The sequence below is a fragment of the Cinclus cinclus genome, chromosome 12 (assembly GCF_963662255.1).
Source record: "Cinclus cinclus chromosome 12, bCinCin1.1, whole genome shotgun sequence".
Taxonomy (NCBI): Eukaryota; Metazoa; Chordata; class Aves; order Passeriformes; family Cinclidae; genus Cinclus; species Cinclus cinclus.
In genome coordinates, this window is record NC_085057.1 from 5,096,194 (window position 1) to 5,384,551 (window position 288,358).

Genomic DNA, 288,358 nt, shown 5'->3' on the forward strand with positions numbered 1-288,358 from the left:
AATTCCAAAAGTGGCAAATCTTCAGTAGTGCATAAAATTATTCAGTGAACTGTGGAAAACATCAGAGAAATTCTAGCCTTAAAGCTTTTTTTTCCAACAACCAAAAAGTGCCAAAAACAAGCAAGCATAGCTAAGCATTTCATCTTGGAAGCAGCTTATTGAATTAATAAGACAAGTCAATTAATGTAATGCTCTGTTGCTTCAGGATAAAACATGAAAAGGAAAAAATATGGGGCTGTTTACTGTAGTGAGATCAAGCAACCATGAAGTCTGTAAAGTTGTTCATTTCTCTAAAACCTAAGGAAATGATCATCACAGCCATTGTATAGACTCACTTTATATGGAAGTCTTGAGGGAGATGTGGATCTTCTGCTGTCCAGACAAGATTTTCATACCAATTTGCTCCTGCCAGGAGTCTGGTTTGCCTCTCTACTGCATAATCTCCAAACTGAATTGCTGGTATCATTCACTCTGGACAAACCTTGGACCAGCCTGCCAGGGGAGTGGTGGAATCACCAGCCCTGGAAGTGCTCAAAAGACGTGGGGATGTGACACTCAAAGACAGGGCTTAGTGGTGGATCTGGCAGTGTTGGGTTAATGGTTGGGCTTGATCACTGTAGAGGGCTTTTCCAACCCTGATGATTCTGTGATTCTCTATAGGTTCTATTTGATGGGCTCCCCTGTGTCTGAGCATGTTTCAGTGCTAACTGCTGAGGAAAGTTACCTCAGAGCTGTGCAGGCTGTTTCCAACAGGTTACATTTAACCTCTGCATTGTAGAGCAGAGAAGAAAACCAAGAGCTGCAAGTAGAGACTCTCTGTATTTCAGCAGAACAGCCTGTGTTTAAATCATGGCAAGGTCCTGATAAATTGAAAGTTAAGGTTGGTAATCTTTGCTTTCAGGTCAGTTCCTCAATTTTCATTTAACTTAATGCTAGGCTTGTGTGTGCTCAGAAATCCTGATTCCAGCTGTCTGTGAAAAAGTGTCTGAGAAGGATGGAGTCAATTAATGGTGAACAGCTGGTTTTCCTGTATAATAAACCCTATCTTCCCAGAAATCCTCATTATGCAAACTTTGGGTTTGATTTTTTTTTTAAATATAATAATCCTGATCAAGAACTTTACCATTTCTGAAGTCCCATATTTCTAATCTTCTGCCCAAACCACTGCCTTTGATTGCAAGGGACTAATTAGATCAGTTTAAACAGGGCTGCTGAGGGTTAAGGAAGACTACAGAAATGCCTGCATGTTGGTAGGGATGAGCACCTCAATTATTCAGGCACAAGATGACGTTCATGTCTGACAGCAGTTTGGGAAGAACAACTTTCTCATGGCTATTCTGGTAAAATTCTGTTTGGTGTGAAGGGCAGCAGGTGAAAGGGAGATGGCAACACACGGAGCAGGCCCTACACTCATTTCTGTGAGGTTGGATTTTGGGGCTCCTTTTCAGCTGTCAAGGCTTCAAATGGTAGAGCTACAGAAGGTGCTTAAAGGGGGAGCTGGTGTAGTCTCCAAGCAGATATTATAGGAAGATCAGGAAATCAATGGACTAGAAATCAATGACAACTCTGTGTTAAACCAGTTTAAATTTGGGGCTAAGCCATTCAAGCAGCTTTAGGCTGGTTTTCCTAATTTTGCCACCAGGTCTTCAACAACACTGACATCTTTTCACTCTTACTTTCCTTTGCAGCTTTTTTTTCCATGGTGGAATAAAAGGATGTATTGTGTAAGTATTTTTTGTAGATTGCTGCTTGATGCACAGTGGAGATGATATTGTTGAGAAAAGCCATTGTGACACTTCCAAGAGTTTTTGAGGGACATCTTTAACTCCAGGATCTCACAGATCACATGCAATGAGCAGTCACAAAAGTCAAAACTAAATTAGTATTGGGGGAAAAAAATACTTTTAAGTCAGCAGTGGGGCTGCAAAGCAACTTTAGGAACCAGGAAATACTGTGGAACAGATCCAGTGATGAAGGAAACTAAGGTACCTGCAGAAAGCATGTATTGACCCTTGCTATCCACTCTTTTGAGGTAAATTCAGAAACTTCAGCCCAGAAAATATTCCAAGGCAGCTGGCATAATGTGTGTGAGTTTTGATCCTGTCCTGTTTGTTCTCCTTACCTTGCTGGGTTTTGGTGAAATTTGAGGTCTCCTTGAGGTCAGTGCCTAAAGGATAAAGACTAGCAAAAATATGGAACAATCTAAACTGCATTTTAATTTGTCTAATATATGAATACCTGGACTATCATTTCAAGAGTTGGCTGTTTCATTTGTTTTTGGTGTTGGCTGTAACAAGTCACTGTTGGAAAGAGCATTGTAAGGTGGAAGTTGCAGGTTACGTGGATACAAGATCTGCAGGGGGAAATGGTAGGATTGGACCCACTATTTTAAAAAACTGCATTCAATTCTGCTCAAATTAGAGGAATAGACACAGGTTACATGAGCTAGAGCTGTAAACAAATCAAAGTGGTCTGATGATAGTAAAAAGAAAAATTGATATAAAAAAGGTCTTTTGGGAATACTGTCTATAATCCAACAGTGAAGCAAATGATGAGAGGAGTTTTGCTGAATAAAACCAACAGACTCTTATCCCCTGTCTTGTTTTGTGTGCCAAGTAAAATAACAGGTTTTTGTGTAAGCAGAGTATAATTTTTTCTGCCTTGGACAAAGACAGAGTAGAGATGAGCTGAAAGTGAGATAAGCTATAATAACATTTAGAAATCAGGTGCTGAGAGGGTATAAAAGCTAACTGAGAGTGTGATGTTCTTATAATAATCACACTCAGCACAGACGAGCAGAAAATATCATTTCAGGCTTGTAAGAGTCTTGCAGCTTTGGGTGCAGAATTTCCCCATCCTTGTCTTCATGAGTTTTCCATCTCTCCTATTCCAGATGAGGAAAAAGCAGTTCCAGGACATACCAACAACTGCTGTGATTTGGTTTGCTTTGTTTTCTCTCTGGTCACTGTTCTCTTGTGAGACTGCAGGGGTTTGGGAGGCGAAGTCAGAAGAAAATGAAGCCAAATGAGTGAAGTGCTTGTGGAAGCTGCCTCTGGCAGGTGCACATCCAGACTGTGAGACTTCTTTGTTGTGCTGCCTCTTGCTACTCAGCTGATGTGTCTTTGAGAGCCTGGTGGCCAAATAGAATGGGGAGATACAGCCAAGATGCTGAGGACAAACACTGCAGCCTGGTGGTTCCTCTTGAGCAGCTTTGGACACAGATGCCAAACTCTGCTCGAAGAGCAGGTAATTCATGCCTTCCTCAGTAGGAAAGCTTTATTTGGACAGTGGTGCTGTGTTGTGAAGACATAAGTGCTGTTATCACACATACTCATCTGTCAAACCCAGACGAGACCAGGAGCAGGGAAAGTTGATGCTTACTGTGGATCCAGTGCTAAATGGTAAACTTGCCTGTGGCAGAATTAAAGAAAAGCTGTAGAATGCCTGGAGGTAGCACTGCAAGGCAGTGACGTCTTTGTGACAGGTCTCCTTCCCTGCTTACATTCATTACTAAGATTTAAGTGGCTCTCAGTGTGACCTATCAGCTCCTATTTGAGAAGTAAAGCCGGTGGAAGATTTGCCTAAGGGCTTGAATTCAAGAGCCAAGTGCATTTTTTATTTTAAGACATTTTTAGCTTATCTTCAGCATTAATTCAGTACTGAGGTTCTTCAGGTTGCAGAATGCTTGAAAGGCTGTTTAATTTCAAAAATACTTTCAGGGAGTATTCTCTTCAAGCAGGGAAGGACACAGAGATCATTGTCTTTAGTCTGTAACATTTCCTAACTCTTTCTCTGCTCTATATCAGTGTCTGTGAGACACCAGGAGGGCTTTAGGGACTTGGGGTCAGATCTGCAAAAACCCTAGACCATTCTGCATGGGACATCATGAATGCTCTACTAGACTAGACAGCAGAGCCTTTCAGGGAGAAAAACGTAATTGAAAGGAAAAAAAAAAAAAAACAAACCTCTGTAAAAGCATTGGAACAGGATTCCCAGAGAAGTGGTGAAATGATTGTCCCTGGAAGTGTTCAAAAACCCTGTAGTTGTGGTGCTCAGAGATACAGTTTAGTGCTGGACTTGACAGTGCTGGGTTAATGGCTGGACTTGAATCATCTTAGAGGTCTTTTCCAATCTAAATGATTCTATGTCTGTGCTTGGATCCCACACTGTGCATTCCACAGTGGCTTGGCCAGCTCTTCACTTTTTATTTCAAGCCCCAAAAAAGGCTGATCAAATAAATAGTGATAAACTCTCCTCCTGCAGAGGCTTAAACTGATGGCAAGCCCCCAGTAGCCAGCATGCCGAGTTCTCAGATCTGGTCAAGGCAGAGGAGACCTTTGGAAAAGCAACAAACAGAACAGGTTCAGGGAAGGTGAGGAGCTGACACTTAACTCCTCTGCTACAAATCAAGTAGCAGCAGCACCTGCTTGGTACCCAGGACACACCTGAGAGGGACCCTATGGCCCTGAGCTGGGGATTGCTGGTCTGGGCAGTGAAATACAGGGAGCTGCTGGCACAGATTGGCATCTTGCCTTCCAAAGCACACAGAAAAATGGAAAAGAGAGATCACATGAATCACTGCTGTTTTGGGGGACAGCTCCCTGAAAGGGGTCTCTTCTTTAAGAAGTCTGTGGGGCAGTAGTGGTGATAAAAGGCTAATAGAGACAGATGAATGTAATTGAGTGGTGTGGAAGAGAGGGGTTGAGATGAAATGGAAGTGAAATGAAACAGGAAATTAAGAGGAATGGCAGGTGGAAGGAAGAAATTACATATTCCCCTGAGCAATATTTTAGGTTATGGGTAGTTTGCTTCATATCTGGGTGGGCCTCTAGTCCTAACTTCTAACTGAATCAAGGACAGTAATCTGAGAAATAAAACCGATGAGAAAAAATGAGAAACAGGTTAGTAACCTGATGTTCAAACATGTATTTTGTTTCTGGTCAGACAAATTTGTTCATATTGCTTCATGGTGGGAAAATAAAAATAACCCAGCCATGAGTGTTGGATGAAAAGATGCTGTATCCAGGTCTGTTAGGTGGGAAAGACCTCTGCACATTTCTGAGCTGCACACAGAAATTAGAGGTACACTTCAAACAACAGTAAAAGGCTTAGCAAAGATCTGCCAAGTGCACCCAACGCAGGATTTTTGTCAAAAATAATTTTATATCCATGACTTTGTTGCTCTGCGTAGCATCCACTCCCATGGCAGTGGTGCTCACACTTCCAGGTGAGACCAAGTTATTTGTGCTCCTCATTGGCTAGCTCACCATTGTTCTGGTGGAAGGCAATGTTGGCTTTCTCCTTGAAGTCAGCTTTTACATGAAAATCGTTCTATCAGATGGATGCCCCTAAAAAATCGTGACCTCCAAAAGAAGTACTGTTGGTATTTTTTTTCAGCCTGTCAGGGTTAAGCACAGCCATTTTCTACCTCTGCTCTCATCTGAAAGGCTCAGAGCAGCTTCTGCTACGGAGCCATGAAACCAAATTAAGGCAGGACTGTGTCCCTGTGGGAGCAAAAGATCTGGAGTAGATCTGGTGGTGAACTTCCAAGCATCAGTGGTTTGAAAATCCCAGCTGAAGGGAGATGCACCAGCTCTGGTCAGCTGGTGCTTGCACATGATTGTCCACACTTGACTGCAGACACCCTAATCTGCTCTCTGGGACTCAAGCTCAAAGGCAGGGTCTGCTCTCAGAGGAATTTCACTGCTGTGAATCACAGATGAACCATCCTCAGCAACGACCTGAAATCCAGGAGCCGCCAGTTCTACTGCTGGATCTGCTGAAGGTTTTTAGCATCACCTTGGGCGGGTCTCAGGTTTTATGAGTTTCAGTTTCCTGCCTGGAAAGCAGAGGATTCAGTTTCTTTCCTCAGAGCAGCATGGTTTTATAAAGTACAAATATTTGTGAAGTTAAGTGCTTTGACTGTGTGAGCCTCTGAGAAAAGAAACCATAAATATGTGTCAGGCCTATGATCTGAATTCAAACCGGTGAACTAGAAAAAATGTTGACAGCCTGAAACCAACTGCCCTGTACACACATCTCCTTCTGTCTACCTGAAAGATTATTTGTGGAATGTGTTTCTATTTTTCTCTGACAAAAAAATAGAATACCAAGCAAAGAAGCATGACCCATTTCTTTGTCAGGCAAGCTCTAAACCCTGCTTACTGGGATGTGACTGAGGTATTGATAAAAGAGAAGCTCATTCTAGGCCACAATATTCATCCTGCCCTTGAAGAAGAAACAAAGCCTGCCACCTTCAGATGAAATGGATGTGCTTTCCAAGCCAAAGTATGTTTGTCTCCTCCACAACTTCTCTATGATCTGTAATTATGTTTGGACCAGCCAGTGAAACAGGTAAGTAGCAAATGAGGAGAGTTGGAAATATAAATAATTATTTTATAATAGGAAAACATTCAAGCAATACACCACTGACAGCACCTGCAAACTCTGCTAATAGTCAATCAATAGATCTGAAAAGAGCATCACGCATCATAAACTGCTTCACCTTCAGCAAATTTTCATGGTCCTTTCTCTGTGTAGTGCCAAGTATGGGTGCACATCATGCTGTTCCTGATGTTGGCCATAGGAGTGGACTTCCTTCAAGGTTTTTTTTTCCCCTTTTTTATGTAGCATGTAGTATATTCAAAACAATATCCAGTCATACCACACTGAGCTTTTTATTACCAGAGATTTTTTGGATAGAAGCACATAATCTAAGTTTTCTGAATTAATAGGCAGATGGTAGCTACTCTTTTTTTGGTATTTTTTTCCAACTTGTACATTTTAGATTTACAGAACTTGATTTCACACATCTGAAGAAACACTGACATAAATCTAAATTTATCTTTGATGCATTTACAAATACTCTTTTTCTTCTTTTTTTTTTTAAATTTCCTGAAGTGTCTCTGTCTAGACTTCTGCCAAAAAGCAGGAACTTCCACTTTCTCCTCTGTTAACATAAATACCTTTTAACATTATGCAGAGAATGGCATGACTGTCACTTTCCCATGAGTATATGAGGACCATTCACTCCACCACTGAAGCACATCTGCTTTCCATTGACCGGGACAAGTAGCTCTGACATCTTCCTGCTATGCACTGTGCTACTGTGAATATCCCTGAAATGCAGAATATTTGTGACTCTAGGCTTGTTGAATTCTTTTTTATTATTGTTTTCAGTTTGGTTCCCTGAAACAATGAAGGTTAGTTGCATATGACTCTTAATTGGACTTCACGTTCTATTAGTCATTATTTTTGCAAAGGCCTTAATTTCCCTCTAAAACATTTTAATTAAAACAGCAATTTCTCAGTGCCGCACTTCACGAGCAGATTTTTGCAGCAACTTCAAAGAGACGCAGATGTTTACTGAATTTGGTGGGGTGGTATTTGAGGCTGCCTACTGGCAAAGAAAACTTCATAAACATCTCAAAGAAACTTTCCTGTAGTAATGACAACATTTCCTTCTGATATTTTAGCAAGTCTAATATTTCCCAATCTCAACAGGCATATTTCATAGGCACAGCACAAGCAGCGTTGTCTGCTCACAGATTGAGCCATGGCAGCTGCTCTGCTGTGGGGTAAAAACCTTCCAGTGGTGATACCTTGGGTTTTGGCAAAGGTTACAAGAGACCACACATTAGCTTGTTTGTGGGGCTCCTCTAACAGAATATCAGTAGGCTGGGAATAAGGAAACCAAAGTTCAATTTCTGCTGGATTTTCCACAGCTCCCCAGTGTGATCGTGGGAGGCCATTTTTAGCTTTGTGCCTCAGTTCCAGCTGGTTAAAGCTGGTAAACGTGTCCTGCCTCTGAATGGACTTACCTGCTGGTCCATCTCCTAGTGCACCAAGAGGTGTTTGAGGGGGTCTTGGGGTTTTTAAAGCATTGTTTGAGTAAAATTCAGAAATGCTAGGGGTTTATTTTGGAGGAGTTTCTCTTTACTAGTGGTAGCTGAGCCTGGAGCTGATCTTATAATCCATTACTGAGATGATGGTTCTGGGGACATATGGCCATGGCAGACCACATCTAAAATATACAGTAGGCTCCAGGTACCTTCTGTGGTTTGGGCAGGTGGCTGTCCCCAGAAAATGCCTGGCCCATCCAGCTGAGCCACCAGGGAGGGTGGTCTCCATCACTTACAAGTGATGGCAAGGCTTATGCTCCTTTCTGTGCACAGAACCAGAATTCTTAATGCTGGAAATGACCTTAAAAATCATCAGGTCCAACTGTTAACCTCACTCTGCCATCTTCACAACTAAATCATGTCCCCAAGTGCCACATGGAGGCCTTTTCTTGAACATTCCAGGGGTAGTGATTCTACCACTTTCTGGGTAGTGTGTTTCTTCCCTGGATACTAGTATTTTTGAAGGGGGATAATAGAAGGACTTGGAAACAGATTATCCATTTCCACTGTGAGCACTGGGAAAAGACCAGCATGGAAAGCTGGCATGGAACATGGCGTGACACGTCACGTAGCTGCTTTAATCTACACTGTAATTACAGTGACAATTTCTGCCTCTTGAAGCATCAGGATTGAAGTGGTTACCCTGAAGGAGAAAGAAACTTAGTGGGAGAATTTCAACCAAATCTAGGATGGGAAGTGCAGCACTTCCTTTGCATTGGATTAAAAGTGATCAGCATGGCCAAAGGCATCCTGTGAGAGACAGGTAAGCAGGCTGAAAGGAAATTGGAAATATTAAAGGAATGAAGCTGGACTGGACAGAACTAGTTTTACAGTTCCCTATTCCTCTTTGCTTTGGTAGTATTAGGTGGACTGAAGTGTAGATTGCACAGACTTATGCGTGACAGCAAGACACTTTTCCACACCAATAAACCCCCTGAAATTAATTGGACTGCTCACAAAAGTGCCTGGGAATGTGAACTAGGCTCACACATTTCAGCCCTCAGATCTGATCTTTCTTCAGCAATGCCAGGGCCAGACTGCCTGATGAACAGCTACAGCTCAGCTCAGCCAGAAATAGGAGCCCAGATGACTGGGTCAAGGTCTCTAGGGACACATCCTTGCTTGAGGAGCATCTCAGCTCAGCTGAATTCACCATAGCAAGAAACAGATTGAAATTAAACTGAAGGAAACTATTCTGAAGCAAAAGCAGGGATCAGCCACAAGTTTGTGCTTGCCACAAACTGTTGTGCATTTGCTATGCCATGGAATTGCTTACGTATGCTTTTAGCTGGTGGCAAATGCTCTCAGTGAGAATTAGCCTGGCCTGCAATGAGGGAAACTTAAATTTAGGTAGTTCTCCCATGTGTGCTGTGGGGTAAGAGCACACAGCCAGGTGTCCACCGAGGCTGGAACTGAGGTGCCTGCTCACCAATTGCAAATGGGCTCCTGAAAAACCGAACCATATGAAAAATTCCCCTCATATGCTTGGTCTGGAAAGAAATAGCTTTGTTGTTGTTTCAAAGAATTAGTGAGCCAACAACCCAAAGCTTTGGAGGTGGTTACTGGGTTTTTACTGGAGTCTCTAGGAGCTATACAAAGTCTGAAGACATTGTACGTACAGTACATCTTTAATAAGAAGGGAGCTCACAGTCTACCAAACTCTGCCAAATAAACTTTTAATACATACTGTACTTCACTCAGTAGTTGTCCATCTCTTCTTCATGGAATATCTAACAGCTCTAAAAATATTTTTCTTGGAGGAGGATAGAATTATCATTGTTATATATCAATCAAGTATGGTTAATGAAGCAAAGCCAGCATGCTAGTATTGCACAAGGGGAAAAGCCTCCAGAACACAAAGTGGAACAACAAATGCCCTCAAAATTCTGCCGAAGGGAACAGGAAGCTCTGGATGCTGCATCCAGGTAGGATTCATGTAGCTCTTAGGCGTCCTTGTACCACAGCAGGTTTGCTTTGCCTCTTCACTGCCACGTTTCTCTCTCAAACAGGTAGGGAACGTCCAGACCATCGCAAAAAAAAGAAAAAAAAAAACCAAAAAACAGCAGCTGCAGCAAAGTGTGGTACTATTCAATTTCTTGAAGAGAGAGGCTTTTATTTCAAAATATCATATATTAATATATATATATTTATATATATATATACTTTAACTGGTATAAAGTAAATTGTAGATCCAAACTTATACTGTTGCTTGTACTTTGCAATCTCAGAAACTTTACCAAAGGAACCACTTTCTTCATTTTTTATTTTCAGCTGTCAAAATCAGGGCCATTATTTCCACCGAATCCTTTCTTTCACACAGTAAAGCCACTGTTGTTTTCTGGTAAACAGTCAAAGTGCAAATAAGAAATCCATTTGGCTTGTAAATGCTGAGATGGTTTTAAACTTTCCATACTTTGTCCTCATAAATCAGCAGGGCTTTCACTGTCTCCATGCAGACGTGGGCACTCTGTTAAGTCCTTGGGTGGATCTGCAGTGAGAAAATGGGAGTCAGTTATGCATAATGTGTTATTTTTAAAATATAGTCATTTGGAAAAGAAAGACCCAGGCTCTGTGGGGTAAAGCTGATTGATATAGTTGAGTTTGAATGCAATCCTAGAGGGGTATGTCTCTTTTAGCACTGCAGGGGTATAAAAATATGCAAGAGACAGATCCTAAGCAAGATCCTGCCTCTGCCCTGGGAGATGTTGGATGTGCATTTACCACCTAGGCTGGTGGTGCTGGACATCACAGAATCATAGAACGTCCTTGTTAGGCAGAGACACCTTCCACTATCCCAGGTTGCTCCAAGCCCTGTCCAGCCTGGCCTTGGACATTTCCAGGGATAAGGCAGCCACAGCTTCTCTGGGCAAACTATGCCGGGGCCTTACCACCCTTACAGGGAAGAATTTCTGCCTAATACCCAAAACTAAACTTACTATCAGTCAGTCTGAAGCCATTCTCCGTTGTGCTGTTCCCTAATGCCCTTGTAAAGAGCCTCTCCATCTTCCTTGTAGGATCCCTTCAAGCAAGGACGTGCCAGCACAGCTTTGGGCTGGGCTGTGCTCACCCCAGCCTTCCACCCTCTCCTTCCCAGAATGATTCCAGTGACTTCTGCTGGATGAGACATCCAGGAGCATCCAGCTTTCAGGTTTGTTTGGAACCCACTTACCCAGAGGGCAGGGTAGTGACTGGCCATAGCAGCTACTCCACCTATTCACCTCAGGTGAGATAACACACCCTGCAACAGACCAAAAGCCATCCCTCCTTGTGACTACCTCCAAAATTGATCTGAGTGTTGCACTAATGCTGCAAGAGGAAACACCAGTGACCGGGAGGTTTTTTTTTTTTTAGGATGCTGAAATAAGAACTAGTGACCAACAGCAAAAATAGCGCTCTCAAGGAGAAGTTTTTGTTTCTTTCCTGTACTGGCGCACTCAGATGAACACCACAAGGGGTTCAGCCCTTTGCCAGGCACCTGGGTCAGCAATGAAACTCACTTGAACCATGAATATGATCAGGCTTGACCATAAATCAGGGCTACAGATGATTATCTAAGCACAAGGTGATTAAGTACAGCAGTAAATATTAGAGCAAGAGATCCATACATGAGATCCAGCTGGTTCAAATTGAATGAAACTGAATCCCACCAGTTAAAACTGAAACAAATGGTTTAAACTAGATTAAACAAGTCAGAACCAGTTCAAATCAGATTAGACCAGTCAGAAAAGAATAAAAATGGTAGAAATCAGTTCAAACCAGTTCAAACCAAATCAAACCTATCAAAGCCAGTTCAAACTGTTTCAAACTGGTCAGAACCAGTTCAGATGGGTCAAAACTTGTTGAAACTGGTTAAACCTAATCAAACCAGGCTGTAACCCAAGGCACAGGCTGAGAAACTGGAGAGGGACTTTGAGCTGAGCTCCTCTGCCCATTCCCAGCTGATCAACACATTAATTTCCATGCTCCAGAATATCAGCAGCATCCAGCCTCAGATGCTGCTCTCCTATTTCCACTGGTGCCAGTAGTTGTGCTGAAAGTGGCAATGTGACCTCCAGCAGGTCCTAGTACAGCTCCAAGGGCCCCACATTTTTAAGGATAGCACTGAAAGCTCTTAAATAAAAAAAAAAAAAACAAAAAACAAAAACAAACAAAAAAAATGTGACAAGGGATTAAAAAAACATTGAAACTGCTCCAAAAAATTGAATGCCAAAATGATTTCCTTCCAGCGTTTGTCACCTGCCTGACCATCAATAGAAAACAAATCAATTTACAGAAGCTGTGAGCTTTATAACTTTGGCTTTAAAAACTTAATTAGTGAGCTATGCTAAAGGGCTAAACACAGAAATAAATGCATGAAAAGGAAGGAATGAAGAATGTACTGGTAAATACTTCACTGAGTCTGTTGTCCACCTCCTTGCGACCCTAATCAGTATTAACCACATCTGAAACCCAACCATGAAGTTATGCACTACCCTAGAAATTTATATATCCCTATTTATATCCATAATAAATAAATAAATCAATACATGTATTTATATGTATAATATTTATGCTTATATGTGATTTCCCATGGGTCTGGAAGAATGTACTAATGGGTATCTTAATCCCAAGAGTCATAAATGTGAAAGTTTTCCTTGTCAGGACAGCAGCTGCCTAACATAAATGTATTTAGTGTAAGGAAAAGTCTTCATTAAAACAGTTTACACTTTACAGCCTATGGAGACTTGCTGTAGCTTCCTGCCTAATCACCACACAGAGAACTGGGATGTTGATTCATTTGTTTCTTCTGCTTTAACTTCCTTAACTATTCAAGTTAGACACACATGGCCCAGTCTTGGAACCTGGATTGTGGTCAGGGCAGATTACACTGTAATCCCATTCTCTGCTGCTGTCTGAAATGGAAAACAAAAACAGGAAAAAAAAAAAGCCTCTTTCAGGATCTGATTGCCTCCATTATTTTATAGTCATGCTGCTAGACTTGACGCAGTGGTACAGATTCCAGCAAAGTTTCAGGGACTAAGAAGTAGAATTTTTCCTTAGAAAATGCAAGAGACAGTTGCTCAGTGCATCATGTCATGTCGCCTTTGTCAATTGGTTTCTGTAATGATATTTTAAAGCAACAAAGCAAAATTCTACTGGAAGCAGCACCATAAGGTACTCCCCTCACATGCTAATTAAAATAACTCCTGTGGGTAAATGAAGAAATATTTTTTTTAGTTATGAGCACTCACTCAGCAAGTATTTAATTCAAATGAAATACAATAATGCATACTGAATAGATTGCACCATACATCTGCATATTAATGAAGCTGCTAAATTTCTAGCAATCACTTCTGTCGCCTAAAACTAGTTTATATGATGAGGACTGGGGGAACTTTAGAGAAGGACAGCTTCACTGAAGAAAGAAAATGCAATTCCTCAATTATATAACTTGTAGACCGTCTGCAGAAGGGCTGAATTATTGTATAAGATACTTCATGTTGCTGCTTAGTTCTTCTACATCACTTTCTTTCATTTTAACTCCCCACTTTCCTCTCTGGAAAGGACATGCAGTGAGTCTGCGGTCTGAGATTTTTAAATTTCACTGCAAGGCACATTCATTAGGAAACAGCCTTCCAGTGGGGCTGCAGTGGGAAGAGATCAGCTGTGGGCATGGAGAGATTTACAGGAACAGCACCACAGAAAGAAACTGAGCCAGGGAATCCCAGTTCCCTCCCTCCTTGTTCCTTTTTCCTGGGAGGTGACAAAGAGATCATATAGATCATGGTTTTGGGGGCCACTTCCTGCTTCCTACAAAGAAAACCTCCTAAGTCAGTAGGTGTCCTGATAATTTAATGTGTTGGTGTGGCTCTGCTCCAGAAATGAGGGTTGCAATGCCAATCGTTCATCCTGGAGTATGTCCTGTGGAGGGAAAGAAAAGGGTTCAGGTGGCATGGGGATCAACTCGGGTAAAATCTCCTCCTTCAACAGAAGGCCTAGAAGACATGAAAAATTACTGGAGTTAGGATTGGAGAGAAAGGAAGAAGTCAGGAAATCACAATACTGTGCTGCACATTCCTGTGAATTAGCAGCTGGGCATGAGCATGTAGAATTTCTTATCAGACAGGGAAAAAATTATGGAAAATTCACTCTTTTTCATTTAGCAGGTTTCAAAAGCCAATTTCCAATTCACAGAAAATGAAAATCTATATATTTAAAAAAGCATTTTGAGTTGACACCCTGTAATTTTCTTGGAAAAAATCAATTGTTATATGAAAATTAGTTAATTAAAATTGTTGAATACAGGTATAGGTGGCAATTTTAAGACAATGGTTGTGAAACAGTTTCACAATGCAAAAGAAAAACTAGAATCTATTTCTGAAAAACACTTTTATTCCCAAGGTAATCTCATAGTGGGAGTTTAGGCAGCTCATTCACACCCTCTCTTTGCAGCCCTCTCTCTGCCTTTTCCTGGCACTAAAGCTGTTGTCACCTGTTGGCTTGTGTTACCTGAACCTTCAGCATCTCAAGAGTTCATCTCTAATCAGTTCATGGGTTTGGAGCTGCTCTGAAGCGAGACCAGCAGTGTAAACAGAGAGTTGAGTCCTCTACTACAAAACACTTATACAGCTGCTAATCCAGATATGGCCTGGAAGAGCCAAGGAAGGGATACAGGATGCAGCAGATCTCTCTGAGCTATCGTTCTTCCCTTTAGCCACCAGAAAAGGACTCAGTGATGTGCATTAGGGGTATTTTGGGGTGGCAATATCTGTAAGAAAGCGACCTGGCAATTCAGCAGCTCCAACCTGCTGGTTACCAAGCCTGGACCCAGCCTACCAGCCTGATCCAGCTGAATTTTCACCAAATTATGGCCAGAAGCACTGGGTGATCATGACAGTGGTCTTTAAGACTTTTACAGCAGGTATGATGATGGGAAAGCCATGGCTGAGCAGTCGTTAGTGATTCCCTCTCCTATGAAGCCCTCCTGGATGCAGACAGAAAGGAGACTTACTCTGGTGGTCTTGATTTTATTGCCAGTCGCACACATCCATCCAGAATTATCAGGCAACGTCTTACATTCCTCTCCTTCTAGGCAGGGCTCCATCTCACACCACCATTTCCCAATCACTATAGAAGCTAAAAGAGAAAAGACAATGTTCACAACTATGTTACAATGACCAAATTTAATTAAATAATATCTCAAGGGTCTAACACTGCAGTTAAAAGGCAGAGTGTCCCTTCAGCTGGAGTTTAGTTGTAAAGATTTCATATTTAATTACTTGTTTGGCATCCTCTATTGCCTAAGACAGTGCCCTGCTTGCCACAGCCTCCTCACACAGGAGATCCTGTCTGCTCCCGTGCTGTGGCTGCAGGGAATGCTGTGATGGCAGCAATTTTGTGCAGACCAAAGGACCAGCCATCCTAACAGCCCTTCTCCCTGAGTGCCAATCTGATCTTCATGGACCTGTACAAAAACAAGGCAAGTCTGAAGAGATTTTCCTCAGAATATTCTCCGGTCTTTGGGATTTCTGGTTCAGCATGCTCCACGTAAAACTATGTCTGCTTTGCTTTTAGGACCTACAGCTGGATTTTTTTTTTTTTTTTTTTTTTTTTACCACAAATCTGTCCAGAATTATTTGAACCCATGGAAACTTTTAGCTTTCCCAGTATGCCAACACAGGGAGCACCAGAAGTAGAAATAGAGGGTAAGGTAACACTGAACAGGAGCTGTTTGTTGAAATATGATTATGAATTTTATAGAAAATATATTATCTCTAAAAGTAACTTTTAATTTCCAAATATTTAACATCATAAATAATGGCAGTGTTTGGACGCAGTTGTTTGAATTCAATTGGCACATGTGTTTACAACCTTGAATGTACCTTAATGAAGTTTCTTGCCTGGGAATTGCTATCTGAATATATCCTTAACTGTATCTTAATGACATTTTTTGTCTGGGGATTTTGATAAACTTTAGCTAACCTTGCAACTGTGACGAGTGGGCTCATGAGTGGCTCTTTCTGTGGTTTGCTTTCTCTGGCAAGAATTAATTTCATGGTTGCACTCAGGAAGCCTGTCAGAGCTTTCTGCACAGTCACTCAAAGAGAGATGCTTAACCCATTCATATCCCTCATGGCTGCTTCAAGCCCTCAAAATACCTTTGAAGCAACTGCCTACCTTATATATTAATATATATACACACCAGAGGACTGCCATTCAGCTCTGGAAAATGCCCTGTTGTGCATGCATTGATTTAAGGACATTTCAGAGCTTGTAATTAAACATAAAATTGAAAAAAATAGTTCAGTTTGAGGGGCCCTACAATGATCATATGGTTCTCAGTGTTGTCTTTCCTGGTTCTTCCCCTGGTTTGTATCTGATTTTTTATCATAAAATGGATCACTTCTCCCTATATACAAGACACACAAGAAAAAGCCCTTTACACCTGTGCTGGCAAGGCAGTTTTTATGATGCTATTCACACACCTTTTTCAGAAGGGTATCATTAATGCTGCTAACAGCAGAGAAAAGAGATTTTTCTCTTTGCTATGCATGAAAAGGCATGAGGGCTGAATCTGTGTCTAACAGATTGTCCAATGGGCAAACTGAAAAACCCTATCCTGCTAAATACTGGCCTTCACAGCAATCATCAGAGCAGAGCATCCTCGGATGCGTGAGAAGAATCCTGTGACATGGAATCAAAAGTGATGATCATCTTTATTTACTAGGAGCAGTGCTGAAGCATTAAATAACCATGGAGAAGGATCCTACAGTGTGAGGTACTAACACCCACAAACCTGGACCTGGGCAGTTTACAATGTAAAACAGAGATATGAGGTGAATACAGACTGAGAGGCAGTGTGGAGAAGCAATGCTGTTCATAGAAATTGAAACGAGCTCACTACTTATTAATGCTGTTAAATACAGCCAAGTATTCAGATCTTGACCCTGAAAAATACTCAGTGCAAAGCCAGTGCTGACCCTTAATGACAACTGACTCGTGTAGTGTTGTATAGGTTTTAGCATATACATAAATATTTTTATTGATTTATGATCACGGTGCAATTGCACCCAAGTGCCCATCAGTGAGCATCCTCACCTGGGCTGAAGACCAGGCTCCTTTTATAATGGGAGAAACTAATGAAGGCAATTTGCAGATGAAAAGCTCCTCTTCCTCTCTAATATGTAAGTAGGCAAAATCCTTTGTAACTTTGAAGCACTACAAAGCTCACTCTGGTCTAGTCCTCAGCCCCATACCATGGCAGAGGTGACAAAACCCAAAGAAAATTACTTTCTTTGAATCTTGTGTTTATAGGTTTTCTCTTCTATTAAAAGCTTTTTAATCTTTAGGACCAGTTGTCTTTCTTGGGTACTGCTGATCCTTTGAGTTCTACTTGATTTCAAAACTTTACACCTCCAGCTCTGTTCAAAGAGGGAGGGAAAAGCTTTAAAATGAATCACAGTTCACAGCATTTGAGATTGGGCCCACCTGTAGGAGGAGGGAGAAACCTTCCCAGGGAAAGGATGCAGCTTCTCTCTCTTTAGGTTGTGTCACTTGGAGATGAGCTGAAGCAGTCGGGTGAGAGAGGGAATTGCTCAAATTACGATGCTCCCCATCAGGGTGGTTTTTATTCAAAAACTGCCAGACCCCGAGGAACCTGAACTTCTCAGTGACCTGAACCACTCATCCTGGGTGAGAATTGGAGATTCCTATTAATCACCAGGCAACACAGGCTGTGAGTGCTCACATCATGCTGAATTACACACCAGTAGCATTCTGGAGTGCTTCTCATTGTGTTCTTCTCATTGTCTGGGGAATACATGAAGCACAAGAGTTTCTTCATGCAAGGCTGAATTGGCTGAGACAGATCCCTCTGCCATGGGGAAAGGAAAAGGATGTGGAACAGAAGAGCCTTGACTACTCCTGCTTTGCTTGCCTTTTTTTATTTTTTTTTTCCTAGATAAAATTCTCCTTAACTTCTCTGCAGTTGTATTTAGGAAACTACTTTCACAATATGACAGAGTCTATATAGCAATAAGTATAAAGACATTATATTTAACAATGTAACAATAAGACCATCCTCACAGAGTAACAAATAACTTTAATTCATGTTTATGGAATACCCTGAAATATGAAAACAGAGCAAAGTATCATCATGCATTTTTCAACAGTTTAGAAGGAACATGCTATGTATTAAAATGTTCCAAGATTGCTTCTGCAGTTGCCATTATAAAGCCACAGCAGCTCTCTCTTTCTGCCTGTGATAAACTGCACACATTTTGTTTATATAGAAATAGAATACAAAGGAATGGAGACATTAGATTGTGGTTCCTCCTGATCTTAGGTATCATGTTACTGCAAGGAATAAGAAGCTCATTTTCAAAACCAGTATGACACTCATTGCAGGATGGGAAAGTTTTCCCTGTAAGTACAGAGCATTCTGTTTTAATCTTGTTTCCACCAGTGAAGATTGATATAAATAAAATTTAAATTGAGAACACATTTCACAGATGTCAAAAGTGAAAAAGACTTTGTCAGCTTAATGAAAAGATATCAATTTTCTTCACTTTATTCAATATAATGTGAGTCATTTTCTAAATGGATTAGATTAAAGGAAAGTTCAAACTCCCTGTGAGAGATTCTTGCGCTGATGGAGATTTTGGCAATAGCAACAGCACAGAGGTGGGTAAAATCTTGCAAGTAGTTTGTCTTTTTTTTTTTTTCTTAAAAAAAAGGATATAAACTAGAATGGAAAAAACTGTAACCCTGTGCTCACCTATTGCTTATACAACAAAATCTCAGGGAATTGAATGAGACATGCAGTTTCTCTTAGTTTATTGGAATGTCATGGGGAGCAGAATGAATTACAGGGGTGGGAACACATTTTCTGTGAGGATGAGAAAACTGGACTAAAAGAAAGTGTCATCTGAAGGGTTATGTATTTCATAAATAGACTGAGATAGCAACCACTCTGGGAGCTGTAGAGAAGTAATCTGATAAATTAAAGAATACAAATCTGAAACAAAAGATTTCAGGTTGAATATTGCTGTCTGGGAGAAATACAGGATGTTTCCTACGGGGAGTCCAAACTATCAAACCCTCTGCTTTTAATTCAATCTTACTCAATTTTAGAAGTATCAATCTAATGCTCCTGCAGTGCAATGCTTCACAGACTTTGATAACAGACCTCTCATAGCTCTGGGAAAATGGACATTTCTCTTGTTTAAAATACAAGCACAGTGCAATCAGTCTGGCAAGTGGTGTCTCATATCTCTAATTGCCTCAAATTCAGTCTTGCTGAGTTAATTTAATATTTTTTAATTGTAGTAAACATTAAAAAGACATCAGCATACTAAACTACTTTTTTTTTTTAATGCTCTGATCTTTGCGGTATTCTCCAGATTTTTTTTTGGAAATGTTTTATTGTTTCACTGGCTGAATTGAAAGCATTGAGGATTTAAAAGTTTTTTTTTTTCCATTCAGAATTCCTGATTCTCCATTGCAAAATATTCAGCAGCTAGAGTAAGGTATTTTTAAGAGAGTACTGCATGTCTGAACAGCGTGGTGGGCTGCACCATGAAATATGAGAGAGCATTTTAAATGCAAAGAATCATGAACAATTTCCTTTTGAGATCCACATAAACCAGCAAAAAAGGGTCCTAATTCGACAGCATGGGAAGACTTACCAGTGAAAAACCACTTACATTGCCATTTCCTAGCAGCTACCATACTGTTAGGTGAATTAGGAGAAATGACATAAACACGTTGTGTCCTTCCCTCGTAGCAATGTGACCAATAGAGGTGGTGGTGGCTAATGGCCTGAGAAGCAGAAACTCCCAAGCCTTGTTTAATGCCAGCTCTACTTCTCACTTTCTCTATTACTACAGGTAAATCATCTCCTTGCTATACCAGTTTGCCATTTGCAGTTTTATTTACTTAGAGGATGAGTTATTCTTGCTGTGTTTCCCTGCTGCCCTCTGTCTCTTCTGCCCCGCCGAACTTTAACACTGAATTGCAGGGGTTTGGGACTGACATTTTTTCTCCAATTGTACAACTTGAAGAATGGGTTTCTCAGGTACTATGAAAATAAATTATAATATTAAAGTCGTGTGAAGTGCTGCCAGAAGGTCCTTAAGCACATTGCTGCCTTTGAGCTGAATGGAGATGGCCCATTAAAGAACAGATTTCACAGATAAAAGCTTAGATTTTGCCAAGGAATTTCTTGCTGTTCAGATTGGGAGCATCAATTGCTACAGCTTTGTCATTTTTCCATATCCCTTTCTTTGTACCTCTGGAAACAGCTGCTGCTAAGACATGTGGCTGAGGGATTCCACAGCTGAGGACTCCTCATGGGTAGCAGCCTCATGGTGAGTGAATGTGCATCCTCACTTCCTTGAGCCCATTGCCAGTGACAGTACCCAGGTCCTCTGGGCACCAGTAAAGTGCCCAGTTGTTCAGAGTAAAACACTGATTTGTTAGCTGGGCACACAAAGCACCCAGGGTTTAAGGAGAGCTGTAGAATTTGCATAACCATTTTCTGAATTGGGAAGATCTCAGAAGCCACGACAAGGAAAAGAAATCAAAACGTTTCTTAGCCACTCACAGTTCAACTTGCGAGATCTTTTCAAAGTCTTGGATTTTAGGAAGTACAAAAATGAAGCCAGCAAGAAGCTGTCAGGCTGGGAGGCCCCTTGTGGCACTCCTTCAGGAGATGCCAGCAGGTCCCAGGCCAGTTGTGCTGGCAGCTGGCTCCCAGCCCTGTTCTTATTTGATAATCCTGTACTCAAAAAGTGTGGTAGGCTTCTTTAAGCTGTAATTATTCCACATTCCACTGAACTCAGACATGACTAAAGCTTGACACTTTTTCTCTGAAAGTCATGGATCATAGTTGATATTCTAACAGAGCCCTCAGCACGTTATCTATCAGGAAACTTGATTTCTGCAAAGGAAAGGCAAAGCAAGCCTCGACAAAACAGATTTTTGCAGATATCTGTGGCAGAGAGAAAGGACATGAAATGATAAAATAAATCATGTGTGATTAACTTGTCTCCCCAAAAGTCCATAGTGTACTCTATGACCTTCCAGAGTGCTAGAACACAGTCGAATTTTTTTTCTTGGAATTTCCTGAATTCTTGCACAGCAACATATATCCAAGGCAAGCATCAAGCCACCAACTTTATTTATAGTTTTACATGTATGAGTTTATTGGTGGCTGACATAACCTCTCTGCAAAGAGAATGGGGCTTTGAGAGCAACCTGCTGGAACAAAAACGAGTGTTAATGAGGCTGATGAGAACATGAAATCCAACATTCAGGGAGCTGATGTGAATGCAGGTGACTGAGGACCCCCTCCCAACCTGTCTGGGGCTCTTTTGGAGGTTAGGGAGACACACTGCTGCTATTTATCACTGAAGTTTGGAACTGAATCCACCCTTTCCTGCAGAATAAGGCTGAGAGCAGGCTGCTAAAATATTTGTGCAATGAAGCAATGTTATTTAAGCCTTCTTTGAATGGCTTCAGATAACCTAGTGAGAACTTAATATTATTGTTATATATTTAATGAAATGCCACTGAAATGCAACATATTTATACATATTTGGAAAGACAATAGGAAACTACTTATAAATATTCACAGACATGTTTCAGACCAGAGCTGAGGACTGGTGTGCCATCAAAGAATTGTATTTCCATGCAATGGTAATTTTTCAGGAAAAATAATTCCTTAATAAGGTAAATGAGTGAGTTGAAATGCAGAGGGAGAAGTTCCAGGCTGTGAGATGAAGATTAGAAAAACACAGAGGTTTGTGGGTGGCCTTGCAGTGCTATTCCTCCAGGGGTTTCTGGGACCCTAAATCATACATACACATATATATATATCTATATGTATATATATATATATATGTAAACCAACAATCTGTGTTTAGTATGTAATCCAACAGTTACTGGAGAAACAGGGGAAAAAAAACCTTCAGGTTTTGCAGGCTTCAGACCAAATCTGGTGCCTGTAAAAGCTGCCATTTGCTCAAGCCTGAGTTCCTGTGCTGTGGGTATTGGGTTTGGGATGTGGAAAGGAAAAGCTGCAAAATGGGCTGGGAAGGGTGAAAATCTATTGTGAAATTTTGACTGAACGAGGTGCCAGAATCACAGCCTAGCAGCCAAACACTCTATGAAAGAACACTGGAAATGAATAAATTATATAAGTGCAATGCATTCAGAAGACATAACAAAGCATGCATAATATATTGGAGGGTTATCAGTTATGAAATTAAATTCTGGTGTACCACTTGGGTATAAATTGTGTGGTGTTTCTCTCATTACCAGATAAACTCTTGTTAACAGAGAAGATTCCTGTAAATAAATATACCTAGAAAATTCTTACATTGAATCTACAAAAAAATTAATAGGCTATTATGTGATTATGTGTCATTAGTCAATGAAAAACACTGTTTTTTTGGTTTTTCTTTTTTTGCTGTATGCTTTTCCAGTGAAAAATGATTTTTGCTTTGGCTTTCTTTTTGAAATGCAAGTCCTTATATTGTCCCTCTCTTCGTCTGTGAAAAATACTAAGTTCTCTGTGCTTTAAAGACCTGTGGCTGGAACTCCAAACTCAGAAAATGCTGAACTATGAGGCTGAGATTCCAAGTGTCTCTGCAATAGTGGGGGCTATTATAATATAATTATAATATTATTATAATAGATGGGTGCCTGCTGCAGAAGAAAGCAAGGGAGGGCAGGAAAAGTGGCAGAAGAACAGAAAACATGAAAGGACCTGAGCAGTGAAAAGGTGACAGAGAGCAGATTTAGATTAGATATTGAGAAGAAATTCTTCCCTGCAAGGGTGCTGAGCCCTGGCACAGGGTCCCAGAGCAGCTGTGGCTGCCCCTGGATCTCTGGAATGTCCAAAGCCAGGTTGGACATTGGGGCTGGGAGCAGCCTGGGACACTGAAAGGTGTCCCTGCCATGGCAGGGATGGGACAGGATGGGCTTTAAGGTCCCTTCCAACCCAAACCGTGCTGTGATTCTATGCTTCTATATTTCTCCTAAAATCTGGATATCAAGGAGTTTTTGGGAAAAGAGACTGCTAAGGGGTGTGAAGTACATGAAGCCATCTGCTGTTCTCCCCTTAAAAAAAGACAGAAAGAGGATAATAATCAGACCTGCAAATTCCTGGAGCAAAATCCCAGGGAAGGGTGGGAGCAGCCCTTTGCTGGTTTCTGTACCCACCACATAATTTCAGTGCAGCTACAGAAATGTGTTCATTCAGACCTCCATCAACCCAATCCCACCCTGCACGGGGCCAGGCTCTCATTGCAGGCACGATTCCATGTGAAAGGACAACCTTTATTGCTCTAATGATGGCACTCTGAACTTGCACGTGGGGTTTGCTGCTTTATGCACAGTGGTACCAAAAGGCAGAGCCTGCAAATCTCTTGAGGAGGTAGTTTGCAATTATCTCTGCTGGGAAAAGACAATAAGGTCCAAATTCTCTTCCATGGACTGGCAGTTGCTGTGGTATAAATAACACACCTTTAGAGCACTCATCTCTCCACAGTCCAGAAGAGCACACTTTAAAATCTGTGTGGAGGAAGTTGTTTCCAAAGGTCAAGTTAAATGAGCACTACACAAGGTAATTACTGATTTATTAGAAGTGTTGTATTCATTCAGCTATCTTTGTTCTGTGATGTAAGACAAGCCTAATTTTGTTTCAAAGATTAAAGGAACATTTGTTTTTTGTAAACAAATCCCTAGCTGCTATTACAAATTACATCATGCATAATCTTGACATGATAGCTTGGGAGATATTTCAGTGCAACAATGCCAGTGCAATTGGAACAAGAACTGTGAGACTGAACAAAAATTGATGAATTGAGCACACGATATTTTGTATTTCATATCATAGCTTAATTACTGCTTCAATATGCATGGAATAAGAGAAGTAACTCAATTATAAAAGCTTATCAGCAAGACTTACAAACAGTGAAATTCATGTGTGGATATTAAACTGACCTTAACTGACAAGCTTTCCTTTGAAATTATGTTTTTCTTCAGTGCTCATAATGTGTATTTACTCTGAGACCTTTTACAGAGCTGAGAAGTATTTTAATGGGCACTTGAAATTTCATGGCCACGCTGCTATTGGCACAGCTCATGTCTTTTTGCCTCTGTTCAATTTAACTCTGAGTTGTATTAAAGATCAAAAATTCACTACCATACACAGTGATGTTTTTCCACTCAATTTTTTTTTACCTTGGAAGAGGCCTGGATTTCACTTCTTCTAGGTAACTCTTTGCTACTAATAATTTATACAATGACCTTACCCTGTTTTCTTTAGAGTGAATAATGCTGAATTTATACAAAGATCATTGTTTCCATTGTAATGCATAGGATGTTCTCTTGAAAAAGTAAGAAGGTGGAAGGAGCTGTGAGCCTCAGACTCCAGGTACTCCAGGAATTTTGTGCCCACTCTGCTCAGGTGATTCTCAGCTATGAAGGTGTAAACTCTGTTCTCCTCACTACAAAAGGGAGTTTGTTTTTCACAAACATCTGTCCTTGTTCTACTTGATCTCATTAATGCTCATTCAAAATGAATGTAAGAGGAGCCTGAATGTGCCCAGCACAAACTCTTTACCATAATCAGCATGAATCAGTGGAAAAGGTTTTGCAGAATGCGTTCAGCTCTGCCAGTTGCAAAATGTGTGCAAGCAGGAGCCCTCCAAAGACAAATAGCTAAACAAAGATACTGGGAACTGCTGTAGTTACCAGAACACCAAAGAGAAAGCTTTAGATGAAATTTTATGGTTTTTTATTTTTTTTATTATTTTTACAATACTCCCCTCCTCCATAATTTTAAAGTACTTTGAAAGAGAACAAGACTGAGATAACTGTGTTTTCTTTCTAAATATTTATCTTCAAAAATACCCGATCAAACAGGAAAGATAGTTGCCTAGTGAGCCCCCTAATTCTGGGCATTATGTTGCAGTCCTTAGACTTCATATTTCTGATTTTCTGCTTTATTAGTGATCATCAGTAGTAGAGAAGGTAGATGAACAAGAGAAGCAGGTCAGTGGAAAAGTGCTGGGGAAGCTGTAAAGACTGGCTGTGTGCAACTGATATGAGCTGTCATTGCTTGGAGAGCTGAGTGCATCTCTAAAGTGCTCTGGGGTTTTATCAGCCATCACCTCAGGTCACACCCTGAAGCTTTACATCCTGGCCCATCCTGCATGACCACAAACTGACTTTACCAAATTGTCACAGGATCCATGTGCCCACCTCACAAGGCTCCTCAAACACAGGACAATTGAGAAAGAAGCACAAGGTGAAGGGGTTCATCACCAGACATTTCTTTCTATTTAATCCATTTAATTATCCATTACCCAAATTCTGCAGAAGCACTCTTGTCCTGACTGGCACCTGCCATTTATAATGTGCAATGTCCTTGACAGCCAGACATCACCATGTGCACAGAGAATGGGACCCAAAACATTGGAATGTCCACTAAGTGACTCTCACCCATCAACACTGCAATACTGAGAGCTCCAATAGGAAGCTGTTTTCCACCCAGAAAAGAATTTCCAGAAAAGTTTAACCAGATAAAGTTTTTGTTATCCTGTTGCTGATATTTTTAATGTAATTTTTGTCCCCATTTCATTTCATATAAGAAATCCCTTTGCACTGCTCAGGCTGATCTGCCACAGACTCTCAGGGCTGCCATTCTTTCCAGCACCACTCAGAATATCTGACTTCCCATTCCATCAATCGATCTGTGTGAGTGATTTCTCCTTTCACTTGCTTCAGGCCTCTCCTTAGCACCAGTCCTTCCCCTTCTGTCAGTAATTCAGGCTCCACATCTGTGATCCCAAAGCTGAGGCTGGAAACTGATGGCTCCCTCACAAGACACTGAGCACAGCTACAGGATGGTCCCATACTCGGTTGTGTCACGTTTAGTACAAACACTCCAAGATACAAATCTTGTTCTCTCACTTTGACCTTTAGGTGCTGATTTTTGTGGTTCTTTTGCTGCTGCTTAGACAAATTTCTCCTGTCCCAGATCTTGTGATGACAGGCAGCTAAAAAGGCTTTCTCACAAAAGTTCTTTAATTTAGTTTTCAATGAAGGTGGAATATAATAAATTATTATGAGCGCCTTTTGCATGGGCTTCCTCAAATATTTATGAACTCATTTAAATAATTAATACAGGAGTTTTAATAAACTGTTTATATTCACAAAAGGAATGTAATTTGCAGAAAGGACAGTTCAGGTGCAAGGAAACATGGGTAGACCACATGAATTAAAAATAATAGCTTGCATCAAAAGTTTATATGACCTTTTTACAAGTTGCCTAAGGTTCTGTTCCTGGGGTGAAGAAATGCTTCTATTGATCTGGATAAGCTGTGCACTACATAGGCTATTTTAGGGAGGGAAAAAGAACAATTTTCTATTTACTTGGGGATTGTCAAGATCCAAGTTTAGCCAAAGAAACAAAATATATTACGTTAAGTATGCCAGCTTAAGTCTCCTTTCCACCCCCTCCCTTTTTTTTTTTTTTTTTTTGAGAAGTTGTTGCTACACACTATTTTCAAGAAAGAGAAACAAGGTTTTTATCCATTGGAACATATTTGCATTTATCACTACAGCAGACCATTATTTAATCAAGCATAAGCTATCAAAACCAGCCAGTGATCATCCAAATATGGATGATAACAATAAAATCCTATTAACAAAAGCAATTACCTCATAGGAACACAGCCAGTTAGAGCTTTCCCAGCCTGCCTGGGCACCACTGCTTTCCTCTCTCCACCTCTGGAGCTGACTTGAGCACACAGCTCTTATAGGATGGCAGATTCCAGTCACTGAGTGTTGAGGGGGAGAAACTCTCTCTCCATCTGTTTTCTCCCTAGATCCTTTTCCATTGGGATGTGGGTGTTTAGCTCATGCTGAGCTGAGCAGGTATCCTGGCATGGCAGGGCTGTAAGGCTGCAGGGAAAAACTTCCCTGCCTTCTCTTCCTGAGAAAGCAGCCTGGACCTGACACTTGACTTCTGCCTCATGACCTTATAGCACAAAAAAAAAAAAAAAAAAAAAATTGCATTCCATCCTCTAGCTGATAAGTAATTGCTGTCGCTGGCCCCAGGCAGGTCTGTCAATCCATGTGTGGGAAAGGCTGCCTTTCATCCTGTATAATTTATCCTCCTCAAGGTCACCTTTAAACTTTGCATGAAGCACCTGAGTAAGCAGCTGGACACAGCTCTTTCTGAAGCAGCTCCTCCTATTCTGGCTCTCCCTTATTCCAGCTACCATCCCTTTGAAACACCAACTACTCTCACTGCTCCAGGAAGCACCAACTCAAAGTCATATGAACACAAACTTTCCACACAGAAATAGGAGGAGCAAAGGAGGCAGACTTTCCACCCCCCCCCAACCTCATCTATGTAAGCACTAAAAACCCCCAACATCATCACATTTAGAAAGGCAATCACAGCTATTTCAAATACCAAACAAACCCAAGCTTATCTTGTAACTTCTTCTGCTATCTTAAAACTCAGGGGTGCTATGTTCTGCAAAGAGCTCCTCTTTGCATAAAGCACCAACAATCTCCAGCTCCAGCCCTGGAGAGAGCACTGGCAACTAAACCAAGGCAGATAGCAGGGAAGGAGAGCAAAGTATGCAAATTTAACTGGGCACACTGCAATCACTAATTCATAGCAGAACTGATCACAGCATTTCACGCTTATCCCATGTAATTCAGTCACAGCAGTATTCATTCTACTGTTAATTTTAATAGAATAATTACCTTTATAAAGAAGAAAGGAACTACTGTTAGAGGGTCAGATCCTCAGGTGGGGAAGATATGGTGATTTATGCTAGCTTGATGAATTTTGTAATCTTCCTTTCCCCTTCCTTTGAAAGGAATTCAGTAACTGACTAGTTGCCAGACTTACCAAGATAATCTATGCTAAATGAAGCAAAATAGGAAGAAATGGGGAAGCAAAGAGGTACAAACACTTAATGGTAAAATTTACATATCTGCATTTGAATGTTTATGTGTGTGCCTGCCTGGCAGACACACACACGTGCCTGAACAGCCAATTCCCAGCTCATTCCCAATGCTGTCTGGCAGCAGGAACAGTTCCCATAGTGACACACAATGCTGAATTTATAATGTTTTGTGTCCAGATTCTGCTCTGCAAAATGGCTAAGAGGTTGGGATTCCAAAAACATGCTGTTTGGATATTAGCAGACAGAAGGGTTTAGAGTATGAGCTGTATTAAAGACCTACCAAAAACTGAGCAGGGAGCTATATTATTATCTCAAGAGCCTAGAGAGAAAAATGCCAGAAATCACTTAAAAATTTTGCTCTTGGTCACCAGAAAGTTTCGATAGAAATATTTTTTAACCTGCAGCTGCCATAGTTCATGTATTTTTGAGAATAAGCTTAGAGCTCAATCCCCTGCCACTCGCTGCCCTCACAACAAATCTGTTTTTCCTCCTGTTTTCCTGGCATTTTTGTTTCCTTGTCCTTTTTCTTCATTCTCCTGGCTCATAGGAGCAGATCTGCCTTTGGTCTGGAATGGTGTGTCAGAGAGGAGGCAGAAGAAGTTAGAACTTGCCACCAGGAGCTGCTGGGCAGCTTCTGCATCTGCCTCTGGCCATTAAGCATCTTCTGCTGCTGTAATTTGGATACTTCAAGGTGCTGCATTATATTATAATGAATTGCTTTGTGAATTACTACTGAGATTAATTGAATTTATGGCTCCATCCTGGAGTATGTGCCCTCTTGTTGTGATTAAGATAATGCATTGCTTGAAACAGAAGTTAAAATACATGTCAATTTTGGCAGTCAGCAGTGCTGTCATTGAAGCTTTTTACCTCAAAAAAAAAATCAAGATAATTGTTTCCTTTCTTTCTGCTAGGGATTTAAATTCAAGTATTTTATTTCAAGGTTCTGTTTAAATTGAAACTACTTCAGCATTATATGCAAAGAGAAACCAATCTCAGAGGGGGAAAAAAGAAGAACCAAATATAGATTAAAAAGCTGCCTCTCCAAAGGTTTTGAAATATGAGAAGCCTGGCTCTGCATGTAAGATTAATGACAGCTACGTGTGTGATGAATAGTTCAGCTCAAATCAGGGGAAAGTTTTACCCTAAGTATCCTCTGCTCCAAATGTTGAAACCCTGATATTGCCCAGCCCTGCAGCAGGAGCCCTGATTGTCCTGCTCTGCACAGGCAAGTGAGCAACAGAAAGAAATAATACCTATGCTTATAATCAAGCCACATCACCTCATGACAAAAACATAATTTCTCTCCTTGGATATCTCTTTTTTCATTATTTTTATATGTGGTAATATATCAGCTTTGTTGGCTTCCTATTAAGAAACGCAGATACGGCACCGGTGGCAGAGGCTTTGCTCACGTCGTGGCTCATGAATGGAGCTATTCTTGTCCTTCAAATTGTAACTATTTTTCTAAAGAATGAACAAAATGAATATTCAGTTACTGTTCGTTCAGGGCTTCAATTTGTGGCCAGGGAGCATTCAAGGCTTCAGTTCTGTGTTGGGAGCTCATGGGGAGACGTTCCAGCTCTGCCTCACAGGCAGAAGCACTGGCCAGAGGAATGCAGAAAGGCTTCTGCAAGGAAGAGTCTTTAATGGCTGATGTGCTTCAAGATTTTGTATTTTCATATAAATGAATAATTCAAACACTATCAGATTCTTTCTATTAAAAAGCAGGTGGAAATAGTCAAATTAGGACAGCTTTTGACACCCAAAGGCTTCTGTAGTAATGAGGAGCCTCATGCTGCAGCCAAGTTGGTGTCTCATCATACCAGAGCAGTTCCCTGTGCCTTTTCAACACTTCTACTGCAAGGATCTCTAAGCACTTTTCAGGCCCTACCTTGACATTGTGAAATCCTGCCAAAGTGGAAGGGAAAGCATCTTCTTGTCCCTGGATCACTGTGGATTGTACAAGCTGCTCTGCAGGACACGGGGGAAAACGGTAAAAATAACCCTGATCCTTCAGCAAAAATACTGGGCTGTATTTGTGTTCTCTGCCAGAGAGTGAAGCAGAGGCAATCCTTTCCACTTTCTGTGGGCAGTGGAATAGAAAGGAGCTCATGACTTCCTTAAGAATGGCCATAAGATTTTATCTTGCTAAATAAGAATACTAGTAAAAAAAATCTGACCCCAGAGAAATCTCTTAAGGCACACATGTACGTTTCTTATTACTGTTTGGGAGGAAATTCTTCAAAAGCTAGCAAGTTATGTAAATTATTTTTTACACTCACTGTATTTGGTCTTAATTTCAAATGGATTAAATATGAGAAAAATAATTGTATAGATAGTGCTTTTTGTTTTAAATTGCAATTTTTGATTTAGAAACCCACAGAGGGCAAGTTGTTAAGGTGCCCAAACATAGAATTTAGGTAACTCACTGGGAAGCCCTCAGTCTTTGAAAGTGAGTTCCAGAATACCATTTAGCACTAAGGGGAGAGAGGAAGGGGCAGACTGTGTTTGCAGGTGCAGCAGAAGTGTGTTTGTGTTCTTCATCAGCCTGCAGCACCCACCAAAGCATCACTCAGCGTGATGACAAATGGCTCCCCTTGATGTGGACCTGAAAAAACTACACAGGATGGGAAAGAAAAACATCTAGGCAAAGCTGTGAAATGGATTACACACCGTTATGTGTCTATATCTGTTTTCTTTGTTCCAGGGCACTGAGAGACAGGCAACAGGGACACACCTTTGCAGCATCTTCCCCCCATGCAGAGATGCTGGGAGATATCACAATGAAGCCAAATCCCAGCAGCATTTCAGCAAGAGCCTGCTAAACTCTGGTGAAGCAAAAGGGAGTCAGGTCAGCACAAAGACAATAGAACTTTGCATTTAATATCCCTAAGGGGTTGCCTGGGACTGGTCTCTCAGCAGAGCACACTGCATTACATTTGTGTTCTGCAAGGGGACAGTAACAAGTGGAACTACCAGAAAGGGCCAGGGATGCCTCCTCTGTCATTTTGAAGGAAACTAGAATTGTAAGAAGTCAGCCACACTGTATGCAAAGGAGGGTCTAAATGTACTGGAATGAGATTGAAGAGTTGACATTTAAATTGCAAGGCTGACATTTTAATGCATTTTTACATGCATGCTCTCATGGCTCTGTGGGTAGATGGAGGGTAGGAATGAGGAGGTGATGCCATCACCTCCTGATGATGGCTTGCAAAGGCAAAAAGAGAAATTGTTATTTATGGCAGTGCAGAACATATCTTTATAAAATGCACTTGCTTGTCATTCAGGACAAAAAAAAATGTGGAAATCTTGTATTGCTGAAACTCTCGGAAAACACCTGTGAATACATGGCAAGGTTTCACACTTATTTCCAGCGATGCCACATAAAGTCCTTTCCCTTGTCAGCCTGCTAGACAGTTTTCCTGCAGCCATCATTTGTTAATTCTGCTGGCCATGAGACTAATGGTAAAGCTTCTTCCAGAGACTGAAGCTTCCATTCAGCTGCCCTTCAGCAGAGTCCAAAGGTCTTACACCTGCCAGTACCAATGTTTTGAGAAACTCCAAAGTGCCACCAAAACACTCCTTAGACTGAATGACAAGACAGAGTTGAAAAGTTTATGCACAGAGTCAGTGCACTCAGTTTGAACAGTTATGCAAATAAAATATCATTGCTTGAAACTCCCAAAATTACCTTGCAAAACTCTGAAGAGCTGGATCTTTTTGGAAAGTTACTTTTTTCCCCCTTTCTTTTGGGTTTTGGAATGTTGTTGTTGTGTGGAGGTTTTGGAACATAACTAGAGTTAATGCCTGGTAAAATTTCTTAGTACTGCAAACAGCATGGCCAAAAATATCCCACTTTCCAAAATGTCTTGTCTGACTGTTATTTCTCAGGAAAGTAAGTGGTGAGCAGTGGATAACCTTCTGGGGATAAAAATGGTGCAAATACACTTCTGGATTTAGGGATCAAAGAAAACCTCACAGCTCCAATCCTGATCCTTTTACAAACACAGCAGAGAATAGAGAGAGCGGCAACAATTGCAGTGCCCATCCTAACCATGACGTGAATTGTGTATTCCACAGGCAGATTTCTGCCAAGGCTAAGCTATAAAACCTCCAGCACTTCTTGAAAAACAAAAAAAATCACTGATTGAACTAGAAGGTGATGACTGCAAATATGCTTTACAGATGTGCATGACAAATAAGGATAGAACTGAACATTAAATCCACCAACATTTCATAATCCAGGACTTATTTCCAACCAGAAATGCAATCTGTTAGCTTGCTAATTTTGATCCTGTCTTTTTCCATCTTCTTTGTTTTAGTGGTGAGTAGATCTGATTGAGAATTAGTTTGCTCCATTTAATCCTAATTCATGTGTGCCTCTGAGACTTCCTACCTTGTCTGCCTGTCCTGCTGTGGGTTCCTAAAATGCAATAATCTATGGTTCACAAAATTTTTATGATGACAGCAAGTTAGAAAAGGAGCTTCAACTGCACCAAACTATCCTTGTAATCAACCTTAACATAAATGTTGTCTTATTATGCACCTCTCTCCTCCAGCAAGGCAGAATTGTTCCTGTGGAGATTTCCATGGCCGTGGGCAGCAGTCTTTCCCGCCTACCATGTGTGTTAGCTTTCATCTGTACCAGCAGATCATGGAAGAAGAAACACAGATAATGTGTTAGTCTGGAAGCAATGCACGAGGGATATCACAGACAGATTAATCTGGCGCCTCAAAGACAGCATAATTCATTTGGATGAAAAGGGGATTCTCCTTAGTGGGACAGAGAAAAATCTTTTATCCTTTTCTTGGCAGAAGAGTGAAACACGAGGAGAAGATCTTCATGGGAACTGGGAATGTCATTATAGCTGCTGACACCCTCCTGGCTAGGGGAACTCAATTTGCCCCATGTCCAATTTCCTGTTTGGCCATTGGCTTCCATGGGCACCTGGGCTTTGTGGTTCAGTCCCCTAAATATACAATAGGCACAACAGCATCTCTTCTATCTCCTCCCAGTATAAAGGCCAGTGATGTGATGGACACCAGTGAAAAAGCCAAAACAGGAGAATTTCAGCTTCTCTGGGGAGTGGGGACCGTGAACCTTCCGCAATTCCTGCTGGTCTATACAACAAGTCTTCCCTCTACAAAGGTTAAATGGCCCCAGGACATCACTGCAGGTGCTACAGCTTCAGCACTGTCAAACCATGCCTTCCAGCCTTCCCTTGGAAAATATATTATTGTAAGCACAGGTAATTTCTTGTTACTGCCAAGAGGCTTTAGTTTTGCCTTCTCCGCTGTGATGAATTCCCTGTTAACCAAAATAATGTGACAAGGAATAATTGTCAAAGAGGTAAATTCAAACTCAGCTCTTTTGATGATTTGGCAGATTTTGAACTCGCACAGGCAGCAAGAAATGTTTTTTTAAATATATAGGACTTGAATAGCAACCAATGTGCCCCCAGTAAAATACCCATTATACACATTTTATAATGGAAAGAGTTGTGGATGGACGTAGGTCAAGATTTCAGGGCAAGGATCACTCATTGTCACTCTATTTGGAGGTGGGTAACTTGCCACTCCCTGAAGATACTTGGTTTTCAGACCGAGTATAGGTCAACTCTCTTAGAAAATGAGACTTCTATGAAGGTCTGTTCATTTGGTGCATCATTATGCTCCACTTCATAAAACCTCAAGTAGACTTTTCTCAACTCTAACTGCTATTTCTGCTGTGAAGATGAGCAAAAGGGGCTATACTCATTTCTCATCAGGAGCCTGCATCAACACTCCTGGAAAACTCCCATTATCTTGAATGTGAATTGCCTCATGCCAATATAAAGTTATAAATATGGAGTAGCACTGCTGGCACGGAACTGACACTGTTGTAAAATACTGAGGTATGATTACCTTGGCCTGTTTTATTCTGCGTGCTGCTTCAGTAATACAGTTTCTAAGGCCCACCAAAATTTGCAGGAATTCCCTAATTTGCATCAGATGTCTATCCTCCATTCAATGGCTGTTTAATGTCCCTGTAATTCCACAGGGCAGTGACACCAGGCATACGGCTTTGGCATGGGGCCACCTGAAACACGACATTCCCTCTGCAGCATTTTATTAGCAAAAGACCAGGTAATGGAAAGAATGCTCAAAGAGGTGTAAAAATAATCATAGCACTGAGATATTGATTTATAGGGGCTGGGTTTAGATTACAGCAAGATAAGCAATACTGAAATTCAACAGCAAGTTAAAAAAGGCTTCTAAAATAATACTGTAGACGGAAATGTGAGACAGAGGGAGTGAGAAACTGAGGCTGGAGAGGAGAACAAAATGTGTCATCAGCACAGGGAGTCCAGCAAGAAAGTGCAACGCTTCAGCTTGACACCAGCCTTTGGCAAAGGCAATTGTTTACACTGGTGTTTTTCAGGCAGCAAAATAAGAGAAACGAGCAACTTGCCCAAACAAGCTGGGAAAAGAACCAAGAAGAAGAGCCAAGACCAAGGCTACGGTCTTAATTTCTGCTGGCTGTGGCACAGCATTTCTCTGGAAAAGGAAATTGTATTGAGAGGTACAGGCCTGAGAACCGTCCCCTGGAAACACTCAGGGTGTGCATGGCTGGAGATGGGAATAGAGACTGGAGAGATCCTCCAGGGAAACAAAGACCAAAGGGGCAGATAAACCAAAACAGATCTTGTCACTAAATCATGTTTCTTTCTTGGGGGGGATAAAGATTAATCAAGACAGAACTAAAAGTGAGTCTTTGATAAAATGTTAAGTGGCCACACTCAAATTACAAATTATTTGCATCAACTAGAAGATGAAACATTAGTTTTCCATTATGCTGCAGGAAACAGCAGCTTGCTAAATAACTCTTTTAACTTTCCTCTGGCACCTATTGATTATATCCAATAGAAATTAAGAGTAGAAGGCAATTAAGTTCAAAATTTAATGGTGTTCTGCTCCTGTTAATTTACTGCCCGACCTGATCAATACATTACACTGGATAACAATCTATTCCAGTGAGGCTTGGTTTCTCCAATGTCCCTTCCACTAAAATTACAGTAATGACAAACAACTAAATTTTCAGCAAATAATACTCAACCCTCCCCCGCACCCCTAAGAAAAAAAACCCATAAAAATAATTTAAAAATGGATTATTCACTGCAGTGGTGAAAACAACAGCTTAAAACTAAATTGACTTTTACAGCATAGAGCTTGGACTTCGTCAAAGTATTAGATAAGCTACAAACTCAGCCAACAGAACCCTCTGGAAATTGAAATCTCAAGCAAGTTTTAAACATCTCACATACATAGCAGTACAAAAAACCACCCCCTTAACCTAGAAGGCAAAATTGAAGTGGGAAATTAAAGATCAATGGTAGTGAAAGCAACAATATTGTGCTGTTGTTGTTCTTTTTTCGACATAATAGTTTAGGTCTCCAGGTGAATGCACACAGCACAGACTTTATGTATAACCAGCTCCATCAAAACCTACAAGCACAGAGTTAATTTGCATTAGGTTGCAGGGTTTTTTTGGTCCTTACTCCAAACCCTTGCAAGGACTTTTTAAATAACTAAACTGTTTCCTAAAGGAAACAAGGACACGGTGACATTTCTCACTTCCTTCTATTCTCAGAGGTGGCACGTGCCGGGTCCCTCAGTGCCACACAGCCTTGGGTGGTCTTGGAGACCACAGATGCTCCTGCAATCCTGTCCTGCAGACAGAATCCTTGGGGAGGACAATCCAGCAGCCCAGCACGTGTCCAGTGATGGAGCATTTCTCTGGAGAGGCATCTCCCACCAGAGAATCCCCGTGGGACCGACTGTCCCTGTGTGTGTCTGAGTGCTCACACTCCTGCCTACACAACTGGCTGAATTGCATCACTTTTTTTTTTTTTTTTTTTGCAAAATTCAACGTGTCAGCATAAAGTCAAAACAAAATATGATGAGGTTTTCTGAAAATATCCTCTTTGCTGATCAGCTGCATCCCTACTGGCATTCACTGTGTAGCCAGCACACCATTAATCACTATGAAACATTTTCATTTATTTTGACACCAAAGAGAAATTGGAAGGAAGGGTATTTTTGGATGGGAATAAAAAGCAGACTGTAGGAATATCTCATTTTACCTTAGGGTTTCCCCAGACTGACTGTCAACCACGACCCTGTGGAGCTGCCCCCCATCCTCTGTTCTTATCCTTCACAGCTACAATAACACTGATCTGAGCACTGCACACCTTTAATCTATTTACTGTATATTCTTTCAGGTTGCAAAAGCAAGGAAAAAAAAATCCAAATATTTGAGGTTATTTACTGCATCCATTATTACCTACATAGCAAGTCTGCTGACACTCTGCAGTGTGGCTTCTCTTCACCCCTGTCTTGCCAACAGCCCAGTTTTTCTTCTCACTAGGTGAAGCCTGTGTTCCTGCCCTTGTTGGATGCCTGCCTTGTTTCACAGCATAAAATAGTAGATTGTATTTTTTTTTTGTTAGATTTCAGAGTGCAAATATAGCCCCCTTGGTCTCTGCAAAACTCCTGGGAAGAACCTCTCAACATCTATGGTGTTGCTTTCCTAGCGAAAAAACCCCAAACCAAAATAATATAGTAATAATTCCAGGCACCTGTCATTTTTAGCTGAAAAAAATACATAGGAAGCAGCAGCATCTACATTTTTTGACATATTGTAGCATGTCATGAAGTGAGTAAATACAAGGGTAGACATAACCAAAATATGTTGTACAAGTAGGACACTACACCAACACAGTTGATTTGTATTCTACAGAAAGCTACATGGAGCCAGATCTAATATTTCAGGACAAGCTGGCAGAACAAGTGCATGATCCATACCCTGAGCACAGGGATACTGCAGTAAGCCTTGCCCATAATTCTGCCCAAAACCTGTGGACTCAGCAGAGCCTGGAAGGGCTCTGCCTGGCCCTTCTGATGTGCCAGCACTGCTGATGTCCCTGGCTACACATTTCCTCTGGGTCTCTCATTACTAGACACTCATATTTAGGAAGGGAAAATAAAAAAGTGAGAACACCAGGACAAAACTCTAACAGAATTTGGCAAAATAGCATTAATACTTCCTAGGATGGCATAGGTTCCCAGCAAAAGCACAGAGCTGCACTCACAGTGGTGGTGAAGATGCAGGTCATTAAGATGCAGGTGATCCTTACAGGGTTTCTTGACTAATGATGCTATATTGAAATTGAAAGAGCACATTTATCACTTTTCATTTTTAACAGCACTTACTAATAGAGACCAGTGCATTATATTTGCTTCTTATCTCATACTATGCAAAGCAGAGCCTAGAAAATGCTTCGCAGTTAGCAATTTATTTGATTTAGGACTGTATTTTGTGTCCATGAACAATCTGCTAGTTGAGTGGGGTGATTACACTTTGGTTATTTTAGAACTATTTGGTGAAAAAAAAATGAAATGGGGGACAGTTTGCTCTCCAGCTACTGCAGTAACATTTCAGTCATGCACCACTGAGAATTTATTAGCTGAGTTGAGACCCTCCAGTCTAAACTAGCAAATTTATTCCTGGAACACTGCTCCCTCACAGGTCACCACCTGTATGGATTAGACGTGAGACCTAGAGGTTGTTTATAGAAATTAATTTATATGTCGCTTCTATTAGTTTAATAGTAATCCAATAATAAATTATTCTAATCCTATTTCTCTTTTAAAATGCCAGACTATTTTTTTCTTTGCAAACATAGATAGGAAAGGAAAAGAACCCAAAAAAACCCAACTAATTAAAGAATGTTAAATCAGCAGGGCAAAGTTCCTTACAAGGTTTAATATATAAAAGTATTCACAGACAATTTTTTTTTTCCTATACCAAATATGCTTATTTTAACAGTTAGCCTGCAATATTTTTGGCAGTTCTGCCCCAGACTTCAACATTGAGTCAGAGCAGCATTTTCACACCGCCTCTACTGACCTTTATGGGATTGGGCTCCCTTTCGGTGTGATGACCAGGAAAAAAACATGCTCCTGGCAGGAGGGGAAGGGAAGCCTGGCAGTTCCCCTCGGGACTGCCCGGGCTCTGCTCAGCCAAAACTGCCCAAGGCTGCCAAACCAGCCCGGAGGAGCCCGGGCACATCAAAGCAGGGCTGGGCTCACTCCCCAGCACAGCTCCTCCATCTGGAAGCCAGTGCCGAGCAGTGGGAAGCTGCCAACACTAACTTCCTAAAGGTTAATACTTACAACTACATTCTGGCTGATATTTCCAAAGCTGCCTAGAGGGAATGGATGCCCAGTGCCCATTAATTTTAATAGGAGCTGGGCAGGCACAGTCCTTATGAGGGTAGGACTATTCCAGCCTATTACTGGTGGTGACATAAGGTTTGATATTGCAGGAGCCTGATTACCTGCTGGGAGCACTGAAGCTAATGCAGCTCCTATATTTTGGCTTGAAAATTGAATATGCAAAATGCATGAAGAGTGTGGCTATGCTTACCATAAATAATGAGTTTAAAATGAAAGTGACTCAGATGGAAAGGGTCTAAGCCAAAGCTAGCTGCAAATGAGTGTCCCTGATGATTTGAGAAATACACTGATAGGATTCAGCACACACTTGCAGGAGGTTTCGCTGAAGACCTGTGAATAAGAGCTGTTGCATTCAGAGCTTAAGCTTCTAACCTGGTTTGTCAATTTATTCCTCCTATTAGGAAGTTGTATCAGCTTTCAAAAGGTGCCATGAAACAGTAAAACACAGACCTGAGTGATTAGCAATTAGGTTTGAATTTTAGGAAATTCAAAACCTCCCCCATTCATTCTATTCATCCAAGCTGGCTACACAAAACACATTTAGACCATGTCTATTGCAATCACAGATCCTTTCTGATCACAGTTTCCATCAGGCCGTGTGTCAATGAGCGGCTCAGCTCGGAAACCTGCAAACTCAAATGGATACATTTTGCTAGAATCCCCACTTTTGGGCACCGCGAGTCATTGGTAGAGTACAAGCCAGGTAGAAAAGCTATAATTTATTTAATTTCTGTTTGCAAATGCTGTGGGGTCTTTTTCTGCAGAGATCACACAGAATTTACAAGGGCTGTTTCAGAGGAGTAGTAGAAAAGGATTCTGCAATGCAGCCTCATTATTGCTCATCCAGGGAAGTCCACAACTGCCATCTCTGACAAACAGAATAGATTAAAAATATCTGAGTCAATATTTACAATGGAGAATTAATTGGTTCCACTGCTAAAGCTGATTTATCAGCAGGTTATTGCAAATAAATGAATAAAGAAAAGATACCAATGTTGGTCAACCAAACAATAAAAAAAGATTGTATCAAATAAAGCCAAACTGTAACTAAAGACTTCAAGAAGGGTTTGTTTGGTTTTTTTTTTTTTGGTCTCTAACATAAAAATGAATTTTATGAGTCTGCTGTACAGCATTTTGTCTTGGCTTTTGTGTCTGTGATCCACCCATTGCTCACCAGTATGCTGCATTGTTATTTGATCAAACAATACCAATTACTTCACAGTTTGTGGGTGAGACAAAAGACACTGGAAGTCTTCAAAACCAGCTGTCATCCCTGGTGGGAAGCTGCTGCCAGCCCTCTCTTAGAGCTAGTAGTACTCTTCTAATTTCCAAGCTACATTTAATGATGGGGAGTTTATATCAATTAAACCTCCACTGTTTTCTTAGCCTTTCTCCATCCCTGGTCTGATAGCAGATTCCTGCTCCTCCATCCTTTGCTCTGGTTCCCTACAACTCTTCTCTCTTACAGGGGCTGCCTGCTCTCCTGAGCAGCCAAAGCCTCCCTCCACACCTGGCCCCACGAGTTAATTCACATCCATCCCAGGAAAGGAGCAGTCCCAGTGCTAGAGGGAAGCACTTCACTTCTCCAGCTCTGCCACAAACATCTCACCTGATTCCCTGCCTGACCTTCAGATCAAACCAATTCACCAGACAAACAAGGATATGATTAGCACCAGTGCAATGATGAGGCTGGGTCTCTGCTACTGAGCTGGATCCTGGAGGAAACACAACCTGTCCAAAACAATAGAGGTTTTCTCCTCTGCTGCTCTGCTCCTGTGCTCTGTGGTGGAAAGCAGTGGTCACTGTCCTGTCCCCATCCTGCTCAGAGCAAGGGGTACCTGTGTCCTTGGATAACCAGTGTGGTACAGGTGTTCACTGCACTAATGAACCTGGGGTTTTATATATAACAGGGTCTACAGGTGGTCTTGTTTTAAAAATTGTTCATCCAGTTGGCAATTTTCAAGAGGAGGAAAGGAAACTTCTAAAGGAAATAGAGTTCATTTGTTATTTGCATAACTATATTACACAGAACTGTATTTGATGGTATTTTGTGAAGGGGTCTGGATAAAAAGGAGAGGGCATTTTGTAATAAGAAAACCAATAGAGAGAGATGTTTTCTATTCTCATTTGAGTTAATGGGAGATTTGCCTTTGTCCTCAGTTAAGACACTGTCATTTGCTTCTCCATTTCATTCCTGAGTGATGGCTTGTGCTGATGCTTCACCTTGCTGTCCCTGAGTTCTGGGCACATTTGGAAGATAAAAAAAAAAAATGTACTGACCATGCACATGCATCTTGAAAACTGTGCTGTATGGTTGCTGCCTAATAATTGTAATCAAAAGGAAATGATTACACAAACCCACATATTAAAAGCAATCCATCTGCCTGCAGAACAGTTTTTAGGTACTAATGACACAGGGCACAATGCTTAAATTGTGGAGCACGGCTCCTTTCCCCACCGCTGTCTTTTGCATGATAGTTTCAAAAGGGAGAGGCAGCACTTTTAAATAATATTAAAATTTGCCATCCTCCATCTTGCTTAACCTCGAGCAGTAATTGCAACAAAAGGAATGGTCTATGAAAGCAACTCCCAAAGAGGAATAAAGCTTTATTTGATATACAGGATTAGTAAACTGCTTTTTGACACCTATATATGGAGACCTATTCCAAACTCTGGAGGCTATTTACATGCTGAGTAGCACACTTCCTCAGCAACAAGTCTAAGGTTTGGTAGAAATCCCTTGCTGGTAGTGTCCTTCCTTAATTCCTAAACTTAAGACAATTCTGCAATATTAATGCATAAAAAATCTCCCAAAGCACACTACAGACTGACAAACTGCTGGGGGGCTTGGGCCCTACAGTGACTGGGTTGTATTCTGAGAGGAGGAACTCTAAATGTGTCTGTGATCAGTTGTATGGATAATTGATCCTCTGAAGTCAACTAAACACTTGTTGACTTGCCTGCTTCTAGTTGCAGTTGCCAGATTAATTCACATAGTTCAACACAACAGACACTCTCAGTGTTAAATTAGTGACTCCTATTTGAAATCTCTTCATCAGTAAAAGGATAAAGGATAAAGGATATGTGTTTGCTTCCTTCAAAGATTTGGTCACTGCCTCTTTAAAATTTCAGTGTGCAATAGCTTCAGGTTCTCATTTATTAATTTAAAGAGAGCTCAGTGGGGAGGAGCATTTTTCATTCTTTCTTAATCATCCACTTCTTTTGTGTTCAAATCCTAACCCTACAAACCAAATTCAAGCCTTGTGAACTAGCTCCATATTTATAGATGGAAGGTAGATTTGAAAGAAAAGGAAAAAAAAGACTTCCTGGTCAGCAATACTCCAATCACATATTCTCTATAGTGTATTAGACACACCTGTAGACATGCAGCATTTCACAGTGCACCAAAACCACAGTATCCGATGCAGAAAAGATGTGTGGCGTGAGCTTATGCAGAATTGGCCACTTAATAATATGAACTTCCTTGGCAGAGATGAACTATCATCAGAATTCCTGCCAGGATTTGGTGTGAGAGGATACAGCACAGATGCTAACCCAACCCTAATGTTTCCCTAAGCTCCCCTTGGCCATGGATTAACTGGACACTGGTCCCACACATTCCCTGAGGACTGTGAGCAAGGATTAATAGCCCATCACCATCCTGTTCATTTTCCTAAACTCTACAAAATGTGCCCTCATTTGGCATAAACTGACAGGTCTCTTAGGCTTTCAAGAGCCAGTTTACACCAGCTGAAAATCTGGGTGTCACACCACTTTCTGAGAGCATTTTGGATACTGCACCTGTGCTGTGCATGTGTGCTTTGCCACACAAAGAAAAGATGAAGCCAGTTCTTGTTCAAAGGCAGGGTGTAAAGGTTTAACCCTCTTGCTCCTAAGATACCACACATCCTCCATCACCTCTCCATACAGATGCAGTAAATGATAGCAAATCTCTTTCTGCTGCTGCCAAGCAGGGCAGATACACACCAGACTGTACCTTCCTGATGTTTGGAAATCTCTCCCTCAGCATTGCTGGGTGAGGATTTTAGTGAGAAGCCTTCCTTAGCATTGCTGTAGCTAGTTTTGCCCCTAGATCTACCATCTGTGTGCAGATGGGGCTGAGTCTCCTGTTCTGGGCTCACCAGAGCAGATCTGTGTCTGCCAAGCAGTGAAACCCCTGGTCCTGGTTTGCTCTGTGCTCTCCAGGCAGCCTGACCAGTCCTTAACCTGAGCCCATGGTCCTGCCTGCAGCTTCATCCCTGCAAGGGAATTTTCTCCAGCTCTCTTTTCCCTTCCAGCTCGTGCTTATTTTTCCCTCTGGTGTGGAAGGCTGCACTCCCTGTAGTCTCCAGTGCTGTGATTAACACTTAATGCTACTTATCAGGGGAGAAATCTCCTACTGTTTTTCCATTTAGCGTCTAGTGGGTTTATTGCAAGTATTTGAGCAAAAGGTTACTTCCCTCTGTATGGAGGTGAAGTAATTATATGTTCCTGTGTGTCTTCACACTGCTCCAGAGCCGTGCCATCCCGTAATTTCACCATAGGGATGCTGTTTGTGCACCTTGGTTGGCTGTGAGGGTCCTGCTCCCTCTGTGTCAGCTCTGAAATTTGCCAGCTGGAGCCTGGAAAAGCGACCACCCCTCACACAGATGGAGATAGTGCCATGACTTATGGCTTTTTTGCCCCTCTTAAGTAGAAAAAGAAAATGTTTTTCCCGTGGAAATTAGGATTTAAGTGAGCTCTCTGCACTTCATCAAGGGTGGATTAGTCAGCTGTACTATGAGCTTGATATTAAAAAGGGTGGTTGCTTTGCTGTGCAGGAAACCACAATGTCACTGGAAAAACGAAGAATTATAAAACTCAGATGGGGAGACAAATTATAGCTGTGATGAAGAGGTACACAAACCTACAGCCACACACTCTCATTAGCTGCACCATGCTCCTGCACCAGCAGGAAGACAGGAGCATCCATTGCCTCTCCCCAGGGCCTGGAGCAGTCTGCATGCAGCAGGAACAGTGCAGCCCTTGCTGGGAGATGGGGGAACACCTACCTGGGGAGCCCTCACTGCACACTGGCTCAGGTGAGCTGCAGGTTTGCTCCTTGAATGTCCTGCCTGTGCTGTGTGTGCCTTAATCACAGAAAAACATCCCTGTGTGTCTGAGCAGCTCTGGGTGCTGTAAGGCACCACCCATGGCAGGGAGGCTCTGCAGCGTGTGCACAGAAATACACACACACACATATATATATATGCATATATATATATATAAGCATAGATATAGATCCATATGCCCATAGAGAGATTTGTTTGCATACCCACTTGCTCAGGGAGAAGCCCAGCCTCTCTGCTCTCCCCAGGCTGCTCACTGATGGTCTGGGTTCAGGAGATCACGCTGTGCTCTGACACAAAATCTCACCCAGCACCAGCAGGGTCGGCACATGCCTCCCCTCTGCTCCCCTCAGCCTCTGCCCTGCAAGGGGAAGGCAAACTGGTAATGACAGCTCCCGTGCCAGGGTAAATGAATTAATTACTCTGCATGGCCGCTCCCTGCTTTGCTTTTGCTCCCTCTGAAGTCAGCACCTCTCAGGGTCTGGCTGAGTTTTCAGGTTGGCTGCAAGGGCGTTTCAAGAAGACATAATTTGGACAAAACAAGAGCCTAAAATATTTCAGTAAAGTTAGTCTTCTCTCTCCCCTCTTCTTCTTTTTTTTTTTTTTTAATAGCACATGCGATATTCTGTGACTTTTTCTGAGCTTACTAAATGGATGTCAGTGGAGAAGAGAGACATTTTCTTCCTCCTTACAAATGAAGTCATCTGAATTCACCAAATAAAAATAAATATGAGCTTACTGCTTGGTTCCAATGGTGCTGCAGAAGGACAGGGCTATAGATTTTCCCAGGAGTGTGGAATAATTCACCAAGGCTGCTCGTTATTCATATAGACAGTGAATTAATAATATGGGACCCTGAGATCTCTTCTTATCTAGGCCGAAGCACAGCTAGAGGGATGAGAAGCTGACTCCTTGGATTTCAAAAAGCATTTTTACCCCTTTCTTCAAGAAATAAGAATTGATTGAAAGTATTTTCACAGAGCGGGGGAAAAAAAAAGGCTTTCTGGTGATACCACCTAAAGTACACATTAGATAAATAGAAAACTATTGGCTTTGTGACTGTGAACTGTTTTCACTTGATGTAAGTGCTGATAGATACAGGATTATCTCTAACAAAGCATTCACTAAGGACCTGACCCAAAGTCAATAGGAGTGTTTCATTTGACTCTACAAGGCTTGAGTCTTGCTTTCACTCCTGGGACAGCCAGGAAGTGTCAGTGCACCCCATGCCCACCTCTCAGCTGGTGCAAGCTGGGGTAGCACCAGTGCTACCCAGTGGGTACCTCCAGTGGGAGGATGCTGAGGCTGAGGACCAGCACGAGGGGCTGAGCTGCACCTCTGTCCTGAAGGCACAATCCTGAATTATGCATTCTTGCTCCACAATCGATACCTTACCCATAATTCAAAAATAGAAATAAATGAACTGATGTCAACAAGGGTGGCTGCACTTACTGTCTTGCCTAAGGAGTGACAGATCAGATGTGACCTTTTTGTCTGTGGGTCCTGGGTGAGAGAAAGCAGGGCAAACACCAGCAAATGGAATGTGTGCTGTGAATGCTGTCCTCTCTCCGCTCCAGCTATTGCACATGGAAAAATAAGGATGAGCAGCACCAACCATCCAGTAGCATGACTGGAGAGGTTTAGGAAGGTTTAGGAGGTGCTGGCCCAGAGAGGCATTAAAAGTCAGGGTGGCCCCACTGGTCAGTAAGACTCATGTTTGGTTTGGTAGTGCTGCCCTGATGAACCGTGATGTAAATTCACAGGACCACACGGTAGTTAGTGAGCCTCAAACTAATTCAAATCTGAAGTATGTACATGTGTGCTAATATTTCATACATTGTGGAATGATCTGAAACTTGAGGTGATCCAAAATCAATCCGTGAAAAACGAAAATTCTAGCTTGATTTTATTTTATTTTTCTGTATCAGTGGATGATTTCTCTTTCCCCTAATGCATGACTGGTATAAAACAGGACAAGAGCAAACCATGGAGACTAAACCACTAATCCTGCTGCCTGAGAGTTAATGTTTCAAATCCTGTGTTGCAGAAAACACAGAATGGGATCACCTCATGTGTCTGTGGCCTTTCTTACAGGTACAATTAAGAGGGAGAGATACTGATAAGCATTTTAGTAGCACCTTCCTTTTTCCTCATTGGTTTTCACCAGTGTTAAACCCATCGAATTTCCGAAAAGCACTGGCAATGTGCACAACCTGCATGAAAACCCCTTTGTGGCTGATTTCAAAAGCAAGTGCAGGTGCTTTTCTGTTATGCCATACTGTGTGGTCCAACAAATTTCACAGATAATTATGCAAGAACTATGAAGTTGCCTGTGAAAGAGTTTAAAATAGCCTGGAAGAAGATTGAAGGGAAGGGAACAGAAAAATGAAACATTGAAAAAAATGTGTGTCTGAGAGCATTGACTGTAACATAGTAAACTCTGGTGTAGATGAACAAATTATATATTATTCACAAGCCTTGAAGATCACACAGACATAACCACCTACTGACTGTACAGGATGGTTCAATACCACTTTAAAAGATATGGTACAAAGCATGATATTCCCAGTAAAAAAGTGACAGTATTAAAACTGTAAGTATTTTTTTTTTAATAGTAATGATATGACAAAGGAATAAAACCTCAGCCCTCAGGATAAATTGCTCCAGTGACAGCAATTTCTGCTGAGAAACCTGAGGGCCTTCATGAGCCTGCTGGAAATGCTGGACATTGCTTTTCCCAAAAAAAGGGATCCTCAAACTCCTGTAACACATAATGAAGTAAATCCACCTGGGACTTGCTCTGGAGAGGTATTTGGGCAAACGAAGAAAATAATAATATCCATGGCAAAGAACTGAGCAGCCTGATGCCCGTGGTATATGCTGTGGCCAAGTGGCAGACAAGAAAAGTTGTAGAGAGGGAAGGGAGCATTTCAAACCATCCTTCAAACAAAATACCTTGAAGTAGTGAAGGGAATCGTGAAAGGGAATGGGCAACAGAATAGGCAAAGAAATAGAAATTGGTTGCCTGTGTTTCATGGCAAGGTTTGTCTTTTGTTTTGCTCCCACCGTTGCTATTGCATAATTCACTGGTGATGGAGGCAGCTTTTAGGACAGTGTCTACTGAATGAGCCACAAGGAATCATTTATGGCTTCTGAGGCTGCTGCAGCCTGGCCTCACGATACTTCATTAAGATGAGACCCCAAAGAAGAAGTTTGCTGGACTTGGCATGAAGCGATACTTGGAAATACACACATCAACTTCATGCCCTTAATAGCAGAAATAACCTCAGCCTGAATTTTGGTCCATGCAGGAGGAGGACTGCCTGCCAAGCCCTGTGCACTGGGATGGTGTGCTACCCATGATCAGATCTCACAACAAAAGAGACAAAAGGACCATTCATCACCCCTGATACTTATTAAAAACGTTAAGATGACTCCTACCTATAATTGTATTCTCTGAAAGAGAAAACACAGACAGCTCTCCACACAGACCCCAGCTGTGTCCCAGAGCAATAGCTGGTAGAAGTGGAAGGCAATGCAATCTCCCCTCTGCAACATGCATTCAAACTGTCAAAGCAGCATCCTAGATGAGGTGCGTTCTGATAAAAAATTAACTGGGAAACAGCAAAAAACTTAAATCCCAATACCATTAAGTCACAATTTGGCAGGGCAATACTGGGGTTCTGCCTGTTTTAGACACACTAGTCCAAAGCCATGGGGTGGAGATGGCTCAAGGTGATAATCAGCCAACAGCCAAACTGCTCACAAGGGTCTCCCAGTCCTTGTCACCTCTCAAAGGTGATATCTCTGCTTGGGTGCAGCATATTGCTGCACCTGAACACCTGTGGATTTTTAATTAGGACCCAAGCAAGATTTCTTAGTGACACATGATGGCTTGAAATTATATATAATTACACACTTTGAATAAAACCTTGTGTGAGATTAACTGATCTTAATTATTTCAATATGGTAGACAAAGAAGGTAGAAAGTTGCAGGTGACCTTTTGAAACGTTCTCATGTACAAAATAAACAGCAAATCCCAAATCTTTGTATGAGTTAAAGCACTGACATCAATGGGACTCCAATGGGAAGTTTTGGGAGTTTGTCTTAACAAGAATGGAATCACCAAATTGGAAAAAGTTTTGACCTAAACCAGGTGAGTATGTCAAAAGTTACAAAGTCTGGGATAAAACAAAGGCCAAAGCAAATGTCCCCTGGATTAATTTTTACCAGCAGCATATTTGGCTTTTGAACCATTCTCCAGCCATCTACAAAAGCAGCTATGGGCTGGCTACAACCACGAAACTTGAAAGGGGAAGACATTCCTTTGTAGTTCACGTTTGCTGGCTTTGAAGTCCTAGTGAGTCTTACCAGTGACTTCAATGGGACTTGCCTTACACTTTCATATTAGCCATTGTTTTATCCTAACTCCTTTCAAAATTCCAGACAATAACATTTCTCTTTATTGTAATCCTGACAGAGCAATTAGGCTCCAGTCCACACCTGCACCCGACTTTTTTTCTTAACACAGCGCTCTTTGAGCTTCACTTCTCTGAACAGAGTTATGAGAGCTGAATTAATGGTGTCTCTGCTCTGTCTGCTGCCTCTGTATTTCACGACCTGATGAAGAACATGAAATTCTTCCAGGTTTGTAAAGATGATCTTCGGTTATAACCAGCTGTAGTTTTCACCCACTGTTTTATGAGTGTGGTTAGCAGGACAAGAAAAGCTTCTTTTTATCAGGATAATTAAGCAATAACAGAAAGACAGGATGTGGACTAAAGCATAATCATTCACAGGTGCATTCATAGCATGGTTTTAATCATGAGTTCAGAAGCTGAATGACATTCCAAGTGTAACAAGCTATGAAACACTGCTTCATGATTTAAAACTTTGAATACGTTTTTCAAAAAATAAAACATTTCCTTATTGTATCTTTAACATATAAACCAGATATCCACATGCCAGAAATACCTGCTGAGAAAACATAAGGTTCTCATTCCTCAAAGGCAGCCCCTAATCTCTCACCTTTTTGGTGTCAAATCTGCAAGAATGATCTTCGTCTGCACAATTCTCCATTCCACAACACCTGCCAATATCCCTGTCTAACTACAACACTGAGCTACACTCCCTGCTCCATTCCAATACCTTGGCAGTCTGGGATTGAGGAGAGGTACCCAGAAGAGAACATTTTTCCCAATATTTTCTTGTAGAGCTCCCCACTCTCGCTTGCTTGGGGTGAAGCTGAGTGCTAAATGCCCAAAGAGGAAACTTTGGGTTCTTCCAAAACAGGCAGAGATGGAAATCCCAGCACCCATGGGATTCCAAGATGGAAAGAGTGAGGAGAGCCCAGCACAGAGCCTACAGTGCTGCACAAACCCAACTCTGAAGCACCTGAGAGTTGGTACAAACAACAGCACACAAGGTTCACCACAAAGAGCAGCGAGGGATTTTTACAAGGTACTCCATTCCACAAAGCTGCTGCACTGAGGGATTCTCCAGCATAGAGCAGCTTGTTTGGGAAGGGTAACTAATGGGATTAGTACCACTTACTCCCCATCTTCTTATGTGATTTGTATTTTGCTAAGCACTTCCCAGCTGTGGCTCTCTCCCCAACTGCTGCATGGTTTCACCTTGCAGTGCTGGCAGGGGAGCCCCAGAGAGGAAAACACCCTGTGGAGCTAAACCTCATAGGAAACCCAGACACAAATAACATGGTGCTTTTTCCTTCAGAAAAAAAAAAAATAAAAAGAAAACAACAAAGCCCCATGATAAGCAACAGCAGCAGTGATTTCAAAAGGCAAAGAATTTCAGGACTAGAATACAAGATTAATGTATTTGTGTTATCTTGCCACTGACTTTCCAAATGACTAATTGAATCAAAATGAATGGCAGCTGTCCTTTGAAATATTTATGAGTCAAAATTAATGTGGCACAGAAGTGGCCCAGTGAAGTGACTCAAGGGATAATTTTGTCCACGTATTTATCAATAATAAATCTCCTATACTCATCAAAGCATCTATACTGGGCAATATTCTCACAGTTTTCAGGTAAATGTTAACACGACCCATGTGCACAAAAACGTGCACTAAAGTAGCAAGAAAGTGGTTTAAAGATACGCTTATAGATTTTTCTATTTTGTTAAATAAAGAACACAACAAAATTCCTATGCACAATCTATAGACATACAGCTTTCTATAGGATGGTACACAAACAAATACATTTACACAGGAGGAGCTACTTGCCATCAACACAGGAAGGTCTGTTTCTTGTAGTCCCAGCCACTTTCCCAGGTAGACAGGAGCATTTTACTGTTTGTGATCTTTCCTCAATTCGATTCTTATTACAGCATCTGTGTGCTGCTATAACTTCACACGTTCCTCCTTCTGGCAAAAAAAAAAAAAAGAAAAAAAAGAAAAAAAAAAAGAAAAAAGAGAATATTGACACTCTGATTAGGAAGAGCAGCAGTGGCTAATCAAAGCACCCAGGCGTGCTCCTGCCTGTGCCTCTGCCCAGCTTCTGTAAAGGTGGGATTACAGTTTTATATCTCTCTTTTTCTGTCCTCCTGAATAAACCAGGTACTGCTATACTACATTTTTAATAGATAATGCAGATAAGTTCCCTTGCCTTGCTTATATTAGAGGTTTCTATGACATATACATAATTTTTGGCCTAAAATTAATGTTATCAATATTTGGGCCTGAAGAAATGTAGGTAAAATACCACAGAAAATGTGCAACCACTGTTGCCTGGTTATATGCTTCTAATATTGGAGGCCTCTTCCCCAGATATTTTATCATACAAGGACGGAGACTAAGGGAATACATCTAGAAATAAGATTTTTCTCCAAATATTTGATTGTGTGCTAGTACTCAGCCCTTAGGGAATGACAGTGAGTATCTCCAGATTACAGGGTGGCCCAACAGCACTTCTCTTTGCTCCCCACTCACTAAATTGGCAGTTTTAAGGCAGGAAACATTCCCATTGTGTGCGAGATCACCACAATTCTCTCTAATTGTTCTTTATGAACATTTGCAAGAGTTTTATTAGAAGGAGGGCACAGAGGAATGATCAACAGATACACAGTGGCTTGGGGCTTACGAATGCTCGGTGTTTGTGCCATATGCTGAGCCCAGAAATGAAGTGTCAGGTGTGCCATTCCCCTTCACCTCAGCTCTGCAGTGCAAGGAGACAAACACCACAGTGGGCTAATGCCCTGCCCAGGTAATTCCTCCATTCCTCAGTTCGGATTGCATTTAGCTCATAATCAGTGAGTGTTTAATGCTGTCAGGCTGCTCCCCACAGATATTTGGCTGCTTTCTGAAATTGAAGCATGAATTTGGCAGGGTTTGTTTCAGCTTAGTACAAAACCTCATGTGCTGCCCACTAAAGGGCAGGATGTGCAAGATTTTCTAGAAGAGCATTATTTCTTCATGCCATTAAGAATTGCTAAGTGCACAGTGCTTTTACTACAGCATAAAACTCATACCTTTGGCTTTCACTCTTTTTGAGAGAATATTGAGAGCTTTTGACACTGTGTGCTGTGTGGCCAGGCAGGAAAATAAGAAGTGTGGAGATGCTGATCCACGTCTGGCTGTGAACAAAGGGTTTTGGTAGAGGTCTGGGAGTCCAGTGGCATCTCCCTACCAGGAGTGAGCCCTGGTACCTGGGGTTTCTACAAATGTGGCATTTTTAGTGAAGCACTGGGCAGGTAGGCATGGAGGATTCTGCTTTGCCTGATGTTGTTCATATGGTGGTGTCATATGGTGGAGTTTGTAAGCATGAGATTAACTCTGTAGTAAATACTGAAGTCATCTGGAGAGACATGCTGCTGCACCTCTTAGTTATTAGGTGCATTTGGCCTGCTGAGACAAGCTTTTGGAAAGCCAATAGGTGTCAAAAAAGAGAGATCCAAACAATTCAGAGAGCCATCCTCTGACAAAGAGGAATTGAGATAATCAACTTAGCTCCAAACGCTTGCATTTTCTATAAAGTAATCCTTCACACAAACTCCCTGTTCCCCTATCCAGATCATATTGAAAGCAATGAAAAGATTCTCATTGGTTTAATCCATCTTATGGTCATGCCCTAGGAGAAGAGAGATTTGTGATTTTATTGATTACAACTTAAACAATAAAGATAATGTACACAGTAATAAGCTTTTCTAATTTTAGACTATGTAGACTGTGTGGTAAATATCTGCGAATAACCTAAATGCTTAATTTTCTCTATAAATTTGCTGTATGAGTACTCAGAACCACATGACTTAGTCTTGCTTATTTGGTTATCTATTCAAAAGAATGGGTTGTGGTGAAAGAACTTTATAACAACTTTAATTGTTATGTGGAAGCTCAAGTTGCTGGAGCAGTAAAGAATTTAGCTCAAAGTGTGTAGTTGTTTAGGAGGGGCAAAACGTAATGAAACTATAAAAGAAATGAAAAACTGCCAGACAGTTAAACACATTAATTGGAAGTTTTATTTACATAGGCTATAAAACTATGCAAATATTAATAATTACAATAGAAAGACTCCTTCCAGTGCTGACAGAGAAAAAAAAAATGCACCTCACATGGAGAAAATTCTGCATGTTATACAGCCTGTTTTCCTGAAAAATCTGCTAAGTGGGATCAGATATTTGCATTAAAGCATGTTTAGCTTATAGACGGCCTAAAACTGGGTAGCATTGCATGCAATGTATTTTGCTGGCATGAATTGTACCAGCCATGTGTGTACACAGGAGACTTTTGCAAGGCCATACACAAAATGGGTATAGAGACAGAGATAAACGGATACAGTGAGAATAGGAAAAAAACCTCATTGAAAAAGCATACTCCTTACTACATCATTCACAGAAACATATAGACCACAAATATATTGAGGGTGGGTGTTCTATTTAAATCTACTTTACCTGCATAAATGAGGAGATTAATTGAGAGGGGAGAGGAACAAGAATCCATCTTCAGTTTCCACTGAAAATCACTCAATGTGTTTAGATGGATATGTGAAATACCTTCGCATTCTGTGACTTTTATTTTTTATTTCCAGCTTTCTTCTTTTGGGGGAGGGGGCTGGAGAAAACTAAAAATGCTCTAATTCAATATCTGATGACTTTCCTGAGCCATTGTTTTTTCTCAATGGTTCATCTGGATTCTGGGAAGACCCGAGTTATTACGTGGCTGGGAGTCCTGAAGAAAAAGGTTAATTATTGACCTTATAGGCTGTGAGTGCAGCAAAAGTTTGAATCCTTATCATAAACCCTACAAATGTCTCTGGTTTTGTAAGTTTATGGTTTATTGAGCTATAGTAACTTCTAGCTTTGATTCCAGAACAATAGACTCATCCAACATATTCAAATCAATAAGGGATTTGACAATGAATTTAAAAGGAGAGGAAAGGAGCCTAAAATTCTCAAAGTAAGCATCTCCTGAATGTTGACAGTTGTATTTCATGAAGTGGCTGTTTTATCCACCTGATTTTTTTTTTTTAATAATTCCCTTCTGCCCCAAGAAAATCAGATTAGAAATGGAATTGGAACTTGCAGATCAGGAAGAGCATTGATCTTCCTTTCAGAAAGTTCAGAGAGGAATGAAAACGTCCTGTCATGACTTTTGTCTTCTTCACATGAAACATTAGCAGGACTTGACAGTGAGCACAGCTGATCCTTTCTGAGCTCTTGGCTCACAGGAGGCCCTCAACTTGGCACGGAGGAAATGTGACCAAAGCAAGAGGGACAGAACTTCTTGCCAAGAAGGATCATGGATTGTTGAAGATGGCAACTATCTGTGTCGTTGCAACTCTGCTCATATTCCCCAGCCTCCCCAAAATCCTTGTTCTACACAGACTTAAAATAGAAAACTGTAGAAATAGTGCATCATTCTTACTGTAAAACAGGGACAACTGTTTGTTACTCCTACAAACGGTTTAGCTCTAATTGGAGGACACTAAAATCCTGAAATAATGTTAATTTTTGTCTCTGTTATAAAGACACCTTGAGTTTACATAATACAGAGTGAAATATTTTACCATGAGTATGATTCTGCTGTGGGAGGCTGTGATTTAAAATATCTAATCACCTATAGGTGTGAGTGCATGCCTGGCAGAAGCCAAAAAGCTATCTTCCAGTCATGTCTGTTTTTTATACCTCTAGCTAGGAGGTAATAATAAAAGCATATTTTGCACTTCAAAATTATAACTTGCCTCTGCATTCCAGCCAAGCCTGAACTTAGCAGTAAACAAACATAAAAAAGGCAAACAGCACTACTGATTTGTGTTATACATTGTGGAAGTCATTAACTATGACTCAGGTAGCAAAACTTACACGTTCTCCCTTTGACAGTGATGACAATTTAATAGTATTTGACTCTGCTGAGTTACATGGAGCGTCCTGCAGCAATGAGAGAGGTTGTTTATCAAAATGATAAACATGTTTTCATTTCCTCCTTGGCTGCATGTATGTGATCAGAAGTCTAAGGCCATCAAGAATTCACTTATTCTGGCCACCAGACAGACATTAAGCTATTCAGGACCATCTGTGCTTGAAATGAGTTCCACTTAATGGACCTTCCTAGGGCAGGTCAATCATAATGAATGCATGTGTGCATGAATGCATGAGCAGAGCAGAGCTTTGGTGAGACTTGTTGGGCTGTTTGGTGCTGGCACAGACGGCTGACAGACAAGATGTGCCTTTCTTTTCAGGGTCATAAGCCCAGTGATTTTAGAATTCGCATCCTCTGTTACATTTGCTTCTAGCTCATTGCAAATGCACCTCACAGCCTAATCCAGATGAAGGTTGTTGTAAGAAGCTGCTCCTGCTACTTGCAAAAAAATTGCACTGCTCAAATAATATCATGGGCTTTGCTGGCCAAATTCTGCCTCTGTTACACCGCTGGTAATTCACCATGGGAATACAAGCAAAAGAAATCATATGGACCAATTTTATCAACATTTCCAGACAGTTCATTAGGACTATAGCTGTCTAATGGTAGCTCTATTTATTTATAACAGCTTCAAGTAGCCAGTGCTACCATCCTGCTAAGGTCATAGACCCATATGTTATTCTGAAAATGCTTAAGCATATGCAGATGCTGCTGCTGCTAGACCTAGGAGAACTGAGAAAATTTAAAAGAGAATAGAAGTTCTATAGACTCCAAGCAAATGTTTGACAATGAGATAGCAAAAATTCTTCAGACACTTGAAGACTTGCTGAAAAAGTGCTCCCAGAAACTAATGGAAAAAAAAAAGTTGCCCCCTCATCACCCCATGTCTTTATACAAACATCCAAGAGGAAGGAGAAACAATCTGGTAACAGCCATGGGTTTTTTACATTTACTATCAAGAATTCAGGTTTGGGGGCTGCAGTTTAAAGAGTTTTTAGTTTGAATAAGCTTTGGAAACTTCCCAGGTGTAATTAATACATTCACAAGCTTTAATCAAAATGTTTATGCCAGCTAATGTTCCAGAACTACAGACTACACTGTGCACAGGGGAAAATACTGTACTTTATTTTAAGAAATAATAAGCCACTACTATGGAACTTACAAAGCAACATTTTTGCTTCTGACAGGAATAGGTAACAGATGGAAAAACAAAGTCCCATGCCACACCATGAGCCACCTCACAAGTGAACACATAAAAGACTCCTTGTAGCCACAGTGCAATTACACTCCAATTTTTCTTTTATATGTAATCCACTGATATTGTGGATCTGCTCCAGAAGGAAAAGGATCAAGCTTACAGGATGCATTTTCAGAGCAATTGGAGAAGGCTTAGGGTTTGCACTCATTTTCACAAGGTCAAGGTTAACTGCCATCTATAAATTCACAAAACAGCTGAACTTGGCTCATAAACCTGATGTACCACAAAGGCACCACCAAAAAATTGACCTAAGTATAACCCATCAGCATTAGTCCTTAATTATTTTCCATTACAATAACTGATACAAATAAATTGATGAGCTATTCTTAATATGTGGAATTACCATAACAATGGAAATTTGGAATGCCCCACACATGCTCTACAAATCCCCTGATATATTGAGGAATTTATTTTAGCCCAGAGGATCAAGATAGACTGCAGTGGTCTGTTTCCTAAATTTCTATTCATATTTTCATTAATATTCAGTATTTTGTTGCTCGTTATGCAAGATCTGTATTATTATTTTCATTTCGGGAAGACTCTATCCAACAGCAGCAACATAAGTGACTCCCACTGTGGGTCATTAAGTTTTGGGTTGGGATATTATTTTCTCGAATGCTGTTACTGTGAAAGGATTCTGGAGACACAGGGTACCTACCCTCTTAAAGATACTGCTGCTCTACAAAAGACCAGAACAAGAGGACCATGGCTGGTGATTTTTTTTTCCCCTTGGAAATGCACCTTGTGTTAAACTTTAAAACCTTACTGAGGTTTTTCAGATGCCCAGGTCACTTAAAAGAGAACTCCTGGAGGTCCCAGCTCAGAGAACCCACAGGATGGTGCAATATTCCTGCAGGCTGAGGCCCCAGTTCCTGTGTCATGGTACAACAACCTCATTTTGAGTCAGATAAATAATGAGATTGTCTTGCTTTGTGCTGGCCCATGGTCACAGCACGGAGAAGAGTTGCTGGATGAAGCAGGTCAGTTACCTGTGAAAATTCATTTCACACTCAGCCAAAGTTCTGATAGATTCTGGAGTGAGAATTCCTGGGCTAAGAGGGGCAATGTGCATTCTCAGAGGCATCTCTGGTTATTTATCTTAGAAACTCTGAAGTTTCTAAGAGTAATCTTGACCAAAAAAGGCCATTTTAATTAAATCAAACTTTTCTGCAAAAATGAAAACCAGAAGAACTTCTAGAGGAAAATTATATCTTTAAAATACTTTGTTCAGCAGAATGTTAACATTTCAATTTAACATTAACTTTTTCTTTTTTTTTTATTTGTATTTTATTTCTCATTCAATATTATACGGGAAGCAGGGATATGCAAAGCTCTAATTGGCACAAGGATTTGTAGTCATTTACAATTTTCTATTAGTGCTCTCTGCCATCAGCCACAGGAAGCTTTCTATCTGAGACACTTACAGATTCTTATACTTACACCCAGAATAGGATAGACTCTGATCCTCACAAACTGGTTTATTCACAGAAATTAAAAATAGGTATTTTCTGTAAAGGAGAAATGGTATGGACCATATTCCTGAATTCACAAGGAAAACCCAGACCAGCATGTGAGCTGTGCTTGGATCTTTGGCTGGCTTGTGGATTTCCATATCAAACCAATATACACACCAGAGAATAGGTTTTTCTACTAAAGAGCCTTGCAAATTGATCTCCCGAGAAATTTGTGCAGGACCTTATTCTTAGGCATATTAAAAATAATAATAACAAAAAAAAAATCTCTTACAGATGAATCAAAGGGAAAATGATCTCCAGAAAAACAAGGCAGCCTTCGAGCATCTCCTGCCTCTGGCACATTGCATCTCCAAAGGCAGAGGAATAACCTGCAAGGCTGAGGAAGGTGAGGGTGCAACAGGGCAAGGGTGGCTGGAGAGGAATGCTGATGAGGAATCTGCTCCCAGTTCTTATTTAAGCAGGGCTATGCATAGCTGTAATTAGGATTTTGCATGCCTGTGTACAATATGCCCCCAAAATGATAGAATCTATGATGAAATCCCAGTTCTTGTGTGTGGAGCTGTCCCTGCCAGGGCCATACCCACTCCCCACAGGACTGATTGTCACTGGGAATGTGGCAAGGGAATTGCAACAAGGACTATCAGCACTCTTGTATTGATGAGCTACAAAACCCGACATGTAACTCACGAGGCAGGCAAGAATCCAATGTTCTCTTAGTGGGGATCTTCAGTCTTTTAATGAGATTTTTTTTTTACTTCAAAGAGAAGCCAACTTGCAGCAACTTTGAGAAATGGAGGTTAGAAATTAGAAGTCTTGGTGGGATTTACAGCTCTGGAATGCCATTAAGAGATGTGTGTGAAGAGGCAGGACTTAATTCAGAAAGAGAAGAATGTTACTTTTGAGAAATAACTGAAGTTCCATATCAAAAAGTAATAAGCATTATGACTCTAAATTTCATTGACTTTCAGTGAGATATGACACTCCTAGAGGTCTATATCACTTGTAAATAGGATGTCTTGGTCTAAATGATGTATGCCAGTAAGGCTGAGCATAAAATCTTGTAAGTACCCTTAAAAAAAATCATGCTCTTAGTCACTTGGGTGATTTGGAAAATTTAATATTTGATATGTCAGAGAGGATTAAAAAAACGAGTTTGGACAAAATAGATGTGATATGCCTGCATTGAAGCAGTGCTCTTCCTACACCTTAAACTGCAGGCAGCAGTAGAAACTAGAGGTTAAAAAGACCTGCTGTGCTATTCTGATCATTGCTTTGCAGCTGCACAATTCTTGCCCAGAACAAATTTTCTAGGTATCAAAGCTGTGGAGAAATGTACATTTCTGCTGCTGAACAGAAACGAACATTCCCAATATTGGCACATCTATTTCCTTGCCAGAGAACAGTGAAAAATCCAAAGTGGAATTAGGCCTGAAAATACCCTCACAATAAAATGTGAGTGAACCACGGAATATTGCTCTTGGAACCTCAAAATGTTGTTCTAAATGCTGCCAGCAAAAAGCATCCAAAGAAACAGTGTTAAGTTTCAGAAAAAGCACACAATGAAAGAGAGGAGTACTCCCTTTCTGGATGGAATAATTAAGTTGATAAGAAATAAGTGATTCAGTCACAGCTGTTGATGAGAAATGAATACAGAAATGTGCATGAGGAGTGGTTACTAAGAAAGGATTTAGAAATTATTCTGTGTCAACTATGCAAGTACAGCTTTGTCCTGCCAGAATCTCACTTTTGCCCAACAGGCTTTCCCCAAGCACCAGATCTCTAAAACTGCCTAATACATTTAGTACATACCTTCATCTCCAAACTACTCCCAAGTGGAAAACTGTATTAATTTTCCCTCCAACCTTCCTGAAAGACACTCAAAATATCTTATTATGTTCATGATGCACCCTGTGCATTTTTCATATGGTACATGAAAATGTCAGATTTTAGGATTTTTTTTAAAAAAAATTATTTATAAAATAATCCACTGGATTACAAAGCAGCTCTGCAAAAACTAACTTTCAGATCCAGGCTTTGAGTCATCACTAAATGATTCAGGGATCTTAAATTCTTGTGGAAAAGCAAAACAATGCTGCTCTGTACAGTTCATCTTATGATATGATGGTTGCAGATAAATTCATCCCCAGATAATTTTATCCACTAAGGTGATTAGCCTATGGAGAGCCTATGATGTGTTTGCTGAGCACAGTAGCACAGTTTATGGTAATGCTCTTGTCATGCTTTATAAATGCGTGAGGTGCTTTTATGAAGCAGTTAGATAAGGGGTGGTGAAAGTAATGTGATCCATAAAGAATGCAGACTGATGAAGAGCTGGGATTGCAGAGATACTACAGACAGACTGATAGAGAGAATTATAACCAGTGCAGAGGCTGCATTAATCTTCCAGCGAATGGCAATAAATAAAATAACAGGAAGGAATGGTCCTAAATAAATGTGGCCAATGTATAAAACTGAGATGTCAGGGTGGGATCAAAGTGAAGGTGTTTTTAATGGGATCTCCTATGGATGAGTTGACTTGCCATATGGCAATAACATTGTCATCTGTGGGGTTGACCACATCCTACAAAATCCATGAGAAGGAAAACAAAGACTACGAGTTACAGCATGTGCAAGGAAAAGTCACTGTAAGGTGCAGCCTGTGATGAGCAGCAGCAGTAAATCCTGTCCTCTGCAGCAGCTGAGCAGTGCCAAGCAATCACCTCCCAGGCATTTTTCAGTGGACAAGTGTGCCCATTATCCCACCCCATACATTTCTAGAATTATTCATGCTGTGACCGCCAGCAGCTGGTCCTGCATTTGAGCAGAAAATTATTCCTTTGCCAGGAACTGGCTGCACAATGGTGCAGAAGGACAGAGGATGGGACCAAAGGCTCCGAAGCAATCAGTTGTTTTTGCATGGAAAGCATTTTACACTGCATTCATTATCCATAGCAGAAGAACCTGATAGTCTCCAGCCTAAGGAATTTATAGCACACTCATTTCTGAACCTTATTTAGCTTCAAGCACAGTCAAGCACTTCAGTAAATGTTAGGGACTGAGTATGTGAGCAGCAATATTTTAACTTTCAGACTACTATACTTCAGTTATGAATTAACAAGTCAAGGAATTCTCTCAAAATAATCTATTTTAACTTTCAGGCTACTCTACTGTGATTATGAATTAGCAAATTTAAAAATTCTGCCTCAAAATTATCTATTCCCTCCAGACTTAAGCATGATTGAGCTGTTTTACTTCTGGTCAGGACCAAACTACGGCTGAGGAAGAGGGAAAACAGAGGATGAAGTGGAACTCAGACCATATCGTTCTCAAAATTCAACTCGTCAGCGCAGCCACTTCTGTGGGAAGCCTCTGTGGCAGGGTGGTTGCCTTCTCCTCACTGAAAGTTTTTGGGAGAGGACAGTGGCAATATTTAATTTCGTGATAACTTTTGGCACTTCTTATATTCTTCTTTTGGTTTTGTTCTGGTGGTGTTCATCTCAAACAAAGCAAGTCTGACTTTCTCTTTTTCCATATTACTTTAATCACTTACCAAACCTCTCTTCTCCTACATTTTCCCATAGCCACTATCCTGAGCTGGATTTTTTTTTTTTTATGTTTTGATGTCTTTCTCCTCCCTATTTCTGTTGATGAGCAATATTTTATTTCCTGTCACCTTGATTTGCTCTGTCTTTTCACTTCAGCTCTCTGCATACAATTGTAACCTTGATTTATTCTGGTTTCCCACTCTCTCTCCCTCTTTACCTTTTTCCAACTGCATTGACGGTTTCTCTCTCTGACAATTTCTTTTTCTTCTCTCTGGAATCTCCTGACGAACAACACAATGCAGTACTGCCTCCTAATAATTGATCACCTGGCTGCTGTTCAGATTTGTACTGCTGCTTTGAATACCTGTGCAATCCAGTTCACTCTGTTCCTTTATAATGTCAATAAAAAGGGCTGCATGCTTGAGTAGAAATACAGGAAGTCTAGTGAGAAAATAATTTCATACTTTGAAAGCAACATGTGACACATTACAACATTGACTTGAAATTCATATTATTTTTTTTTATTAGTTAAACAGTAGCTGTATGCAGGGAGCTCTGCAGAACCTAAGAGGCTGGGCAGAAAATACATTTATTTTTCTCTCCATTGTTTACCCTTGGTGATGATCAGTATTCATCCAAACACTATCTAAGAGAATTTGGAATCCAATTTTTCAATTAAAAGTTGCTTTTTAAAGAGATTTCTTTGAAAACTAAAATATTTTTGATGAAAAACATTGACATTTCACTGGCTAATGTCAACAAATTTCAATTCAAGCTAAAGTCCCTGTCTCGGTGTGTGTTATAATTCACATGACTACTTTTAGCAAATGATTCCCAGTTTCCTATATAGTACTACAGACAAGAAACTACAACACACTCACATCATCACCAAAAAGGGGAAAGTGTCTTGAAAGCTGAAGTCCAGACAAAGAAGGAAGGAATTGAGCTGTGTCTCTTATGGTCACAAAGAAACCGTTTTACATTAAGAAAAAAAAAATCAACTTTTGTTCCAAAATATTTCAAGAGATCTATTCCAGGGAAATTATACAAAAAGAAAAAAGATACATGCACATGTCCTGTGCATGTCCTGCAGCTTCCTGAGGAGAAGCAGCCCCTCTGATGTGCTGCAGATTCTGTGCTAATTCCAGCACTGTCTCCAAAGGGTCCTTCTTCCCTCAGCTCTTAGGCTTGTCCTGTTTCATGTCCAGATTAGTCCCCTTTTGAGCTAGTTGGAAAAACCCATTTCACTCAAACCCCAAAGCTTTGCTTTAGAGAACTCAGGTTTAAATGCCATCCCACAGGATTCATGAGGAGCCAGCTCCAGGTGAGCCCCACCAGAGAAACAACCCCCAGTTCATGCTCTGAGCCTCCAATTCAGCTGCCTGCACTTCCAGTCTTAAAAGCTTTGGATAATGTTGCTTATAAACTGGACTTTCATTAGGCATAAAAAAATCAAGAAAAGCCTGTAAACTAGAAATAGGACAGCTCTGCCAACTGTCCTTAACAGTGTGCTGGTAATTAGAAGCAGAAGAGGTCATCTTGGCCAATATCAAAATGTTTCCCTTCACACACTCACGAGCATCTTGCTCAATTTATTTTCACATTATTTAAGCAATTGGACTTCTGCTGGTGCAACAGGGAATCCTTTGAAGATGCCATTCTAGTGTTTAATGGGATCTACCATTGGGCTGAACAGAAAAAGAATGTTCTGTTTTCTTTTGCTCGGTTTTCCTCGTTAACACTAATTGTGATGCTATGACCAACTGAACACAACTATTCCCTGTTCCACTTTTACAGATGTCAGACATGTTTCAGATGGTCATCACATCCCCCATCATCATTATCGCTATTTAGACAAGATGTGCATTTGCTGCTTCTCTTCATCTTTCTTCAGGAGCCTGTCCCCACCACCTGAGTGATGTCCACTGCTCTTCCCAGTATCATTGACACCACTGATGTTTAAAAAAACTCCACCATATAACAACTACATTATTATTAAAAGTGATAGAAATTCTGTGCTGTAAATTGGATGAGTATTATTATCTCCATTTAAGAGAGAAAATCTGCCCTATTTTCCCAATCCAGCATTTATCCCTACCCAGCTCTTCAGTACTATTAACTAAAACAGAGACAACCAACACAATTTAATAAAGTTTCAAGAATATTTGATCACCAGAGTATAAACTACCAGATACATTGGTATTTATTACTGCCTGGGCACACCAGCACTGTGGAGATGGACAAGGAATAAAAAAAAAGGGTGCAGAAACAGAGACAAATGCTCCGTAATAGAAAATCCAGCCAACAGTCTGAGATGGAAGAGGAATGCCATGTCTAATTGAAATGGTGCTTTGTGCTTCCCAGCAGTGTTCTCAACAAGGAAAGACACTATTACCTCCTGCTCTTGGAGAAAATGCCATCCCTTTCCTATTTTCCCCATCCCCACTGTAGTAGCTGACAATTTTCCAGCATTAATGCCTGAATACTTCTTTTCCCCAGGTATATTAGTTCACTTTTTTTTTTTCTATATACACTCACATTATTTCCTGGGTCTTCAGATTGTTCAGATCCTTTTTATTACAAGCCTTGTACTTCAGTGACATGTGTTGTAGCACATATTTTATCGTCACTGGTAAATTGGCAGAGGCCCTGTTTCCTGTGAGCCACAACCTGGGTAAGGCCATCCCCAAATACTTATTTTAAAACTTGAAAGATGCTTTTTTGTTTGTCAGAAAACTAAACTATAGTGCTCACAATAGCCATGGCCCTAAATGGAGTAAAAGGAACAGATTTTCAAGCCCAACCTACCAAGTTATCCAGCACTGCAAATGTGAGTTTCCTTCTTGTTCCAGTGGGAGCCTTCTCCTATCAAACTGCACACTAACAAAGAAGGAATTTAACCCTGCAACCAGAAAAACGACTGACTTTCCACTGAACAAACAAAAATGTAATATCAGCAATACCTTTAAGGCACCCTTGGCTGACAAACAGGTGCTCCCTCTGTAAGACAGTTTTCTTATTGATCTGTGCTAACATCTTGCAGAAGTGAACAATCTCATTGCCATGTCAAAGGCTAACCATCTGTGAACAAGTAATGCAGCCAGAAAATCCTTGTTGCTACAATAATAGCTTTAGGACGTGGGTTTTGTTTCAATCACCACAAAAAGAAACCTTCAGGAAACTTCACAGAAAGTCTTCTTCTGATAAATTAATGTACCTAGAAATATACCTTTGCTTATACAAATTTAATCTAAATAAATTACAATAATTTACAAACTATCGAGTGAGTAAGGTTACTAAAATAACTGGAAAGTTCATTTTTTCCCTTTTTCTCCTTTGATGTTGTAATCACCTCACAGTCTCATGCATCACAGCCCTTCTCTTCTTTAAAAATCATAATTCTCTCTGTGGGACAAATCACCTCTTCAATACCTGAATATTTATGTTAATGCTTTCAGGATCAGATTTTTTTCCCTTCACATCAATAAACAGTATTCAGCCATGCTGGAACCACAATTTTAGACTAAAAGACCATTCTAAGAGATGGATGTGCAAGTGCAGTGTCATAATGAGAGACAGAACAGTGAATTAATGATTTTTGAACAAAAATCTAATGGCAAGATTTTCTGAGACCAGAAGGCAGTCTTGTGAGAAACTTTCTAATTCAGTGAGATTGCATTAGGTCCTAAATAATTGTCATGTCAGAGAATATTGAGGTCCCCTGGAATTAATTTTGACTAAGGATTTTATAATCTGACTGTTCCCTTAGAAATGTGAACCAGGAACTCCCTTATATCAAGGTAATTAATTTATTATTATTATCATCATAATTTTCAATCACCACTAGTTACTGCCTCTGATAAGTTCCTGGACATTGTTGAGTCAATATTTAAGTGTCAAGTGCACTAGTTTTATCATTGGAAAAAATCTAGGATTCTGGCTAGATCTGGAAGGCCTTAAGTTGGTCCTCCTGCTCACTGGTTATTCCCAGGGAACAGCCCCATGGAATACCAGCAGCATGGCTTCCAGGAACAACTCTGCTTCCCAAATCCTGATGAAGACCTGCAGGGAGAAAAGCCAAAGCTCAGGGTCTCTTGCACCCAGGCAAAATTGGTAAGAGCACTTGAGTGCAGATTTTTCCATGGCACAGCTGAATACTGAGATATTTGGGGTAATTAACCCCAAAAAATTAACTGAGGAGCAAATTCCTGCCCATTCACAGCTGGGATCAGGGTGCCAGTGCATGGAGCAGAAAGGAGGTTGGGTTGTAGCGCTGGAGCTCCTGGTCAGGGACTGTAGCAGAGACAGAGTCAGGGAGAGAATCCTTGACCCTGAGACTTCTCAGCTCAGTCCACAGCACAAACTGGGCTGGGAAGAGGCACAGTAGGACAGAGCTGTCCCAGGTTTCTCATTCTCCTCTCCTGCTTTGTTCATTCCTGTTTTCACTAGAGCAGTCTCAGGCGTGTCATCCCTGGCTGATGTAGGCAAGCTGTCTGAGGGGTCTGTTATCTTTGCGCATAAATATTTCACTTGGGCGTTTGTGGGCTCCTCCCCACCATTCCTGTTTGGTTGACTCATTTCAGCTGAAAATTTTCACAAATTGAAGTATTGGTTTTAATTATTTTCAAATTAGTCTGGATAAAGAAAGTATCAACAGGAAATAGAAACTACAGCACTGTCAGTAATTCAGTGAAGTCATGGTTCTCTCTTCTTAGGTTTTTTCAACCCAAAACATCAGAGAAAACAAGCTGGAACTTCTTGGTGTATATTTGCATATTTGTTTACTTTTCAAACTAATTAGCTCTTAAAGCATTACCAGGGAGCTGAACAAATGTGCCGTATAGCTCCAAAAACAATACAAGAGAAACTCTGTGCATTTGAATGAATTTACTTTGCTGGTGCCATGGATGTGTCAGCCCAGTGAACACTTAATGTTGAACATTAATTATACAAACAAAAGAAATGGCACAAAGCTGTTGTCTCTGTTAGTTTTCTCCCAGGATTCAACCACGTTTACGTTGGAGGTTTTGCGTCCTAAAATAAATTCCCGACTGTGACTGCTTCAAATGGGATGATGTTTCAGATGATTGTAAATATGCACTGATCAATGCCCAAGACAAACAAGCTCTCAGCTGTTGTTGCTCACTCCCTGACCCTCGCTCAGTAAGAAATTCTTTTTGTTGTGCTGTGAATTTCATCAGCACGATGGACTGATGGTGGCTCTGCTCCCTCCGGCCAGTTTCTGACATACAGCTTTCCAGTCAACTGCTCATGGGTTTATGGCTTTGCTTCTGATGCTCAGGACAGGGAAAGTAAGCACTTGGGCATCAGAACAAAGAAAAAAAGGAAAAAAAAAAAAGGTAAGTGCAAAACTGCACTTTGAAACTTCTTGGAGAAATTTAGATTCAAAGTGAACATTTAGATTAAATTTAGGTTTAAGCTAGCCACCCCACCTCGCCCTATAGTTTTGGCTGTCAATTTAAAAAAAACAAAAACAAAACCCAAATCAATAATGAAGCCAATAAATATCTGTTAACAGAACTCAGTTGAATAGCAATATAAAATGAAGAGGACAAAAAAAGTCAACTGTAACTTGTGGTTATCCAACAGTAAAAAAGAAATTTTTATATGGTAGTGAACAAATGTCAGTTAAGAACAAAATTTAAATGCTTCTAACCAACATAAGAGTGACTTTCCAAAGAAAAATATTATTGGGGTGATGAGCAAGAGAGGTGGTTGGAGCGATGAGTAATGAGGGTACTGAGAGATGTCAGGAAAATAAGAATTTTCATTGTTTTCCAATGTTAAATCCAGTAGTTAAGACAGAACATTAAGTTGAAGGTTCAAGAAAATAATGGAAAAATCTCACACAGGGCACATGAGATGAACGTTTTCTATGAGCTTACAAAGCAGTTAGAAAAGCAAATTCTTTTAGAGGCTATTAAACACAATACCTGCACCACAAACTGCTGAAAACTGGAAAGGTCTGGAGGGAAATTCTCCTTGTTGGTTTATCACTCCTGTGCTCTGCCTTAGCATGTGCTGCAACTGCTACTGGAAACAAGATTGGATTCCTGACCTGACCCAGTATGGTTGTTTTTAAATTCCCAGAGATGGTCCCAACGTCCCAGAGGTCATTCTTCTAGTCATCTGAAAATAGTAACCCACTGTAAAGTATCACCAAGCTATTTAGGACACATATTCCTAACATAAATCATATATTGGGACTTTCACATCCCTTTGCAGGTCTTGCATTTCCATTGTTTCCTCCTCTTATCCAGGGCAAATCTCCATCCCCTGTATTTTTATATTCAAATCACATCAGCTTTAACATTCCTTCTCCAACCTTTGCTATGAAATGCCATCACAAGTACACCCTAAACTTTTATTTATTTCTTCACCATCTGACAGCCTGCCTTGCAGAGCCTTGTCCAGAGTCACTGCTACAGGACTGAACAGGGCAGGAAATGTCAAAGTTATCATGCACATTCCCCAGTTCTTTGATTTCTGCTGCCAGCCACACCTTCTCCAAAACTTCTTTGTTCTTGGGCTTCGAGCTAAGGATGAATTTCCCACGTGCCTGAGAAATCCTCAGATTTCTGAGCATCCCAGATTCACTGCTAAATGGCCCTTAAACGTGTACAAACCTGGAACACAAATACTGCCAAACTAGATCAGAACAATTGTCCATCATCTCTTCTGCTCTCCCTGTGACAGATGAAACACAAAGGGCTTCAAAGGAATATTAAAGGAGCCTATAAATGGGACAACTGCAGTATAGACTGCCTACACACTTATTTTCTGGGAAATGGGAAATGGGAACTCCTATTCCTTTGGGAGTTTTTTTAATCCTAGAGAAATTAATGATGTTCAAATGATCCAGAAAAATACACATATGTCCCTATTGATATTGGTGTGCCATACCTTTCACATACATTATACACGCTATTAATAAATATTTTAAACCTGGTTCCCTGCATCAATTTTACAAATTTCTTGGGTATCTGAATTCATTCATCAAAAGCACTACAAATATAGCAAGTATTCTGCATTCCATTTTATTTTATTGGATATGGTCACCTACATGTAAATTTTTTTGCTCATATAAAGCTATTTCCTCATCTCTCAAACGTATCATGTGGCTGCTATTTTAGATTTCGCTGGTTCTTTAAAACTGATGAAAAAAGAGCCAATATGAATCTGTCAGTAGACACATCTTAAATATCCATAATGACATTCAAGAGTTCAGCATTCAATACAGTATTTCCCATTTTTACCCTGAAGTGTTGGAGCAAGCATTTCAGTAATCACCAGTTTGGGCACACCTATTTCACCCTGACTTTGCTTTTTTTTTTTTTCCAATAACCAATGTTTTCCTAATAAATCGCCTTCTGCAGTTTCACCAGATAGCTGATTTTCCCTCAGCACTCCAAGGGCAGGAGGTGGCTCACCCCTGGGACTCCTCCAGCTCTGCTTTCAAATCATTCTCCATTTTCTTCCTATCCTCTTGGGCCTGAGCCCCTTTCATGCTGTTCTGCAGTCTCTGCTCATGCCCAGGAACAGTTCAGCACACGTTCCCCTGGGTGCTCTTGTCTCTCTACTGTTTACATCTTGACAACATCACCTCCCCACGTTCTTCACTTACAAGATCCGTCACAGATCCATTATTCATTTTCAGAGCACAGTGTTGTGAACCATGTCGCAGGTTCAATTTACAATGTTGTGAACCAGATGTTCTGCTCAGGAGAAAGAATTGGGTCTTTGAATCCAGCGGTTAGGATTTAATTAGAGCCCTACACTGAGGGACATCCACAAGGACTGCCTGTAGCCCAGACACGATCCTGGAAATGGCCCTTTAAATGCACACCTCCCTCCATTGAACACAAAGGCACAATAATGCCCCAAGGCTAAAATTATCCTTTGTGATTTTTCTTCTGTGCAAACATTTGTTTCGTTTTTCCTGCTTTTATCAACTTTTTTTTTTTTCAGATCATCTGCTCTTACACTATCCTTTCACCTAGTTTTCATCCAGTTTTCTTAATCCCTGGGAGAGTCTTTGTCATGTTCTCTATCACCCTAGATAGTATCTGTCTGTCTAAATCAAGTCTTTACATGTGCTTCATAAAAATTTTTCATTCCACACTTCTCCAAAGGTGCCAGATCATTGCCCAAGCTTTTGGTAGATCTAATTTATGGTAAATATTATATTTGTACTAATTAATTAGCTTTAAAAATAAGATAAAACTGTAACAAACATTTCTGCACACCTTTGGAAGTGCTTTAAAAGGGTGCTAGCACACTAAAGGCATTACTGATGGTAATTCCTTTATTTGTACATACATCCCCACATGCACACATGCTGTTACATGAGCATTATTTAAATTTACTTTGTCTTGGCTCCTTAAAGATAAGGTGGTTTTAATGTTAATATTGGTTTGCATGCAGTGAGAGAGAATTTTAGATTGCAGCAGGGGCCATGAACTACACTCACTTTTTAACAGTGGCTGTGCACATCAGCTTTTAAAAAAATCTGGATGCACAGGTTGGGCAATTGTGCACATTAGCATCCATCCATGTCTGCAACTGTCTGTGCTGAGCATGCCATTGGGTCTGTATGCAGAAATAAAGAGTTTTCCATGTTATAGGCGCAGTGCCTATTACAGAAAATCATTCATTACAGATGAGCAGTACATTTTTCTGCATTTTTTCCACTCATTAAAATATGTTACATATATTTTTAGCTCAGTTCATTAAATACACGCACAAACTTGTCCACATATCTATAATTCCACTAGGCTACTCTTAACAGTTTTGTTCAGTAACATTCAACTCTGTGTACTGCAGAGTTTGTGTTTTACTACTACTGCCATGAGCTTCACAAACTTAATTGCCAGAGTGACAATATTTCAGGCAGAGCTGTGAATTGAGGCTGCTGTTGGAAGTCTGTGTATCACAGCTGAGGTGGTGGAGGGCAGACATTGGATATCGAGTGGTTTTTGTGGAAGTGTTACAATTTTATTCACGGAAAGCCAATTTTTGTGAATGCCAGCCAAGCCCTCAAAGTGTTGGAAGTCACTAAAGGATGTGTCAAGGTCTTTCTACCACACTGCCTGAGCCTTGATGCCCATCACCAAAGAGCAATTGGAGAAAAGGCAAAACACCTTCACCCTTGTGTCCAGCTTCTAAAATTTACTTTAGACTGTGGATAAGAGATGTTGATTCCCTTTCTCAAATATGGTAGAGGGTTAATGACCTTATACTTGGATTCTTTTCACAAACAAGCTTCTATCCACTGTGATTTTTCCTTAGATTGCAGAGGGTCACTCCACGTCAGTTTAACTGCACAGCAGCACCAACAAACACCTGCAGCTCAATTCAGCTTCAGCTTCTCCATCTCAGGTAAGGCTTGCAGATGAAGGGAGGAGGCATTTCCTCATCCTTATACACACTATTATCAAAATAATTATTGCATGTCTAAACATAATTCACAGGAAAAGCAAAAGGGAAAAGTTTTCTCTTTGATAATAAAGTAGAATCAACAACAATAATTAACTAATGAGATGGTAATAATACAGAGAAGTGGAAGTGAGGAAGAAAGTAAATCTGAAGTACAAACACTGGAGAATTAGGAATTTGAATTAAGTAGACATTTCTGTCTCTGGCTCACTTTGAATTTCCACAGCTATTCTGAGTACAGGTAACAAAATCCTCTAATGTACCTTCCTAAGGAGCTTCTCAGGAATTAACATAACTGAAAAGAAACCTATCTCATAAGGACAGCTCAGGGTGCAAAAGCTGACAGGAGATTTGGTCCCTGTGTGCCACACAAAATCTCAAGGCAAAATCCTGGTCCCCCAGAAGAAATTGGAAAATGTGGACAGGATTTCACTCTGTCTGTTTCATGATTCAAACTGAAAACTGCTTCATTTATGGGATGGGGACTGTATGAAATTGAGTTGCCTTCATTTTATCTGTGCAGCTGATCTCTAGTCTATGGTGAAGGATTCCAACATCTGAATAAAAGAGGGAAAGTGTAAAAGTTCATTTTGTGGGCTGGTTCCTTCCCCCCTTTTCTGGGCCGTAAATGGTTCAATTACTAGGACATCATCAAAAAGTCTCTGAAGTTTATCCCCCACACACCCAGAAATCTAGGTGTTTCTATAGTTAATTTTGTCAAATATCTTTCTGCATGTGTTAACCCCCAGGGTTAGGTGGGTTTATTGTTTATATATGCTAGCAAAATTGTTCAGAGAAGAGAAACAAAGGATGAAATTAAATGTTCAAAGGAACACAGCAACACCACGTTATTGTGAAAGGGATCCAGACATAAAACCTACTCTAATAAAGGCAGTGTTGTGTGGTTTTCCTATGAAAATTCACAGGCATCAGGTAAAAAATGTTGAAACCCCTTGGATCCACATGATCTTTTTATATATTTGGACAAAATTATATGACTGTAATTCCAAAGGGTTTTTTGAGTGACACATCATAAGCACCAGAAACATTTCTCTTTAGACCCCTTACATCTAATTTTCATTAGAAACAATGTTATGTAAACATCTAGGGTTTACATCGTAGAATTGTGCTCATCCCTACACAAAGAACTCCATCACCTCTCCAAGAGCTACACGTGGTGATCATTCCTTGGAAAAAGCACTTTTAGCAGTGTGGATATCACACTTAGCCAACACTAATTGCTTTATGAACAGCTGTATCAACTCTTCCCAGGATCTATTGTGGACAAGACAGTGCCAAGAAACCCCCTGTACTACGCTTCAAGTCAGTGTATTTTGTTCAAGGAGAGGGTCTTTGGCTGGCTGGAGACAGTTTTCTACCTGGGTGAGTTAATAAAAAATAGTGCACCAATTTATTTGAGAAAAGTTGTTGCTATAGTAAGAATGGCTGAAAGTTACTTGGCAGCTTGCTTTATTTTTGGAAAGGAAATGGAGTTTCAGAAAGTATTTGATTCTTGGAATCCTCCACTTAGCCTGGATGACAGATTTTCCTCTTTTTTTTTTTTTAATGCAAAATGTTTCAAAAACTGGATTTTTAAAGTTGTTTTCACTGCTTGCCAGATCTAGAAATTGACTTTTAAAGCTCATATATAACATGCCTAAAAATACTCTTTGTTAAAGTCATCATTATATTGTAACTAAGAGTAACAAGAAACTCTCTCAGGGCTCACCATTTATTTTCAGCCCAGATGAAGAGCTCTGCCTCATTAAAGGATGCCCTGCATCACCTGGAAGGTGTCCTACAAATTTCAAACATCTCTGCAGGACCTTTCCCCGCCAGGCTGGGACCTCTTCAGCTGTTTGTGTTCTCCATTAGGGCTGAAGTGCTTCCCAATCCCCCAAAACTCCCTGTGAGGACCTTCTGGAAAGGTCCTGGGGGCAAGAGATGTTGCCTCTTCACCAAAATATTGAGATTCTTCATGGCGTCACTGGCATAACTAATACAGTCCCATTCCCAGGAACTTCCTCACTTTATCCTGGAATATCACCAATTGGGTGCTTTCCATTCACCAGTGTAATTTCCAGGGTGTCAGCCACTCTAGAGCCTATTCAGCAAATAAAATCAAAATGAGTCCTTTTGTTTGTGGTTGGGTGTGGGTTTTTTTTTCTTTTTTTTTTTCCCCCAGATGGACACAGCATTTGGATATCATTCTTCCCATCATGGGTGACTATTCTGTTTCCTGACTCTTATTACTTATTTGCTGTTTTCTTGCTGTTCCTCTAATTATTTTTCAACCTTTGCACTGTCCTACAATTGCTCCTGAATCTGATGTTTTCTACAGCCTTTGTCCCTAAAAAATCCAGATAATGCAACAAGTAGTTGCTATAAATACAAACTAAAGTGCCTATAAATAAATAAAATAAAAACTTGCCTAAATAGTAACAAAAGTCCCAGCTCTTCTCAACCTGAGAAACCCCCTTTCCCAGTCACCAAACAGCAATTATTATTATGACTTTCATGCAACAGTAAGCAGTACTACGTTTGCTCTAAAGACAGAGTACTAGATAATAAAAGGGTCATCAATTAAATTTAAATTATGTTATCTATTTTAATCCATAAAATCATAGACCGAGTGTGACTTCACTCCTACAACATACTTTGAAAAAGGCAAATAAAGGAGAAGGAGAGAAATGCTATGAATTGACTTTGAAGCAAAGCATATGCTGTACTTAAATGGAGATTATAATGTCAGTTAAGGATGTATTTGCACATACTCAGAGTGAATATCTCCAAAATCTTTGTGCATGTGTATAAGCACATACTCATTCTTAAACATATATACCCATAAAGGTTCAGCTCGCTCAGAATTTAAAATTCTAAGTTGTATTTTCCTCAGGAGTCTCTGACTATCTTGAAAGATATGTGCAGTTAGCAGATAGCTGGAGGTACATTCCCACAACTGCTCTGCCTTTACCTGCTGTTATTTTCAGAACACAAGAGGAAAGTGAGTGATGCCTTCTACTCTCCACCTAAAAGCACCACAGGCACTCAGTAAGTGTTTCAAACCATCTTTGCCTGAATAAGTTTCTTAATGCCATCTGGCATATTCTGACATTTACTAGCTATTTGCAAGTTAGGTTAAAAAATACATCATTTTCTACAATGAAATATCACATTTTGGTGATAACCCCAGTTCACCCAAGGAATGCTGACCTCACATATATACAGATAGTAGAACTGATCTATTGTGGTAATTAACTTCATCCGAGTAAATAAGTTATTGCATTATTTTTTTCTGTTTTCTACACTTTGAAAATACCAAAATTAGAATCCTGAAACAAGAGTATAACTAATGTGGATCATCACAGCCATTATTGTTTGATCTGTCTACTTGATCTGGCTTTAATGTTTCAAAATCTGGTTCTCAAAGCTAACATTGCCATAAATTAAATCCATTATCTCCTGAAAAAAGATTGCCTTTTCTAACACTCTTTGGTGTTTCTCTTACTTATTGGTGTCTTTTAGGCCTTTGTCATAGTGTGTCAATATAAATAAAACTTTTGCAGCTTATTTGGTTGTCACATTTTATCTACAAAGCTTTGTCAATATTTCTGAGCATCTGCTGCCAGGCAGCAGCACTCTGTGCATCAGGTCATGCAAAGCTTTTCACTGCAGGGGGATACTTCAGCTCAGGTGTCAACTTTTTATGTTAACCTTCAAACCACTGTGAAATGAATCCCCTTTTCCTGGCCATAACAGGAATATATTTGTGCAACTCCTAAATATCTAGACCAAATTCTTATTATTTTCCTGGTTTGGATGCCATGGAAAATTCAGATTAAGCACACATTAATACTTGCACTCTTGGCACAGGTTGTGATTTTTCTTTTCTCAGTCTGTTGCACAGTTCTGAGTCATGATTGCTTATTCTTGGTCTTCAGGTCTCTTGTTTCTCTGTTTGATCAAAGCCCAACTGTGTCATCTACAATTTGGTTATGACAGTCACATGCAGGAAATAATGTTTTTCAAAGATATTTTGGCTAGAGAAAGTAATAATTTTCAGTGATGCAAAGACTTTGTCTGCTTCAGTGTTTCAGTCTAGTCTTTGATTTTGCTGCACCGTGTGTGTACTATTATACAATTACCACCCACGTGTCCCTGAATTCTCATGCATTTATACTACTCCTCACTCTTTCCCCCAAGAAAACATGTATTTGCACAAGTTCCCTCTGTAGAAGCAGCACTGCTTTGTGCAGCAGCAGGAAGCAATCTCCCCTGGCATCTCCTTTGATGTTTAGACATGATTGATAGCAGAGAAATTGCATCCATCTCCTGCCTGCATGTCTGTGGCTAAGGAGCAGACACACACACACGCCTCTCAGCCTTACAGGCCTCATTATGCATAATTACAAGGCATATTTCTTTGTGTTACAATAAAGACAGTGATCCACATTTGTGTTGTTATGCTATCAGACAGGGTGGATAAAATCCTGCGGCCCCACTAAGATGATAAAGTCAATGGGATTTCTACTCAGTAAGAACTAAAAAAGACATGAAGAATTCCTCTGATATTATTAAGAGATTATTATTCTGGATTACAGATAAGGTGCAATGTATCACCCACTGTTTGCAATCCCAGCATATTTTACATTTTGTCACAGTACACTGTGACAAACTCTTTAGAAGTTCCTATTTAGCAGCTCTTACCACTTTCAGATGGGAGCAATTGGATTCAGACTGTGTGAAAATCTTGGAGGTGTTATTAAGGACATAAAGAATCGGAGGGGTTATTGGAACAAATTAATTCCATGTCTTTGCTTACCGTAGAGGCAAATGCTTACTTTTATTTTCATTTCCTGAGGCAGGGCTTCAAAAAGGTATGAATTACTTAGGAGTAAGATAATACTTATCCCAACCTTTGCATGTATTAGAACAGTAAATGAAAGAGGTGCCAAAGGAAGCCTTTGCACACCCATGTACAGAGGTACACGGATGCAGATAAATAGAGCCACTACTACTTAAAATCTTTGGTTAGCTGGAAAATTCATCCTTCCTAGATCATCCCTGAAATCTGGAGACATCAGATGTCAGATGAATATTTTATATTACATTTTAAAGGCTCTTCACTACAAGAAGTAAAATAATTGTTATTAAATTCTCATCAGATTACAAGGCATCTCCAGCACATAGTGCAAAAGAGGGATTGGGCCTTTGTGGTGCACAACTCACTGTGTGCTGGAGAAGTGGATTTTGCTTTTTGAAGGATATTTGCCTCCAGCATAATACCAATAATGGAAATAATATCACATCATATAAAGTTGAAGCTTTTATTCTCTAAAGAACTGAGGAATGATGAGAGAAGTACTCGGGGAATTTTACCCTTTAGATTAAATATTTGAGTCATGAGTGTCTGAAACAACCAGTTTCAGTTCTGAAATTACCTTGCTATCTCAAGCATAGGAAGAATAAAAGATACTCTCTGTATTACAATTAAGACATGGAAAAATCTTCTTTTTAACAAGATTTTATGCTTAACACAAGAGAAGAATTTCTAAAAAAACCCCCCAAAAACCAGTGCTGAGCACTGACGTCAGCTTTTCCAGAATTAGTTGAACTCAGCCTGTGAGTTCATGGCATGATCTGGTTCTCACTGCAGCCCATCCCATAGACAGTCCTCTCTAGACAGTCTCTATCCTAGAGAGTTTAACCAAAGGTTTGTTCCCAGAAAATTATACATGTAAGCCCAGACCACACATACAAAGTAACACTTTCATAACAAAGAAATAAGTCAGAATTTTCTCCACCCTGTAAATTTGAGCTATAAAGCTTTGATGAAGTTTCTGTCTTCAAAAACTACTGTCTAAACTGAATTCATTGTAGAGGTAAAGATGATCATAAAGGAGGGCTTACAGATGTTTGCAGAACTAACACTTTTTGTTCTCAGGGACACCTTAGCAAGTAGAGAAAGCAGCATGAGATAAATGTGAACACATCTGTATTCAGAGGACTACATAATTTGTATTTTCTTCTCCAATTAAAAACATCGAATTGTACTTCCAAAGAAGTAACATAATCTCTCAGTATTTAAATACTTTTCTACATAAAACGATTGGCATTTGGAGTTAAACTGGAACAGGACAGAAGGGATTTGACAGGTTGAGAGGGGCAGGCTCAGTTCATTTCTTTGGTTCATTGACTTCTGCCTCAGTAAATATGCTTATTCAACAGAGTTTACAAGGCACAGCACTGAAACAGCTGGATGAAATCCTGTGACCTTTGCTACACAAGAGAATGCAATTCTAGAGGCACTTTCTGACCTTAAAAATCTTTGAGACAATGGAGTAACTACAAAAAAAAAAAAAAGGAGAAATTTCATACATCGTTGATTTGCTGAGTCTGTGGACTTTCAAAGAATTAATTGCATGTATTCCCTTTTCTGGCTTATTTCCTTTTCTTCTATTGTTCGTCTACACTGGAGATATCTAAAATCCAATGCAACTATATTGCCACCTAGTTCACTGGGGCCAATGTATAAAACAAGAAAAAAAACTTCAAAAATACCATAAATTGTGCACATTAAAATGAAATAGCAGAGACCACTTATTATGAAAAATCGGAAGTGTTTGACATTTTTGGCACAGCCTGGGATAAAAAACCCCTTTTTTTTCCCCATAGTCACACCAGTGTTACATGTATGAAATACTGGTGTAGGCACACATTGGTGCCAAAGGATGATGATTCCACAACTCAGCTCCCGGCACAATAGACTTGGACTGAGTTTCTCTTTGCCTGAAGAGGGCAACAAAAATACTCTAAAGTCCTTCAGAGCTACAAGGAGACGGCGTGGACTCGTGGAAGGCACAATGACCGTGGAGCTCTCCAAGGTGCTGTCTGCAGGGTCACAAGGAAAAATCCAGGGTCATGAAAAAAATACAGAAATCTGAACGTTATTTGTATAAATTCTTCTTCAGAAGAAGAACTGTTTGCCTCACATCAGAGGGGTGGATGGGCTTGATGATGAAAGGGAAAAGGTTGTAAATAGAAAAAGCAGAGAACTGCAGTTGGAGAAGCAATAAAATATTTATCACTTGGGGTCTGGGCTGTTTTATGCTGAGACTGAAGGTGTGGAGCATTCTCCAAAGGCTCTGCAAAAGGACAGAAATTTCACTTATACAATTAAGCAAACTCCTAGAAAAAGAACTTTAAATCTAGTGGAACCCAAACAGAGACTAATAGAGCTTGACAGAAAAAATCTAAGTGATTAGAGGAGTGTCCGAGTGCTCTTCAGAGGCATAATGAGCTTAGGTAGGAAGGCCAAAGACTTTCATGCAGCACTTCTTTTCAACCACTGGTTGATTGGAATTATGCAAATAGAGCAACGTGTAAACTTGATTTATATACAGACCTCACATACTGAATAAATAAATCTGACCCATCCGAGTACAGTTAGTGGAAAGAAAATAAAATTTCAGACTTTAGGCTAGCAATTTTTATTAATTCTTTTTTAAAAGAAATCAAGCTACAGGTAATAATTTCACTGCTACGAGGTTTCAGTATATGGTTAAAGTATTTTCCAGAACCTTGTGCAGTCTAAGGTGGAATTTGGGTAATTGTGAATCAAGAGAACTGCTGCCAAATTTGATCCAGATTTGTACTATTAGGTGCTTCCAGGAGTTTTAGGTGATCTTTGGTTTGGAGTTCTGTCATTTTGCTAATAAAAAAAAAATAATTATAAAGAGCTCTATGGCTTTCACTGCTGGTGAGGAACACATGTACAGCTTCAAAAGTTCTGTTTGAGGAACAGTTTCTAGAACAGGACACATGTTACTGGAGTGCAGGGGAAATAGCTCCCCAGAATATTCCAGCATTTTCTACATTCCTTCTGAGTTTTCCTTTCACATACATTTATTTCTCAGGGATTGACTTGCATGACTTACAGCTTAAAGCCTTTGGTACCTTACAGAACTTTGCCCTGTTATCCTGTGCCATCTTAATTTTTTTTTTTGCAAGTGCTATATGGCAGAGAGAACTGTCCAAACAGGTCCAGTTGCCATGTTTGTTCTACTGTAGGTGTAGATTAAAAGAAAAGGGAGAGAGAAGTAACAGTTTTTTGCTTACCCTAACATTTAATTACATTTCTGAACTGGATGAGAAGCAGGGAAATTACTAATGGGGGGGGGGGGGGGGGTGGTGGAATGGAAGAGAAGTCGAATGCTTTGCCCAAGTACAAACTACAGAGGTCACTTATGGATTATTACAAGTTAATAAAAAATTGGATTTTATAAGGTTGTTGAAAGTTGTGGATGTTTGAAAGTCTCACTGGGGGCAGTGCTTGCTTATGCAGGATTAAACACCAATTACTTCTATGACAGTGGGAAGTGCTGCAATTAGCAGACAAACAGAATAAAGCATATATACATAATATATGAGGACAGAGGAAATTCCATATCTCATTTTGCATGTGAACAGTTTAACTGAAATCATCAGTACAAATATAAAAAGAAGAAAAAAATCACGAGCAATTCCTGTTGGATCTGATCTCCCACCCAACCAGAGAAACGGAGATCCTGTGGGGGAGAGCTGCACAAAATAGCCCCACAACAGGTCCCTGCCAAGTCACAAAAGTCAACAGTTCTCCCTGCACTCCACTGCTGTGTGGAAAGATCCACTTCTCTGTGAAAAGCTACTGAGTTTTGGAAGTAAAGATCAAACAGCCAAGCTTCATAAAATCATGTCAACCATGTCAGCAGCCCTGATTTATCTAAACGGGGAAGCTCTGTAACACTGAGCTTCACTGTGTGTTAACACACAATGACATTTGGGCCTGATGTGGATATTTGAAAGGCTCTCTTTCTGTCTGGATAGAGATAAATGTATCTCAGTGTTGAGCCAATTATTCACAAAGACACCGGGGGACTCACATCAACAACTAGTTAAGCTTCCAAGTTTGCAAGTGGAAGCGGAAGATGCACGTCAGCTGTTTGTCTACAAATATTCAGCAATTATCCAGATACCAAACCACCCAGCAGCACTCAGTAGTCATGGCAACCTGCTTTTGCCTCATTTGAAATTGAAGATCAAAGTGTTGTTTGACTGGAGTAAAGTATTCCATTTTTAATTCTTTATTGATTTAGGAACAAGACTTTAAACTTCTGTCCTATGTTGTGAAGATGTCATTATGATTATTCCATCCTGCCTGGACTGTTCCCACTTTGCTACTTTCAATACTCTATTCATATGTCATTTTGAAGTTTACTGTCTTATTTTTCCTTTGGATCTGATGGAAATGTACTGATGAACTGGGCCCTTCCACCTGTCAACTCTTAGCTTTCCTTCCACATCAATCAGCAACGACAGCTACTATTATATAAATAATATTATAACAGCTAGGCCCTGTGAAAAACAGAGCATTTCTTTAAATTTGTCTGAAACAAACACAACTCAGAATTATTCTGAATCCTGAGAATCCTTGGCCAATATTGTATTGTATTGTATTTTCAGACTTGAAAACACTCATCTCAGACAAACCTGGTCATACATATTTTGTTTTCCTTGTATAAAGCAAACAACTGCTTAGAGAATATCTGAGGATTTTATCCTATCTCGCTCTGAAGGACCAGTGGGGAGCCATGCTGTGAAGAGGAGCTGCTGGGACTAAGAAGGAGGTGGCATGGAGAACATCCATTCCCAGGCTTTGCCTCTCAGGCGTTCCCCACTTACCAGGTTCTGGGTTGGGAATGGCTTTTTTTTCCCCTCTGGGTCAGATTTGCAGGGTGGTTGTGCCTTTTTCTTTAAGAAAGGTGAGGTTTCCTTGTTGGGATCATCCTCCCACATCAGGAAGTGGGTGGATTCCCAACTCTCCTCATCCTCTGCCCACCATGCCCTGTTACTGCCCTGAATGCTCTGCAATCTCAGTGTGGCATAGCTGGACAAAACCAAAATCATAGTGTTTGAGAGCAGTCAAAGTAGAGGCACCAGTCATCTTTTGTATCCTCACACTCCCTGAAATTGCCAGGCTGCAAAGGTGGGTACAGGCTAGCAGTGACTTTTCTGCATACAAGAGGAATTAAAACAACTGTGAAGGAGCAGTTGCATAAACCTGCACGGCAGTAAGCCAGATAGTTTTGCTAAGATCATTTCCAGGCAATGTTCCATTCCCAGTGGAGGTTTCTGTTGATCAATAGTTATTTCAGCTTGCAATCAGCCATACATTTGGATTAAAAAAAAAAAAAAACCCAAAAATACTCTGCTTAACAGAGCATCATCATAAAGTGTATCAAAACTAGAAATGGCCTTTGATTACAGTGTACATCCACTTGTTATTTTTATTTTCTCTATCAGCCTTCTGTTTGTTTATTGCTGTTATCTTTTTCCATCACTTCGAGTCAGCTCTGCCACAACCAAACACCTTATTTTTGGTATTTACAGCAGTATGAGGGTGCTGCAGGCTAGAGTGTCTGTTCCTCACCATCCTGCTGAAGGCAGTGGGACTCTGCAGAGTGGGATCTCTGCCAGTGGACGCTGCTGTGGATGAGGGTTTAGGGAACTGGGTTTTCAGCTGACTTTGTGCTAAGACAGCACTTTTAATGCCTCTGTCTTCTGGCAGCTTGGAGCAGCCTGGGAGTACTCACACTGCTAGCAAAGGCAGTGTTTATTTTGTAGGAGACTTCACACCCAGCTGATGTTTGCATCTGTAGATCCTTTCTTGTGCTGTTGTGTTCCATTACAAGAATAATATTGTCTATGTGAAACAAATACGTATTTGGCTTTAAGCACCCTGAAATGTGGATCTTTGTGAATGCTGGTTACTATAGCTACACTGGCATTGTGGGTAATTCTTTCATTATAATTGTTGCATGTTTGTATATAAACAGCTGAGCTGTATTTTTCTTGCTTTAATCTAAGAAGCCACAGGAAATGCTTTGATTTAAAATTTGCTGAACAAGCCTGCAAAGTTAAAAATGTGAGATCAGGGTGAAATCAGCACAATTCACTGCATTATTACCTTAAAACTTAAGGGAAAACGTACTTCAGAAAGCTGAAAACTGTTAAAATAGTATACATGAGTGGGTCCACAATCCATTATGATTAAACACGCACTTAACCATTTCCCAGATTTCAACTTTAATGCCAAATGATAGGCTTGTTAAGCAGACCATGAACATAAAGGCTTGCTCTATGCCCAGGCTTCTGTGATAAATCCAGATCTATTAAAAAGGATACCTTCCTTCTCAAATTCACCTCTCCATGGTTATTTTGTTTGTATTTTGTTTTTTTCTTTTGTGGTGTCAGCAATCAGGAGATTAGGTCACTCAAGCAGGACCTGCCTTTCCTAAACCCCAGCTGGCTGGGTATGATCCCTGGTTGTCTCATATGTGCAGTGTGATGGCACTCAAGAGTGTGCTCTTAAAAATGAGGTAGAAAAAGGAGGGTTTCAATAGCTCTTGTAGAATTAAGTGTAAATGAACATATTGACTTTTACCAGAGTGAAGTTCACTAAACAGGGGGACACGGCTCATTGTCCTTAAGCTCTACCTTCTGGGTTGATTAAAAATTAAAGCACTGTGGGTTTGTACCTCAGATTCCAGCACCACAGTAATTGCTACTAAGGAATAGAGTTAGGTGGAAAATAATTGCAAACTGAAGGTTTATCCCCAAGCAATCCAGAAGAACTCCTGCCCACTTGCTCCAAGATTTCACCTAAAGGACGAGCTCTGCCACTGTCAAGATCCATCAAGATTTTCAGACAGTTTTTGAACTGCAAAAAACAAGTGAAGAGAAACCATGCTCTTTCTCATCTGTGCTCACTTTTGCTGGATATATATGGACTAGTTTACCCTGTCAAGTCTTTTCAGAGTTTTTGTCCTAAATCAACTTGTCAACCACTCAAAAGCTAAGTTCATGCTGCTTCTGATAGAGCCACCAAACTCATTGACAGCAAGTGTTCAAAGGCTTAAAATGAACAGCCTCAAGGTAAGGACATGGGATAAAAAATAGTGAACATTTTTGGATGATTTCACCCCTATCTTCCAGCCGTAGTCATTCCTACTAATTCTGCTCCTTGCATCTTAGAGCATCTTACACATTGCATTCATATCTCAAAATCTCCTCTAGTTTTCTCCTAATTTAGCTCTTTTACTGTCATTACTGTCTTCTACATTTATAGCCTGTGACTTTATTCATGGCAGGTAGGACTGCTTATTTAAAATAACACATTCTTAATATATGCATTAATGCTGTTTTAGGAACAGAATAGTCTCTACTTGGTCAGATTAGTGTATCTCTCATTTAATTACAACTCAAAAGGTTAGAAAGTTTTATCATGCCTGCATATTCTCTGGGAATTATCCGACTCTAAAATATAATTAATCATCCTCTGTCATGCTTTTATTATACCCACTGCTCTCTGGAGTCATTCTTTTATTTCGTCTTCATTCATATTCCTCTGACCTTCTTCTTCACTCTGTTCCCACAGACCTCAGGTGAATTTTAGCCAACTGCTCAGAAAGGAGTGGATATTGTTAAACCCATTTGTCAACCACATTATCAACTCACAAACACGAGATCTCTGCATATGCTTAGCATTTTCCATATATAGCATCCAGCTATTAACATGGATGGCATCTGTCAATGTTGACTAAAATTAAATTTTGGAACTCCTGTAAATAATAAAGCAGTCATATAGAGATTATTTCTCTGGAGCATAAGCTACCAGTAAACATGATTTGCATACTGTGTTTACAGCTGTTTCAACATGAACTGTTTGCTGTGGTTCATTAAAATGATTTTATTTGTCAGATTCCAGGATAGTTGCAAGTCTACATACACCAGGCTGGATGAATAGGGTGACAATTCAGGTTTTCAGAACTATGCACATGTGTACTGGATTAGTGAGCTGAATTGAATAATAAAGCTTAAAAAGAGATCATTAATCACATGTCTCTGACGAGAGAAATGAGAGAGGGAGGACCTCTGAGAGATGTTCCTAAGAAACAAAGAGTACAAATAGCAAAGCAATGTCCCCAGTGAAAAGAAAAGCACTTTTATAGACCTACATCTCACTTCCATTCAACACATTGCAATCTTTTCTATTGACTTAGCAGAAGTTAAACTGGAATTTGGGCACAAAACCTAAATGCATTTCCATATAATTCTCCTGATCTAGTTAATAACATCCTTACATCTATGAAATGTTTAACTTACAGTAAATTCACACAAATCTTTTTCTTTCCTCTCATGAAAATTATCTCTTTCCTTCCTCCATAATACCACAAAAAACTAGATTTTTCTCCGCACACTCCACTCACAATCTCAGCAAAACAGCAAAGAGCAGTCAGAAATTTCATTTCAGCTATGGAGCTGTCTCTTTCCAAACAAACAAACAAACAAACAAACAAAAAAATAGCAAGATGGCACAAAGGCTGAATTGAAAAGAATTCTGTTCTGTGAGGACGTGTGAATGCCCAGGTGAGACTCACCACAGCCACAGTGTGTATATTTACAGCTGCATTTTTGAGTTCAGCTGTGCCAGGGAAGAGTAGCAGAGACAGGATCATCGACATCCCTTAGAGTTTTGGGGCTAATTCATGTTTCTCTCAGACCCTCTGGGTGTGAGCTGGAGGCTGGACCCAGGTGACTCCAGCTTCCCCTCATCACATCCCCCAGCACACTCAGTCCCAGGTCAGGGGGAAAATTTAAATGGCAAATATTGTGAGTAATTAGTCTAGCAGCAGCTGCTTGCTCTTTGGTTATCCAGCCTTCCTTTCCACCTCTTGCTCTCAGCCATCAGAAGAGTACCTTAAGAAGTGTCTGTAGATGACCACTGGTTTTCTTCCTCCATTTTCAGAGCAGTGCAAGTTGCACAGAGCAAACAGAGGAATAGATGTGACAGCCTCTTGAACAGCTGTGTCCTGAGCAACACCATCCCGTTCTGCCTTCTCTCCTCATCCAACCCCTTGCTCTTCATTGTCCTGAAGAATTTTTTGACATTATTGAAAGAACTACTAGAGCGAGAGATAAGATTGGTGCCAAGGTGTGGCATTATATTTTTGTAGGTTTGGACATCCCTGAGAGAATCAGTGCAGCTTTTAGAGATCTGTATTCCAACCCAGCCAGAACAGATGTGGATGCGATTGCAGGGGTTCTGCACCAATCCTGTTTAACCAGTGCCAGACTTTGGTAGCTTGCAGATGCACATAAATCAACTTCTGAGTCTGTAGTCCTAATGCAAAGGATGTTTCCACTGCTCATAGAATATTACAGGAATTTAACTCCTACCTTTGCCATGATAATCAAAGCTTTAAAAAAACACATAGGGAACAATTGCTCATTGAGTACATGTCCAAAGAAACTGTTCTGCAAAGTATTTTGCAGCAAGAGTCTGTCTCAGAACACATGGGGAAAATTTTTCAGCAGAAGAATTTCTGTTTCTAATCACAGGTAAATAGATTTGCTTCCAGGAAAGCTTGTCCACACTCAAAAAGTCTGCCAAGGAAATACAGACTTCGAGAACGTTGGAACAGGGAAGAAGGAGAGAGGAAAAATAGCTTTTTCAGTTTCCCAACCAATTCTGGGCTTGAGAAGGAAACTGGTTTAGGTCAAAATATATATGCTATTTCAACAAGAAAGCCACTGCATTTAGCATATGCACAATCTAATATGCTTCATTTAACATAAAAAAAGTATTTTGTTATATCTTCAGTTTATTTAACTCCTGAACAAAGTATTGTTTCATTTTTTTAGTATGTAGAGCTTTTTAAAATTTATTTTTAATAAACTAAAAATGCTGATTTGAAGCAAAAAGTTCAGAAGCTGGATAATTAAAATGCTGAAAAGAAATATTTTGGCATTTCCCATGAACTGGTTTCGAATCCTCTCTTGCTCCTATATTTTTCATCAGGAGCTATTTATAAGATTTGACCCAAATTCTTTTCTCCCAAGCTAGCTCCTCTTTTTCAGATAATTTATTAGTTGTCCAGTAAAGTAGTGGCCAAGACTGAAAGGCAGCATCAGCTCAGTTAGTTAATGCAAGCAGTAAAAACCTCTTAACACCTCAAAAATGGAGAGCATGAAAAGAGAAGATTGTCCTTACTACACTTTTCATTTTTCAAAAGATTTCCCATGAAGGGGCCCACAGAATAGGCAAATTATGCCTTAAGTCTGTAGTTTCTCTTATTTATGACAAATTGCCCATTTCCTGCCTCCAGGGACGGTTTTTATGCCTTGTGCTTGTGCTGAAGCCCATCTGTTTTTTATGAAATCATATTGTTGCTCCTGCTCTGCCCTCCTGCAGGACCTGGTGCTGGGATTTGGGGCTGTGCACCCTCCTTTGCAGCACAGGTAACTAATTCCCATGAATTTTTGTGTGTTGAAACAGCAGATTCTCATGGGCTGGGTGAGGAGTTGGGAGGGAACCGTATTTAAATGGCAAAAAGGCGCAGGAGTTTGGGATAAAAAAAACCCCACAGTTTTCTCCTAGTAGATGTGATAACTGAACCAGATATTCCAGGTGCAAACTGGATTTTGGTCAGGAGCTGTACTAGGAGCTGCAGAGGAGCTACTAAGCTGTGTTTGCTCAGGTTTTGTATTATTTCTATCCCTGCCATTTTTCCATCCCTGCCATTTTTCCATCCTCATTTTTTGGTTCTCAATTCAAAGCAATTTATTGGAGCTAAACTCCAAATAACACTCCAGAAGTCCCCACAAAGACTACTTGTGGGCAGGTGCTAAACTGGCAGAAACAGGGTCTTTTATTTTAGCAAGCAGAAAGGTTTTGATATAGTTCAAATTATATAACCACATTTTCTTTCAGCAGGAGAAAGACAGACCTTATTGAAGTGAGAATCAAAACTCCTTACTCCTTACAAATTTACTTGAAAGGGTCAAAAAGTTAAAAATCTATAACTTTTGTAGCTCAAAAAGGAGAATTATAAGAGAACCAGCTATCCCATTCATTTTCTGGGTTTCTCTGAAGAGTTTGGTCTCAGGAGCTTTTTTTATCTTCTAAAGTTTTTGAGAAGATTGAAGAACAGAAACCACCTGCAAAGAGGAAAAGCAAATGGACAACTCTTTCAATTCTGTAGCAAAACACAGGACAAGTAATCTCAGTTTTAGGCGCAAGTTACGTAAAATGATAGTAATTTTTACTAAATAATTTTTACCCATTTATTACCAACAATTGCTGTCTTCACCAGGTTACTGATGGTGGCTTTGAGGTAGCTGTGACAAATAAAACCCCACCCAGCTTCCCACTGAGGTGATTATAGAATCACAGAATGAAGGTGTTGCACTGCCAATCTAGTAGGTAGAACAAGGGATCATATTTTGCCCTGCTGCAGGAAAATTTGCAAGGACCTTGACAGAGCACTGACTGCTGCAAACAGACAGCCACAAATCTCAGGTGTCTAAAACCTGGTGACAAATCAGCCTGGTGGCAGCCCATGAGCAGGCTGGCAGTGACCTCAGCACTGTCACACACACTCTTATCTGCTAAATTGCTTTGTGGCAACCTCACGTCATGTCCTTGACCACACTTTTGCAAATGTTTCTCTCTTGCTGTCCAAAGAGCTGACAGTGGGGCTTCTGAATACCAGAAGGATTTTTTTTATTATTATTTATTAAGTATATTTTCTTTTTTATTTGTAGATGCGGTCCATTCCTCCTTATTGATGCACAACTAAAAAAGCTAGAAGGAATTTTGGGATATGGTATTCATCTGTTCTATAAACAGCTACAGCTTTAATTAGCCAATGGCAAACAAAAGAATTTCCTATTGCAGTGTGTGAAATGGGACAGTTTCAAAGGATGCTTTAAGAAAATCTAGTTTTCCAAAAAGGAAGAATTTAAAATCCAATAGAAAGCCTCAGTATTAACCTTTGTTTGTTTTCTATGTGTAGGTGCTTTACCAAAGTCGTGGGACTGATTTGATTTTTCAAAAACATTCTGAGTATTTCTGCATGAAATAAATAGGACATTGAAGTGGGTTAACTAGAAGACCTAAGACTGCAACTGGGGAAAACACGGTTTCCTAAATCTTCATTAAGAGACATCATTTAGATGTGCTTGGAAATCCCTAGGAAAAATCCACTATCCCAATGCATATGGTCTTTTTCAGTCCTTCCTCTCCTTTCTATTGCAAGTCTCTCTCCTCATCTCTCTACAGTTTTCTAGGAGAGAAATAATTGACTGTAACATTTGTCTCCATTTAGCATTGTTTCTCCCTTCTGTTTGCATGTTCTACCCTGTCCTGCCTTTTCTATTTATACAGTAAACTGTCTGAAGCAGAAATGTTCTCCTGTTCTGTCTCTGCTGTGTCTCAAACCACGGTGTCCCATCAATGCTCAGCCTGTTGGCACAACAATAATAGACTTGATAATTATTATTGGTCCATGCTATTAAAGTCACATCAGTGACATGAATGTGCAAAAAATATCAAGCTGCTGGGACAAATATCTGCAAATTTCTTAGCAGATGTCATGTGTGTGTGAGAAGCTGAGGCAAGGAGCTAAACAACTACAAATCTGTTTACAAAATTATGAAAAAGCTCGGAAAGGAGGGAATTAGTTTGCACAGCACAAAATGGAGGTATTATGGTGCTAGACACTCACTTCACCTATCCTTGTTTTACATCAGGGGTCATACTCCATTGCCTTTTGCTCCAAGCTCCAAATCAAATTTGATTAGGGACTAATCTGATTCCACATAATGAGAATACTATTTAGGATGCATGCTTTAAATGTGGCTTTTAGTCCACAGTTTGTTAGGTTAATGAATTTAACAATTGAGATGATTTGTAAGTTCCATGGATGATTTGGCATGGAAGACATTTGTAAAATGTGCAAAACTGGCTAAAAATGGCATTTCAAGGAACACAAGTGAATAATTACAGCTGATGCTACCACTTGCATTTGTCCTTCAATGATACATAGGTGGCCAATATTTTTCATTTTAAAAATGTTTTTAAAAGTACCACTAGAAAGCATGGAAGGAGGAAAAATTTATTGGACAGGCAAAATGCAAGAAAATAGTATATATTTTTGAGCAGATCTAGTAAAGTAGGTTGGTGTTGAAATCACTGCTTTTGTTCAGTTACTCATCAGCAGATGTGGGTCAGATGTAAGACTGTACCCTCACTTCCAAATGCCCTATTCCCAACACTTTTCTGTGGGAAGGTCCCACCCAGGGCCCTCTCTCAACACACACATCCACAGCCTTTTTTCAGAACATGGGCTCCAATCAGCCATTTAGCTTTTAATGATAAAAAAGCTAAAATTCATGGTGCTGGAGCTTTCCTTTCCATTGCACAAAGTTTTTGTGGCTAAAACCTTCAACCAGCAAAGCAGAGCCCCAGATGTTCTCATCACCCAACTCTGTTGAGCACCTTGGTCACTAAATCATAGGCAGAGCAGCCCAGTGCTGCTGGGTAGTGGAGAGAACAATAAATCTGATAACTGCCTGTGGAAAGGTAATAGCCCTGCACTCAGGACCCTGCTTCCAGAAGTACTGACACATTTTATCCAGTCACTTGAGGCATGCTGCTAAATCCAAGCATTTAGGCATTCCCAGAGCAGGTAGCTTTCAGAGCTGCAATTCCAGACACAAGAACCTGAATTTTGCCCAAGCCTTACACTGAAGCTCAAATCCTGTATGGGATTTGTCTTGCTGGTTCCTACTCCAGGACCTGACAGCCAATTGCTTGTCAGAAGCACTGGAGCAGAGTGGTGGGAAGGCAAAGAAACTCAGATAACACTAGATATCAATAATGACTTCTCTTATATTAAAAGTTTGTTGCAGCACAAAGCTCTGCTAGCAGATGCTGCACCCCATTACTGCTCCTTAAAAAAAAAAAAAAATGTGGGCTGGGGATTCTATTGGTGAAGAGAGCACCGGGACATTTCATGCCAGGGAAGCTATTCTAAGAGAAAGGAAGTTGTATACATCCCAGAGCACCATCAAGCCTTTGAAAGCAGAGGCAACAGTGGCAGCTGAACAATGTCCTAATGAAAGAATAAAATCATCTGTTATGGTTACACTGCCTCTCCGGGCTCACTCTGCTGTGTTTCCTTAGAGCTCTACTCCAAAGATCACCTTGCTGCCAGCATTGTGCTCCCCACAGTAGCTACAGGAAACATGAAGTTCACTTTTCCACTTTGCCTCTCATTGAGTCAAAATTAAAACCTGTGGGGAGAAGTGGTGTTGTCTCCATACAGTGGGGGTGACAAGTTCATAAAAACCTGAAGGAAAAACAACCTCTTGGTGAAGAGGTGCCAGCTGATGCCTGGAAGGAGCTGCAAAAGGTGACGAGACGCTCCCTTCTCTCTGGTTCTCACCCTGAAACACTCATGACACAACATATGCCACCCACGGCCACCTGCCTTCATTGGCACCCATTCGCCTTTACAGCGGTTCACACCCAATTTACAATGACACAAGGTGTCCGGTCAGCCCCTTGTGGGTTCTTGTGCCTCTCTGGTCCTGCTCTGCGAGGCCAACAGGAGCTGTCCTCCAGCCACCCCTCCTCGGTGCACCGGCAACTCGCTGTGGCCGCGTGGAAACACAGAAAATCAAATTCAAAAAGCCTCCAGCTCTGTCACAGAACCCCACAAATCTCGGAACGATAATGCTCCGAAGCACTGTTGTGTCATCCCACTTAAGGCAGGAGCACTACTGCTGGCTTTGCTCTCCTGCGGGAGCAATCCCTCCCTCTTGAGTGCACAGGGTGGGTCACAGGATTCGTCTGGGGCACAGACTCCAGTGACTGCATTTCCCAGCTAATGAGCATCTGAGAAAAGGGTGTACCAGGAAGACACGAAGAAATAGCAACAATGCTTTTAGCTAAATATCAGCCATTTGATCAGTCTTATTCCAGTTTACTGCAGCCTGAGATGAACACAAATCCACTAAAATCCGTGCTGTAACTTACTGGGCTACGGGCAGCAAACATGATCTGGGGAGGATCACATCTGCCCCACTGACAATCCAGGAGCTGTGGCTCCTGAACAACCATCTCAAGCACCTGACAACCTGACAGACATTTCATAAAAGTACCTTTATTACAGGGTGCATCCTGACTGACACAAACTTACTCAGGTGTTTTTTGCCAGCTGAAGATATTGCCTTGGAATGATGACAGCAGGCCAGGCTGGAGAAAGATAACGAGAAATTAGTTGGTATAAGTTCTGTTGTTGTCTTGAAGTGCCTCAGCTGAGTTTGATGGGTGATGGTTTACAGCACAGAGTGCAGTACCAGTCACAAAATGGGAGGGCAGGTGAGTAGGGAGAAAAAGGGATGTGCATTTCCCTTTTTCAGAGTATGTTACAGAGAACACAGTGTTAATTCTCCAAACTTCTCTCCTTTGAGATACCTCCTCTTATTGATCTGACTATATACAAGGATGCTATCTAGTCCAGCATTTATAAAAATAAACTGTCAAGACTATACTAATATTAGCATTTAGGAGAATGTCTCTGGTTGAGTTAGCTTTGAACACTTGTACATTCTGTTGAAAAAGCACACCAGAGGATCTTCAACCAAAAAAAAATAATCATTTCAATGAGCACAATGCTGAAAGCAAGGCCTGTTCATTGCTGGATGCTGACCAATGCAACAATTTTCTGTTTTACATGGATATTTAAATGCTTCTGTTGCTCTTACCTTCTTCATGGTTTGCTTAATACTGACCTTCCAAATGCAGCTACTCGTAATAACCAAAGTAATTTGCCAAAGGTAACAACAGTAACAAGTAACAACTGAGTTTAGGCTTAGCTCCCATATTGCCACAACATCATAACAGAATTAGCATCTGATGGCAGGGAAGATTTCCAGTCCCAGCACAGTGAGATAAATGTTACTAAATGTTAGACTACTGTGAAAGGTTCAACAAAACATAATTACCATGATTATAGGCTATAAAAAGTAACATTACAGAAAAGCTCACTTAATACAAAGGAGAGGAGGAACAAAAAATAGATTTCTGTCTAGAGGTCCCTTTTACACAATTACAGATCATTTCAGCAGTCGATATAAAAGCCAGGTGGTTGGACCCAGAGAAGCAGAGAGAATTGTTTTTTCATTAAACCTGTGGTATCTGCTCACTTCCCTCCCTCCACCTGCTTCTACCAGTTTTGTTCTGATGAGAGTCACTTTGATGGGCCATGACCAACTGGTCACCCCACAGAGGCATTGAGGATACTCCTTGCACATCAGGAGTTTCACACCATCCACAGGGTCACATAGAAGGAAAGAGACTTTGAATGGGTACAAAGCAAACAGTGGGAAAACCACCTGAATACAAACTTTCTGCTATGAACTACATAGAAACATTCCTTCTTTTGGGAAGCACAGAGGAGACTTTCATTGGATTTTCTGTAATCAAACCAGTGGACTGGTCCCTACATACACAATACACAAGTTGTCCAGAACAGAAATGAGTGGATCTATCTTCAATTCCACTTGGGATAATATTCATCCCAGAATGTGCACATACAGGTCTGTCACTTGATTAACCATGCCCTTTTTCCTCTCCACAGTGTTATCTGTTAGGTTTATATAACGACATTTGACTCACTCATAAATGAATCTGGGGAACATGGCACAAGTGAATATTTACCAAAATCTCTCAGATTGCCAGTGATTCTCCTCCTGTTACACTGCACTAATATTTTCTTTCTCTTTCTAGTAGAAAAGCAAGCACACAAAGATATTTCTTACTAGCAAGGCAGCTTGTTAAAAATATTTTAATGACAGATAGAGCCACAATGTCTTTTTTTTTTTTTTTTGTCTCATCAGACATTCTTATCAGTTACCTTTTTCCTCACTGAGCTGACTCTGCTTTGGCCAGAATTAAAAGCATGACCCAGAAATTCCTTACAAAGAAAAAAATGATTGCTAAAATAATTTAAAGTTTTAACTAATGATTCTCTTGAGTAACTCAGGTCACCAAATTCTTGTTCTGGGTAACTTGTTATTTTTCTGCTATGGAGAGACTTCTTAGCTGGATCAATAATGTTCTGCCCTGCCATTTTAAAAAAAACTGAAGCATGAAAAAAAGTTTTGAAAAACATTTTGAGCCCTCTTTTGTGCTTCAGAGACCTCAGATTTGCTTGTGTGCTGTAAGAGCATAGATCTGTTGTGCCATTCACTGACTGAGTGCGAGCAGTTTGAATTCAGTGGTGATCATTAAAGGAATGAGGAATGCATGCAAAGGACGTGGTATTGTTGAAGGGAGAAGGTTCATGATAGAAATTGAGTCTGTTTTGTGCATCATGAAAGGCAGAGGAGAAGGATGGAGTGACAACCTAAGGTACAGCCGGTACACGTGGGTTCATCTGAGTCTCTGCTCTTGCTCAAGCCTTGATGGAGCGAGGCACAGAGAGATGCTCTCAGAAGCACTTGCCTGCATCTTTAGCTATCTAAACATAGGGAATCTTAGCCATCAACATCAAAATATCCCATTGTATTTACATGCACTAAAGGCAGCATTCCCATTAAACTCATGTCAGCTATTGAACAAAAGAGAAAAGCAGAAATGAAACCAGCGTTTACTATTTTTGCCTGCAGTACATTTTCGGAGGGGTATTTACACAGCATGAGGAATGTCCCAAAACCAGCCTCATTAGTGGTTCCCCACCTCCTCTGGCTGCAATTTAAGGGATGACTTCAATCCTGACAGGCTGGCCAGGTGCTGAGGAGCAGGAGGACAGGAGCTGCTCCGTGCCCCACGGCATTCCCATGACCAGCCGCGGAGCGACGCGCGCTGCGGATCCTGCGAGCGCCTCCTCCAGAGGGGCTGCACAGCAGCCCTGGGAGCATCTGCCCAGTGTCCTCATCCCTCTGGAAATAACTGCGCTGCTATAGGAGCAGAACATCCCTGTTTTACCCTCTGCCACCTTCAGACCCACCCAGATTTCACTCTTTGTGTCTGTGCTGAAAATGTAGCTACAGCAGCTTCCATATCACCTTCCCACTCCTCCTTCCAATCTGGTAAACCACCAGAAATATTTTTTTCCCCCTCTCTCCCCTAAATTATAGCCAGCAACAGGAAAAGCAGAGAGATGGCACTGGGTGCTGGGCAAGGGCCAGTTTTGGTGGGGTCTGGGGTAGCTGAGCCAGCAGAGCCATCACCCCCTCCTTGGTGTGGGGAAGAAGTTGCTAATGAGTATAACCAGCACAACCCTGCTGAGTTTAGAGATGAAGAAGGGGTTGTTGAGCTGCAGGCACGACTTGGTTCCCTCTGCTGTTGTCCAGGTGCCAGGTCTGCCCACTCTACAACCTTTTTTGGGGGTTTAATTCTTTATTGTGTTGTACCCAGCCACAAGCACTGGGACTTGGACTGGTGGGAATCTTTTCAGAAGCATTTGAACATCAGCTTTGCTCAGGATCATTGTACATGATTTGCCAATCACTAAACATGACTAATGATCAAATAAGATGTAAATGTTTTGTGGTAAAATTGATAAAAACCAACGAAAAAAGTCTTAGTCATTCCAATTATTTCCCAAATTCAGTTCACAGGTGACAAATTAATATTTAAGCATATTGGGGGAGAATGTGCCCTTTATTTAAACAGCAATATAGATATCAATTAAAGAACAAATTAGTTATACCTTTTGACTTATGTGCAAGGAAGAGAATTGCTATAGTATGAAAGTGGTTTTAACTAGTGGGTAGTTTGGTAATTAGGGAGCTGTCAGAGCTTGTTATGTTATCTTGCAGCAGTTGGTGTTCAAAATACTTCTTGCCACTCATGATCTGCGTGGGAAGATGTTAATATGCAGCTAGAGTCTACATGAGTTCAAAGGGTAGAATTTAATTATGATACTGTAAATTCTTAATTTTCAATTACTATGGCACTAGGGATCTGCCCTTGAGAAAGGGCAGATAAAAGACATTTTGGCATTTACAAATGTATGAATAAATAGGAAGGCAAAGAGAAATAATATTTGCAGGATTGTTACATTTGCAAGTTCTCCAATTGCTTTTTTAATTTATTTTTGCTGTACTAGATTGCAAAACAGTTTTCCCGTGTCAACAGTTACGATGCATCATTTGCAGATATTATCTCACTCCAGGCAGCAGTTTCAAGGCCAGTAGAAATAATACTTTGATCTATGGTGTAGTGTAAGCCCACGCACAGCTGATGGTCACCAGAGTTAGGTACAGCAAGTAAGTGTCTCTTCTAGGAAAAAAACCTTGCTTAGAATCAGACACCCAGCTACCTTGCAGGTCTCCTTTACTGCTGATATTCACAGGACCAACTTGGCCAGTGTTATGCAAATATTTGTGAGGAAGCTTTTCTGTGTTTTCCAGTTTTATCACCATTATTCACCAGTGACCTCACCACCAAACACAGCAGTACAGAAACAATCTGGCTCCACCAGCAGCCAAGTTCACCCAGAGGCTATGGACCATGTTAGAAATGATGGATCACAGCATCCTACTTCCAAGCTGATGCTCCATTACTATCTGCAGTTAAGTCTCTAGATCTAACCCCAGCACATGTGAACACTTTTGTATCAAAGATCATACGTTCATTAGAAGGGGTACAAGGGAATATCCTGAAGTTAACATTAATGAGGAGAGCAGAAAAGAAGAGGAAGAAAGGTTGCTAGGTTAAATAATCAAGTTTAAAAGGCAAAAAACTTTTCCCACATAGCAGCACTTGAGCCCTGTTTAAGGGGGACAACACTGAGCATTGGCCCCACACAGCCTCTCACACAGGAGAGCATCATCCTTGATCTGCCCTGCACATGTCATCCAGAACTGACCTTCCAGGTCTGCTGCAGGGCTTCACTCCTGATATTCCTGCAGTTCTGAATACCAGAGATGAGAGTTCTATGGCTCCCAGTCAAGCTGAGCGAGTTCAAACTCATTGAAAACTCTGTGCTCTTGTCTGAAGCTACAGTGGTTTTATTTTATAATGGTCTTCATGCCATGTCTCACAATTCACATCTGGGGGGCTGAAGCAAAAATCATATTTGTGGGTGTTTCCCACCAAACCTACAGAACAAAAATGAATGCTCCAAGACCAAATATCTAAAGAAACCTCTTATTCAAGCTGAACAAATAGTTGTAATTGAATCCCATGTAGCAGACTGTCATTGGTAGGGGAAGGGCTAAATAGCCATAACTAAAAGTTTACATAGCGTGAGACACTGCAGTGGGAAACTGTGCTATTAAAGTATTTTTTCTGAAGTATTTTTTAAACATTTATAATTTATATAAAAACACCAGGTGGTACCTTTGGAGTTATTTAGCATGAAAGTCCAATAAAAAGCTCCTTAGGTTTCAACAGCGCGATACAATAGCTCTCACAGTATGGATAGTTAGCCAGCTCGTATTCAGTAGCATAGGGAACAAAAGCACAATACTTAGTGCTCTCTGTTAAATCAAGAAAAAGTCATTTCACCACTTATGGTGATTTACATGCATAGCAGGTTGGCTGAAAATGCAGGTGCTTTTTCCAAGAATGGAGAGGAAGCACAAAAGGTCAGAAACATCATCACAAGCACTTAATACAAAGCAGTTTCATTAGGTTTCCACAGATACGTGGTGCTCAAGGAAATCCCAGCTGAAGCATGTCCTTCAAGTAACACACATGTAGCACTATCCTAATTTGCTCAGTTATTCAGCAGTGGAGATCATGTCAGCTTGTTAATTAGGCAATTAGTGTCTGAGACATCAACACAAAGAAGTAGGAAAACAATCTATTTTCAAGGTGTAGGTGCACAGAAAATAATTTCTTTGGGGACTCGAATTTCCAATTCTGAGCTCTGCCTAGTCCCTTGTCTAGTTTTTCTTTTTCAGAATGAAAAGTAAAACCAAGGCAAAACCTTTGTTTTCAGGTCCCACTGTATAATCTCACTCCAAGTCAGTGTGAGCTGAGATACAGCCATGGGCAGTTTTCATCTCTGTGCCTGTGATTAGAGACTGAGGAGGTGAGAAAACAAAGAAAAGAAAAATAGAAACAAAACTCATTTGATGTCAGATTGCTGCTTTTTTCCGCTCTAGGCCACTGCGTAGTAGCACTGCTGTAACTTTGGCATGGACCAGTTTTAAAAAGGCACACAATAAATAGGAATCATGATTGCATCAGCACCCATGGCGTGGGCAAACGTACATCTCAGTATTTGTTCTACAATTGGTGGCAACAACAGCAACAAAATCTCAGCCATTTTCCCCCTTCTACAAGTTCTGACATCTGCATGTGGTGCAAGATCTGCACTTCCCAGAGCTCAGGGAGGGGATGCATAGTTACATTTGGGTGACAACCTGTGGGCCAGCTGAAAACTCTTGTTGGCACATGGGAAAGAATGGTATCCTACCAATGCAGGCTGTACAAGGCAGGGCCATGCATGCACAAGCCTGTTTTGCAGCTGGTGACATCACAATATAAATCTGATTGTTTTGATTTGTCCAGTGCACAAAACCCAGATATATTGGGTAGGGCTAGAGCACTTGTTTTCTCCACTCAGATAGCAGGTTTTTTCTAAGCTGACTTCCACAAACACAATTTAAAAGTGTTTCAAGGTGGTCTGTCAATAGCCTAAAGTGTTAATAGATTATATGGTAGACTCCAACACTAATCCAGACAAGCATCATGAATTGGCTGAGGAGAAACCCAATGGTTGTCAATAAACAACTGAGCCATTACCATCCATTCTTTCAGTTTGATTAATGGGAAGGGCTTGAGTGAGAATGCAATGGCACTTTCTTTTTTTTTTTTAATGGAAGTTACTATCATATTTATACTCATTGTCAAAGGAAATGAAAATAAAAATCACAGAATAAATTCTTAAGCTTCCAGAATGTAACTCTGCTTTGTGATCCCAGAGGAGCAAAGCTTGAGTCTGCTCCCAGAGCAGAGCAGATGAAGCAGCTTTGGTCTTCCTCAGCCATCAAACTCCTGCCCTGATGCCCGTGTCATGGGCTGAGCACTGCCATGAACCAGCTGTTTGCAAGCTCCTACCCCTGGGTAGTTCTGCTGAGAGCACTTTGCTCAAGTGCAGGTTGAAATTGCTCAGAGCAAACTGGTCCTTGGTCTGTCTCAGGACCTTCCTGCTGGAGGATGGCAGGAATCTGAGCAGGAGGGTTCACGGCTCACCCCTGGCAATAACCTGCCAAGTTAAGGCACACGTACCCAAGGCAATAACCTCAAAGTGAGCAAGTGCAGTGTATCCACCTGAGGTACACACAGTGAACTCGTGTCAAGCTGCAGGGAATTTGCCAGAACTGCTTTTCTAAGATTTGTGCTTTTGTGCTGACTCAGTCACTAGGAAAAAGGCAAGTGATGACTCTGAGTGAGCGTGTTCAAAGAACAAATAGGGGTTTTTAGTTTTTATTCCCAATGCTGCACCCCTGCTTTGCTTTAGAGGTAACAGCTGAGGATCTAAGTGCATTATACTGTAAATACACCAAAATGGAAATGCTCCTCTGTAATGGAATAGCTCATCACCTAGGCCAGCTTCTCCGTTGATTTACATTCCACATAGCCTCGGGAGCGCTGCATGGCCTGTAAATCAGTGAAGAATAGCACCCTTTGAGTCTAAATCTCCTCAGCCATTCAGAAGTCATGTTAATATGTATCTAGAGCCGTGGTGCACACGGAGGGACTGTCAGTGGGAGCAGTTCCAATCAATGGCATTGAAAGGGAGCGGGTGCTTAACGCCCGCATCGATCATGCTAAAGAGTGATAAACAATTACAGCCATCAGCCAGGATCACTGCCTGGCACACTGCATGAAACATTCCCATGTCTTTAAGGCTGTGTATTTTAGAGCTGGCTGTATCATTGTTCAAACTACATCGAGCTTTATAAGCCTGTTTTTCTCTTTTCTGTGAATGATGAAGCACTAGGATCTGGAGGACAAATATCCTTTAAATCAGTAAGCTGAAGATGCACAAAGAAAAATTACCATAAAAACAAAAAAATGCCTTGCCAAGTGGCAAATTTTCTTATTCTCAGTATCTTTGACATCGTTGAGCTGGATGCCTGGTGAATTTTTTCTTTAACCAGTACAACAATAGGATGGACACTACTGTGAGCTCACGCCTGGTGACAGAGGAACAAAAACACAACACCAGGGACTCAGGAAAATACATCCTGATGTAATTTGACAAAATCAGGATTGGAAGTGAAACCAGCTTATTTCCATGGATGTGCTTGATACACAACTTTGCCAGGATAGAACACATTTCAAAGTTTTACTAAGTGAAGTAAATACAATTCCAAGTACCTATAGGAAACAGAGCCATTAAAATCATGTGCTTTGCTTCCTCACAGACACACCTTCCATGCTAATTTACACTCCTGAGCAACTAGGAATTTCCACATTTTTACCAAAAGGCAGACAAAATCCACTTCAGAGTAGAGATGGAAAAATCAGTCTTGATTTGTGCCAGTGTAGGCTTTAAACTGACACATGTGAAGAGAAAGGAATTTTCTCCCAATCTTTCCTTTATTTTTGCATTGCACATGGATAGGTCTGAAATTTTGGCTTTCCTAGTCCCTATAAAACAGTTCACCAATATCTCAAGTGATGAATAGGATTTCTATACAGGACCTGCACATTCTCATTTCCTGTGCTGGTGTTCAGCAGTGCACACTGGATGTAGCTTCCAGATACTCCAGTTGTATTTTCTGTTTCACCTTTTGAGAAGGAACAATTGGAGAAAAATGGCTTTCTCTCATTAATGGGGAGAAAAAAAACCCCAAAACAAATCAAAACTAAACACCAAAAAATCCCTAAAATTAGCAGCTAGAAGAGCAAACCAAATGAAGGGACCAGCAGAAGTGCTCAGGGCAGCAACTCTAGAAATAAAAATGGGTACACCTGCCCCAAGAACAGCTTCCCCACTATCAGCAGCCATTTATGGTGTGTTCAAAACCTGTCCTTGGTTTAGTTTTCACCCACAAGGTTATTCTGTAAAACACTTTAAATTAAATTCACAAAATCTCTTCCCTTTCTGAGCCAAGCATGGGCAGCTGAGAGCCTTTCCATACTTTATTTAATGAATGAAATTAACTATGAACACACCTGAATTTGCCTTCTGACCACATCTCCAACCAGGCTAAAAGAAAGAAGACTCTGCTCTGCAATGTCTGTTAACTTTAGTGCTCTTTGTGGGGTCTCCTGAGCAAAATCATACCTATAATCATCTTCCTGAGGGGTTTAAAAGCAGTAATTACTCCTCCATCAGTAATTATTTGCATGTGATTCATGGAAGCCACTGCTGCCATAGTAGGGGTGGGAGAGAAGACTTTGGATTTTCAAAATGTGAGGTCAATTCCTCCCATAGTTATAATGGCACTGCTGACTGAATAAATAGGCACTGGGCTTCTCAGGCTTCTGCATTTAGAAGTGGCCATGTAATGTGTATATTTGCCCATTGGGGGGTAAGCACTGTGTGGGAGCCTTGTGAACAAATCTTATTTAATAACTTGTGGAATGCACAGAAAAAGCCTGTGCACCTCTTTAAATAAACTAGCATGAACATTTATTTACCATTTTCATTTTCTTTGTCAGTCAGCTTTGGGGAAAGGAAAAAAGAAAAAAGTAAATTGCTGGTATTCATAATGCCTCAGTACAGGAACACTGAGTTATGAGTTGTTGTCTCCAGCATGTTTCCATGCATTTTTTGATAAGATTTGTTGGCTTATCCATTTACACAGCATTAAGGACCTATTACATCTGAATCAAATGAAAATGTTGACAAAAAAAAGGTCCAAAATTCCTCTGTACTGCAGTGTAGAAAACAACAAACAGAAGCACTAACCCAAACAAAACCAACTTCTGGAGCATTTTGGAAGGCAGGCTGATTTTCATAGACTCATTAAAACAATTCCCAATTAGGCATAAAATTGAAGAAGCAAGACAAATTTTCTAAGGAAAGAAGGAGAGTCTCCATCCTCATGGCTGACTGATGTGATTTGAAGTGCTTTAAAAATAAAACTCTGCACCACTCTCCCTCAGCCCCATTTTAAAATAGTGCTTTCCAAGGCAATCAGGAATATCTCCTGGAAGAGCCAAATCAAACTACATCTTGTCCTTGAGAATATTAGCTGAGGAATGATTTTTGCAAGCTCCACTCTAAGGCACACATTGATCTGATGACAGCTTCGGAATCTTTAGATAGAGTCGAAAATTTATTTTTTTTTTTTCATAATGCTAGCATGCCTGTCTCCACAAAAGCCCACAGGGTCACAATTCTTTTGGCCAAAACTAGAGAAATAAACTATGAATAATCTTTTACTATTTCATTTTGCTATTCCCACTTCTCATGCAAGGCTGGGGGATTGCTCCTGATTTCTTTTTCCTGCCATGCTGTAAGCTAGCACACGATTTTAAGGACAGAGATGTCAATTATTAGGCTTATTGAGTTTTTCAAGTTTCTGGATTTTAATGATTTTTTTTTTTTTAAAGAACATGAAAAATTTTCTTCAGTTTTCTTATCCCAGGACAATTGACAGTATTTTTTTCCTACTTCAGTGTGGACACATGTATTGGTTCAAAATTGCATACAGAAGAGAAGAAATGGAATTTATTGCCTAATAAAACTTATTTTTATTTACAAAATAAAGAAGGGTAGAAGAGTTATGAAGAGAAAGTAAAAATCCTTTAGGGGTTGAACATGGAAACTTCATGATTTCCAGCCACTTTTAAGAACCAAGGCTGCTGTGAGCACCCCACTTGCCACTTTCATGGAGTTCATATCCTGGAATGAAAACTTCTCCATAGCTCCTGCATGGCTCCCAGCAGCTTCCACTGGCTGGGATTTCTGTATCTACAGAAATCTAACAGGGCATTAAAAATAATAGTTCACTACTGGGAAATCAGTAGGATGCCAGCAAGAAGACAAGATAAAATAACTCTTAAATATGTAGATAATTCCCAGGGAATGGAAAACTTCAGTGCTCAGCCCTTCCATCAAAGTGTGCTGAAGTCAATTAGAAGACTTTACTTTGGCTGAGGTCTGTACCTTAGCACGTGGGGAAAGCTCAAAGAAAATGGTTAAGTTGGCTAAAATCTGCTTTTTCTCTCATTCCTCATCTCCTTTGTAGTCAGGTACAAAAATCAAAGTGATCTTATGCTAAGAAAACTAAAAATACAGCCCAGGAGAAGGTGCTTCTTCAATCTTGCACCTCTCAGGTAGGTTCCACAGGACTTTACCAGTGAAATCCAGAAGGATATATCTGGAATCCATACATCATTGAGCAGTTGAGGTAAAAGAATATCTATGGCACAATTTCTCTTAAATACATCTCACATCTGTCAAAGCCCACTGCAATCAATACTTTTATGACTGTAGCTGCAAGTTGCTGAAGAAACACAGCAGCTATCTTTTAAACTGATATCAGCAAGATATAATGGGATATTGGAATTAACGTTAGCTCAGTCAAGCATGACAGCTCGGTGTAATGACTAAGTGTCAGCTACTTTCAAAGTTTACATCTCTTTTAATTACCACAATTACCCAGCTGACTGGTTTTCAGCTCATACAGCTCCTGGAGGCTTGGAATGAGCAGCAAACTGCAAGGCATGGAAATGTCAGCAAAGTTTTCCACAGCATTGTAAGGATCAGATGTTGATCCTTATCAAACTGCTGTCCCCTGCTAAGAACCATTGCAGAATACACTACCACTGCTCAGGATGGGGAGATATATCCTGGTTTTGTTCTCTCACTCAATAGAACAGCTTTTCTAGGAGGTGGCAGCTGTGCAAACTCAGTAGATCAAGGAGTTTTCTTACTGCAAGGCCTCTTCTGTATCCCACCAAGGACAGGGTGGATGAAAACCTGCTCGTTTCATTTCTAATTGAGGCTCCCCTCTTTTGGGTCCAGGCTACTACAGCTCTTCAAACCAAATCCTGTGGGTGACACACTGGGCACAAGAGCTGTTTTTCCCCTGGGTGCAGGGCCAGGTTGGAAACACAAACCTGACTTTTAATGAGTCCTGTTTCCAGCTAAACCACCTTTCACTTTGTCACCTCAAAACCCCCAAAAGGGAGCATGGGTGAGGTAGCACACCCCTGCACCTAGTCCTTTAACTGCCCAGTCCTACAGCAGGCCTGGATAAGGCAACCAGGGACCACTGGGACTCGCCAAGTGCTGATTACAGGGAAGACAAAGGAAACTTCTGACTTAGACCTTTTCTGATGGATGGAATTTTGCACTAGAATTCAGCCAGGGAAGGACATCTCTTCATCACCTCTGCTGTCCATAAATGTACTTTTACAGTCCTACCCTTCACCCCCCACATACTGTGGAATGCATGACTGGTGTGCTCCCCCTTAATACATTTTTAAGCAAGTATTTGAAGAGATATGAGGAGATGTTTTCATAATGAGGGCAATTACCATTGCATTTTAATGTACTGCAATACAGAGCCACGGTTCAGCAGCTTTACTTTCGAGCAAGTGTTAAAATAGAGAGGTTAAATCTAACACAAAATACATCTGTAACTAACCTTTGGTGCCTCATGCCAGGATTTTCTCTGACTAAACACACCTAAGGTGTGCTCTGGCCTGCCTGCCACAAGTGGATGAGGCTCCTCTAATGAGTTTATAACTACAGAAAAAAAAAAAGGAAATAACTACCTAGTCACTTCGGCCTCCTTTTATAAATAGTGCCATCTAATAATTCTAATTGTGACAGAACATTGCCTCCTAGAGATTGATATCACTACATTACAAAAAAATAATCAAATCAGAGTGCAACAAAGGACAGGGGAGCTCAGAGAAAAAATAAGATTAGCCATAGATAGGGCCAACTATCAGAATCTTAACAGTGTTATAAATCCCATTTCTTTCAATATATCTGACATAGCATACACAGTTAGAAAACAGCAGCAAAATACAACACACAGGTTCATTATTTTCTGTGCCTCACACTGCTTCTTGGATAAGTTTGTGAGAAGTGAAGGAAAGGGGAAGAGGTTGTTTAAGGGATGGTGAAGGAATATTTGTTCATCTTTTTTTTCAATGAGAAAGTGCTTATTTTGGACATGCACAGGAAGGCTCTCACAGGAGAGATGAAGCCACTGACAGAAGCCCTCAGGTACTATTGGCAGCTGTTCCACAGCCTGTGAACTCAGCCAAGCCCTGAAAAATCCTTCTCCAGCCTGTCAAGGTCCAGGGAAGGCAGCTGAGCCTTGTTAGCAAACCAGCCAGGCAGAATAGGTAAACTTCAGCTCTCCCAAAAAGTCAATTAAGAGGACATTGGAGGCCTGCTCAGCTGGTTGGTAACAGAAGGGAGATTGGCAGCCTTGGCTTGGGAGGCAGGGGCCAAGGTGGCCCTGATAATTACCGAGGTTGGGCAAGTACAGGATGCTCTTTTGGGCTCTGTCAGGAGCAGACAGGTAAACAAAGCTTGGGATGGGAATGCTGTTAATGGAGCTCTGCAAACAAAGCCCAGGCTGAGCAGAGCTCTCCCCTGCAACACCCAGGCCCTGTGTGAACTGTGCTGCTGTGATCCCAGCAATCCTGCTCTTAGGGGAAATGCTGCCCATGGCACAGAACCTCCTGCTCAGGTCTGTGCTTTTGCTGAAAAAAAGCTTTTATGCATAAATAAGTAAGTGAAGGGGTTCTGGAACAGAACCTCCATGAGTGAGATGTAACTTTAAAGCAAAATCTGTAAAAGTTCCCAATGGGAAGCAGTTTAACAATTGGCATCAGGGCTGGTGGGGGCAGCAAATGAGAGAAAGCAGCATAAGGTGTAAATTGTGAGGCCTGGGGTCACTTGGAGGAGAATGGGTAAGAAATCTCCTTTATTTCAGTTCTAACCTATTGTGATTTCCCCTGCAGGGAAAAGGAAAAAAAAAAAAAAAAAAGGCTTTGCAAATGGAGAAGCCATCAATGCAAGCTGAATTTTATGTTGTCTACAAAATGAGTCTCTTGCTAACCTTTCATCTGAGAATCACCATCAGGTTCTTCCTGTGCAATGCCAAATCTTTCCCAAACAAGGAGGTCTCTTCTTTCATAAAAATCACACTGTTGTTCAGTGGCATTTTCCAAAGCATGAACCTGGCGGCCTCCTTTGTTTCCCAAAGGAGCCCCAACCTCACCTCAATCAATCACTTTTCTGAGCAAACTTTCCTATTCCTCCATGCCTCAAGCCAGCTAGAGCTGGCTGCTCTGAGGAAGGCACAAGCACAAGAAACCTGTAAAAGGGGGGCTTAACAACTAGGAAATGTTAAGTATTATTAATGCATTAGAGAACCAATACAGTAGCTGTTGTTGCTGTCAAATGCTTTAGTAATACACTAATCTCACCATCCACATAATTCTGAGCAACTCCCCAGAGAAGCCAGGATTACTGCATTGGCCATATAAAGGTAAATGTTGCTTTTCCCATTATGATTCTACCCACAACTTCCAGCACTGCCTGATTAAAATAACTTGGCCCTGACTTTCACAGTATTTTGAAGGTGACAACATTTTTAGACATGACATCTTTCTCCAACAGAGAGTGCAGTTACAGGAGCTTTTTAATGGCTTTTGCAAAGCAATAACTCTGCATCTTGAAGAAAAAAAAAAAACTAAAAAAACCCTAAAGACAACCTAAACATGAAAAGGCTGTTTTTATTAAGATCCTCTTTTTTTTCATTAACATTTTTGTTTTAGAGCTGAATATCTTTCTATGAATATCAATGGTAGAGAACTGAGTACTGTGGCATTGAAAGTGTCTTTTCCTAGTGATTTATTTTACAGTAAGTATCCTTAATTTATTTTATTTAAGATTTAAAAAGAATATAAAAAGACCATTTTCATGTGTCCTTTTTTTCCCCATGCTCAGATGTGAGATGTCTGTGGCAAGGATTATCTGCCAGTATTTAGAAACAGAATAAACTCCATCAGAAACCAGGATGTTTCTTCTTGAACATGTTGGGGAATTCTATGGAGAGACCTGGGAGCCTTATCCAAAAGCAGATTTCTGGAGATCAGAAAGAGATGTTTGTTTGGAAGTTTCCCAGCTCCCAGAGCTGCTCTTTGTGCAGCCTGTGCAGGGGCCCTCTCGAGCAGAGCACCACAGCTGACAAAGCTCCCCAGTGGCCTCCTGCACCTTCCTCAGTGTTCTGCTATGATTATATTTTGTTGAACAAGATCAAAGATTTGAAGCTCCTCACAAGTCATAAAAACATAAACACAGTCACAATAAAAGTGCTCACCAGCTATCTCGGAAATGGTGGGCATCAAGCTCGAGGACTTATTTTCGTTACATCCATGAAACTTCTTAAGTAGCCTGGGAGTATAATTTACAAAAGATTTCTGATTCAATTCCCTTTAACGCCAGGTTTGTCCTTGACTCTTCCAGCAAGAAGGTTTTCTTCTTACAATTTTACAATTTCAAATCACCAGCCCTGCTTCCAGAGCTGCTCAAGTGCAATCCTTCTTTTGGCCAGAATCCTTCACAGGTGAGTTTAAGTGTCTCAAATGTCAGCAAATGAGCTGCAAAGGGGCATCCTACTACCCACTTCATTTTACTTAAGTATGGACAATAAATCCTCTCTATTTTTTTTTAATCTAATGTGGTATTTGCAAATACCAGCTTTATTTAAAACTGCCCTGTGGCTAATTTTGATAAGCATTTGTTCAAGAAATGCATCTTCCTGAAGTCCCAAGATTAGTATTTGTCTCCCCGACTCTGCAGCTCAAATATTTTTTGACAGAAATACTTACAGCTGACCTTAAGCTTTTGACAGAAATCTTCCAAGAATATCAGCACATCAAGGATCTCCATTTGAACTAAGTGAAGCTACTATTATTTTCCTCTCTGCTTCATATGAAAAGATTCCTTTAGAATATCCCAAGGAAACTTTTGCAGCATCATGACTAAATTTTCATACAATTTGTAACTACTTAATTGTAATGAAGTCTGGGAAGAGCAGTACCCACTCACATATATTAGGCTTTTGGGGACTAGCAGATATTGCTGAGAGGAGACAGATGCACTGGTGAAAAAGGATTATATTTAAAGGGACAGTTTCTTCCCACTCATCCCAACCACTAACAGACCACATCTGGATGGAATAGAGTTCTGGCTGAGAACAATGTGTGTAATGGGTAAAAATCTCCATTTTCCCAGTTCCCAGCCAGCTGGGAGTCTAGGAGACCACAGAGGAACTGGGGACAACTTGGAGCTGCTCCCTCACATGCTGTAGCTGAAGTCAGGGCAGGAGCAGATGGGTTTGTGTGGCTGAGACCTGTAATGGGTTCCCTGGTGCCCCTCCTCTGCACTGAGCAGATCTTGAACCTAGGCCAATATACACTGAGCTCAGAAGGGTGCTTGAAGTAGCTTAATTAGGGAGAGGCTTTACAAAAGCTGCTCTTGTACAAAATAACTCGTTTACTAGCATGGAGTATAGAAACAATTCAATTGCTTTCTACATTTCCACATCCAACACGCTCTGTAGAGCGAAGGAGCTCCCTTATAGCTTCTGAAGAAAGAACAACAGTGGAAATTATTTAAAAAGAGCCTGAGACACCGAAAATCCAGCAATTAAAAGCACCTAATATCATATTCATGCTTTCATGCATCAGATGCTCCCAAACTGTTATTGCTGCATGCCTGCATTCATTACAATATGTAAAACTGGGAGTGATAGTCACGGACTTAAGTCAAATTATCCCACATCAAAAATCAGTCTCTGCTCTTCTACCTCAATCCTGTCACACTGCTGTGGCTTCAAACTTGGCCACTTCCCTTAATATAATCCTTATCTTTAATGCTTTCCTCCCTTTACTCTCCCTGCGCTTAAAAATTGCTTTGTACTGCAAAATGCAGCAAAGGATTTTTTGGAAGGAGGGGGAAACCTCCCTGCAGTAATCTCTCCTCATATCCAACTGCCAATTTAGAAACTCAGGGTGTCAAAACCCTCCCAAGTGGAATTTGCCTCCCATATGTTTTTAAATGTTCCCTCCCCAAAGGTGACCCTTCTGAGATGCCACATCCCTGGCAGGAGCACTCCATCTCCCAACCCATCTGCTGGGAGCTGACACTTTAAGTAGCTGGGGGGTGAGGGGACAGGCACCCACTCTGCTGATGGCACAGTGGGGCCAAAATCTGTGTTCAGGGGTGACCCAGCACCTTTCTCACCTCAGCTGCTGCAAACAGAAACCACCAGGATTTCCCTCATACACGTTGGGAATGCCAAGTGGCAGAAAAAGAAATCATCCGAGTTAATTACTGAGAGTGGGATAAGTAAATGAGTCACAGCAACAGAAATCCCAGAAAATGCTTGTCCTCTCACCACATTAAAACCTGATATTTCTCTTGGGAAAAATCAAAATAATTTTCCTTCCTTTAATATTAATAAAAATCACGTCAGAAACACCAGCATGGGCTTACAGAAATGTGACTAAATTTTAGATATGGGGCTTCTTTGGAAAGCTATTCAAACATGCTAAATAATCTTTAATCAATGGAATGCTTTGCACTTGAATTTTTTGCATGAAGTGTTTTAAGATAAGAGAGGCTTTTGAAGCAACTTTCAGGTTCATTCCAGTCCTATGATACCTCTTCAAAGTTCAGAGCCATGGCTATGCATTCAAGTGCTGCATTACTGAGAAATGTACATCAGCTGGAAAATCAAAATATTATCACATGGGCATAAGGACATTATCTGGAAATGAAGATCAAGTAAAAATTTTCAACATGTAAATATTAGAGGAGGATATTATTGTAAATGAACTGGAGAGTTAAATAGCACTATCGCAGTGGAGAGAAACGTACTTATTTTTTATTCCAAGAAAATAAAAAGGTGGAATTTCTAGGCAATGGGTAGGTTGAGATCCTTCCCATTGCATTTGATGACAGACTGCAAGAGGTGCAAACTCAGACCAAAAAATTCCTACTTTGAAAAGCAGCAGGATTCCTGCCTGGAGAATTTAAAGATCCAAATCTCAGTGATCATTTCTCTGTGGAAATTCTTGGAAGTTTAACTGTGGTATTGTACTTTCCCCCTGCACATACAGAGATCTGCATCTCTGAAATCAAGAGATGGTTTCAGTGCCAAAATTAAGTCAGATGAGGTTTCCCAATGTGCAAATGTCTGCTCCTGGGTAGTTTTAGGGATAATTTTGGCCCTTTGCAGAGGATGCATTGTTTCAGCACTTTGCTCAGGCACCCAAATGACTCCTGAGCTTCCCCTCATGGTGGAAAGAAACTGGCATTTCTTGAAGGTGATTCAGCCCACCAGCGATCAGGGTCCCATTTGGGGCATTTAAAATGGCTGCCTAAATTTTTGCATGGTAGTTTCTTACCCCTGAGTTTTTTCCACTGCCCTAACAGCATGTGCTGACCACTATAAAAAACCCAGGAGTTTTCACCAAGGGCAGGTAATGCCCAAACAAGTGTTTTGATACACTTGCAGCTGCAGAAACAGTGAGCAAATAATGTAATAGGCATCATGTAATTATACAGATCACATCAAGAGTCTCTGTCTTCTATCAGGCTGACTTATTATTCTACAGTATATGACAAATTTCTACTCAGATGAAAAAGTAAAGTTTTTCAGCAGAACTGTAGCAAGCCATTAAACCCTGCAGTCTGTGATGGTTTGCAATGTGTCTAACACACAATACCAAGGGTATTGCAGGTCTCACTTCATGTCACATCAAGTCATTATTTCTCTTTATTGATGCATTACATTCTTGGGTTCGGGACGGCAGAAGTTGCAGGGAGGTCTCTGAGGTGCAGGCCTGGGTAAAACAGAGCATCAGGTCATGAGATATTTATCAAGTGATAATGGAAACGACCAAAAAAGAGATGAGGTGGGGACAAAGGCTTCTCCAGCTGGGAAGTTATTGAACACTTGGAGCCCAGAACTGATAGCTCAGTGGCAGCTGGCTGCCCTGACTCCCTGAAAAATTAATCACTGCAGATAAATGCATAAAAAGAAACCACCTCAATCTGTTTTGCACTGAAGCTGGTGGCTAAATTCCTATGTCTAGTTCCTATCCACCCTTCAGTCTGTGCCACGAGACCCAGATGTGCTCACAGCAGTCCTGTTGTAGTGACAGAATAACACCAGTGGATTTGTGAGTGGTGCCTGTGGGGAAAATCCACAGGACCTTGTCCCACCACTGTGTACTCTCCTCTTGCTCCTTCTGCACTGTTCAGAACAAGCCCTCATTTTTTGAGCCTTTGCAGTGTCAAAATTCCAGGTTTAGCCACTCCCAGGAAACTCACCTTGAGGAATTTACTTTTATTCCTTCAGATACAAAACCTGATTTATGCTATGTCCACTGAAGGTGATGGAGTTGTGACTTCACAAAGAGCTTTACTGTCAGCATTTCCTGGTGTTAGCAGATACATTTTGAGCCCTGAGACTCTTCTAACACTGAAGCAACATTTCTCACTGATCTGCCATTGTTCTCAGTGGGCTTTTTTAAGAACAAAGATTTCTTACACACAATGCAAGAGCACTTCATGATTTCAGAATAAGTACATGAGAGAGTACCAGAGTTGACCTTGCAAATACGTCTTGCTCTAGAAACAGTCATTCTATGAATATTTTAATTGATAAAACCATATTGTGGAAAAGTTCATAGAAAATTAACACAAGTGGAGCACAGAATAGCCAAAGGAAATTAATTTACAAGTGTGATGGCATGAAAATTCTCAGGAGACACTGAGCAATTGAACTAACCCTAGTTATATGAGCTCTCTCTGTGCTTTCAACATCAGCACTGCACTTGGAAGGAAAATTCTACCTGCAGCAGAGCAGTGGATGCATAAAGGGCTGATAATGAAGCCCAGTTAGAGATTTTTCTGTGCTGCCTTGCACTTGCAGCATAAGTACCAAACGTGTGGGAAACTGCAGCAATTTCCCACTCAAGGATAAGTTCACATCAAAAAGTACCTGCTATAAGTACCTTTAGGGTCTAAATAGGACAATGCTACTTATGTTGTGGAAAAGAACATTTAACAGTGTGCAGCTATGTAATTATGGGCTGTCAGCAGCTGATACAACTCTGTGCTGGCATAACTACTGAACAGGCTTCCACATTTACTGGGCCAGCTTTTTGGTTAAAGAAAATTGGTTGTAAAGACAACACCTGACAAAAGCATGAGGATCCCTGGGGAACAGCTCTGGGGAAAAGCAGGGTGGGATGCTATGACTGACAGGGCTGTGCTGAAGACTTTCCTACCCCTTGCCCTGAGCCCTCCATAGCCCCACCACTCCCCTCCCTCCCAGCCCCATTATATCAAGAACAGGTAACATTCATGAGCAAGGTGGTTTTCTGGATGTGCAGCCACACTGGAAAGGGAGAAGCTTTACAGCAGCAATGACCTCTTTGGAGGCACAAGTTTTGTGGAGACCTTTTCTCATGCAAGAATATTGTTGAGGTGAATATTGGTTTTGTGTTAATAGGAGTAAAATGGGTTGAATTAAGTCGGAAAATAGCCACTGTATTTAATTATCAGATAAAAATCTGAGCTCAGGAGGCACAATTGTACATGTAGCAGCAGTGGAAGCAGAAGGCAGGGAGGCTTTGCCACTAGCTCAGAAAGCCAGGGTTCCCCTCTGTGTATACACAAGACCATAAACATTTAATAAATGATTGCAATCAAATCCAAATAAATATATTTAATAGACCAATCTTCTCAAGATTGATTCTGAAGAAGCTCTGTGAAATGATACACGCCTGCACATATAAAACATGGTCAAAAAGGCCCTTTTCCCTTATGTTTTAAATTACTGAATACTCCAGACTGGTTCCTTTGATTTTAATTTAAAAGGCTGAATTTTCAGATTGCCTAAAGACAAATGAATATTCGTCATCTGTCCCACTAACATTTTTCTAAGATATTGCTTCTCCTTTTGGCAAACCTGCTAAGATTTGCTTCTTGTTTTTAACTTCTGTTGTGAAACTGAATTTGTTTTGAATGACAAATAATTCATTACAGAATTCATTTTTAACTTTTCTTGCCTGAGACTTCTTTTTGATGGTTTCAGGGCATTGTTCTAGCCAAAGTATCAAATCCACTCTTCTATTTATTCCACCATGCAGTTTTGTGTTTTGCTCTGGCAAGCTTCCAGCTGAATTAATTTGACATTCACTGATCAATCAAACTGTCTCATTACTACCTCCTGCCCGCCTTGTCATCATGGTCCACTGTTGACAGGAGTAAGGAATGAACATCCACAGGGTCACCTTCAGAAAATCTTTTATTTAATTGTCGTAGACCTGCTGCCAAGCCCTGAGGTTATCTGCAATGCTCCTTTGTGTATCTCTTTTTCTCTTTACGAGTGTAGTGAATAATTTTACGTGGGCTCGTGCAGTTAGCAGATGGAGCCACTCCAGCAGAGTTATTTAAGCAGTGGCCTCAGTAATTGCCCTGAGTGCTTGCATGAGGAGCGTTGCTGGATTTCAAAAGCCCCATGAATGACAGGCCAAGTAGACCATTCAGAGAAAAGTGTTCAGAAAGTGGCACTGAGAAAGGCTGACAAAACCCTCACTATGATATTATTTATATTCATTATGAAGGAAAGCCGCTTGCCTTGTTTCCTTGTTATATAGTACATTGTTCCGATTAATTACTATTTATTATTTGTATTTTTATTCCTATTTATGAGTGCCAAGTGATATGCCCAAGACAGTAGCACGGCTTACCAGAACAGGTTCTCTACCAGAGGACCTGCAATTTCTGTTTTCGTTTGTCTAAACTGGCACCTGTAGCATTTTATGAACTTCTCGTGAAATTAAAAACCTATATTCATGGAGATATTTTGCTTCACATTTTATATGGATGATCAATGCGTTCCTACACACTGCTGGAAAGGGAACTGAAGTCCTTTATATTCTCCTGAGACCATCAGAGCACAGGTTTGGTTTTCTTTAGTTACACATATTCATGGATTCTTTCCATGTTCCCGTGGTTTAGGAACATCCTATCATCCATTGCTACCCCAGATCACATAACACTGATCCTTATATACCATTAGGTTTCCTAGGCAGCACAATTCTACCAGAGTATGAATCTGATATTTCAGAATGCTTTTGTCTGGGAAACACATAATATTCCTCAGGCCTATTGTACGATTTGGGCTGCCGTGGTGGAAAAGAAAGCATGATCTGACAGACAAGATTAATTTATTTCAATACATCACATTTTATGTTGAATAACTTATCCTCTTTTCTTCCTATTTCTTACAATTTTTCAATGAGAAAGTAATTTCCATGATGCTACAATGACTTTCTCCTTAATAAAACTTTTGTCTGAGTTAGGTGTACGTGTTTGTAGTTCTGTGTGTGTTCCACACAGCAGCAAACACATCTCAACATTGCAGATGTGCAAATTGTTAATTAATAATGACATAATCAAAAGCAGTGCACAGAAATGCCATCACTGTCACAAATGAGGCAGGGATGCTTTAATATGAGACAAGCTGTGCAAGGAATGGGGTGGATGTTTCAACAAGTCAAAGTCATAAGACACCTTGGGACCAATTTACTGCGTACTTAGAAACCAAAGGGTGTCATTAACTTTAAGAGGAAAGCTCACTCTGCAGTAAAATAGAAGCCATCAAAGTGGAGATGGGAGAGTTAAAGGAGTTATTAAAAGGATGAGAAGTCGTTTGGCAGGAAGGCTCCTGGGGCACTCCCTGAATGCCAAGGGGAGTTGAGGTTTTGCTGCTCCAGTCCCAGAGAAGGTGCTGACCCACCAAGAATTTGTGGGAACATAAGGTTAGGTGTGCATAAGGGGTGTCTGAAGTAGAAATAATAATTTGCAAAACCAAGAGACTAGCAGAGAAAAAGCTGGGAGAAAAGTCGGGTAGACAAAAGGTAATTTTGTTAAGACTTATAACACTTACAAGAACATTATTAATTCAATCCTGAATAAATGCATTAGGGTCTGCCTTAAGACATGCAGGTGGAAAAAAACCCCCAGCTTTGTTTTTTGTAATTCTGCCTGATACAACAAGTGTTTTCTATGTTCCTAGATCTAAAAAATAGTTAAAAGGAGGTATTTTGAATAAAGAAGATATTTTGTCTTATGTAAAATGAGTAAACGTTTGGTTTTCTACCTGTCATGCAATCACTCCATGAACTCCCTGCCCCTATGTTCGCAAATTCATAAAAAAGTTCAAAAAATTGCCAAAATAACCCGCTGAATTCATCACAGGAGACATCTATCAAACCCAGTATTAATGTCACAACCTAAGCAAGGATCACCCACCAAACCCTTTCCAGCACATTCAGTTCCACACACACCACGGACCAGCCCTGTGGGCCACTGCCAGGCAGCAGGGGAACCCCTAGGAAACAGAACCAACATAGAGAGGAGGAAAACCAGAGCTCTACACACCATTTTTAATAATATTTAATGCCATTTTTAATTAGTGTATGTAAAATGGGAAGTTTGCAGCTTTTCTGCGCAATTTCCTCTTGGCCAACTGATCAGGTCTTTGCCAGAACAGAAAAAGCTTTTGAGAATATCAATCCCACAGGACATGGAAATAAACTTATGAATCACTTGCTAAAAAATCAAAGGAAAGGGGCCATGGAATACTTAAAATAGGCTTACACATTAAGGAAAAGAGGAGTTGAGCATATTATCATTATTTTCATGGGTTTATTTTTGAAAATACGCTGTAGCTTTGAGAAGTAGTGACTCTCATTTCTTTTTTAAACTGGTATTAGTGCGGATGAACTTTGTTGTCACATCTCCTGATTTTGAACTGTAGGATAGGCAGCTCTGTAGGCATGATAGAGAAAGGAGAGCATGCCAGAGATTTTACTTTGAAATATGATTCAGGACCTTGCTCTGATGTAACTTTTTAGGAAAGTGCAGATTTCTCCTAGCTTTGGTAGTCTAAAAACACATCCCATTTCCAAAGAAGAAGTCGAGGTCGTAATGTAGCTGATGAGGAATTACTGATTTGCTCCAAGGAATCTAATCAGTAATGTAAAGGGACTTTTCATGGAACCATAGAATGGTTTGGGTTGGAAGGGAACTTAAAGTTCCAAACCCCAGTCTGCAGCCCCCAACTCCACAATTTTTATTGAATATTTTTCTCGCTGCTGACACTCCTGTTAGGGGCTGTTGTGTCATCTGCCAAAGGTGTTTCAGAGGTCTATTTGCCCACAGTAAAATCTTGCCAGCTCTGAATTGCAGGTTCCAGGACTCTGGCTCTCAGCCCTGCACCCTGAACAGCAAGCCCAAATTCATTAATTCAAGCAGAAGTGTACAGGAGTACAATCCTGTTTCCATTGGGTGCCAAGAAAGATATTTGTTGACATCAGGGGAATGCTTGCATTTTGTTTCCTACAGTTAAAGCTATAATAAACTGAGAATCCTTTTATTTTCCTTCTTATTTACAGTACAGAGTTGCAAGACAGATGGTAAGAACCCATCTAGCATAAGGAACAGGGTAATTTTAATTGGCATTTCTGTTAAAAGGATTACTGTTTGATAAAGGCTTGTATTTTCCCCTGCTAAAGGAAGGAAATTAGATGTTTGATGGAGGCTTAGAATTGTGACTGAAGAAAGTATATATATCATTTTTGGGATGGAGGGTTTATTTACAGCTGGCTCTGTGGCATTAGCTTATCAATTACCTCTCAAAATGTGATTTACCTATCTGGAGAAAAAAACACAAACATTGTTTCTATTGTCTCTAATGATCAGTTCTCACAGTTCTTGTTATTCCCAGCTGCAATAAAATAGTTCTAATGACAGAAGTTTCAATGTATTCTCCCAAACTTTCACTGGTGTCAGCATAGAGTCAGCACATCTCTCCATCCTTCATTTATTGTTCTTTCAGAGTGCACTTATATTCATTATGATGAGAGAAATGTTGGGGTTTTTTTCCCAACTGGTTAATCTACATAGCTTTGCAAATGTATAAGTTTATATAAAAAACCAAACAAACCCCAAGGAACTGTCAAGAGGACTGAATATGTCTCACTGAAATTGAAGACAATCTGTCATCTACAGCTCATACAGGAAAAATCCACAAAACACCCATTAGACAGACAACAGGATACAAGACAGATCCCAAACACTTTCTATCACTGAAACCTCTTAAGGATTCAGAAATCTCTCAGAAGCAACTGTTTGTGCACAGATCTCACACAATGCCTGAAATCTTTCCATCGTGTGATTTTACATGGATCAAATCTGGTCCCAATCCACCATATTCCCTTCCCTTTGCTCATCAGAGACCTGAACTTAAAGCCACAGTTCCAACACCATCAATAAGAAATGTCACTTACTGAAGGACACATTTCCCCACCTACCTATGTTAAACAGAAAGATAATTTTAGGGAATTTCCTCCATTGTCTTTGATTGGTGACAACCACACCTTCACGAAGGAGAAGATGGGCTCATTTTTCTACTGTCTTCATGGTAATTTGCATTTTTTATTTGCTTGGGGAAAACAGTTGGGACTGTTCTAAATGAGCCTAAAATACTAGAATTCAACACACTGATGTCACAAGATTGAGCACTTACCATAAAGAGAAGAGTGAAAAAGGTTTTATGACAAATCCAAATTGAAATAGCAACATCTTGGTATAGTGTCAGGAAGCAAAATTAGTGTGGCCATTTCAGTAATCTTTGAAGTGCAAAACTTTTTACCTGGGACTGAGTCCTTACCATCTTCTCTATTTTCTTTTTTTTTTTTCCAGCTGCCTACCTGTTCAAGAATTGGTAAATGAAGTCCTTCATTCAGCAAAGTTGTAAACATGTGATTAACATTAAAATGTCCTGTCAGCACTCTGTGAGTGGATTTCATCTTGGGGCTACTGAGGTCCTTAATGTTCAGTATGAATTAATTGCTCTGCCAGTTTAGAAGGTCTGTTTGCCATGTTGTGCCTATATTACTGCTGTAAGTTAAATTACCACAGTCTATAAAACGCCTTGTAGTCCATTTCTTCTGGATGAAAGGAGCTATGAAGAATAAATTGCAGTTTCTGAAACACAAACACCCACCTGAAATGATTATAGGAAAATGGTTGTGAATATATTTCTGTTCCGTTTTTAGTGTTGCAAAATTCGCTGCATTCTCTTTGTATCAGTTAATTCCATCTTGCTAATTTTCAAGTTTCACTGTCACCAATTGCAAGGAAAATGTCAAAATAACAGGAAGATAAGACATCAGGGGTATCATTTGTCTATCAATAAGCTGTCTCTATTCGTAACTAAATTTAAAATACAGCTCAGATACTGCATGTCAGAAATTAAGGTAAAAAAAATTCAAACAAGCATATTTCTATTCTATGAGAAACCGGATTCAGACTAATTTTAGAACACATTAGGTATACATCTGAAGAAAGAGATGGAGAAAATATGTTTGCGCTAATATGGTCTTCATCCCACATTTCAAGGGGTATAAAAGCATGTCAAGCTCTTCCATCCTCTTTTGGCTCACCTACAAGGAAATTGCATTAGTAAGTGGCATAAAATCATTCCATTTTGAGCAGTAACCTGACCCTTTGTTTTCAGTGGTGTCAGAAGTGAGAGCTCAAAGGGACAATGGGAAAAGATGGGACCTTAGAGACAGATAGATCACACATTTTTCCTATCAATCAAATTGTCTTTGTGCTCAGGTGGACTGAACTCAAGAGCGTGGCTTGAATTAGACTTGCTGTCATAAATTTAACCTGTTTGATGCAGAAACTGCACGTGAATGCCAGAATGAAAACTTTCTCAGTGATGTGGTGAATGCGATACATTCCTCTTTGGATCATCCAAACTAGCTTAGAATTAAGCAGAAAAATTTGACCTTGCAGACTGGTTACTGATGTGCTCTGAGGTACTCTTAGGTGATACATATATATATATATATATACACATCCCATAATATGCTGTAAGCTTGCTCAGAAATAAGGCAGGAGGAGTTGTACGTGTGCATGAGGGTCCTGGGCAGTCCAGACAGTAACACCCATAGAAGGAAAGGCTGAGATGCTCAGCCATAAGTGCCTATGGTTATCTTATTTGGCATCTGAAAATTAATTTAGAGACTAGCGTTTGACTGATGCCATCCTGTAGTTCATTAAACTGACATCATCAGTTTTTACTTGGCAATTTAGGAAAAAGTTATGTGGAAACTATTTTCTGTCTATAATTCAGGACAACCAAGGGAATTGGCTGAAAATGCAGTTTTCTTCCAATGTACCTAAAGGAAACACCTGAATTGAAAAGCCATCTGTGTCACAGAGCTTGCAGTGATGCTGACAGGACTCACAGCGCTGAGCTTTCCGTCAGACAGTGGTTGAAGTTAACAGAATCATGAGCCAGACAAAGCACTGTAAATCACTGAACAGTGTCTTGTCAAGCACTGGAACAGAGAAGTGGAGGAGTCACCATCCTTGGGAGTATTAAAAAAATGTTGGGATGTGGCACTTGAGGACATGGTTTAATGGTGAACATGGTGGTGGTGCTGAGTTGATGGTTGGACAATAATCTCTGAGGTCTTTTCTAACTTTAATGATCTCATGACTCTCCTTGGTGTCTATGGTCCCTGCCTTGTACCCCATGTCTAGGATTACAACTTGTTTTCTAAAAAAACAGTCCACAGATAGACTCCAACTGCAAAATCAACACTGAAAATGTGGCTGCAGAGGGTGAGAAATGAAGAGTTATGGGCAAGGGGAAGATTTTTATGGCTGGCATTTGAAAATATACGGAGACTATTGCAGTAGAGATACATACAGGTTGTTCCTGAGAGCTGGGACTGCAAAGAGGATGAAACTCAAACCTTAGCAGCTGTGTTGGGTTGGGAATTGGGAAGAAGTTTCTGGTAAAATCAAGAGATGAGTCCATGAGAAGGTTTGCAAACCTTAATCTGCTGCAAAGTGTCATGGACAGTTACTGGATATTCAGTTTTTTGGACAGTATTGTCTGTTCCATTTCCGTGAGCAATAAATTGAGTAGAGATAAAATGAGATGACATTCAATGAACAGTGGCATGCCTCATGATGGGTAGGTGGGAATTTGTCATTAATTTCTCCTTTTGATTATATATAATAAAGAATATAGATGTAAAATGTAGCTAGATAAATACATAAAGTCTTTGCACCTGGTCCGTGGGAGCATTGCAAACTTGTAAATATCATTTAGTGATATTTAACAAACCAGCCAGGGTTTGACAAAAATAAACAGCACCAGTGTGAAAGAAAGCAAGAATTTTCATTAAACAACATCTTACAAAATGAGTTATATTTAACTTCTTTACACCAGCAAAAACTCCAGTGCCTTGGCACAAAAACTGTGGTATTTTTCTTGGCACTCTCTATAGGTTATGTCTTGTGCAAGGAGGAAAAACTTTGGTTCTTCATTTAAGAATTATGATTTAGCATGAATTGAATTTTTAATATACAATTACATGTATAACATACAAAACCAAATATGTATCAGTGATTACATAAATATACACTAAAAAAGCTTCACAATATGTACATACACATACACACATTTCTATATTCACATATGTGGACAAGCTTGATTTTTAAGCCCGTTCCCTAGCTACCACAGAAAAAGAATTCTGCTGTATTTTCAAAGCTGGGCCTCCTATCACAAGCTTTTCCCTTGGAGTCTTGTAACAAGTAATCATTTCAAAGCACTGGGACTAGGTTTTCACTCTTCAGCTGGGGAAAATCAGCATAGCTCTGTATTGACTACAATATGGAAAGTCACAAACAGGTTGGCAAATGCATTTAAAGTCTTACAGAAATCTCCTTACCACACATCAGTTCATGCAGGTTGAAATTTGTGAAAAATCCCTAGTTACTGACCTGGAGAGGGCTCTGGTATCACCCCTGTATTGTTACAGGTGAAAAGTAACAACTTAGAAGTGCTGCTGACTTATCTGGTGACAAAAAGCCAACTATACCATTCAAGTATATTATAAACCTATACATATATATATATATACACACACATATATACATATATACATATCACATATGCCAAGACAAGTGTCTTGACAAAATAAAACACAGACAAAAGCCATAACCATGTTCATCAAGACTAAGTCAGAAATAAGAAGGTGAAGTGGTCAAACTAAGAAGCCAGGCAGGCATCTCCAAAGTGTCCTGCTTAGTCTCAACAGCAATAACACCTCACTTGAAATAATGCCTTCTCTATTCCCTCTCCTATTTCCACTATCAGCCTAGAGATTTAGGAAATTAGATTCAATCCCTTGGTTGGAAAACTCCCATTCCATGCAGACACTGGGGTGGAAGGCAAGTCAAACTTCCCTTATGCTCTTTTTCTCTCCAGAAGTGCTATGTTACTGTCATTATGCTAATGAAGACCACTCAGGTTGTGTGAATTCTTTCCTATTTTTTTTTTTCATAAAACACTTATAACAAAGAAGCAAATTTCAACAGTGGTTGATTGACAGCTGTCAAGTAACACACAGGGCAGCCCAGGTACCAGGAATTGCTGCTGTTTGTCTGGGCACCATCAAAACCTATTGCAAAAGCTGCTGGTTTTTTTGAAATTATCTTCTAGAGCAAGAGCCTGGCAAAAAATTATTTTTGTAATTTTATTTGCTTTCCCCTGGTTTCCACATGCAAGTTAAGGTTAGCAAGGCAGTGCTGCTCTGAACTGAGATTTATGGAAAGAAAATGTAATACCAGTCTAGAGTGTTGGGTGATTTTCTTGAGCAAAACCTTCATGCTAAGCAGTCATTTCTAGAGTCTTATAAATAAACACTGACTGTGCTATGCAGTATTCTGGAGACTCTTTCTTGAAGTATTTAATAAATTTCAACACAGCTCTACATATGGCAAGAATCATCATTTCAAATCACTTCAGAGTAGTGAACAATTTCCCTAAGTAAAGAATCCCATTTTCCCTCCTTGTGAATCACCCACAAGCAGCTTATCGTTTAAACAAGTATATTTTTGTGTACAATTATTTACCATGTAATTTCTGTAAATAATTACTGTTCTTAATTTTATTTGTAAGTGCTCTGATAGAAATTTAGAACAGCAAAAGTCGGAGTGGGGTATGGTTAGCACATGCTCAGTGGGAGCTAGATAAACTTCATGCCAGGGTTATGTGCATTCCTGTCCTGCTCTTCTATTATTGTCTATTATTTATTAAAATGTCCCATTAAGTCCTTATAGTTTCAGTTATGAATTTGATTATGAAATAAATAAAATATGTCCATATATAGATAAATCTGTAAACCGAGGCAATATTCCATTAAAAGCAGATTGTTTATGTAAAAAAAAACCTCTTCAATTAACACTTTAAAGCCTTAATGTAAATTAAATGTTTTATTAAGTGGATCAGCACCTCAGCTAATCAAAGCAAAGAGAACAGGAGCTTGGTCAGAGCAGGAATACTGATTTACTCCAGTTCAGCCTCTTCCTAATGATTCAGAGCTGTTGAACGTGACACTCCCACACCCTTCACTTGTCAAAAGCTGTGATCCAGAAAACATTTTGAAGAGAGAAAGTAGAGAGAGGACTCCCAGCCATGCTGGGGATCTGCCAAGGCAAGCAGTAGTGGTGTACAGCTGGGAAGACTACGCTTAGAAGATTTAGCATTTGTTTTAGAAGTCACATTTCAGACTTCTAAGAAATGAATAGTGGAAAGTTATTTTTGGTGTATGCATTCTAATGATGCCACATAAAGTTGGTACCATAGGCTCAGACACAAAATTTGAAATGAAGCAGAAGGAAAACATGGCATTACTTATTTGTACAGCCTCAAAAAAAACAAGATTGGTGGTTGCTTCAGCTTTTTATAAATCTCATGTTCTCTTCTGTATCATGAGGAGCAGCTAACGAAATAAACAAGCTGAAAAATATTTTTGCATTTCCTACTTAATAAAAACTTCCACTGAGATTCAGATATAGGAAGTCATCTCTACTCCCTTTGTTCTCTGTTCTTGAGAAAGATGCCAAGGTCATTAGGTGCCAAAAGACACATTTAAATGCCTACAGAGGTTGAGATCCCTGGGAATTGGATGCCTGGCTTAATTACTAGTCTTGAAAATTGCTATCTTTATCTTAAGTTGCTTTTATAACCTTGAAAATTTGCCCTTAAACTACTCCTGAAAATAAGATTTAGAGACATAACATACTGTTGGCATTTTATCTGGGATCTCAATACCAAAGAATGGACTCCTATTATTGAATAATTAAGGAAAAAACATAAATTATTCAGGGGAGCTGTGTTTTCTTTCCCAAAGGAAGCTGTTATATCCCAAACCTGAGCCTGCAGACAAACAAACTTCTGTCCTGCTGAGTTACAGCCACCCCAAGCTGTATGACAGGAATTGCTGTAAGGGCTCCACCTCCCCCTGGGCATCCATCTCATCATGTGCAGGGGCAGCTGCTCCAGGCGGTGACTTGGGGAGAGGTTGTAACCAAGAAAAGGGGTTTCTGTCCAGTTAAGCCCCTCTCCTGAATTGCCCTCTGAATGGGTCTTTCTCTCCTTAATGTCCAGACTGCCTAGAGGGGTTTAAAGTCCTTTACCTGGGGTTAATTCTGCCTGAAATGACCCTCGCTCTGCTGGACAACCTGACACCAACCTCTGCATGAGACAGTACCAGACTCTCATTCCAGCTGCAGCTCTTCTGCCTTGACGTGGTTTTAGCTTCTAAAGAATCAGTTTGGCTGTTCAGCAGATCAGGCATGGACATCAATCACCCCAAGGTGACAGCAGCCACATGAACTCCTGCAGGATGGCTGCTGTGGGAGAGTCCAAAGCTATCGTGGAGTCATGGAATGACTTGAGTTGAAAGGGACCTTAAAGACCATCTTGTTCTACCCCCTGCCATGGGCAGGGACACCTTCCACTATTCCAGGTTCCTCCAAGCCCCAGTGTCCAACCTGGCCTTGGGCACTTCCAGGGATCCAGGTGCAGCCACAGCTTCTCTGGGCACCCTGTGCCAGGGCCTCACCACCCACACAGGGGAGAATTCCCTCCCAAATTCCCATCTAATCCTGCCCTCTGGCAGTTTGAAGCCATTCCTCCTTGTCCTGGAACTCGAGGCACTTGTCCAGTCCCTCTCCAGCTCTCCTGGACCCCTTTAGGCACTGGAGAGGGCTCTAAGGTCTCCCTGAAGCTTTCTCTGCTCCAGCCCCAGCACCTGCTTCTGCTCACACCTCCCTCACCTTAGCTGCACCAGGTCTTGTCTGAACAGCAATGCAAAGCACTTTTCCCACTCCCTTCCTCTGGAAAAGGCAAATATGAAGGTCCTAGATCATGCTCCAAAATAGCATCTTTTTCCTCTCCTCACCTACAGGCTTGATGACTTGTGCTGATACCTAATTAATTAATTAAGGTTACTTGAGGTCGGGGCCTGGAATCTGAGCAATTAAGCTGTTTGCTCCCCTGCTAAAACAAACTCCGACCACGAGGCGAGCTGCCAAGGTTGGAATTTGTGAAATTTGACTCAGGAAAGGAGGTGTCCTGTGCCTGTCCCTTAGGGCTGCCCCAGGGCTGTGCCATGAACAGAAGAGGTAGAATGAAATCCTGCTAACTTTTGTTTTAAGAATGACTTTTCCTGTCCTAATCATGAACTTGAATATCTGGTATTTTAATTTTAAAGCCCAGCTCTTGAAATTGAGTGATTAGACATAATATCTCACCTTTCACAAGAGAGCCTTTGTGGGTTCAAAGATGAGCTTGAAAATGAAAACCGATTAAAGCCTGAAGGGTCATAGCCAAAGATGAAAATGAGAGTTACCTGACATGGATTTCTTTTCAAAGATCACAGGCATTTAGTCCTGTTGCATGATTCCTGACTTATATAATTTAGTGGTGCAGAAGCAGAACATGCAGCTGGTGGAGGGACAGAGGTGACCTGGTCTGGGTGAGGAGGGGGAGCTGGATTCTGCTCCAGGGACTCGGTGATGGAGGTGCCTGCTGAGGTGAGCTGCCCCCAGGGCCCCAGACATTTATCACTACCTGGCCTGCCAGAAATACATAAAACAGACAGGTCACTCGTGCTGTAAACAGCAGAGAGCCACCAGCTGTGAGGATTGCACTCATCTCTTTAAAAATTAATAGTGTTTTATTGGGAGGTTGTTTTTTGTTTTGTTCTGGGTTTTTTTTGCGAAACTTCTTCATGCTTCAGGTAAATGAAGAAGAGCTGGAGAACAACATAAATGCTGCTATAAACAGAAAATGAGCAGCTCATGGACATCATATGGTCACAGCTTGACAAAGCCCCTGGCACTTGGATCTGGATGGATCATGCTTATTACTGCTTGGATTTTCTGCCATTCCCAGGATCCTCTGTATTTTGCACTTGTTAATTAATTCAAACTTTTTCTTAAGTGATCTAGAAGTTTTTAGAAAGTCCATTCCTTCCAAAACACTGAGCTTTTCCCAAGGGTAATCCTGTAACTGGCTAGAAAGGTTGTACTCACAGGATTTCACTACTGTGAAAGCCTTCTAGACTTTGTAAGGTGCAATAGATTAAAGGTAATTTAAATATTTATAGTTGATATAAAATTGAAATAGCCTTGATAGTACCTCCCTAGACACACAAGTTAAAATAAACTTTTTTGAATAAAAACCCCAGAGTTATTTGCTCTAAAAGATTTATGTGACCCACTAACCCCTGCAGTGTCATGTATCTTAACTAATTAACTCTGTTCTTTATTGATCAGGAAAAACCCCTACCACAACAAAATAAACAAACAGCAGGAAAAAGCCCCACAGGATTTTCCTAAGTAAAACAATTATTTATAAAATGGTTTTGACCAGTTTACAAGAATATGCAGAGCCTCCGTGAACCTGGAGCCCAGGGGTAGGCCAGGGGAATCTGGCCCCTGGGCAAAACAAAGACTTAAAAAAACACTGCCAGAAACTCCGAGTTTGTACCTCCTATTTGAAGGGTTTCTGTTCCGATCTGGAACTGCTCTGCTTTGACAGTAACCCAGTCTTTTCTCATCTCACTGGGCAGAAAGAGCTCACTGAAGTCACAGGGCTCTTCTTCACACGCTGTGAGGACAGTTTTAGAGGGAGAAGAAAGGAAATTATTTCTTCTTTCCTTCATTTGACAAACAATGAAAGGAATCTGATCAACAGGAAGCATTTCTGGAAGCAAAATCTGCTTTTTCTTGGATTTTAGCTCTTTCATACCCAATGACAATATCTAAGGCTAACAATTTCTCCTGCAATTTCTTCCAGCCCATTTCCTTCCCAGTTTGACTCCCATTCCCCAGCTTTTGATACACAAGATAGAAAGTGGAGACATGACAGGTCAGGGGCAGGTCTGTACATAAATACTGCTTGTGAACAGCCTCCATTGGTGTCATGGATGTGCAGAAAGCTGTGACTGTAAAACCTGGTGATTACCCTCCCTCTAGGGAGGAGGATGATAACAACCTTAAGATCAGCAATGCCACTTAGCAAGCCATTAAATAAAGTCAGAGATACAGTTCCCTCTTGTACTCCTGCCCCCTGAGTTTTTACCCCACAAATCCTTTGTAATCTCTGTGCCCAGGGATAAATGCAAGGCAGAACTGCTCTTTACCCTGCAGACATTCTTGGGTCTAGCAAAGGTCTGGTGTCCCAAATTCCTTCTTTGCTCATCCTCTATACACAAAAAGAGAGACCTCGATGCAGGGAAACACTTGAGGGGCTGCTTGATTTATTCAGGCATGTTCTTGTAATCCTGAGTGAATAGCTGAGCAGAGCTGGATTTAAGAATATGTTTAAGTATGGGACCAGAATGAGGAATGCAGCTGCAGCAAAGCATGGTGAAAACATGGCTAAAACTGTGTGGCAGATACATGCTAAAAACTGGGAAAGCACAATGGCCAAGCTGTCATCTGTACGGATGGTTTTCCTCAGCCAGAAATCTGTTTTATTCTGACACATAAAAAATTAAAACACCTTGCTAAAGAATCCTCTGGTTTACAACACGAGCTGCTCTGGAGAGAATATAAATGTCTTGGCTGCTTCATTGGCAGTCTATGCTTCAGAATTATTTTTTTAAGATATAATGTCTGAAGCCATATTTCCCTGGTGATAAAAATCCCATTAGTAATCCTGACAAAATCCTAAAGGGCTAAAAAGCAATGAAGAGGATTTCTAATGGTAAGTTATAAATCCTTTTAGAGAATATCTTGCTTTAAAATAATTCATGGGGAAAAAAAAATGAGAATCTTAGGAAGGAGGTAGTTCTACTTAAAAATCCTATGGCAAGATCAAGGACACTTAGGAGAAAAGCCAATTCCCAAGAAAAGGAGATGGCACTGAGCTACAGCTTTGGCTGTCACTTGGCCAGTGGGGCACCAGGAACCCGAGGCAGGGTAAGAGAAGGAAAGATCATTCGTGCACTGCTGTTTGTAGTACCATCTTCCAGAAAAAAATATTGAGTTCTCCCCATTAGGGCAATGAGAAGGTAACTCAAGATCATGAGTACAAGTGATGTGTGCAGCTGCAGGAAATGGGAACTGCAAAACACACAGGGATGTTGGAATGGAATGAAACAGCAGAGTATAGCAACAGCATCTGGCCGATTTCTCCCGCAACATGGGCACAGCTTCCCTTGGTTTAAATTGGTTTAAACCAATTTTTTTGTTGTTGTCATGGATGACTTCCACTTACTGTCCCACACATCTGTCAAGACCCGACTTTCAGGATATATTTTTCATGGATAATTTGTTTCACATAAATATCTGATCTATAATTTTGATTATTATTTTAATCCATAATTTGAAGGTGGATGAATGCACATCTTTACACACAATCATAGAACCCATAGTGAAACTCACACTTGTAGAATATAATAGGGTTTTTTGCTGAAAAAAGTATGTATGTTACAAAAAACCCTGAAATAACTTCAGGAAGTCTCAGACACTGCAAATATATAGTTCACTCTAAAAACTAGAAGGACAAAAAGTATATCTAACATTATTCCTCTGCTAGATTTATAAAAATACTGAGTTTGGTGTGGAAACTGCTCACTGAATGAAATGGGGGTGGCAAGGAATTAATTGGGGTCTCTGCACCTGGTGTCACCAAATGCAGAACAAGAGTCATGATTAAGAATTCATTACATTCAATTACTAATTTATCAAAGAGGCTGCATTCTTCACTCACCTGGATTTTCACTGGGATGAAATAAATTGGATTCCACCAGAATTGATAAAACTGCTACATTTAAATAAATAATTATATACCTTCTTAAGATTTTTAAGCCCATTTATAGCCTTCTAGGGCAGAAGTGCATCACTGGTTAAACTCTGCAGGCTGCAAAGGAATGATTCCTGTGCTTTATCAATGGCAATGGTTACAGCTTTTTACACAGTGAGTAATTAGAAAAGAGAGCCCACTGCTGAGCATGCAGCTGACAAGAGGCTGGGAAGTCTCTCAGGGACAGACTTAGAAAATGATCTTGATAAATTGGAGCAACAGACTGAAAAGAGAAAGCAGAATTCATGGAAGACAAATGCAAAATACCGATGCGTGGAAGGGAATTCTGACGTGCCCACACCAAGCTGGGACACAGCTGGAGGTACAGGGCAATGCAAACTGGAAATGCTGGGAGGCTGTGGTGGGGTTTGTGGCTGTCTGTGAGTGCAGAGCAGCACCAGGAGCTGTAGGACGTGTGGGATGAAGGATGCTCCCCTGGGAGCCTGCACAGAGGGGCAGCCCCTGCCCTCCTCCTCAAGTACCTTCTGTTCTCCTCACTTGCTGACAGCCCAAGCCCGCAGCTGGATTTAGCCTGCAATACTTTATTCAGCAGATTTGATTTTAACCTCTCAGTGAGGAGTTTTGGGATGTTTCCAACCCCTGCATGTGAATAACTTAATCCCTCAAAAAAATTTGCCTGTCCCTAAATCTAATCTCCACCTGGAACACACTTGTGCAAGCCATGGAAGCCCCTTCCAGGTGGAAACCCACAAGCAAGATGTGCTGCAGGCAGCAGGACAAAACTAAATCTGTTGCAGGGGAAATCAGGGGGTAAGGGATGACCTCTGAGTGACCTTAATGTGGGAGAGAAATTAAATCAAATGTGCAGGGGGGTCCTGCAGGTCTTCCTTGGGCCACTGGGCCAGTATCTGAACAGCATCAGCCAGTGTAGCACCACAGGTGGGATTTTCATCTAAAAGTAAAATTCCATTTATCCTCTTTTTAACAGTAGCAACTCCTTGTCAGCATTCCTCATACAGCAATATATGGCACAATGTGTTTTAGAAAAGGTTCTCAGTCACACCTTTGCTAATTCAAAATGAGAATGTAATGGTATAGAAAATTAATACTGTTTCTCTGCTATGTCACATAAAACTTGTTCCATATTCATGTAATAGCTCATTACTGACATGATAAAATAATATGGACACTGAAAAGCCATTTGTTTCAGAAGCAGTGCGAACATTAAAACTTACAATAACTATAGTGACTGCTAGAACATACAGCAACACTTATAAAAACCTTGTAGATTCAGCAATCAGCTGCTGAATACATTGTGTATTAAAGAAAAACAATATCTAGCAAAATAAAATGTTTTGTGATGAAGTGGAAAGGCCTTTTAACTGCTCATGGATAGCATGATAAACTAATAAATCAAATAAGTCACCCACTGAAAAATGGTTCAGGACTCATGGATCTCAGACCACATCCTAGGAAGGCAGAATCATTTATGTGTGCCAGACTCTTCCACCTCATCTGGGGAGGTTTCCTGCCAGAGCCTACCTGGTAGTATTCCCTCTGCCCATGAGAAAATTATGACAAGAGCTGTGAAGAAGAGCTCATGAGGCATCTCTTACTTCATTTGGCTTTGGACTAGGTTAGGCTTTGGATCCTGACTGTATGAACCAGACACAGCCTTTCTTTTAACCTTACTGCCTGTTATCCACAGATAAACAGAAGGACTCACTGATACATGAGGATAACTCCAGAGTCACTGACCTGAAACGTGTATCAGACCAAAATTATTCTGGAAAGCAAAACCTGGTTCACACAGAATTGAAAACAGTCTCCACAATTCTGAAAGAGCTATTAGCAAGGTAAGACTACAAGGCTCTGGAGCTCATGCTTATATCACAGTGGGAACAGGGGCATCTTTATGGCACAGACATATTTGTCACCCAGTCAGACACAATACACTCATCCTACTGTTACACTTAATCAAAAAAAGGGGTAGCTCCACCCTGCACCTGAAATCTTAAATCATATGGTATACTATTTGGCCAGAACTTTACTAAAGTCTCTGTCTTTAAAGCTTCTCACAGCATATGAAAATATTGCACAGGCAACAAGAAAACCTACTACTCACAGGATTTTGCATTGGAAGCTGTGGGGGACTTGTGGTTGTTGGTTAATAAAGGCTCAGGGGAAGACCATTCATAAATACACAGCCTATTTCAAAGCATCACAAAATGAAGAGTCTGAGACATTTTAGGAAAACCTCCAAACTACGTTTTAACCTCTCCAGTTACGAAACAAATTGCTCCACATTGAGTCACTACCAAGAGAAAACTACCTTTAATGCTAGCAGAAAGTGCATTGCAGAAATTCCTCACATCTGCAAAGCACCTCACTTAAATGATAATTATGTTCTATAAAGTGCTGTTACTCTTAGTCACTATTTACTTTATCTATTCTGAGTCATATTAAGCGTGGTGTCTCAGCTACAGAGAATTTCATTACACCATTTGTTAAAGCATCTTTAATAGGCCAATTTCAGCATCCGTCTACTGTATCTCACTAAATGTTTTTTATTTGCAAAATGATACAGTTTAGATGAAGCACACTCCAACAAGAAATGCAGTTGTACTGCTACAGATGTCACACTAACAGCCAGAAGACTCTCTCTGAGATTACTGTGACTACCAGGGAAGTGAGGTTGCCACCAATCAGATCTATTTTGAATCCTTACACCAGTGAAGCTTCCACTAAACTGCTTGGGACTAGAACCAAAACTTGAAATTAAGCCAGAGTTTGGAGGTTTATTCAGAAAAAATAAAAGTATTTCTTTGATGTTTTATTTTGTAACCTCTAATGGATTAAAAACATGTAGATTAAAAGGTGAAATAAATACTTCAGTGACCTTATTTGTGGTTCAGTTTCAGCCAAGTATTTCAGTCATACTTTGTATGGGAGTGAGACATTAAAATAAAACAAATTTACCATGCATTGTAAATAAAACAGAGTACAGCAAGTGTTGTCAGTGTGGTTACCTGCTCTAATTCTCAGTAGGTCTCTCTAGCTACTTGTCTGCAAACAAGCCATCTATATTTTCAAAATTATATACTTTAAACATTGTTGAATGGAAAACTATCAAGTCCAGTTCACACTAGAACATTAGAACATTTTAGTCCTGTATATCTGTAGTTAAGTACTGTCATAGTACAGGTAAAGGTTCCAGCTTCAGCCTTGGAGTTTTTTTACAGTATTCCTTCAGACTTGTTCCTGCTTTAGCCTAGGCTGGACAGGTCTGCTACGAGCAGGCTCCAAGCCCGTGTGATTGATCTTCAAATTACACTGTGCTTATTTTCTTGTGGGTTTGATTCCTGCATCTTATCTTCCTTTTCCTTCCTAAATACCCCATACAACTAAATCCAGAACTTCAGAGCCCTTTCAGTCTCCATTAGGTGAAGGAAAGAGAAATATCACTCCAGCTGACACCACTGAAGTGATGCTATCAGTTACATTAATGCCTGGAAAGGATATCTCCACTGAGACCTGCCAGCAAGAAAACATTCCTTCAATTCAACAGGAACTTCAGGCACTAAGGACAGATAGTTTGGCCAACCTGGCTACTTGCAGTTTAATTCCCTAATTTAACACTGCCAATCCTCTTCTACTCCAGCAAACACCTCCCCATCCTGCATGAGTCTCTGCACAGGACCAGAGCAGCAAAGTTGTAGGTCCTTTACCTCTTTAACTTTATGTGACTTTTATGCATCCCAGGCAGACTCCTGTGTCCTGATCATCACAAAATACCACAGAAGTTACCAGGAAAGCAATATGTAAATACAGAGTACCTTTTGTAATTAAAAATCCATATATTTTTCCCGAAAATCAGAGAAAAATCTACAAAGTGATCTATGTTTGCATGGCCTACCCCTCTCTTGAATGACATGTTTGCCCACGGTGAGAAATAGACATTTACAAGCGAAGGCAAGACAGACTCGCTGCTGCCATGGCTTTTTGTGACTGGTACCAGACAAGATCTGATAAAGAATGGTCAGGATAAATTCTCACAGTGTCCTTTACCCAGTTCACACCATTCCATCCCTCTGGGGGGAAAGTGAGAACTCCAAAAAGCTATCTTTAAAGAGGACTGAGGTGAAATCAATGAAAGAAGCAACTGGAGGGGCAGGGACCCTGTGTCAGAGAAGTCAGTTAGCCCTGAGTCCATTCCTAGAATCACTGAATCTCCTGAGCTGGAATGTGCCTACAAGAATCACTGAGCCTGACCCCAAGCCAGCCCAAAAATCCCACTCTGTGTCCAGGGGTGTTGTCCAAATGTTCCTGGAGCTCTGGCAGCCTTGGGGCTGTGCCCATTCCCTGGGGAGCCTGGTCAGTGCCTGGCCACCTCCCCCTGTTAAAGGAGATGAAAATTCTGGGGGCTTGCAGCTACTGTGAAAGGGAAGGTGGCTGCTCTCTGTTAATCACTTGCCCTGGATTAAGCGCTGGAAAGGCAGCTCAGGTGAATGGCACACGGGGTTGCAGCACCTTGAGTTCTGTGCCAGCGTGTGCAGTGGTTTCACAGGGTGAGGTCAGCAGCAGCTAACGATGGCAGTCCTGGGTAAAAACAGCCAAAGCAGCAGGCGAGCTGCAGAGCAGATATCTGCAATTAACAACCCAGTGGACTTTGGGTTTATGGTGGGGTTTTTGTCCTCATTAATTATTTCCCTCAGGTAGTTAAAAGGAATATGAACCCTCTGCCCAGTTTGAAGAAATCAGGAGAAGTTTCCTTTTTTCCCCCTAATATTTCAGTGCATCACAGCATGTTTTGTAGTTGTTGGCCAAGGACTGACAGTTGCTTTTCATGAAGCACACTGCTTTGCTGACTTTTGATGCTGAACTAAATTATCAGCTATAGCTTTGTACTGTTCCCTTCTGTATGCATTTTCTCTTTAATTAAAGTTGTTGGAGGTCACTGCATGTTGCTGAAATCTCTGCAGGGAAAACACTCTTCATCTGATTTGGTGCAGTTTGGCTCTATGACTCCTTTCTTATTCTGAGTGAATGAATGTTTTGTTAAAGGACAGAACTATGAAATGGGAGTTAAGGTACAAATGAGGGCAGTTTTTGTCAGTATCTTTGCTAAAATAGGGTACCCTCTTTATGGTTCAACCCTGCCAAGCACTTAAGCACGTGCTTATCTGAAACAGCTCCAATGAAATCAATGACACAACTCACATGACAGCAAGACACTGATCAGGGGTTGCTCCAATGGATGCTTTATGTCTTATGAATAAAAATAATTCCTGCTTGGGAGCTGGGAAAGCATTTGCTCAAACCTGCTGTTTACTGGCTTCTTCCCTGAATGTCCTCTTGATTACCACACAAGTTCCATATGAAATATTTGGAGGATATGTATTTTCTAGGTATCTAAGCAGTGCTTTTCTCTTAAATTGGATGTGAATGCCAAGGCAACTTTATGCTCCTTTTCTTCTCAAATGTTCTGCTACCACATGTCAATACTCTCTCTGGCAGGTTTCGTAAGAGCTGGAAGCATAAAGTACACCTGCTGTGGCAGTCTCTGTGTTTTCTTTTCAGCTTTTGTTGTGGTTGAAACAGTGTTCTGATGCCTGCTCTCAATGAACTTCATCTTCCTGAACTGATTTGCTGGATTTTCAACTGCATTCAGCTCTTTGCCCAACAGCCTAATCTCAGCAATATTTATTATTCTCTTTATTTAGCCCCATCTCTTTATCACACATGCTCCTTCCATTGTCTGTTTTTCAGGTAATAAGCTGCAGAAAACTAATATAACTCTTTTTTTTTTTTTTTTGGTGCAGATTCAAAGAAAAGGTCTCTAACTATGAAGACTGTGCTCAATTCTGCCCATTTTGCACAAGGACTTCTGCTGTTTCCACTGCCATGAGCAGGAGGGCAGAGACAACCAGGGCTCAGCCCTTCCTTGGCACAGTCAGGACCAGAACCCACTGGGTTCCACTGGAGCACCAGGGCAAGCTCAGGCTTTGCTGGTCCTTTGGCAGAGCTCCTTAGGGTCAAACTGCACCAGCGATGAGTCTGGAGTGACTCATTTTAACTATATGTTTTCTATAGTTCAAGGATTTCTTTTTCAGAATGCTGTTACGACAAATTTGTTACTGAACTTCCCAGACAGGTTTTTAAGCCAACTCCAGGCTGCAAAGCTGAAGAATAGCTCACATTTAGAAAATTACAATAATAAAATCCACATACAAGGACTGACTCTATAATAAAGCTTTTTCATGTTATTGTGCTGCTGAGTGAGACAATCTGCCAAAACTCCTCCAATAATCAAAAAGGAGGAGGATAAATTTGCTGTCTGTGAGAAGAAGATGCAGATCCTGATTCTATTCTTTGGTGGTGCTGAGAACAGGAGCCCAGCTCATGTTTGGTATGAATTGAGTTAGTCTTTTATGACATTGTAATATACAACTCAAAAGAACTCATCAACTTGATCTAATCTAAGCTTCTCTACAGAAAACTCAAATAAGCTTGAATTCTTGGATTAGTCAATGTTTGCAGCCACTTGAATTACATTTCATATATACATAAAGTGAGCATATGAATCTCAGCAGTTAAGTACTCTGCTGTCAATTTCCATTTTTTTCCTGAAGAAAAGAGTAAAATATATTTAAACTCATCATGCTGAGAAGTAGTGTCTGGCTGTAACCAGATACAATCAACCCAAAGAAAAGAAATAGCCATATTTGCATCCAAAATCTTTTTTATCTTGACACTGAAGGCTAATTGTAATATCAGGAAATGCAGAATGATATATAATATGTGTGCCTGTAGGTACCATGTTTGCAAAACTGCTTAACAGCAACTACTACTTGCTGTTTTGACAAAGATATACTCTTGCTGTCTGGTAGCACATTTCGGTAGGAAATAATTTTGAGTAGGCCCTGTCAAATAAAGTTAGATTTAATGCAGCCACAATGTTAGTAATAAAGAGGAAGCATTGACATTTTCTTCATAATTAGATGTTGCCACTGATATCCAGCAAGAAGGTACTGCTGTCCTGAATTGTGATTGTTGCTGGGATGCTCATTGCATTCCCTGAAATCTGTGCTGTCCCTGCGGGTGCCAAGCCCACGCGCACGAGTGTTGTGCTTCTGATTGAACTGTCATAAATCCATCAGAATGTGATAGAACTCCACCAGATGAACATACAGCAAATAAATCCCTCGCTGCCACTGGCTATTTGTATTATATTTCACACTTTAGGGACAATAGGAATGTGTTATTCTCGAGGAAAGTGTCTTTTAATGGCCTAAAAATTAATAGGAGCTGAGATTTGCTTTCATGCACCACATATGCCTGGGGGGTTTGGTTTTGTTTTCATCTTCTTCAGGTAATCATTTATCTGAATGAAGTTATCAGATGATGAAATGGAAAATAGAAAAGTTATTATTAAAATGCTGTGACAGCCTAATAAGGAGCAGGGTCCCATTTGTTATCAATCACAGAATCCCAGGATGGATTGAGTTGGAAGAGACATTAATGCCCATCCCATCCCATCCCATCCCATCCCATCCCATCCCATCCCATCCCATCCCATCCCATCCCATCCCATCCCATCCCATCCCATCCCATCCCATCCCATCCCATCCCATCCCATCCCATGGACATCTTCTACCGTCCCAGGCTGCTCCAAGCCCCAGTGTCCAAGCTGGTCTTGGACACTTCCAGGGATCCAGGGACAGTCACAGCTTCTCTGGGCACCCTGTGCCAGGGTGTCCCCACCCTCACAGGGAAGATTTTCTTCCCAATATCCCATCTAACCCTGTCCTCTGGAAGTTTGAAGCCATTCTCCCTTGTCCTGCCACTCCAGGCCACTGTAAATAGTCCCTCTCCAGGCCTCTCCTGGTGCCCAGGTGCCCAAGGGAATGAGCACTTCCAGAGAGATGCAGACTCCTTGGCCACTGCTGTGACAAAGGATCCCCACGGTGCCCATTTAGCTGCTGGACCTGTCCTTATAAAGTGAAAATAAGGAATAAATGCAAGGCTCTTTTAGTGAGTGGAACCACTGGATCCTTTCCTGTGGCAGGTGCATCCTCCAGGTTGGCCCCTGGATGTAATTTGTGATGTTACAATCAGCTCACACAATCCCATGTAAATAAAACAAATGAGAGAGGTGGAAACAAAGGCAGGTGGAAACAGAATCTAAAATAGACCTATAAATATTATAAATCCTGCGGCAACCAGACAGTCCTTTTTATCCCAAAAGGTAGAGAGATGGAACTGATTAGTTCTCACTGAGGAAAGGATATTGATGTTTAATACCCTTTTGAGGCTGTTGAGCTCAGTTATTGGATTCAAAGCAGGATACCTGATGGTGCAGGCAGCAGCATATAACTCTCTTTCCTTCCCTAACAACTGCAAGTCCACAAGAAAATTACCAGTTCCAGCTCGGAAATGAAGGTGGCCTTTTGCTGGCTGAATATCCTTTATTTATGAAACAATTTAAAATTATTTGCCATTTGCAGTGCCAGGAAGAAACAGCACATTTGTTCAGCCAAAGTACAGTTATCTCTGCAGTGATGTTTAGAGTGGTCCTACTGTTTGTCAGCTTTTAGGTTGAATTTTTATTGGTTTTGCAAATGTTAATGCATACTGTTAAGCAAGATTTAACCCAAGCAGATAATGTTAGGAGTGAATATGGTTGGGTGTTCCCCTAAAAAAGAAAAAAAAAATACATCATTGACGAGGAAAAAAAAAAAATGAAAAACTAATTACTTGAGAAACGAAGAATTAAAAAGTGAATCATTTGCACATACAATATTGCCTTTCTGGGGTGACATCCATGAAGACTTTTGGGCTAAAAAGGTGTTTATTTTTTCAAAATTTGAAGTGTTCATTTAATATTTTTAAAGTGAAACATTTTTATTATTTTTTAATATTAAAATCTGACTTAGTCATTATAAAAAGCCCCAGAATATTAACATTAAACATTAAATATAGAAAGAAGTTTAAAATCCTTAGAAATATGAACCATCATTTTTTCTTCAAACAGATAACCTAAACTGACAATTAATTCTTTTTTGCTAATAAAAAATACTTCCAGCATGACTTTAAAAAAAACCCAAAAAACCCCATCCTAAAACCACCCAAAAGCAAAAAACCCAACAAAACCCCAAATGTACTTATTAATTAGTTACACAGCTCTGTAAAGAGTTTCTTGAAAGCTCTTTAGTACACCTTTTATTCACAGAATATGATTTCTAGCTAACAGACATTGTAGCTGGCTCCTGTTTTAAATAAGAGGACAAAGTGATTATATAAATGACAGCTCCTAATAATGGCAAAATGCAGCTGATGCAGGATGTGAAACTTTGGGAAGCAGAAATATAAACATCAGTATTTCCAATATACCAAAAATACATTTTGGATCGTGTATATTTTGGCCATGCAATTCTAACTTCTCTAGGATCTTACAGGCATTTTTGTTAAAAGCCAGTGCATAAGCAGACTTTTTGACACACAAAATAGCAGCACAATCATTTTCTGTTCATGGCCTCCAATCCTCCAAAGGGAAACTCAAAATAATATAGTCTAATTACAACTCTGAATAAAACAGTTTTATTACCGAATGAACGACTTTAATTCTTTGTTTGCTCTCAAATGATACGTGAAAATTAATATGTGGCAAATTAACACCATAAAATTCATGAGTGAAGGATTTTTTTTTTTTTTTTTTTTTTTTTTTTTTTGTTTGTTTGTTTGCCTTGCACTACTTGCAGCGAGGGAATACAATTTCTCTTCTGGATCACAGGCAATAAAGAACACCAGATCTTAGTAATGACAGAAGTTATAAAGCATTAGGCTTGCCTTACAGCATAATTCAGTCATTTAGAAGTCTTCACACTTACAAAAGTGTTTTAAATACCTCTCGAAACTGAAATGTGGCTGTTTTGGTTTGCACCAAGCTTTACACCTCTGTAGGGACAATGCAGGAAACCATAACAAGTCATTGAGGTGTTACAGTGCATGATAAATCCTGGCTTCTGCTCCATCACATCCCTACTTCAGGACACAATCAGGCACCTGAGGTGCTCTATTGCCCCATAATGAAGTCCAATTAAGATTCATTAACCTCTGGCCTCCTTCACTTATTTGATGGACGGTGAACATCTCAGGGGAAAAGCTAAAAGGTGAACTTGAATGAGCTCAGTTCAGCAGATGACATTTTGAGGAGTTAAAGACACCTTAGGTGATAATTTACATCTGAAGTGTCAGGGCATGTTGACATATTGATTGATAAATGGAAACATTATATGTGATGGTCATGCTGGCTGAACATTTAGGGTGATTTATGCTGTAACATTTGCTTTTTATATGTGTACCATTTTTTTATGTTAACAATAAAGTGCTGAAAATGCTACATTAGTAATAAAATATGCACAGGCTATGTGCTTTATTGGCTTTATTTGTCTATGAATAAACCCCACCACATTCACACAAAAATGATACGGAAATAATATACCTTGAGTAGGCACAGTGACAACCTGTAACTATCCTAAGGTAAAATTGATGTGGAAATCTGAGAATGAAAGTCTGCACAAACTGTGATTCATGTCGGGAGGTACATCTTACCACTATGCTTAAGGAGAAATGTGTCAAAAAATAAAGAAAGGATGGATCAGAGTTATTAGGAAAGCAGAGCAGATGACTATGTGGAAGGGACAACACATAACTGATTTATACCAGTGTTCAGAAACAGTTCAGACTTTTGATGTTCCTTTGAGATTAATGACACCATCGCTCTCTATTATAGGTACCCACACATGCAGAATGACTCTGCTGCAATATGAGACACAGCAGAGAAGCAATTACAGAAATGTCAGAGTCTTTTCTTTCCCCCACAACAATGAACACTTTATCACCTCCTGGTGACCAGTCCACTTTCAAATGGGGCTGGTTTTCCTTCAGGAAAGGCCTCTCTGAAATAATGGGCCAATAATAAACCCCAAAATGGGGGGATCCCCATTGCTATGGAACCACACGAAATATGCTCCAAGCAAGATTTCCTGGAAGACCAAGCATCCTGCTCTGCAACCATCAGCCTGTGCATTTCTGGCATACACACAGATGCCCCTGGGAGGCATCACTCCTAATGTGTATGTACAACACAGATGCTCTGTACATGTGCAGTACACCCAGCCCTTTCATACATGACTGACTTTCCAGACATGTAAAGTAAATCCAAGTATTTCATTAAGTCCAGGGCTTGCTTAATGGTTTAGCAATAAATATACAGAGCACACACCATACTGTCAACATTTAAAGGGTTAGTTTGACTTACTGTCTACCTGCAGTGCCCTGGCCTTCACACGTGCCAGTAAGACACGCAAGAATTCTGGATATAAATATTACTTGTATAAAACATTTACTTTGAAAAATTTATAGGCTCAAAAAAGAAAACTTCTAGCATGGGGTACCCAGAAACATGCACAGGAGCTGGAATAGGTAGGAGAATTTGTAAATTCACAACAGCAGCAGTTCCAAGTTAGCAGCAGTGTGCTGTGACCTTTCGCAAGAAGTCTTGAATTGAGCAACTTTACCTCACACAGATCATCTGGCCCAGGCATAGCCCAATGCTACTAAGTTCTCCTGAGCTAGGTAAGGACTCAGGATTCATGGAAAGAAGAATGGCAGTGCAGGAGTGGAAGTGCTGTGGAGTTACCGCAGCACATGAGGCTCTTACTGTACTGAGTGTGAAGTGTCAGCTCAGATGCAGGCTGTCAATAGAACATAAATTATCACAGCATCAAAAGTATGGGAAGATACTGTGCTGTCCTGAAATTCAGCTAACTTCCTCTGGGATAACAAAGCCCTGACACCGTAGGGAAGCCCTATTTTGTTGATAAAAATATCCCCCTTTGAGGGGCCAGAAGAGACACTGAGCCTCCCCCAGTGCAAAGCAGAGCAGTGTTTTCATGCTGGTGGCTTTCCTAAGGCTCTGGCCACCCCCTCAATGCAGCCTTCACCATTCCTTCCCCGAGCAAATTACAGTTACGGAAGGCAGCAGAAACAGCAGGTACCTTTTATAATCAAAGATCTCAGTAGTTACAGAACACCATGTAAAAGCCTTTTCTTCAGTTCAGCAAGGACTAAGTGGCAACAAGGGAGAGGATGAAGCAGGGACAGTGGCAATTAAAAGCAAAAAGGATATAAAAATATTCCCAAATGCCTCAAAAGTAGCAGGAAGAGAAGACCATTTCAATCTTAGCTAGCATTAACCTCTTTACATAGAAACTGAGTCTAGAGGTAGAAATGGCAGTACCAGGATTTTGTTATTCACAGCATCCAGTGGTGATGTGAATTTGGGGAGGAAGGGGATCTCACAGCACCCAGAGATAACAATTACCCCTCATACACACAGGCACACACACATTTATCTCAGACACACACAAGCCTGTTGGCACATATCATGTAATCCACAAACCCAATTTGTTCTCACTTAATTATTTTCAAATACATTGGGAGAGTTCTGGGAATGCAGGTTGTTGCTATGCCAAATTCTGCAGAATGCAAGTTCTTTTTGGTATTAACAGGAGTCTTTATACCATTTTCTCTCTAATTTTCTACTACAGCACTGCCAAACACCATTTAGCTTTGCTCAGAAAGTTGAAGCTTTTATAGGCAAAGCCCCAGAAACACTTCTCTCTTTTTTTTTCTTTACTCCTGTGAGCAGCCACATAGATCCCAGATGTTCTCCATTCTGCAGGAAGTAAATATTGAAATTGTGCTAGGAGATATTAAAATAGAGCTGATGGAGATGTGAGCCTGAGACCCAAAGTGTGCTGAATTTGAAACAGTTCTGTCAGCAATTGCCCACTCTGACAGTGCTGCATATCTGCTGTCTGCAATCAGTACTGAGGGCCATAGATCTTCCTAATCACCTTTCTCTCCAGTGACAAATATGAGCAAGCTAAAGCTAAGGTCAAATGAAAGGACTAAACACTTTCCATACATCAGGAGAGTTACCCTCACTCAAAATATGAAGTTCAGCATCTGGTGAGCTTGAGTGATGTAAAGTACTTTTGGCAGAAAAACAGCATCAAAGAACCTGATGCAAAACTCCTTGAGGGTTGTTGAAAGCTGGGGAAGATGGTTCATTCCACTGAAGCACAATCTGTGAGCACACAGCTCTACAGGTCACACTCAGCCAGGATGCTAAAAGTAATTATTACTGAAAGTAATTGTTCTTTGAAAAGAGATGCAGCCCCATGGGTTTGTGTGGGTCTCACATGTGTAAAAGGGTTGGGGTTTGTTTTTGCCATCTGTGAGTGGCCTGGATGGAGCCCAGCCTGGAAGGAGCCTTCCTCCAGCGAGCCCAGCAGAGAGCATCCCTCATGGCTGGGCCACCACAGGCTTGACTTCCAGCAAAGGTGGTGTGACAGGCAATGTCCCACTTTGGGGCAGCTGCCAGGACTTGGAGGATTTCCTTATGAAGAGACCTGTAGATGTTCCCCATCCCTGCCTCCCCTGGGTGCAAGGGACATCCCAATACCTGAGCTGGGAAAGGCAGTTGTAAGGCAGAGCTCAGTTCTTTGTGTTTCACCCTGGAGCATGAGGGCGTTGAACACTCACACCCTGATGACCTGGAGGTAGGTGACTGCTTCCTTTCTTTAAGGAAAAACATCATGGTTTTAGCAACTATCCTCAGGAAAAAGAAGCAAGGTGGGAAGAAAAGCCCAAATCACCAAAAACCTGGAATGTAATCCCCTGTCTGAGCAGCTCAACAAGATGACAGAATGACTTTAACTTGGAGCAAATGGGCTGGATGTAAAAGAAATAACTTTTCTCAGGTACAGAAAGCAGGACCAGGCACAGAGGTATCTGAATGAAAGCTCAAACCCGAACTTTGTGCAAGGCAGTGTGAGTAGTCAGTAATTATTTATAGCTACAGGCCTGTGCCTTCTGAGCATAGGAGAAGCACTAAGCATGATACCTTTCACCATGAAAGAGGCTCTGGGAATATTTCAGGAGGCTATGGGAAGAATATCTGTTGAGGGGTCATGGCTCAGGGCAGGAGGCTGCCTGCTTCAGTCTGAATGATATTATTTTATTCTGCAACCTCAGAATGTTCTATTTTACCTGTCACAGAACCTGCCAGTCAGTTCCTTAAGTATAGCCTAAGTTTATTTGAATTATTATACAAAGGAAAAATGGCTTTTCCTTTCCCCAGATGAAGCCTCTAAACTCACTGTTTCCACAGCACAGATGCTAAATTCAAGGAAACTATCCAAAAGCAAGGGAAGACCAGCCCCAAACCCATCAGAGCACTACAGAACCTGAGGCACCTTTTTGCTCCAAGCAGCTCCTGTGAGCCCTTGGGCTGGGAGTCCTTGCTGTGCACTCCACCACTCCTCTCCTCATCCTTCATGTGCTCTATTGCCTCTTCAAGGGCTTTCCAAAGCTGTTTCGGATTTTTAGCTCCTCATGACAAGCAGACTAAACTCTTCTTCCTGCAAACCCCACATTAGTATGAAATGACTGATATATCGGTGGCTCCAATTTGTACTGGTGGCATCCTTTTCTATGCAGGAAATGTAGACATTAGCCAAAACCAGAATTTCTTCCTCATCTTATCCTATACCTCTCACCTGAGAGAAAAAAAAGAAGGAAGAGGTCTAGTCTCAAAATTACCAAATTTGCTAAACCAGCAAACACAAATCTTCCCACGGGACTGAGCATTGTACAGCTACTACAAGGAATTCCACCTGCTCCAAGTGCCCCCTCATCCAAAATGGGGAGTACTCACTGCGATATCCCTGGCTGCCCAGAAAATCAATTTGCTCACCCATTACACGAAATGGATTTGGTTTCTGTCTGAGGGCTGTACCCCAGCACAGTGCTCAGCTATCCCAGCCTGCCAGCAGGTCATTCACCATGGTCCAAGTGGCCGGGCAGCCCTGGCACATCCCACACCTGGCATCGTGTGGAATTTCCCCGCTCCCACACCTTCATCCACAAAAACGCAGCTCTGTGGAGGAGATCAGATCAAAATTAATTTAGCCTAGAGTTATATTTCCATTGTAGCTCCAGCTCAGGGCTGTTTCTCAATGCTCTCTAGGAAAGTGCTGGTGACAGGTCTGTGTGGGCTTCAGCCGCTGAGCATATCCTGGCTGCAGCACGCTGCTGGGACTGCCAGGAAAGCCAGGATCCAGCCCTCAGTGTCCCAGGGACACGTGCTGGGGACACTTGCCACTTGCTGAATGTCACATCCAAGTGAAAAATGCAAGGGGCAGGAAGCAGCTCTGCCCTGGCCAGCCGGGGGACCTGGTGGCCCAGGGCCGGGCACTGCTCAGCAGCCCAGAACAAGCCACATTCCCACAGGCAGGCTCAGGTTTTGTCCATGAATTATATCCCTTTCCCCAGATACAAAGAAGGCCAAAAGTACCCCGTTGTGTTACAGGGTAACGTAAATATTGTTTTTGGACTTTGGTGTTCCAGGGCTCATTTGCCAATTACATGAGGCTCAATTGTTCAGATGAGAATTCCATGTTGACTAATTGGCAAAAACATATACACAGCTAAGGAGCACACTGTGTCCTACTTCGATGAAATGTGCTACCATTCCATCCTAATTAGAAATACCCATTTGCTCTTTTAATTGCATACCTTTGCATATTTACAGCAATTAATAAATTGCAAAAGTGGAACATGCTAAGTCGATCTAATATTTGCATTTCTGCTTGTTAAGTCTGTTAAGGCTCTCTTCCACATTAGGCTTTAATTATGTGAGGAATGCAGAACACCTGATGCCATGCTGGAACCCAGAATGATTTTCTTTGGACTCTTCTACCTGGTCACTAACCAAAGCAGTGTTTTCTCCACAAAAACTGGCTAAAGATTTACTTCCTGAGGAATTAATGCTGTAATTGCATGCATTTTTCTAGCTGGCTATTATGCTCTTGAAATACTGATACAGTCTTAATTACAGAAATGCAAACAATACCATTTTTGTGAACTGCTTTCTGCTTTGTACCAATTATGCAAGTAATAACCCACATTCAGTAAAAAATAACACCTTTTAGCAGTGCCCAAGTATTTTCTATATTTTTAACAATTTTGGGAGCTGCTTATTTTACCACCTGAAAAAATATTCTGTTGCAATATATATTTTACAGTAAAAGGAATAAACGGTTTATTTCTGAAACTTTCTTGTTAAACATGCTGCATTTTTAGTTAGATGTGATCTGATCTTTTGTTTTCATTGAGACAATACCAGTTTACATCAGCTGGGATATGGCTCACCTTATAATTTTAAAGGATCTGGTCCCATTTGGTCTCAAAATTCAGGAGGGTTTTTTAAGAAATTATTTACATCAAATGTAGGCAATTAATTTTTTAAAAGTATTTGGTGTACCTGCACACAGATGTAGAGATGATAAAATATACTATTTTAGACTGTGATGTTGTAACAAAGCAGATAAGAACAGGGGGGTTTTACAGACAACAAGCTCTGCACAAGAAATTATGAAATTTTTTTTTAGATCTTTGTACATGCTCACTGCTTTCCAAAATCTCACTAAATCCACTCATGTCACTCTGGTGAGACTGCAGCTTTGAGATTGCTCGCAGTCCTCATTTCAGAAAACAAAAGGCATCTGACATTCCTGCCTGAAACATCTGGCTTTATACCTGACTCTGGACCAGAGTTTTATCTGGTGGCATTTGACAGGGCTGCACTGGTGCCAGCAGAACTCATCTGCTGAGCTGAGCCAAAAGCCTTTCCCCTGCTGCAGCCTTTGCTCTTTCTGGACACAGAAAGACCAGTCCTTAACACAATAGGTCCAGCTCTCAGGATTTTGGACGCTGTTCATAGCGCTGGCAAAAGAAAGAGCATGGCAGGAAAAGAGCAAATATAGAGCTGTGCCACTGTAACAGGTTCACAGGGATTCTCCCAGCCTGCAGACCACTCCATGGCAGCGGCGGGGAAGAGGGGACACAGACCAAGGGTAAATGTTTATGGCCTTTCCATCCATTTTTCACTGGCATTCTGCTGCTGAGGAGAGCCGCCCTGGTACTGGCACAATTCCCAGCAGTGCTCTGGTGGGGCATGTGGGGGGGCTTCCCCAAACTGGGAGAACCCCCAGGGGAGACGAGAGAGGCAGCAGGTGCCTGCAGCTCCTGTGAGAGATGCTGGCAGCACCTGGGTGGGACCAGGAGAAGCAGCAGCATCCAAACCCTCCCACACCTACAAAAGAAGCCCTGGGGAAGCACGTGGAGACCAGGAATGCTGTCACCAGGGCAGATGCCAGCTCCACTGGGAGCTTTGGTGCCCACCTAGCACAAAGACAGGGACTCTGTGAGCTCTGCACCCACCACGGCTGACAGAGCTGCCCGGGCAGAGCTCAGGGGAACACACGACCCATCAGTGCCAGCTGCAGGCTGTGCCCTGCTCTGCCTTCAGCTCCATCCAGCAGCAGCGGCACAGTTCTCCTGGTGGAGGAAATCCTCCCTTTAATGCCAGAGTTGCAGGAGGAGGTGAGGAGGTTGAGGAATACCAGTGACTGTGAGAGAGACACGCCTGGAACCACACCCTGCCTACCCTGAGCCAAACCCAAGAGACAGAAGGATGCATGCCATGGAGGATTCCCCCTCCCTGCGGCTGTCTGAGGTCAGGTTGGAGGGCTTTGAGCAACCTGTCACCGCTCACGGCAGAGCAAACGGAGTGGATGGTCTTTAAGGTCCCTTCCAGCACAAACCCTTCTAGGATTCTATGATTCCCTGATTCCCTGTGCTCCATTCACCTGGCTGGATGCGGTGACAGAAGCAATGGTATGAATTAAAAGACAGGGGGCAATGGAAATAGATTCCTGCCCAGTGCAACCACTGCATCCTTTCCATCCCCTCCAGTGCACCCCTGGTTCTAATCTCAATGGGTGTGGAACCAAACAATAGCACACATTGCTGGCTGTTTGGTGGTTTCAGAAGTTGTATTTAAGGCCATTTTCTATTAATTCCGTAGTAGAAAGTCAAGTCCGTGTTTCCCATTTAAACCAAAATCACTGCCATTCTCTGAAAGCTATTTTTTGCTCACTTCTCCACATCTCACATAGATAAACATTTGAGCCATAGTAACATCTTTAGTACTTTGGCAGAGAGCAGGATTTGAATAACAAACTCTTCAGCTGTTGTATTTTGCAGATAATGTCCAAAATACCAGGCCTAGGTAAGGCAGAAATGAATCTTGCACCATTCCCTCCACCCAAATGGTGTCAACCCAATTTCCATCATTTCAGATGCCTTTATGGCTCATATTTAAGTCTGCAGTTATATTTGCATGCATTCATTCATTCAATACTAAGCCTGACATTTGTAAAAAAACATACAGCTGGTGAATGAGAGAGTTGTCTTATTCTTCAGAAGTAGAAACTTCAGATTTTAATGTCAAAAGATAAAAATAACTGTTGGGGTTCTGTTTGTTTGTTTTTTTTTTCCTTCACTGTAGGGAGAATTTTTATAAAAGGAGATCTACAATTTCAAACTAAACAAGCAAATTGTGTTTGCATTGCAAGTTTCTTCCTTACCAATTTCAGCTGTTTTCAGAGAAAAAGGGGAGGAGAAGGCTACATGAAGATGAAAGGGAAATTTACCCCAATGGTGAGCTTTCAAAAGCTGAAGAGTACAAAGAAAACCTGATCAAAAACTTATTACCAGAAACTGGAATGACTATATGTGTCTGGGGAGGGGGAGAAATGCAATATCACAAGCAAAGAAAATTCAAATACAATAGAAAATGGTGCTGGATGTCCACTGGGAGATGGAATGATTTCCTCTGAGCTCATGGGAAATTACTGTATGGATATCTGAACGATGGGTCATATCTGGTGTTGAAACCAAACAGACATTTACTGTGTTACATTCAGATACAGGCAGAGTTGAGTTTGTAAACAAACATCAGCAAACTAGATGACAGACTTGCTGCTAGAGACACAATCTTAAAACCACATAAAGACAAACCCCACCAACATGACTATGCAGGCACTGGCAATTTTTTTTTTAATGTGAAATACCTTAGAAGTGTAAGACCAATTAAAAAGAAAATTTTAATTTATGCCCTACAGGAAAACATAGATTAAGCATTTGATAGTGAACACAAAATGGATTCGTGCTGTCAGTCCTCAGCAATTTTTAGTGAGCCCATCACAAGCACAGGGCCAGGAATGGTCTTAGAGGCTACTGAGGCACAGCCTGGCATGAGCCTGAACGTTTGATGTGGTTCCTAAGAGACACAGAGGATCCTGCACTCCCTGCCATGCACAGAGGAGGAAAATGGCTCCTTACATTACCCATACCTGCACAAAATTGGAGAGGTGGTGTGGGTGATACAGAAGGAACATACACAGGATAAGAGAAATTTGTTTATTTAAATAAGTTTTACCACTTGTTGCTTAATTTTCCTCTGAAAGTTTTCTGATCCTCTACAAAGTTGCCAGGGGTGAGATCAGAGGAACCTTAGGAGGTTTCTGCAGGGAAGTGGTCTGCAGAGCCAGTGTTCCTGGGACTGAAGATAGCAGAGGAGTGCAAGCCACAGGAGTACATCCCCTACAGGTGGGAGATCTCTCCTTTCACGGGAGATGTAAGAACTCAGTCAAGGCGAGGATAGTTTAGAAAACATAGGCAGAAAATTCCCCTGTTTAGGCTGATGCAATAACAACATATATCACCACAATTACAGACGTGATTTTGCCAATTTGGTGCAAACAACTCTTTCATATTGTGTGATTTCTTACTGATAAAATATTCCTGGTAACACTAGAAAAATCTCTTACACACTGAACAACAAGGCTATGATTGACTGCCTGCACAGAAGTGAGTTATAATGGGATTTGGCACCTCTGAGCTGGGAGGCCACAGGGTGCCAGCAATTGTTTGTGTTTCTGGAGGGGTTATCCAGCTTCAGAAGTGTTCAGTGGCATGTTTCAATCAACAGCAGGAAAGTACAGCTATCTCCACTTTGAAGAAGTTTAATCTATGGCTACGATCCAAAAAGACCAAGTGTCCTCTGAATTCAAAGGCAGCCAATCTTCATAGACTTGAGAAGAGATTATCTAGAGATTATGTTGGTAATTAACTGAGGAAATGGAAAGTTGGTCTAAACCCTGTGGATCTGCCTCAAAGTGACATTGCTCTTTTCCTTCTGTAAAGGATGTGTTGGAGGCTATGGACAGAATCTGCAGAGAAGCACAGTGAAACATGGGTAAAGCAACCAGGGGACCCTGAATTCAGATGTCTTAACTGTCTTTGCACTGAACTGGACAACTGGGTGGCTGATTGTTTCTACGTGAAGTTAAAATGAAAATGAGCAACTGCACAGCAATACCCAGCAATCATCATAGCAATGTTAATATGTGTTCCTCATTAATAGCATTTATTCTAACTGGTCTTATTACACCTCTTAGTTACTGCAATTACTCCCAATTAGACAGAGACTGTGAGCACCAGCTTTTATATCCTGTCACATACCAGATGAGCTGAAGGACCCTCTGCTGCAATGCTGTTCAATAGAGAGACTTCATTTTCTATTACTCTAGAGACCTTCTCAAGACAAATGCTTCATTCTTACAACATCGTATTTTTTCCTCTTATTTGCATGACAGTGCTTCAGAGCTCTCCTAAATCTTCGATTACTTAATAACAACTTTTCTTTCTCATCTGATATCTGCAGAGAGTGGAACAAAAGAGTGCTGCATAGTTACAGGCACACAACAGCCGTGCTATTTAGCATTTAGATGGTGCCACGGAAAGAGGGACGATGTACCAGGGAGGCAGAGGGGAGGTGGGTGTGAGCAGTGCCAGTTGGCTGGACAGAATGCCCCCTCTCATCTCTCTCGCTGTGGTCCTTGCCAAAACCATTATGCAGTTTGAGGCAGACAGAGGAAACGTGCCTGCTTTCCACCAGTCTGCTCCGATCAGCGCATCCCACTCTGCGGACATTTCCCAGCCTTCAAGTCATTGCTGCTCTGCAGAGTGAAGAACAGCTTGAGACAGCTACAGCAGGGCAACAGAACCCACGCACCAGGCAAGTGCCCCTGTGCAGGCTGAGTGTGCAAAATAGATGTGAACATGGACATCCCACAGTTCACCCTCACATAACCCCAAACAAACACCAAATCCCCCAGCATGAGCTTAGCCCCTTAACCCAGAATATTCACAGATGTCTGGGAAGTTTTGGAATCAGTGCTCCTTTTAAATTATCCTTTCACTCCTTCCCACGTGAATTATTGTTATTTGCATTAACAAATATACTTTATGCCAAATTTCCCACAGGCCTCTTTTCAAATTAGCCATCTGCAGCTGTGTGAAGCTTTACACGAAGTATATGAAAGGATACCCCAATCCTATCAGCTCTAACAGGTACTTATCCATCTCTTAACACACTGCCTACACTGGTTATAGAAGGTAAAAGCATATGGACTGTGGAACATCATCCAAGCAAAACACTTGCACAACCATACATTCCCAGAAATCCTTCTCCAGTCACCAGTTTCAAGGAGAAGATTGCTATATAACAGGAGACAGCTCTTAATTTGAAGCATCCCTCCTACTTCAACAAAAGGTGGTGTTTTTCCATTATTTGCTCCTTAACAAAAAAACACTGAAGGTCTTTACTGCCTACCGCAGAGTGTTAATTTTTAATGGGAGAAGCTACATGCTGCTTGATTTCTTTAGTGCATGAAGCAGCCAACCAATTGTGCATCACCTCTAACTCCAGAACAGCAGTTTCAGCAAGGAGCCTTTACAGCTCAGAGCATCCTTGAGGGCTAAAGATGTCAAGCAGTTTAAATGCCAGTGAAATCAAGAAGACACCAGACTCGGATATATTATGAAAAAAGGACAGGAAAATGGAAACCTCCACTGAGATCAAAAACTTTTTCTCTGCTCTAAGAAATAAGGGCCCACTTAAGGCACCTGTGAAGCACCCACCTGGTGAATGGGGAGGGCATAGTAGCACTAATGACAAAGCACAGAGCAAATTTTATCATGAAAAATGTGTGAAAAATGGGCTGGAGGACATGTGAGAGAGTCCAACTCTCCCTCTCCCTCTGTACCTGAGACATGCCTCGCTCAGCCTGTCCAGAAGGAGCTCTGATGATAGAGAACCTACAATGACCTTCAGGAATTTGTTCCAGGTCTAAACAGAAAAGGTTTTTTCCCATTAATTCTCCAGACAACACAATCTCAGTGCCAGTGCCAAGCATGCACGTGATACAGGACTTCCCACCCCTTAAAGCTGAAGCCCACATGCTAAAATTCCCAGTCCACCCTGTTTTCAGGGCACGCTGTGTTTGGGCATTACCCCAGTCTGTAAAGCCTGTCCTTGATGGGACGTGGCCCCGCTAAGGAGGAGCACCTGGCTCCAGCTTCTGCACAAAGGACAATGAAGAGGGATCTGCATCTCAGCAGCTCCCTCAAAAACAGGACAACAACCCTCAAAATATACCAGATCAGATTCAACAGACCAAGATTTCAGTGGACAATTCTAGCTATACTGCTGCAAAGGCCTTTTTTTTTTTTTTTTTTTTTTGTCCCAGCAGTAATTTTCAACAGTTTTTTCAACTTCCCAGTGTGCTGTGCAGCAGGATTGAAAGTTAATATCCATTTAAGCCATTGACAGAATAGGAATATTTCTGCTCTTGTATCTTTAAAAATATCTTGTGGAGTGAAACAATGGACACCAAGTTTCAAGGTTGAATGATTTTTTTATAGCAAAATTATAAATCCCTGAAAATGAAGGATAAAATGGAGAGTATTTAATAAGCCTGAATTGAAACAGTGCTATCAGATGACCCTTTAATAATTTTGATAGAAATGGATCTTCCCTCAGATTTTCATATCTGTGAGTACAGCATTCAGCACTGGCATCATTCTGCTGGTGGTCAGTGTTGAAAGGCAGAGTATTTGGATTACACCAGAGAGTGCCCGAGACCAAGCAATGGCACAGCGGCTCTTCCAGGCAGAAAAATGATGCAAAACAAGCTGGGCTGATGAATTGTTTTGAAGCCCCACACTTCCACACCACTGTGGCTGCTGAGAACTTAGCACTGCCTTGGGAGACAAATCTTTTCCTACTATTAAGTGGGTATAGGATGCTGTAGACAAGAATCCTTGACCAAGACTCCTACAGCCTTGGTGCTGATGCTGCATCCACCACGAGCATCTCTCTAGTCCCACCTGAGGGTCTCATCAAGTTAAGGTTCCAGTGAGAGAAGAGGGTACTAACAGTGGTATTATGCAGGTAAACTCTGAGTAGCACCCTGGGAGGAGGAGAAGGAGAAGGAGAGTTTGTCCTTGTCATGTGCACTTTAATCTCTTTTAAATGACACTCTTGCCTAGAGGAAATGGTGAGTGCCAATCCAAAACCATGAAATATGTGTTTTGCGATTTTCCATGCCAGAAGTATTTATTTACAGACCACTTCCTCGCCAGAATTTACAAGGACACAAGTTGGTTTTGTAATGGCAGCATCACACTGGTGCACGTGTGAATGCCTGGACTTCAAAGGTAACAAAATGTGCCTTGATGGTCAAAAGAATTGAAAAAGAACAGCAACAGGTACCAATCAAGGGTTTCAGCCCAAGCAAGCTCTTGCAGCAGTCATAATTTGGCAATGGCAATAATATATTTTCTCCTAAACATGGCTCCTTGCTCCTACTCTACCTACAGTTATTTCAAAGATTGGTCCTTCTTTCAGGCACCTGGGAATGCCATCAGACAGCTGTCAAGAACTATTGAGAGGTATTAGTTTGCTACTCTTACAGTGCACAAAGACATCTTCCCTGCAGAGGGATCAATATTTCTGAATTTTTGGCACTTCTGCTCATTTTTCTACACTAGGTCAAACTATCTATCTATCTATCTATCTATCTATCTATCTATCTATCTATCTATCTAGTTCTGATTTGGCTGAGCATGTGTAAATACCCTCTTTAAAAATTTACTCACACCAGTTTTTCTGTATTCTCTCTCTGCTCAAGCCATCTTTAGATCAGTCCTTCCCAATCCCACAGACATTATATGCTTATTTGAGGAAAAAATGCTCCACATTTTCTTGGTTTGTCCCTGCTTTAGCTTCAGGCCATGAGCAAGTGAAAGCATATCCTGACAGCAATGCAATATGTAAGACAGAACAACTTCAGCCAAGACTCCTTAATGGAAATGGCAACTGCTATTGATTTCCTAAACACAGAGGTTGTGCCCCTCACCTCCATGACAAATCAGTTAGTAAAGACTGGGGACTCAGGGGAAACTCCTTGGTATGTAAACATGAACTTGTGGTTTATATTAACACAATATATTCTACAACTTCTTTCATGGTGGAGTCCAGGAAAATACAGGAGGAGTCTGCAAGTGGCAAGCAAAGACATTCACTGTAAAAAAATAAATCACTAATACAAGTGCAATTGAATTCAACAGGCAAAGGAAAGAGCAGGCATATAAGAGTACAGAGAAGCTATGGAAAGCTTTGGATTACCACTAAATTTATAATCAAAATGAAAAAAAAGAAAGACAAACCCAAACAGATTGATTCTTAATTGTAATACAACACATACAGTGATTAATAAAAATAACTTATTTATTCTCTGATAACAGTAAATTGTCCCTAAAGCAATTAAAATTGGTGTAAGAACACAGTCTGATAAGGACAAACATCTTTATCATTAATGGCTATCATGGTACAAGAGATAAATATTTTTCCGAACAATAAAATAAGGTTAAGAAGCTCTTCACTATCTGGTAATACACTGTATATTTTGAATCCAAGAAATCTTGCATTTAGGAGCAGAGGAACTTACCCCTGAAGCACAGTTCCTCCATAATCAGTGTTTTCACAGCCATTACCAAGGACAAGGAATACAGACATCACCAAAACATCTACAGCCCCCCTTCTCTCACTGCTAATAGTAAAAGCAGTATAAATAAACCCACTCACTGGCCTGGCTGCACCAGCAGAAAGATCAGACAGACAGCTGAGATGAATAACACTGAGAATAGAATAACTTATTTCGTCCTTGAAGCAAAAGCAACTTCCTTACACCCCTTAAGTTAATAATGCTTTATTTTGTCCCCAGCTGTTAAGTTTATAGAAATTAAAAGTCATGACTATTTGTCTTTTGCCAGCATGAATTTAAAAGTGCCTTTAAAAAATCTCATTATCATTGTGGCTTTTTTTTTTTTTCCCAAGCAGATTCAATACAAAGCAGATTACATCCTGCCTGCACTAGTAAAGTGCACATAAATTTTTCACAAACCAATTTATCTTAAAAATTTTTCTTTCCTCATTTTGATTCTGGACACAGTGCAGAGTAGAAAGGCACTCCAAGTATTTTTTAGATAACAAAATTCTAGCCATAATGCATTAGTGTTTCAGAGGTATTTCTGTTCTATAACATTATTTCCAGACCATCAGAACACACCTTTTATGAAGTGGAATGATCTCATATGAAACAATTACATTACCATGAAGTTTTAGTCTGATGTTCAACCTGAATGTGAAGATTAGATCTAAAGGATTCATTCACAGGTAACAGAAGAGGATAAAAATCATTTCCTTTGGTAAGGAAATTTGGAAATACGCATCAAATAACCTGGAAAGGAGCTGCATGGGTCGCCTGTACAACCATCTGGGAAATCAGCAGTCCTGCAACAACCACATGTGGGACCACCACTGGTACCCCACCCCCGTACCAGCAATAATCAACAGTGCAGTTATCCCATTCCAGATGTGCAAACCATTCTTTCTGAGACCCTGGGAGAGGAGGGTGACCATAATTCCCACCGTAAGTTTTTAGTAGTGTTGGGAAGATACACAAGCCTTCCAGGTCTGGGGGAAAGTGTTTCCATGGAGAGCAGCTCTTCCTCTGCAGAGCCTTGACTCATCAATGCTTGGGGACCGTCAGGAGACACTGATTGAGCAAACACTCCCAGTGAAAAACTACACTCTACAAGGAGCCAGCAGAGATATTTATAGCCAGTTTTGTTTGAATGGCCGTAATAGCTGAGCTACAGCTTTTATTCTCCAGACGGCTCCAAGAAAAAATCAAGGCAAAGGCACTGGTGGAGCAGGAAAAGTTCCACTGTCGCTTTTCATGTGGCACTTGTCTTTCCCTGGCACTGATGACAGCCTTTTCACAAGTACCCCAGGCGCCTTGCAGAAAGAACAAGACATGAGTATGTCATGGCATGAGTGCAAAAAAAATAAAACAAACCAGAATAAAAGTTACCTTATACAAGTCTGAGTCAGTTACTGTTATGACAGAATAAAATCCTGAATCTGTCTTGTTCTTTAATTTGCTTTCACTCCTGCCTAAGAAAGAGTTTTGTCACACTTGCATTTTAGCTAATAAAGTGGTCACAAGTAAAATATTTTCAAGAAATAGTAACACTGCTCCTTTGAGAGAGACAGCACTGACTGTCTAGGAACAGAGTGAATACCAGGCCCAGTAAATGGGAAAGAAAATATTTCTTGAGGTTTTGGGTGGATTCTAAACATGTTATCTTATTCCTGCATGTTTACTAGTCTTGGAGCAGAAGTGATCAGAAACAAGAGGATGCCGCAGTCTTTTGCACAAATCTCAGAAAAAGATTGGGTCAAGAATCAACCCCAACCAGAAAGCAGCACACAGAGGAGCAAGTTCTTCACCACAGCAGTTCCTGCTGCAGCACTGCAACCCCAACTCTTCTGCTTGTGCCTGAACTAGGAAAAAAGACTTTGGAAGCCTGGTGGTAACAGAGTCATCCATAACACCTTCAGAATCAAGCTGTGACCAGACTTTTCTCTTTGGGCCAGAGTGCTTAGCTGGTTGGAAAATATAAGGAAAAAGAAGTTACATAAGAAAAATTTCTCTATAAAGAAACTTAATTCCATTTGCTTACCAGTAAGAGGGGGAAAAAACAACAAAAGAAACAGCAACAACAACAAAACAAAAAAAAAAACCCAAAACACAAACAAACAAACAAAAAACCCCCTCCATCTAAGCATGGCTGAAGTTGCTGCCTTGGGGAAAAAAATTTTGCATATTCCCTTCCTTCCAGAAGACAGGCAGTGAAGGCAACATTACAGTCCTTCAGGAGTGCCTTCAGGGGTACTTCCAGAGAAAACTTCCAACATTCTTTTCCACATTAATTTGCATTAAGCTGACATTTTTAGTGATGGACATTTTGCAGATCTGTGAAGAAATACATTTTTCTTTGGAAAGTAATTTGTGAGAAAATTTCTACCACCTCAACTATTTCAGATTCCTCCTTTATCTTTGGAAGTGCTGCCTTTTGAAACACAGGCACGAGAAGACACTTATGACATCTCTGCAGGCACACAGGCTTTACTATGATCACATTCCTGTGAATCATAGCACATTCTTCAGTAAACAACTGGCTGGAAAGAGCGGATATAAATCTCAGCTTCAGGATGTTAAACCATTGTTTAACACCTCAGGGATAGGACACTGTCTAGAAGGAATGAAAGGCTGAGATAATTGAGATGTTCAGTGTAGAAGAGGAGGCTTTGGGGTGACCTATTTGTGCCTTTCCAGTACCTGAAAAGGGCCTGCAAGAAAGATGGAGAGGAAAGATCCACAAGGGCCTGGAGTGATGAGACAAGGAGGAATGGCTTCAAACTGGCAGACCGTAGGTTTAGATTAAATATTGGGAAGAAACTGTTTATTGTGAGGGCAGTGAGGCACAGGGTGCCCAGAGCAGCTGTGGCTGCCCCACCCCTGGAAGTGTCCAAGGCCAGGTTGGACAGTGCTCGGAGCAACCTGGGGTAGTGGATGGTGTCCCTGCAAGGGTTTGAGCACTTTAAGGTCCTTTCCAACCCAAACCATTCTATGATTCTAAGACCAAAAACCAAAGCAGTTCCTTATGCCTTCTCCTCAGACTGGATGCAGTCAGCCCCTTCCAGGGATATTTTGGTGAGGATCCACTCTTCTGCATCTCTGCACTCTAATCCAGGAGCGAGCGTCCCACGAGAGCCCCAGGAGGCCACCTGACTCAGAGACATCTCTGAATCACCAGCACCTACTCCCCGTGGGAGGAAAAGGGTACTGAGTTACTGCTGGCCTGGAGCAGGACTAAATTATTCCCTCCCAGCAGCAGGTGCTGGCTCAGCTATTTTGACCCAGCGTGTGGGAGGGCTGAGCCAAGGTGTTACCCAGCCCTGGGAGCTGCCCACCCTCTCCTGCTCTCTCCCTGGGAGTGGAGGCTCAGGCAAGCTGCAGAATGGAGGCAGGTTTATATCCCCTCTTCCTACCTTCTCCAGACAGATGAAGCCACAAACCAATTAAACTGTAAACTAACCCACACTTCTTTTCAAATTAAAGCTGTGATTAATACCCAACCATTGTGTGCTTTCCACTGTGAGCTCTGCTCTGAGGGCCTTTCTGAAATCAGCAACAGAGATTAGGAAGCATAAATTTAGCAAAAGGCATGTCTTGTAGCATCCTGAAATTGCCAATGTTGTTTAAAAAAAGAGAGAAAACTATTTTTTTTTTTTTTTTTTACCCTTTGGATTTCTTTGTTGCCAAAAATAATCATGTTTCTGTCCTTATTCAAGACAAAACAATTTTAGGATAATTGACCTTAAAATGAACTGCAGGAAACTAAACACTCACTGACTTCTATTGTGTATGGAGCAATTCCATGGTCTGTATAAGCCTTCATCAGTGAGTGTTTGAGTGGAGTTCAGCCATAAAAGACATGAGGTATAAGGATAAATGTTCAATGTAGCAAGAACTAATTATACAAACAAGCATTAAGGTTATAAACTTAAGTTCATTAATTCAGTGTGCTTAGAAATCAGCAGCAAAAGTAAATGACAATGCTACACAGCAATAGCAATGATGAGCACAAAAAGGAGTGTTTTAATGGCAGCAAACTCCAGAAACAGACACCTTTTTCTAAGCCAAGAAAACTCAATTTCCACTTGGCACAAAAGAATCAATTAGATATGGCACTTACTGGTCAGCTGAGAGTTGGATACACCTCTCCTCTCTTCTAACACTTCTCTCTGTACAAATCAATGATCAAAGCAAATGCAGCCATACAACTCTGCGAGTTTGTAATAAAGCCATTTATTTCTGAAGCCTGTTTCTCTGTGTGGAATTTTCTTAAAATTTCTTTCTCAAAAAGATAGGTGCTGTCATAACCAGCACCCATTTCTTGGCAGAGTGAAAAGGAGCAGAAAATCAATGCGTTTGCAAACTCAGAACAAACTGAGCCATTCCCAACACTGCATGAAATGCAGCAAGACAAGGACCCATTTAATGACTGAGATGTTTTATCTCAAATCCAGGTACCTATGTGACTTGGAAGAGCCTTCCATTTAAAGGAAACTTCAAGTGAAGAATGTAGGCAGAGATGAAGGGTGAATCTCGATTCCTCACACAGTGAAGTGGGTAAGATGTCAATAGTGCCAAGAACTCCAAAGTCCAGTGAAAGCCAAACTTTGGAGATTTTACCCGAGTCTAAGAAAGAAAATAACCTGAACTGGAGCTGGCTAAAGTGCAAGGCCTGGTAAAGGAACTGACTTCTGGGACTAGGGCACCTCATTTTCCTCACAAATCCTGTTATTACACAGAAGGACTTTGAAATGCCTTAACCAACACATTAATTTAATGGAACTATGCTTCATCTGTTCCATACTTCCTTGGAAAGCACAGCTTGAACAAAGTGATTGCAAAATGTAGCCTACTGTTAACGTTTTTCCTGCATTTCAATTGTTCTTCATTATCTAATTTAAATACAGTCAGTAGAACAGAATCACAAAACAGCCAAGTTGCCAAATTAACTCAGGTTTCTGAACACAACTCCCTAATAAATAAGGCCATCCCCAATCTGATGTACAGAAAACTCCTATCCACCTTTCCTCATCTCCCAGCCCTCTCCCCAAAAATGGCAGTTCATTTTTCCTTTCCCTTTACTTGCTCCTTCAGTTGTCTGATATGTTCTTAATGGGCATAACAAAGAAGGAGAAGAAAAATGCAATTAACTTTTTCATCTGTTTTCAGACTCCAGCATAAGAAAAGTACATGAATACTTTGATTGTTCCCATGCAAATGTTCTTGTCTTTGGACACTTCAACAATTGCACAGATGTCAGAACAGATCTAACCGGATTATTCTTTCCTGTGTGGGTTTTTTTTTGTTTGTTTCTTTTTGTTTTTTTTTTTGTTTCAAGTTACTCACAACATAAATCTTTAATTCCTTCTAATTGAAAGCATCTGTCCTGATATCTGCCTCTTCCATCTGAGGAGCCTGTGTCATCTTATGCAAGTCCTCCTATTCAGGTTCCAATTCATCTTCTTGCTTGACATTTTCCTAGCTGGAAACTGTGTCTGTAAAGCACCTCCAGAAATGGAGGTGTGATGCTTGGTAGAACTTAATATCCTAGATAGGCTGAAGAATATTTAGCCTGCTCTTACAATAACCATCACTGTGCTGTTAAATGGTGCCAAGCCACAAAACGCCTCATCTGAACGATGGGAATAGTCCATTTTGTGACAAATATTGTAACTGCAAAGGCATCTATCACAAAATCTCGTAAGGCCAGAAAATATTTCCTGACATAATGTCATCATACACACACAGATCACAGAAACTTCTGAAATGCGGAAATAACACCCATCCCCCCACCAACCTGCAACAGAAACTTTTACATATTCTTGAAAATGTCAAGATGTATGGAAATGATTCTCTCTATTTTTGTCCCAGGACCTATATTACAGGGCAGAGGAACAACTTTCTGTTAGGAAGGAAGAGTATTTTAATAAGCTAGAGATTGGAAAACTTTCCTGACCAAAAATATTTCATTGAAAAGAGAATATACAAGTAAAAATTGTTTCCAGGAATGATCCTCAATCCACCAACAGATTCCTTAAAGAAAAGAGATTTTTCTCAAGAAATATGATACCTTTGATTCAGGGATGGGAACTACATTTGTAACCTCAGGTAAGCAACCCTGCATCTCTCCTGGACTCAGTAATCTTATTCTGTTTAGTTACTGTGCTCTTTAACTTCAGTGATGTGGCTTCTTTTACACCTCTAACAGTGTTCTTAAATGGGAGTAGCCCTTTGAGGAAAAGTAGAGGGGACAAGGGAAACAAAACTCTGTTCAGGGAGAAAGCAAGGACGGGAAGAAGGTCCCTGACTGTGGTACTCTGTCAGAGACAAGAGGCAGCTAATGGAGAGTGCAGGAACAGGCTGAGACCAACACTGAGAGGAGATCAGAGCATGACTGGTGTCCTGATGGAAAGGTTTGTGTTTCCCTAAGCAGCTCACAGCTAATGGGCTCATCACTCTTCCCCATGTGCTCCCATACAGACAGCAGGCGTGGAGCAACGTTCCCAGGGATGCAGACAGCAACTGAAGCTCTCTGTCACATCCTTTTCCATCTTTATCCTCTGCAAAGCTATGACAATTCCCTATGGAGACAGAGTTTTTGCTCCAGACCTGCTGAAGGCATAAGAATCTGCCATAAAAACATTTTTCACCTGATAATAATAGGCCAAATGAGAAATGCTGAAAGAAGGGGGGAAAAAAATCACATTTGGGGTACGGTTGGATTCTCAGTGCTCTACTTCCACATTCTCCAAAGCCCACTGAACCAAGGACTGGTTCCATGGCTAATAAATCTACTTGGTTTTTGCTTTAATCCAAATGAAAGGAATATGCAGCAGCAGGAGAGAAGTAACAAGCTGTGAATATTAAACACATATTTGTGTAAAATAAAATGCCTATTTCATAAATGTGTTCCCAAATCTGAAGATAACATCTCCAAGAGATTGGACTGGAAGTTAAAAGGTAAAGGTACTGTATTGGGCAGAGCTGAACAACATCCATCACCACTGGAGCATGGAAATACAGAGTAAGGGCTTCAGCAGCTCACATCCCTGGAATCAGTTATCTAATGATTCATCTTTGCCACAATAACTGCTGCAAAAATCGATTCTACAGCTTTCCCCCACTCTTGGGCTTTGCATGAAAAAGCAATTGTTTAAATTAATTTTTTAGTGAGTACTTTCAGAAGTTAAAAACGTAGCACCTAGCTATGCTCTCTGTTTATTTCACAATCGTTTATTTATTGTTTAATATCAGCATCTCAGATACACAGATATGTGATTAAAAACAAACAGTTTAAGGAATGTCAGTATAAATAGTAGGCAATGAAAGACAGCGTTTCAGTTCATTAATATCTGTATCTTAGGTGACTGCAGGTGCACCTTAATGAATTACATGACTAGAAAAATACAATTAAATGCAGCTGCATATGTTTACAAAACTGCAGAACCAAATTACAGGTATCAGTAGCACCCATAATTCATCCATAATTGACAATTTTCATATTCCTGGAATAAGGAATCAAGTCATGCAGATGATTACTGCATTTGCCTTTGAGCACTACCCAGGTTCATTTCCTATGCAGCACCATAAATGAAACAAATTACATACTTGCAGGTTAAGGCAGACCTAGAAGAAATGCCCCCCTGAATGACAGCCAAAAGCTCAAATCATTCACCTTCTATTTAGCTGTCAATACAAGTTCATGAATGGCTGTAGCTGACATAACTTAAACATATTGTTAATGAAGTATTATTCTTTACAGAAGAGTCATTGTATGTCTGCTGCAGAACTGGGTTCTGACCCCAGTTATCCATGGGGTGGATTTCCAGGCTTCAAGGACACGACAAGAACATAAGAAAGAATGGAATTTGTGCCAAAAGATTTTGGTTTTCTTTGGTTTATACTTGTGGCACAGGGATTTTTGATTTTTTTTTTTTTTAAACCAGGAACTTTTCTATGGCAATAACTCCTGTCTACACTTAAATTCCATTTCACCCCCACATGTTGTTAGGAGCTCATGCTGACTGTCATTCAGACCTTGCCCAGAGAGGTTCCTGAGCAGCCTGCTCTGAGCAGGGGTTTAACTAGAGGCAGCACACCCAGGCTGGATGACGCTGTCCAGTTGACAAGAGCTCATGGTCCCCATCCCTGCTTCTCTAATTGCTTCTAACACCCTCACAGCATTGTATTACCAGGGCTGTAAATTACCCAGTCTACAGCCAGAGATAAGGAGCAGCTGGATTCCAACACTGATCTCCTCAGCTGTATGAAGAGTCATTGGGGGGGAAATATCCTTGTGTGAATATGGTATGGAGCAGTGCTTTGGAGACAACCAGACCTCCTGCAATCCCCCCATCATTCTGTACTCTGCCAATGGCCAGAGAAGCAAACATGGGCACCAGCAACCTGCTAAGGCAGAATTTTGGAGGGCTGCATCAAATTATTGTATTGAAGACTGAAAAAAAACAGACATAAACCAAGAAAAAAACAATTATTAAAACTGCAGATAATCAGCTTAGCTTGATCCTATCATGTGTACACAAAGAACAACCCTCCTGACAAATGCCTCATGAAAAAGTCCAGTTAAAGGACCGCCACTGATACTGAAGTAAAAACCAGTCATGGTTTCTTCTCCTTTTTAAAACACATTTATTGTGGACAATACTTTCAGAATGTAAACAAATCGCAAATAATTAAATGCAACAGTCTTTATTGTTGGTTCCATTTTGCTTTAAAATGGATGGCCAGTTCACCTTTTTAAAAGCGAGGAAGAAGAGAAGTTGAGTAGAGAATTTTCTCAGAGGCAGTGTGACAACCATAGATGCCAAACATGCAGTAACCCCTGCCATCACTCCAGCTACTCTGGAGGCATGACTCTGTCTTTTTAAAACAAGAGTCCAAACATAGAGGAATGAAAGGAGGGGAAGAGTAAAGGAAAGAATAAAGAGGAGAAAAGCTACCACACATCAGCTGTATCTTCCAGCTAGGGAACTTAACTGATTGACAATTTATCCTTTAGGAAATACTTGACTTCACAAAAAAGAAGAGTTGTTCATTTGATGACTCTTTCAATATTTATCTTACCAAATGGAAAATTTTAGGTGGCTGTGCTGCATGCAGGAACAGCACCCAGAAAAACACTGCTATGATTTGCCTCTACAAAATTATTGTGGAGGAAATGCAGCAAGTCTAAATTTCCAAAGACAAAGATAAAAAACAATTTTCACAGATCATCTGTTGGACAGTCTCTTTGTTGTCTTTAAAGTATAAGCTAACAGTAGGATTTTATTTTAAAAGAACGGAAGGACAATTTTACAGATTTATACTGACAAGTAGGTGTTTGTTATCACTTAGATTTTGTAAAATGCCATGGTTTTATTTTTGGTTGTTTTATGGCTTCTATTACTGAAAGAAGTCATGGCCATTTCTCAACATGTCCAAATGGATGATCTCCTTTGTTTTGTAGGTGGGGAACTTGAGCTCATGGAATGCCAACTCCTGTAAAGGTGCTCAACTCTTTAAGCTCCTTTGTTACTTTTTAGAATTTGAGATGAGGAGTCAGGGGCTGAGGAACATGTAAATCTCAGTTCAAGATATTTGCAGAGCTTCCATAGTGTTGCATTAACTGTGCTCATTTGGTATCTGAGCATAGGGCAAGGCTACTGCAATGTTATTAGCAGCAAAAACTGCTTCTCAGTCTAAAATCACATTTTTTTTAATGCTAGCAGACATGAATATCTTTCCAATCTAACACATCTCCAAATACTTTCAACAGTCACAGATGTGAAGATTGGAGGTTTCCACTCTTGGCTCAAACAGGATTTCTGCAATGCTTTTGCCAAAACAGCAGTTTGTACCACGTCTCACTGCACAGAGATGCTGTGTGATGCTCTGGGCCATCAACATCCCTCTATTGCCTACTCATGGCTGAAAACCTGCCCTTGCTGTGGGCAGCTGGGTCTGTGTGGTGCCATGGTTTTTGTCCCAGCAGTGCCCACATGGTGTCAATGTCACCAGGGTCACTTGCTAACAACAGTGTTCATCAGAGTTTGTCATCCTGGGAGTCAGGTAATCACACAACGGTTTGGGTCCAAAGCAACCTGAAAGATCGTCTTTCAGCCCCACTGTCACAGGCAGGGACACCTTTCACTAGACCAGGGTGCTCCAAACCCCATCCAACCCAGCCTAGGAAATCCCAGAACATCAATTAAAATCATTTTGGAGATTAGGAGAAAAAAAAAAAAAAAAATTATGACTGGGCAAGAAGAAACCCACCAAGAGCTGCAGTGTCACCATGTTTAGGACAATGTAACGTTGAGGAGATGTTTTGAGGGGACATGGTGCTTTCTGCAGTCGTGCCCCCAGAGGAGATAGGGGCCACATGACAGCCTGGTATTACCACTTACACAGACTCCCTCTGGGGTCAGAGTTAATGTTCCCCTTGTCATCCCCAGATCAGATTGGCTTGCAAATGCCTCACAGAGAGGAAGAAGAGTCCAGATCTATCCCCCACAGCACCCAGAGGAAGAAGCTTTGTGTAGATGTTGCCCCAGAAGGTCCACACCAGCACTTCAAGACTCGGTGGGGAGGTGACTGAGAGCTATTGTGAGCCTCTATCCACACAATCCTCCCACTGCTCTGCCCCCAAAGAAAGACAGCCCTGTAATACACCCCAGCCTTAGCAGGAGCTACTTATATCCTGTAGTAGGAGGCTTTACCAGCTTCGCTGAGTTTCAAAGTGATATAACACAAATCTGTCACCACAGATGGTCTCGCCGATAGCATCTGTGGCTGAAGTGCCGAGAAAGGAAGCCATGCTTCTTACCACTGTGTATAAAAAGAAAACCCTCCTGCAGTAATATTTCACTGCTGACAGCATAGCATCTCTGTTAAAAAAAAAAAAAAACCCGCTCATGTATCCTAATATTCTGCCTTTCTAAACAGTAAAATCCATTTCTGTGTTAGCAGCCTGTCTAGTTGATATTTCACCTATAAAGCTAACTTATATTCCATTTCTATGTCCAGGATAATCTTTAATGGGAGGATAATGAACACATTGCAGAGTCCTGATTTTCTATATGTTACGAAAATTCCTATGTCTTCATTAACTAAGAAGGGGGCAGCTCACAGGACTATTTTTCAACTCTGACTTCACAGCATACATTAATCCTTTCACTGTTATTTTGTCAAGATTTATTTTGCAGACACAGATACATGTAGAATTCACATCATGGATTTCTCTTCCATATCTATAATCACAGCCATCTGATTTAGCCCACATCCACAACTGCATCCCTGCCTGCTAATGTATTTCCCTAGGATTTATTTCAGTGCACTAACAGGACTCTATCTCTTCCTCAGCATGTTCAAATGGTCAATTCTAGGAAGGAAAGAAGTCCCTAAAGTTATCAAAACACTGTATTTCCATTTTCAGTAAATGTGGAATGCTTCTTTACCAATTAATTTTATCTAAACCACAGGAGTGGCTGGGCATTGCTCTTGGTCAGTAAAAGCTTTTCTGGAAGTACAAATGTCTCAGTGTAAAAGTCCATTACCTCACATCCCTTGAAAGATAGAAGCAAAGGCTCTCTCCTTCAGAAAAGTCTGTACAAGCATAAATTCAGCATGACCTGAAACTCCAACCCAGCAAATCAAATTTCTTTACATTTATATCTCAAATCATGAGTCTGCAAGATAAATGCCGTGACTTCTTTTGCATTCTAATAGATCCTGAAAATTAGGATCAGTTTTAACTGCTTAATATGTGACAGAATTAAACTTACATGCTACCTAAATCTAGGCACAGGATACAAATATAAAAAATAAAAAGACATATGTAGACAGCAGTCTACATAGTTGCTCCGTGATGGAGTTTAAACAAACATACCTTGAGAAAAACATTAAGCTGTAATCTGCTCATACACCTTCCAGAAATGGAATTTGACAGGAACATGTGTTAACTTTACCACATTTAGGAGGCATTTTTAAGTTTAGAGGATATTAACACTCATAAAGTTCTACGTTCTTCTTCTTCTTCTTTTTTTTTGTTTTTTTTTTTTTTTTTTGTTCTATTTCTTTAAAAGACTGATAATTGTAAGCTGGACTCCTGAGCTTTTCCCATCTACTCTTGTGCCCTGGTATCATTAATTTGTAGTAAGAGCAGAAAGAGGAGAGACCTAATACCTGGTTTGCTACATGGTAATTGTGACAACAAGATGACCTGGTATGGTACAAAAAACAGCTTTAGCCACCTTCTTTGTGATACCCCTTGCTGCAGAGCAGCTGACAGAGACACATGCACCTTATTATGACAAGATGACCTTTAAAGGTCCCTTCCAACACCAACTATTCTGTGATTCTGATATTATCTTAATACCACCTTTCAGGCAGATGTATGTTTCAAATATGAACAGCTTAGAGAGGAGAGCAGGGAAACAAAGCAGAAACCTGGGGAACAGGTGGTGTAACAGGTTGTTATCTGAGAGACAGGTAGGGATGACAACCTTTCCTCTTTTGGCCATGGATGTTATGCCCTGTTCTCCTTCTCCCTTGTGCCCTGTTCTGATCTGGTGCACAATCCTTTTTTTCAGCATTTGGATACCCACACTCTGGAGTCAGCTGAAATCAGGATCATCCTAGAATACAGTGGGACATCAGGTCTAGTTTGGATGGAAAACATTTTCATTAGAAGAATTTATGTTAGCAAAGTTGCTGGAAGGTGTCTAAAGATATTTTTCATAAATGAAAGGGCTGAGACAAGTGCTAAAGCTGCAAAGTCACAAAAGCCTTAGAAAGCACTATCCAAGCTGCTGCCAGGTCTAAACATCTGACATTAATCCAGTGCACAAGTTGTCCATAATTCCACGTCCCCTGGCCCTCAGGACCCTGGCCAGATCAGTGTAAGTTCAGCCAGTGGTGCAGACTGTGCAACATTTACCCTTCCCTTCAGCATTCATGTGCAGCCCCTCTGCTTCATGCTTTGCTCAAAATCCAAACGCAGCAATGAATGAAACAATAAACTTGCTGGATTCCCCACAAAAGAATACTTTATTCACCATCCTACTTACACAGGCAAAGAGATGGGTGTCCTGAGGAAAATACAAGCACTGAGGAGCCCTGCCTCAGGGAGAGCAGCAAGCTCAGGAGACTCATGGAGAAGATGTCATTTTGTCTAAAATCTGCATGGGACAGACAAATGGGATAAATGGATGTTTTAAGACTTAGATGTAATGAAAAACAGCACCATCAATCATTTTATTGCTGTTGCAGAAAGGTTTCTCTCTTCAATGCAGGGAAGAAGCTGATTTCTGCTGAAATGTGTTGCCCATGGAAATTCTGCACTATCAGCAGGAGCACTCCATGGACCACAAAGATGCCACCAGCAAGGATGCCACGTGCTGTCCCACCTGTCCCTGACACCAATATTCATTTCACATTGGTACACAGAACCACATTAAGCCATTAAGGTCTGCATTCTGTTTATTATTATTATTATTAAAAGCTTACCAATAAGGTAAACGTTGCAGAGAACCCTCTGTGATTTTTGGGCTGTTTTAACCAAAAGACTTGTATAACCATTGAGGAACTGTACCAAATCACACCCATTTTTGCCCATAGATTTAACATATGAAATCACTAATCAGAGAGTACTTAGAGAATTTAGATACTTCTCAATTAAAAAGTCCAATTTTCTGTGATATATATAAACTATTGTTTATTTTTTAGCCTCCCTGTGGAGTGATATCTATCATTTTCAGCAGGAAGCCAGAGCTATTTGTTTTTCAAAGATAGCTCTTTGGAATTAATTACTCTGGAATTAGACTAAGTGACAAAACAGGTAGTGCAGAACCAAGGGTAACAAGAAATTTTGTCTTGCAGCTTTTTAGAGTAAAATTATTCTCCTAACATGACTGACAGCATACCATTAATCACTATTTAACAATTATTACAGCCAAAACATATTAAAAAACAACCCTAGATTTCTCACTGCTAGTTATGCTTATTTCAGTTTCTGATTGCTGGCTTAATTTTTTAAATGTCAACAAAAGACAATTAAATCCTTGTAGTAACTATTCAAGCCAAACATACATAATGAAAACTTAATGGATGCACCCTGTTTAAGATTCTGTTGGAGTTTCTTCCATCTGATGGCACTGTATCAAACGTGACAGCTGCTCTCCAGTGCCTGATGTCCAGGCCACCTGAGGTACCTCTGCTCCATCCAATGAGTTTCGGTGTTGTTTTGGTGCTCCTCACAACTGGCAAGCAGTTAAAATCTCCACTGAAACGTTAATTATTGAGCTGTTTCCCAAAATGTCAGAGCCAGGATGGCAATTGCAAAATGGCTGTCATCATTTTGACTGAAAAGTACTGGTTTATGAACCACCCTCTCTGCTGTGATTGTCAGAAAACAGCACCAGGCAATGTTTTATGGTGCACCAGCAGACCCAGGGATGCTGCCTGATGAGTCCTCTTTTCCACGCTGAGAGTTGCAAAGAAAAGAACAAAACTGAGCAGCACCTGCTGACTTGCACGAGTGTTGTGGCTCAGGGTACAGCAATAAATCAGGTTAAATGAGAAAGTTGGTTCATTATGTTCTCATTCTCCAGAAGACTCTTCCTAGCTTCTGCCATGGTTTGCTGTTATCTTAGTTCTGCAGATAAAACTCCTTACTGGGTCATAATATAGACTGGATCTCTAAAATGTGCTTTGCTGGGAGGATGGGAGCAGAACGTAACTACAGGTTGAGCAGGTACACAAGGTAAAACTCAGAGTGTGAATCACAAAATCATTAAGGTAGAAAAGATCTCTAAGACCACCTGAGTCCAACTGTTAACCCAGCACTGCCACGTTCACCTCCAAGCCATATCCCCAAGTGCCAGATTCACACGCCTTTTGAACCAGTCAGACTGGTTGTGTTAAAAGCAGAAAAAAATCATCAGTGGTTGATGATTATCACAAGAGCAGTGATTTTAAAATCAGACATAACCTACAAAACCTTTCAGAGACAATCTTAGAAATGATAAAACAGGTCTCACAGTGGTGTGACTCCGCTGAAGCAAATTAGATAGCAGGTTTTGTGTGCCACATTATGGAAGATTTCAGGTGAAATATAGGTAACATGGCTGTATATATATATATATATAGAGAGAGAGATATAAGAGATAGATATAGATGATATAGATATATCTCAGTTTAAGAAAGCCATGGGGGAAAACCTGCCAGCAAGACTGTCAGTCAGGATTGTGAAAAAAATCATGTCACCAGGGCAGGTAAATTTCCATATTCATGAGGTCAGCACAAAGGAGAGGGACCCCATTTTACCCTATTAGTTTCTAAAATCTGTCACAGCATAAGGAGCTGAACACAAAATACATCATCCAGCGTACAGCAATAAATCTACATTTAGAAATGAATCCAAGAAATAAAACCTTTCTAAAGGCCATGTCGTTTCAGAAGACAGTAGCCTCCAAAAGTAGAAAACTAAACAGAGATACTCCCTTGCTCTTGGAGTTTTATTAGAGAGCACAGTTGCCATACAAAACTGAAAACGGAAAATAAGCTTGAAGTAAATGGGTGCTTTTTCCTGACTGTTGCATTGTTGACAACAGATGTGTTTTCTAGTCTCTGGTAAAACATTAGAGAATTTCCTGTTTTAGGAGTAGAGCTGCACATAGAGGCAGCACCAGTGACCCAGCTGAGCCCAGTAAGAGAATACCTAGCCACAGAATATTTTGCTCCCTTTGCTTTGTACCAAGAGGTTGCAAACCAATAGGTCCTGACCTTGAGCTGAACCTTCTGACAAGAATACAACTGTGGCACTGGAGCAGGGGTACAATTAACTGCCAGACTGAAAGCAGACTGTGGTGGAAAACAGAGTGAAGAAGGAAGTTTGTGTTAAGAAACTGCCAGGGTGGATGTGGGATGATTGATCAAGTCAGCGTCATAATGTCTCAGAGGCTCAGGAAGGGGACAGGGAAAGACAAGGTAGTGAATTTATTTTTAAAATTGCTCTAAGGTGGTTTTTTTGTTTGGTTGGTTTTTTTTTGTTTTTACACCTAGGACACAGAAAAAGTGGGGATATGTGGGGAAGAAAGGGCTTTTTGGGAGAAACTCCATATGTTTCTGCTTGTGTCTGATTCTTTTTCTGTTTCTCTTTTTAGGGTGGAAAAATTTAAAACATACATCTTAATAAGTCCTTTTTTAAAAATAGGTGAAGATACAAGACTTTCTTGAAGCAGTTGCCATGGAGAAGCTGTTCAAGTGAAGAATAATTACTAGGGCAAAATCACATACAATATGGGGACTGATCCTTCATATTTTACCCATGCAGAACTCCCACAGAAGTCAACTTGTTATCACATATTTTTAGCAAGACAGGAAAAGAAAAAGAACTCATACTTCACTCCTTCTAAATGAAAAAAAAAATCATTTGTTTGCATAACACAGCAGAGAGAATAGGCTTTTTCAGCAAAAGTCTTTTTGCTAAAGACTCTGCAAGCTACCTTGTAGCACAGGTTGGCTGTTTTCACTTTTAGGATCAAAGAAGTTAATTACTGAGCAGTAATTTGTTAAATGCATGGTGTGCTCTTTCCCATAAGTATCAGAAATATTGCAGAATGCGTACTTAAAACAAAATGAGGTCTCTGTTTTTTGGTGCAATCAAAAATAATTGCAAATACAAAGAGAAACATTTTTATACAAGTTCCAGCTGGCTACTGATGCTGACTTGCAGCAAGAACCAACACTTCTTTGTCCTGAACATACACAACTCCAAAATCAGAGATTTGGCTCTTCAAACAACAGTGGCTACACAAGGATTCCTAATGCTTGAAACCACACCTTGCACAGAAGTTCCAGCAAATTAATCCCCCCCTCACCTACATTGCCTCCTCTATTCTTCTCCTCACCCAGCCTTGAAGCAAAGCTCTGAGGCTGGGAGTGTTCTCCTCACCCCTGAAGGCACTGTTCACTGGGGATGTGCCTCTTGCATCCCTCAGAAGAGTCCCATGTCACCCTTTGAAGGTGGTTCAAAGCTACCCTGTAACATCATCTCGCTGAAAGCACACGGTGCTCGTTTCAGAATCTGTGCTACTGAAAAAGGCACGTCCCTGCTAGATAGCTCCTTTCTGTCCCCCTGCAGAAGAGAGATAACATCTACCACAGAGCTGGGGAAGCACAGCCTGTGGACAAAATAACCCCACTGGGCCATGCAACACATCCCTCATTGTTTTACCACATAAATCCACGTGGTGGGGGACAGAAGAGGATGGAAACCCCATGGCACAGCCTCAGCTCCACCACTCTGGTAGGAGAGATCATCCCTGCCAAAGTTTGCTGCCTTTTCCCCAAAACAGGTCACCAAGGAAGCACGATAAAAAGAAAGGAACCCTCCTTCTGGGAAACATGGGGTACTTGTGCTGGTACAATTAGAAGTGTGTACTTGCACAGGTGTAATTACACCTGTTAACTTGCCCATGTAGAAAAGCCCTGAAGCTCCCTGGCTCCAGTCATCACTGCAAAATATCCACAAACTCTCAATGGCCCATTCCCAAAATAGCAATTACCATTCATGAAGCATCTCTGGAAAACAGAGACTTGATGATCTTCAAATGGATCTTTCTGTTGTAATTTCATCTGCTAAGCAAACTACAAAGTTTGGTTTGTGGTGCACGCCCTGTGATCATAAAACAACTGATGGGCCTATTTTCTCTTGCATAAGATCCATTTCAGAAGAAAATAATTGCAAATTGGAATCAGGCTTACAAGACTTGTGGTCCTCACGCTGCAATTTAATCTTAGCAGGATTGTGAATGTATGGGTTCCCAGCAGTGGACTGAAGTCCATTAGCAGCTGCGGGGCTGTTAGGAAGTCAGGCCAGACCCTCATCACCCAGGATTCTCAGCATCCTTCATGTGCTGTGTTTGGCAGAAAAACTTGCCCACAGCCTGAAGCAATTTAGTGTTTTGGATATTAGTGTTGAAGGAAGCCTTAAAAAAACAAACTCCACAACCCAGTAATAACAACACGACGACTTATTTTTTCTTGAATTATCCCAATTAAGTCACTAGTTATCACCTCTTACAGCAGTAAAAAGCGAACACAATTAGAAAATTTAATTAATTAAGCTGAAGGCAATGATACCTATTTTAAACCTCTCAATGCAGGGAGATCAGCAGAGCAGATCAGTGAAGCAGTGAGTGTTTAGTGCTGAAGGAGGCATTGAGCCTATTCATGAGATTCTGCAAGCAGGTCCTGGCTGGGGTGATCCATCCCTCTCCAAACCAGCACCTCAGGTGTCCTCTATATCCTCCTTAGAACCAGAATTAAAGACAAAACAATGGTTGTCCTCTACATCAGACTGAGGGATGTGAGAAACAACCATCACCTTTCTCAAGCTACAAAAAAACAAAGCTGAGGTGGGGGTATAAATGTATGCTTTATCATTATAAATAAAGGCATTGTGTTCCTGACAGTCATAAATTGTGACATTGACAGTCATAAATTGTGACATTGACAGTCATAAATATCAGGAAAATCAGATTGATAAAAAGGGTAAGGAGCTGGCTCTTGACATAGTCAAGCCCTCAGCAGCTTCCAGAAACTCAGGAAGATTCTATTAGAGCAATAGGACAGCAAAGTTAAAAAATAAACAGTAAATGGTATCTAAGCTGAAAACTAAATGATAAGAGCTAAAAAAAAAAATTAACTGCAGCTGTAATGAGCTATGCTTAAAATACAGGCAATGAAACCCCAGCGAGGAGGAACTGACAGAATTATTCACTGCTATTTTCATAAAATGCTGTAATGTTTGAACAGATACTGAGGAAGCCAGCCCAGCTCAGGCACACAGATTGAGGTGGACAAGATGGGTCAGGAGATGTGCTGAGAAGGGCGACCCAATTAACATCCATGAGGGGACTGTTCTGCCATTCCACGCTCTTCCTAAAAGAGGGAAATCATGAGAAAACCAAGTTGAAAACCTATCATTTACAAATTTTGTCCACTCAGAGGGAGAAATTCCAAACGGTGCAAGCTCCATTTAAAGACAGAAGACAAAACGTGTGGTGAGACCAGAGCAGATGGTTGGGGTGGAAGGGAAGTGCCTCTTTCACCTGAAAACAACCTGGGGGCAGAAGCAGTGGATAATGGAGATGCTGTGGGTTGAAACAGAGCCCTCAGATCCTGTCCACAACATCCTCCACACATCTCCTTATGCAAAAACCAGCACAGATCACTCAGCAAAACATCTTGGGTGGCTTCTTCAACGTGGTAAGAAAAAAAAAAAAAAAAGTTATTTTCTGTGCTGCTTCACCATGGCAGAGTGTAAGAACAATTTTGATGTAAACTGAAATAAGCTGCTAGGAACAAAAATAACTGCACATTCATTTTATCTGTTTTGGTAAATTGGTGTAAACCTGTTTGCCAGCTACTACCCTGGAAAGAAACTAGAGTGGCAGGAAAAAGGAGGAGATGAGGAGGGTGGTTATCCCTGGGACAGCAACCACTGGGACACAGGGAGAGCCAGGGCACGTTTGAAACACAAGGATTTGCCTTTCAGAGGGCAGGAAGAGATGTGAAAAAGGGAGAAACAACAGCAAGAGTAAAATAAATAAATGAGACAAAGGAGGGATGAGGAAAAATAAAAAAGCAAAGAGGGAAGAACAAAGCCTGGATCAGCCCTTGGTGTGCTCCGAAGTGTGATTTTAGGGGTATCACCAGAAGAGAGAGGCAATTTCAGGGCTTTGCACTGGGGCTGTTCAGCAACAGGGATGGGCTCCCAAGGTGCAGAGAGCAGACAAAGCTCCCACAGGAGTTCCATACTGGGGAAAAAAGCCCAAAGCAGGAATAAGGCAGGAAACAGTAGCCTATGACTTAATTTTTGGAAATGGCAGCAGCAAATACTCTCACTGGCATAACTGAGAGTGCCAGAGACATGACATTACATTCCAGCAAGGTTGCATTTAGAAAAACACTTTTCTATTGATAACATAGCTTTCCAATAAATAAACACAATGAAAATAAAGCACATACATGCATTTAGTGTTGTGGAAATAAGATTGTCAAATACCCATGAAAATTAACTGATGATTTACACTCAATTAGAGATCTTTTGATTTTTCCCTCTCTCCCATGATTTTTTGCTGATAAGTCTGTAAAAACAGTAGACAAACAAACTTGAAATACTGCTGACAAATTCCCAGAAGCCCAAAGAGCACGTTTTTCAGAGCTGGTATCTAACTAATAGAGAGAGGAAAAAAGTAATTAAATAAGAAAAAAAAAAAACAAACCAAACCAAAACAAACAAAAATAACCCAGGCAAGAAACTAATTCCTCAAATGACTCATTTCTCACTTAAAAGGAGTCTCTTTCCTCTGCCTCCACTGCCCTTTAATAGCTCCTTCATGCCAACACCAGGTCACGAAAGGATAACAAGTCTTGGCTCTTTTCAGGATCATTTCCTGCCTGTTATCCCATGCAGGGAGCTTGGTGTCACCTTTTGCTGTACAAAGCTGATTCCTCATCCAACATGGGCTTTTGATTCCCCTCCCCAGGGACTATTTTTGACATCTTTTAACCAGGATTTTTTCTGTCAAAAGGCACTTGTTGACACTCCTGCCTAACAGCTCTTCCATTAGAACACAGAGCCATTCCAGGTTAATTTGCAGATGGCCACTTGTTTTGTTTTTTTTTTTTTTTTTTTTTTTTTTGTTTTTTTTTTGGAAAGCCAAAGTTCCCCAGGCTCTGCAGCGGGACAGCTTCCCAATTTGGCCTTTTCTGTGCTGAAGACACGATTGCTGTACTTGATGTCCCTAATGCACACAGCAGCATTTGGCTTTGTGCTTATGCCTCCCCAAGGAGCTGTAATGCTTCAGAGATAATCAACCCATGGACCTTTTGACATTATTTGCAGCAGAAATGGATTTTATATGTCCACATCGGCTCTATGGGCATAACAGGTGAGAGATGGCCCATTCTTGTAACTGATGGACATAGGAAAATAAGTTTCTATGGCTGCTTCTTTCACTCACAGTGAAGAGCTAAGGCTCCCATAACAGGGCTTAAGGTCTTTGTTTCAGATCCTATTTGCAAACACGTTTCCAAGTCCCTCTATTACTGGATAACGGAACATTCCATTGCTCCTGAGCACAGCGTCTTCTCCTTTGGATATCTGGAAAGAGAGAGGACTAGGTACCAAGAATCAACTATGGATGCCTGTTCCTGGAAGGGTAAAAAAGTCAGGGGAATAGAAACTTCAGTTTTCCCGTTTAGATGAGGCATCTCCATCATTGGTAAAAGTGTCTTATGTGCTGATTATAGGGCAGAGAGAAGAAAATATTGTAAAATGCTGATTTTACTGTTCTTCCTGATAACACAATAGGAAGAATAACTCAGATGTCAATCTGTATTCTCCCTCTTTTCATTCCAGGACAATGTGTTACTAAGAACTGGCACAAGCAAGCAATTTAGTGCTTAATAAGTACCTAAGAGAATTAGGCTCCTAATGACTACAACTGAACTACTCCAACACCCCCGAAAATCCAACGAAAGCATGGCAATAAACTGAAAGAGAAGCTGGATTATGTGCTTCAAAAGTCTCCCCTCTTTTTCTTTTAAATTGGGTTTAAAAACCTGTTTTGTTAATTACTTATATACCCATGTCCCCTGTTTGTGAAAAACAAATTGAACTTTGCCCCTGGCTTTCTGCCAAGCGTGGAATTTTGGTTAGGTGGTTTTAATAGCCAATGTAACAAATTGTGTAAGAGACTTGGAGGGGGCTTTATTGGTAGTATTACTGTTTGGGGCTGGGTTTTCTTGAGCTTTTCAGCACTGAATAGCTGTCTTTCCCTTATCTTCTTGTTTAGGGGGCTGCAGTGTCAGGGGCCACAGCCAAGGACAGGGGCCACTCTGCAGTCCTGTCCATCCCTGTATTCCTCAGAGTGCTTTAGGATCTGCCAGTTACAGCAAACAGGAATTTTTTGTCCCAAAGGGTTTCTCAAATAACTAAACACTAATGTTGTCAATATATATTTCACCAAGACAATTACAATTATCTGGTTTTCTGAAACTCCCCTCCCAACCCCCGCAGTATTTAAATAATTTATGCAAGGAGTTGAAAAGTTGAGACTTAATGCTGAATATTCTTTCATAACAAAATATTGTAGCCCACAGCACTGAGAATAAAATTAAGCACATACATATATATATATACACACACACATATATATATATTCAATTGAATACATGGTCTCCATGTCAATATATATATATATATAAAAGAAAAAAATTATTATGAGCAACAGAAGAGTTTTTTGTTTTGTTTCTTGAAAAAGAATATCGTGGAACTCACATGTATGTGAATGTGTTTCAGTAATACTTTGTCCTCAATTTATCAAGATCTTACTAAATCCTGTTGCACTGGTTATTAAGAAGAATTCTTGAATTTTCACTAAATACAGTCAGATTCAGCTTCAGCTACAGGATCCATGAAAAAACTGCTCAAGGCCTCTTGGAACTCCAGGCTGCACATGCAAACCCATCCTGTTAATGTGACATGATTGAACTAATGGAAGACAAAAAAACATATGGTATTCTTCTAGTTCAGAAAAATAAAACCAGATTAATTACTTGATAAACAAGTAATGATTACATGAAATGAAAATGAAAGCAAAGAAAGGCTTCCCAAAGCCCTGTTACTCTGCAGGTCTGATTTCTGTCCTGGGGAATTCTGAGGAGCACAGAGTGACAATCATCTGCTGGACCCCAGATCCCTAAGGAGTCAAGGTTTGAGGTGCCAGGTACAGGGATGCAGCACTGTGCACATGGGGAGGTGTTTTAAATGGCTCTAAAAACAACCGTATGAGAAAAACCATAGCAGATATGATCAGAGGACTGTGAGAGAATGATCTCAGAGGGGGATTCTGACCCTCAGCTCACACAGCTGTGGTGTTCAAGTAGTTTGGGACTTATTCAAAAAGAGAGGAGGATGGCAAGAAGGTTCCATATCTTCCCAAGGGATGACCAGACAGGCTTCTAAGACAGGAATTTCCAGCACTTGCTTTTCTGTATTTAATGCCAAAAGGCAAGTGTTTCCCTGGCTTTTGTATCACCACACACAGCAGCCAAAAATCAAGAACGAGCTGAAATTATCTTACTGAGAAAATACTTAATGCATTTTCAAGTGAAAAAGAAGAAAACAAAACAACAAGAAGAAGAAATAAATTTGTTGAGATCCAAAGGCCATTATATAGTAGCAAAGTATCAGGAAAGCTGAAGTCAGATGTTCCACAGACCCGAGCAGTAAGTGCTGATCTAATTAAATACACAACCAGACTCTCATAGCCATCAAAAGCTGCTTATTAAATTAAATAAACAAAAGCTGATTAATAAGACACTTGGTGTTAAATGGTTAGCCTCCTGCTTGCTCTGCAATGTTCATTCTATAACAATAAATGAAAAATCATCATGCCTAAATCTGGGCTATAAGGATTCTTAATAAATTCCTGCAGCGAGGCAGACCAAAGAAAGAATAACTGGCATGACAGGATGGTAGAGCTTATAGGAAAAACGGAAAATTTGAAGCTCTGTCACAATTAATAAAAGGTCTATTTGACTCTCAGTGAGGAAATAATGAAATTGGTTGGACCAATTTCCTTTGTGACCAAAATGAAATAGGATTCAGGGGTCCTGCTGTCTGGGAAAGCATTCCATGGTATTACAGACTCAAGAAATCCAAGGCTACAAATGTCTGCACACACAAAGGTTGCTTCCTGTCCCCCTCAGTGGTGCAGATGATGACTTTAGTTCAAACCCTGGCAGATCTGCACATGGTGCAAAGGTCCTGGGATCTGTTCAGAGAAAACCCAGCCTGGACAGAAAGCTGCAATAAACCCTTTAGTTTCCACTGTAAGCAAATCAGGTTAATCTTCTAACACCAATATTCCCAAAAGATTCAAACTCCCTTTCAAATCCCAACCGCCCACCTAGCTCAGGGTGTGAAGCCGTAGTGCCCAGTGCCCACCAGCCTAATTAGACTACAGGATAAATACATTTATCAGTATGGTCTTAGGACTATTTTCTGCAAATAACCAGAATAAACAGTAGAATTGCTCCCTGGCACATCTGGGAGAGCCCACCCAACAGGCAGGAACATACCAGCACTGCTCCTGACACAATCCTGCAGCCCACCTGAGGCCAAGGTATCCGCAGATTACAACCTGTGTTTGAGGATTTCATTGTTTGGGGAAAAAAATATTCTAAGGAATATTAGGCCCAGGTAGGGAGCTGCAGAGCTTCTTCAGTTTGACACAGGAATTACAGACCCTTCAACATCTCCTTCTCAAAACCATTCACCTGAGTGGAACAAACTCAGGGAAATGTTCCTATTGCATGAGTCAACTAAAATACCACCTGGGAACACTGCAGCTCACACTTCCCTTTCCAAGGAGGAGCAGGTGAGAAGAAAAATACACAGCAGATATTCACTGTGCTGTGTAATACACACTGAAAGGCGTTCAGGTGCAGCTGTGAACTTGTGGCTACAAAAACTTGCAGAGAATAGGGAGAGCAAGGCAGATGCAGTCAACCCTGGGACCAGATCTTGGCTTGTTGGGTAATCAAATGAAGTTTCCAAGACCTTCAGCTGAAAAATAATTGTTTTAGAGCTTTTTGCTTGCAGGAAAATTACTTAGAAGCAAATTATTAATGTAGGCTTGCTTAGCTGCTTTATAACAACTCTGTGAGAACATCCAGGTCACAGAAAACATAGGGCAGAATATTAAACTTGCTAAATCATAGAAACAAAGACAGAAAAACAACTGGTGTGAGGATTTTTAGATAGAACAACAAGGGGTAAAAGAAGGTCTAAAAAGAGCAGTGAGATTTTGCACAGCAAAGACTCCCATTAATGTTAAATGATGAGGCTGTGGTAGTGACTTGGTTATTGGAATGAAAGATTATTTAAATATCCAGGTAGCTTGTTTATAATTTCTGAAAAAAATGTAAAAAGTACAAGGCAAAGGCCAAGTTGTAGCTTGTTGTTTTTTATTTTTTTCTTCTTTCCAAGCAGGGCTTTAATTCAGATTGGTAGTTGTTATGCCCAGCAAAGAGATGTTCTGAACATTATTTTTTATCAGCCATTATTTGGCTGGTTAATAAGAGGGAAGAAGATTAAAAAAACAAACAAAAAAACAAAAAACCCCAGCAAAATCTGCTTTCTAAGAAAGAGCAACAATTACCCAAGAGTTATTTGACAAACTTTCTATGCCAATTACAGCTATTGGTGGTCAGTGCTTTGCCTGCTCAGTACCAGTGCAGGATGCAAGGAGGCATCTCCTAAAAGCTTCTGCCTTGGCACTGAAGCAAAATGAACCCAAAACATTATATCGTTAAAGCCACTAAGTAGAGCATCTACACAGGAGTGAGTCACAAATGCATGACCCCGCTCCCCAGTGGGATGGTGCCAAGACCTGCACACTGCACTAATGAGGGAGGTTAACGAGCTCATGCAGAGGTGGAATGGACAGCACAGCCAGCATAGGAAAAAATTGGGTATGATGAAAGGGCCAGCCAGTTATTCATTCTTTACATGCACTGAACAGAGGATCTGGTGGATCTGGTCTTTCCTGGGCATAAACAAGGTAAAATACTCCTGTCCTGAGGGGGAAGTTTTCTGCAAAAAGTACCAAGAGCAGCATCACAGGACTGCTGTGCTGAGCCCCGTGTGAGATGCCACAGGCAGCCTGAATCCTCCACATGCCATGGTTCAACTGTGAATCCTGCAGTCAGGAAACATCTCTACTGGATTATGGCTGCATGCCCTGGATTGGTACTGCTCATATAAAACTACTTTTTCATTTTTTCACATAAATACAACACCAAAAGAGGTACCCTTCCTTCATTAAAAGTAGTTCACATCCAATTAATAATTGGTCCTCCAAGGGAGTTTCAAATCAGGGCTTGGACTTGATTTGATATCGCAGGCACTGTATCAAGAGGCTGAGGAACAACTCGTTCTCATTCTGTGTGAGTCACATCCTCTCAGCATCCATGCACTCAGGCATTCCTCTAAAGAGGAAAAAAACCCTATGCTAATTTCCAGGCATATGATCCTCCTCTGGGGTTTTTTTTCTCTGTTTAAGATTAAGCTTTTAGAGTTATAATGGATATTGCATCATCAGGCTAGCTTTAATATGTAAAAGAAAGGCTAATTATATGCTGTTTGGTGGTGGTAGCAGAAATATAAAAATCAAAGCAGTTTTCTTTATCTTGTTTTTCCTTTGAATCCTCACGGCTCAGGGAAAGCAAGGAGCTGACAGCCTTGGGCTATGAAGAAAGGCAGGGTGAAATTGGCCCCTGTGCAGACCACAGGCAGTAGGATTGTGCACAACTTTCTCAGGACTGATATGCTCCTGCAAGTTTAATTTTCATCCTTTAAAAGAAAACAGAGGCTGCAGAGACAACAGAACCCAGCTTTCCCTGTCAGGGAGAAAGCCCAGCCCACCACTCACTGCTTTCCTTGGAAGTGCCTGTACAATGCTGAGCAGAAATAGCTGACACTGGGAATGTTTGAAAATTCCACTTGCCTTGGAGGCAGGTGGCTGTGCCCTGACCACTTCTCCCCAGTTTTTGGGAAGAAAACTTGAACAACACAAAGCCTGGGATCTGCTCAGCACGAGAAGGCATCTGACACATTTTCAAAGCCTGGTTCTGGTTGAGCCACCATGAAGGTATGGACTGGAAAATCTCTTGCAACCCAAGAGGCTTTGTCACAGTCTGGAAAGCAAAAGGATTTGATTTTTAAGGGTTTGTTCCAACAGATTAAAAGCCAGTGCCCATTATTTTTCATGTTTTCCTGAGTTCCAAAGAAATTTCAAGACTCTGCCAGCATCCTGGGGGTTTTATTTAGAGTGCTAAGGAATCAAACTGGGCAGGCAGTGGGAGTTCAGCACTGTGGGGGAAACTCCTCTCATGTCCACGCCAATGTTTTCTAAACCAGAGCCAAAGGCAGAGCACTCAGCTGTGTATCCACCGAATACCACTGAATCAAAATATTTATCCTCTAGTTAACCACTAACACAATAGATTTGGATGTTCCTAATTCTAATGTAATGACTGAGCAGGTAAATCATCCTGCCTGGATAGGGACTGCATCTCCACCCAGCACTGTGTCCATCCATAGAGAATTCCCTTCTTCAAAATACTTTCTGTACTTCCAAAATATCCATATAAATGCACCATACAGTTTATATTCTACAAAAAACAAAAAAAAAAAAGGGATCTACATTTAAGATGTGGCTGGATGAAGAAAATAACACAGCTCCATCACATTTATGCATAAACTCACACCTCAGTAACTTCAGCATCCTTTCCCACCTTTGATATGATGGATAAAGAAACAGTAGTAGGGAAAATAAAAATGAACAATGCGAAAAATAAATCTTTCTTAGATAAGGAACACAAACACATTGTTTTGGCAGCGGTCTCTCTAAATGTAGTTTGTGTTTGTTTTGTATATTGATTTTGTAATTCCCTTGCAATTCTCCATCCTAAGGTAGACAGCAAAAGTTACTTTATAAGAAAGATTTAAATGAATGAATGGAGTTGCTGGGGAAACAGAGGTACCACGCAGTTCTCCAGCAAGAGCTTGCAAACCAAGACAGGCTGAGAGAGATCAGCAGCTTTCACAGTGCCATAAAATAAAGGTACAGACAAACCTCCTCAGAGCTGAACTAAACTACCCCCACAAAAAAAAAAAAAAAAAAATTATTCCAGCCTCCCAGGGGAGCAAGACATAACCGCAGCAAATGTCCTAAGTGCCTGTTGGTGTAGAAGGATGACACAGCAGGGCTGTGTAAATCCCACTCACCTGCCCACTCCTCATTTGGCAGGTGATTTACTGGAGCAAGCTGTGCGGGCACTGCCCAAGCTCTCGGTGACCATGGGTGTTTAATGTCCCCATGCCAGCCTGGGGTCAGCTTTGGCATTCCCGTCGGGCACCCCGGTTAATTCAGGTGCACCCCACATCCTCCCCGAGGCACTCATTTGCCTCCTTTCACCCGTGTGAATGCTCTATGCGCCTCAATCTAATTATTCTGCTGTCTATCTGTCTCTCCCCAGCCTTCTAAATCGCCCAGGATTGTAAAGCGGGAACAAACAACCTCATTTCAAAACACTGAAAAAAATAAAATAAAATAAAATAAAATAAAATAAATTAAAAAAAATGAAACCAAAGTTACTGTTGTTTTGAGCTTCCACCAAGTTAGTGATTTCCAGGCAGTCTGAGAAACCTCTCAAATTAAAACCCCCGAAACTCAAATTCTCCGTTGAAATACACCCCAAGTGCTTGGCTTCTCTTACAGCCCCACTATTAAATTGATTGCCCTTCCTAATATCCCTGTAATCCTGCTCCTGGCACACTTGTTCGTGGTGATTAGACTGTGAGAAGCATTTCTGCCCCGTTCCTGACAGAGGTACAGGAAAGGACAGGTCTGGCTTTGAGCTGCATAAACTGATTTTGTGATCAACTTCAGCAAATGCAACCCAGAGTTCATCCCAGGAGTAGAAATGCTGTGTCACTCTTCCATTGCAATTTTTTCCCCAAAAACTACTTTTTTTTTTTTTTTAATTAAACAGAACTTCCAAAAGCTTTTAACATCAGATCCTTGTTGCACATTTTTTAAACTAAATATTCAGAAACTGTTTTAGAAATCACATTATTTAGGAAACTGTACTGTTAATGTGTACACACACCTAGTCAGGAAGCTTTTTTGTGGTGTTGGTTTTGCGAATGAAGAAAAGGTAGTGATTGACTTAAACTGCCAGATACAAGGAAAAAGAATGTAGTTTAACTCATCATTTGAGTGACTGAAAACAAATTAGCAGGAGGTTAAGATGGCAGCTTTGATATTGTCTTCTAGCAAGAAAAGAACCACGAAAAGGCAGGTTTCCCAAGCAAAGACTTCAAACATTGCTGTCAGCAGCTGACATATTTCTGAACAGCAGTCTGAAGGAGGTTTTTTTAATGCGAGTGCACATCTGTATACAGAATAATCTGTATTATTCTGAGAGAACCGAGTGATGAACTGAACAGGAGTGTGACATTCACTGAGCTTTAGCATGGCTGGCTCTTAGAGAGAGCCCAGTTCTCCTGAGGTGCCTTTCCACACCCTGGACACAGCAAGGGCTCAGCAACAAAAATGCACAACCAGGAGCAGAGGGGGCAGAATGAGAATTTCTGCTCTGCCTTCCCCACTTCAGCTGGTCTAAAGCCTCCAAATGCACAGCAACCAGGATTCCAACTTTATAAAACCACAAACAAACACATGCCAAAAAAACCCCCAAACAACTCCTCCCCAAAAAGATCCAATCCTTTACCCAACAGAGCAAATTTTCACTCATACCTCATTGTCATCACTACATTGTTTCCAGGTATTTCCCTCCATCCCCTCTCAAACAAACAAACAAACAAAAACCACCACCACCAACAACAAAAATCTCTGCATTCTGAAGGGACAGATGGTCTCAAGCCTGAGTTACAACAGGGGAAATATTTAAGGTGTTCTTCCACACCTTTCCTTTTCAGGACAATGTGCTTTTCTTTCTGTTTCTCCTTTTCCATATCAACACTGCTCTTCCTTGAAGCCTCATTTCCACTTTTTTTTTTGCCTAGTCAGTAGGCGTATTCCAGATGTAATACTTTATAGCAATTTAATTTCAGTTCTTAGGTCCCTGCCTCTAGAGTACTATGTCTTCTTTCCTCTCTGTGTTAATTCGATTTATTTTGCTTTTCTTCCCACTCTGATTCTTTTAGGATTCTTTTAGCCTTTTCTTAGCCACATCCTATTCCTCTACCACTCTTTCCATACACCATGCCCACTTAAAGGTGCATTTGTCTGGGCAGTGCAGATGCACCTGAGCTCTCCCACTGTGGACCAGTTCTTGTCTGGTCCATAGAAGCAGAGGTACTAACAGCTGATTAAATATATGCATTATTAAACCAACAATAATACATGACAAAATCTTGAAACTTATCGGTGCTCAGCCAACTATCTGCAAATTGATTCTGTTCAACCTGAACCAAGTTCACACAGCAGCACCAGGAGTGCACGTTTACACATTTTAATTATTGCCACCAGTCACATTCATTCATCACTTTTCTTGCCACACAACATTTTCAGTGTGCAGAATACATTCATCTGGAGGTGTTGGGTTAAAGTGAAACAAATCCTACTAGAGTAATGCATTTTATATTTGACACACTGGTGCCAAGTACTGTGAGTTCATCTGATGTTTGTTTGAAAATTTCCAAATGTTTTGTTTTGACAAGAGACATTTCAAAGAGAAACTGTGTTTTATTAAGCTGTACCCTTTAAGCGCTAGAATAACTGCAACTTAAAAGAAAGATCATTTTCATTACAGGCACATTAACTACGAATCCAAATTGAGAAGAAACTATGAAAGGACACACCACTTAATAGCTTTAAAGTCACTTTTTACACCTTGCATTATTTTTGTTTGAACATGACTGGTGAGACAGTGGTGGTTGCCTAAATTCACATCCCACACTGACACAATCAGTGAATGAATGTCCTCGGTCCTCCTCCAACTGTTAGTTGTTTGAAATACCATTTGTTCTGCTCACCATTTTTTGTGCTTATGTCTGAATTAGCAAATAACTGTGGTGAGAATGAAGCGCCTGCAGACAAATTCTGAGATGTTAATGGTGAGCACTGTATCTGTGCAATAGTTTGTGGTGGTGTAAATATTTAATTGGCACTCATTGGGCATGTCTCCAGTGCAGACAGGAAACTTCCAAGGAACTTGTGAATGTCATCCAAATATCTGCAGACTCCTTGGAGTGCTTAATCCACACTAATACTTCGTGAAAAAAATCTACTGTGTTTAAAGTTAACTGTGGTAATTTTCACTTCTGCTTCAACTAAATACCTGCTCTAACTTACTACCAGATGTATCTTAGTGCTCTCTTGAAAAGTATCACAAAATGATTTTGGACTAAGCTTCCCATGCACCAGAGGTTTATTTTTAGGGTAGGTGTCATGGATTCTTTGGGGCTTGGTGGAATGAAGTCTCCTTCTGGAAAAGAGGGAATTGTTTCTATCTGCTGATCCAGCAGAGCCACTGGATGCTGCACCTCTGCCCTCCAATAGATCCAACACTCAATCCAAAGCATCTCATCTTGCACCTCTGGTCAAATTGGTCCCAGCCACTGTTCTGTACTGACAGAGGCACCAGAGAACTTTTTCTGGGTACCTGGATCTAAATATGCCAGCTTGGGTAAAAGAGGCTGAGACCATCCAGCATTATGGCACAACAAACAGCTTTGTGTACAGACTGAGAGGTGACCAAAAACCTGCATTGTGATACCATGCATTACTGGCATTGCAAATTCTGCAGAAATATGTTTTTATACACAACTAATACCCATGGAAATATTTCTGCATCAGATTAAAGAGGTAGATCTACCTATCAAATTTATATATACATAAATTGTGGTTAATATCCATACCCAGATATCACATTATCAACACGTTACTATAATTAAAAAAAATATTAGAATCACCAAGTAATAGAAATGAAAATTAATCTTCAAGCAAGTACTAGAGGAGCTCTTGCCATCTTTGTGGTTTTGTTCCCACAACAGCCAATTGTGAGTTCAGCAGGCATGAAGGGGATAGCTGTTAGATTTCTAGCACGTAAAAGTGCAAAGGTACTAAGAGACCACAATTTGAGAGCATGTAAAAGCTTTCATGAGATTTTTAATTCCAGATAGTAGACATGAAAAGCTGTTGTTATTAACCATTTTTCATTATTAGAGGTCTCTTCATTCCTGAGTGAGCAAATGGCACTGACAGTTGTGCATTACTCTCAAATGACAACAAGCCCATCAATCTTACAAGGCTCCAAATAAGAAAACACCTCAGGAAATAATTCATAGCATGAAAAATAAAATAAAAATTAATAGTAATAATAATAATATCTTCCAAGGAAAAAACACAATTCAGAAATTTAACTCTTAAAACACTACCACAAAAACAGATTATTTTACATGGGGCTTATAGAAAAGCTGAGGGACGAGCCAAAGTCCAAGAGCCAGATTTGAAACAATAAAACATTTATCAATAGACTGACACATCCAGGGAGATTTTGGTTAGCACCTTTCTGTACCTATGTATATTCCTGTAGGTGTGACCCTGCTTCCAGTTTCCTCAGAAGATGTAGAAGTCAGGCAGGTGCTAAAGGAGGGTTGTGGGGCTGAGATGATCATCTCAGTGTCATGATTTTTAGCCTCTCTCCATGGGGTTTTACACCTAAAATGGACATTAATATATACTTATTCCACCTTTAGAGCCAGTCCTCTAAAGCACTGAACGTAGCATGTGACATGATCAGCACTCTCAGCTCCCAGGAGAAAAAGATAATTATCCCTTCATAAAAAAAACTCCACAAAATAGTTCTTGCAGAGTGTGGTTCTTCATCAGCTAACTGATAACTACATCGTGGGAAACTCATCTCAAAACCAGCAGGATGGTCTTTGTGACCTGCTTTTTCCTCTGGAGCAGATCTAAGAATACAGAAAATGCCAACCCCAAGATGTGATTTTTATGTTCTCACAAAACACTACCAAGCATTCATCCCTCTCCTTATACAGCAAATCCAGACAAAAGCACAATCCTTCTGGAAATGGGCAGAATTAGGAATTTCCACCAGTCTCAAACTAAAGGACCAGACTCTTTGAACAAAATGGCATTATTTTGAGGAGTTTGTTTCACAGGTTGTGATTCAGACTTCAAGTAAATCTGATTCAAGTTTGTACCACAACAGGTATCCAAGAGCAGCCAGGCAGTGCCACTGGCACAGCACATCAATATTTCATACAGTCCTTAAAGCCACTAGTGCCAAACTGAAAGATGTGTGCCAACATCAGAGAATCCCACCTCTAAGGCAGACAATGCAGCCTTGGGATTTAGGGCCTATCCTGCCAAGAAATCTTTCTCATTCTGCAGGATGCAGCTAAAATTCCTGACTACCCCACAAGTGGGATAGTGTTCAGTCACATCCAGTTTTAACCTGTGTGGTCCCTAGCTGAGTATAAAGCTGGTGTTTCTATGTCATTTGAAATAAGAAGCTCTAAAAGGCAGCAAAGATGCCTGCTCTACCAACAGGCTTCTGTTGTACACTTCTCATTTTGGGGGTGACTAGGTGTTCGATTTAAGTGCTCCTTCTTCTTGGAATTGACCTGAGAGATTAAACTAATACGAGAATTGAGCTTGCCCACACTTGTAGGCTTCTGTGAGCCTGAAGTAAAAGCTGCCACTGTCACCACCAGCTTTCTAAAGAGCAAGCTAATAGCATCACTTCAGTCATTCTTACAGCTCCAGAGGACAAAATAAAGGTCAATGGTTCAAAAAAAAAAACTGATGGGGAAAGGTGGAAATCAGGCTGAAAGATCAATATAAATTCAGCTGAAAAGACTGGCTTGGATAAAAAGCAAATGTTGGTAAATATCAGCTAGTTTAATACATTATGCATGCATTCATCATGATGGTATTAGACCCTAAAATCTGCATTCCTTGCAGAACGCTTGGACATAGGATACCAGGAGAAACTGAAAGATGAGAAGATGAATCTTTTATATTAGATAATCTGAGATTAAGTGGCTCTGGAAGCAAGCTAAACCTGTTGCAAACCAATCTCAAAGGTACTTGTCCATATCACTGAAATTTCATTCAGTCCTTCAGAAGTAACAATCTGGTTCTGGTGGCAACCAGAGCTGATCTGTGTGGTTCTTGGCATGGGAGTAATCAACCTACAAACCTACAGCCCTTCACTGGCAAAAGTCAAGAATGCAAATGTTCTTTAAAATCAGTGTCCTGCTCATAACAATTTTCCAGGATGTGATGAACATTTGCTGTTTTTCCCCCACATTGTGCCTCAGCAAGGCATGTCCATGTCCCCCCTCAATCTTCTTTCCAAACTGAGGGGTCCCAACCCAGCTGCCCCATTTGGTCCTGTCTCTGGGGGAGCACTGCTTAGCAAAAGAAATGTCATCTCTGATTGACTTACTGCCAAAAATTACAGGCTCAAAAATGTGCTCATAAATAATTAATTTTAATCTATTTAGGTTGACATCTACCACACACTTCCTTAGGATATAAGATCTTGGATTTCGGAGCCTCATGAAAGGGCTGGTATTTGCTAAAAAAATTAATTTCTACTAATTCTACCGATTGGACACAAACTTCAGTGAAGATACTGTGGAATAAAATTTATTCCAATAAGCATTTTTTAAAATTAAAATAGGGGTTTATAAGTGTGGTATTGAAATAGTGTGATGCATTTAATGATTTGCATGCTTCTCCTTGTTCTCACCTTTTCCAACACGATGGCAGTAGCATCCTGTACTCCTTTCCCATGGACATGTCTTAATGAATTATTTTGGTACATGTGTCAAACCCTTCATTTCAGTTCAAACCTGAGATTTGCTCTGGTCAGTGCAAGGCAATAATGATTTTGAAACAACATGGGAGAAGATACAACACAAAAGATGAGTTGACAAAATATTTAACTACCACTCATAAAAAAATTACTGCAAAATTAAAAAATAGAATATATAAAAAAAACCCCCAAAACCTGAAACCTCACATTTTGACCAGCTCAAATTCTCATATAATTTTGTAAGAGTGTCTCACTTCCCAGGACACAGTCTAAGTTTTCAGTCTAAATCACCAACTGGTGTATGCTTTGGTTCTTTTACCTTGCTCACAACACTCAGTGTGGCTACCCAAGATAAAATAAAAGGCAAACTAACAATGCACCATGTTACAAAGGAATTGGCGTTTCTGCAGAGAATCATGCAGCAGTAAAAGAAATTTTGCTGGCTCCCTCTTGTGCTATAACAGCACCACTCACAGACATTGCCAAGAGGATTGTGGGGGTCATCAGAGTGGAACTTGTGACAAATACTGCAAATGGAACAACAGCAAACACGTTGTAACAGCAGAAGAAAAGTGAGCAGGACTGTTTCACTTGGAGATGAGGTAAAACGAGCCATTTATCTGGTGTCTGGAGTGTGACCCACACTTTGCTTGCAGGAGTGCAGGGGATGCTGAACTGGAAAATAAAACTGAATGCTCAGTTTGGTTCCCTCCCCTCCAGCTAGAAACTGTAGAAAATGGAGGAAAACTGCAGGGAAGGAGGATAAATTTTAAAATATGCTACCTGCTCTCTACTGAGCTACTGATAAAAGTCACCCCAATTATGAAAAAACACAGGCAAAATTTTGCATGTTGTACCTTTTTTTATCAAATGGAAGTGCCCAGTCTGACAACACTGAAGGAAAAAAAAAGAGGTAGCCAGGATAAATGTTCTGCCTGCCTCTGCATGGCTGCTGAGGGGTGGGAGGCAGAAGCACTCCATGTGCTCTGGGGAGATACAGATGATGTGATGTGTGCTCCTTCTCTCCTAGCAAAGGGCAGGAAAACCAAGCTAAAGTAATCTTGCAGTCCCTGGCAGGGCATTCAGCAACAAAATGCACCCAGGGAATAGCAGTGGGGCTGATTATACACTTAAAGGGTTCAGGCCCTGCCCGGGACAGTTTATTTCCACATCTCCCAGTCTAAGCAGAATTTGTGGCTTAAAATTGTACACATCTTTTTGCTGGCCTATAAACACCATATTGTTTAAAAAATATTAAAACATGACTGCTGCCAGAGAGCCAATAATAGTGCCTCTTGAGATTGATGTGATACTAAAATGCCAAAAAAATCCCAGACAAAACCCCAAACCCCATCTCTTACTGAAGAAACACATACAGGAAGAAATTATTCCTTTCTGGCCAGAAACAGGACATGAACTGGACTACCCTGTTACAAAGATGACCTTCTGCTTAGAAGGTTACCTAATGTATTCAGTTATATTCCCTGTGATACTAAGGGGTGTTTAAAATTCCCATTTGCAGCCTACAAATACTACAGAGCTGTTCTTCCTTCCACGTGGCCCTGAACTGCATTGTAAATTATGGTCATCCCTTCTCCCAGCTACCAAAATTAATTATCTGATAAATGGAGTTAATACACATGGCTGCTCTACAACAATCTCTTTGATGGATTTGTGTTTGGGGCACTGGAGACGGCCTTGCCAAGGCACAGACACCATAAACATTTTGATTTTGTGACTGGATGAGTCACTGCACAGAAATCCCTTCGCGAGGGGCAGGAGCAGGAGGGCTCTCCACCACTCGTGCTGGTTCTGAGGATGGACAGCCTCACGTCTCCAAGCCATGAAGCAAACTGACAGTGCAGCTCTAAATGCAAATACCACCTCCAGCAGCCAAAATATTGCCTTCCAACAGCACTAGAGCCAAAGGTGTCAGAAAGAAATGTGCGCGTGCATCCGTGCACAGCCACTTTCCCTCTTTAATGGCCTGGCACACGGGCAGCTGCTTCCAGGTGCTTTGGATGGCAGAGGACAGGCAGAAAAAAAAGGTGTGTGTTTTCCCCACTACATTAGCACGTGAGGAAAAAGCAACAACAATCAATAAGAGAGCCAGTAACCCAAAATAAAGTGTCTGAACTACCACGAGTTTTCTCAGGATCTCCAATTATGACAAGTAATTAATGCTGAAAACAGCCACTGGTGGACTCTTCCCATTTCAAAAAAGGAATGAGAAGCAAAAAAGTAAAACAATTGAGAGTTCAGTGCTAGAGAGAGCCCAAATTCAGGTAGCAAGACTTCTGTTCTCAACAAGAGAAGACTATCCTGTGTTGCATTCATAGCCAACTTAGCAAGAAAAAAAGTGGTTTTTTTTCTCTCCCTCCATTTAAATGTTGTGCTGGTCTGTGGAAATGAAGACATTCAGTACAAAGCACAAGTGTGAGTGGAGAAAACAAAATGACATAGTGATTTCCAGATCCTGCAGACAGACCCCAAATGATAAAAACACAGCTTGCTCCTTCAGCGTGGCCAGGGAACAGAGCTGCACCCTGTCTCACAACAAGAACCAAAGCCAAAACCTCACCCCTTTACATTCCTGCTCCTGCTCCATCTTTCCCCTGAAGAACTACCCCCACCTGTTAAAACCTGAAGTTGTTCTTGGGGAAGCTGAAAATGTAAATGTAGCCCTGAAGCAGCAAAGGCGAGCAGCACAAGGAGCCCAAGTGCCATCCCAGCAGTGTCCCTGTGCTCTGGAGTCCGGGCACATCCCAGCACTGCCTGACAGCCGCTGACACCTGACAGCAGCACAGATCCCTTATCTGCCCGCAGGAAATGAACACTGCCCCCAATAACTTCAGGTGTCTCTTGCAGTAGATGACAGCGACAATTTAGCGGTTTGTTATGGCAAGTCTTGCAGCATTTAATTGCATTTAGACAGACAAATTGGAGGAGCTTCCTCACTGCTCTGAGCAGAGTTTCTTATGGGACACAGTTAACAACTCCCGGTTTATTTGCAAATTGGTTTTGCTTCAAGCAGCTGGAAGAAAGTAAAACCTTTTCTGAGGCAGTCAGGGCTGTGGGAATTAGGATATAACAATGCAGAGAGACAAAACACTGCTGTTTATTGTGTAAAAGAAATAAAATCATTCCCAGGTATTTGACTCTCCAGCCTTTGGGGAAACAAAATTTGAGTAACCAATACAGACCAGAGCCTGTTCAATCCAAAATAAACATATAAGCCAAGAGTTAATTATTCGCAATTCCTTTCAGTCAGCAGGCCAAGTTACAGTCACCCTTCAGGTGTCTGAAGAAACCAAAGGACACAAGAGTGAGAGTGCTCTGCATTTGGAGGATTTAGGACCACAGGAGACATAAAATCACTCTTGCTGCAAAATAGCCGGGAGCCTGACTGACATTTCTGCCATCCCCAAACCCATGGGTGATGTGCAATATCTTCTGCATCTCAGACTTTTGACCTTTTGTCATATATCAAAGACATTAAGGATATTTTCTTTTGAATTCAGGCCACTGGCAGTTAACCCAGCTGCTCCATGTTCACCAATAAACCACACCCTCAAGTGCCACATTCACACTTTTTTTTTTTTTTTTGATGCTTCCAGGAATGGTGACCCCACCACTTCCCTTGGCAGCCCATTCCAGTGCTTGACACCCCTTATAGTGAGGAAAGTTTTCCTAATATTCAATCTAAACCTCCCCTAGCACAAGCTGGGGCCATTTTCTCTTGTCCTGTCGCTTGTTATCTGGGAGAAGAGACCCAGCCTCACCTGGCTACAAGTTCCTTTTAGGACCTGTGTGAGGTCCCCTGAGCCTCCTTTTCTGCAGGCTAAACACCCCCAACCACTTCTCATATGATTTGTGCTTTAGCACCTTCATCAGCTTTGTTACTCTTCTATAGGAGCAATCTTTTATTGTTTCCTATGAAGTTTATGGAAAAAAAGAATATGCACATCTGGGTTTTGGAAGTACTGAAATGTCACCTACAGCTGAAATGTCTGAAATGAAATTTTGTGTTATTACTTTACTCCTCCAGCTGTACAGAACAGGGCAAATGCAATGATGGCACCTGCACAGTGTAGACACACATAGTATATCACAGTGTATCAAAAGCCTTAAAGGAAACTCTTTTTAGGGTCAAATGTGTCTGAGCATCTCTAATGTAGAACAGAAGAACGTAAACAGGCACGAGCTGCTGTATTTCTGAAGGGTTTTTACATTCAGTTCTCTTTGCATTGTGGGCATCAATCCCAGAACATAAAAACTAACTAGAACAAAGGAAAAATAGCCAAACAAAAAAGGGAGCTTCAAAGGGGTGATGCGCTTCACACTCAGCTGTAAAATACATCACTTTTGGCAGATCAGTATTACCAATTTCCATTTGCACTCCCATCCTGGACAGAGGGAACTCCTCTAAAAGTTGCCCTTAACAAGAAAGTCAAAGAGACAACCCTTCAACATCCAGTTCATTGTAATATTAAAGCAAAAATGAGTAATACCCAGTGCTCACGAAGGCTGTCCTGAGAAGGCAGTGGCAGGATGACACACAAGGATCCTCAGTATTCCTGTCCTCATTTGACAGTTGGGATGACGTGGTACATAACACCACCATTCAGGTACAAACCTAGTCTTTCCCTCGTGTCCAAAAACCCCGTGTCCTTGGCCTGTGTTTTTAACTTGCTGGGGGAGAAAACAGCCTCTCCAACCTCATCAAGCACATCGTGACCACAGTTTGTAGAAGTTTGGGCATGTTGAACTGCTGAGATAGATACTCATAACCTCAGAACTGAAAATACAGACCCAAATATCTTTACTGCTGTTTGAATTAAAAAGCTTATGGGTAATTTACAATTAGTTAAGTATTCAGGGTTTTATAAAACAATAGCCGTAAAGCTCAAAGCTTAAACATTGACCTCACACGTTGGAGATGAGCTGAGTGACAATCTGTGAAGCAGTTTTCATCTTCATGTGTCTGCACTGCACCTGAGAGCTGTGCCAAGCAGCCATGTGCAACGAAACTGAGTCAGGAGCTCTTTCCAGGAAAAGCACACACAGCTCGAGTACAAAAGCAAATCCAAAATGTCGGAGTTCAGCTGGTGCTCCAGAAACACCAAGCCTTTGTCCCTGAACACCCCGTCTGCTCTGTCCCCCTCCTTCTCAGAAGCTCATAAGGAAATACCAGATGTCAAGCAGGATTTATTACAGACTCTCTATATTATTAAGTTCCTTCTCAGCTTCAGGCAAGGTAAAATTAATTTGACTTTAAAACAAAGCAAATGTTAGTCTAATATGTGCATGTTTTCCGCTCTTTCCTTAGAGAGCAGAGCCTGTATTTCACAAGCAGCTGAGATTCCTTCTGAAACCAACAGGCATTGATTGATTAATCACTAAGGATTTATTGCTCAATGAACAAATGATGACATATTATCTAAAAGTAATGGAGCAAGTGGTGCCTGTAGAGATGTATCTGTTGGCCAAACAACAAAGATGGGACTTGTATTCCTGCAAAAGGATACTTATTCTTTTTAGTGATATTGTTTACATGGGGATTCAAGTAGATTAAATTCTGTTTTTATTTGATTATTTTTAATCTCTGGAGTTTCATAAGTGTAACTAAACTTAGTATTTCAGCCCATGTAAACACAGCTGTATTCAAATTTTGGGTAAGCGGGGCTCAGAAATAGGAATGCTTGAAAAGACACAGCGAAAATGGCCAGCTTTTAATCACTGTGAACTCAAGGAACTAGCTTATTGGATTTTTGTGCTGCATTGATCAGGTAACCCTAATTACAACCTTGATTTAGAACTTCAGTTTCTTGGTTATATGAGTTAGCAGCTAATTATTATTTAAGTGTTAATTATCCTAAGCCTATACACATTTACTAAAGTCATCAGGCTCTCTTCCTGTAGATCTAAAGAAAGTATTTTGTCCTGAAGTGTAAGCTCTGTTTCAGCTGTACTTTGCCATCCATTTAAGATGAGAAATTGGATCTCAGATCCTCATATCCTTCAAAGAGGCAACACACCTCCCCTGGGAAAGGTGAGGACAGAGAGCAGGGTGCCACTCAAAGTCTGACCCTGCTGCAGCAGGGTTAACACAAGGCTGTTTTGCAGCATTAAAAAGGAGAAAACGTGAAGTACAGAGTGAAGGAGGCACCAGGCTGGTGTCTGTGTGTTCTGGGATTGGCCTCCCTGGGGCTCACCTGAGATCTGCTCTGCAGAGCAGACGCTGCCCTTTGCTACTGCCACACTACAGATAAAACCCAGCATGTGGCTTTTGCACTTCTTTGCACCTGTTTGAACCTCACTGTGGTCCAGCCAGGAATGACAGAGAAAACCCAAACTCCCCCTAGCCCTAATCAGCCCAGGTGATCATGTCAGGACAAGTATTCATCTGTTTGTAACACTACTCAACAAAAACTGAAACGCCTCCACTCATCCTCATCACAATATTTTTTCTAGCAACAAGTAATTTTAATAATGCAATTATATAATAGTCACAATTGCAACAGAATACTTTTCAGCTAAACAACTATAAGGGAATGAAATGTTTTTTGTAGCATTAATGGGCTTTCTTGAACAACTTATGTTTCAATGAAATATTAATTCTTGATCATTTGTCATGTGTTAATTAGGAGAATAAGCTGTAGGAAGTCTAGATTACCATGCAAATGTTAATTAGGTCATAATTTATGTTAAGCATTTCTAAGTATAGGAGCACCAGAATCACATATAGCAGCAGATGAACTTTAAGATAAAAAATGCATTTGGAAGAATTATTTGTCTATTTAAATATGAGACTTACTATGCTTTAATAAACAGCAAAGAACCTGTCTTAAATTGTCAAAACTCTCCTCTCCCCTTTCTACCCAGAGTCACACCTGTCTCTGGCCAGGTATGATGAGAACCTGGGAGCAGATGGTGAGGGCACTTTGCAATGCAACAACTCAAGTGTCATGGAAGTCCTGGAAAAATACTAGCTTTAATTTATATTGGAGCCAAAACACACAGCCCTGCAAAAGCAGGGATTCTGGTTCATCAGGGAGTATGGGAGCTCTCTCCTCTACAGAGAACAACCACAGCAACACTCTTGGAGTCACCTCTTGTTTTTACAAGTGACACTGTGGCACTTTCCCACTGAGAGGGAGAAGGCAGCTGAGAAATCCAGGGGAACCCTTCTAACCATTTGTCCCACTGCCCTCTTCAGAAATAGGGATACAAGGGAAAAAAACAAAAAAACTACAGGATGTGGCTTTTCAAATTTGAGAGGAAAGAGCATTCTCCAACCTCAAGCTCCTCCTCAGAAGGTTTTCACTTATTTTGCTGCGCACAGGCACAGCTCCTGGCAGCAGGATTTTGTTTTCTGGGGAAGAAGCAGGACCTGCCTCTGTCTGAGGCACATGGGCATCATTCAGTCTCATTGTTCCTTCCATCACCTGGAAACACCCCAGTGCTGCAGCCAGTTTGAGGCAGCAGAGAAAACGACTCTGCTCTTGGCATTTTCTGTGGAACAACCACTGAAATAAACAGCTGCAATGACACACTGTAGTGGGATGAAGATAAATTTATTTTGCTGTTTCCACACTCCCACAATTTTTACACCTCCCCACACAAATCTGCCCAAGCTGCTTCCACTTTGTTGGTATTATTAAAGCAAGAAAAATAGCACTAGGCTCTGGAGGGAATACCAGCATTAACTCCCCCTGCTTTACTTTGAAGGCCAACATTAACTGTTATTTTCATTTGTTGAACTGCATTTCAATTGATTTTTTGAGTTATTTTTGTGGTTTGATTTTTTTCTTTTTAAAGGGGAAAAATCATTAAATGATACAAGAGTTAATAAAACAGATGCAATTCCACTTGAAGTCATATGTCAGCTCTACCTTCTCCAAGCTATTTCTAATGTAAACAATGTCAGGTTGGGGGGAAAAAAAAAGAAAATAGTTCAGCCACAATATCTGACACTTTGATAGCTACAAACATAATAGTTTTGGAAAAAAAAATAGTACAGAAGGAATATATTTAAGTTTTGCTCTTTTTTATGATGTAACATACCCTAAAAAAAAGACAAAGTGGGAAAAAGAGACCAGCAAAAGTAGCAAGGGGAATCAAGGGCACTTAACCAATTTAAGCACAAAATTTCCAGCAGGGACAAATAAAGGGGAGGGACACAGGAAACCACAAACATTAGCAGATGACATGTAAAGTCCAAGCACTTATTTACCATTTCTCATAATGCAAAACTGGTGAAAAGCATTGAAGGCATCACATGTCAAATGGATTTAGATAAGCAATTTTCGAATTGGTGTAATTGCTATTCGGCACAATTGCTGGCATTTTACACCAGTAAATGTATGTACTTTAATGCACAGCAATTACTTGGTTCCAGGTCACTACACAAGCTTGAGCTATGTTAACAAGAGGTGTAGAAAACTAGAGGGGAAGCAGGACCCTGTATCCCAGTGCTGCAAAGGAAATCATTCACAATGTGACCTCTGAACCCAGCACCAGGTCCCTAATCCACGGATCAGCAAGGTCTGAACCCCAGAAGCTGCTGGCTCTGCACCTGCCCTAAGTCACTTTGTGTTGGTGAGCAGTGACAAGGGACACCCTGTGACCACACGCTGTATGAACCAGCAGATGAGCTACTCAAGTGAAGACAGAAAACTCCTGTCCCTGCACAGACACCCCAACAATCCCACCCTGTGCCTGAGAGTGCTGTCCAAACTCTCCTGGAGCTCTGGCAGCCTGGGGGCTTTGCCCATTCCCTGAGAATCCAAGGCAGTGCCCAGCACCCTCTGGGGGAAGAGCCTTTCCCTGATACCCAACCTAAACCTGCCCTGGCACAGCTCCAGCTGCTCCCTGGGTCCTGTCACTGATCACAGAGAGCAGAGCTCAGTGCCTGACCCTCCACTTTTCCCTTGTGAGGAAGTTTTAGACAGCTTTGAGGTCTCCCCTCAATGTCCTCTTCTCCAGGCTGAAAAAGCCCAGTGACCTCAGCTGCTGCACTTAACTGATGGAATAATATGTGCTATTCATGGGAGCAATTTAAGCCCTCCAGCTCCAAGGAAAACCCGTATTTCACATTTGTTTCCTTAAAAACAGAGCACAGTTAATAATTATTATTGCAGTAGAGATGAGCACAGCAACTTGCCCTCTGTTTGGAATATCACATTTAAATTACCCTGTACACAGTGACAGTGTGGATCTCGCAGCCCCCCCCAGGCTAAAATAACTTTATTGCACACTGCCTATACATTTTTCAGGGCAGAGATGCAAACAATACACACAAAGGAGTCCAAGGAACCCAAGAGGAGCAAGAATAGTTTTTGATGTCGCCTTGCATCCATTAGCCCCGCTCAGTAATTAGGAAATTAAAAGTTTCTCATTGCTCGCCTCTAGTGAAGGTCACCCTTGTGGCCCTAAAGTTGGGTTTAGATGCTAATTAAGAGTTTGCTGACTGCTGCCAGGGCATGGGCTACAAACATCAGCAGAAATCCTGTTCTAAGTCCCTGACTTATTATAAACAAATGTATGTCCTTCTCTGTAGGGAATATTTTCAGGAGTACCTAAGCCTCAGGTTTATCGCCACAGTTTGTAGGGCAATAGCCTGGCTGTACACATATATTTCACTTTAATAACATCTTCCTTCTTTCAGAGAGTAAAATTTGGTTCTGAATAATAAACCAGGGCACTCCATACCCACAGGCAAGAGTGAGTCAATCAATATCAAATTTTAGCTACACCTTCTAACAATTTTTGCTGATAATTTAGTTCATTAACAAAATCTGAGAAACATAGCATGAACACAAATGTGTGCAATTAAGATAATGCTTAAAATACTGAATTTTGGTCTTATGAGCCCCTAGGATGATATATTACCTCAAAACCAGGTTATTCTGAGCACCTGAAACCAGAAAGCAGATTGGCAATCAACACATGCAATACTGAAGCAACACAAAGTGGCCCAGCCTGGGAAGCAGGGTGCCAAATTAACACAGGGAGTGTGTCCTGATGCACCTGTGCTGGCTCTGGAGCAGGCTCCAACGAGGACACCTCTGTGCTCCTTTGCACTGTGTGGATGTGTCTAGAGGCATTTTATGAGAGGGGGATGTTCAGGGAATTAAGACCCAGTGAAATGAAACCCTGATGCAACTTTTAAACTGAATGCCTGAAAACCCATGGCTGAAATCCACAGAAAGCACAAACCTGTATTTGGGTACCTAAACCACTCTGTCCCAAGAGATGTCTTTGGAGATGAGATAAAGTTACCTGAGTTAAAGAATAATTTATTATCCTAAGTACAGGCTTTTGAAGATAAACTTTCTTTAGATAATCTTTCTTTCTGCAGTAATAGATAAGTTATTACAGAATATCAGACCAATTGCTACACCTAATCCCCTATCCCAACAGCAGCTGATGCTAAAGGGGCTTGGAAAGAGCACAGAAAGTACTGTGGGAATGAGCAACATGAAAACCTGCCCAGTGCAAGGCACACACAGGAAAGCATGTGCAACACAACAAACAGGAAATAAATCTGCTGGGAACAGACAAAAAATACTATTAAAAAATCAAAACAAGCAGTTCACAACTGATACAATGGAGAAGGGGATACCAGGAGAGGAAGACAAGGTCCAGGCTAAGGACAATCAGACACCAGCACAGTGTAACAAAACTTACAAAGAACAAAAGGTGGAACTTATCACAGCACGAAACAAGAACCTTAATTAGACTTCTGGCTGGACGTATAAACTTCAACACCTTAGATGGCTCATGCAGCACCACGAGACACAGCCAGGAAGAAACAAGCTTCAGTTAGAGGCAGGGTGAAATTATTTACAAGTAACACTGAAAACTGAGATTTGACACAATGACCAGTCCTGCTACAGCTGTGACAAGAGAAGAACTTTGTTCTAACTGTATTTTTTCAGACTAAAAAGCCAGCTATCATGGACATCAGGGAGACAGGTGCAGATTTTAGTGCAGGCATAACTAGGATTTGCACTAGAGACATTAAGATTTGAACAGCTAGATTACAATGATAAATGAAGATTATAACCTAAAAAAAAATCCAAATATATCTACAGTTTATTAGTTGTCTAAGCTCTTAATTAATTTTTTTGAATCCTAGCATATGCTGATTTGTGAAGAGTCTGACACGTTGCCAAGTGGTTCTGTAGCTTTGGCCTCTAAGATCACTGCATCCTTCTTCCCTTCTGAGCACCCAAACACTCCTTTGCCACCTGCAGACCCCATCACACACCACACTCCCTCTTGAGGACCTGAGCAAAAGCTGCATGACAAATTTCCTGCCTCAGTGGAAGAGATTCATTTTGCCCTGGCTAAGATTAATTGTCCTGATTAAGCATTCACTCCTTTATCAGATGGGTCACTTGGCTCACCTGAAATCCCTCTCCATGAGCCATCAGTGAATTTCAGTTGATAGAGGGTCTAAAGCTGCTTTTCTATACAACCCTGCAACCATTATCTACTGTCCTGAGTCTTCTGGGAAATGCTGGTAAAATGCCACTGAATAAACATGGTCTTGGTGCCTACATTGTGCTGATGGAGAAAAAGGAGGATGAAAGCTTAACTGAGAGACAACTGCTTTTTTTTTTGGAAATATCTTCTCCTATACAAGACAACCAACTTCTTCCATCTTTTTCTTGGCAGTTCTGGAGTCCTGAGTTACAATATTTGCACCAGCTCATCGTTCCATGACCTCCTTAAAACACTTCATGCTTTCCTTGGGTCATATTTTCCTACTGACAGTACAGGTTCTGAGACTCAAACAGAAAAAAAAAAAACTACAAGAAACACTAATAATTCTATCCTAAAAAAAATTACAAAGAAAAATGCAGATGATGGTCAAACCCACTCAAAAAAAAAAAAAAAAATAAAAATAAAGGTCACAGTATTTCACTTGAAAAATTTCAACTAAAATTAATTATCTAAGTTTTTTATTTGCATTTTCTGCAAGTATTTTTAAGTACATTTTTTTCCTCAAATGGAAGTCTAACAAGGCAAGTCTGAACTAATTTAAGAAGATGTACTTTCATTAGCAGGTGATTTACTACAGCAGAATATGTGTTAGATCCAGCAGTAAAAGCAAATTAATTGAACCAAAAATACTTTAGGAAGAAGCAATCTGAATTATCAGGTGTTAGTAATCAAAAAAGATTAATACAGGAATATTCATGACCTCTACTTGTAAATAAACATCAAGAAAACATTTCTCCCTTCAGAAAATGAATTCAAGAGAGCCTCAGAAACTGTAATTAGTATTAATTTAGCTGATTGTACACTTAGATAAGATGAGCATAAAATGGTTTCAGACTTTAGGGGAAACAGACAGCAAAATACACCAATTAACAGATTTTTAAAAGACCTGGAGATAAGTAATTAATTAAAGGAATGCAGGCAAGAAAGGGATTCTGAGAAACTGGTGGGTCTGCAGACAGGAGCCAAGGAATTATAGGAAAGGAATTATAGGAAAGAGGTTATGGAATGGCAGGAGAGGGGTCGATCCTCTCTCTGCAGCCCTGTGCCAGCTCCAAGAGCATCAGGGTCCAGCTCATCCTCACTGAATTGAGCATAGGCTCTGAAATAATGGGGGCTTTTCTGAGGGAATTTTTGTGTAGCACACATTCTGTACAGCTGAAACCTTCTGAGAAGGAGCCACTTGGGTTTCTCATGGGAAAGAGTTGCTGAGGAACAAGGCAGGTTTTGGACAAAGGCACAGAGACAGCACAGCCCCTTGCCCAAGAGCAGCAAAGAAAACCCTTTCCCCCCTCCCCTTAATTCAGCCAGGACATAGCTGTGAATATTCCCCATGCCCAGCCTCACTGCACCACCTCCATTCCCTGACCTCGAGGCCCTTCAACAATGGGTGGATCTTTATTTTGTTCCATTCTCCAACAAAACCTCTGAGAGCTGCCTTTCATCTTGCTTTGAAGTAGATATTTTTAATGAACTGTTTACCAGCCAAGTCTAATTGTGCGGCATAACTAGTGCAACTTGAAAAAGCACTCAGAACTGCTCTTGAGATGGGAAATGACTAGAAGCCAAAAGTTGCAAGGGAGAGCAAATGAAAAACTTCTTTTTAAAAAGGCTCCTGATGTCAGTGAATCTGTCATTCCTCCTACTTTACAAAGCGTTTCCTTGTTCATCACGAAATTTCTTTGCATTTACCAGCCCAAAACAGCTTTGCTTTCTATTCAAACAGCCAAAGACCTCTCTTGGCTGCAGTTACCAACGGGTGTCATGACACAAAAATGTAATGTAACAGTTGTAACAAAACCAAATCTAAGGAATGGCAGGGTTTAAATATTTCAATAAGGTTAAAGCAGGAGTGTTAAATTATTTAGGTTCAGGAATAAGATATAAGCACTAGAGTAATATCACATCCATACTCATATATCTTTACACATGTAGAGGTGATATCTATGTGATAAATTGCTGGAGTGTGAGGTAAATTAATTTACTATGCACTTTGATCACAATACCCTCTCCTGGCCTACTAATCCATTTCCCAGCAGACTTGCTCTAACATCCCAAATCACAGAACACTTTCATTGCTGCCATTGAGAAAAATGCTTCATAGTCTACCTCTCTTTCTCTTCACTGGTGGGGCAGTTTCCCTCCTTGAAAAATTAATAAATATAAATTATGGGAAAGCATATAGATGAAATCTTTATATCCTCCACTCTTTCATACTGTGTGTGACTATATAAGAGACTTATAAGGAGAAAGCATCTTCATATACTAACAGTTGGACAAGATGTGGTGATTTTGGCATGATTCTGGTAGAAGGGGAGAAATTAATAAAATGCAGCTATTCAACTCTTCAACTAGAATGATTTTGAATGATTAATGATTATACGATAATGATTAATATTGCCAATAAAGAAATAATATATATCTATGTACAGAAAAGCATAAACCTAAAAACCTTAACCTTAAAAGTTAAACCTAACCTACAGATGTGCTCACAATTTGTTATTTTAGGCCTATAGACTATTACATGATAAAAATGATAATTAATATACCTATAACTGCCAGAAGCGTGATGGAAGCAGAATGTTTGGCAAGAAAGCCTGCTAATTCCTTAAGTCCCCAGTCACAGCCACCAGGAGCAAGGAGTCTCTGGAGCATCCTCTCCCTGCCAGGCTCTGAGCAGCACACACAGGTGAGGTGCTGCCAGGCTGGATGCTCCCAAGGGGAGCAGATTTACCCCTCTACCCATCAGGCTGGCAAACAGCTCTAAATCCAAATTATGTCTATCACAAAGCTGAACCAACCATCAGCTCAGGTGTTATTTACTGGAAGATCACCAAGTGGATTGATTGCATGGATTTGCAGCTTCTGAATCTTGCCACACATACAGAAGGGTGTAGTGCCTGAAACCCCCATGGAAGAAATCCATATGAGTGTGGGGAATGCAGAGCAAAAGGTGAATTGGATTACAGTAAAGGTATGGATGCAAAGCTGTGGTATGGCCATACAAGCACTACCTTTCCCCAGTTGGCCATGGCTTTATTTACAGCACGAGTTGCACTTCCCCAAATATGAAATATTGACAGAAAGAGTCATGGCAGACTTAATGGCACTTTGAGCATTCTCTGCACTTGAGTCAATAGATATGCTTTAGAATTTGTTACAGGAATCATAATTCAAAATGTAGTAAGAAAAATATTTCTAGAGAAGTACAAAGGCAGGGTAATTGACACTGGTTTCAGGTTTCATACGTTTATCCTTTATGATTTTAAATATCTCATTTAGAAAACCTATCCTTGTGAGCACTGAGGTCTGCCCAGTTGTGGCCACCAGAACACAGAATGCAAAATAAAAATATTGGAAGTATATCTTCATTATTGGGCTGGGAGTAGACATAACAAAACAAATAACAAAAAGTCAAGGAATTCGAGTGAGTGATTTTACCTAGAGAATGGCAGAAGCCCTGTGCCTGCAGTAGCACCTTTTCAACCCCCAAGTCAGGTGGGGCTTTGCTTTTGCCTTGTGGGGACAGGAGACCTGGATAACGTGTGCCCCACTGGGCCACAGCCCACCAGCACCACTGCCAGCCTCAGAGCTGTGCCCTGAGGACAGACAAAACCAGATTGCCCTGGGCACTTTTAGGGAAAAGGAACATGGAAAACCAGCGTGTGCTGGGCTCCTGCAGTGCCAGGGCTTTGCTGCTGGCCAGGGCAGCTCTGACACGCCTTGTCCTTGCAGCTGCAGAGAGAAAACTTCACGGCTGCTAGGGCAGCACAAATTCTCTCAGGGAGTGGGGAGGGGTAGCCTGGAGAAGGCAGCAGCATCCATTTCCCGTGGCCAGTGCAGAACAGGGATTTTCTGCTGTCCCTCACAGTGCTAGTCCCACTTTGGTCCACGACGAGCCGTGGTCCCAGGGGAAACGTCTTGTTCCAGACTGGCACTTGGACAATGAGGAAAGATGCTCTCAGCAACAGCAGGACTGAAAACATTTCAGTCTTCATCAGGGCCAACAGGAATGCAGCCAGACCCCAAACCCTTGTGAGCATTTGAATAACAAGACCTGCTCAGCCAAAAGGAATCTTTTAGCACTGAGTTACCCATCAGAGAGTCTGGGACATTGCTGCTGTGAACATCCCACTATGGGCTGTACCGAGAGACAAGAAATTAGGGAAGAGCAAAGGACAATGATATGAAGATCCCAGCTCTGCACACTAAAAATGGGTCTCTACACTACAATATGAGGTAATGTACAGATTCACATAGCAGTGAATATTCCTGTGCCACAGAGAACAAAAAGTTGGACGAGCCTGGCCATCCATGTGCATACCCACTTTCTCACTCTGGGAGATGATATTTTACCTCCTCCTTCTATCCTCCTCAAGAAGTAATGAGGATAAATACATAAAATAAAAGCAGCCATAAATAAGGAGTCTTTTCAGCAGAACAGAATTAAGCCTCCTTTTCTCAGAGCATCTTTCCCAAGCTTCCCATTTACAGAAGGAGGATTTACAGACAAAGGAGGGTGTCTAAAACACTGAGGATTTTTGTAATTTTGATGTTTAAATAAATAAGAAGAGAGGTAGGCAGAGTGTTATATAACCTAGCATAAAACTTCTCAATTTTATGTTAAAAAATGAAAGAAATTAGCACCCTTGCCTCAAGGTTTAGTGCCCTGAAAATGTTTAGCAGCCTTTTTTATAGAATGGCATCATTATCTTGTGCAGATATAATACACAGGATGCTTCTCAAAATTATATCAGAAAGTACTTGTGCATTCACACTATCCAGTAACTGCCTCCACAATTTATGGGCACCATCCTATGCAAATCATTGGGAAGAAAATGACAGATCTCAGGGGCTGTTTGTTGTTTAATCTCACTTTGTCATGATTCAAAAAAGAACGATGTGAAAATACAAGGAAAGTCGTCCATAACGGCAAAAAAAGATTCTTGGACGTTCTACATTGTTTTTCTAAGGAACATAAATAATCAGCTCTTTGTCAGCTGTGAAATGAATCTACATTTTCTATTCCACATGAAGGGCCATCAAAATTCTAAGTGTTTTACACCCCGTTCTATTTCTGCTGGCAGAAAGTTGGGGCTCTAAGATTCAACAGCAAGAGATCATCCACTGATCTGGGAAGCAGCATGAAAAGGTGTCACAAAACTGGGCTAGGACTTCAACAGGCACCACAAGGCTTTGGAAAGAGGTTTGTGCTTTAGGCTGCTGAAAAATAAAAAACCCAAACCCTTGGTGTGGTGGGATGACCCTGGCTGGATGCCAGGAGCCCCCCAAAGCTCTTCCACCCCTGCTCTTCTCAGCTGGAATGCACTCTCCCTTCCAGCTGTATCTTAACACCACAGCTCTGCTTTAGGGGGAAAGATGAAAAGTCAGCCCCTAAAGCAGAACACAACTTCTGATTAGAGATACTCTGACTTAAATCTATTCAAGGAAAGAAGCAGTACCACCCCCTAGTCATTTTTTATTTATCTGGCCATTTCCTCACTCTTCTTTCAGTGTCTAGGAATTTGTCAAATTATTTCAGGTTTTGTTTTCTATTTATTTCTTTTCCACTTAGAAAAACAATTGAGTGGTTCTAAACTAATTTCAAAATGTAAATACTGCACCAAACCAATACTTGATATCTTCCTTTGGCTGTCATAGAAAAAATTCAATTATTTACACTGCTTTAGTCACACAACAAAAGCAACGCTGCTTTTCAGAATGTAGACTGTTATCCTGTATTCCCTCAAACTAAAAAATAAACAATTGTCACAACAGAAATTTTCCTACAATTACTCAAGCACGTGAAAGCTTATTACCACAAAAGGTTCAATGAGCATTTTTTTACATTAATTCATCAGCGGAGAGGGAATCAAGTCTTAGTTTCATACTCAAGGCCTAATGAGAGCCTTTAGATGCTTTCTGCAAGACAGCCTGAGGGCAGCAGGTGATCAGTCACCTTTTCATTGCATGAGAGGAGAAGGATCCTGTGCCAGGACTCCTCAGTCCAGACAGGTGACTGCAATCTGAAGTGGGACACACAATTCATTCTATGACAGCAAAAAGAACAGAAAGTCTTGAAATGAAACAAAGAAAAAAAAAAAACCAAAAAAACCAACGCTGATAAATATCTACAGAACCTCTAAGCTTTTGCGTTGCCAAAATAAAGCATGGAGAAGACCTTGCTCCAGCTTCGAGGTTTAATAGGTTCCAACAAGCAAGAAGCAAAACTTCTGCACATCCCAAAACTGACCATCAGTGGGAAGGACATGCAGGACCTCAATAGCATCCTGTCCCTACCAAGTGTGCGTGCCCACACCTTTGGCTGGGCCAAACAGGTTATTTTCCACCCAGAATTCCCAGAGCACAGTCCTCTTTTGGGACAGATCTCCCAGTTTTCCCCAGAGTAATCTGTGTTTTTAGAATCAATCAAGAGATTAAGGTTTTGGACCTTCCCTGCCCCCCCAGTTATAGCAAAAGAAACAGTCTGAATTCTTTTTTCCCTTTGTAAGATGACACTTATCTTGACACAAGTTTCCTTGTTGCTGTAGAGCCCCTGTAAAACTAGGCTGCCTTTATAGAAAATGAGGTTCTGAGACCCATATGTGCTATCAAAATATGGAATAATCCCTCCTGACAAAGGCATATTTGAGTTTTGTTAATATCTTTGCCTCCTATGTGAAATCTGGACATTAAAGCACTTGGAAAGCAGGTAGGACACAGCTCAGAGTAAGAAAGTTGAAGCTTAAGATACTAATTTATATAATGCATTATACAGAGAAAATTGTTTTACTATAGTTACATTAAAAAGCAGGTTTGCATTCTAAACTCCGCATTAATTTCCCCTCCAGATTTTGATTCATAGATTCTGTCAGGACTAAGGGATAATCTCATCTCACCTGTTAAAAAGCATGGCCCCTCAGATCTAGGGAGCAGCATACTAAACACACACAATCCTCATCAGAAGGACTTCAGTATAAATCTGATACTACTTTGTAGCTTGTTTCCATCTCTAGACACTGTAGATTACACCTTTTCCTTTGATAGGCTAAAAAACAAGAAAGGAATGTAAGAAATAATTCATTTCACCTAAGAACAGGATTTAGAGGGGACTTGCATAGCCTGAACCTCAGAGGATTGACTGGTACAAAGAACTGCTCAATACCACTGTGCTTGTAGAAGGTACCATCAAAACACATATGGGGTGTGTAGACACCAGAAACCACTATGAAATCCTTCCCACTGAAAGATTCTGATCAACAGAAATAGTTTTTCCTATGGGTAGAAGAGGTTGTGATTTATATTTTTCTCAGTTTTTCTTAGAAAACACTTTATCCTGCCAATACCTGGTAGTAGGAAATTATTTCTAGCATTTCAAGTCTTTTTTTATCAAATAGCTCCATTTTGATGTTTTTAAATAGAACTGTTGGAAACTATTTAGTGTAAGATATTGCTGGTGTTCAAATTGGGATGAAATCAAAGAGAATTTTGTTGCTCAAACACCACATCAAGGTGCACTGACTAAGAGGAGGAAGTTCAGAAAGCCTTTTCCAGAAGTGAGAGCCATAGGAGCTTACATAAAGCAAGGTTTAGGGAAAGTAAAGGAAACTGATTTAGAGGAAAGGAGAGGGAAAATAAAGATTGAAACAGGATAAAAACCTACAGAAAACAGCTGGCAATTGTGGACCTCGCAGGAAAGGGCAGCCTCTGTGTTAGAAATACAATGTGCCCTGGATGCTCCCTGCCCACAGCCTGCTCCCAGTCAGGGCATCTCAAAATTCCCCTTCCTACAACAGTGCTTCAGCTCTTCCTCCCTCCATCCTTTGAGTGGGAACTCCAGAGCTCACATTTACCTCTTAGGACTCAAAAGAGACCAAGCAGGCTCATAATGGAACTGGAGTAACCAGGACAAGCATGAGATAAATATCTAATAACCACTCAACTCATTCAATTCAGCGTGTTATCAACAGCAGGAATCAGCATTAAGCAATTACCCAATTCTGCCCTCGGGGAAAGAAGGAAATGCAAAATATTTCGGAAGAAGTCGTTGAGGAGGATACATTCAACCTCCACAGAATTCACTGTGTCTGCCTGGCAGCTCTCCTGACTGCCAGTGTGCTGTGGCAAATTGGGATGCAAAGGTTGGAGGATCATTAATGTTGTTTCCTCTACTTTTGCCCGTCTGTGACCCCCATTCTCCACCTCTGCTGGGGATACAGATGGGTTTTCATGGATAGAGGGAAGGTCCTGATGTGTCCATATTCCCGGGCAAGCCAGGAGCTGCCACAGACACTTCCCCACTTCACAGGCTTCCCTGCGAATTTCTCTAATGTATTGAGATTTCAGTAGAGGACAAATGTCAAGGGAGGGCACAGAAGTGTTTTCCTGCTCTTAGGCATTGAATAATCTCATTTAGGGACAGCTATCAGTGCTGCTTTGGCCTTGTTCATTTTCTCTTCCTAAGTCAGTGTTCAGACACTCACAGCTTTTGTCTACTGCTGTTATCAAGGCATTTGCATGCACTAATCCATGACAAATGGTTTCATTTGATGCACATCTGATTTCCTTGCCTGCCAACTAGAAAGAGATAATGGAAATACTAAGAGAAACTAAATTAGAACTAAAGGAGTCATCTATTTGTTGAAGAAACTCAAAACAAGGTTAGGATAAACACCACCCAGGCAGCTGACTTAATGGAGAAAGCACTGAGATTTCAGCTGAGGAAACACAGTTTCTAATTACCTGGGGGGGAAAAAAAAAATCTGCATTTTAAAGTTTCACAAAAAGATATTGCTAAAGAAATAATAATACTATAGATGTGGGAGTGGGCTTAGACACAGTCATTCTCTGTCAGATCCTGCCCCAGCACACTGAAAACAATTAGGAACTCAAAAGCCTCCGTGAGTGTCAACTCATCCCTTGGGGTTCTTTTGTTTAACACAGCAGTGAATTCTGGCTGGCTGACCACCCAAATTTGAAAGCACTCCATGCAAGTAACCAAAAAGAGGAATTTAATGCGTTAATGACAGTCACAGTAATTTGTGTTAGCTTAGCTGTGAGAGCTTATGATTAAAGCAAGATTTTCCCCCAGATCTCTGCTGTTTAATGGAAAGTATATCTTTGTATTAATAATGGAAAGTATATCCTTGTATTAATAAAGGCAACTTCTGAAAACACCAGACCTACTTTAATTTCAGTGCTGCTCTGAACTAAAACAAGAGCTGGTACCAGCCAGAAGGACACACAGGACACACCCTCCTCATGTTCACCCTGGTGCTGAATTTGAACTCTCTGTGGTCTTGATTCCTCTTGGGAAAAAGGGAGCCCCTGGTAGATCTGGATTTATGCTTCCAGACAGGATTTATACCTTTATCAGGATGACAGTTCATTTTGGGTAGGTGCTGATACCTACACAGATAATTTTTTTTTTTCTCCAAAGAGGAATATCAAGGCAGAAATAAAGAAGGCACAAAGATATCAAACCACTTTTTAAAGTTTCAAGAGTGGAAAGTGATTCTTAAGAAAAAAAAACTCAAAAGCCCCAAATATTAAGTCCTCAGATTTTCCTACTCAGTTCCAATTTTGGCTTTAAAATGAAATAGGCTGGTGTTCAAAGGTTTCTGAACTGTAAAATCAGCCAATTTTTAAACTCATGATAGAAAGCGTAGGAATCACTATATCATAGAAATAAAATAATGGAGATTTATGAATATAATTACAAGAAATACATATCTAGTCATATTTCAATGTATTTTACCATACCTTCCTTATCCTCAGCACCTTTAGCCACTCCAGAAATGAAGCTAAGGTCTTCTCTAAAATGTGGTTTTTTTCAAAATGCAGTGTTCTGAACATGGCCTTAATGATAGTTTCAGTGTTATTTGATCTCATTTCTGTCTGGTTTTCGGTTTTATTTAAATTCAGAATGTGAACACTTTTTAATGTGTTTATACAGGCAAATATATGAACTACAGATACTTTTTAATTCTTGAACATGTTCAAAGTCACTACTGTGTTATTGTGATTCCTGGGCAGCACATAGGAAAGAGGTGCTAACCAATAGGTTCCCTTCATTTCTGCATGTTCTTTTAAGAAACAAACATGTAAATCAATGAAACCAATTTTCCAAATAAAATGTCCTTGCTTGCTCTCAACCACTTAATTAAACACCATTAACTCTAGTTTGTTTTGGCAACCAATTAATGTCATGATCAAATATAAATAGACTCTGCAAGAAAAGATTATAATTAATAAATCCTGAACAACACAGTACAATTGCACTGAAGCTTTGCTTGCCAGAAATATTTAGCAGCAGTTTTGGAGAGCATTAATGAGGACAGTAAAAATAAAGTTTTATCAGAGTGTGCAGTTTAGTTCCTGAGGCTCTTGCCTGCACCCAGGCTGATCTATAGAGCCTTTGGTTGCTGACATTATTTACAACACATAAAAATCACAGTCCTAGGTTCCTCACTTTCCAACAAGCTGATATGTACATACATAGGAGATTTTAATCAAATCCTTCCAGCTATAACTTCCACTTGTACACCGTTTAATTGACAGTGTATTTTGCTCACTGTGTTTTGGTAGGTTCAAAATGAGGGTTCTTGATTCAGATTTGTCAACTAAAGAAAACTAAATTAATCCAGTAGGATCTTTGGATCATGCACAAGAATGGGTTAAAAAAACATTCTTTAACCTGAGCCAACATCTCTCCTGATAATCAAGAGACAAGGATCACTGTTTAAGCTGGATTTTAGTTGCCTGTTCATACAGTAAGAATTAAGGTACATGGTATACAAATAAAACTTAACTGTTTATGGAAAAAATATATGTGCCTAATTCCAAAAATCTCCCACCACGTGTGGCTGGGTGGGAGCTGCTCATGGAGAGCAGGTTATTCCCTGGGTTACTTGGAACTCAGAGACACTGCACCACAACGAGGGTACCCATCCCAGACAACAGATTGTCCATGTACTGTGCTTCACTTGCTGATTCTCAAGGAATCACTTTTACATCATCCAAAAACGAGCAAAATGTTCCATTCTTGCCATCAATTCAATTTCCAAGCTAAGCTGTTTTTTCAAAATAAGGATTACAATGGAACAGTAGGACACAGTTATTGATTATCATGATAGCAACAGTGATCCTGCACCCTGCTGTCACTGAAGTGACCTTTCAAGAAGGGCAGGAGTGTTTTCTTTACCCACTGTGAAGGAAAAGGGGCAAACTGTTTCTCCAAAAGAAATACAGAAGGCAAGAGAGATGTCAAAAAAACCAATCCAAATAGAGCGTAGAAATATGAGTCACAGAAACATTGTAACTTCATTCAGCTTAATTTACACCCCCGATTCCCCATTGTGCATCACTGCCTGAGTCTCATAAATTTAGATTCCAACTGTGCTGCAGTCCTCGTGGTCCCTACCCAGGGCACAATGAACAGAAAGCTCCAGCATCCCTCCCATGCAAAGGAATAAGTTCAGCTGGAAAAAACCGTTCTGCACAGGGCATCTGAAAACAGCAAAAAATGCTGAGTTCCACCAGGAAAAAAAATCTTGCTCCCAGCAAGGGTTGGTTTCAGAGTCAAGAGAAAAAGTCAGAAGGAAATACAAGGATTATAGACAGTAGAGGATAAAATGATATCAAACTTATAGGGGAAAACACATCAATCTTATAAAGCAACGCACTTGAATATTACCTTTTAAAATATAAATGAGCCTTGGACTAAAGCAGGCTAATCATTAAAGGCATGTTTCTGATGTTATCAGCAGAAATACTTCAGTGCAGAGCAATGTAGTTTGCCTTTGGGGTTTATGTTTGTAGGTGCCCAATTTGCCTTGGGACTTCGCCACTACAGAATGAATTCTCAGAGTCTTTAAAGCCATGACAGTGAGCTACAAATAGTGGTGTGCACTGAAAGGTCCCCGCATGAGTCACCAGGGCTGCCCTTGGAGAGGGAGGCTCAGCGCAGCGGAGCAGCAGGAGATGCTGCCAGGGCCAGCACTGCAAGAGGGAATTTTTGGCCCTTGTTTCCCCAGGGCAGGAGGGATTTGCTTCGCACCTGCAGAGATGCCTGAGGGAGAGCTGAAGTGGCACGGGATGGGGACGGGAGCATAGCAGGAGGAAGGGGGGACTCAACCAGAGCACAGAGCACTCACACGGGAGGCATCATCCCGTTGTCCTCTGGGAGCATTTTGCCATTGCTGTTCTGCACAAGGTGTGCGGTGAGGGTGTGCCCACAGGGAATGGGCACCTGTAGTAATAATTATGTCGAGATGGACTGGACTGACACCATCATCAGCCCTTTATTAAAAACTTCTCAGGCCTTTCTCTCAATGAACTTCTCTCAGGCAACTCCACACAGCACTGATTCCTCTCCTCTCTGCAAGTTTCTTTCTTCCTTCTGCATGATTAACCCAAGCTGTCCCTGATCTGGCCACCTAACCCTGTCACCCTACACAGCATCTTCTTACCTTGTCTGTCCCTTGTACAACCACAGGTCCCTTCCTCCTCACAGCACAGCCAGCAGGCTCCATCCCAAGCTGCAAGTTCAATTTACTCTGGACTAGCTGTCCCACTCTTTTATAACACCCATCCTCATTGGGCAGAGAAGGCTGTCTCCACTGCTCTGCAATGAGTGCAGCTGTAATTCATTGAGGAAAATTGCCTTCTGCACTATCCTTACAACCTGTCTTCCCACGGGCATCCGCAGGGAATGCGGCCACACTTCCAGCAGCTCCTGGGGAGTCTCCCTGGGCACCGTGGGCTGCTCAGGGCCCCACTGCACACCTTGGCCATGCTGCTGTTCACAGCCCATCGAGCTGCTCCCCCGCAGGTTGCTCCATGTGCCTGGATCAGAAGTAACAAGGATGACAGCCAGCAGTGTGACTGGGAACAGCTCTCCTCCACCTGCTCCGAGCTGTGAGGATCCCGGCTGCCCTTCTCCTCCTGCCACTGACCTGCAGTGAGAACTGCCTGATCTCTGGCAATGCTAACCTATCCCTTCCCCTTTACTTCCCTGTGTCTCAGGCAACAGCTTACAGACCCCAAAAACCCCCATGGCTAACCTTATCCACAACCACACCCTGGAGCCATGACGGTTTTGTTTCAGAAGTTCGATTTTTCAGAAAAGAACCTAAAAAAAATCAAAATCACAGTGTGCAATAGTTCTGATCAAGTCTGCTGCTGTAAACAAGCCCATCACACAAGCACAGCAGGCAGTTCATTGCCATCATGCTGCTAGAAGCCCTACTTCATGCTTAAGTGTTGATTTTGTCACATCAGTTCTCTTCCTAAACAAAATACGTGTCCACATACATCCAAATGTATTTTGTATGTGACCAGGAGCACGGTAGGTACTTACAACCTGGATTTCTTCACTTAGCAGTTGGTAATTTCACAATTTCAAGAGCAGCCTGTGAAGGCCAGGTGTGTATAACAAAGGTGTCACAAGGGAGATCTTTCCAGTGAGTGACTGGAACAGCTCATAGTGAGCAGGATTTTCTGACTGTGAACAAACCAGGACACTGTGGTGCTTCCTGTGCATTTGCTGGTGTAAATGGAAACTGTATCAGACCTTAGAACTTAAAAATTTGCTCATTTTAATTAACGCAGCAAGAAACAATAGCTGTCACCTTTCATAGCCCTTGCTCACTATGTTCCTGCCTGGCATTTTGAACATTGTATACAGCAACAGTTTGCATTCACACCATGTGATTAATGAAACACAACTCTTGTTAATCACAGAAACTTTTATATAGTAACTACCCAGTTACTACTTGCTTCTGTGAACACCAAGAGCAAACATCCCGCTGAACTCACCTTCCAAATCTCAATTGTTCTACAAAGAGACAATTTATTTACACTTTCTTGAGGAATTAGATTCAAAACCTTGCCCCTTTTGAATCAAATAGCCACATATATGGCACATATGAAGATAGCAGACCTTTTGAAATGTGAAAATATGCAGTTTATCCCAAAGCTATTAAAAAAAAAAATCAGTGAGGAGGTCAAGATCAGAATTAAGACATTTTTTGCTCACAGCCACAGACTACAGTTTCTGCACAATGCTGTCTACTGAGAAACATGCTCAGAGCATCCTTAGGTTGATGTTCCTTGTTAGTTGGTGCAGAAATGCTTTGAGACTGATTTTTCCATCTCACAATATGTAGTACAGAGAATCACTTCTTGAGAAGATTTTTAATAGGCACATCATTAACTACTTTCACAATAAACAAGTACTTCATGTTTAGCACCATAAAATTCCAGCCTTGATTCAGTCCATGATTTCTTCCTCTGAACAAGCCTATTTTTAATTAACATATTTTCAGGTGTCAGCAGTGCTACAGTGGGTACTGTTCTCTGCTTGTGTCTGCCTTACACCTTTACACTGCACACAGGACTAACTTGATGTGTACCTAATTCATTTGTATAAACTTACAGGTGAAGCCTATGTCCCTCCAAGTAACACATGGCCAGTGTAGTCACCTATGATTACCTGACAGATCCAATATTTTGTTATGGAACAAAGTCAAAATTTTGCAAAAAAACTGCATGATTGAAAAGGTGATGGATTTTTTTTTTTTTAAATTAAACTTGAATACTGTAGTTTGCTAATATCTTTTTGTGTCACCAAATCCCAGCACTTACTTCCTACGGCTGGGAGGATCAATCCTGTCAATCAGATGATCAATGAACTATCACAGGCACTCAGATAACTGCAAATCACATGTCCACTGTAACCCCTCAGGCCAATTCAACAGCCCTACATCTGTGTGTATCTTGGAGACTAAAACAGCCAGCGTGGAATTCTCTTTGTTACCACTGTTTCTTCTTAAATCACACAGAAATGACAAGCTTGAAAAGAAGATGGAGATTTGTTTCCACATAAAGTTATTTCCTGTGAATGCCTTCACACATCCTTTGCCTAACATGATTTTCGTGAAAATGAAATATAGTCATAAAAAACCCCTGCAGAAAGCCATCTGTATTGCCCAAGGGGAGTTACACTGCAGTGGGGTTCTGCAGGTTTACTCCCAGGTCTCTTCCTCCTCCTCACCTATCCAAGTCCAAAGGAACAGGCATTAATTTAATACTTCAGGGCACTAAAGAGCAGCACTCAAACTTCTCATCACATTAATGAGACAAGAAAGAATTAATCAACAAGCACAAATAATACAGCATCCTTCATCTTATAAGCAAGCAGTATTTACTATGGCCTTTCTACCTGTGACCACCTGCCAACATTTCATAGAAAATAAAGCTACAGTCCATCACAAATACTGTCATGTAAAGCAGTTTATCACATTTGTTTCCAGGTTCATACCTTCTGCTAAGTCATCTAACTGAATAAAGGAGTACTGAATTAGAAAAAATGGAAAACTATACTGCACTTGGAAAGAGGCCTTAAGCTTCTGTGATTGCACAGTGTGTAAAAATCTATTTCAGCCCATTCAGATACTTGCTTAAGAAAGTTTCAGGGAGGAAAAAATGGATCAAGCTCAGAAATCTCTGATGATAAACTAACCTTTTAATATATTGCCCTTGATTTCCAGGGTTTCAAAACTGGATTAACTGCCACGGTCCAGATGGATATATTCATTGTGCTAATCCACTGTGTTCAGTTCAAGTTTATTATGTTAAATACACTCCAAGAGGATTTTATCTTTTACTTGCACCTTCCTGTGCTCAGAGAGACTCTCTTATTCATCAAGCACGAGAAGCACAAGATGGGGTGGAACCTGCCTTTTTAATTATCTTGTACCAAAGTGGCCCCATGATGGAGATGAACTACACAAATTCTCTTATTTTAGAGCAGCTCATTATCTATGGAAGATCACAAACTGAAAGAAAAGGTATGCTGAGCTTGCTATTGATTACAGCTTATTTGTCATGATTCAGTAAGTTGAAATTTCATACACCAAATATTAAATTACTGAAATTATGCTTTGGCTCATATGCATCCATTTTTTATTCACTTTTATTTGACTGAAAATTTTAATCTTACTTACACAGTTTCTAACTCTAAGTAAACTATGCATTCCTAATAATATAAATATGAAAAATAGGGTGTGCTCAGGGACTGCAGTTGAATACATTAAAATCACTCAGTTTGCTAGTTAACATATTTCCATCCCTTTTATGTACAACCTTTCACATTCAGCTGGCAGACTGCAAATTCAGGGCCTTACCAAAAAAAAAGAAAAAAAAAAGAAAAAAAAAAGAAAAAAAAAACCCAAAGTCTTGATTTTCTGTTGTGACAGCAGAAATCATCCAAAATACCTAAGAGTTTCCCTAAAGGACACTCACTGGCTGGTACTTCCCAGGTGCAGCACAATCTGAATTTGAGGTGAACATCATGTCAAATTCCACTCATCTGTCAATGTAGTGGATTATTTCTTGAGAGACTGAAATTGGCTGCCTGGGATCAGAACACCATCAATCTTGTTCATGTAGGGTGCAGAGAAGCTGCCTGAGCCAGGCTCGCAGGAGAGAGAGCTTGGCTGCTTCTGAGTAGGTGATGAGGCAGCTGTAAAACCTTCACTCTATCTGTAGCACATCCCTGAGTGAAAGATTTTGTCATTTTTCACATTTCCCCAACATTTGGTATGCATTCAGTGTCTTGCTGTTCTTGCTTCATAAAAAAGGTGATTTTTCAAGCTTAGGCAAATGTTGCAGAGCTCTGGATCTGCCCAGCTCTCATTTTTTCTCATAATGTCACTTGTTTCAACTGATTCCATAAAATGATATTACATATCTGCTTAGCTGGGCTGTTTTTTTCCCTTTCCTTCACTAGAGACACACTCAAAAAACCAGCAGCATTACTGATAATTGCATTATAATAAATCTCTGTGAGTCCCAAATAAGTCCCTCACCCCTCAAACTTCAAACACTCTCAAATTTCCAGTGCCAGGGGGTAAAGGTAACACCCTTGGTTAATCTGATGCTCTAACACGGGCACTGAGACCTGGCCTAGCAAAGATTTTGGTCTATTCCTCTGTAACATTTATGTTTTATTACAACAGACCAAGGCAATGCCAATACCTCTGACTTCTGGGCAAGAAATATGCTTGGGAAAACTTTTGAGTTTTGAAGTTGCTAAAGACCTGTGTATGAGACCATGTGTCTTTGAAGGGATGTCATTCAATCAAAAAACATTAAAATATTAATTGCCACATTGTAAAAAGACTCATCACTGTGAATTACACCACTTTCCATCTTACATTTTTACAACTGTTAAAGCCTCTCCCATCTTTTCTTTGAATTCAAATTCGGTTAAGCAACATTCTTGGCCCATTTAATTGTAACCAGATGAAAACACTGTGCTAGAAAAATGCCATCACCTCAATGTTTCAGCACAGCACATTCTTCAAAGTGCAATTAGCAGTTGAAGGAGTTATGTGATGCATTTCTATTAATAAAAACACAATAAAACCACTGCTGTGCTGTCCCTGCAGTCCAAGTGAGCTGTGCTCTCCACTGCTAACCTGTGGGATTGATTCTGCCTTTACAGGCACTGCACTCTATTCACAGTCCCAAATTCTCCCCCAGGCCACATTTCTGCAGCCCCATCAATTTTCAGAGGTAAACTTGAGAACCTGAGGATAAGTGTGTCTCCTTTGATCCGAGGCAAACCCTTGACCTCCAGCACACACAGGGGACTGAGGGAGATTTGGTGCTGGTGGTTTAAGGAACAAACCTGAAGCCAGTTTGGGTCAGGTAAGTCCAAAGTTTCACAAAGCTGTGCTGTCTCAGTGTCCAAGTTCTACAGAGCGTCCAGAACTTCACCAAATGGGGAGAAGGGCACAGAAACTGAACTGCTACCCACAATGGGATTCTTATGCTGGGAAATTGTTAGAAAATGACATCAAAGGATGAATATTCCCACACTGGATAGGCAAAGCACAACACACATTAGACTCACCAAAAAATAGATGCTGTGCAATACAAAGGCAAACAACTCATAAAACATAAATGATAAAAACAATTTTGATTAGTCAGTCATTTATCAAGACAGGCATGAGCACAGGCAGAGAGCCTGCAAGCTCAGAGCTGAGCTCAGTCCTACCTGGTCTGTGCAGGTGATGCTGCTGGAAAGTGTGATGGAGGGACCCCTGACAGAGCAGCATTGCACAGGCACTTATCCACAAATACAGGACCCAGGACATTGCAGAGACCACTGCCATTCTCTAAACAAAATATTAGACACACATTATTATCCAATGCCTCACAGCATGCTGCATAGTCAGCTTCCATTATAACAGTGTTTTTAATATTTCTCTTTTTCACTCCTTTTTCTAAATGCATTTTGATTATTATTCCCCCCTGCAAGATGCAATTGTTGTACAGCAAATGTCATGCCCAAAAAGGACAGCTGAGGTAAAGAGACAGCAACACAGGAGCCTAGATAACTTTAATAATTCAGTGGTAAAAAATCAAACTGTAATAATCTGAGGACTAAAAAAAACCACAATATAAATAGAAGCTGGAAAATATGTTCACACTGATCCATAGCTCAATTTACAGGAGAGTTAAAAATACAAATCAAATTTCAAAAAATCACAGCACTGTCTGGAAAAAACCAACATGATGTCCAGACAGTATCAAAGCTGCTTTAAACACATTGCAGAAAGGCATAAAGCATCCTCAGATATCGAAGACACATTGCCAGAATACTCCATCCTCAAAACTAAAAAGGCTATTACTGACCCAGAAGGTAACAGTACATGGTTTGGTTTGTTGCTTTTGCAAGCATTAATTATTAATCATGCTTCTACCAAACAAAGTAATTGTTTCCCAGAATTATGTTCTAATCCCTAGATGAAATCAGCTTCCTTTTGTTTGACCTGTGCACGTACAAGGACTGGAGTATGACCAGACAGATTTTCAGATGTGTTCTATAGATTTGACGTTTCCACAAAGCAGACTGTGTCAAGATTTTAAAAGTATTCCCTTTGCAAAAGGAAAAGTCAATTTCTTTGTCTGCTGGTGCGCTTGGCCATCCAGTGCAGACAGCTGTGTTTTTTCATCCTTGTGTTCATGGCTGTACTAACTGGCTGAATTTCCCTCTGACTTGTTAACTTCAGCAGCTCTTTCTCAGTGCCTGCAAGGATCAGGAGGTTTGCAAGGCTCAGCTACGCTACACATCGTCCAGTTCCCTTAACAGCACCTTCTGCTGCATTTCAGATGGCCAAATTAATCAAACTTCAGGCACTCTCCTCACTCAGCCAATGACAGGATGCTGCTCTCTATCTAATAATCCAATCAGCTGAACATCATTTTCACAAAGCAAGAAAGACTTTGAAAGATTAAATGTCTCACATGGAAAAAAAAAATGTCTTTACAAAAAAGACAACAAGAACAACAAAAAACCTGCATGCAATATCAGGGGATTTCTACAGTAGAAAGATGAACAATATTAAAATAGTGAAAGGCTGTGGTAATAAAATGTATGCATATAAATCCTTTTCTCGCCCCTGTTTTAAAGCAGCAGAGTCTTTGGGAAGCTTTTAAATCTAATTAGTTGAAATGAACCACATAAGCTGACAAGTATAATTAATAGAGAGTACCAAAACATTATTTTGATCAGCATGAAGCTCTTCCTTTCTCCGTACTGAGTGCTTGATGCACTGCTTGGCATATAATTAATTTCATTTCCAACTGTTTGCTTTGCAGTATACAATGCACTTTTTTCTCCTCTCTTTTTAGACCCATTTATCTTGCAAAATAGTTTCAATCTCCTCAGATCAGGGAGCTCCCAGAAGGCTTCCCTTGTCCTCAGGAATTAACACCTTCTTGCCATAATTGGTGCTCCCGTGCTTTTTATACCACAAGGCAAAGGGAAAGGTGAGTCTCACGCAGGGGAATTTCAGGTATTCAGGTTATTTAAATTGAACTTTAAAAAATCCCAGTCAAAGAGTGAAACTTTCACAACCTGCTAAATGCTCCCGTGTCTTTCCTCCGGCATCACGTTCTTAGCACATGGACAGCAGACTTACTTCACCCATTCAGGCTTTATTATTAGTTTTTGTGGGTTTTTTAAAATACAAAAATCTCTTTCGAACTGTGCTATTTCAAACTACCTTTGCTTAAACCCATTATTTCTTACAAACGTTTCTTCATCCACTCATTCAGCAGTAAACTGTCACACACATAATTTTACCCAGAGATCATCTTATCATTAGTATAGAAACACAGCAGTGAATATTTTGCACTTATTATCTGATGAATTCCGGATCTGCTTTCTGAATCTTAAATCCTGAGGAAGCTCCTTACCTGAGTAATCCAACCAAGAGCAGAGCACTCTAGTAGTGTTCATCGGAAAGATCTAATACTTTTTTAAATCCATCTGTACCACAATAAGGGATTTCTTTTATAGCTTCCCAAAAATCTTCTTTATCAGGATTAAAAGCAGGGAAAAAAAAAAAAAAAATCTCTTTTCCGTTACAAATCCTGTTTCCAGAGTAAAGAAGACATCTGAGCTCTCAGACTGCCGTCAGAAAAGCGGCCGAGATTTGAGGGGTGGAAACCTCATTTTCACCTTTAAATCATTCCCTAACATCCCCCTTTCTGCTCGAGGAGCCCTTGGAAGCGATCCGGAGACAATTGGCAGGTTCCAGGAGCAGCGGCCCCGGCTCCGCACGGGCGGCGGGAGGCGGCGGATCGTGCGCGGCTGCCGCCGGAGCCGACTTCAACACATCCCTGCTCGGGAGAGCATCACATGTGCCTTAAAGCCACACAGCCCTCGCTCGGCAGCCCCAGCCACCGGAGCTGCATTTAAATAGCGGCAGCAGAGCCGGCACACCGCTCAGGTAGGGATGGAGGAGGAGGAGGAGAGGGCTGGGCAGCCAAGGAGAGAGCCGGGGATGCGCTAACTCCGCCGGCAGAGCCTTTATTCCCGGCGCTGTTCTGGCACTTGTTCACCGGAGGAGAACGAGACTTAAGGGAGTCTCTCCCCTCGCACGGCGAGCGGGGAAGGGTGGTGCAGGGAAAGTGTAACGAGACACACGGGAGAGCAGGAGACTCCTACCCGCTCCCAGGGGCTCGCCAACACCTTCCACAACTCTGAGTGGAGCCTTTCCTTCCAACTCCATTTCCTAGGCAGCTCTGCAGACAATGGGGAAGAGCTCTGATTTACTCCCAAATGCTACAGCTCAGCTATGCCAGATTATTTATTGCTGTTATTTATTCTCCACTTCTTAAGTGGCCATCTACAGGAACGGAATGGTTTCCTCTCCCTCTTGTACCATATGTAATTATTTTTTTTTAAGGAGCCATTGTATAGACTTAATACATACCATTCGCTTAGTATTACAGCTCTTATGTCTGCCTACAAAACAAAAAGGGCTTGGAGACAAAACACAAACTCCCATTTTAAGAGCTCAGGATGTGTGCTATAACACAGTACGGGATTATTTTTTTCCTCCCTGGATAACCTGTGGCAGAAGAGTGTGCCACATTCACTGCTCACCAGCACAAGACACCAAACAATCATAAATAATAACAGCACTAAGTACTCTTACACTCAGTAGCTCCATCTCAGCACCTGAGGACATCAGTCCCAGTGGAGACTCTCACTGAGAGGTGCAGTGAGTTTACCTGACAGATCACACACTCCTGTAGAGCTGCTGTATTTTATTGGGCAATACATACCAAGAACTCGGCCCTGCAGACCAACAGAACTGTTACACTGGTCCCTGCCACAATGCTCAGGACAGGCCTTTATTACAGCCTTAACACAGTGAAGCCATTGGTGGCAGGTGGGTGTGACAGAGTGACACAGGAGATCACTGACCATGTCCCTGAGCAGAGCTGGGGACAAGACAGAGGCTCAGGCCAAGCCTCACATGACCAGAGATGCTTTCAAGGGGCCAACATTTTCTTTTCAGGTGTTTTGTTTGAAAACACATGCAACAAGTATGGTTGGGGATGTTTTATAAGGGTTTTCTTGTTTTCCTGAAGAATTGCTTTAGACACTGAAAGACAGCAAAGAACTGAGGCAGTTATTACTTTCTGGTCTCAGAAGGGTCTAGAAGGCTCAAAAAAAGCAGATGAGAGGCAACAAGATACCATGCAGTACTGATGAACATGGTAGGTACCTTGTAGCTCCCCAGGATCAGGCACAGCCCAGAGCAGGAGTCAGCAGGAGGAAGCTGCTAGGGTTTGCTGCCAAAGCCACAGGGAGGCTCAAGGAATTCAATTCCATAGGAATACAAGGAGATTCCTGCAGCTCCTGTGAGGGGCAGGTGATAGGAATTTAATTGAAAATAAACACCTGCTTAAGATAGGTCCCTTTTAGGACTCTGTGGGAATGATACAAGTGAAAAGGTATGGAGTGGCGAGGCGTGAAGAAAGATGGAGAAGGGTCTCAAGCAAATATAATCTTTTACACAAAAGCCTTGTGGGCAACAGGAAGAATCAGACAAATGGTGACCACACACCTTGGCAGAGTAGGCAGAGACAGATTTATGCAAGATACAGATTTATGTAAGGTACAGCAGAACTGTCACTCTGCCAAGCACTGCTAACTCCCAGCTCCATGAGGCTAATGCCACCATAACCCCTGACAGATGCTGCTATTGCTCAGGACAAGCTCTGCAGAAACAGGGGACGTGTTGCTTCTGCAGGGTAGGGGGGAGATCAGAGGGACATTGAATATTAAACAGGCTGTACTTGCAGCCTCTCCCCTGCCCTGGCTCCCAGCATCAGACAGGAGCACAGAAGTCCTTGGCAAATCTTGCAGAAGCATCCTCACACCTGCTTTGATGTCCTTGCTGCCAATTTTAACTTTCAGTGGACCAACAAGACATCAAACATTTTCCTTTTGCCCTCTTTGCTAAGCACAGTGTCATATCCACCTGATGCTTTGGGGCTTTGCTTCATCCTCCTCACTTGGCTTTGACAGAGAGAGGATGATGCTTTACAAGCACCCCTGGGCCTATGTTGAATGTGGGGCTACTGACACTGACATGCTGTAAAGAGAAAATTGGAAGGAAAAAAGACACAAGTGAGCAGTCTGCACATTTCAAGATGTTTTCTCATGAAAGGGGAAGGCTGAAAGTAATTTGTCTCTAGACAAAATGGAGATGGGACAAAAGGTGGTGTCCTGTGGAATGGCAGTTCCTGGCAGTGCTGGAGCATGATGAATCCATGCCCTACAGAAAGGCAGAACACCATTTGGGTTACATGTTGTGTGTGACTGCTCAGAGGTGAAGTGTCAGAAGAGGGTCCTTCCACCCCCACTCTGATACCTGGTGGGACAGAGGAGAGGACAGAGACCAGCACCTGAGCTATCCCAGCTGGAGACTGGAAAGTGCCTATGCACAGCTCTGACTGAAAGACTCCACGGGGTTGCTGGCACAGCTGCCACAAGCAGACCATAGCTCTGGATGATATTTCCAAGGTGAAGGTAGGTTGCAAGGGGTCAGCAGGAATCCAGCTGTCTTTGAGAACCCACCCCACACGCAGGGCTGCATGCACAAGGAGAACAGCCTTTCCCTCCTGCTTCCACCATTCATCTGGAGATGCCAAGTGAATGACAAAAATACGCAAATAAAAATAAATGCTCTTCCCTGCCTGAACCTCTATTTATCACAATTTTCTGGGCACCCAGAAAAGGACAGCATATGCAATTCAGGCAGGCTCACACTGACAGCAGATTGGTGTTGCACCCAAACAGGGGCCTCTGGCCTCTGCTCTCGGCATTCTGCCTCCTCTGCCTCTGTCTCCTCCTCTCCCACACTTGCCTTTTCCCCATGAAGAGGTTTAACATGACACATCCCAGGCTCACATTTCACAGGGTCTGGAGAAGGCTCTCCACCTTGGAAATGCAAAGCTCCTCAGTTCCAGTGTTCCCGGGACAGCAAAGCTTTGCTTTTCACAGATTGTGTTCTCCACCCCTCCCAGCTGCTTCCACCCACCCTACAAAGCTCCTTCCCATATCCCAGACTCTGCCTTGGCTGCTGCCTGGGCAACAGGCACTGCACACTGCAGCTCCTCCCTACCTAAATGCTCCTACACAGGTGAGCCAAGTGTAGTCTCACAGCAAGCTTTACCTCAATTCCACCAAAAGCCAGATTTTTGACACTCATCCTAGGTTCACAACATTTGTGGAAGCTTTTTCAAAAATCTGGCAGAGAAGTTTTGCTTGCCCTCACCTCCCCAGAGAGTTTTTCCTCCTTTGGGAACCATCCCACATGGATAACCAGCAGTTGAGCATGTGAAGATTGAGCTGCCTACATGTGATTGCCTGAACAGCAATGCTATGAAGCCCAGAGTAAAACCAGCCAAGAAATCCTCATCCAGGGCCCTGAGCTTCCCTGTGTTTCTTGTTCTTGACTGTTTTTCTTTCCCCTAGTGGAACAGGAAGCAAAGAGGATTCCTTTGATACAGGGAGAGCACAGTTTCTACCAGCTCCCTGGACACAGCTTGGCCCAAATGCTCACAACCCACATTCAATGCATGAGTGCAGCAATGTTTGATGTTCTGGGTGCACATCCCCTCTGCTCAGCGAGGTGTTCCACTTCATGTCTAGAACATCTGATATATTCCCAAGAAAACCCTCCTTGTCCTGAGATTTCATTTTCTCAGCCCTCATGACATTTCTCCTTCTCTTGCAGGATATATGATCCAACCCCAGTGACCAAACTGAATCTATTTTCTTTCTTGCCATTCCTATGTCAATGACAGCATTAAATCCTTCTGTCTGTATTGTCAGATTTTCTTCTCCTATAGCTTTTTCCAGCAACAAGAGAAGATGCAGTGATTTTCCTGGAGGCAAACAAGAAAAACTTAGCTAGAAAGTTACAAAATTTTTCATTAAGGGAATAAGCACCAATGATCTGTCTGGTTGTGACCACAGCACTGACCAACACAAAGACCACCCACACCAAGAACCGGAGAGAGCAGAGCTGAACAACACGAAGCCACTTCCCATGGGAGCTCAGGGCTGGTTCAGACAGTTTTTGTCCCACTTCAAGTCCATGATGTTGGGAGATTTGCTCTTTCCAGGTGCAGACGTATGGATATGAAGGATCAGCCAAGGCAACAGCACACGCAGTGGAGATGCTCCACCTGCTGCTCTTGGCACACAGAGCTGGAGGCTGCTTTCCACCCTCTTATCTCATGGCACAGCACTGCTCTGCCTCTCTCCCTGCTGCCTCAGCCACACCAAACTTGCTTGGCACAAGCAGCAGTTTTGTCAACCATCCCTAAGTACACAGGGAAGATTCAACCAGGAAGACAACATAAGCACAAGGAATAAGAAACCAACCAAAAAACCCCTAGCCAAACAAAGCCCCACAACAACCATAGAGTACAATAAGTAGCTTGTATTGGAAAACAACAAAGAATTAAATAACAAGTCTGAATGCTGACAAAAGCAGGGGGAAGTGAGAACAGAACACAAAAGGAAGAATTCTCAGTTGTTCCTCCCAGCTTACCTTAAACATGTGGCTACTCCTTGTCAAAGGGATGTCTGGTCTTCACAATTACTGTGTTTGGGAGGCAGTGATTCTGCTTTTTACAGTTTTCCAAAGCCTAAGAGGGGAGAGAAAGAAAAAGAACACATCTATATTTGTCAGGGAAGTTTATATCACAAAAGTTTGTGTCCTAGTTATTTTTAAAGTATGTAGGGCAATGCACACAAAAAGTCTCAACCCTTATCTAGAACTTGCCATTAGCTGACAAAATCAGCACTTGCTAAGGATTAACAAGATGAATTGTCTGTGCAGTACATTATCATCATGCAAAAAAAAAAACAAAAAAACAACATTCAATGGCACTCAATACATTTTAAATATAACCAACAAAACATGACTGTGCTCAGGATACCGTGGCAGGTAAACATAACCATCAGGTAACAGAGATGAGTTATCTATTTAGTTTCGGTTCAGAGATATCAAAAAGCAAAGAAATCTAAGTTAAAACAGCCCATGAAGTGATAGCAGTTCATGGCTTCTGGTGATACCATTATCCTGTATCTATACATTAGCTGGAGAGATCATCCTGATCTTAAAATCCAGAATCTTTTTATGGATTCCCAAATTAATCCCAGCACAAACCCTGTGCCTTCAGCTGATTCTTTAAAGAGCCGGGTTGAACCCATTACATAAAATGCTATTGGAATATTCCCAGTTCAAAAACAAACCATTACTTTTGTCAGGCTGCAGCTGCTTTTCCTGACCAGCTAAAAATCACATTATAGGCAAGATCCACCTACTGTGGACAAATCGTGGGTCAGAGGCTTCATGAACTGAAAATTAGTGTATCTATAGCCAGAGGGAACATTTGGCATTTGATATATCACTTTCATTATGTGAAATATCAGACCTCAAACACAGGTTTTGAATCTACTTTTGCTGCTGAAAAATCAACTTTTACATGAAGGTGCAGGTGTTTTTAACATTTACAACATAAATAAAATAAACCTGAGAAAAGCAAAGGCATTCAGAAACTTCGGGAAGCAAATTTCCTATGGTGAGCTCAGATATCATCACTGGCTTTTATTCACTCCCTCTACACTTGTTATATTCCTAAATTTCAGTTAAACTAAATAAAAATATAGGTCTCAATTATTATTTCAGCAGCTTTAGAAGCAGGGCTGAACCAGATGGTCTTCAGAGGCTACTTCCAACCCTAGCCATTCTGTGATTCTGTCATTATCCTGAAGAAAAAAAAAAACAAACAAAAAAAAAAAGGCTTCACCAGCAGTTAAAAGAAGCCTTCTCTATCAAATTCAACATATTTCAGACATCAGCACAGAAACAAGACTATCTAGGAAACAAATTTCCCCCTAAAACAATGCAGCAAGCCAGTCCCAGCTTGATTGCCCCTCTCTCTCCTCTGGGCAGACTCTCCCAGCCCAGCTTTCCACCTTCTGGCATAGAAACAATTGTGGGAAAAGCAGCCAAATCCATATAAAAGTTCTTATACATACCAAAGCTCAAAAATACGCCAACCCTTTTCCAGTCTCCACCCCTGTCAGAAGCAAAAATTTCCCCAAGAAACCATGAAAGCTCAAAGCCCAAACCATGAACACAACTATGAAAGCACTCCACAACCCACAAAGTCCTATTTCCTAAAAACTCACCTTAAAAAAAAAAAAAAACACCAAAAAAACAGGTCTGAAGTCAGAGTCAGGCTTAGCTCTCATTTCTGTTTTCCTCTACCTTAGTTATAGTTTTTTTGTTGTTGTTGTGTTTTTTTGGTTTTTTTTCTTTCTCCAAGACCTTTTGGCTGCTTCTCCAAATACAACAAAACCCACCACCCTCCTATTTCTCCCAATATCTTTCTCGCCTGTAGGGAGCTTTTATAAACTCAAACCACCTGAACATAGGCAGGAGCTGGTTTGAAGGCTCAAAACACCATCAGGTGGAAAGTGTTGTTTTAGTTAGAGTAAATCCCAGTGATCAGGCACACCCAGGCCGATGTGGGAAAGTGCCAGGGTGGTTCTGTGCCAGGAGCTCTGCTGGGAGCTCAGGGCTCTCCTGGCTGTGGAATGTTTCCAGACACCCAGGTCTCTCTGCCCGGGTGCTCCAGCGCACACCAAATTCACATCCTGGCATAGCCCAGCACTTCTTTTGGAAAGGAAGCTTTGGCTGGTGCCAAAGGAAAATGCAAGAGGCCAGACCAGCTCTGTAGTGTTGCACTTCTGGTCTTTTTAAGGCCAGGTGCTACCCTGAAAATAGCACTTTAAAGTCTTCTAACTCTGCCTTGGCCTCAGCTGCAGAGCAAGTCTCAGCTTTTACATTACACCAGGGGATTGACCAAACAGCTGATTTGCAAACCCATGTATTTGCTTCCACTTTATCATAAATACAGACAGTGGTGGGGAAAAAGAAATATCAGCAAATTGAGAGGTTTCTGTGCTACTGGTCCCCTGCAGTGTGGACTCTTATAATGGAATCGCTCTATGATATTAAATTATTCTTCAGTTTATTACATCTAAAATGCCCTGGATTGTGCAGGGGCACAGTGTGGCTTCCACACATGTATTTTAGCATGCTTGGACATCCTCAGACTAGAGATGCTACATGAGGAAATGCAGTTATGGGTGAAATACACTGCTGTGCAATACTATAACCTAGGGTTCGTAGGAAAATCCTTGAAAAGATAAAGCAGGCAGCCAGCAACAATTTTTGCCTTCAGTTATGTTCATGAAAAAACCAACCCCCAACCAACAAAAAAAAAAATCATAAAGCTACACAAAAGACACCCTTAAAGGGTGTGGAAATGAGAATTTGGGGAAAAGATCTCCCACTGAAACAAAAAAAAAGTGAGAATTATCATGAATATATGGCATACATCAGCCAATATTCCCTGATGCCATTGCTTAAACAATTAAGATTTAATTCCTTGTCACACCTATGGGCTTTGTCGTTATTTAAGAAAAACACTCTAAACATTCTCTTCCCACACCTCTTCTCCCTGTTTGCTGGGCTGGGCAGGGAGATACTGCAAGAGCCCAGAGTGCTGTGCTGGTGCTGGAAATGGTTAGTTTGAGTAGTGAATTAGTGCATGAAATGAGCAGGACAAAAAAAAAACATATACTGCTCTGCCTTTGCTTCAGAACAGGTTGGTTGATTGACAGCAAACCCTATATAATAGTTCCTTCCAGGCAGATGGCAAGATCATGATTTGCTCTTCAGTCACAATTTTCTGCTGCCTCTCACAACCCAACCCATCTCCAGATCTACCAGCAAAGAGGGGCCTGGGCTGCTTCATATGTGTTTTACAAGGCTCACATCAAAGCTTAGGGATTAATATTGTGACTAGTTATCGTATTCCATTTTGTAAAAATTTGCCTCAAATTTGCCTCCAACATCTCCTGGCTGATAGTCTGCAGATAATAGCTGCAGAAATCCACACAAAAGCAACTCGTAAATTCCTGAGCCACCCCTGACAGACAATACTCTTCAGAACGCTTGCGTAGGTGTTGAAAATCTTGCCATACATCTCGAGTTCTCTCAGCACATATTGTTTTTAGGCTGCCATCTGCTAATGCACAGTCCCACCCTAAAAGAGATGCAGGAATGAATGCTCCAGTCCCCAGGCTGTTCTGATTTCAGATTTTTATTTCTTCCAATTCCCAACTCTCAGACCCTGTCATTCTTAAGCTGCAAAGTTCAACAGACCTGCTCACACCACTGCTAATTTTCAGTGATAAAGAGCATTTATTGGGCACTGCTCAGGCACTGCTTTAATGAACCAAAGCAATGCTTCAGACAATGTGTCCCTGCAAGCAGATTCATTTGTCTTCCTGTCAGCTGCATGTAGAGAGGTGCTGGGGCAATCAGGAGCTCTGGAAACACTCATTTCCCATGCATATGTGTTAAAAGGATGGGTATTAAGTTGGTGGCGAGGGAAGAAGACAGCTCCTAAAGACACAAAATGGGTAACATCTTGAACAAAGCAAGCCGTGCCCATCACAGTGCAGAATGTCAAGATCAAATTATCCCAGTAAATAAGGAATGATGAACATTATACTTGATTGATTTTCTTCTTCGCTGAAATTGTCAGCAGTATTCTTTTCCTTACTGCTGATTCTGCTTCACTACCAAGCACATTAGCAAAAAATTTATAAGATGATATTTAATTTTTTTTTCCTTGTTAGAAAACAAATTTATAATAGCTAATTTACATTAAGTTTCCTATGCAGAATCCATCACTAAAATACATTGGAAGCTACAAATTTAATGCTAGGAAACTGAAGAGTATATTATCACTTGCCAACTGAAATTTATCTGGTTTGATCCTTTTTTTACGTTCCTCTTCTCCCACACATCCTTTTTACTACCCCACCTTCTTCTCAGGTTTTCAAAGATTTTGTTGTCATTTAGTCCTGAATAAAATCCAAGAATCCACTGCAGGCTCTGTACATCAAAGTGTGGTTCATGTCACACCTTGACTTCTGTACACCAAGCAGGGAAGTCAGAACAAAGAATCATACACAATACATTAGAATTCCTTCTTGTATTTCTTGAAAAGAAAAAGGCGAATAAAAGAGGACCAAGAAAACAGAATGGGGATGGGAAAATGAAGCTATGAAGGGCTGTGTGTTAAAAGGAGGTATAATTGGTAGTTTTGGTTTTTTTTTCCCAGCTTATACAACAATCCTCTCTTTCATTCCCTAAATGGTACAAAAATGGTTTGATAGACTGATGTTATATTTTCCTTGGTTTCAGTAATCGAGGCAAGTCAGGACAATCTTTTCTACTGAAAACAGAATTCTTTTTACATCTAAGCAACAACAGTATTTTTTGTTTAGTCTACCTCTGCTCCAGGAGAAGAATCCAACTGCCTTTTTGCAAGCTTTTGGTGGCTAAAGGTATAAACACCCTCCTCAGAGCATGGTAGATGAATTCTCCTGCAATGAAATAGAAAACCTTTCAGAGAGCTTGAAAGCAACTAGTAGATTTTCAGGAAAATGCTGAAAATTTGCTTAATGTAAATACCTTAATAAAGGTATTTATGCAACCTGGAATGCAACTGTACCACAAACAGAAGGCTAGGCCCTCCTTGTGATACCAAATCCTTCTTTTGCCCATTTGCACAGATCTTTAATGGACATGGGGTCATATGCTGCCCTTGTGAACCTCCCCTGATGCAGTAATCATAGTTAAATTTTAAATATGAATCATTTTCCAGGCAATATCCACCTGGCTCCTCCTTCCATTTTCCCACAGGGGGCTGAAAGATGTTAAACTGTTCTCTTCACAATTAAATTCATGAAACACTTAAATTCTATGGCAGTCAGACACCAAGGAACAGGAAAATCATTTCATCTCATAATGTTTTAGAGCCCCTAGGCAAATGTAAACACTGTATGTGATAGAGGAAGGATTTATTGCTGCTGCTGAACAGAGAATCTGCAGATTTATTTGTATATCCAGTAGATTTTTGAGGATAATTTATTTATTACAGAATTTTGGTAAAATGATTATTTAGGAAGTTTGAGCACACCAGACTCATTTGTGTGGAGATGCATTTTAAACAAAATATACAGAACCAAATCAATTTGTATTGAACACTGGCCTGTAATAGTGAACCACTGCTTCACTCACTCTCCTGCCAGAGCATAAAAGGGTTTGAGGTCTCACATATCCTAAGTTTTGGAGGCCAAGAGATATTTGATCAGTGACCACTGCAAGTGCTGCTGGAGACACATTAAACTTAGGCAGGGAAGTATCTAAGTGACTCTCACAGTCTTGTAAATATTTTGCCCAAGAAGTTTCATTAATTTTGCTGAGAAAAACATCAATAAAATCTGCTTCCCAGTGTTGCTTTAACCATTCATTTTTACATAGCTCAAAATGCCAAAGGGCATCAGTCTGAGTCAGTACATCTCTGTTAGGATATCAAATTCACAGAAACATGGGTAAAAATAGGACTTTATGTCATTCCACTTACTTTTACAGTAAGCACTTGGCTGTACTGGAGCCTCCTCTGCCTCAGCAGTATGAGGCAGCCTTGGGAACTGCTTGGGAAACTAAAGGAGGATAATTCCAGTATTGTGGCAGAGGTTAAGACATGAGCTTCCAGCACCAGTCAGCAGAGGATTGTGCTTGTAGGAACAGACATGAGTGTGTGGTGTGGAACAGCCACCACACACTCATGTCTGTCCCTGTGGATATCCCAGCTCTGGCCACGGCTGGTTATCCTGGTCCTGCCCAACACGCTGACTCTCACTGAAATATTTGGGAAAAAGCCATCTCCTCCTTCACAGCTCCATCCATGAGATCCAGCAGAGCTGTCTGAGCTCTGACTATGGCCTGTGGCCATGCCCCAGCACAGCTGAAGGAGATCACAGAGAGCCTGAACCTGAGCATCACCTATCTGACACCTCATCACACATCTCTGCTCAAGGGTGCCTGTGGAGTACCAAGGAATTAAAAATCCTTTTTGTTCTCTTCTTAACCTCCACGCTTACTTAGTAGAACCAAGAAGTGACAGGAGACTTCTTTAAACAAAAGCATGATTTCTGAATTTCTCTTCAAATATGCCACAGAAATCACTCTGGAATATCTGTCAAGCTGCCTTTCCCCAGAGAGTGCTTCAGCTCTTTGCTCTGGCTAACTTGAAGTGAGAACTTGAACTATATCTCAGATAACTGCTGTAGAGAATCAATTTTCAATTTCCTGCTGAACTTCAGATATATATTTAAATACTCAGTACTTCTGGCGTCTGGAAAGAAACCAACAATAAAATCAAATGGTCAAGCTACTCATCCGATAAGGGGAAAATCTGCAATGAATCAAACCAATGGGAGACTCAGACAGGGGCCTGAAGACGAAATTTTGTCAGGATCAGTGTAAAATCAGTGCCATGATCTTAAAGACTTTTTAAAGAAAAATACCCAGTTACTCAATGACAAATTTGTCTAAATTTGAATACAGAATATTTCTGTAGAATTCACAGTTCATTTTAAAGCAGTCTAATTTTTTGTGGAGGGGAAAAAAATAGATGAAGTTCACTGTGAGGTTGAAAACAGTGACTTAATTAGAAACAAGGTTTAGCCAAAGAAGGAGAACCTCTGTTCTCAGCAGAGAGACACTGAAGGAATGCTGATCTTCCTGAAGGCAATGAGTGTTTTGTTGCTTTTCATGACCAGACTTTCATCCTAATCACAGTCTCTACACCTCACTGTACACTGTGATTAGGATATGGGTCTCTCAGCTCAGCAGTTTTCAGCTTTGCCTTTTTTTTTCTCAATCTTCGATGTCCTTAATAATAAGTAAATAAGTTAATACAAGAGTCCCTGGAGAAAATTCATGCTTTAAACAAGGCCATTGGAAAGATTAATATAAAAAGCCCTACAGCACTTTTGGCTGAGGTTTTATTTGAACGAAATTTTAACAAATAGACCAAGAACATTAAAGTGTTACCAAGTGGGAAACAATGTTCCCTGGCTCAGCTTCCAGACAGATCAGCAAATGCATCTTTTTGCATTCAAAAGGCAAAATGTTAACTATGATCATGGAAAATCATGGTTGTGAGGATGTATTAAACTGGAATACACAAGCTAGGAAGGGAGATAGCAAAAAAGACTCCCAGCACTGTAACTGTCGTGCAGTTTTTTGGGGTGTTGCTGCTTTAAGGGAATCAGAACAATAAAATGCCTCCCTCCCCTTTACCAGTTGTTCTGTGTTTTATGAGAATACCTGACGGGAAGACAGGACAAATACTTTTCTCTACAAAGCTCTGAAGGTGAAACACTTCTTTGAAGTCAGAGTGATTGCAAACTGAAGAGGGAAAGCCATGCAAATAGCATTATAACAGCATCTCTGGGAGGTTTTATTTCCAGCTATGCTGGTCCCCCAGTTTGTCCAAAGAGCTGATGTGCTGGGAGCCTTCTCCAGCCTGCAACCAACCATCAGCCCCTTGCAAACAGCAAACAAAGGGAAATGACAGCAAGGTCTCAAGAATAAGCTTATCTTGATGCCCCTCTTTGGGAGGGAATCAGGAAACAAAATAATAGGCATAATTGGCAGGCTGGTGACAACTGCAGACTTTCTTGGGTTTCAGAGGTGTGAGAGTAGAATTGGGAAAAAATAATTGGGTTCCGATTCTAGCCTCATTCTGTGAAAATGCATGAGAAACTATGGGCAAAAATGCCAATAATAATAACAGTAATTGTAATCACAAACATGACAGGAATTGCCTGAAAAATATTAATTTGCTAGTTAGTGCTTTTCAAAATTTTGAGAGATTTTCAGAGGCTGTTTCTTGCACAATGACAGAACATTCACTTTAGAAGGATTTAGATGCAACCTCCTGAGTGGTAGCCCTGCATGGCAGCATAGCAAGGCTCCATCCTGCTGTGGATCTGAGGGAAAAGATGAGCGTTCCATCCACCTTCGGCTGTAAGAGGGTGGCAAAATATCTTGGAATACCCAGCAAAGATCTTTCTTCTGGTGCATTAGTTCCAAAGGTACCGGTGACGCATCAGGATTTGATGTAGATAAGAGAAGAAATCTAATTCAAAGTCATTTGGCTCTAAGGGCAATTTAACCATCCTGGTATTGCTGAGTAATTATGTGTATTTGAAAGAGAGAAAAGCAAATACCCAAAGGCTTCTTGTTTATGATGTTGCAGTTCCAAGCAGTGTCTCTGTGGCAGAATGGGGTGCTGGTAACACAGGAGATAAGGCAGGTTCTAGTGCTATCAGCACCTGAGGAGCAATGACTGATCAGCTTCATGTTTACCAAGCCTACCCAGCACTCATCTTGTGTTTGCCTAATGATTAAATGGAATGACTTTCTTTTAATCACGATGTCAGCTTGAGCAGCATAATGAAATTAGTCAGGGGGGAACACAGGATTCTGAGCCAAAAGGGGAATTTCATCACAGCTTGTGAAATCTGTAACTTTGCTCTTTCCTTGGTGGGCCACTGTGGGATGCTGGGTTCCTTGCCCAAACACAATATATCCAAAATCAAAGCAAATGCCCAGTTCCTGTAATTTATTGTATCTATTCTCTTAGCCTGCAAGTTCACCCAAGTCTCAGCCAAGGATTGGCTTTTTTTTTTTTTCCTTAAGATACATGTATTAATAATTTGTTCATGTCACATGGAGGACATTTAACAGTTTATCCCAGTTATCATTAAGAACTATTAATGACTGCTATTACAATGAAGCTGCCTCAGCTCATAGCCTCACTTGCATTCATCTCATTTTTCATTTAATTAAGAAATTCAGAATGCTTGTCTTACAGGCAAGCTCTCTTACTTAAAAGGGCAATCTGTGCATTTGATTGCTTTTTGAAATGTGGTAGATTACACTATTTAGCTACTGCTATTGAGGTGTGTAATATATTATGTGTTTCCTTAATCCTCAAATACAAGTTACTGTCACTCCCAGGCAAGCTACAGCATATGGAAGTTTTAGATGCAAACAAATCCAAATTGGATGAAGTCATGTTTTTTCAATGCTGAGAAGGTTTAACAAATTCATGCAGACACTAATGAGTATTACTGGGCTTATGGAAGGTCATGGAAAATTAGACTAGCTTTTTAAGCCATTATTACAGATTTTCTCATTGTTACATGCTAAGCTCTCTGCTATTAATACAGCTTGCTCTTGCTTTTGGCCATTGGACGAGGTTTGAGCTTCAATGGCATGGCTATCTCTTCATATTCCTTGTTTCTTTGGTAACCACATATTTTCCCCAACTTTAAGGATTTGGCAGGATTTAATTTCTAACTTTAACTTCCTGGCTTCTTCCAGAATTTTGCCTTGTATCTATTCTGAAAACAAAACTGTCATGCAACATACAGTGTTTATTTACCTCATTCCTTATCAGTACTAGATGGAATGTTGTAAAAAAAAACATCTGTAATGAGAAAAACATCAGTTTATTGAAGATACAATGCTGGGTTTGGGCCTGATGAAGTACTAGTGGAGTCAGCTGTTATCAGTGTGGTAATCTGCATGTAGAGTCAGCACACAGAGCACACGTCTTTAATTCATCAACGATATCATCCTGTGTTTCAGCATGGTACAATGAAACTGCCAGGACCCACAACTTGCTCAGGGGTGAGGAGCTGAGCTGGGGAGGACATGTTTCACCCACTGCAGTTTCTTGACATTAGAGGGCTCCATATTCCACAGAGTATGGCAAAAGCAAATCTCTTTTTGAGGTCAATAGAGATGACATTGGAAAGAGAATCATCAGCTCCTCTTGGAGCTGAGGTTTGATGGTGCTGCAAATTCAGCTTCTGAAGCTTCTCAAGTTAAAAGCACCAGCTGAAAATTTCTGGGTTGTATTTTGGAAAAACTGATGAACTAGAATATCTTTTCTGTCTCCTTTTGTTCCTAGCAATGAGAAGAAAAGTGGAGCTGCCATGGCTCATGTGCAGTGGCTGTGGTACCTCTAGACAGAGGCTGCACAGGTGCAGCTGCAGGTAGGTGCCACTCTCATGACACACAGTATGGAGGGCACAACAGGCAGCAGGTCCTGCTCCCTGTCTTGCAGAAATCCTCAAGAAATTCCTTCTCTTTTCTTGTTGAGGAAGAAATTCCCATGACCATCACAGAATGTCCCAGAGCAGAGTTTGGTGGCACTTTGGGAAGCTGCTATCCTTGTGTAGAGCTGGGCACAGCTCTAAAGAAGCACTGGCAGAAAATCTGCATTGTGACTGCAAGAGCTCTTCCTTGACATGGATAATGTAAAAAGGTAATCATTGTGGAACAAGAACAAATATTTAACTGCCGTTATCTCGTCTTTATGGCTCAACCTATTAACAAAAAAATACTTTTAAAATATTTTAAATGGCCAGACTTCAGAAGGAGCTTTTGCATATAACTTAGCCCTGAGAAAGCGCAACTTGTCTTTGTTGCACTTCAAAGAGTCAAATCCTAAAGATGCCCTCCTAAGGAATAAATATGCTCATGAGCTGAGCTAACCCCCATCTAAGGAAGACAAAAGAGCTTCTGCAGGCCGTACAATTCCAAGCCTGCAAAAGTAGATGCTGGCTTTTTATTGAGGCAACCATGGAGAGAGGGGCTTCATCCAGGCTGTGTGCCCATACTCACAGGCAACCCTGCCAGCCCTTCCTTCCTGACCACCAATATCCTGAACAAGTGGCTACTGCAGGGCCAAACAGGTTGTTTGACTTCTCAGAGATTACAAAAAAAAAATAATCAAAGTTTTGCAGAGAATTAAAACTCCCTTTTTCCTGTGCTCATACATGGTTTTCAACAACTAATGAGTGATATATTGGTGTAGCTTTCCTGGTAAATATTGAAAGAGAGTTGGATTATTTTGGTAGGGAGGGCCAGATTGTAATGTTACAAACATTTTGTTTTCCTAAATTAAGCAAAGCTGGCCAAAGAAAATATCATTCTGTGAATTTTTGGCTTTGTCCTGACACATGGACCATGTTTTACTCAAATGCTGTGGGCATAATTTGGTCACATATTTCTGAAAAATGCCTGTACAAATAATCACTTTACTAGCCAACAACAAAACAGTAGAAACAGGGAGAAAAGTACTGTACAGCCACCAGTAAAGCATTGAAAATCTGAGCGTCGTTTTCAAAGTTACAGAGGGCTGGACACTCCAGCTTCAGCACTTGCAAATTGTGTGCACCCAAGATAGCAGGAAAATTCCCACTGTGAAAGGCAGCGTCTGCTTTTGAAGCCAATGTGTGAAATTTACACCAGCTGAAGATCCGGTACTTGTTGTTGAATTTATTGAGCTCCAACCAAATCCCACTGTAACCAATTGGGGGGGGGGGGGGGGGGGGGGGAAGAAAGGAATAAGAAGAAAGAATCCCCTTCCCTTCAGCACCTCCCAGCACAGGCTGGCTGTGAGTGGAACCCTCTGGGCCCTGTGCATGGATATCAGCAGCTCTCAGAGCATGGCCAGCTGATTATTCAAGGATACTGACTCATTCTTGGTTTACTGAAAAATCCCAGAAGTAATATAAGTGGCATAGTTTTGGTCACAAAACTGTTGTGAAAAGCTTACAGATTTATATATCTGAAACTAAGTACCCTCTGAAAAATTTGGGGGTGAGAGGATGTAAATTGTCTCTTTCACATCTGTGTCTACAGGGTATTGAGCCTGGTACCCAAATCACAGATCAATAATATTCTGGCAAGATGATTTTTCATCGTGCTTCATTTTGAGATAAATTCATGTAACATGGAGAGGCAACTGCAGGAGGAAAACAAATAAAACCTCAGTATTTCCTTATGGCTGTTGAAATTTTTCTGAATTTATAATTTCGTTTCTGCATTTGATGGGTCACTGATTTAAACAAATTAAAGACATAAATCACATAAAAACTGTAAGTGAGGGACTACTTTTTCACTTTATATTTATAAAGTTTATTTATTTCACAGTGGTTTATAGCCTCAGCTGTTGTTATACTAAAACAGTTTCTTCCTTGGGATTTCTCACTGCCTGGATCCCAGACTGAAAGGTTACCCTCTGAATATTTCCACAGGTTTGGAGATCTTTGCTAGCTGGAATCTGGGTAACTCTCCCGCCCAAATTCCACCAAATGCCCTGAAACATCTCCACCTGACAAGAAATTCCCTTCCTCTGAAATTTCAGACATCCCAGAGGCTGCAGACTCCCATCCATCTGATTTTGGCAGCCAGTCTTATCACTGGCTTTAGGACAGCACAGCTGGGACTGAAACCAAAGTGGTGCAGCAGTCTGGGATGCTTGGTAGCATGGCAAACATCAGGAAAGATCTGGGATAAACACAATCAAAGCTTGCAGGGGCCATCTGTGGCTGGAAAAGTGAGTTTCCCCAATGCTCTCCAAGAAGTCAGGAGGTACCTGAGGTGCCAGGGGCAGACTGATGGAGGGAGCTGAGTGCACAGCTCTGAGCTGCAGGAGTTGTCCAGATCTCCTGCACAGCCCCAGCCCATCCACAGTGTCCCCAGCAGGCAAATGAGGAGCGTCAGACTGGGTGGAGAATGCTCAGAATTAAATATTCTAAAAATGCAGATGTGACTTGAGCTTGGCACACTGCCCACCGGAGAAAGCAAACTGTCAAAGCCACATCTGCTCACATTTCTCCATTTATTACATTTGAAACAAAATTTTGACAATGATAAAACAGAAGGAGCAGTTGTGTGTTTGTATTAAAACATCATTTAGATAAGCAATACCAGTGACTGCTGCCTGCAAAGGAACATCTGTGATATTATCCTGCTATTTTTGTCTGAGTCCTGTCACACTGGAAGGGCAAAAAAAAATAAAATTATCACACATGATATTTCAAATTTAGCTTTTGATTTCCAGTGCAATTCCCATAGACCTAAGATGAAAACAACCACCTTTTCTATGGAATAAAATAAACATTCTAGTACTTTGGTCTGACTATGAATCATGCTTCTAAAATATTTCTGGTGTTTAATTTTTAATCACAAATTGATAAATTGCAGCTCACACAATAATTCTAACTTTAAGATCCAAGCCTCCCTGAGCCCTTAATCTGGATCTCCCTTGTTACTACTAATGGAGTTTATTTTGTCTATGAGAAAAGTAATTAACTATAGCAGAAAACAAGGCTGAGATGAAGCAGACAAAAGAAAAGATACAATTATTTATAGATAAAACATGTTACCCTTTTGTTAGGTAATAACAAAGCCACTTTGGTTAATAGTCTCCACTATAGAAACACTGAGGAAATTTATTCTAGCCACAGAAAAAGCATTTCCACTGCTTTATAAAATCAAATGTTTTCTTCATGTGTGCTGGGAGGGCAGATGGAGAACCACTTAAAAGCATTTGTAGGACTTTCAGCTCATTGTAGTTTATGTCAGGCAAGAAAGTGATAAAAGACGTTGATTTTATTAATAATTTATATCAGTATTTTATAGCCTTCTTGGTACGTGGCAAATGGACGGTCCACAGTAATAAACAACTCATTAAAACACCCAGCATTGCGATTGTTTAAATGTACAGAAGTTCACGACTACGTGCACACCATTAAACCCCTTTGAAGGAATTTGTGTGCATTTTATAGGTATGTCTGCCTCCTGGAAAGAACACCCATTTTATCACTTCCTTCACATCTCTTGGGGCACACTGACTGCTCTGCTACCCCTGCTCCCAAAGGGAATTTGCCCCTGGGAGTGATGTTCCCCTGGGAGCAGAGGGGAGCTGAGCAGTGTGTGATGCAAAATGTTTTCACACGTGACCCCCCCAGGTCACTGTCTACATGCTACTTCAGATTTCTTTGAAAATAAACGATTTGTGCTAATTTGAAAAAAAAAAAAAATTGATGTTAATAAGGGGGGAAGCAATGGGTTTAAACTTCTGATCTTAGTCCAAAACTCCAATTCTTATTCCAGTAAAATTCCTTAGTAGGAATTTGCGTGGTGAACTAAAGAAAAAAAGTTCTGAGATAGAGACTCAGTCTTGCTCTCCACCATAAGTCATCTCTGCTATGTCCCAATGGCAGTTTATCTGTAACATAGCACAAACATTTCTGTCAAATGCTTGGGTGGAGCTTTTTCAGTACTTTCCCTGGTATTTTTGTGATATTAAATCATTACCATGGGACTGGAAGGAAGGACCAGTATCTAGTTCAGTCCCCAGCTTCCCCTGGAAAATCATTCAGGCCACTTAATTTGTTTTATGTTTTCTTAGCTGACAGTGATTTATGATGATAATGTTTCCTACATGTTAAAATTCTGAAAAGATCAGATATTGAAGTGATGTCAAAGTTACCTAAAGTGTAAGCTGAAACAATTAATTTAAGGCCTAATGCTGTAATGCTCACATTGATCAAATTTTTACTACTGCCTCTATTAAAAAACTCCTTGATTTTGTGTATAGGTGATTATTATTAAAAGACAGACTTAAAAAAACCTCCTCTGCACACATTAGATCAATAACCTGTCGAAGAAGCAAGGAGCTGTGGAAATGAGTTATAGAGAGAACTGTGAAGATAAATTATATGGAATAATTAAATAAAAACCCACTGTGTGTGATTGATAGGAAGAAGATATTTTTGTGAGTATCTAGTCAACATTTTACTGCATTTTTTCAATCTTAAAAGATAGAGAAAAATTCAAATTAGGCCTTTACATTACTGTGGGTTTGGTACCTTTCTTAATTAAATGTAATCTCAAGGGAAGGACTTGTTTAGGATTCTATACTTCATGCAGGACTGCTTAGACAAGAGCAGAAAAAAAAAAGCTCAGTAAAGATGTAAGAAGGAAAGACACGGGTACATTGCACTCTCCTGGTGCAAAGGAAGCAGGAAAGAAGTTTATAAGGAGTTTATAAGGAGTTTATAAGGAGTGGATACATAGCAGATGGCACAGGATAGAGAAGAAGCCAAGTGGGTCAAAGGCTGGAGCCAAAATCTCTGAACAGCCACAGCTCTGGTCCCAGCACCCAGTGTGGGCAGCCAGACCTAAAGCTGGTGTCTGACCCTGGCATCCTCAATAATCCACTGTGACAACTCCTCAAGTTACTGATTTGATGGAAAATGGCACAAATGCACGTTTTCAAATGTAAAATTTATCCTGTCTGTTAGAAAGTCCAGCCTTCTATTATCTGTGCCTTTTAGAAGAGACTTCAGAATGTTAAAGAAATACTTTTACAAGTGTAGGTTGGCACGGCTGTAATTGTGTTATTTTTCTACTTAATGGCCTAGAACTGAGGACATGCTGCACATCTCCAGTTTACTTTTCTGAGACAGCAATTGATAATGAAAGTTAGCATGGTATATGCTTTTTATTCATTTATGGGAAGTCAAAAGTGATGAAATCACACAGTCTGGGTTTCATAGGCACAACAGTCATATTTATTTAGTGTGCTCTATTTACAGTGGATCTTTAAAAGCTACAATCCACATGAGTGCTATCATATTAGGATACAAGAAATTGTTCAGATTGTTTCCTATTTCCAGTTTCTGTCCTGGGAATAAACTGCTGTGTTAAAGATGTGTAGTGTGAATAATGTGTGTGGTCATTCACATCTCCAATTATTTTTATTGTATAAATGAATTTATTATAGAGCAGTGGAAAATGCCACAATTTGACATATTCTGTATTTAAATATGCATGCTTTGTATCTAGCATAGATTTATAGACAATATGTTTGCACAAGTATATCTAACAGGTTAGAGGGGTTTATTAATCTTGGAATTACTTTGATAGAAAAAGCATTATTTCTTTTGCCCTTCTATTGTTTAATAGAAATGACAAGTAGTTCAGACATTTGGAGATGAATGAAGCACCACCAAGAGCAGTTCCCTTGGAAAAAAACCCAAAAAAACTCAATAAACATCTAAAGTTGTAAATCTAACCACTTTTCTTGGCAAAACAACATTGAAGATCTGTTACAGAATTATAAAATGTAAAGTGGCCTTTTTAGGATTGAACAAGAATTCTGCACTGCTCTGTTATAGAATGATGGCTAATCACAAACCAGTTTCTTCTTTGTACTTTACAGCTGGATTACTCTAAACACTGGCTACTTCTACCACTAACCATTAACTTTATGCTAAGCCACGTAACATTTTACCTGGAGCCTGATGAATCCAGGGTAGTGGGTTGGCCAGGGCAGGATGCCTCCTCCCCTCCTTCTCTCCCTTCCTCACTGACCTTGGTGTCTGCAGAGCTGTTTCTCTCACATATTCTCCCTCCAGCTGCAGTTTCCATTGCACAGATATATTTCTCCTTTTCTTAAATACATTATCACACAGGCTCTGTCACCGTTAGGCTCAGCCTTTGCTGGTGTTGGCTCCATCAGAGATGGGAGAAGCTTCTGGCAGGCCCCCCACTCCCAAAACCTGGACGCACAAACCTAACACACCCAGTAAGATCTGGGTGCACTAGTGCAAACTCCTGCATTCAACAAGGCAGAGAGTTGGGATTACTCCCAGGAGATGAAGCCAAGTAGGAAGGTACTGTAGGCTTATGTTAGGGGTGTATTATTTCCAGAAGATCAGGTGCACTACACTTGCTCCTAATACACTCTTCCATCAATGCCCAGTCTGCTAAAACCGTGAATGGAAGTGACTGATCTACAATTTGCATTCTCTTTTCAGGCCATCAGCAGAACATTAAAACCATCGAGGCAAAAGCCATTAGAACAGCACTCACGTATGAAACAATGCACAGGTCTGCTTGTTCCCATTTTTATGCACTGCTATAGGACTATAAATATTCATCGTAATGTAACTGAAAATTATTGAAGTGAGAAAAAAGAGAAACAGGGAAGCCATTTGCTTCAATTCATAAACAGCATCTGTTGGAAAGTTATTCATAGATTGCTTCAGGGCCTGCTGAGCAGCAAGCCCATGGAAAAGGATGCCATTGCAAGCAAATTGGCCAAAACTGCAATGGAGATGCTATTAAACATGATTCACTGACAGCCAGGGAGCATGATCAGGCACTGGGTTGTTTTATGTCTTCTTTTATCACTGGGACACAGAAGTAGCCTCCAGCCAAAGTCTCACACAGTTCAAATTAGAAGAGCAACCTTCTAAGTATATTAAGGCCTAACTAGTGGCAAGAGAAAGTTGTGTGGAGTGATATTATAGTGAATTCAGCTGTTTATTTGTCCCTACCCGAGGCACATGTAAAATCCCCTTGTGAATCAGGGTGGCTACAACTTTTCTTACTGGGTATTTTTGGTCAAAAGGTGTTTGAATGTCTTCTCATAAAAAGATGAAACTGCAGCCCAATGGATAAGTGAAAAGCAATTAATAACTCAATAAACATCCTTTAGCCTCTCATTAAATTTCAAAATACAGTTTGGCAGAAAAGTGATGTAATGCCAAAGAAAAGTGTATCTGTGCAAATCCACAGAAGAGAGCAAATGCATTCCCAAGTATAGTTTATTCTTGAGAATAAAATATCCAGCTGCCAAATTTTGTTTGCTGATTCACAGAGCAGAGTTACAGAAAGGCAAAACTGTCCATCAGTCCTGAATTCAGTTTAAATAGTGCTGAATTTCCAGTTAATGGTCTGGCCCGAATTTTTTTCCCCACCAGTGGGAAAAAAAGTCACATCATGGGGAACTTAAAAAATACACTTGCAGTCAATACATGGACAAATAATTTCCCCAGCCACATTCATCCTCTTGTTGCAAAATATTTATACTTTTAATTAACTCTAGCAATTCACTGACTGTAAGTAACTGGAAGTGCATCCTTTTCATAACAGGGAGGCTGCACAGGCCCACAGCTTGCAAGGTGAAGGATTTTCTTATAAATCTGCTCCATTTTCCTCAGCTGTAGCTCAGACAAACAGCAAGAGATATGGAGCCCTTCAAAATAACTTTTTTGGCTACTTTTAAATATTCCCATGAGCTGTTTTCTCTTTTCATAAAAATCTGGGAAAAGATGGGTTCTTCATCTGCCTGACCTACACGAGGTGCATGACCTTCATGTGACTGATAAGCTTTAAATCAAGCACATGAAAATGTCTGATTCTGCAAGCAAACAATGATATTTTCTCCTAAGAAAAACATTAATCATTTGTCATTTGGTTTTTACATTTTGTTGTGAAAATAGATGCCTGTGACTCAACTGAGTGAAGGCTCTTCACACTTAAAAATGTATTTGACTTTTTTTGGATATTTTGAGCAAATGTATTTCCAAAAATTAGGACTGTTTCATGCCAGGGGAAAAAAAGATAATTTATTCATCAAGTACCCTGGAATGTGATAACTAGCGGGCACCAGTTACATCTATTCAGTAAATTCCTTCTGAGAAAAGTTAACTTAGCTTTAAATTATTCATTTAGAGGTTGATACACTCTCCAGGAACAGTAGATGTGGTGGGTGTGTTACATTTAAGGGGTAACAAATGCTCAAGCACAGAGAAACCTTCACACAACCTTTAAATGGAAGAAAAAAAAAATTAAGAAGCCTCATCCAAATTTTCTTTATATTTTATTTTGCCATGATATGCCCTTTAGCTGCTTATTTGCGTGGAAATATTTGCTAGAATCATTGAGGTTTTATCAATAAAAGATGCTACTGAGAAACTATATCTGTTGCCAATAAATTACACATCTGAACATCTACAGGATTTGATGTGCAGCTTCAGCACTGTCCTGTTCAAGATGAAGAACTACAACACATGATTGATGACACATAATTAAATACCATACCTTGACAGCTCAAATCAGGCAAAACTATTCCAGTGGGTGTGATATCATCACATCCTGGTAAGGCAAAATGAGAAAATCAATGTTTGACAAATAAAATCAGATCACAACTTCATAGATTAATAATCAGTTGTATGTAACTTTCTCGCCCTTTCATCTCTTCACCCCCAAATTGTCTAATTCAATTAATTCCATGGACACCCTGAATTTACGTGTGATGATGTGGTCTGGCATCTTCACCTGCATGTAAATGTGGGTTTTCCATCTCAGGGGAATCAAGTAAATCTTGTTACTATCCCTTCTTTGTTAAGTCAAGTCATAAAATTAAGGGCTCAAGTTCTTTCAGGCTTAGGTGCCACATTCTCCAAAGAACTGCATTTTGGGGTGTATTTTGCCTGTCCTCCGGCACGTCCACCACAAACCAGAAATTTGAACAGAACTCTTGTACAGCTCTCTGCTCATAACTTCCCTACTCCCCGAGTGAAGCTTCAGGACAGGTCAACTGGAATTGGCACAAATTAAGACAAATTAAAATAATTTTAAAGATGATTTAAAAAAAAATTCCTGTTTATGAAGATAATTAATATTTTAAAAATGCTACTGCACATATTACAGCCACCAGGAGCAGCTCTCATTCCTGCTGAGACCATTTATGGAGATTTCCATTCCTTTATTTATTCCTTTATTAAATAAAGGAGATGCCATAGCAACCCCTGTCACACACTTCCATTCATGTATTGATTCAGCATTATTCAATCTCGTATGTAGTTTCATTATTTGTTATTCAATGCAATGTAGGTTTTAATGTGCTCATTGTCTCACATTATGCTGTAGACTCTCAAAATCAAACCCATTCACAGCAATCCTCCTGCAGTTTGGGTTTCTGAATAACTTGGGACAGAAAAACCACCATCCTTGGGAGCTGCCTTGGGTCTAAGTCTTTATCTATAAAGACTTTTCACAAATCTTTTCCACTCAACTCCCATTTTGTATCCTTTCCACCTAAAATTGCAACCAACCCAAAGCCCAGTCATTCATCTGAATTAAGCAAATTTACAGTGAAGTCAAATCAATTGTTTTGGGACAGTGTTGCTCTGGCACACTTCCAGCAAAATCCTGTGTTTTTCATAGCAAACTCATCTTCTCAGCACAGAGGGCTTTATAAAAGCAATGTTTCTCATTATTATTTCATTTTTTTCTCCAGAGTAAACATATTCAGCTGTTCACCAAAACGGGGTTAGTCCCCTTGGTTATAAAGTTTGCGCCCTAAAATGATAAAACATGGATCATCACAGCTTCTCTATAAAGGCTAGTGGGATGACAGTAATTTTGCTCCTGAATATCAGAAAGAACCTCTACAATAGCCCATCACACCATTTAACCACACAATTCCATGGCATCAGTCATGGCACCAGAACCAGGTGTGAGCTTAAAACACAGGAGCAGTTCAGTACCTGAAGCACAGGGTGGAAGCATCCCACCTAAACACATCCAAGAAGCTCATCACTTAAGTGTGTAGCTGCTCTTAGGCTGTTGTGCAGCTTTCTGCTCCTTCCTGAGTTCTCCTGGAACCACTCCTGGAATTCAGTGATCCAAAAGGTTGATTCCTGTAAGGCCTGCCTTTGCTCTGTGGAGATGGGGGCTTGCCCTTCATGCATGCCAAGCCATTCCAGATGCTCCATGACCACATTAGCCAGGCTCCAAACCTGCCTTAGGAAAAGCAAAAGTAAATCAGTGCAGACTTGGATGTGCATTAGGGTAATCCCAGAGTGAGAGCAGCCAAGACTATGGGCACAGGAACCTCTCAGATAGACAGACCCTTGAAAGGATCATGATCATCCAGTGCTGAGACACTCTGGGGAATCTTCCTTTGAGTTCCTTACCTCCCCTAGGAGCTCACTCTTTTTGCCTGTTAAGGCTTTGATGCTAAAGAGAAGAGCTGTTCACCCACAATGTGAGAGAAAGTTGGATAACCATTTTTAATGGAATATGGCATGTCCATCTGCTAAGAATAGGGCACATCACACATCTGTTTTCTGGCACTGGCCTGGGAGCAGAGCTGCTCCGAGCTGCTATCAACACAATCAGCTCCTTTCTTAAACAACAAGTGAAGGCTTTCCCAGGAAGGGAGCAGTGAGTGAGCAGCAAGCTCGGATCAGGGTCCTGAGCCACACCAGTAGGAATCTTACCAGCACGCAGATTTGATGGGGTGTCAGCAGGACACCACAGAGAACAGCTTGCCCACACAGATGTCCACTCACTACACAGGCAGGAAATAGGAGACAAGAGTATGAAAAGAGAACAGTTCTCTTGTAAAAGCTCTGTTCACATCAAATGTTGTTGACAAGCCTGACCCAAACTCTTCTCCCCAAACAAGCTATGACTAACAGCAGTAGTGACATTGACCATATTGGTTTGGTGTTCTGGTCATGCTCTGAATCTTAACAGATCTGAATCTTAAAATCCCAGATCTGTGTCTCAGCAGGCAGCTGTATTCTTAGTTTTAATGAAGACTCAAAAAACCTAAAGATTACTTTCCTTAATATTCATTATCCTTTCAGGATGGAGACTTGAAAGGCACAGGACCAGGCAGTGATTAATTATTAGGAAAAACCCATGGGGACAACACCCAAATTTAACTAATATCATTACTTTCCTCCTTTGAGAGTAAATCTTTTTTATGTGTTATGCCAGCTGAGGGAAAACTATGGAGCCAGAAGTTTCCCTACCAAAAATAATTTACCAGGTTTAAAGGATCTTTAGGATAGCAATTTTACTCATCTAATTGTCTTTCTAGTCCAAAAGATTACATAAATAGGTACAAAAATGAGAGTTTCATATAGACTGAAATACTGTTAACTCTCAAAAAAATGCAATCAGTATCTCTGGGGTAGTTCAGAAAGTGAACATATAATCATAAAATACAGGAACAGAATGTGTTATCAGGGACTGAATAAAACCAGAACAAATGACATGGCTTCAGCACGTAACCCAGGAAACAAAAATACCTCATTCAGCTGGCATTTTTCAAAGTGATATATGTCAATACTGTTGTTCCCTTGTAGGTTAACTGAATCTATCAAAAATGGATGCAGTCTAAGACTTGGTAAAACAGTCTCTCTTTACAGCTTACTTTCTTGACAAAGTTCCATTTCTATTACAGGAGGCCATCAGTTAAAGAGAGTCACACATCTCTAGCTTGCTATTGTCTGCCTGCCTTTGATTTTTATAAATTTTTACCCTACTATAATCAGAACTTTCAGCACTGAAAACATGCATTCCCTTTTGTTAACGCTATAAAATTTGAAAACTCAGCAGTAGGAGGTTAAATCAAAAATTGCTTGCCCTTATTCTCTCATTCAGTGGAGGAAAAAGTAACAATAAAAAAGCCTTTTGTTAAAGAAAGCAAGAGTTTTAGGCACCACAAACAGCACAAGGGATTTTTAAACAACGGGCTGACAATTGCTGATCCTGAAAGGGGAAAAAAATGGCAGAAGTCTGAAGAAAAGGGATGCAACTGCTTCTTCTTTTCTGCTTGCAAAGAGAATATGGAGCACCAGAAAGCTTTGTAGCACTATTTTTATACATAAACATGAAACACAACATAGTAATTCTATTATTATGGATATGCATAAAGCTGGGCATATGGCACAAGGTAGTGAGTGCACACAGGACAGGAGTGGAGGGTTTGCCAAGGCACATGGGTGACAATGTCTCCAGCCCTGCAGGTGGAAATCTCTGTGCTTGCAGGAAGATTGTTCTTGCAGTCTAACAACTCTTGATACAGCCTGTTCATGTGAGCACATGGTACATTTATTGTGCTTCTATCCTGCAGCTCTAGGAGTCCTCATGATCTAAGTGAGACAAGGAGATTTTCAATGTTAATAACAGTCACAATACACAGTACTCAAGAGAACACTGTGCCTATCTTCACAAATTTCCTCTTTCACTTTGTACAACTCAAGGATATTCAGCTTTTTCATGGAGGGATAAGCTACCTCAAGTCTCCCTGAACTCTTTCCCTTTCTGATGTTGTGCCAATTCACAGTCACCCCTTTGTTCTCCAAGAACATTAAGTGCAATCTGTGGGGTCCAGTGAGCTTTCTGAAGCACCTTTAAAAAAAACAAACAAAAAAAAAAAAAAAACCAAAACAAAACCAAAAAACAGTAGTGGAAAGAGGCTGTGAAGGACAAGCAGCATTAGCCTTTAGAGCTGGCAGCAGCTGCTGCTGCCCAGCTCTGTGGCTCCCCCAAACCCTCTGTTGGCTCCAACACCCAGCAAGTGGCTGGGTAAGACTCCAGGCAAAAAGCCACCACTAAGCTTTGTGCTGTCATGTAACAAATCCAAGGCTTGTTAGTTTAATGCTGCCTTTGGTGTGTCTCCATAACATTCACAGCAGCAACTGCAGCACAGACTTACCCAGGGAGAGGCCAACAGATGTGGGGAGCTGTGCTCACAGCTAAAAGTGAAAAGTGTTTGATCAGCTGCGTGTAGATAATTAGTTCTATAATTCAAAAAGTTTCTGTTATTCCTTAACATGCATGCTAAGCTGCAGCTACAGAAATGCTTCTCTAAATGCCAACTGTCAGAAGAAATTTCCATTCACCAGAACTTCATTTTTAATTCAAGGAAGAACTGAAAACAAAAGAAAACTGTAAGAATGCCCAGATGACTCACAGGCTAACCTTATATTGTTTCTATAAGTTTTAATTAAAAAAAAAAAAAAAAAAGAAAGATGATTCCCAACTACTATTAAGAAGTGCCAAGTACTCAGTGAGGTAATCTCCCAAAACAAATATCTACATCTTTCTGTTGGAAAATTATCACAACAGCTCTGAACTTTGACAGCAGCAAGCATGTAAATGCCACATTGCTTGATCCCACCTGCCTTATTGCAAGCACATAGTGCTTATTGCATTGAAATGAATGTTAAAGATTAATTCTAGCCAGCTCTGCTTGCTGGTTAGCTATGGGTAGACTACTGCTACATTCTGATTTTCCAGCTGAAATCAATGAATATCCAGAAGATAAGTTGCTCACAGCTCCTTTACACCATCTCAGAGAGATTTTTGTGTATGAGAACAAAAGAGTATCCGTTACAACTCAAACTGTGGTTTCAGTTGGAAAAGAACCTGTAAGAACAGCACCTTTTCCTGTGCCCTATGTCCTTTTCAGACAACACTCACCTTATACTACTGACTAATCCAACAGAAATTATTTTGATTCTTCTCAGCTCCTGAGAGCCAAGTCAGAGGTGAGAGGGGACTGTAAGTTGCCTCCTTTACATCAGCATCTTAAAAGCTGTTAAATAAGTTTTAGTCTTGGGCAGCTGCATTAAAATCTGAAGGTACTGAGGAATTGATTAGGCCCTAATTTGGCATTGAATCTTCATCTTTCTTGTCAATACCTGTGATAGAAAATATGCATTTTGACTTCCAGAGTACAGGCTGGAATTTGGAAAAGGAACAGAACATATTTCTAATAATGAACTTAATAGGTTTTATACTGGGTCCTCGAGTGACAAAACAAAACTTTATAAGTATCATATTTATGGCCATTCACTGAAGCAGAACACCAATGTTAAAAACTTACATTTCTGAGCCCTTCATAGCTTTGCAGTAGAAAAGCCTGAAAATGTTTCAATGAGGCCTCTGGTATTTCTCTACATTCTATTGGTGATGACACTACTGTCATTTTTTCATTTCTCCAGAGCTTTTAAATTAAAATATTCATCTCTTTGGGGAATAAATAATATAAAAAATTATTAAAGCACTGCCCAGTGCAGTGTATCTGAAATTTCATCAACATTTTCCCATTGTACTAATTCTCAATACCCACAGCCAGATAAGGACTTTTGTTATTTTCAATGCATGAAAATGCACCTGTGCCTGGCTTTAAAAAAGAGGCAGCATTGGATTTGTTCTGAATTGCACCACTTATTGTCCAGCAGAAAGCCTGGTGATATGAACCCACTACTTCTGTGAATTTATGTGGAGCAGAACTTTAAAAGATGTCATATTATCTGCCCATTTGTGCAAATGAGGATGGTGCTTTCCAAGACAACATCAACCAAGTGTTATAGAGCAGAGTTCATTCTACAGATGGGAAATGGCCGCTAAGGGCTCCTGGGTTATCTGCTCACAGACCCTCCCTCTCCATGGTTTTATGGGTGTACCTGGCCATTTCCAAAACCATGACTGATCTCAGTCGAGTAAAAGGATGATCAGGAGGTTTGCTCAAATATAAAGGGGTTAGAGTTGATCAATCATCATCACTGCTGTTCTGCCCTTTGTTATTCTTACTTTAGATAAAAGGCCAAAAGGGAATGTAACCTTTGCTATAACCTGCCACTCACCTCTTGGATGTGAATGGAACTCCTTGCTAAAGGAAATCAGTAGGTTTGGGGCTGATTTAAGGTGTGAACACCAGACACCAATGTAGTAGTGCTCTCCTTCAGCTTTGGAGAGAGGGGTGGCTGCTGATACGCAAAGACCTAAAAATTAATTTGGAATTTAAAGGGGAGGAAAAAAGTATGGGCTGATTTTCTCCCAGTGAGGGAAAGGATGCTCTGTGGAGCATGTGATTGCTTTGTGCTGCCACGTAACCTGCAGATACACTGCAGAAGCAGGGGATTAAGCATGCTGTTTGTTTTGTGTTTCTTGATAGATTACCTATGATAAGGACCTTGAGATTCAGATTTGGAAGGCTTACTTTAAAAGTTTCCTTTGTATATACAGTGTCCTATGCGTATAGAGCAAAAAATACATTCAACCTCAGTATCCTTGTTTAATAATGTAGAATGTTTCTGTTTGTTTTGTATTGGTTTCTTATAATTAAGACACTAGGTGTCTTTCTTACAGAAATATAATAAATTAACTTCTGCCTTCAAACTACCCTTATACAGAGCAGGTTTTGCTGTAAGGGAGATGCATTGAAGTGGCTGCTGTGTCAGCAATGCTCCTTCATCACACTGTGCTGTGTCACTACAGAGAAGTATGGCCACAGAGAGTTCCTTCCCATTCTTCCACAAAGTACTATTAGTCTGTGAAGGAAAGGATATTCCAAAGTAACCCAAGGAAAATGATTTGCAGAGCAAATCTAAAATTTTTTTTTCTGAATATGTAGGCAGAAATAGTAGCAAAAGTATATCCTTTCCTTACTACCATTCTTGAACTGCACTCTGGAAACTTTTTATTTACAACATTTGGCAGCAGGTACCAGTCTTCAGCAACTGGTATGCAGTTAAATTCTGTTCTTTGCATCTCCAAAATACATATGAAAGTTTAATAAACGTATCAGATAACAGAGTTTTAAGTCTTTAACTGTGTTCCCAACTAATAGTAGTTCTCTTACCTAATGTTCATGAGTGCTTAGAAAGACTGTTGTTTTTAAATCATTAATGACACCCCAAGGCTACTGCAGCAGCCACCCTATATATTAATATAAATGTTTTAAGGAACCTAAGAACAGTCAAGCTCTCTTAAAACCAAAAGATTGACTTCATTTGAACTTAAACATATGCTTAGAGCTATGCATACATTTAAGTGTTCTGCTGAGTGGCATTTTTCTTCAAAGAACAGCCCTGTTAACTTCAATAAGACAATTTATATGATCATATTCTTCTAGTCTTAAAGTATAAATTTACAATCCATTAATCGCAAGCCCAAACCAATGAAATATCATTATAATGAATTTATTGCATAAAGTTCACCTTTACTCACTTCTAAATCTGACAATATATCTGGAAGGAATCTCAAGAACATGGGATTGCAATAGTAAAGGGCACTGAGTACGGAACTTTAGAAGCCACATCCATAAACTGGGTTTTCTCTCCTTTCTGTTGGCCAGGGCATTTAAAGAAAATCTTGATGCCACTTCAAATAAGCTTTTACATCCAAACAAAGGCACTTGTAAGTAACACATTGCTGTTTGCTGCAACTCAAACAATGGAAAGGAACAATCTAGAAATGCTGAAGCACTTTTCAGCCTTTTTATAAAACACAGAAAGCAAGTTTTGTATCAAAGCCTTCTCTGAATTATGCTTAAAAGACAATTTTATTAATATTAAATAGGCCATACAACATGTTTTGATTAAACAAAGACTTTCATTTTCCCCGTGAGCGAGAGCATCTGTTTATTCTCAGTCTCTGCTGCAAGATCCTTTGAAAAGGCATTACCTTTGCCTGATGCCCATTCTGGGATCAGGGACGTTGTTCCTAAAGCTGACCAGAGGGAGGTTTCAGGGAATCCATCATGTGGTGAGCAGGAGGCTGCTGTGCACAGCAGCGAGCCTGAAGCACACACAGAGACCAAAATCACTGGAGCAGCCAGCCAGGGCTCCAGAGCTGCAGCAGGGACACATGAAGGAGCAGAAAGAAGAGGCAGCATCTGCTGCAGTTCAAAAAGTCACCTACCTGGTTTGTATGAATGCAAGGAAACACCAAAGCTATGGGAGAAATGGAAAAGAGGAGTTTTTATTAATATTTCATCTGGTGTAGTCACCTTCAGATTTATTTATGTACCAAGTGAGCATGTCTCCTGAAATGAAACAGCAAAAAGTACATACATGGAGTTGCAGCTCAGAGCTTACACACCATATATTGTACCAAAACCTGAGAGGGACCTCCTGGAGTGGGGGAGATGGAAAGGCACAGAGAGCTTCTCATGGCTGAGGATTGTGTGCATCCCCTAGAGAAGGGATGGTTCCCCTGCAGCACAGCTCAGAGAAGATCTGAAAAATTGTGTGCATTCACCATGCTGTATTTTTGATGTATAAAAACACTGAAGGCAACAACAAACTGATGCCAATGAGAAATCTTCCTTTTGTCCTGGACTGTGGGCTGAAAAAAGTACATCTCATCCTTTCCATTTATTTTCCTTAATGAGAAAAAGGAAAATAATGTTTTTCCTTTTCAATGAAAAAATTCCTCATTTCCTACTTTGTGGCTCAGCCTTCAGTGGTTCTTGGTAATATCAGTGAGATTTAAATAGACATCTGGAAGGTTTGGAGGGAAGGAGGTGACTTTAGAAAACTAGAGTCAGAGGGAGAGGAGACAGGTGGGTGTGGGTTGTGGGCAGAACCTCTTTAAGCAGCACAGATGCTCCAGAAGTGAATGTGTGTCTTCAGCCCTACACCCAGTTGTGGGCAAGCAGATGAGGCATGAATGGGAAATATTTGTAGAGGGAATGGAAGAAGAAATCATGGATATGGGCATCTGAATCTCTTAAATTCTTTCAGCAATCCTTTGCTAAATTCTGCTCCCACTGCCGTGGGGTCACACCTGTAAACAGATTCACAGTCCCACCCAAACCACCTGTGTGCAATGACATTGCTTGTGACTGATTTGAGATTTTCAAAGAGATTCAGGCACTTAAATTGTTTGAAAGTATAGCTGCTGGCACTCTAAGAAGTTCTGCCATAAATGCCAGGGTGACAGGTTTTTATCTATGGTTTCACAACTATTGTTGTAACACAGAACTGCTCTTAATGTGTCTGGGAAAAACAGTTCTTTTGTTTATATCTAATTAATAGCAATACCTGTATAATTAATTATTAAGAATTTTAACTATTAAGGTGTTAATCCTTTCAGGATAATACATGACATACTGTTAAACTTAACCTCTAGTGAGATTAAAGGAGAGAAAGATGTGGTGGCTAAACAGCAAGAACATCAGCAGCTTTTCAATTACTTTTCTCCTGCTAAAAGCAGTATTGCTACTCATCCTCTCAAGCTTTAGGGAGTTAAAAGGCAGAAGAGAGAAGAGAAGAAGTTCTTAGGTCAAAATATTACTGAGTAGCTAAGCACAGAAAAGAAGAGGAAAAGAAGCCTCTTAAGAAAAGTCAGAACAAGGAACAAAAGCCTAGTAATTTACAAGCCTGCTTCTAAAAACAGACACTGGAGCATGTTCTCATTGCACTTTAGGCAACATTCCCTACTTTTCATTGAAAAATGAGGAAAAGAATGCTTTGCTATTGCATCTATCAGTAGTGCTTGCAATATTCATCTACTTGACCTGGCAGTGGGAGAAAGAGAAATGAATTAAAGTGCTGGTTGGTAAAGAGGGGTAGGAATATCTGAGTGGATATTGTGCTTTGCTAGAAGCAGGGAGCTGTTCATACTGCATTTTGGGTTTGTAGTATGAATTAATTGGCAGGTTGCTCAGAGCAGGTGGATGTTTTCTTCTATTCTGGTCTAATACATAAAGTAGGAAAGGCACTCAGCCTTTGGGTCCTTAGACTGGCTTTGGTTTTACTACTTATCTACTACCTGCAGCTTTTAATATTTGCTTAGTTTGGGTATGTAATGAGTTTCTTATTTCATTGCTGGCTTTAAATATGACAGAAATCATTACATCATGCTTCATATAAAGATGCCTGTTTTAATTTCACCCTGCTTCAGTGACTATATTCAGGTTATTGTGTGCCATCATCATCTCTTATTAACACATGCTGCACTTCAGAACTGGCAAAGAAGAAGTGCCCTTTAAATTGAAATCAAGTTCTTCGTCAACTGTTTGAAACATCTGAGGCTGCTCTCAGTCTGATTTTCTTTCTCAAGACTGCCTCTCTTGCTGTGAGTATCACTCAGTTGAACAGCTCTATCCTTAGACTTCACAGAAAGGCCTGCAGGAGCATCTGGGCAGGACTCAGCACCATGTGCCTCTGAGACAAGGAGTGAAAAATGTCACGGGCTGCATCCCAGACTGCTGACAGAGCAGGCAGCAGCAGGGGGAGGCAAACAGGAGCAATTCAGGAAGTGATACAGTCCCCAAAGTGATGTATTCTGAAGTTAGACAGAAAGGAAAAAGCAATCAGGAAATGTGCTTGCTAACACTATTCCAACTCCTCATGAGGAAAGGAAAAACTGTCCTTTAATTTATAGCAGTGAGAAGTGTTATCCCCGTTTGGCTGTCAGAGCCTATTAATAGCACTGTTTGCTAAATGGCTAATCTAAATTGCTCAAGGTGCTTTTTGAAGCTGATATGACTGGCCCCATTAAAAGGGCTGCTGAACTGAGGTCCAGAGATGCAACTTTTCTAAGCTTGCAGCCCCTGATTCCTGTACAAACCAACCTTTGTAAGTGATCCTTTTGTGTCTGTACAGTGAGATGAATTCTGGTTTGGGAGCAGATTTGGGCAAACTCATCCATAGGACTGTTATGATTACCTTCAACAGGTAAGTTGAAGGTGTCTGTGTTCAGGCACCTTCATGTGGAAGAAATGGGTTTGAAACCTGAAGGAGACTGTACTTGGGTTTACTGGTGCTCCTTCCAGACAGACCATGAGAATGAACAAAGCTGAGATCCCCGTCTCTCTAGGGAGCCTCACACACAGACAGTGTGACCATCAATGATGATGGACAAGTCTGGCCTTGAGAGTGGGGCTGAACCTTGTACTGACAGATAATAAAGGACCTCAAAAAATGTTCCCTTAGATGGAGGAAGAAAGAGCCCATTTAATTAGATTTGTCCTATATAAAACATGTCTGCCTTTCAAGGCACAGAATTTCATGGGCAGACAGAAGAGTGACCACGGAAGCCAACATATCCATTAGATGGAGAAATAGCACATTATGCTGCTCTAGTTTAGTCTACAGCTCCTGAATTTCCTCTCTTTAAATGGCTGTATAAATCTAGTGGCAAAGGCAGGCAGTTTGTCAATGAATTGCTAACACCAGAGCAGTGCACTGTCTCACCATCCTCTGGCAGCTATTACACCTGAGCAGTATTTTCTGGGAGAAACTTGCAAATATGTGTAGGCTGGAGCTTTCAAAACAGACTAAGGGAAGCTTTATCCTTTCATTTCTACGTTGACAAACTCACTTTCAACACAACTTTTTCAAAGGTCAATCATTTTAATTTAGAAAAAAGTCTCTACACTGTAACTCAGTGTCAATCATACAACCAAAAAGTTTCTCTGAGTTCCTGGATACACTATTGCTTCATGAGCAGGGGGAACTTCTGGAAGTATTATGTGAACAAGCCCAGCCTAAACAGCCCGATGGTGAAAGCTACTTGCATGATCCAAAAATCATTGCTATGTGACTACTCTGAAGTAAGTTTTATTCCCATTTTAAATGCTACATTAAAAAAAAAAAGTTACAAAAGAAACACTTTAAACTTTTGTTTTATATATTTCCCAACTTCGCATAGCATATGACAGAAGACAATCTTTCCCACCACAGGAGGTCATGATGACCTCTCTGGAAACCAGACAACAAAATGTGTCCATCTAGAAGATTAGAGAGTGAAGAGGGGTTTTTTAAATTATGCATCATTCCATATTCAGCTTTGGTTTCACAAATGAACTAGAAGCCCTAAATATTTTTTCACTAATAAGAAAGGAAGGCTGGGGTCCCAAATTTGATTGTTCTAAGTAGTGTTTTACTGGGATATCCAAGGCAGCCTCAGGTCAGAGGTGTGATCAATCCTTTGTCGCACAGCATAGAAGAACCATTTTGTAAAGGAACTGAAGGAAATATTTGCCCAAACTGGTTTGCTCCCCTTGTCCTGAGGTTTTAAAGAATTCTGACAGCAGCAGGTTGGTTCTCAGCAGCACAGACTTTCCTCACCATGTATAGAGAGCCGACTTCCTGCTGCATTGTTAAAGATAAATTACAGTACAGCAGTTATTACCAGGGAGAGTATGCATTGAATACAGCACTCTATAAAGACCTGGCACTTTAGCAGAGGAACAGATATTTGAAAACAATATCAGCTTAATTTCCCTTTCTTCTCCACGTGAAAAAAAAAAAAAGCTATAAAGTGTTAGATCTTTCCTGTAATTTGCTTAATTGATTAACTTGATTGATGTAGATGACTGAACAAAGGGTAAGGCAATGAAAAACAGGCCATTATCTTCATTTGTTAGCATAATTCGATTTTGTGTAAATATTTTGTTTCAAATTTATTCAGATTCTTACACTGGAGAGCATTTCTCAAAAGCAAGCAATTTTTACTAGCAAAATACTTGTCACCAGAAATTTCACTCCCCAAAGGTAAAGAGAAACTGATTTAACCAGCTACATATTGGAGGAATGAAAGTGCTGCCATAAGAAAGAGCGTGGCTGCAAAATGAGCAATGTGATGGAGAATGCTGCCCCTCCTGCTCTCAGAAGCTGAGAAGCCACTGCTCTCAGTTTGGACTGACACCATTTCCAACATGTCAAATAGAAAATTAATGCTCTATTTGTTGAGCTGACCCTTGTTGTCTGCATTTTACTGAAGTACGAGGTTCACTTTGTAAACAGTTGTTCTTTTGGTAATTGTGCTGTGCTTCATTTAGGAAACATTCGGAGCAGAGTGAATTGTGCCTACAGAGATAACAGGCATTTGGCTTTCAGGTTTTGATTGTGCCATTAAAAAACAGGGAAAGATTGTCACTCAGAAAGAAGATCTTGATAAATAATATGCTGGAAGAGTTGGAAACAGAGTGGGAAAAAGGACGACCACACCAATTGCCTTAATTATTGACTGAAGAAAACCGCTTTTGTCCCAGGTATATCAGTACAGAAGGAGGATGGCTCTGAAGTAAATGTATGTTTTCCTGTTCAGTGTGGCATTGCTTTAATTTCACAACTCAGTAGCCCAGGGCTCACCTGAGTTCCTAAAGAATTGAATAATTGATCCATAATTAATGGATGCACAAAAGCAGGAAAACAGGAGCAGGATACTGACTAATACAAGAGTCAACTACAGGGAATGAGGCCATGCACCTGTTCAGCTTTTGGAAATTGTTTTATTAACTTTTATTTAGATCTATGTGGCCATATGCAGAAAGAACCTTAAAAAGCACAAAGCATTTGGAAAAATGCTGTGTACCTATGCCAAATTATTTTCTGGGAAGAATAATCTTAGAAATTCGGTAAAGGCACACCAAGTTGTGTGCAGGATGATTCAAATTCACTTCCTAGCCACAGTGATCGTGAGCTTTTCTTTGTACAGATGGAATGAACTTGCGATACTTTCACATTGAATCATACATAAGGCATCTCAAAGTTTATATGAAAAATAAAATTTCCACACAGAGGCTCCACCCTGCCCTTATCTTTCCCCCAAAATTCAATCGACGCAGAGTATTTGTTACCTGGCCTCTGGGCATGTAGTAGTACTACAAGTAACCCTCCTTGCCTCCTGGGGCTGTGGAGGAGGTATCTCCTTGCTTCCAACCACACCACTGTGGCAAGAGGGATCCATCCAACGGCTTCCCATATTCTGGATTTTCCCTATGCCATCCTCGTGCCAGCGTTATGCACCCACATGCATCTGTGCTCCCTGAGCATGGGCATGTACTCTGCAATTAGCTCAAGTTTGAACACTCAGGTTACCATAACACCCAGCTCTCAGATCTGAACAGATGGCATTTATAAATGCACGGAAACTGGAAGGTGATCCTCTACAGCAAGTTTATTTCTGTATGCCTTTCAGAGCCATATGAGGATCATAGAGAACATGAATCCATTGATCTGCTGAGCCAGAGGAACAGCAAACTGGTTTGTTGGACTACCTTTGGCTCTTACTGGGATTTTTAGCAAATGAAAACCAATATAGGTTGGCACCTAAGCCTATACTACTAGTTTTAGAACACTGGCTCTGACCTGCTGGCTGTAATTCAGTCTCATGCTTGTCTTATCTCTTATTTCTCTGGGTACAATTAAGAAGAGGAACCCCACAGAGCTTCATGCACATCTCCTCACCTTGCAAAGCACTAAACACCTCCTGCATGATTGCTGCATACTTTGGATATCATCCAGCAATGTAGAACTGCAGAACAAAAATTATCTAAGAGGCAAAGATTCATAGAATAGAATTATAGAATGCATGATTCTAGACTGAACACAGAGAACAGACTGAAAACAAGGGTCTGTCCAGCTCTAAGCACTGTCAGTCTCTGAAAACCTCAAGCTGACAGCAGTTTGGATTCTAAAATAAAGACTCCATTTTCCCATGTACAGCAGATGGAACTAAATGACAGAATGTGGATAAATATAGAAGACTAAAAAATATAATATCTATTTGAAGGAAATAAATCACCAGGCTTATAATCAAAGGCACCCAGAAGGAGCTGACCAGCAGCAGCCAAGTTGTCCCTGTGTTCATGCTGCCTCCTCAGAGAAACATGCAAAGTGACAGGCACTTGCCAAAAACCTGCACGAGGAGTAACTCCTAAGATACCTGGATTGGAGTTAGGAGTGATAGGATCACATATATGAACATCAGAGGACTTCAGCCTGGCAGCAATTCTGATCACTGACTTCTGATAAAGCTGGATCACATGTATGTGTAACATGAGAGCTGTTTGGAAATAGTCTGAAATTCTCTATCAAATTTCAGCTCCAAAGTCTTTGAAAACTGCTGGGTTAAGGTTGGATTTTATTACTTCATGCTTTTTTGTTGATGCTAAAAATCACCAGTAGGTAGAATCTAAACGCAGTCTAACATCAGAATGAATCTGCCTTATCTAAAAGAATGTGCCAGAACTCGTTCGTTCAACTGAAGCACAAAGATTCCAAATAATTGACATAAACACAAGTATCATCTACCTTATGGAGATGGATTCCTGTCAGGTGGGTGTTCACTGTTTCAGTGTGCATAGCCAGATGCTCTAGTCATTCTTTTAAAGGACCTAGAACATTTATAATGATTAATCACATTTCTGAAGTGGTAATGTATGCTGCCATCTGTTTAATTAAATCTCATACTTCCAGACATATGCCAGTCAGCTCATAGGGGTCAAACACTATTTCCCCCCATTTTACATAAGGGAGCAATTGGTTTACACCATTATACTTTTTATGCAGTCCTTCTGCTTTTAGGTACCAACCACTACTCAAGAGATGACTGACAGCATGACAGGAGACAAAACTATTTTAAGAGGTAGGGATCTGACCTCTGATTTTGCCTTCTCTATATTTACTCTATGTTTTTTAGCACCTGTTACTTTGTACCTGAGACAGCTGTGAGTATCTTATGCTAAAGTGAGCTAAGAGAACAAACTCAACAGGTCACGAAGAAACTAAACTCCTCTAGAAATGTTTTCTTGCTTCTTCACATGCTTGAGTTCACATGCCCAGGGACTCGTTTAAGTCAGTGTAAAAAAGGATTTTGACAGGGCTGCATGGATCATCCGATCCTGTCCATTACATGAGATTTGTCACTGTGATTTTTGGGCTGTTTTATACATGCCTAAAGCCCTTTCCACCCATTTTCTTGTACTGATTAAGGTCTTGGCTGAATTGCTCACCAAAAAAAAACCCAAACAAACAAAAAAACAAAAACAAAAACAAAACAAAACAAAACAAAAACAAAAAAAAAAAACTCAACCAACCAAACAAACAAAGAAAAAAACCCACCAAAAAACAGCCTTAGGGATTTTGAAGGCTATTATATCCTACTTTCATTTTGTAGCTACAATAAAGTATCTGAGTTTGAAATACTGCATTTAATGTAAACTGCTGAAGCATGCTTTAGATTTCAGCTTGAACTTTACATACCACAACTCACACAGATTTGTGCTTTATTAGCATTGTTAGTATATTTTTTTTCTTTGTTTATTTGTTTTAATAAAGGAATTGCTGAACTGACAAAATCTTCCATGATGCAGTATCTCAGGAGAACTCCTGACCTCCAAGCTGTACAAGCTGTTTGAATCCCACCTGCTGCCTTTTACCAGGAATGTGCCGACCCTCTTGCCTAGCTAGAAAGAATGAATATTTCTGTTGCACTGATTCTTCTTCAAAGTGAGACAAATTGTTCTAAAACATAACTATTTCTTCAAATAATGTCTGATCCTGAAGTATGTGTCAGGTTCCTTACACTGAATAGCTGCTGAAACTGCTGTAGACGCACCTGAGGAACCATTTCAATATAGCAGGGTACATCCATTCCTACTCAGATAGCACTCCCAGAAACTGGCCTGGTTGCTAGAAGGAAAATTACTGCATTCATGGACTTGATGGCAGGTTTATGTTAGAGTGAGATTAAGCAGATTTATTACCTAATTTAGTAAAATCTTTATTAGTTCTTGGCCATTTTGGTAAATCAAATTTAAAACTTAAATTCAAACTGTTTCTTAAAGGAGAATGACAACTTATGATAGCCTCTAGTGAGGTGATTACTGGCAAATATTTTGTTTGTCTTAATTAGATATGATCCTATTATTGTCCTTGTGTCTTTTCCATCTCTTTTTTGATTATGTCAGTATTTAGGAAAATAGCCTTTCCTACGGAGGGTCTAATCCTTCTATCCACTAATGGCCAGATTCAGAAGACAAAGTAAGAGAACACTTAGGGGGAAGAGTCTTGGCATAATCTGTACACTGATTTTCTGGCTGGCTGTCATCATTAGGTACTCAGTACAGGCACTGTTTATAACTTCTGCAACATTAATCTTGAGAAATATTCCTTCTGCACATGGAAGAGAACTATTATGTAAATCTTTTAAAAAGTATTTCTACAAGTCACCCTAAGTGAGATGTTCATCCACCTAAAAATATCTGCAAGGCTGAACAGTTCCCCAGTCAAACCTTCACGCCCTGTTCTGATGTCTGCAACTGCTTCTGAACCTGCAGTAGCTGCAGCAGCTCCATGCTGGCAGGAGAATGTATTTAAAATCACAGTGAGAGGGTTGAAACTCTATTTGGGGCAGAATAAGAAAAGTCCTAATGAAGCTTTGAAGACAGTAGTTGTGGAGAACCTCACAAGGGGCACAGAGCTGACAGCACTCTTTGTTGATGCAAATATCACCATTAGCACATCTTCATTCTTTTCTGTTACCTGATATTTAACATTGTGACAAATTCTGGAGCTTTGTCAAGAGAAATTCAGCTGGGAGAGTTGGGGTTGTTCAGCCTGGAGAAGAGAAGGCTCTGGGGAGATGTTCCACCAGCCTTCCAGCAGCTAAAGGGGCTCTGAGAGAGCTGGAGAGGTACTTTTGGTAAGAGTATGTCATGACAGGCTTTAAGCTGAAAGAGGTTTAGATGGGATATTGGGAAGAAATTCTTCCCTGTGAGGGTGGTGAGGCCCTGGCACAGGGTGCCCAGAGAAGCTGTTGCTGGCCCTGGACCCCTGGAAGTGTCCCAGGCCAGGCTGGACAGGGCTTGGAGCACCCTGGGACAGTGGAAGGTGTCCCTGCCCATGGCAGGAGGTGGTATGAGATAGGCTTTAAGGTCCCTTCCAACACAAACCATTCTGGGATTCAATGATTCTAATTCATGCTTCACAGAGAAGGGTCATTCATGGCAGAAGGAATCTCATGTGCTTTGGACACAGAATGAATCAAAAGGTTTAAAAACCATAAAATTGCACATCTTGATGGATTTGAACACCAGAAGAGGATCCTGTCAATATGTAGTCGGATTTGGTCCACGTTGTAGGTTCCAGCTTGGTTTGAATGCTTCCAAAGGGGACATCAGTCCTCTTGGATATTTTTATAGAATCAAGCAGCTTGCAAATAGATGTCATAAACATTGCTTCATGTGCAATCTGCTTGGCAAATATCCCTTTACATAAAGGGATCTCTTTAAATAATTCTCATTATAAATATTGTAAGAGTAGAAACAGTTATTGAAAAAAAGCATGAAAAAGGTCTATGATTGATTTTTCAAAGGGGCCACTGGCCCAAAAGTCACTAGATAATACCAGTATGCACAGTGAATTGTTCAGTCATAAATTTAGGGCTTGAAAACTGCATGTGCCAAGGTGTAAGACCTTACACCTGGTATAATCCTGTCTTTGGCAGACTGTCTCAGACAAGGATAAAATAAAAGCGTCCTGCTCAGTAAAGCATCAGGGTTGAGGATTGCTACAGCTGAACACAACATGATCAGCTAAGGCAATGTGCGTTCTGAACTGAAGGGTTTTATTAAAGAGCCCCAAAATAAGCAGGTAATTTTTAGAGCTAATTTCAGAAACATTGCAAACTGAAGTCAGAAGAAAATCTGCTTTCAACTTCCTTGGAAAATTTCACCTCAGTATCCAATCAGTCTTGAGTTTCTCACTTATGGCTCCTATAGCTGGGCATTCTGACTACAAACAATAAACTAGTACAGACATATATTAAACAAAAACAAACAGATTTATCATAATGTGAAATTTTGGAACATTACATGGCTTTAATGTCTCTGACACATCGGAGCTATTTCTTCTTGAACAGATGGTGACATTACAGTCACCACAAACACTGAAGAAAAATTGCAAGAAAATATAGTTTTACACACAAAATTTGAGTTTGTGTGATGAAAAACATTGTTAGTGCAGTCTAACACTCCATTTTGAAGCCTGTCCATATTTGAAACCTAAATCACAAGCAGCGTACACGGATTCAAAGTCTAATAATCCATGCACCAGTGAGTTACTGGAAGCAGGTGAAAGTAAAAAAAAAAATCTCTTAAAAGTTTTTTAGAAGTTTTTAACTGTTTTGCTGACAGATTTATCTCCATTGGTTTTCTAACATTTAGTGGCTTTTAGAGTTCTCCTGCAAAGGGGACATTAAAAATGCATCTGTATGAGACTAGAGCCAGGTCATCTGATTGACCTGCAATTTCTGCCAGACCAGGATCTGGAGTAAGAAAACCTTTCCACAATCTCATGTAGAACCACAGAGATAAAATCCTTTAGAAGAAAACTGATCTCAACCCATGACCTAGAAAAGATCCCTTGTGGATTACAGATTTGGATGTTTGTATACACGGATGTTCAGGTTCCTAAACCACCAATGTAAACCGTGGGACTGTGCCCCACACAGCACGATGGGCTCTGTCTTATCAAGAGGCTGCTGCCCCCAGCTTGTCACCTGTCACGTGGATGGATGGTAGATGCCACCATGGTGGGAATACCTGAATGGTCATTAGACTCACTTGTTTTCTGTTTGGTCTGTAACAAAACCTGAGACTGGTTCACTTAATGCACTGACTTAGAAAATGAATGAGTTTAGCAATCTTTTATAAAATGTTCTGCTGTCCCTGCAAGGAGAAGGAAAACATTCCAGTTAGGATCAGGTAAAGAGCTGGAAGGTGCACTTGCAATCCAAATTTAATCCCCCAGATGACTGCTGAAGCTTTTACTGACTGTTTTGGACTTGTCCATACACAAACCTCTGTCTTCCTAGGTTGTCCCATCCAGTGAAAGAAGACTCAAGATTGGCAGCTACAGCTTAGCTGAGCTCTGAAGCTGAACAGATATTTGCTCCTGGTTTTCCCTACAGATATTCCAATTGGATTTAGCTGTCAGAGTTGATATTACTGTCCCCAGCCATGCCTTGACTGGGCAGGTGGACTTGGTGAGCTCTTATAGCTTGGATACAGCCACTCATGGGCTCACTTCCAAACATTCTGCAGCTATTAGGTTGTAATCCTCTGTGGCACAGGTCAAAGGAAAAGATTTAACATAGAAAACCTGCTATTAGACAAAATAGCAATCCTGCTCTGCATCCCATCAAGGCTGAAATTCATGTGGCTAAAATAACTGCAGTATCTCTAAGATCAAGTACCATTCAATAGAGATCATCATAATGGGAGGTGCATAATAGGGAAGTAATAGGGAATGCAAGTAAATTATATAAAATGCCTCTGGGCTGAAAAGCAGTAAGAGAAAAACAGAGGTAGACCATTACAACATCAGATTGAAATACACAGTTGATCAGGTGATTACCAGAAAAAGAAATGCTGGGTAAGAAAAAGCCCAATTTATAACTGTTGGACAGCTGAAGCAGTACTTTCATCCCACAATAATATCTTAAAACAATTGCTAGAAGAGTTCTCTGCAGCTGGAAGGATTATCTGACTCTCACACAATTCCTGTTACTCAGGTTCATTTCTGAGAGATGTGGTTCATAAACTTAAAGTGATTGGTAGTATTTTTGGGATTACTTTAATGTAAAATTCACTGCTAACGTGATTACATTCTGATCATCTGCTAAAGGAAAGTCTGAGCTACCCCACAGAAGTGCAGTGTGCTTCTGGCTGAAGGCTCCAGGGGAGGTTGGTGTAGCTGTCAGACCTGGAGAGAATTAGATGCATTTACCAGCTTTGGAAAGCTTCCAGCCTTTATCACCAAAGGCTGTTGGAAACACTCCTAAGAGCATCTGGAACTTATAACAATATTTTCCAAAGGTTTGTTGTCGTTCATGCTTCTTGGGCAATTTCCAAAGAACCTGGGCAATTTTACAGCTATTAGAAAGCAATGCGAAAGCCAGTGGCTGAAATTAATTTCCATTAAATTTCAGGATTAAAATTCTCAATAAAGAGTCAAAGGAGGATGAACTTGGCATGCAATAAAATTGAGAGGTTCACCTGTGAGCTGCTGTGGCTGTACTGCAAACAAAGCCAGATCTGTTGGAATAAGGTGGCACAGTCAGTAGTACAGTGACTCGAGTGGCACTCACCTGCCTCCTCAGCTGTCCTTCTGCCATGACATTTTGGGGGTGTTTCACATTCTACTCATAGCAAATAACAGGAGAAAATCCTATTTAATAACACATTTTAAGAACTTGTATGCAATATCTTGAAATCAATAGAACGGCAGTGGCTCACCAGCCCTCAGGACACACTCTGAAGCTATTATCACAAACTGCAGGGTTTTATTTCAGTTCCACTTGACCAGATAGCAATCATTCCTTTTTCATGTTATAAAATACACTATTTATGTGTGATATTTAAGTCAGGGATGATTTAGATGGACAAGGGAGCAGGACAAAGTGATAAAAATAACATGCTAGCTCACCTAACAAAAAAAACTAACCAGCAACCTCTGTTTAATATGGGATTTCAAAGGAGAAGAGCTTCAAGAGTAAATGGGGGGGAGGGGGGAAACAGATATTGAGATTCATATTACCAAATACCCTGGATGGCTAGTGATGGAAACTGAGAAGGAGCACAACACTATACTTAGAACCAGTTTTTCAGATACTCACAGGCTTTGAGGAGGCTATATCCCTGAGTTACTCAAATCTGATATCATTCAGTCACAGGGTATAACCTATATCTTAGTATCTACACAATACCCATTCATGGCTAAGCTGAAAAGAATTGATGCAAAGTGCTGCTCTAAATAATTATCCTCCTGGCTGCACCTGTAGGTAAGAGTCTTGCAAAGGTTAGTCAGATGGGTGGATACAAACAGTTACCCACAAAACGACCAGAAATTTATGTAGATATAAAAATTAAGTGCCAGGAAACACATCTAAGATAGATACATGCTTCCTCCTTTAAATCTGTGATTCTGATATTTCCCTGTGTGGGCAAGACTGAGAATTTCTGGCTTATCCCATCCGAAACATCTCTACTTGGGATAAAAATCCTCCTCCAAATTAACATTTTAGATATTTCATTCATACTGCCACTTTCTCCTTGAAAAGGCAAGCTTAGAACTGAAAGAAACACTGCCCTCTTCCTACACTTGGGAAAGCAGGCTCTACTCCTCTGCTTTATATCATCTCTTACCTAGGAGAAGGGGCTAAACAAGGAGATAAGGTCTTAGAAGCATGATTAATTTACAGACACCTTTCAACTAGAATATAAACTGTGATCCAGAAAGATAAGCACAAATCTTGATTTGTTTTTCATACAAGAATGACTGAGGCAGTAAGAACAGTGGTTATTTGAGTTATTATGTCTGTATGACTCCTCCCAAGTGGAAAGGTCACAACACTGAACTTCTTCAAATCATTCTGCAGTACTCACTTTTCTGTGTGACCAGATGATTTTTGACCATGTAAGTTCCTTTGTGCAGAGAGACTGGGAGGTGACATGTTTGCATCTCAGCTGCCTGGAATCTGTTCAAATTCAGCTCACAGATGTTCACCCTTTCTGTATGCAGCCAACACCCCAACCTGTCATAGCCTTGTCTTCCATTTTTCTTCACTGTCCCTGTGAGCTACAGTTGACAACTTGCTTATTCAAGCTTTGAGTAATATAGAAAAGCAATAAATTCACTAGAAATTGTATCTTTTTTTTTTTTTTTTTGGTCTTGTCTGACTCAAATATCTGGGTGGCAGATCTGCAAAAAGTCTGCTTAACAATTCCCCTCCTTACTTTCCATTTCCAGAAAGATTTTAGAAATGTTGTACCAAAGCATCCAATTTCTACTCTGTCTTACCTGCCACATCTCCACTCCACAGAAAGCACTGAAGGTGTTTGCTGCTGTAGATCTTCACTTTACTTTTCAGAGGCATCTTTCTGTTAGATCTCTGATAGCTGTCAGAATGTATTGCTTTCCTGCCTGACATTTGCATGGGTCTTCCATCAAATATTGCCATCCACAGCAATCCACCTGTCCAGATAAGTGAAAATCTCCTTTTCTCAGCTCTTTTCCTGTAAACATTACTCTTCCATCTTTCTATATTCCTCCTACCTTCATCAGCTTTGATTTGGAGCTACACACACAGACTGTACGAAGATGCTTTAGGAACAACTGAAGAAATTGAGGTGTCTCTCAAAGCAATCATTCAGAGTTAGACTGGGAAATGTAATGTCTGATTTATCATTGCTGGTTTAAGCATCATTGGTAATGTCAGCAGTGGATGTGCCTCTTCAAGAAGGAAATGCCAAGTTTTCTGAATGCAGGATTGTCCCAGAAATGCCATCACATATGTTTCACAAGTAATACAAGACTGCAGCAAACTGGTGAACATGCAAAACCATTCACTAGTTTTCTTTTTAAGGATGGTAACATTTTAACACTCACAACTTCCACAGAACACAGTGCATCTGGCTCTATTCTCTATCAAGTGAACTGAATGCTCTCTGTAAGTTGCATAATAAATACAGTGATGTGCTATCAGTATAATTGATAAGCTGTAGCTGATATCCTTCATTCCCATTTAGTTAGGAAATTCTGTCTTGTAGTCATAAACACCCAGTAAAAATTAGGGGCTTTAGAGATACTCATTCTAATCTTCCATCTTTAACTCTATGTGACCTAAACTGTTTAGGATATCAGTTCTTATGTCAAGTTTCATAAGAAAGGAGAACTTAAGAATTCAGATATTTGTTCAAATCCGGAGAGTCTCCACTTGCCTGGATGAAAAAATATTGCTATGGCCAAACTTTATAAGCCACTCTCAACGAGTCTAAAGAGAAACAGCAAAACATTCAACCAAATATCAGAAAAAGTATTTCCCAGCAAGAGTTTAGAGAAGAGAGTTTTTACTCCTTCCCAGGTATTGGTTTTTTTTTGTTTGTTTGTTTGTTTGGTTGGTTGGTTGGTTGTTTTTGGTTTTTTTTTGTGCCAAGTGCCAATATATTGGAGTAGATGATCCTTGTCTGACAACTCACTCTTATGGTAAGAGGGAGGGGAAACAGCCCTGAAGGAAAGTGCTAAAAGTATGCCAAGAAGTAGCTGGGCAGGAAAAAGCCACTGTTCTTCTTCCCTTCTGTCTAAAGAGGGCACGGGTAGAAAAACTGAAGTGAGGGCACAGGAGATGGGTGTGTGCAGGGGGTGACAGCAGTGCACACACACCTGCCTTACCACAACATGCACAGTGGACTGAGGCAGCTGCTCCTGAAAAAAAAAAAAAAGTGAATTTCAGAAGCTTCAGACTGTTTCCTCTAACAAATGGCAAGCTGTCTCAGGGAAAGACATCTGTGGCTTGCTCCCGGTGAAATTTCACTGTGCTCACATAGAAAAATTGTCTTTGCTCGGAATTGCTTGCACAATAAATTCATGGATCCTTTGCAAACATCACAAGATTTGCAGGAAACTACTAATGAAAGAAAGAGTGGGTCGTTTCACTTAGTTCAAATCCAGTGAGAGGAGTGATGTTTGCAACCAGCAAGAAAGAAATTGAGGATTAAATAAACAAAAGGAACATTTTTGCAAACAGCTTAAGAAACCCAGTCTGAAAACTGCCAAAGAGCACAGATCACAGCAAACTAAATATGAGCTATAAATGCATAACATAAATACATAAGTACAAGCATATTTGATTTTGAGATTTTCAGATACAAGCCCTGAACTTCCTCTCCTCAGTCTACTGCAATTTGTTTGTTTTACATAACAAAATTATTTTGGTTTGTCCATTAAAACATTCTGCAGTTTCTTTCCTCCAGAAAGCCCCACTTTTAAGTGCAGTGACATTAGCTCTGGGAAGACACATGGCTTATTTCAGCTGAGAAGTGCTCTGATCTACAAGAACTAATTAGAGCATTTTCCCAAACTCATCCCTTTCTTCTCATTACTGGTGACCAAAGACAACTGCTGAGACATGATTATTACAGAACTGTCTGCTAGTGCATGCATTATCTTTACAGAAATAAATCAGCAAATACTACCAGAATAAGGAGTAAGGAATGCTTAGGAAAGCAGCCAGTGGCAGAAAACAGTGCCCATAAGAGTCACCCTAAGGCCAACCAAACTGATCTCTGCCAGAAACAGCTTCAGAAAGAAATGCTGTTGGGGAAAAGGAGCATAGAAGAAATTGGGCCTGTGCAGGGTGATATGAGTTTATTCATAAAATGATCAGAGAGTTGGAACATATTTCCTAGGAGGAAAGGCTGAGAGAGTTGGCGTTGTTTAGTCTGAAGAACACTCCTGGGAGATTTTATTGAAGCCTTTCCATGCTTAAAGGGGGCTTATATGAAAGATTGGGGCATGCTTTTAATGGGGTTTGTAGCAACAGGACAAGGGGTATTATCTTTAAACAAAAGATGGTAGATTCAGACTAGGTATAAAGGCACAAATTTTTAACGGTGAGGGTGGGAAAACGCTGGCACGGTGTGGTGGGAATTTTAGGTCAAGCTGGATGGGGCTCTGAGAAACCTGGCCTAGCTGAAGACACCCCTGCTCATTAGATGGCCTCTCAATGTCCCTTCCAATCCAAACTGTTCTATGGCTCTCTGATTTCTCAGTGTGGTCTGCAGGTTGTTAAACAGATGGATATTTCAACCAGTGCTTTAAGGCAAGTCATATCTCTTGAGAGGCTGAACAGCTTCATCCAGAGAGTTCTCGAGTTCAATAAATTAGTATTATTTACAAATGAGTTTATATGTTTGGGGGCATTCCTTAGCACCATATTCTACAGGTGATTATATTTCATCTCAAAGTGACAGCCTGCTTCATCTGCCAGTCCTTAATTGCTGTGCAAAAATGAGTAATAATTACACAAAAAAAAAACAAGGAAAAAAGGCAGGAATAAGCTGTTCACCCATTCTAAATGTGGATCTGTACTAAAGGTATAGCATTTCTGCATTTGTGGTGATTTTTCACATTCCTGTATGTTATGCCTTGTATTATTTTCTGGCTACATGAACTTCTAAAAACCTGAACTAAGTTGTCATAGAGTCATACTTTGACTGGACTGAATGTCCCATAGAGTCAGCTGATATGTCAGCACATTACAAAGGCAGAATAAGATGAATGTGAGGGAAGTGCTGGGAGCTATTCACAGTATTGGCACCATCATGCCCTAAGAAGTGCAAAGGTGGCTCTGGCTGCTCTAACAGCCTTGCCTGACTGTATGCTTCAGACAAAGAGTGGGTTGCTGTGCTGAAGGGTGTTAATAAGACATGCCAGATCGTAACAGACCCCGTCAATATGACAAATCCTGTATTTTGAAAGAAATGGTCAGGGCAGAATTTAGCTTCAAAGAGCAACCCCAACACCAGAACAGACTCAAGTAATCATAAAATATACTGTGCTGCACAAGCACACTCCTCAAAGAGTATTTTAACTTCCCCAGTCCTTCAAAATCCTGTTGTTTTTTCTTTCCTACTTAAGTGCTTAAATGGGACTTAAAAAAAATAAGCTCTTAAAAGTGACAGATTTAAATCCATACCAAAATAACAACAGGAAAACAGGAAAACATCACACTGGGTTTATGAGGGAGAAAATCAGATGGCATTTTTGCATGCAAATGATGAATATCTCAGGGAAAGAATTCAATATGATAAATGTTATGTTTCCTCTCTGCTATTGAATGAGCTCCTGCGATGCATTTGTCTATCCCAGTCTTATAATTCCATAGGAAATAGGACAAGTTTCTCATGCAAATTTACAGCAGCTGTAAAGGGGATACAGAGCACAAGGTCATGACTGGTTGACCCAACAATCCAAGATAACTGATGGATTTTTTTCACTGCCAAGGAAAGGAACTGAAAAGAAGAAAGAACCTTCTTGGTGTTTCTGTAGATTTTGTTTGGTTTTAGGGTATTTTTTTTTTTTCATTTTTAACATGTAGTTACTGCTATCACTATGTTTTGTTTTTCAGGAAGAACAGAGTCTATCACAGTCATGCACTGAGTTCTCAACACAGCATTATTTTCCCACAGTGCCAGCAGCCAAGGCTACACTAAAAAGTTTAATTTGTTCTCATTGTGTCTTTTAGGCCAGAAATAAAATTTACATAACTCAGGAACTGCCCCCTGAAGAGTTTAGTTTCTATCATCAGTAGCCATGTGCCAGCAGGGAAAACTATTTTCAGCAATATAAGCAATGTGCACCATCCCTTCACCAGGGCTTTCTACACCAGGACTGTAGAATAAGGATCTTCCCAAGGGCACCTGGTGACCTGCCCTTGTTTAAATTATCTTATTTAAAATATCAGATAAAGAGGAAGAAACAAATAACTGTATCACTTTCATAAGCAACTGATTTCTTTCTGATTTTTAGCCCTTTGAAGCCAGCATTCAAAGTCACCATCTTGCAGTCCCCAAACACACAGAACTTTCCCAGCAGCCAGTGAAGGTTTTGCCAGGAAAAGACGTAACAGCGAACCAAATGCACTGAACTTTATTGTCATAAGGAAAGACCAAGTGAAAATGAAATGAGTTAATCATAAATGTTCTTCTTGAAATGACAGTAAAACTTTAAGATGGTGCTAGAAACAAAGGGTCAGATTTCCAATGGAGAAATGTTAAAGTTGCTGTGTGTCCGTGTTGAAGAGAAAGAAAACTTTTTTCACCACTGGAGAAGGCTCCTTGATTAGGAAAAAAAAAGGAAGAAACAAAATAATGATAGCAAATTTCCAGTGCTTTTAGGCTATTTCATATCAAACAGTGTGATGAATGTAGCAATATCACTTTTGGCTATAGCACAAAAAAATATTATCCTCTATAGACACAGCAGCATAAAACAAAAATGCTTTTATTACCACTAGCAATGATGTGACATGCCTGATAAATGCCACTTTAAGACTCCTTTGGGTCCCAGCATCCCTTCACACTTATTATCAAGTTACTAATAGATTCTGTAGGTTTGACTGGCCATCATTTAGGAGTGTCATTTACTCTAAAATGACAGAAAAGTAAAATGTTCTAAAATGCTCAATTTTTCTCTTTTCCCTGACTGAGTGACTAATGAGTAAGAATAATAACTTTTATTCATGTTGTCTAGGTGATAAAATGGCCATTGTAGAATGATGAATATCAAGTAAAGATGTTTTCATTTAACAGAGGCAGGAAAAAAAAAAACATGAACCTTTAACTCTTAAAAATATGAAAGAGAGCAGACAGCTATTTAAGTATTCACATCTCCTCTATGACAACTGAGTCTGTTTCCCTTTGTTATTAGTTTTCCTCTGGATGCAGAGAAGCATTGAAAACAACAGGGTCAGACATGTCACAGATTAAATTCTTCCTTGCAGGCTAATTCTGTGCAGAGGCCCCCACTGAGATTAACACCCCTTTTTTCTGGGTAATGTACAGACATACCATAAAGGTTAATTCCTGCAGCAAAGTGTAGAAACTATGCAAACTAGACAGGCAGAAGATCAGAGAGATGGAAAAAAGAAAGGAAAATAGTTGTGTAGTAGATTCCTGGCAGAACTCACAGGGAATTATATTTAGATTAAAGATGATACTTTGGTTGCAGACACTTCAGAAAGGCCTTTGCAAATCATAACCACAACACCCAGAAGAAGATAATTTTCACCCACAGTCGGTTTCTGTGCTACACTAGAAAACCAACAGGAAAAAAATAATATAAACCACATCTTTCTGCAATTTTAATTAATTGGAGCCGAGTCCCTAATTCTTTAAAGTCACTTAAAAACCCAGCATAAATTCTTGTCTGTATGGGAGGAGCCGATGCCACCATGACAAAGATAGAGTAAGTAATTCTATATTAACCAAATCAAAGTAAATGTTCATCTGACCCTCTGTTCATTATGCTCAGTCCTTGTAGTTCAAAACCAACCTCCCTACTTCTTTTCAACCCAACTGTGTGTTGGCAAAGTATAGGGGTTTTTAAGTTTGTTTTTTGTCTTTAAATTATCTTTCCCTAAGATAGCTTTGCCTGTTCAGTGAGTTTATTTGTGGATGAAGGGTACAAACCAATGCTGTGTCTGTATAAACATGTCAGCAAATAATCATATTCTTACGTTATTTAAAATAAAGGATTAATAAGATTAGACATGGAAGCAATTCCAATAAGTTCAATGGTGATACTACTGATTTGCAGAAATTATGTCCTGATTCAATTCCATTGACTTCAGTATTGATTTTCGTCTGGATGAATCCCCCATCCCAGATCTTTAGCTTTTCAGTTCTTCAGGGTGATTGAAATATCACTGGAGAGCCAGTCCTGCCAAAGGGGGATTAAGTGAGCTAGCTCTGAGCAGGTGTCTTCAGTTGTTCTCCTTGAGATGAAGAAATTCCATCATGAAAAGGGCCTTAAGGACAAAGGGTTTTACGGTGAAGGGGATGAATAGCCAGCACCCCAACTGACTCACCAGGCAGAGCAAACTACAGACAGTGAGAGATTAAAGCATCCACTGTCATGGCCTCAGAAAAGGAGTCAAGTCTGCAGTTCCTTCAGGAATAGTGCCACAGCCTCTGATCCACTCTGAGAGGATCAGGGTGTCACTGTCACTGTGCAGTGTTCATTAGACAGACCTGGAAATACCAGCTCTGCTCACACAGTGGTCAGTTCTGATCACAACAACTTCCTTGGCAAAGTGGAGAAAAAGCCCCAACTGTATGATCAGAAAGACCACAGAACGCTGCTGTGGCTGTATTGCAGGCTGTGTAATGTAAACTCCATCAAATAAACACTCCCAGATATTTTCCTACTCTCCTATTACCGCACTAGAAATGCTCAATAATGTTCAACAAATGTACGAAAACAGCATATGTCAATCCAGCATTTCTTCAAACTGTTCTATTTTCAGTTCCTGTTTTGTTCAATTAACACTGCTATCACTGACTCACTCTCATTACAGCTGATCCTCTTCAGGAGAACAGAAGGAGTTTTCCTTAGCACTGAAAATCTATAGTTCACAGAGTACTCTGAGTTGGATGGGACCCACAGGGGTCATCAAAGTCCATGTCTTGGCTCTGCACAGGAAATCCCAAGAATCACACCCTGCGCCTGTGAGTGATGTCCAAACACCTGAACTCTGTCAGGCTGCTGCTGGGACCACTGCCCCTGTTCAGCGCCCAATCACCTTTTCCTGATATCCAGCCTAAACCTCTCCTGATACAGTTCCAGAACTTTCCCTCCGGTCCTGCTGCTGGACACCAAGAGGAGAGATCAGTTCTGCCCCTCGGGAAGATACTGAAGACCCCAGTGAGGCCTCCCCTCAGTCTTCTCCAGGCTGAACTAACCAAATGCCACCAGCTGTTCCTCATTTGGCTTCCCCTCCATACCCTTCACCATCCTCATGGCCCCCTTTGGATGTTCCCAAATAGCTTAATGTATTTTTTTTTTTATATTGTGGTGCCCAAAACCTCGCGGCGAGGCTGTGCCAGGGCAGAGTAGAGTGGGATTTTGTGCTAGAAATCATTTGTAAAATTATTTTTTAGTCCTAAAGACAAATTCATTTTATACCAGCCTAGAAGACTCTCTTGCTATTAAATCATCATCACTGAAAACATCACTGAAAGGTCATTTTGTCAGTGTTCTCATTCTATATTGCTAGATCCAAGTTTCCCTGTGCCTGCCTGAATCTCTCTGCCTGAGGCATTTTCTTTCCTTGCTGCTCAGGTGAAGGCAGCTGCTATGTGGATATACTTTGCAATGTGTTTTGAAATTATTCTCTAAATAAAAATTGGGTTCTGGAGGTTGCAGTAGGCAAGTATAAATAAAGAATGTGCCTGGTTTAAACAGAGTGAGTAAAATACACTCCCTTACATAGAGTAAGAAACATTTCTGGAGAGAGGCAGGAAGGTAAACCACTATGTTTTAAATAAAAGGTAACACTAATGAGCACTTCTAAGATGGATTTATATTAAAATTACCTTGCAAAGATTTTAAAAACAAGTATATTAAAATGTTCATGTGAAATTGTTATGAATTTTTGTCTGAGGAGCTAATTGTCTTAAAGGTTCCATTTTCTATCACAGAACTGTATTCATTCTATGAAATAGTTTGCATTATATTTTAATTAAAGTTATAATTACAGAACTAAATATAATTAGCTTCTTTCTTCAAAAGAAATTGGAAGTGAACTTACTTTATTAAATTTTCAATTTGTTTCCTGCAGTGTTACATAGTTTATTCTAATTAATTGAATGAGATCTCATAAATATTTTATCAACATAGGGATGTGATTAACAGCTCAAGTTTTGTGCAATTTTCTTTTTTCTTTCCAGCTTTCTTCTTCTCTGCATTACTATTTCCCCAGTTTTCATGTTCACTCTCCTGCCTTTGGTGATAATTTCAGTATGGGAGCCCTGCCAGAACCCCCCTCTCCCACAGCAGAATGGTGCATTTTTGCAGTCTCGGCCATAAGAAGCCATTTTTACCTTTTCTTTGGGAGTGTTTGTTATCTAAGGGAGCCCTCGTATAACACAGGCCACGGATGTGACACTCATTTCTTGGGTGATTTATGGCTTCCACACTGAACAGCTTCTGGCAGAATCTCCTCTGCTTTGGGGGTGTGTGTGCAGCATATTTGTTTATTCCCCGAGCAGATAAAGCAGAAAGGAGTAGAAGAGACTGTAACCCCCCATTAGCACACCCTATTTCAGAGGCACCAAACGCAGCAGAAGGTGCATTTCACACAGCTCCCTAGTCCCTGCTGTGTTGCAAAGGGCTCAATTTTCACATGGCATCAGTGAGGTTTAGACTTGGGAGCAGTTGGAGCCTCTGTGTCACCTGTTCAGCCTCCTGTCTGCCATGTGGACTTTGGGCAGGGCAGAAACACACACACACACACAGTGCCCTCAGGCCCCTCTCACAAGACCAGAGCAGTGTCAAAGCACATAAAAAGGAGAGGACATGGAGCTGAAGTGACCTGCCTGTAGTTATACGCCGTGTCATGACAAACATGAGAATTCACTTTCCCATCCCCAGTCCAATTATTTCTCCCTCCCCATCACTGCTGGATTGCGGTTCATGTTGGAAATGCTGCTCTGCAGCCAAAGTGAGAGTAGATAAGCCTACAAGTATGGATAGCTAAGCAAGTAAACAGCATGGTGATCATATCTAAGGAAAAAAATGTAAGTACAACTGTATGCAAAACGAATAGTCAGAAAGGAAGAAAATAATCATTCTAGTTCTTGATCAGATTAAATCTGCCAGCCCCTAGTTTAAGGGGGAAAGAACTGCTGTCAGAGAGAAGCTCCAGATTAATCTAATTAAGCACTGCTTTAATGATAGAAAAAGAAAGATTCAGCTGTTACCATGACCTTTACCATGCAACAATACCAAAGGTTCGGGATAAATAGAACAAAAATTATATCCATATATACTTTAACCATTCATTTAGCTCAGGCAGGAATTGTGTCACTTGCCCATCTTGCATTGTTGACAGCAACAGGCTGAGTATCTTTTAATATCTAAAGAACAAATTGTTTTCTCGCAAGCGTATTTCAATAGTCCCAGTGACACTAGCTGCAAGTGAGCACATTTCTTCCTGGTAAAAAAATTCCCCTAATTGTTTTTCCTGTCCATGCATTCCTTTTACTACTTATTCTTTAATCCAGGGCAAATTTGGAGGTAGAAAGGCAAATCAGCTTTGTTTCACATTCTATATGTTGTACAAAATCGGGTAGTCTTCATCTGCATGCACAGTAATGCTGCTTTTGAACTGTGAAATAAATGAATGGAAGTCATGTTGGCAAGAACCTTTCACTGATGATTCTGTGATTCTGTTTTACTGTTGATGTTGTTTCCCAAAGTCTAACACTACTTTTCAATCAATCCAAATTTTGATTGATAGATGAAGTTAACCCTGATGTTTTCAGGCACTTCTTGGACAGACTGGAGCTGCGACTGTTGATACCAGACCTGGATTTGACTGAAGATTTGCTCTCTATTTATGTCTTGTAATGACTCCAAAGTAGCTTTATTGTGCTTGGATCTTCATATTTTCTTAATTTACTTTGCTTGTCTGAAATCAAGTCGACTGTTACTTGCACAGCTGCAAAGGCACTAACAACAGCAAATGAAATTTTTATGTGGAGAAAGTCCACATTTCTCAGCTCCTAATACACCAAGAAAGATTAAAAGGCCAGAAAAGTTGTTCTGCTGTTAAAATGACAAGATTATGGATATTGTCTAAAATTATTACAAGACAGGCCTGGGATTCACATGTAATATTTAAAGCACATCCAACATACTTTAGGCAGCACATTATGATTGCCAAGTGAAGTATATTCTCCAAGTATTTATTTACAACTCTCCAGTGTTACAGCTCCAAGGGGGATTCCTTCCTTGGTCTGTATATCTCGCTGTGGCAAACATCTTGCTCCTTCTTAGGGTAATGCAACCTCCCACTTTCCTTATTCTGACTTTCTGGCCTTTCATTGGCTGTGTGCTCTCCTGCTCAGAACTATATTTATAGGGTTATTTGAGAGGGAAATTTGTGTAATATCAGCATCAGCAAAGGCAGTTGGGCCAAGTTCCAAACCCTTAAAATTCCCTTCCCACAATGCTTCAAACACACTGTGGTATCACAGTACTATCACTTTATCTGGTAAAAAGGTGTTTTATCTCCTTCTCTTGTTTTAGTTTGCTTTCACAGCCACAGTCTCATCTTTTACCTTGAAACATAACTTCAGATACTTTTCCCATTACCAGATTCTTTATTGCCTGCTGCAGACTTTTTTTTTTCAACATATGTGGGAAACAAGTCTTCACACTTTTCTTTCCATTCCACATCTTTGACATAAAGGGTAGTTTGAACAGTTTGCATATGTACACACAATGGAGAGGGGGATCTGTGCTGACAGAGATGGATGCTTCAAACGTTTTGTTGAAACAAATTTTAGAGAAGGTTCTACTTATTTTTTTAAGGTTTAGATATGATTTGTCCAGCTAGTATTAATTTATTTGTAAAGTTAACTCTAAACCATTGTCAACACTGTAATATTTCTTTTCTTGCTTTTCACCCACTCAGGAGGGGAAAACCAACTGAGATCACTGTGTTTGGCATGGGGCAGGCAGGTGCTGAGATCCCTCTGTGGCAGAGACTCCCAGGTTTGTGGGCTCAGGTGATCCCTTCACACACTCACAGTAGAGGGTCACAGAAGCTCTACAGACCTACAAAGCCACACTGAAAAGAGAATTTCTGGTTCAGGGAGCTGCCACAGGGCACACCACACCATCTCTGCTGCATCCTAAAGAGATTTTGAATTATGAGATGGAAAATAACTCATGTCATACTTCTTGCTACCCATTTGTCCAGAATAGTTTTTATTTCATATCTCCCTTTTTTTTCACAGAAAATTTATTGATGACAGAAATACTGCGAGCTGGGTTACGCCAAGTTGGAATATTCTAATAACGGAAGAGTCCTTGGAACAACTGCAAGGACTTTGAAGCAAGATATAATAAAACCAGCTCTGAACATTTCCAGGTTGTGACCACTTTTGTGAGACAGGACAGGTGAGCAGACATTTTGATGCTGGAAGTTAGATGAGTATAATTTTTAACTCTAGCTGTAACTAAACGACAATCTGGATTTTTCAGCCTTTGGGGTTTTGTCACAGTATTCACGTGGCATTTGTACCACAGTATCTTGATCAGCAGGTAGCATCTCTCTTGAGTTTTGTTCTATTTAATTTGATAAAAGTGGACCTCATGCAAAGACAGCTAACTGGGGAGCTGAATACACAACCTACCAGCCATCACGTGTCATTACTAGAAATAACTCCACAAAGAAACCACATCTGGTGCTGAAAAGTTAAGACAGCTTTAACTTCTGATACCATTGTCTGTTTCATTATCTCCTGTGACCAGACATGCTTTTTTGTGACACACACCTCCCATGAAGCAGAAACTGGTCCCAAAGGCACTCTGAGTAAAGGACCACTGAAATCCTGTAACTGCCATACCCCTGGCTTTACATTGGCTTCAAGAGTGGACAACAAGATGCAGTCAGAGCAAAAATAGTCTTCCTCTGCATCATTTGGTGCAATGGCAGCGAGATGATTATTGGACCAAAAATTTAGTGAAGAGATGCCCCGTGGTCTGATAATAATACACAGGGCACAAACTTTGTTTAATTCACATGGCAGTTCCTGTGCTAGGGCTTCCCTTCATGGGACAAAAGACAGACATGGCACTGGGACAGCAGCAGATAAATAAACATATAAAGGACCTGATGGCTACGGGGTCACCTCTTCTTGGAGAATGAATAGAGGAAGATCCTTCTAACAGCTCCAACCTAACTTCCTTTCAAACTGCTGGGGAAAGTATTGGCTGCCCTTGTCCATTCTCCTTGGCCAGATTTCTCTCACACAGATTTCTCTCACACCTCTGCAGGGCACTGCATGACTAGGCAGGTTTCGCTGCAAGGAAACACCAGATCTTTACAGCACTCCTGAGAGAAACAAAAGAAAAATTAATCTGTACCTGGCTTTTTCAAAAAGCATCTGCACAAGAGTGTCTGTGCTCATCCAGGGCAGAGCTGTCCAGAGGGACAGACTGCCTGGGGCAGTTTTCCCACCATAGTCCGTGTGTTGGCACACCTGTGGCTTTAAACACGCTGCCAGGACCAGCCAATACTCTGTGCATCCATCCTGACTTTTCACCCAGGCACTCTTGAAGTCCTTACTTTGTAGCTGTAATTCAGGTCAGATTCTAGTTCAGTGTCTTTTTCCCAAATCATTTCATCTCAACACTTCTGTCTCCACAAAGAAACTCTCAGTGTGTTATTTCACTTTGTGTTTCTAAGTGGGATCAGTGTGGCAATTTCAGATCAATGTTTTATTTTATTGTCACCTAGAGAATGCCACATCTCTTCCCCCCCCCTCTGATTTACATAAAATAATATGGGATAAGTGGAAACTGTAAAGTTTCTATTTTGTATTTTAGAGGCACTGTCACTAAAATGTCTTTAGAAGCTTCCAGAACACGAAGACGTCATCCATTTCTTTTGGCTTTATAATTTCCTAGCTACTGAGCTAAAAGCTGTGGGTGAAACCAATGCAAAAGAATATCCTTTTCTCTACAGAGATTTGATTCATGACGATCAGCCCCCTGGCTTCCACACCTTGAATCATCAGTGATCCACTGCTGAAGACCTAAACCCAGAAATAACTAGAATCACTCCAAAAAGGACTTTCAGTTATGTGGATTATGTCCTTGACTCTTCACTGCCCACTCAAATTCTTGTAACTTTGTGTTTAGAAACTTCTCAGGGGTCATATTGATTTTAATAAAGAACTTTCTGAAAATTAAAAATATGTGCATTTTTTTTTTACTGTTACCATGGAGATCCTTGAATGACCTGCTATCAATACAGGCTAGTTAAGCAGGAATTTCCATTCTTCACAATACTCACACATTTGATCCAATTATTTTGTCTCTTGGAAGTTTCCCTAATTGTTTACATATTTTGCTCATTTAATGCAATTAGAATTCAACATAGGTCACAGAAATCAAGACAATAAAATCATATCTCACTGTAACTTTAAAGCTGTCACAGTAGCTCAAATTCTTTCCCAAAATCTTTCTTTTTCTCCAATTAACTATATTTACTGCTTATTTTCTAACATTAAATGCTTCAGTTTAAAAATGCACTAAGCAAATAAGTAATGTGCAAGGCTTTTTAGCATAACTCAAACGAAATCCTGAGAACCTGTAACACACTATTTCTCAGGAAGAAGAAAAACAGACAATTGTGGATAATTAAATAAGTCTACTTTGTAGATTTTTGAACACCACAATTCTAATCCTGTAGCCATAATTTTCACTTTACAATGTACATTCCAGAAGCCAAAATGAAAATTTGAAGGGTTTTGAATACATGTGGGTGTGAAAATGCTATCAAGGGAAGCATAACTTTTTTACTGATTTCTAGAAGCTGTACTCCCATATCAAAGAGTTGGATTTTTTCATTTTTTCACCAAGCAGCTGAAAGCATGAAATAAAAAGAAATGGAAGAGAGTAGTTCTGTGATCAAGCAAATTATGCAGGGATGTGTAAGTTCATAAATGAACATGATTATTTTGCAATTAATTGGTGTTAGACATGAAGAGACATTCTTCACAATGACCATTGTGAAAATCCAGTGTGACCAGTGGCCTTCAACGCTCTGTGGGAAAGTGTTTGTAGTAGCTTTTAATCCCTTTTCTTTTGGATGTTTTCAGAAACCATATGATGTAACATTTTTTTTATTGGCAAATGTCAGTTATGCAATATGAAAGAGTTCACAAGACAGGGTTAGTTTCAATATATTTCCCTCCACACATTTCTGACTCACACAAAATACCGAAATTAGCAAATACCTTGTTTGCCAAGAAGTTTCATTTCCTGGTCTAATAGACTGTCAGTATTTTCAGAATTATTGAAACAAGGAGCTTAGGGGAGACAGCATGAGATGATCAGTCACTTTGGATTTTTCCATTTTCAATTTTATCCTACTTTAAAATCATTATTTCTAAAATTTTACAAGCTGCTGCAGACTAGAAATTCCATTTCCTACCCGGGAGCAGTGTCAGGTACTTCTGTTTTCATCCAGGTGTTCCTGCAGAGGGAGATGTGCCTGATTCTGCTGCACACTATCATTTGGAAAGGATTGCAAATTGCTTGATGCTTTTTTCCTCCCACACTGGAAAAAGTTGGTTATTTAGCACTGGACATTCAGGTTCTTGTGGGCATATTTTACCCATGCAGGTGTAATCTGAGGCATCAGGAAACAGAGTTAGAAGAAAAATATTATATTCTGCCCAGGGTTTGATGGATGTGACTCTAACAGACTCAGATATAACTTCAGTATGAAAAAAAAAAGTAAGAGATGAACAGCAAGTGATTGTACAAAGTTTAGGTAAAGTTATTACCAGTTTACCATCCCTGATAAATCTGTGCTGTACTTGTTCACTTGCAGCTCTCTTGACAGTGTGAGCTCTGACCTCCCAGAAACAATCTGGTATAAATCGAGCACCTGAGAGCCAAAGGTATTTCACAGCAGCACAAAGTGAATACACCATGGTAGCACTGTTTCTGTTGGGAGGAATGGAGATGGAACAAGGGACACCACAGATCTACGCCCACCCTTAAGGGATAGCTCTTAATTTTATCATTTTATAATCACTTTATTGCTGCCTTGGAAAGGGGCAATTGGAAAAGGGGCAATTGGAAACGGGACAATTTATAGGAAACCCCAGGAGATTCTGATGACAATTAGCAACTCTGTAAAAGGGAAAGAAGTTCAGCTAGCAGCAATCAAAACTAAACATTAAATACTGTGATCTGGAATTCCAATTCATTTTTCTTGAGGACAAAGTCCTAGAACCATATCTGTCCTTTCTTCTACCCACCTACAACCTTTCCTGGGACTCTGCAATCAAAGGAAACAGAATTGCATTTTCCCCTACAAGGAGCAAAACTGGACAGGGTAGAGCCTTGCAGAGCATATTTCCTTACTAGTTTCTTCTTACACGCAGGCTGGAGTGCTCTTTGGTGAGCACTCAGGGTAGCATCTCACTAGATATGCTCACCAGAACAGATGTTATTTTGGGGCTGGAGACAGGAGCAAGAAGTTGGAGGCTCCTGCTAACAGATGGAAGAGAAACCCCAAGCCTGCTCTAAGCCATGCCCAGGAAATGGTTCTCAGGCTCTCAGCTCCACGACCTGAGGGGAGGCTGAACATGGCACTACATGGCTTAGGAGTTTGTAGAGGGAATTGGAAGACAGAGCTTGCCAAGACCACATGAAGCACACTAGAAACGTTATTCAAATATTAATAACAGCTGCTGGAAATTTGGAAGAGCCAGACAATTGAAAAATGCCCTGTGCATCTGCCCTTCTGTAACCATGTGGCCAACACATATTCTGTCTCTGCCAGGAGCAGAATTCCCTCTGCAACGCAGCAGAGTTGGCAGGAGTGCATACCTGGATCAGAGCTGGTGTGTGCTAGAGTAGTTCTGTGCTCCCAAACCTCAGCACACACACTGAAACCCCCTCAGCACTGCCAGAGCACAGCCAGGGGGTACAAGAGAAGCTGGGTTTCCTGGGATTCCTTCTTCTCTGGACAGAATAACACAAGGAACTGAAGAGTTCTTACTATTTTTCTAGCACTCCTGGCTATAGATGGAAGTATGCAAGCATAAATGAAATGTTCCAGAGAATTTAGCCCCTCATTGGCATTTCCCTCCTCCAGGTGATGTAAAGATAAAGTTGTCTAAGTAGGAGCTGTTCAACCAGCTGGCTCAGGGAGCAAAACTGTGGCAGTCACAAAAAGCTGGGCTTGAAATGAACCCTGCTCTTGAGGGCTGCAGTGTGTCTCAGCATAGGTGGTCTAAAGCTACCTTAGATAATACTGATAAAGTCTGCAGTCATGGCAACATAGACACACTTGGACATTACAGCCATCCAGAAGAGTTCACTGGCAGAAGAAGGGAGAGAAGTTTACCACAGCAATAGAATTACTGTATTATCAGTCTGGGATGTCATGTCTGCTATCCACTATCACTGTATTTATCTATTTTCTTGCACTCAACAGTTCTGAAGGAAAATCTCAATGTCAGCTCCACCCTACAGTCACAGAAGAGGAGACCTCAATTGTCCCAAAAAGTTTGTAAGTGAAGCCTATCAGACAGACAAAAGGAGACAAGGAAACTGTTGGACATTGGTCATTGGCAGTGGAGGACAGAAAATGCCAAAAAGGCTGGAATTAATGTAGATTTCTCGAACCTTAGTCATAAAATCATTCTTCCTCTCCTCTCTTCATCTCTGAGCACTCTAAGTTGGGTTAATGACCCTACAGCAGCAGACTCAGAACTGAAATCTCCTGGATGATCTTTCATTTGTATTTCTTTTTTGACACATAATTCTAAGTGTGCACTTATATGCATTGATTGCATGTGCCACAGCTTCTCTTGAATGACTGGGTTTTTTTTCAAAGAGAAAGCAGTACAGCAAGGAACTTTTCCACTTAAAAGCATTCTGCTCCAAAGAATCATGGCTGTCATTTCAAAGCTATTTGTTGTGTTAACAGTATTTTTCCAGGAGAATGTTTCATTTAGTTGTTTCGAACGTAAGGACAATTGTGGGAAATAAAATTCCATGAAAGTCATATGATCAAAAATCCACAGAGATTTCAGAATATTTGAAAATAAATATATATTTTAAAATCCCAGACATGCAAAATAAAAGATTCATATTAAATTCTCATAGCTGTAGGGCTTTTGCTTGCTATTCATGAGAGCTACACAATTCACTTCTACTTGACATCAGAAATGCAGATTCAGTGAATTCATTTAAGACAAAATTGAAATCCTATCTTTCTAGGCTGGCTTTTCCAGCCTTAAATGCAGCTCAGTTTTAAAGCTCCTAGATATTATTTTATGGGAAGCTATTTGAGATCCTTTGTATTTTCTGCACTATATACTTTTAGTTTTATTGTACTTAGTTTTTGTGCATTACAACATAGTGTGATTAGTTGAAAAATGACAAACCAAGTAATGGGAAAGGCAAAGCAGTCACTTGCTAATGCAAAAGGATAAATACAAAAAAAAATGGAAGACTTCTAAACCATGTTCTTAAATATGAAGAAATATTCAGTGAATGAACACCCTATGAAGATTTCAACATTTCCTATTTCTTTAGCTGCCATGCACAACTGTGTGGATATGGGGATGAATTAAGAATTGTTCTGCTCCACCATACCCCCGTTTCTTCCTGTCCACACCACAGCACTTCCCAATGCTCCTCTTTCCTCTTCTTTAATTGTGACATCTCCATCTGTTCTCTCTTACTCAGTCCATACCCCCTGTCCAGGGACTACTGTCACCAGGGATAGCAAAGGGGTCTGCTCCACCGTCAGGAGGGCACAAGTGAAAATAGCTTTCCTTAGTTCCCAAAAGGCTGAAGTGTATCTTCCTCATTCTTTTCTAGGATAAATAGAGTTGAACTATTATCTCATGGTCAACAGAGGCAAATTTCAACCTAGCAACTTTTCCTGAGGTTTCAGTAATTCCTTCATAAACCTAAAGACAATCAGTTGCCATTTGATTTTTTTAAAAGGTGAATTTTGGTCAATGACAAATTGCTGCTTTAAGTATTGCAATCAAATATTGACTTCCCTAATATTTAGGAATGCACAAACACATGACCCCAACAGGAATTATTATGCAATCTCTCAGGAAAAGTCTGGGACTAAATAAGGGTAAAAAAAAAAGGGGAGAAATCTGTTTCTAATTTGACCAAGTGATAACATACTTTAAATATCAGATGATTTCAGTGAAATCTGTTTTAAGAACTTAAATGTTCTTGCTTACTCCAAGTATCTGTCATTCCATCTTACAGTCACCCTCTCACCCATTCAGGAGACAGTTAAGTGTTTCTGCATTCCAGAGTGACAAAAGCCTTAGTTCAATTTCTGTCTTTAGCTCACTAACGGGAGCAGCTGCTACAGCCCAGAATCTGTGGTCACCCATTTGCTGTTTATCCCTCGCTCCAGGCCCACGTACCCCACCTTGCTGTAGTGCAAATCCAAGTGCAGAACTCCCTCAGAGTGCCCCTCTGGAGTGTTTGCCAGGAGCATGCAGCAAACAGCAAATGCAGGACTGCTGCACCTACCTGTGTGCATTGGGCTCCAAGTCATCACGTCTTCTAACTGGCTCCGTGAGCTGAACCCATTTCCTAAGGGAAAATGGGATTTCTACTAAACATTTTTCAGCTTTTTGGAAGAAATTTTCCTTACTAAGAACAGATGCAGGCTGAAACAAGAATGGCAGCTGCTCCATGTTCACCATCCCTGTGCCCGAGAAGGGCATTTCCCAGGAGCACACATTCACCACTGACTGCTGTGGTGCAGGGAGAAGCACCAGGGCCATCCTCCTGCTGTCATTATGTCCTCAGGAACAGCACCTAGATCCCCTCTTACCATCAGTGAGAAGGCACACATGCACCACAAAGTCAGAGAAACCTGCTGGAGGCTTCTTTGCTCACAGAACCCGTTTCCCCTCCCCCTAATTTCATAAAAACCTGCTGCAGAAGAAAATGAAAAAAAAAAAAATCAGATGAGATTTTTTTGTGATGCTACATGCTGCAATTAAAGGTTCATGAAATGGAAATGGTCCCTGCACTCCTGAGCAGCAAACACACAGGTCCAGGCACATGTTCTCATGCCAGCTGTACATACAGGCAGGTGACCTGTGACATGGAGGGATCACTGCCTTTTCACTAAAATAAGAAGACATAACATCTTCTGTCAATGTACTGGCAATACACTCCATGTTTTCTCTTTTATAAAAACACCTCCTCTGGGTCTGCATTTGCAACACTCCATCAGTTCCTATCAGCTCCCTTTGCAGGAGCACTGAACAGGCTGCATTGCCACTAAGAAATGACAGCAATGAGAGCCTTAAATTGTAAAAAAGGCATATTTTCTAGATGGAGGCTTTGAACTTGTTGAAACGAAGTTTGAAAATGACAGTGGCACTAACAACAATAATAATAATAATAATAAAATATTTTCTAGGATAAATAGACATGGTTACAGTTATTTCATTTTAATCAGCCTACTCTAACATGGAATTTGGCTTATAATTTGTATAAAACCCCAACATCTTCTGATATTTATAATTGATTTTGGTACAGAATCATCAAAGGAATGCAGAACAAAAATTGAACAACTTCCTTAAAACCATTAGCAGAGCTAAACTATATCATGAATATGAAAAATAAAGCATAGCACACAGGCAGCAGAAAATGAAAGGTAGCTGGGTACAGTAAGAAGAGATCGAGGTGCAAAAATATCAGTTCAAATATTTCAAACATGACTTTAATATTCATCAACTTGTTCTTCTATATTTTACAGTTCATTCATCTGTGACTTAGGGGTCACATGATAGCAGGCATGGATTGAATTAGGAAATCCATCTTTTCCAGCTTTAGACTCAGCTTTGAATGAGAACAGGTAAGTGGAATTTCCTCTTTCTCTGGGTTTCCCAAGCTATGCAACAGAAATAATGATATTTTTATCTGTTTTTAAGATGTCTTGAGATCTGTGATGAAAAAGTGCTCTGTCAGAGCTTACATAACGTAATGTTGCAGGTAACTTTCTCCTTATTTGGCTCCATTTTTTTTTCCAAACTCTGTTAGGCACCCTTTTGAAACTTGTTCTTTTAAAAGACTTCAGATTGTTTTCAAGTCTGTGTCCTTTTCTTCAGTCCCTCTGTGACCACCCCTTGCACAGGAGACTCTGGGCATGTTCCTGTGCAGTCACACTGTCCCTCTGCCACCGAACTGCTCAGACTCTTTACCACGATGTTCTTCACAAACTTTTTTAGGGCAAGCCTTCAATGATAATGACTCATTGTGCCATCAGATTGGGAAATGTATTAGGTTTGTGATTCACATTTAGTTTTGGAGTAGCTGAATGACAGGCACTGCAAGGGCTGGAACCAGACAGTTTCTAGAGCAGCCCAGTTGTGACAATATCCTCTTTAAGCCAGGTAAACATCCTTCAGATTTGCTGGAGTCTGTTCACAGCCTGCCCACATTTGCATGGGCCTGAATCATAGTAAAAGTCATTCCCACTGGCACACTCCAGTCTGGGCCACCTTCTGTTCTTGGCACACACAAAACCCCTTTTCACTGCATCCTTATCAGTTTATTCTTTCAGGAAATGCATTCTATTTTCCATAAAGTCCTTTTTGCAAAAAGCAATTCTTACATCAAGCACTCTGCCAGGCTTCCTTTATCCCTGACTGACCTTTGCTAGGGCAGTTTGGCTAATGCCTTACCTCCCAGTTCCATTATTCCCAGCCTGACTGTTCATATTGAGGGCAGTGCTTTCCAGGAATTATGGATAGAGCACGGCAGGCAGCCACTTCCCCAGCTGATATTGTGATGAGATCTACGCAGGGGAAAAATCTTCAGGTTTCAACTTCATAAGAAGCCACTTGCATATTTCTGTCCAAGTGCAACACTTCAGTTTTTAAGTCAGATTCTCAGCCTAGGCTTTGCCTCACTATGCCAAAATTACTTAACTCATTCTGGGCTGTGAAGGGTCTGTGGCACTATTCAATATGGGAAAAGTCATCTGGATCCAGCCTTAAGGAAGTGCATGCAAAGATTAAAAGCTCTGTTTGTTGATGAATTAATTGGAACCTCACATGCTCCAAACAAAGATCACAAAGGCTTCTTCTTTCTGCCAAGAAAAACAACCAATTTCATAATCACTGAAGAATCAGAAAGATCCTGTCCAAAAGCCTTCAGAATTTTATCCAGCTATTCGTGTCCTGAGGTCATTACCGTAATTATGACGAAGGATTAATATCTCAGAATGGCAATAGGCACTTCCAGTTTCACTGTTTTGCAACAGAAACAATGCAAAGACATCTAAAAGAATGTAAATTGTATCACTGCTGAGAATCTGATAAGCAAAGTGATTTCTTGTCTTTGATCTGCCTTGTTGCACATTATTATATTCCTGAGCTGACAGAAAAGATGTTCATTTCAAGGCACCAAAATGTCTGAACCATTTAGGAATTGTTGCCTTGAATCAATTCTGGTTTCCTACACTGCATCTTTGTGAGCATTATTTCTTCCAGATCAATTCTATATCCAAACTAATTGTTTAAAAGTCGTGACTTTAAAGGAATGACGGTGGCACTCCTAATTAAAACAAAAATATTTCCAGTAGGGTACACAATTGACACAAAAGATATTGACAGCAGTAAATGTTTCCAAATGCAGATCTTTCGCCTTTGCACATACCAAGGAGCTTTTTAAAGGCTGAAGGGCCTATGTTAGAAAAACATACAGTACCTACTTCAACTAGAGAATCAGACATCATTTATAATTCATGTAAGTATATTGAAGTTTTCCACTGCCATCCAAGAGAGATGGTTTCAAATCTATGGAGTGCAATAAGCCAATATTCTGTGTTGCAACTCCTATATATCTCACATAGATTTTACTCAGGAGATCATTTCTATACTAAGGTCTTCACATCTACAATGTGCTATGTTTAAAACCCTCACTATCTCTGTATATCTATCAGCATTAATATGTCAGCTTCTACCCCATGCTATTTTCATAAATGCTTTAGGGACATAGATTTGTTGAACAGATAGATGATAAAGAGTTAAATATAATCTGAGAATAATCAGAAGCCAGAGGAATAGTTAGCTCAATATGCAACTATGTTTTTTTCCCATAGTCAATATAAAAAATGAAAATAATTGAATCATAGCTCTGGTCAGTTCCTTCTGCATTGATGAGCTGATGCAAAACTGCTGCACATAATTCAGCTATTTCCTACAACCACACAATTTAAATGCCTAACAAGTGAGCAGCTGAGCCCAGGGAAGTTTATTACAATTCAACCACAAACAGTTCAGTTCTGTTCAAAGACTTACATTCTATTTGTCAGTGAGAGAAATTTGCACTATGACTGCCTGCAAGGCATCTAACCTATCCAAGACTGCTCCCAATCACAAGGGCAATTCCATTGTCAGCTCTGTCTCTTAATTCCCTAAAGCTTGTAGTCTCAAATAATCCTCTGAAATTTTAGGACTTACATTAAATGATCATGTATAATGTATAAAATCCAGTTTTACAGTTTGGCAAAAAGTCCCAGAGAATTGGATTTCTAATAAAATTTTCTTCCGTTTCTGCAGCTCGCACCAGTATTTAGCACAGAGCAGAGATAATGCATCACAAATTACTTTATCGGCTGTCATAGACTTAAAACAGCTTTGTTCTGCATGGATTAATTTGTGAGGCAGTTTATCCAAATACTGAAGCTCCTGGTTCTGCACGATTATTAAAACTAAACACAAACAAGTATCCATTATTACCTAAAAATAACGAGTGTGGAAGAGGCAGGCACTTGGGACCCAGGGAGGTGACATTAATGTTCAACGCCTTGAAAACAGCAGCATTTCAAATTATTGATGCGAAGCATTTGACGACTGTCTTTAAAAGGCAGGGACAGAGGCTGTCTAGACATGATCAGATATCAAAGTCTATGGGTTTGGCAATCTGATCATTTATTTCTCCCTTTTACAAAGGTGAAAAGGCGCCTGTCAGTATCTGACAGACTGCAGACATAATGATTATAACAACAATAAGAAGAACTCCTCTCTGTAGTACTATTATCCTCTGAATTACTTTGTTGGAGGAGCTCTCTTCCACTTTGTTTATTTGTTTGTTTGGTGGCTTGGTTGCTTTTTATTTCTGTTGCAGGGTAATCTCTGTATATTCTGTGACCTTTGTTGCAGTTCCCACTAGTCAGGGGTTTAGATACAGATCCCAAATTGATCTCAAACCACTTTGGAGAGACTAAGTGGGATAATTTCTGGAAGGTGAATTGGAGTATGTTCCAGATAAAGCAAGTTGCTCTTTTTTTGAACTGGACTTAGGGAGTAAAATTGGATTTAACCCTTCAAATGCACTAGGAAGTTTCTCCAAGCTCCTCACCTCACGATTATTTATCAGGCCACAGGCAACAGGATAACAATTGCTGCTCTCATATAGCAGCAGCCTATAATAACAGATTTCCAAATGGTACACCGTGTATTTAACGTAACAGCAATTTTAGGAATTGATGTGTGCTTGTTTAATAATTGTTGCTTTTCTCCCCATGACCTCACAACTGTGCTTTTGTCAACAGAAAATGATAATGCTTTCCTCTAAGGGAACATTCCAGGTCAAATGAATGTTGAGCTAGAAAGCAGATAGTAGCAGAAACTGTGATTAGGGCATTTGATTTAGTATTTTCTTTGTACCAGAATGTATGGGCAGCTCCTGTTAGAGGTATACCTAAGAACAAATTCCCAACTCAGTACTAGTGCTGGATTTGATGTAGACAATGATGCTGATGTCATTTGGGTGGATACCTATGAGAAAATTAAGCTAAACCAGCTACTTAATGGGACATGAAGTGATTCCATGTGAAACATCACAAATGCAGTTCCAAGACTTATAACATATTCTGATTCCTGAAACTGAAACTGTTGAAACCATACTCCATAATTTTATTTTCTATTATTCATATGTCACTTAAGTAGTAACACCAGGTGATGCTGCATTATGACATTTAAGCCTCAGGGTTAAAACACCAAGTCTGCATCGTGTCCTGCTGTCTCATCTCCTGGAGTTAAGTTACATACAGAGATTTTCAAAAGCTTTAAATC

General features: G+C 40.6%; 1 protein-coding gene across 1 annotated transcript; it reads right to left on the reverse strand.

Moving 5' to 3' along the window:
- Positions 1-10,371: 10,371 nt before the first annotated feature.
- Positions 10,372-214,482, reverse strand: TAFA1 (TAFA chemokine like family member 1). Its single transcript, XM_062500691.1, has 4 exons — positions 214,365-214,482; positions 49,513-49,653; positions 14,893-15,017; positions 10,372-10,389 (listed from the first exon to the last, which is right to left on the reverse strand). The coding sequence occupies exons 1-4, from the start codon at positions 214,480-214,482 to the stop codon at positions 10,372-10,374; spliced, it is 402 nt and encodes a 133-aa protein (XP_062356675.1).
- Between the last annotated feature and the right edge of the window lie 73,876 nt (positions 214,483-288,358).

Bases quoted from the DNA above. Each gene is read 5' to 3' on its own strand.
- TAFA1 (XM_062500691.1), bottom strand. From the start codon at position 214,482: ATGGCAGTGGTCTCTGCAATGTCCTGGGTCCTGTATTTGTGGATAAGT. The intron at 49,654-214,364 runs GTAGGACTGAGC...TTTTTTTGCCAG, and splicing joins GCATCACCTGCACAGACCAG to AAGGAGGAACGTGTGAAGTT. The intron at 15,018-49,512 runs GCAAGTAGCTCC...TTTCTCTTTTAG, and splicing joins CAGACCTTCCTGTGTTGATG to CTTCTATAGTGATTGGGAAA.